Raw genomic sequence first — 269,724 nt, 5'->3', positions numbered from 1 at the left:
CGCTTGACATCTAACAACAAGCTTCCAAACTTTGTTACAGGCATGCACAAACTGCGATTTGCCTACTTCTGTGGCTACCACTGTGTGGTTATAGCTTTGAAATGACTGGACAACTAACAATTCTAAAATAGGGTTGAGCGGTAATTCCCGATGAGCAGGCTTGCCTTTATGCTTTGGACCAAACTGTGCTCTCTTAGACAGCAACCCATGCTGTTGCTTGATGGGAGAGATCATTGGTTAGAGCAGCTCTTAGGCTTTTCTGATTTATGCTGGAAACGGCCAGCATAAAACTGACCCCAGCATTGAGAAGCCACAGTTAGCTAAAAAATCTTTCCCCCTCACACACACAACACACAACATACACGCTCTCAGTTAAGATGTTCTTGGAGATACCTCAGACTCACACTAAATCTGAGTGTGCCTGGGCTATTAGCAAAGCAGCTGAACGCTTCCAATAAGACTTTCCTGTTCTTTAGTACCTTGCACCTGAAGATTTCAAACACCTCACAAGCAAGCATTAATAATTTAAGCCCCATTATGCCACTGAAGAAAGAAATGTCATTGCCTTCCACTTATACAGTGGCAACTGAGGTACGGTTTGTTATTTTTGCATCTAATTTTCAGTGACTCCATCTCCAAACATGTACAATGAAAAAGCTCCAGAGCATAACACTATATGGAAAATCAAAATACTGCGAGGCGACAAAATACCTCAATACTGCAAGACAGCTCCATATTATGCATCTATCAGTGTGTTGACTAACCTTCCTTTATCTTTCTTCCTGTAATGCTCATTCTTTTTATTTTTTAAAAAGTTTATTTATACCTCAGAACACCTACCGTTTCAGACCTCAGATTTCTGACATTTTGAAAGTAACTTTCTCTCTTTACACTCCAGCAGGATCGCATTTTCCTGTACCAAAATAAAAGTACTAAACAAAGTAAAACATGAGCCCTGGTTCATTGCAGCATCAGGCCTACAGTCGGAAGGAGGCCAGGTTGGGTAGAACTATGCTCATCTTTTGTTAGGACTCCTTTGCATGCCAATCCTGGCCAAATCTATTTTGGAGAATTTCCCACCTCTCAGGACCTGACCTCAGGTTAGGGCTTTTTGGTCAAGAATTCAGATGTAGAGTCAAGGGAAAACTGAAGGAACAGAGAGAGATTTTATTTATTTATATACAAGCTCAGAAGATTTAGCCTGTTTCCCTTGCGGGATACTCACTCAACCATTTGGAAATACACAAAGGACCACATTTTAGAGTAGACTTCAATCCAATTCCCTGTATGCGTGCAACTTTAACACAGCAATTATAACTAGGGCATGGAATTTTTGTGAGTTTTCTCCCATGCCCCCATCTCCCCCAAAACATATTTAGATATGATCTGAGTTTGTGGGGTATATCATCATGTGTATACTCCAAGTGTGTGTTACAATTGATATTGCAACAAAGCTATATGCACAGGTGATTATAATATTTTTATCAATAGTAATATCAAGTAATAGCTTCTAACACTGAAGTGAAAATAATAATATTACTTTTAAAAAGAGTGGGCATAGGATGAGTATTGCCAAGACATGCTTTTACTGCATTTTTTAATTCCTGGGTGTGATTTCAGTGCAACTTTGGCTTAGAAAATGAATGACCCCACTGTCATTACTGTGCATGTCAAGAGAGTTCATTCCTATCTTTCCACTTTTGAAAATGACAGTTGATTTGTTCTAGTAATTTTTATATACAAAATCTATGGCCTAGGGAAAAAGTAAACAAAACACATACTTTCTTACCATCTCTTTTTTCCACACTGCTGTTTTTTCTTTAATTATTTATCTAACAATGAAATTCCCTCTGACTTTAATGAGGCTTTGCTAGGATCAGCAAAAATTAGTGGACTGCATACATAAAAAGAAAACTGAGTAAATGAAAATTAACTGGCTGCCCAACATAAAGTAAATACACTATTTCCACCTTTACACTTCTATACTCTGGGCACATCTACACATGCAAATACTCTAGGGTAAGTTTACTCTAGAGCAGCGTTTCTCAATCCATGGGTTATGACCCAAAAGTTGGTCACAAGAATATATGAAAGGGTTGCAAACAAACTTTAAAATGGATTATCCTTTAAATGAGAAAAAACATGGGGAAACTGTGGGTTTCCTTTGCAGGCTGGCAGAGTTCCACCCTGCAAGGGGCTGCTTGGGGACCACCCCTATGCATCACACACCCACCCCCTACCCCACCCACTGGGGAATGGGGCCTGTGGCTGGGGGGCAGTGGATTGGGAGTGAGGGGCAACACCAGGGCCAAGGGACTGTTTCTACTTAAACTATTTACTGAGTCAGGACTGGCCATCTATATTTACAAATGGGTCCTGGTACAAAAAGTTTGAGAGTGAATCTACTCTGAGCAAACACCTACACACACCAAGAAGCAAGAGCAGATTTGCTGCTTATGGCAGCAGTCTGCTCCTGCCCCCACCAGCTCTGCACTGGCCCCCAGCAGCAGCCAGGGGGAGGTCTAGGCTCCCCTTGGGCGCTAGCCCAGAGGCTGGCAGGTTGCATAGGGCCAGAAGACAGCTGTGTCCTGGAGGGGGCTGGGACATTGCTCCTGCTAGCTGCCTGCCAGCTAGCCCCACACTGAAGCACGCATTTGCCCCAGCCAGCCCCTCTGCAGCACACTGAGTTAGGAGGAGCAGCCTCAGGCTGCCAGCCAGAATAGTTATGACCCAGCTCAATATGGTGCACAAAATTAAACTCAAGAACTTATTGCTCTGGAGTTTATTGCTCTCAGGCTCATGTTCAAAGGGCATGTCCAGGAGCAATAAGCTCCAGAGGTTATTCATGTGCATTAATTAAACCTGTAGATGCACCCAATATGGCTTATTTTTCTCCATTTCAAAAAGCAAAATGATCTCTGAGTATGTGAAACCTAATACTTAATAAGCATGAAATAAAGAAGTAATAGTAATTATATGCATCCAATGGTGTAATAACATATACACTATTTGAGTCAAAGCTGCTGTCCTCAGTTTTTTCAACAGTCAAAGGGTGTTTCTCATTCAGCAGTCCCTCCTTCAATATGGGTAAGCAACCAAAAAAGGAAAGAAAATAACTAGCTTGCAGTAATTTTATTTTATTTACACCAAGTGATCAATCAACTTATCATGTAAATATTTTACTTAATCTTCTGATCAAACATGCTGCTGCTTTTCATTATAACGTAAATTCTTATAAGGAAATGTCCTAAATCTGATTAATTTTTAGTTAAGAAAAGGTGTCTCCAGAGCTCTAATTTTGTGATATTTGGCATTTTAGAGCTGTTAAGGAAATACTTCCATGTTTTGTAATCTTTAGGGAAAATAACATTCTCCCTTTCTATCTTCTGATAACTGACTGAGAGACAGAAACTTGTTCTATTTACTGTGCTTCCATACTGGGGGAAAAAAATCTTATATTCCATTTGAATTAAAAGTAGCAACATTATTACAAGGCTGGCATAAATGTTAGGTTCCTGCCACGTAACATGGTACAGTGAATGCTTCAAAATTCTACTTGGTTCAGGGTGTAGTACGAACAGTTTCCCTTCACTTTTTCCTTGGTGATCACTTTACTAGACATATTTAGTATTTCCTTTGTTCAACACATACTTTACTCTGTTCTTGTCTGTTGTGCAAAAATGGAATTGATGTCAGTTCTGTGATATGCTATTATGCATTTGTAACATTTTATTCATCAATGCATGATTCTGAAGAAGAAAATGAAATATTCCAGACAGAACAGCAGAAAACATATAGCATCATTTTCCACTTTGCTTTGCCAGCTAAGAACAGGGAAGCGAGTCTTTGGCAAGCTAATTTGGATACTTGTTTGCTAGTGAAAAACTGTTTTACGTATAAGAATCCATTTTCATTTCATATCATTAAAAAAAAATTCATACTGAAGTGGGAAGTAAGTAACTGGTACAGTAAACACAACAAACAGGTTAAGTCTCTGGGATTATGTCAGTCTCTCTAATGACTGTCCACACATAATTTATAATTATAAATAATTTATATTTATAAAGTATATATATATATATATATTTGCCATCTCCCTCTGTGTTTCTTATAGTTAGTGAAAAATGTTCCCTTTTACATAATTTTTTTTTTCAGGTCTATAAATACACAAACATCTTTTACAATAATATGGACTACCAAAAGTAACCACTGTTGACATTTCCTTTTGCTGAAAGATTCCCAGTGTCATAAGTCTATTTCGTTACTTTATAGCAAAGGGAATATTCTTAGGGATCATAAGGAGAGGAGGACTTTCCTGGTGGGCTGAACTGTAGGTTCTCGTAGTTCTGTTACATATTCTGTTAAGAGCTTCCCTAGTTCCTGGGACTGAGGTACACAACCCAGTGTCTATTGGAGGCCACTTACAAGTGACATTTTGCAATGGAGGGTTGCTGCAACGCATACACAGCCTGGCTGACTTGCTGAGGTAAATGTCTAGTGCAACTGACTGTGAGTTGCCAGGCCACTCATATTACCCTGGCTATTCCCATATTGTATACTCCTCCTAGAAGACATCCTTAAAACCTTCCTCAGTTATTTTAGTGTGCGGCCCCTGCAATAAATATATCTGATTGATAAAGATAGAAGGGACTTCAGGAGAAGGACTGGAAGGGATCTCATAAATTATAACTGCCTTGCCAAGAGTTAATTCTGAATCGCTCAGTGTCTATCTGGTCTCTGGTAAGGATTGTGGTTAGTTCCCCCCAAAATTGCAAGACTGACTCTTCAGCCTTAGATAAGACACTGACTTGTCTGTAGTATCACCTGCCTTTCATCTCTCTAATTAAAAACATATATTTCATGTTTATTTTTTAACTGCAATGCAGTACGGCTCACATTTCTGTATTACAGTTTTGCAGTTAAACTTCTCTGAAGTTAACTGGCAGACAAGGTTCCTTGGGTGAATTTGATATCTTTTATTAGACCAACCCAAATGGTTGGAGAATAGTTATTAAGCAAGCTTAACTGACATTTATTTAACACGTCAGCTGCATCCAAACCACTCTCTGTCACAAAAAAGGCTATCTTGGCTTATCTTCCCCTTTTACTGGTACGTGCTGCTTACAGATGCAGAATGAAGCACTCTGAACTTCCTCCAGTTGCTTTCCAGATTTCCAGAGAGTCTCTGCTCCCGTGGAGCTTTAACCACTCCATTTTCCTCCTCCGGGTGTTTTATTACTTTTTAATGATCTTCCCCTTGGTATCACATGGTGTCTTAGTGTGACTCCTGGACTAGGTACTTGACAGAGATCTGCTTCATTCGGAGTCTTAGCTCCAGCTGCCACAGTTACATAACATGATACCTTCTGTTATATAATGTAAACCAAGACATTTCCGCAAATGCAGTGGCTAGGCACTTCATTCTTACTGCACTTCAGAACTAGCTGACACCTCAGAAACAGCCTAGATGAGGAGCAAATAGTTTAGAACCTTGTGATTGACAGGCTCTACTCACCTTCTTTGGGCCAGGACATAAAGCAAAGATGCCTTCTTCCCTACCATGATACTTAATGGCACACCAGGGTAAGTGTATGTGGTTTACTTTTGTACAGTTCTTGGCCAGACTGTGAATTTAGCCAGAATAAATGTAATTTCTATGGCTTCTTGCTGCATAGAGGAATATTGTCTAATTGTAATGCATTAAAAATACTGTGTTACTCTTTTTTCAGATGTTTAGAAGTTCTTCCCAGGGAAGTTTATTAAAGGCCTTGTTACATGGTAATTTTGGGTGGCTCCTGGAGCTCTTAACCCCTTGACTGTTCACGCATTAACATCTGAAATTAGTTTTAATTAGGGTGATCTCTGATCCGTGCTACCCACACTGTGTTACACAAATGTGTAGTAAAGCTAGACTACACCTTAGTGTAAACACCCCACCCACCTCCCCTTCCCTGCTGGCCTGGCTCAGGCCCACTGCCCCCTCTCCCCTCAACTCTCCCCAGCCCCCTGTTTACTGCCCCTCCCCACCTGCACTCACTTGTGGCTACCCACATTGTTTGTCACAGGGGAGCAGGCAGGGAAGAGTTAACCTGCCTGCTTGCCTGACCACTGCTGCTGCTCTGTGCCTGTCCAGGGAAGTTAAACCCATCCCTGTCTGCTCCACTGGGACAGAGCCAGGCAGCTACAATTAGGCAGGTATTGAGGAGGGTGGGGGGACCCTGCAGGGCAGGGAGGGAGCCCTGGGGGTGGGAGGAGCTGAGGGGAAGTCTCAGGAGGAGGGGCATGACAGGGAACAGGTTGTGCCTGTCACTCAAAGGGGATTGAGCAGGCAGTAAACAGCCTGCAGGCAGGAGCAGGCGCAATCAAGCACTCACATGCGAGGCAGGCGGAGAGGGTGCTGCATTTGGGGTGCACAGACCCCGGTGCCAGAGAAGGTGCGGCATTTGGGGTGCACAGACCCTGGTGGCAGAGAGGACACAGCATTTGGGGTACACAGACCCCGGCGCCAGAGAGGGCGTGGCATTTGGGTGCACAGACCCTAGCGCCAGAGAGGTTGCGGCATTTGGGGTGCACAGACCCCGGTGCCAGAGAGGAAACGGCATTTGGGATGCACAGACCCCAGTGCCACAGAGGGTGCAGCATTTGGGGTGCACAGACCCTGGTGCCAGAGAGGGTGCGGCATTTGGGGTGCACAGACCCCAGCGCCAGAGAGGGTGCGGCATTTGGGGTGTGTTGTGAATCAGAGCAGCCACCGGCAGCCGTCTGACTCACACCGGAGTGTTTAGATTTTGAACTCGGCAGGCGGGTAATTGATGGATGGAGTGGAATTAACCAGGCACAGACACGTGTAGGTTACAGGAGTTTGTTTACTTACGTCGCCTAGATAATGATGACGACGCAGGCGACAGCCTTTGTTCCGTTACAGCTTCGGTTACAAAGTTGAGTACACTCACGCATTCAGGTTACAACTAGGCAATGACGGATGAGGCACCGGAACGAACGGTCGGGCTTGCAAGACTTCTACGCCAATATTTTACGATGGCGGGGATGATTGTTTGGGAATTGATCAAGTTCCCAACTCTCTGGTGACGAGCACAGGTGTCTCCTTAGAGCTCCCCAGAGTTCTCCGCCTTGGGCGGAAACTGTTAAACTATTTATAGGCAGAGGTGTTTGACAGAGATACCCAATCGTGAACCGTTATATGGAATCTTTAATTTTTTGGCAGGTGGCAGCTCTTTGTCTCCTCAAGTTACAAGGTAGTGGGTTAGGTTTCTCTACCTGTTACGTGTGTGCTACGTGTGAGGAGCTTACGCTTAATTTTTGACCAATTATATATATTTTCCCCTCGCTTTTTATTTCAGCTGACCAATTATCTACAGTACTCCGGCCGCGTTTTGTTTCAAGGAATTTTTGGCAGGGAAGTTTTTTAACCCTTAATCGTCAAAATGAAGATGATTTGAATGGTATCTCTTGCTAAGTGGCATGGGCACAATTTAATTGGGTTGTGACAGGGTGCACAGACCCCGGTGCCAGAGAGGACATGGCATTTGCGGTGCACAGACCCCGGCGTGAGAGAGGGCGCAACACTAGGGGTGCAGAGAGCCCAAGCACCAGTGAGGCGCAGAGACAGGGCTGTGGAGAGCCCAGGTGCCAGTGAGGCGCAGAGACTGGGCTACGGAGAGCCCAGAGAGGACAAGGGGGCCAATTCATAGCAAGGCGCAGACCCAATATTGTCAATGCCATCTGCAAGGCTTGGGGTATGGTAAAGGGGCAGTTGGAGCCATGCACATAGCCCATAAAGCTAGGGTGTCCCCAAAAACACACATTGTGAATTGGGACCCACAAGGGGTCTGGGAACCCACAGGGTTCAGAGAGTCCATCAAACCGTGTCTAAGATGACTTAAAGGCAGCCTCCCTATTTTTATATTTCCATCAAAAACCTGGAGGGTGAGAACTGAGGGTGCCCAGTGGGCCAAATTGGCATGGTTGAGGGGCCTTAGGACATCACGACCATCCTTAGGGACCCCATCCCATGACAAGGCCCCTCTGTGAGGAACGAGAAGAGCCCCAGAGAAGTAAAATGGCCCCACCTGTGTTGCAAAGAACTCCGCAGGGCTCCTTCTTCACCCGGTGTTTCAGGAGGGGAGGGGGAGTCAGCTGGAACTCCAGGATAAAAGGAGACGTGGGACAGGCAAAAGGGGGACACAGGAAACCAGAAGTGACTGACTCAGGCAGCGAGATGGCAGGGAGAGCCGGAGGCACTGAGGAAGCAAGGGAGACCGGGCTTAAGGGAAGCAGTTCTGTGGAGGGAGCTGCTGGGGGAGAGAACCCTGAAGGAAGTGCCCAGAGAGAAACAGAAACTGCCATGAGGCAGTTAGACGGTACCATAAAGACCCTAATAGCAGAGCTGAAGAAAAAGGGTACCGCAAAGTTGCGACTATAAGGGCAGAAGAAGGGCCCATTTGGTTTTTTTGTTCTCTTTTTTGTGAGAGAAAAGTCACCCCAGATAGTGCGTTTATAACTATCAGGACAATAAACCAGGAAAAAGACTGGCTAGGATTACTGGCAGGTCTGTGCCAGGTTCCAGCCAGGCGAGATACAACTGGGCCCATCGGGGATACTGATTGGCCAGACCCAGAGACCCAAGGAGCATTTTTTTTTGCACTGCTCAAAGGCAGATTGCAGAGACAACTGAATTACCACCCGGTGGAATGGGTGCGGGTGTAGGGGTTGGTGGAGCCCTCACTACATTAAGACAAATTGCAAGAGCCAAAGCCTCAAGACACACACACCCCAGCATTCTATTTTCTCCTGTAACAACAAGTCATGGCAAGCGAGATCGCGGCCGTGTGGGAGGGGCCAGCAAGACGTTGCGGTGGACTTCGGCTTGTTAGCCGAGGTGCTAAAGCTGTCTCGGTGTAGAAGATAGAGTAAGAAAGGAAGAAAAGGAAAAAAGCCACTCAGACAGGTGAGTAGGAGGAGCTCCAGAGACTGACGACACCTAGATCGATAGAGACAAGCCTCTACCACAGATAGGGGTGGGACTTTGGGGGTGAAAGCCCACCATTGTTCACCCTCCTGGCCTGAATGTGTGACTCGAGATGGCACTAACAGAAATCAACATTTGTGCGGCTCAGTGCAGTGTAACAAGGCTCTGAGTGTCTCCTGTGTCCTGTGTCATGGGCCTCAACAAGAAGGCACAAACAATTAGTTTTCACTAGAGAAGTCACACTTCCATAGAAGTCTATTACAGCTATCATAATTAACAACAACAGTAACACTACTAACTGTCGTTGTTATTGCTGCAGTGGAGCTCAAAATATGGTAAAATTCTTTGTAAATACAGAAGACAAAACAGTCACTGTGCTGATGGGATTTTATTCCTTGAGGGAGCAAGTGACAATACTGTTTCTTGCTTCCTTGTTACTCCACTGGAAAAAAGGCAGGTTGAAATTCTAGCTGCAACACCATAGGAATGCAGCCTGTACTTCCCTTGGGAGTACACTGAATCACTGTACAGTACAACCTCACTATAACAAACTTTAACAATCCTGATAGCAGGAACTGATATTTTTTCATTATTATGATGCAGCAAATTAACCCATATTATAGCAAACACTCTCTTTTTGTGATTTTTTTTCCTCTCTCAAACTTCTTATAATGAGGTGGTAATTTATTCTAGCTGATCTATTTTAAGATGTCCTTGCCCCCATTTTTCCACTGCACCTACAGCAGAGAGAGAGGCTGTGGGCACTTCTGTCTCTTGACAGACCTTCCACAGCCATTTATACACAGCTTTTTGCCCTTTTTGCACCATCTGGTCATTTTAAGTTTCCTTCCATACAGAAGGCTCTGCAAATCTTTACTTTTTGCTACCTTTCTTTACTCTAGGGGCTCATCTACATGAGATGCTGACTGTGCAGTAGCCTGATACTACTGTGCAGTAGCATCGCATGGCAAAAACCATGCTGAGACTCTACTGTGCAGCAGTATTAGGCTATGTGCAGTAGCATCACATAAAAGATGATCAGTGGTGTTACTGCCAAGTAACTTCAGTTACTGTGCATTTATTTAGTGCTTGCTTATACAAATACTAAATAAATGCACAGTAACCACTGTGCAGTAGCATCTCATGTAGATGTGCCCTAGTTGTATCCAAAACATACTTTAGACCTCTGATAATCAAAAAGGAATAAGGATCTTTGTGTGTATTTGTTCTAGGCAATCCCAAATTAGCCTTCATCTAAGAAAAGCAAAAATCATATTGGTGTAGAGCCCTGAGGAGACAACCTCAGCAGGGTTTTGGGCACTCCTTAGAACAGAGCTGTTTGAATTAATTAAAAAAAAAAAAGACAGAAAAGCCTCTTTTCATTGTTCCTTTTTATTTCAGGAGCAAAGTGTCCTGACATCTTTACTAAAAATGTTTTTCTACATAATAGCCATCCTTGCCATCTGCTATTGGTGGTGGGTTTGGAGAGGAAGAGACAGGTCAAAGATTACAAATCTAACAGGCAAATATATATTCATCACTGGATGTGACACAGGATTTGGAAATCTAGCAGCAAGGACTTTTGATAAGAAAGGATTTCGAGTTCTTGCCAGTTGTCTGACTGAAACAGGAGCAGAAGAGCTAAAAGCAGCATCCTCAGAGAGGCTCCAAACACTGCAGCTGGATGTGACAGATTCAGACAATGTGAAGAAGGTTGCTGAGAGGGTAAAAGCTGAAGTTGGGTCAGAAGGTGAGTGACAGAACAGCTGCAAAGTGTTTAATGTCAATAGATAAACATTTCAAAAGATCATGATTTGAAAAATGTTTTGGGTTTTTTTACTGTGTTTGTGCTTCTTTTCACAAATATTCTAATGGAAGAGTTCCCTGGAAAGAACTGTGTGTACAGCTAACTCTAAGTACTTTTGGGGGGAGGTTCTTGAAAAGTGAATTTGCAAATGCATATATTCACAATAGAAATCTAGTTCCATTGACTTTCATGGTACAGTTCTTGTACTTAAAATTAACCACGTGCTTATATGCATGCATAAGGGAATTAGTACCAGAGTTCTTATTACTCTCAGGATGAAGTGCCTGATAAGAAAACAGAAACAAAAACTGAACCTGTATAGAATTAACCAAATTTCATTTTGCATAGCAAATAATCATAACGAGCTGCTCCCAAACCACTGACAGACTAGGAATTATTTAGTAAGTAATTTTGAATAGCAAGAATATTTTAGAAAATTAGGGTCTGATTGTGGACCATTTTCAAATAGAAAAAGAAACAAATGGCATGGAACAAATTACTCTGTCCCAGGGGAGCTTGGATGCCGGAAGGCCCCCGGGGCAGCAAAGGGTCCCGCTTACCTCCTGCAGGGCCAGAAGAGCTGAGGGAGGCCCACGCGCCGAGAACGTCAGCACGGGTTGTCAGCCGGGCATTTATCCGGCTGCGGCAAAGCAGCGGGGGCGGGGGACGCCTTCCGGGAGGAACAAAAGGTGGCCCCGCCAAGGCAACAGGGTGGCTGGATGAAGGAAGCTGGAGCGGGAAGCCTCAGTGAGCGGGGAGTCAGCAGCCACCCGCGGAGTGCGGGAGGGAAGGAGGTGGAGTCAGACCCGGCTCCGAGAGATGGAGCAGAGCAGCTGGCAGCAAGGCTGGTGGAAAAGCCAGCACTGTGATTATCGGCTTAGCCGGTGGGGAAACTGGTGGTAGCGCCGGTAGCAGGACCGGAGGAGGAGCTGGCAGGACCCTAATCAGCGTAGCCGGGAAAGGAGCCAGCGGCAACGCCGGTGATAGAGCCGGAGAAAGGGCAGAGAGGGCCCCAGGCAGCCTAGCTGGGGAAGGAACCAGCTGCTGCACCGGCAAGAAGGCCGGGGGAGGAGCTAGCTGGATCCCAGGCCGCAGAGCTGATAGCGAAGGCAGCTGCAGCATGAGCGGCAGGAGCGGCAGGAGCGTCAGAGAGGCCAGCTGCATCGAGAAAGAGGGCATCGGTGAGGTAACCGGGTGCCCCATACAGAGGAGAGCCGGCGGGAGATACGGCGATCTCGTGGACCCCCGGAGGAACGCAGGTACCAGGCCAGAGGGACCAGGCTGGCGTCCCTATAGGCAGTACACCCAGCCCAAAGACCGTTGTTGATGGCCGGCGTATTGAGGCGAGAGGGTGGCAAGCCAGGAACGACGTTGAGGCCATAGGAGGAAAAGCCTAAGGTGGCGAGTGGCCAGGGTGTAGGGGAGGATGGAGCCCCGAGGTTACCCGCCAAGGAATGCGCCGACACCGGTGGATACCCCAAGGGTGGACCCCCCACTGAAGGTACCATCAAAGTCGTGGCAGGCGAGTTCAGGGGTCCCCCTGATACCAGCAGGGGTAACCTCTGGGGTGCACTCACGAAGCCAGGGCGCATGAAACCTTGGGCCCGGGCAAAAGACCTCGCGGGAACACCTGGTAGAGCGGAGGCGGGTACATACTCCAAGAACAAGCTCCCCATCCACAAAACAACCATCAGAGGAACAACACCAACACCTTACAACATTCCAACCTCAGACTTGATGAAACTGAAAGCAGCAACCAACCCACAAATATTATCAATCTCTCCACACACACGCTTACCAAAACTGAAAAATCTGTCCTTTCTAAAGGCCTAAATTTCTGTCCAGAAAAATACCCTAATAAAATACTTCAATGTGGAGAACTAGAAGAATTCTTCCGACGCCTGCGCCTCAAAGAATATTTCCACGACCAAACTGAACCCACTCCCAACGACAACTCATCCTCTGACAACATTCAGGAAAGGATCAATGCCAAAACCCCCCCAAAAAATCATACTGGACACCTCTCAGTGGACAAAACCCTAACCTTGACTGCTACATTGACTGCTTCAGGGAAAGAATGAACAATGAAATAATCAGCAACACACGCCACCACCACAACCTCTCTACCAGAGAAAAAGGCCATAGGATCTCTAAGATCTAACCACCAAATAGTAATAAAACCAGCAGACAAAGGAGGAGCCACAGTCATCCTAAACTGTGAGGATTACATAAAGGAAGCCAACAGACAGCTCTCTGACACCACCTACTACAAAGAACTATAAGAAGATCCTACTCCCCTTTTCACCAAAAAAAACTCAACAATACCATCAAATCATTTCCATCAAGATTACAAGAAAAACTACAGACCTTGATCCCCCCGCTACCTAACCCGGGGACTTTTTACATGCTCCCTAAAATCCACAAACAAGGGAACCCTGGCAGACCTATCATATCCAACCATGGGACCCTAACTGAGGAAATATCAGGTTTCGTTGAATCCATCCTAAAACCGCTTGTCACCCACAGAGCAAGTTTTGTCCAAGACACTACAGACTTGCTATGGAAACTTAAAAACAGACCACCTTCCCAGCAACACACTCCTAGCCACCATGGACGTTACCAGCCTATATACCAACATCCCACACCAGGATGGCATCCAAGCCTGCCTTACATATTTACAGGAACAAGATTACAATTCAGAATACAGACCCAAAGATATTACTGAGCTTATACACTTCATCCTCACACACAACAATTTCACTTTTAATAATCAACACTTCCTCCAGATGATGGGAACAGCTATGGGCACTAAAATGGCCCCACAGTATGCCAACCTTTTTATGAGCCACCTGGAAGAAGACTTCCTCAAGAACTGCACCATCAAACCCAGGAGCCACAGCACAGGTAAGCAACGAGAAGGTAGGAAATAAGGGGCCCCTTGGGACTTGGAGCGGGGGGGCAGCAAAGGCACCAGTCTCAGGGCTCAAGTGCCTATATACTAATGCTTGGAGCTAGGAGCTGTGCTGTGGTGCTGGCCGCCCCATGGCTTACAGGTTCCCAATGTTCTCCTTCTTCAGGCTGGGCTAGTTTAACTAAGGGTTGGAAGGAGCACTTCTACAGAACACAGACAATTTATGTGTGTGGGTGTGTGTATAGAAACTTATTTTGGGTCAATCAGAAATGTTTGGTTTAACCTGAAATAAAATTCAGGTCAGTTTTTAGCTTAAAAATTAAAAAAATAAATAAAGTGTCATTTCAAAATCAAAAGTCAACCATTTTTTTTTGGAAAAGGTCAAAGGACTTTGGCATTTCCAAAAATGAAATATTTAATTCAATTAAAGTGTCTCCATTGAGTATTTCAAGATTTTCAGTTCCCCCCTTATTTTTAGGGTAGCAAAACTCTTTGCCAACAGTTTTAGATCACCCCTCCCACATTGCCACCACCATAAAACCCTTAATTTTTCAGTGAATTCTCTATTTGTCAAAAAAAAAATCATCAGGAGCTACTTTTGAGACTATGACCATTAGGATTCCCAATCCTCATCCTACAACTTCACTAGCAGTGAATAAAAAAACCCTGATATCAATATGCTTCACATCTTTCAGACAGACTGAACTCTGTTTTGGTTCAATTCTTATATTAAACAAACTTCTTCATCTCTCCCTGATATTCAGGATATTTTACTCTTACTTTCATTAAAGATATTTCAGCTTCCTGGTTCTTATTCTCTGATATACTTCCTCCTCTTGCAACTTTCAATTGTCTGTGATGTCCAACATCCAACTTACTCACTTTTAAGAGTCAAAGTAGGAAAATGTAATTGAAGTGAAATGCAAAGTGTGGCAGTGATGTGCTAGAAAAATTATGTAGGCTATAGGAGCTACGAAGACAGCTCATATATGCATGCTTTCTCATTTGGTTCTCAGCACACTTGACTTATCTTTACAGAGATAAAAATTTACTTCATAATTCACTCCTTTTATTTTTTGTTCCTATGCAGGTCTTTGGGGGCTTATCAACAATGCTGGGATCATGGGACCAACAGCTCCTACAGACTGGTTGAAGATTGAACATTTCAGAGCACCAATTGAAGTTAATTTAATTGGCCTTATAAATGTTACATTAAACATGCTTCCCTTAGTTAAAAAAGCTAAAGGGAGGATAGTCAACATATCCAGCATTGGAGGTCGTCTGACAGTGAATGGCGGTGGCTATTTTCCTTCCAAGTATGGGCTGGAAGGATTTAATGACAGCCTAAGGTATTAACTGTGATGAAATAATACATATTATAGAATCCTGAAAAAGTAGGGCTGGAAGGGATTTCCAAAGGTCATCTAGTCCAACCCCCTGCCTGAGGCAGGACCATCCCTACCCAAACCATCCTATACAATCCATAATCTAAACTCTACGTAAGACTACTGTCGACTCTGACATGACACAGGCCTAACACCCTAACCTGCCACAGGTAAAGCTGGGGAACCATAGCAGCCTTGTTCCTATGAAACTTTGCCAGTCTATGCCATGCCCCTGGATACAGAAGAAGGCAAAAACCCCCACAGTCCATACCAGTTTGATCATGGGGTAAAGATTCTTCCTGACCCTGAATATGGCAATTGGTCTGACCCTGAGTGGAGGGGCCCCCCCAGGCAAGGACCTCTGGCTTTGGTCCCAGCAGAAGCATTGGCACACCCCAGTCAAAATCCCCAGCTTTGGCTATTACTAACACCTAATGCCTCTAAAGAAAGCTTAAAAACACTCTGATACATTTAGTAGAAAGTCGGGAAGGGGGCAACCAGCAAAGCCTAGAAGAATGGGAAATAGCCATGGCATATGACATAGCTATGCCTAGATCATCCCTGACCAATGACTGTCCAACCTCTTCTTGAACACCCCCAGCAATGGAGAATGCACAACTTCCCTAGGCAATCCATTCTACTGCCGCACTGTTCTAACAGTGAAGAAGTTTTTTCGGATATCCAATCTAAGCTTACTTTGCTGCAACTTCAAGTCTTTGATCCATGTCTTCCTCTCTTCAGTAAGAGAGAAAAGGTGCTTTCCTTCTTTATGGCAGCCCTTCAAGTATCTGAAGCCTGCTATCATATCCCTTCTTAAGAGCATTTTTTCAAGCTGAATATGCCTACCTCCTTCAGCCTCTCCCCATATGATGTGCTTTCCAAGCCCTTGATCATCTTTGCTGACCACCTCTGGACCCTCTGTAACTTCTACATTTCCTTTTCAAATATTGAGCCCAGAACTGCACAGAGTACTCCATATGATGCCTAACCAGTGCCAAGTAGAGAGACACTATTGCCTCCCATGTCTTGCACCTAAATGTTTCTATTGATGTGTCCCAAAACTGCATTCAGCTTTTACACTGCTGCATCACACTGCAGACTCATATTGAGCCTGTGATCTACCAGAGTCCCAAGTCTGTTCCAGAGTGCTGCCAGCCAGCCAAGTGTCACCCATTTTATACTTGTGTTTTTGATTATTCCTTCCAAGGTGTAGCACCTTACATTTGTTTGCATTGAACTGCATCCTGTTAGCTCTAGCCCAACTTTCCAATCTGTCAAGATCTTTCTGAATTGTGCTTGCATCTTCCAATGTGTTTGAAGTCCTTCCTAGGTTAAACTAAATAGTGCATCAGCTCAAAACAGAGGCTTGATTCCCTTATTTTTGTTAATTGGATAATCTAAATAAGGGTTCAAGTAGATGAGGCAGTTATGCAAGATAAACCAGGAGTGCATCTACAGTGTACTCGCTACTTTGCACTACTTCTACTTGAGAACACTTCATTCTTGCTAAGAGAACCTTTGTGTAAATAGGGCTTACCTCACCCTATTTACATTAATAACCTCCCTCTAAAAATATTAACATGAGAAGTTATTGTAGAGAAGCAAGCACACCGTAAATTAATAATTATGTCACTGTGCAATAAACTCCCTAATAGTATGCATGGGAGAGTGGGCAGTCTTAGTGGCTAGATACCTGAACCACAGGTGTAGTCCAGATCTTTTCCAATGGGGGTATGGAAGGATTTGGCATCAGAACTGGATTTGGAAGCTGTAGCCAAAGTCAGGATAGGCTGGGATCAGAAGCTGAAGCCAAAAACAGAGTAAGTCAAGGGTTAACCAGGATCAGAAACCAAAAGTCAGAGCTGAAGGCCAAGCCAGAATCAAGAGCAGAAAATTGGTGTCAGGGAAGGCCAAGGCTTTTACAAGGATTGGAAGGTGGAGTCAGAGCCAGGAGTCAAAAATTAGCAAACCATCAAGGAAGCACACAGAAGGTCAGAAGCAAGAACTTTCGCTTTTGTCCAGACAAGAAGATTGCAGGCTGGGCTTTAAGGGCTAGAGTGCGTGGGTCCTGTTGCCTGTAGCTTCAGGGACTGGCTGTACTGATTACAACACTCAGCTCAGCTAGGACCAGGGTGTTGCTCTGGATTTGCTGCAGGTGACATTTATTTAGGGAATGACTAGCCCTGATCTCTTGATTAAGACTTGCTGAATCCAGTGTTCTGACCTGGCATCATTACACCAGTGTAGACAAAACTTACAAATGAAGTTACTTTGATGTAAGTGAGAATCACACCCACTGAGTCTAGATGGCTATGGAATTGCCATGATTTAAGCTGCAGATCCCCTGTACATTGCAGGCAATCCAAAAAGCCACTTATAATATAATTACCACACACTATGGTTAAAGTTAACAAAACAAAGATCTGGATGCAACTATTCCTCTCCCCCCCCCCCCCAAACCACTTCATGGTCATTCAGAAATTATTCTTTTGAAGTAGGGGAATTAAAGGAGGTACTTGAATTTGGGGGAAAGAACATGGCAAATTATTCTGGAATATACAAGCTGAGAGAAGCACTGTAGTACTTTTACATACTGTATTGTTTTACATATATCACACCCCTGAATATAGTATGCACCTTGTTTTTGAGAGGCAGAATGAAGCAGCAGCAATTTTTTCCAGAGCTATGGCTATATAGAGTAGGGTCAGAACTTAATCTTCAGCTGAGTCACCTTCATTTTCCTGCTCAACTAAAGCTGAAACCCTAGCTGCTGCTAAAGACTGGTCTTCATTGGCAGATTTTTGATCCTGAAAAAAATGCTAGAGTCTTCAGGGGGTTGCAATAGGAGGAGAACAACCAGGAAAAGCAAGCTGACAGAAAAAAAAACACTAATAAAAGGTTAGCTTGATTAGTGGAACATCAAGGCACTTAGAACAAGACTATTGTTAACACCTGTGGAGAACAATTAGCCATTAAGTTTATTGACTTTCCCATTTGCCTGAATACTAATGCAACAGCTATTGCACTGTAGGGCTAAAACAGGGGTGGGCAAAATGCGGCCCACACACCAGATGCGGCCTGCTAGCTCATTCCATCCGACCCACGGGGCCCCTAAAAATTTAGAAAATTAATATTTATCTGCCGCTGGCTGCCTGTCATGCGGCCCTCGATGGCTTGCCAAAACTCAGTATGCAGCCCTCCACCCAAAATAATTGCCTGTCCCTGGGCTAAGATCATAGGCAGGGTGCTTCTATCATAGGCAGAAAATCAGCTTCCCTACTTAATACACCCTGATTTTGAGGGAAAGAGCATGTGTTGTATGTGAAAAAAATATAATAATAGGCAGTCTTCAATACTGGTGAACCAACACAGACAAGATAAGACATGACCTGCACTTTTTTTCTTTTGGTCAAAACTCAAAAAAACCCCAACAAACAGCACTAAGTTTCCTTAATCTTATGCATTTTCTGTACCTGTGTGTTTCCATACAAAATATTTTTAGGTAAGTAAAAGGAATGCATTTTTCCCTAAGCACTTTAATGTTGAATACATTTTACCTATTGATAAGTCAAACTTTGTCCTCCCCAGTGTGTACAATCAACTAGAAAGATGGAGGGAGAAGCATTAGTACAGATATCGATATATCAGATGTTAAGAAGTATAGCTAAAGTGATAATGAAACCTTTAAGTGGCTTTTTTTGCAGACGGGACATGATCGCATTTGGTGTTAAGGTTTCTTGCATTGAACCTGGGCTATTCAACACAAAACTAAGCAACCAAACAAAGGTTATCAAAGAAAGGGAGGCCATTTGGAATCAGCTTCCTCCTGCCATTAAAAAACAATATGGAGAGGGATATTTACAGGAAGGTAAGACATTTCCTGCTTATTTGTACTGAAAAGACAAATGTACTTGCTACTTCCAGAGACTGGAAAAATGACCCAGCCTCTTCTGGATAGAGTGACCACTCTCTTTTGAAATTTGATGTTAGATGAGGGATGCTCAACCTCTGGCCAAATGCAGCCCACAAACTCATTGAATCTGGCCCCCAGGGCTCCCCACAAATCAGAAAAAACAGGTGGCAGGGTAGCAGTGGCCATTAATACTGCCATGCTCCCACACTGCCAAATTCCCACAACCATCCATTCCCCCACAGCATGATTTAGAGGCTGGACTAGGCCTCATTCTCCCTGCATGGCTGAATTGGGGCCAGGCCATGCCACCCTCCCCCACATAGCTGAATTGGGGCTGGGCCACACCCCTTTCCCCCCATGTGGCTGAATCAGGGCCAGGCTGCCCCCCTCCGCACAGCTGGATGGGGCCCCACTGTACCCACCCCAAGTGCCGGACTGGGGCTATAGGCCAGATCCAGCCCACAGACAGACTAGGCACTGCCCATCCAGCCTACCAGGGAAAAAAGTTGAACACCATAGGTGTTAGACCATAAGCTTACAGTGTTTATCCATGTCAAGGCGATGACTATGCACAAAAAAGCAAAGAATCATTATAGTTTATCTCCTCCCTGCGATATTTTGTTCTGCTTTCAGCTATTTTGAATTTTTAGTTTGGCACCTGGGCTTTAAACAAACACACAAAAGTGCACACCTTTTACGAAATGATACAATCACAAACTAGCAAGTGTTTTCTAAGATGTCATTAAAGCATGTATGGACAGTTGAATGCACATGCTTGGAGACCAGTGCAGAATCAGGTAATCTGATGGATTACTGCTGCACCCAACGTGTCCTGCTGATCCTTGGACTTTCCCTGTCTCTCAAATCTCTTTGGTCAAATTGCAATTCAGATCTTCCTCCACATCAAACAGTGAGCCAGATTCACTGTCATGTCATACACCAGAAGCAACATAGATAGCAGGTAGATCTGTTACGTCTTTGGTTTAAATTCTGTCTGTTTCCTCTTTTGAGACAACAAGAAGATTAATTGATTTCCTATAGACAATATGGATCTGGTTTTACCACCACTGCTTATGTTAATAGTGTTTTACTCCACTAAGTGAAATCAAAGGGGCATTTATGCAGCAAATTACTATTCATTGACTGCTCTTCAGTGAAATGCTTTTCCTCTTTGTCTAGTGGGGAATCGGAAAGATCATTTGGCTCTGCCATTCTACAAATAAAAAAGGAAATAATACTTATAAGTATTGAGGGAGGGAAATAGAGTCAACTCTCCTCACACCCAGGGCATGCCACTAAAATGTATTTCTCTGTGATTTTTACAGATGCAGCAAGGAAAGGGAAGCTGGTCAGGATGTCTATGAACACAGATCTCTCCTTGGTTGTTCAGTGCATGGAGCATGCTTTAACAAGCCTTCATCCTTGCACACATTACCCTGTGGGCAGGGATGCTAAGCTTTTATGGATCCCTCTTTCAAACATGCCAGCAGCTATACAAGACTTTGTGCTCTTGAGAAACAAAGTTAAGCTTGCTGACACAAGCACAGGGTAATTCTTTTCCCTTGTTTACACTTTCCAAGTTTACCTCGGGATGGCCTAGGCAACTGAACCAGTAAGAACCAGCCTTTTGTTTTAGCTTTATTCCTAAAGCATCTGAACCATGTCAGACATGCATTTGTTATAGCTATTAAATTTTTAGCATGCCTATTTCTGAAACTTACTCTTCATCTAATAACATATTGTATCAACTTTTTAAATCTTGCGTCAAAACAGAAACAAAGAACAATGGAAGTGTTGCAAAGAAATCATACAATACTGCCTTTTTCACTGAAGCCAGGTTGACTTTTTAAATGCATAAAACTTTGCAAATTTGTCTTAAAATGCTAACTACAACCCTCACAATATTTTGTATATTATTTTTACTCAACCTACAAAATGTGAACTGGAAATAATAGAATTACCATTACATTTTTAGGGCCAAAATTTTTGGGTAATCAATTTATGAGTCCTTAAAAGGCAACGGATTTTCAGTTAGGTGTCTATGTCTTGCTTAAACTCTACTTCAGCTGTCACAGTTGCCACCTAACCCTGGAGGTGCCAAAAGTTTTGAGGAAACTCCATTTTTTACATTAGAATTTGCCAAAGTGCCTAAAGTTATGCTTCTCGCAATACTTTGACATAGGTCTTTCCAGTCCTAAACAGATTAGCACCTACCTCACATCTAAACCCTGTCAGGATTCACAAGCTAAGCATATCTCCAATTATGTTGCCTGAGGGGTAAATCTCATATGTGCTATCAAGAGTATACTTAAATCAGACTCCATGCAAAATATGCAGGAGCAGCAAGCCATGCTGCAGAGATAGCTGCACCCCTGCTCCTAGCTTCCTCCCCTGCCTACCAGTGCTGGCAGATCTTGCAGTGCGAGTCTCTATGGACTTTTTAAAGTCGCCAAAGCAGGTGAGAATCCCTTCCTACCCTCCCATGCTCAGAGGCAGATCCCCTCCTCTCCATTTGTCTGCCACTGCTGCTTTCTCTACTGTCTCAGGGCAGGCAAAGCCTGCCTGCTCCCTACACAGGGGCTAAGCTCAACTGAGTCACTGGCTATGGCAGGAGTGATGGGTCTCAGTTGAGCTCAGGTTCCCCCACCCTACCATGTCACCCTGAGAGCAGGCACAGAGAGGGGTAACTCCCCTGGCCCCGCATTGCTACTGCTGCTGTCAGTGTCCCAGTTGAGCCGAGACCCTGCCCAGCCTGACTGGAATGGGCAAAAGTGGTTCTTAAGTTTCCCTGTCCCCAGGACAGCCGGGAAAGCAGCAGCGGCTGATGAGGGAAAGGGAAGGAAGGAAGTGGGATTCTCATCCACTTTGGGGACTTTAAAAAAAGTCCCCAGAGGCTCCCATGGCATATGCCATTCTGAAAAGGGGGGCGGTACAGCTGTGCTACTGCACCCCCTCTGGATGTACCCATGTTCTCCTAGAAGGAGGGAAGAGGATATAGCCTTAAATCCCTTCAGAAAAAGGAGGAAATTGAAACCAAGTCTTTCACATCCCATGCAAGTCATCTAACAACTGAGTTATTATATTAACGTTTAAGGTAAAAATGTGGGGGGAGGGTGGAAGCTTTTGAAGATAGCATTTGAAATGCCCTTTTGAAGAGATACTTCTTGCTTGGGAATCCCAACTGAAAGGAAGCTCCTGTCCAAAGAACAAAATAAGACACTTCCCTGTCCTCAGCATCTCCCAGCACTTATTCTAACTCCACTTCTGGCTTGCAGGATTTTGAGAATCCCATTCTGGGGTGCCCTGTATGGTGAATTTAGATGCCTCACTTCAGACTGTAGATTCCACAATGGGGATAGAATGGCTCAACATCCTGTTGTGAGAGGGGGGCCGTCTGGAGGTTGGTCATGACCTTGGCTTGTCCACCTGTCTAGGGCAGTCCACCCACCTGACTTTCCTGCCATGCCTTTGTTGGGAACTAAAAAATTGTGCATAGACAGGAGGCTCCCCATTTATTGCCCAATGCCACGGGCATAATACACAGCTCCAAACCATCCCTACACCATGTCCCATGCCTGGCAGATGGCATCCAAAGTCATTTCCAACTCCTCTGGCCCCTTAGCTTGGGCCTCCAGCCCAAACTTGGCCTCAGGTGTCCTCATACGTGCCGAGGCCACTACTCCACCCCTTCACTGGGACCACTACTCCAGCTGGCTTATGCATAGACCTTCAGGCTCCCACAGACCCTACTTTATGTGGCCTCTGGCTTTCTGTCCCACACCAGGCTGAGCTCAGCTTATAGCCCCTCTCCGGGCCACTATTCTGCCCCCTCACTGAGGCCACTGCTTTGCCCCCTCACTGAGGCCACTTCTCCAACCCCTCATTGGGCTCCTGGGCCTTATGGCCCTTGGGCCTCAGCATCTTCTTCAGTGGCCCTTGGCCCTGTGTCAGGGCCCATTTTATGGGCCTGGACTCTGCCTCATGCCCCACTCAGTGGACCCTGTGCTTTTCTGTTAAGGTACGCTCCCTAGCCTTTACTCTCCACAGGGTACCCACAAGGTAGTGGGGGATGAGGCTTTCCAGTGCCCCATCCTTGCCTTTCACTGGGGAGGCACAGGTGTGGCATTTCCTGGAGACTGCCCTGCCACAAACAGCCCCACCACATCATCCAACCCCAGCAGTGTGTAGTTTCAGGTCATGCCCCAGGACCAGGAACCTCCTGTATCCCCACAGTTCCTACCCTGGCCTCAAGGTATTTTGGGAACTGCAGTCTGCAGGCTGAATGCAGTTGTACCTCTGGCTCCCTAGGTGTAACTGCCAGGTCATCTCCTAGGGCCTGGGCTTAAACTGCGGCTATCCAGCCCTCATCCAATCTGGGACCCTGTTGCAGTTATGTGACCACCCAATTAGGCCTAACTGCACCTGCCAGCTGCAACACAGCCTGCTCAATCCCCTTAAAGTGGCAGGCACCGAAGGTGTCCCGCCACACCTGTATTTGAAGAACTGTGAAAACTCAGTCTCTAAAAATAATTATTTCCTAGCAAACAGCTAATAACCCTGTTACTTTGAAGTGCCAAGTGACTCTTATAACAAGGGGGATTTGTCACCTGTTAAAATATGTTGGAAACTCAAGAGATTTCATATATTTCAAGATCAAGCTCTATTAGAATTCAATGTAACTACAGTTCTGTAAGTGCTGAATGTTCACCTGAAGTCACAACTGGTTTGTGGGTTTCTCAGGAAATGGTTTCCTACTGTCCTACAAACTAATCAGTGATGAAACAAAACACTTTCTTTGTGCCAATGAATTTATTGTGAAATGGTGTGGCTAAACATTAAGCCAGTCAGGGTCTGTCTAAACATGGATGGTTTTCAGTTTAACTTCTCTGGTACTCACAAAGCTTTCATACCATAGCTTGCATTTAGTCATCAGTGTGTTAATAAAACACACTATTGAAATTAAATTAATTTAAAATCTCAATATTTGAGGCATTATTCCTTTTAAACCAAGTTTGAGGTGTGCTGGACACATTAATCTGGAGCAGCTCTCCTCACTGAATTATTAGTAGTCCACATTGTACATTTCATTGTAAAAAATTGCATTCATGATGACAAAGGGATGGAGTGACAAAAGCAAAGGAATTTTTGGAGGGGAAAATTGTTTGTTTGCTTTATATAATTCACAGTGCAGTGCAATTAAATAGCTGTGATGTGAACCTCCATGTGTTACCACCCCCAATTACTTTACCCCAGAGATAGAAGAATTACTGGTTTTTGATGCAAGTGGTCAATCAATGAAGCTCTGGTCTCTGCAAAACTGAGAATACCAGGCACCTGTTATATCACTTGTGTTCTCAGCTGAACGGATACCAGTAAATTCATTACATTTAGGATGCAGTTCTATTTCCAGTAGTTAAAGGAAAGAAATTGAAAAGATCTGGGGCAGCATGGGGCAGGCAGTGGCAGGGAGGAGACCCCTGGCACAGATCTTTGCTCCCAGCAAAGCCAGGTCACGCAGCGGGGCAGTGCTGGTCCCTGCTGCACAACGTAGCTCCACAGGGAGCAGAGATCCACACCAGGTTCTCCTCACCACTGCTGTCTGCCCCACGTGGCCCCACGTTGCCAGGGCAGTGTGGGGCAGGCAGTGGCAGTGAGGAGGCCCCCAGCGCGGATCTCTGCTCCCTGAAGAGCCAAGTCACATGGCAGGGACCAGCCATTTGTAAAAACGCTTTCATCTCATTAAACTGGTCTCTAATTCCCTTTTAATCCTGCTGCCACAACCATTTTTAACAGGTTCTTCTGCAACCTGCTCACAACAAAAAGAAAGCTATAATAATCTCTGGAATGTATTATGATTTAGCGTTTAGCAGAAGGCACGGTAAAGATACACCTTATAAGCAGCTACATATAAGAGCAAATGATTCAGAGGTTTCCCATTGAGACCAATTTCTTATTGTCTAAATATAAATTATAGTATCTCACCTTTAAATAATATGTTTGCTAACTCTATTGAATTGATTTGTTTGGTTATGATATTAAATTAGTCAGTGGATCCTTTCCTCCTTGCAAATGTTAATTCTGGGATAATTTCAGACTTTTTTTTTCAGTTAACGTGTTTTTCCTTGTGATGAGCTTTTTGCAATTCTCAACCATTAGACATTCAGTTTAACTAGCCGTACATTTGCTAATCTCTGGGGAGTATCTGGATATCATTAAAAACATTTTATACTCTTCAATTCTATTTTAAGAATACTTCATCTGCCTATTGATTCTATATTCTTCATATTATAAAAGGCTTTGGGATACTCAATCAGGTATCTACATAATTTTGCACAGAAGTGTGTATCAGGCTAGGCAGATAACTTCTGAATTAGTCTTCCCTTCAAACTCAAGTTATTGTATTTAAAAACCATACTAAAGATGAAATGCCCCTCCAGCCCCCTGCCAATAGCGCTGGCAGCATCTGTGGGAGCTCCTCACTTACCACCACTGGGCTTCAACCATCGCTACCACGCTCCTGCCACTGCTGTGCTCCCCCAGCCACCAGGGGCACGTAGCATTCATGCCCTTTCCTTCCCCATCCACTTATTCAGAAATTGATCCTATTTTTCAGGAAGTCCATGAGACAGCTGTTTCTATAAAGTCCTTTGTATTGAAGCAAGTCAATAAGCATCTAACACCGTTAGACTGGACATTAGGAAGAACTTCTTCACAGTTAGAGTGCCCAAGGTCTGGAATGGGCTCTCAAGGGAGGTGGTGCTCTCCCCTACCCTGGGGGTCTTCAAGAGGAGGTTAGTTAAGCATCTAGCTGGGGTCATCTGAACCCAGCACACTTTACTGCCTATGCAGGGGGTCGGACTCGATGATCTATTGAGGTCCCTTCCAACCCTAGCATCTATGAATCTATGAACCAAGACCCCTGTCTTCAAGAGCATTTAGACATCTAAACGGTGAGTGTGCCTTAAGGAAATGATCCTTCAGGCACAGAGGGAGACGATCCCAGTGCAAGGAAAAAGGGGGGAAAAGGGGCCAAGAGGCTTCCTTGGCTGACCAGAGAAATCCAGAGCAGTCTACGGGCTAAAAAGGGGGCATATAAAAAGTGGAAACAGGGAGAGATTACCAAAGAGGAGTATACCGCCTCTGCTCGTGCTTGTAGGGAGGCAGTTAGACGGGCCAAAGCTACCATGGAGCTGAGGATGGCATCCCAAGTTAAGGATAACAAAAAATTGTTTTTTAGATATATAGGGAGTAAAAGGAAGGCCCAAGGTGGAATAGGACCTCTACTAAATGGGCATAAGCAATTGGTGATAGACAGAGGGGACAAGGCTGAACTCCTCAATGAGTTCTTTGCCTTAGTGTTCCTAAGTGAGGGGCAAGACAAGTCTCTCACTGGGATTGTAGAGAGGCAGCAGCAGGGCGCCAGACTTCCATGCGTAGACCCTGAGATGGTGCAGAGTCACTTGGAGGAACTGGATGCCTTTAAGTCAGCTGGCCTGGATGAGCTCCATCCAAGGGTGCTGAAGGCACTGGCTGACGTCATTGCAGAGCCACTGGCGGGACTATTCGAACGCTTGTGGTGCACGGACCAGGTCCTGGAGGACTGGAAAAGGGCCAATGTGGTCCCTATTTTCAAGAAGGGGAGAAAGGAGGACCCAGGCAACTATAGGCCAGTCAGTCTCACCTCCATCTTAGGCAAAGTCTTTGAAAAAATTATCAAGGCTCACATTTGCAAGAGCCCGGCAGGACAAATTATGCTGAGGGGAAACCAGCACGGGTTCATAGCAGGTAGATCATGCCTGACTAATCTAGTCTTTTTTATGACCAGGTTACAAAACATCTGGATGCAGGAGTAGGGGTTGACGTCATTTACTTAGACTTCAGGAAGGCCTTCAATACGGTATCCCACACCATACTGGTGAACAAGTTAAGAGGCTGTGACTTGGATGACTACACAGTCCGGTGGGTGGTGTATTGGCTAGAGGGTCGTACCCAGAGAGTCGTAGTGGATGGGTCGGTTTCGACCTGGAAGGGTGTGGGCAGTGGGGTCCCGCAGGGTTCGGTCCTTGGACCGATACTCTTTAATGTCTTCATCAGCAACTTGGACGAGGGAGTGAAGTGTACTCTGTCCAAGTTTGCAGATGACACAAAACTGTGGGGAGAAGTGGACACGCCGGAGGGCAGGGAACAATTACAAGAAGACCTGGACAGGTTGGACATATGGACGGAAAAGAACAGAATGCAATTCAACAAGGAGAAATGCAAAGTGCTGCATCTAGGGAGGAGAAATGTCCAGCATACTTACTGCCTAGGAAATGACCTGCTTGGAGGCACGGAAGCAGAAAGAGATCTTGGAGTCCTAGTGGACTCCAAGATGAACATGAGTTGTCAGTGTGATAAAGTCATCAGAAAAACTAATGGTACTTTATCGTGCAGCAGCAGATGCATGACAAACAGAACCAAGGAGGTGATAATTCCCCTCTATCAGGCGCTGGTCAGACTGCAGTTGGAGTACTGCGTGCAATTTTGGGCGCCACACTTCAAGAGGGATGTGGATAACCTGGAGAGGGTCCAGAGAAGGGCCACTCGTATGGTTAAGGGCTTGCAGGCCAAGCCCTATGAGGAAAGACTAGGGCACCTGGACCTCTTCAGCCTCCGCAAGAGAAGGTTGAGAGGCAACCTTGTGGCTGCCTATAAGTTCATCATGGGGGCACAGAAGGGAATTGGTGAGGCTTTACTCACCAAGGCGCCCCTGGGGGTTACAAGAAACAATGGCCACAAGCTAGCAGAGAGCTAGCTTGACATTTAGACTAGACATTAGGAAGAACTTCTTCACAGTTAGAGTGGCCAAGGACTGGAATGGGCTCCCAAGGGAGGTGGTCTCCCCTACCTGGGGGTCTTCCCTACCCTGGTGGTCTCCCCTACCCTGCGGGTCTTCAAGAGGAGGTTAGATAGGCATCTAGCTGGGGTCATCTAAACCCAGCACTCTTTCCTGCCTATGCAGGGGGTCGGACTCGATGATCTATTGAGGTCCCTTCTGACCCTAGCATCTATGAATCTATGAAATCTATGAATCTAACTGTTATTAAGGCGCTTTCTTCCAAAGTCATTTGAGAATCTGACCCTAGCTTAAGAACATATAGTCTACAGACAGATATTACACAAACCAGTTTAAGTGATCAAAAACTGGTTTAAATCTGTAAAAGAACAGATGTTCAGTGCACATAAACCAATTTGAAAATGGCTGAAGCCAGTTTGAGATAAATCTGGTTGAATGTAGTATCAGAGTTAACTGATTTGGCTCAAACCAGTTTATGCAATGTCTGTCCCAGACCCCTTGATGTTTTAAATTAAATCAGACTCCCACAACATCCTGGCATGCTTTCTGGGTTGGGCTGGGATCTCTGCTCCATAACAGGGCTGGTCCCTCCCCACCCTAATCATAGCATCCTGAGGGGACCTTGCCATGCCCCCCCACCCCCACCAGCTCAGCTCTATGGAAGGGAAGGGAGGGCTGTTCTAGCCTCCCCCCCCGGCTCCTAGCTTGAGCTACTGCAGGCATGTGCCTGCATTTTTTCAGTCCAGAGGGGATGTCTGTGTGATTACAAATTGGTTCAGCCTAGCCAGGTGAGACTAACCTGCAAAGATTTAATCAATTAAGACTCAGGCTTTCTGAAGTCTGTCTTAAGCCATAATGTACCTTTTTCAAAGATCTCCAAAGGAACAGCAAGAAACCAATTATTGAGCCTGAGGTCAACATGGTCTATTCAAAGAGATAAGGATGATCTCTGTACAGAGATGTAGCAGAGAGAGCAGCTTTGTGCTCTGGGCAGTAGTAGCACAGAGGGTAGCAGCAGCTGCTGTGACACTAATGGCAGTGGCTATTTCACCCCTTCCCCCCCAAATAAGTGGCACCTTGTGGTGCTGGCCTGGTCACACCTCTCAGTTATGCTGCTGTGTCTAAAATTTAATCTTCTCCTAGTTTTTATCCCAGGAAGCTGAGGCCACTCACTCTATAACCAGGTTTAATTAGCATTTAAAAAATTTTTAGAACATTTGACTAGCATAGACCATGCAAGTAGGTTATTTCCTCCTGGACTAAATTCTGCTTTCAGTAACAGTAGCATAGGGGTCTAATGGTGCCTGTCTTGCTTGAGTGAATAAAGAGTAAGGGAGGGTATCAGGTAACTCCCTGTGCAGTGTTCCATTGTAGGTGTTTGATCCAGTCCCATCAAAGAGTTAGCACCAGCACTACTACTGGTGCCACTATCGCCAAGAGAGTAGGGAGGAATGGAATGAAAGCAGGATTCAGGCTTCCTAGAGGAAACTCACCCATTGGGCTAGAAAGCCAATTTCTAGCTGCCCATCCAAACACATCCAACATTTACAGCATTAATACAAAAAGCCTTGAGTATTCTGTGCATCCATAGCTCTGCTACATCTCAAGACAACAGCCTCTGGGTAATGCATATTTCCAAAGCTTCATATCTGCCACATTCAAAAACACATGCAGGCAAGTATTTGAATACCTGTTTTACAAATCAGGAACTTGAGATGCAAAGGATGTGTCCTGATGAGTGGGTACATGCAGGGGCATGCATTTCCCACAGGACAAATAGCAGTGGCACATATTTGTGCCACTGCTATTTGTCTCTGGGCACACCCCTGCATGCACACTCCAGCAGATGGCATATTGCTCTGGGTGGTGTAGGGAAGGCTGAGGCCAGCACCTGTGCTTGCCCCAGCAGCCTTACCTAGGGTCCTGGGGGCCTCCTGGGGCAGCAGCGGTGCTGAGCTGGCCTTTTGGAGCCTGGCCAGCAGCCAGAGCATGGCTCTGCATAGTCAGGCTCTGTTTCTGGTGGCACACGCTGCTGCTGCATGCAACATGCCACTTTTTTAGCAGCAGGTTTTATTTTTACACCAGGATCTCTGGTGTGCCATACTGCAAATTAGCAGCATGGCAAACAGGTCTGGGGCACTGCAAACTTCACGTGCGTGCTCGTTGGGACATGCTCAGAGAGGTTATATGATATGACCATGGTCACACAGAAAAAAAGGGTTACATTAGTAACTCCACTCCAGATTCCTGACTCCCATTCACCCATTTTAGCCAATAGACCACACTCCATTTGTTATAATCATAGGCTACAAAAAACAGCCTTTAAAACATCCATGTGTCTACCATAGTGGTGCTCAAACTTCTGGCTCTGTGGACAGGTTGAGTGGCAGGGGCTCATCCACAGGTTGGATCCAGTGTGGGGTTGGTGCAAGGGGTTGGTCCATAAGTGTCACCAAGCATGCCATCATGTCCTGGATTCCACTGTGGTGCCACCCCATAGGTGGGCCCAGCTGCAAAACAACCGCACAAGCCACACTCAACTCCACATAATAGATTTGGCGACACAGCAACCCCATGTCCTGGCACAATCAGGTGCATGGGGTTACATCATCTGGCCCTCAGGGCTCCCCACAGGTCCAGAAAGTTGGTGGCAGAAGAACAGTGGCAGCATTCATGTTACAGCTCTGGAAACCACCACTCACCTGCTGCTAAATTTCTGGACCTGTGAGAGCCCCACAGGTCACATTCAGCTTGAAGGCCAGAGGTTGAGCACTACTAGTCTAGCATGAATAATGTTGATTTCTTTGTTGCACTAAGGGCATGTAGATCTCATTTCTTTTCCAGGGCTAACCTTCAAGCAGTGTCATTTTTCCTTGCACTGTCTAGGAGCCAAAGATGCAACTAAGAAATAAGCCCGTGGAAGTAAGGAGAAGTGATGTTAACTTTCAACTGTTGTATTCCAATGAATTCCCAGTTTTAGGTCAGGTTTTTGAGTCTGCCACACAGAATCCTGCAAACACAGCTCACATTTCATCTCAATAATTCTGTTATGCTCTCTCACACCTTGTGTTCTCTCTCTCTGGTGAAAAAGCTTTATGGAATAATTCCATCTACTAGTTGGTTATAAGATACTAAGTAGGGCCTTTTAAAAACCTGCCAAAAGATTTTATTCAGTTCAGTAGCCAGGATCTTCAACATAGTCACTAAAAAGTCACTATAGCAACCCCTTTTAGATCTTGTCTATTATACAAGATCAAGTCAGTAGATGATGGAGACACCTGAACATGGAACTACAAACCAGGATCTATCCCAAACAGACAAATCTCCTCCAGGATTGACTTGGTAAATCATGCAGTTTTAGAATCACGTACTGTATATCTTGATCATATAAAATCAAATCACCTATGATAGTACTGGCCTGCTCAATGGTTCAAAATATCTGCCAGGGAAGGGAAGAGAGAGAGATATCAGTCACCTTTCTACAGAGAGAGCTGAAGTCAGTGGAAAGCAGCAAGGGACAGAAAGAAGAGAATGAAAAAGCATCAGAAGAAGAAAAGGTGGAGCTGACAATATATATTAAAAAGGCATAAATATCTACAAGACTTGTCATAAAAAGCAGCACAGAACCCTTTGCTCTTTACACATAAAACAACTACTAACATAATAACAGCTCATGTGAGGAAACACGCAGCATGGCGAGTAAGGCCTGCACAAGGTAGTTCTAATTATTTGTGAAATGACAGTGGAGATTCAGTGACATTCAGCATAATTCCCCCTTGAGAAGCAGATCTACAACCATGTTGCTATCTGCTTCCTAGCATCATTAAAAAAAAAAAGACAGAGCACTAACCTCGGGTCCCCACAGAACATCATAAATCCATTTAAGGTCTGGAGTGCTAGCTTGAATCTACCAGTAAATGTCTGATCCAGTTAAAAGACACATAAAGACTGGAAGCTCCCTGCTGGCTGCATGACATAAGAGATACAAGTGCATACATTTTTTGTCTTTCTAGTTTTGCCACTCATTTAAATGGTTTAAGATCAACTTCCACAAACAATTTATCTATCAGTTCCAATGTCCAACATTGCCCAAGCCAGCTCACCTTGTGCAGCTCTGCCCCTATGAGTACAGAGATATGTAGGTTGAAGGCTAAGTAAGAGAAAAGGACAGTAAGATACAGACAAACATTTTTTTTTGCATCCAAAGCTGAAATGCAGCACTCAGGTTTTGTATTTATGACACCTCTGGGGAACAATGGGCTAGCATATAAAAGCCTACTGGCAGTCACCCATCCTTTAAATTCTTTGTCTAGCTAATCTAAAACTGAATTTAAACTGCCATTTAAAAATGGTTCCAACTGCTTCAACACACCATTTCTAAGTCTTTAAAATCTGCAACATAAATCAGAGGAAAGGTTTTCTTTTGTTTTTTTGCCTTATCGGTAGTCAAACACGTACATTTATTTTCCTTACTTTTTGTGTACTCAACTCCAATGAGCATCAATAAAAACTTACACAAATCTAGAAAAAGCAATTAGTTCAGGGTGGACCAGATTCAGCCCCTATTAGAAATCAATAGAGATTTCCAATGGTTTCAAAGGTGATGAATTCGGCCCCTAATAGGGGACTCCTAATGAGTCTTGGCAAATCCTTATGTTTGTAAATTATTGCATATAGGTCAGCAGTGCTGACCTAGATAGGGTAGGCATTTGAGTACTCCTCAAATTAATCCCAGGAGGCTAAACTAGAGTAATCAGAAGGTAAATCACAATCAACAGGAAGGAACTGTGCAGTGCTTGTCATCTACTTTACAATGATCACACAGCAGCAGAGCAGACAAAACCTCTATTGAGATTTCAGCAACACTATGGATGTGAAGATCCTACTGGGAAACCTTGTGAATTCAAATTCATGACAGCTTCTTCATTCTGCTCCTACCAGTAACTGGCAATAGTCAGCTCTGTACTCTTGGAAACATTAAATGAGCTTGCAGATGTCTCTCCAGAATGTAAGGACCAGCACAAAGGAAAAAAACCCAATGCATTTAAATACAGTCTATACAAGTTCTCAGAATAGTTAAGAACAAATTGAGAGATTCTATCGGCTGCACACATTACGCAACACTAAACCGCTTTCACAAAAACACTCTTTTGGAAGATATCATTGCTTTAGCCATACAGTCTGGGAGATTTTTGTGCCTGCAAACTTTTATTTTGTTTTACACAGAGTTTTGTGGGCTAACTGTTCACCTCAGAGTTCACAGGTCACTTTATTCTGAGGCTCTTAAAGATGATGTCATGGAAAATCAACATTTGTAGCAATGCAAATAGGGTTAGGAAGTACTGGAGTTCAGCACTCATTTTAACAACTTCTGTAGACTGCCTCCAGCCTCTGCCTTCCTTCAGTCAGGTAAAGTGGTGTGTACCATTGATCACAGAACAGAAGTTTAGTAAATGTATTTTTACTGGGTAAAAATCTTTCAGACTGAAAATACAAAATACTGTAAAGAACTGAACTGAATTAGAAAGCTGAACTGCTCAGAGCGGGGGGTGGGGAGAATGGAATGAGAGGAGGTACATGCTGCGGTACTAAAACTAAATGATACCAACCGTAACAGAACAATCAAACCTAACACAGAGAAGGGCACATGCACCCCAGGCAGAATTAACTTGTGTAAGAGTGGAAAAGCCACCTGTTGGCTCCCATGTGGCTCTTCCATTAAAGCAGGGGCAGGCAGGTATTTCAGGCAGAGAGTCACTTACTGAGTTTTGGCAAGCCATCAAGGGCCACATAACAGGCAGCCAGGGGCAGATAAATATTAATTTTCTACATTATTTAGGGGCCCCACGGGCCGGATAGAATGGCCTGGCAGGCCTCATCTGGCCCCTGGGCCACATTTTGCCCACCTCTGCCTTAAGGAGTAAGGTGTTCTCTCCTTTTGTTGTGGTGGTTGATTTTCCAAAACCTTTAGATATCCAGGAGGAGTGGGAATCTCTCAGTGTACTAGGCCATCTCAGTAATACAAGGCATTTTGCTCTACAATCCCATTTTATGACTACTCCTAAAGGAACCAGGATCCTCTGAATTTCCCTTTAGCAAGTTCTCTCTAGGTTTTTCAGCATACAATACAACAAAGCAATTTCCACAAGATAGCATCTAGACTTCTGCAACAGGTTGCTAGCGATTCCTTTCCTCGCCAATTGACTTAGACTTTTCAATTTGAGCTACACTCAAAAACAAGTTGCCATTGCCTGACACCACTTTGTCAAATGACTTTTAGGAAACTTTTTGGTCATTGCAGCATTTGACTTGAGGCTCTCTCTACAGGCTTCAGCACAGTTATATTACAAGGGGTGGGCAACCAGACCCTGCCACTACGGCCACCCAGAGCACAGACCCTGGTGGTTACAGCTCTCCTTCGGTGCTTACAATGCTCATCTTTTCCATGCAGCTTTTCTAAGGCAAATTGTTACAGTGAAGGCCATGAGGAATTTTTTTAGCTCCTTCAAGTGTTTCTGTAAAATAAAAAATGCCTCAGGACTCCCTGAGATATTCCAAACATGATTCCAGGTGAACAAGTGAGGAACTAGGGTGCCCCTCGATAGTTACAGCAAAAGGTCACCCAATAATCAGCTGGCGAAATGCAATTAAGAGCCAAAAGAATTTCACATTACAATATCTAGAAAGAGATGGAGGGTGTTCATTTACAGTAAATATCTCCAATAATCCAACACACTTATCTCCTTCAATTTGATCATTTAAAATTACTTTGTAAGACTAATAGTAAACATCAAAATGCCCAACCCTGGATACTATAAGTTATACAGCAAATACCACTGTGAGGCACCTAAGGGGAAATAGACTTCTGCAGTGCTGAGCAAACCCAGAGAGATCCCATCAACACCACTGCCTACTGAAAGTGCTCGGTACCACTCTTATTGAAGGAGAGGCCTTTTCTGTTTAGGCATCTAAACATGACTTTGCATGTCAAATTTCTGGCATCCATATTCAATAAGCATCGGCTTCTCTTCAAACAGCCTCTGTGGCCAAGAGGTAAATATAATTCCCAAAACTACAGCTTCAACCAAGCTGTAATAGGAACAACCCAGATATTTGGGGGAGGGGGTGGAGGGAGGCATCAGCATTCAGGGATATGAGCACAAGAGCTAAGAGTCACAAACCGGACAGTAGGGACTAGGCAGCAATGCAGGCAGGAACTAGGCAAAGCAAATGAGGAATCAGACAGGAGCCTAACTAGGAAACCTAGAACAAAAAAATTCAAGAGCACTAGGTCCAACCAGAGGGGACTCTTATCTTAGTGAGATCACAGAGCACTGCAAGAGCTGCTACTTACATGCTGCAGACATACCCCATCACTTTAACTGGGGGCAGCTGACAGTAGCCAGTCCCACCCAGGCAATCAGAGCCAACTGAAGGCTTAACAGTCTGCCTTTTTTGTTTTGTTGTTTTTTTTTACACAAGCCCAACTGTTATCAAGGTTGTTATTATGAATCAGGTTTCTGCATGGATTTCCACCATGAACAGGAATCTTGTTATACACTTAAGCATCTCACAACACTCACTTGCAATTTTGTGGTAAACAACATTCTCAAAATACTTGTTTTTACAGTAAAGCTAGGATACACAATATCCTATGTATATCCTATGCCTATACTCTTTCAACACAAGGTCATCATAAGCATGTCCATTCATCTTCCCACTTTATCTACACAGATGAAACTTACTATATTTCCCTTAGTTAGGTGTCCAGATCAAGTAAGGGAAAAGAGACACAGCAGACTGAGATACTACAGTGAAGTTCTTCCTTGTGCAAAGACCAGGGAATTACAAGCAGATGGAGAACGCCAACACACAGCATTCTGACATTTACAGAGTACACAGTGAGCGAGTCTGCACCCACCAGTATAACCCAGCGTTTTCTGTTCCTTCCTAGAGTTCACACATCTTCCATGTCACCAACTGGAAAAGCCTGTGGTGTGTCAACATGCACAACTGCTCCATTTTCTTTCAGAAGTCTTCTCTTGTCCAGGGATGCTGCAAATAATCATAAATACTGCCCAAAAGAGGCAATGCTATGAGAAATGTACATGCCACCTTTCCTCCTGAAACATTCCCAACGCACTTTGCAGACCAAGGAGAGAAGAGGCGAAACAAGATGCTTCTTGAAAACAGTGGAAGTCTATGGAAAGGGAGGTCTAGAGAAGGTTGTGCCAAGTGCATGTATTATTCATGGACACCATTCATATTGTGCCAAAGCAGCTAACCCTGCTCCCCATTTGAATAAGAAGCTGAGACTAGGAACAAAGACTTTTATAGAAGCTGTGTTTAAGGAAGCGGGGGAGTGATTTAGCAGGTTCTCTCTAATAAGTTTCTAAACCATTAACATTATTTGCTCATAGCCTTTTCTTTCAGACTTAGTGCACATAGGAATCTTGACTTCCATACTTCTTCCTGTTATTGGCTGGCTCATCGGAGACAGTCGCAAAGTGAAAGACCTCAATGGAAAGCATATCTTGATAACTGGATGTGACAGTGAGTTTGGACACTCACTGGCTCAGCAACTTGACAGAAAGGGATTTTGCATTATTGCTGCATGCCTAACAGAAAAAGGAAGCCAAGAACTGATAACCCACACATCCCTCTCCTTGATGACTGTGATACTGGACTTAACTGATTCCAGAAGCATCAACTATGTAGTGGCATCTGTCAAAGCAGAGACTGAGGGGCAGGGTAAGTGGTATACTTGCAGATCATAGGAATTGCTAAATATGTGCTTATAATATAGAAAACAGTTCTGCTAGTAACTTTCTGTGACACACCCTGAGCCAGGATTCAGTCAGATGCGCCATTGAAACACACTCCTGAGACATCCTCAGAACTTCTGGGCTGCCCTTTGGACACGGCCCCATCTCTCCTGAGATGCTCCAACAGTCACCTTCCTGACTGGTGGTGCCTCAGCTCTATCTGCCTCACCCAGGTTTTGCCAGCTCTTAGCAGAGGGGAGTTTTCCAGCTAGAGGAATTACAGCTTTGTCCAGTCATATGCTCAGAGATTTTAGGTCCCCTCCTTCTGTAGAAGAGACCTGTATGGTGAAATGCTCTAAAATCACACTTACCTTTAACACTCAGTTAGTTATAAAAGATAAAAGAAATTAGTAACCATACATTGAGAGACATGCAGAGATATAAGAATCAACAAACAAAAGGAAATATCAGAACAATAATCTGCTCTTACTGTGGATCTTAAACCTGGGAATGAAGCTTCTACTCAGCTCAATAGATTAAAAAACAGCTGCTACCTCTGACCTTCCTCTCAGAGTTCCTGCAAATTCTTCTGTCAGCCTATTTCACTCAGTCTAGTAGCCAAGGGACTAAAACACCTAATGCCCAAGAAACTCTAGACAAACACTTGCTGCTATAGCAAAGCTTCAGCATGGTTTCTTATCTGGCCATTTAAATACATTATCTATTGGATTCTTGAGGAGCCCATACTAGGCATATAGCATCCTGCCCCTTGGGCCCAAAGGCCAGGAAGTTGTATGCATAGTTTACTAGACCAGAAGATATGCATCTGTTTACCAGACCAGAAGTCTTTCCTGCTCGATTTATGACCAGAAAGTACTTACATCTTTTCGGACATATCCTTAGGACTCTGTTTTCACTTCTCCAATTATGAGATTTATGAGATTCATAACTCTCCAATTTTGAACTTATGAGAATTATTATCCTTCCCTGAATATCCTAAGTAGTCAGGAATTGGTCTCACTACAGGAATCTTCTTTTAAAGTATAGATTTATCATTTGTCTGGAAAGGCCTGGCTCTTGCCTCAGACCACATTCCCAAGGATCTATTTGACTGGCCATTAAAAACACCCAATGTCGAACACTAATTTTCAGCAATTATTCCTCTCTGGTGCAAAACTCCTTGTTTAGAGTGTAACTCTCAAAAATTATTATATTATGCAATCCTGGCTCTACTATAACATATAAGAAATACATTTATATAAAATACCAGAATGCATCATTTGTATCATCATTAGGATGACAAGGCTAAATACAGCTTGAGCTACCTATCCATAAAAACTACACATGCCATATTATTTAAATTTGAAAAACATGCATGACATTCCATAATCATCTAAAAACACTGTGGGTTTATGACACCTCCCATAATTAGCGCAGAGGAATATTCCTTGTACTGATTAAGACTGTTCATACTTCAGATCTAGAGATCTATCTTAGGAGTTGATTTAGTACCTATCGCTGTATTTCCTATTACCCAAAATGCAATTTCCACTGGGCTTCCCCCTCACAATCTGGGAACGGTTAAGTTTCACTGTAGCTAAAGAACACAGCTTGTAGGAACATTCATTGGAACCAATGAGAACACAACTAACCTTTTTTGGCCGTAAAAATTAGCCAGCCAATTAGAAATACCTAAGGGTAAGATCTTGCTTATTCTTCCTTTGGGAAAGGAAAGGGGTGGTTTTGTCAGTGTGAAAGAGTCAGTAAGAGTCATGTAAAGATCACACTGATTCTAACAGCCCAATGGCACTTCCCCACAGTCATTCTAACTGGTTTCCTATAGCTATTACTACAGAGGTGTTATTTGATGCTAGAGAACACTGCTGATACTGAGTGCATCAGTGAGCTCACTGATGTGACAGAGGTAAAGCACATGCTCCTCAGTACCCAGGAGGAGTGTGTCTAAAATATTATTTGACTGTTGCTATTGACAGAAAATAGGAAAAAGCCAGTTTGGGTTCCCAGACCACAGAATGTATTCTACTATGACAAGGCTCTTCCTTTCTTAACCTCACATTAGCGTTTGAAAGCAAACGCTGAGTGCAGGGTTGTTATTGTGCGTAGGACAAAGACAAAGAAGGAACAGAGCTTAGTATGTGCAGTTGAAGCAGACACCCAGAAAATAACAGCACAGATCAGTGAGAACCAACAGCAAATGCACATGTTTTCCTAATAGGGTTTTCTCCCTTTATTATTATTAATTTATATTTTTATATAATTATTTGCTGACTTTTTAGTACATATATTATAAGGGTCAAGCTAAGTACTGCTCTGAGAGCATTGTGAAAGACAACCAAGGATGCCTCCCCTCAGGGACTTTGCTCCACCTGCCATTTGTGACAAGCACTCTGTTCTCAGCTCTGTCTTCATAGGAGAGGCAACTGCAGCACTCACACGCCCCTTATCCTGTAGCCATCTCTGCCAAGGAATCAACCAGTGAATAAATAAGTCAGCTGCACTATTTTCTCCCTCTTGAAGTAGGCTGCCCTCAGCAGGATTCTGTAAACACGTTAATAATATGGCACTTGTGTATTACTGTTTATCTGTCATTCTCAAAGTCCTTTACAAAAACTAAATAAATATTTTAATGCCCATTTGACAGTTAAGGTAACAGAGATATGTTAGGTCAACATATTTAGAAATGACCATTGATATAATCCCAACTGAAATCATTTCTCCATGAACACTTTACCCGCTATTGGCTTAATATAATCTTTTGAGGCCTTAGGAAGGTGAAAGAAAGTTTGTCAGCTGTAATATATATTCAGGTATTTAGGAAAAACTATCCAGCTACACTCACCTTGTTAGACTGCAAAATTCCTTCTCTGGACTTTTTTGGGGGGGAGGGACGGGGGAGTGATCAATTTTGTTGGACCAACTGTATGGTAACAATAAGGTCAGACAAGCTTTTGAATGCTTGGTCAGACATGCTTCATCAGATCTCAGTGTGAACGCTAGCATTCCTATACCCACCAGCTATATCTCCAAACCCACTCATTGGTGTGATATTGCTGTACACTAGAAGCCATATTTTTGGAGTTCTCCTAGGGCTCATTGGTTTGGTAAACAATGCTGGAAGTCAACACCTGTGGTACCCGCTGACTGGATGCAGATAGAAGATTCCCATACCATTCTTGATGTCAATCTGCTGGGTCTAATTAAAATCACCCTGGAGTTTCTTTCACTTTTGAAAAAGGCCAAAGGAATAGCCAGTGTAATGGGCCGTGCGGCATTTTTTGGTAGTGGCTACTGCTTATCAAATTGGAGTGTGGAAGCCTTCTCTGACGTCTTACCATGAGTCCACATGATTTTGAATCTGGGACTGGATTCCAAATGCTTTAAACTTCACAGGTCTCAACATCTGATTTTGTGGTTCAATCCACAAGAGATTAAGGAAAATCTTTGAAATCCTGGATCTGATCCAAATTTTGGTTCCTTCCTTCAGAGCTTAGAAGTGACCACATCTGGGAGAAGTAATTTGGAGCATAATTCCTTCCTTGTTCTCATTTCTGAACAACAAAAGTCTTTTTGTATAAACACATAGGAGATGCAGCTTTGACTCCAATATTTAGGGTCAAAATCTGGCAAATTTAACACCTTAGATCTTCTGCTGTAGTAGCTCTAGTAAAAGGCGAAAAATGTATACGATCTGAAGAGAAACCAGAGTTACTACACTCCTAATTTAACAGTACCTAGTATACAGGGAAGGGCAGAAGTCTAGCCAGAAAAATCAGAAGAAAATTATGGTAGTGTTGAAGTGATATTGTAGGAATAATGGTCCAGGAAATATAGAAGAGGAAAGAGTTTTTGTGGGTGATATCTTTTATTGGGCCATCGGTGGTTACTGTGATATGCCAAAAAGCTTGTCTAAATCTAATCTCAACCATACAGTTGGGCCAATAAAAGATGCTCACCCACAAAAACTCTTGCCTCTAGAAGAAAATTATGTCACTAAAACTATTATCAAATCCACTATATTCAGAAACCATTCCAGTTACCTGGGACTTTACTGCTCTCTTGTCTTAAAAAAAAATCTGATGATAAATTAACAAAGAAACTGTCCTTTCGTTTATTTTGCTTTGCCATTTTTTAAAGGTTCAGTAGACTGCTCTTCACTTGCACATATAATTCCTTTTGATATGAATGCACTGGCAATTCCATCAGGCAATATATAATATTTAACTATATTTTATAACTGACTCAAGTTCTCTTCTTCATAATTTTTTACTATTTTCCTTTAAGGGTACCTGCAGGGATTTGCTCCCTGACTATTTCAAGATAAAATGATTGCTCTGTGGGTTATGAATAGCTTCAACCAAACCTGTCTTGCTTCTAAGCTCTGCTGTTGCCAATTTTATCTTTGGCCCATTTTTTCCTGCACTGACTGTCCATAATAATCTAAACCCAGGTGAGTCTCAGGAGTAATTAAGCACCTTAGTCAAAGACACTTGAACACAACTCCTGTATATTAAGCTGAAAGGGAACAGATCCTCATTGAAGACAATAGCACATGCAACCACCAGAGGTATGATTCAGGAAGTTGAGATGCTTCTCGATAGGCAGGTATAATTTCTGTTGAAGCCAACTGGGAGCAATTGTGAACATTCATATAAAGGAGCATCTACTCCAGGGACCAAATTAACAGCTAGTGTAAATGAGTTCTATTCCACTGAGTTCTTTGAAAAACACCTGCCTGAGCCAACTCTAAATTTGGTCTCCAGAGGATGCCCCAGGGGCAAAGATACAATTTTCATGCTGATGAAGCTGCCTTGTAATTCAAAATATATATTCTAAACATCTGCTCTTTCCCATCATATTCCAGAAATTAAATTAACCTGCATCACAGGAACATTTAATTAATGAAACCTACAGAGCTTAGGCTTCTAATCAAGTCAAATAAATTTGTGCAGTTGTGTTTTGTTTTCAGATAGATATGGGAGTAGATTTGCTCTCTGTTCCCTAAGCAAACCCACATGGAAAAGACATTATCAAATCTGTTGCTGCATTCAAAGTTCCTTGTAACTAGATTGTCTGCTTCGTGTTGCAGTGGGTATTTTCCTGCAATAGGTTTTAGAAGAAAGCAATAATTTGGACGTTTGAGATATTTATTTTGGCATAACTAAAAATAACATGTCAATATTTGCCATTTAGATGTTCTAAAACTACAGGCTCTCACAATGGTTATATTTAAAGAACACATAATTGTTGCAAGTTCTAGGATGAAAAAGAAATTTTATTTCCTTTCCAGGAGAGACATGCCCCATTTTGGAGTAGAAGTGAGCATTACTGAACCTGTCTTCTTTAAGACTGGTGTGACTAGCTTAGAGGTTATTGAAAGAGATCTATTAAGACTTTGGAACCGACTGTCTTCAGAAGCCAGAGAATCCTATGGAGACATGTACTTTGTTAAGTGTAAGTACAAATACAAAATATAACATTTTTTGCATTTATTCATTTGTTTATATGTTGTCCTTGCCAACAAAGGCTCAGGGTGGCTTAACAATAATAGAACAAAATGTATAACATTAATGTTTTTACTGGGCTTTGTAACTCTAATAATGGACAACCTTTGAAGTATACCTCTCCTCTCGGGTGAAGGACCCATTCTGTTGGTACATACCACAATGATGGAAGGGGCTTACTTGCTGTTATTTCTAGGACAGCCAGTGTCTGGGCCAGTTTACATACAACTCAAAGATATTTTTTCTTTTAAACTTTTATGCCATCCTTGTGCAGGTGGTAAAGAAAGGTTTGTACACATCCACCACACCATCTCCAAAGTTCTGATCAGCAGAACTGCCCCAAGAAGCGAGCAAATTGCTAGTTTTGTCTTTTATCACCATTAATACCTGCATGCTCCTTGACAGTAGGAAGTTTTAAAAATTCTTTAGCTTCCAGGATAGTCTACATTCAACCAGACAAGTCTTCATAATATATCCCTATGCCCCACATCACAGTGCCTTTTCTCTAGGAAGCATTTCCTGAGCTACTCCTGTGCTATACATGATTTCTAGACTTGTGTGAAGTGGCAAGTATTCGCTATGGATTTGGATCCGGCCGATTCGGAGAGCAGTGAATCGATTTGGAGATTTGAATCACTGTCCTGATTCAATTTGGATGAATCAGATCTGAAAGGTTTGACACTGTTTTAGAGATTCGGCCATAGACTAAATAGGTAGCTGGCACAGCTGCCTCCAGCTAGTAAGTCTGGTGGGGTTGGAGGAGGGAAGGGTCATGGGGGGGGATTGGGGCTGGGGCTGGGACAAGCTGTCCAGCTGGGGCGGGAGGGGCACGTTACTTGGGGGGGGGGGGGCAGCGGGATGCGAGCGTGGTTTGCTCTGGGCAGAAGGGGGCAAGTGGCAGCAGGGCAGAGCCCCTGTTCCTAATGCTGCACTGACTGCATCCTGTGCCCTCCCTTCCCCCTCCCCCCACTGGCTGGGCAAGTGGTGGCAGGGCAGAGCAGAGCCCCCGCTCCCAGTACTGATGTGGGTGCAGCAGTGCTGGGAGAGGGAGCTCTGCCCTGCAGCCACTTGCTCCCTTCCGCCCAGAAAGAGTAACATGCCCCCCTGCCCTGTCTGAGCAGCTTGTCCCAGCCCCAATCCCTCCCTCCCCCATGCCCCTTCCCTCTCCCCTTCCCCAACCCCAACAGACTTCCCAGCTGGAGGCAGCTGTGTCAGCTGCCTGTTTAGTCTATGGCCAAATCACTGAATTGGCCAAATCTTTTCCGAAGCTTTTCCAAATCAATTTGGATGCTTTGAATCGATTTGGAGCTTTGAGTATGTCTACACAATCTGCAGCTACACCTTCGGCTACAGTGGGGACATATCTTTCTGTTGTTTTATTTGAGAGTATTGTGTGAACTTTCAGGGGCTTATTTGTCTCTCCTTGCAGATATTAGAGCACAAAGATTATCAATGAAAAGACTATGAGACTCAGATATTTCTAAAGTCATAACATGCATGGAACATGCCTTGATAGCAAAATACCAAAGGACACACTATACAGCTGGATTGGAGGCAAAGTTATTTTGGCTGTCCCTCTCCTATGCACCAACCCTTATATATGACACAATGTTTCACACTCCTGCACCTAGTAAGAAACCAGCCCACAGAGTTCCTATTGACATTTAATATAAAGGACACCGGGACCAAAGCTAGAGTGGTACAGCATTGGTTAGGCCTGTGCGAAGCAGCTAGTATTCACTTCGGATTCAGATTTGGCCGATTGGTTCTTTAAAAAAAACAAAAGCCCTGCACTCACCTGATCCTGCTAGGCTGGGGGAGGGGGTGCCCCACTGACCCCCACTGCCATTCACTGCATGGGGGGCTCTGCCACAAGCCGCCAGAAGCCCCGATGGCTGCTGCAGCATCCGGTGAGTGTGGGGCTTTTTTTTTAAGCACTGGGACGCTGGGGTTGGGCTGGGCAGTCATCGATGGGGCTGGAAGAACAGGCAGGTGTCAGGGGGTGCTCAGGGGAGTTGGGGGAGCAGGCAGGGGATAGGGCCTGGTGGGGGTCCCCCCATGGTGTCTCCCCTTCCCCCCCCCCACTCCCTACTTAGGCACAGAGTCTGAGTCCAGCTCCCTGCAGCAGCAAGTGGGGACTACCCAAATCTCCGAAGCTCTCTGAATCTTTTTCTGAATTTGGACCTTTTTATTGGTCTCCCAATTCAATTTGGAATTGGAGATTTGGCCGCTAAATCGGGCCAAATCTCCTCAGAATTGAATCAGCACCCGAAGCTTCACACAGCCCTATTGGTTATCCTCATCCAAACCAGCCATACTCTTCTTCACCTGTGACTGTTTTATTTCTCCTCAGGAAGCACTTTGATTTTTGTTGAATTTCAGAACTTGGAGATATTCTTCTAACCATGAAATATTTCTAAAAAGCTTCTCTTTGTCATATTCACCATGAATATAGTTGTATTACTTGTATATTGTAACACTTACCTGGAGAAAAGGTTAAGTAATATTCACCAGATTAAAACTTTTGGTTTTTGCTTGCTTAGTAAAGCATCTCTGAATCAGTTGTGCTGTATGCAAATCTATTCAGTATTTAAAAATGGACCAAAGGACAGCTAATTGATTATTTGTGAATTATTTGATGTTGGCATTCAAGGTACAATATTGCTTATCCACTGTATAAACACATTCCATCATGAAGTACTAAATCCATTTCCTATTGAATATAGCAATTTTACTGAATCAAACACATCATTTGCTAAGCTTCATAAACCTATGAACGTGAAAGGGCTTGAACCCAATCAAATAAAAATCACACCCTAGCATTTGCAAATTTTCAAAACATTATAGTTCCAGTATTAAACAACATCCACCTGACAATTCAGCCATCATGTATCAGAGTAAAGATGATACGTAGGTGATTTTAAATGTATGTAACAGAATTGAGACATAGGCTGCTTACAGGCATAAAGAAAACACAACAAAAAAACCCAGTATTTTACTTGAAACTTGGCACAACCCCACACCGAGCCCAGAAGAGGGATCGTGTTAGTTGGACCCAGCTCACCCAACATCTGTATAGACCTGGCACATCAATGGGACTTTTTTGATGCTTTTATCAGCTTTAGATAAAAGTGCCAAAAAGCCCTGCTGAAGCGCCCAATCTATACAGATGTTGCAGAGCTGGGTTTAATTTGCATGCTGCCTCTTCCAGTAAAGCAGTTTTGTTTTTTTGGCACGTCTGTCAGCAGCCATAATTCAAAGCCAATGGGTATTGCACTACCAAACAAATAAGGCAATTTTTTAAATGTCAAAATATTCATTTTAGATCAGTATATTTGCATTCTGTTTGTCCTGAGTGACCATAAAATGGTTTGAAGTTTAAAATGATTTCACCCAGTAGCCATTTCTGAAGTGAAACAGATCAATTAGTCAATATAATACAGCTAATTTTGGAAGTATATGCTGCACAATATGGTAAAATGCCACTTGGAGCTAAATGCCTTTTATACACTATTGTTTTCTCCCTGTTAAGTTCCTGGCCAGGGGCTGACGTTGTAGTGTGCCTGGTGTTCTGAAAATTGAAGGGGTAAAGGTTTTATTTACCAGAGATTTGTGTTGCTGATTAATCATTAATGTCCAGTTCAATTTGTTTACAAAAACATCATAGTGCAGGTCAAAATTTAAAATGAAAAAAAAAACCATTTCATCATGACATGGGTGTGTGTGTAACAGAGATGAATTGTAAAGCATTGCAGACAGATTCTACTTTCCAACATCTTCAGAGAAAGTAAATTCATTTTACATTAATGATAAATACTCACACTGTAATATTTTTGTCTGCCTGATTTGATAACATCACATGCAGTATATATCAGAGAAACTGATTCTACTTAGAGTGTTATTGTTTATTATCTCTGGAGCAGCAGATTATAAGGAGGTGTTGCAATCTTACTGATAGCAGACAGTATTCCAAACCTAAGATTCAGTCCAATGTTCACAAATGCAAGCAGGGATGGTGTTATAAAAGGGAAAAGAATCAGAAAAGAAAGCTGGTAATAAGAGGCTTACAACCCTACCATACTAGGTATTAGAGCTAAATTCCTAATCACTGACTTGGAGGGAAAAGAGGGAGACCTCTATTCCATATCTGTTACTAGGCAAGAGAAAAAGCACTGAATGTGATGCCTGGGAGTCTGTCTGCTACAAAACAAAAAGGAGATTTAACTGTGAGCTAATGTATACATTATACTCAGGGCAATCAACCAGATTCTCCATTTTATTTTGTCTCTGACCTTTTAAAAATATTTTGGAAAAGTATCTGTTACCCATATGAACACTGACTACAGGTTTACTAGTAAATTTTCAACGTGCCTGAAGTCTGGCTGCTTTGTTTGCAAAGTTTACCTTACAAAATGCATGCCTACATTTTTTGGGAGGGGTGCAACAAAATTTCTTTCCGTTTCAAAACAAATCAAATAAAAAAAATTGGGGAATAGATATTTTTTCCTCAAGAAAAGGAAGTGGCTTTCAAGTTCCACTACAAAGAATTGTCTGTTTTATCTTAAACTACTAGGAATTTCTTAAAGCACTGAGGCATTCTAGTTATCAAACTGATTTTTTTATCATTCAGGTCTATACTATATGGATGTTCATCAAATGTCAGATAAATTTCCTTTGTTCTCTGACCATGCACTAAGCAGTGTGCAAACCCTTAAAAGGATATTCTTCTGGATCCATCCCTTCTTTGGGAGCTCAAAAATCCTGGTCAGAAAGACTATAATAGAACAACATAGAAAAATGTTTACAAATCTGGAGCTGCATCCTGACAGTGTAAACTGATATAGGCTAGTTGAAGTCAAAGGAGCTATGCTGATTTACACAAATTGCTAATCTGGCCACTGGTTTTTACAGAGAAAGGAATATATTGAGTGTATATATAAAGAAAAACATTAACTTCTAGTTCTCTAGGCAACTGATTATATAAGCTACATCTGTCTTTTCACACCTGTTTAAGGCTGTAACAGTTCTTGTGTACTGTATGGTATTATATTATTCTTTAAACAGTAAATAAAAACAGTTATAGAAAATAGGTTAAATAATAGCGTTTTGTATGTTTTTTAATCAGTTATTGCAGCGTTCAAGGTCAAAGTCTACAATAAACAGCACACTCACACCAGGCTAAAATTGCACAGCTGATACACAAATAGAGTGAATTTTCTAGAACATGTTTTCATGCAAATCTGCAAAGCAACTAAAACTTACTTAAGACCACACAACCTTGGGATTCACAAATCATGGAGAATGAGTTAAATAGTATCATTTGGCCTGAGCAAAGTAAATGTGAGGAGCCTGATTTTCAAAATGAATATACAAGTTATGCCACTTACACCTATAATATCATTCCAGGCACAGCAAGACCCAGACATTTTTGGTGTGCATACACCCAAAGGAGCCAAAAAGTCCAATTCCATATTGGGCCAGGTATCCAACTAGCATTCTCCGAATAATAGAAATACTGAACAAAGCTTGACCCAGGAAGTAAGTAATATCAAAAGGATGGAAGTCAGAAAAATCATAATTGACTCTTACTGATATTTGCTTTCTCCATGGTGACTGGAGGCTTCCAATATATTACCTGAATTCTGACTATAAGACCACGTGTGCTTGCTATATTGCTGTCCTGAGACCTCATTTTTTTTGCACCTAGATTAGTATATTGCTTCAATACATGTATATTGACCAACACTTTGAAATGCATTCCTTTTTGTTAGAATACTCATGAGATTATTATTAGATGGTAGAAAATTAAAGAGGATATTAGCAATATCACCTGCATATGTGAACATATTAACTTGCATGTGCTTTGTCCAAGGGAGTCTACCACTACTGTCAGTGCTTTTAGAATGACATGCACGTTGACGATATGAACCAGTTTGGCTTATTGTGATTTACTGTTGTCAAGGAGAACTGCAGTCAGGAGAGTCAGGAACTTCCCACCTCCAACACAAGTCCTTGACACTGACTTCGTTCTCTGGTCTTCAAAAAGTAAAAACTCTTTACCTTAGTCCCAGTCTACATCTGTGAATGACACTATTTCCTACTTACAAGGCAATTATACATGTTAAATATATTAAATAGATATGATTTCATTTCATTGTTTACAACTGTGGAGTTCCTTCTTTACTGCTCACTATGAGTTCAGAATTAGGCTCAATGTACAAAGCTGTGAGGAATATTTTTATTAGTGTTTCTCTAAAGAACAGTTTGTTTTTTTCTCAGACTATACTGACATCAGCAAATTATGTCAGATTTATAGGTGGATAGATTCAATGTATGGATTAAAATATGATAAAATAGTACATTTATTAGATTTACTCAGCAGCAGCACTTTCCAGTCATATTTTCTACTCAAAGTACATTTTGAAATAATTGCAACAAGCATTCTAAATAGACACAGCATATATTTTAAGAACTCAGGTATAAAACAATCAAATAGCAGAAGTCTCACTGTTTATAAATTTAGAAATCTGCCATTATGTGTAGCTAGCCAAGAATGTTAAATGACATATTATACATTCCTGCAGCAGTACTCAGACTTTCCTTAAATGGTTCATGTTATGGACACCTCACTGGCTTAATAGAAAAGCTAGCAAGATGCACAATACATTCTGAAAGAAAGATATGGAAATAACCAGATAACTACGAAGACTGCATCACTAAAAACTGTTTCCCTTTCTAGTAATGTCCACCTCAGGAAATAAATAGTCAACAAAATTAAAGTTTTACATGAAAAAGCTGTTTGTTTGTTTTTTAAAGGAAACAGCATTGTTTGTATTTTGCTGTACAGAATAAGATGTTTTAGAAATCTAGCTACTTTATTTAACAGTACAAAAGTATTCCAGAGACTCCAGCCAAGAACAAAACTATTTCATTGCTGATCAGTAGAAAAATTCATTAAATTAATTATGGAATTACTTCAAGCACTAAAATTTAAATACATAAAATCTTCCTATGAACACTGTTAATAGATTTTTTTTTAAATTGGTACCTAAAGAGAAAGTACATATATTAAGATCAGGGGAAATTATTCTATATCAAACAGGCAAAAAATTTAAGAACAATATTTTTAGCTAGTAGCATTTCAGCCAAAATTGCTGCACTGAATTTTCTATCTTTTGTTTAATTTGAAATATCCAGAATGGTAGAACAAGAAAGACCCATTTTTACATATACAGTTTCAAAAGGTGCTGTTATAAATATATGTTCTAAAAGTTTCTGTATATCAAGTAATGCTCCTATATTTATTTTCATTTTTTTAGTTCAATCATTTATATAATGAATTTTTCCCTAAATATGCAGTAACCAATTTAGTACTGATTTCTAATAGCAACTTCAAAAAAGATAATCTTTCAAAAATTTACAAATGTACAATATATTTATAACATTACTTTCAGACCACTCAGTGCAAAGATATACATATAGTACATCGTGATAATTGTTCATAAAAATAGTAGATGGCATTTGTCAAAAAAACAAGGCATAGTTTCAAGATACATTTCCAGCTATTAGCTAAACAGTGTATATATTTTTATAAAGCATCTGAATGTGAACCTCTTCTCAGTTTATAAAAAATATTTGTGCAAATGGATATGTCAATTCCCTAACTGATTAACTAATTATACAACAGAGTCCTCTTTAACAAGATTGGCCGTATCTTTAAACGTATCCTCTGTTGCTGTATAAGCTAAAGGTTGGTCTCTCTTGAGAATGATCTTAGGAGGTGTTGAAGGAGAAGGGGGAGGGGCATTTTCAGTGTCTCCTCGTTGCTCCTTCTCCATCTGAAATGACAGCCATAAAAACAATTTGTTATGGGCCAAAAGAAATGCTAAACACCTAAGGAGTCTTGAAGTCAGTGGGGCTTCTGGATACATTGCAATTACATAAGAGTTTTTACATAGAGCTTTTACATAAGAAAAACTCCTCAGAAGTATGCTGAGGTTGATTAGGGGTACAAGGCTGATGAGGGTGAAGGGGTGCAGCCCACAGTGCTGAGCTGTCTGTGGTTCTAGTGTCCCAGAGGACTGTTGCTATTTAGGGTACATCTACACTGGCTCTAGACCAGTGAGGCTCAACCTCTAGCTCGCAGGCTGAATCCAACCCATGGCACTGTGTCATACAGCTATACCCCATGGAGCTCCCCATGGGTCTAGAAAATAGGCAGCAGGGAAACAGAAGTAACGTTAATTGCTATAGCTCTGGAAAGTGTCTCTGGTTGCCATGGCAATTAATGCTGCCACTGTTTCCTTGTCAAATTTCCTGATCTCCAAGGAGCCCCACAGGTTGGATGACATGGCCTTGTGTGCTGGACTGTACATGAGGACTGACCTTGTGCACCAACCCCATGGTGAATCTGACCCGAGGGGCTGAACGTGGCCACTTCTCTAGGCCACTTTTGAGGCTGCTACCAAAATAAGACCTGACAACCTGCTCCTGTTCTACATGCCCCAGATATGTCCTCCACCATTGTTCTGATGTACGTGAGAGACTGAGACTGGGAGAGCAGGGACTGAGGATGCCTCAGAGTACCTCACTGCTACACTCCAGGTTTGGAGCATACCAAATAGAAGGGGATGGATGGGGCTTATTTTTCAAAGGCAGCCTCAAGATTGGTACAGAGCCAATGTAGAACTATTCTTAGGTGATCCACCAGGGAGGTCTAAATTATCCTAGGGATTTCTTCAATCCCAAGTGCAGCCCAGGATTTGGAGGCCACAAACATTGCTTAAAACCACGACAGCCTCATCTCCTCCCAGACTGCAAGTTCTGTGCTATGTCACTTAGCAGCAAAGTCTTATCCATCATTATTGCTTGTAGAAAAGAAAATGTTAATTAATATTTCCCTTATCATAAGCTATCTAGAAATGCAGACTAAGAAGCAGTGTGATGTCATGTTAAACATTACCTCTGCATATATTGGATTTTCAAAATTTGTACTTTGCTTCACTTTTCTTTTGAAGAAACTCCACTTTGTCTCCTACAACATAAAACATTACAATTTTACTAGTAAGCACTAATAAGGGGAGAAAGTTCACCTTTTCTTTACAAAATGGTAACACCATTTTTCAAGGGGTTTTTACTAACATATGTACCGGTAAGAATAATCTTATTCAAGATACGTTCATCACACCATTTTTTAGTTACCAATCATTTTAATTTAGAGCTTTTGATTTAAATATTGTTAAAAGCCTATCAGACATTGTAGGCACATTCACAATTCCTAAAAAAGGAAAAGCTATAGGTATAGTTAAGCATCTAGATATATACTTTCTCTTTAAGGGAGCATAGGATTATTTGATCAGAGTGTTTTAAAGACTCATCACAAATCATAACTGAAATGACCAATTAAACTAATATTCTTGAGACAGCCTCTCCTCCTTCACCAATCAACTTGCCACACAAAATGCACTTCAGTGGATCTTTTTTAGCACAGGAAAATAAACTAGATTTTCAGTACCACTAAATTCATTCTGTTTTAATTTATTGTGTATTCCAGGGCTCTGTCATCTCTAAATATATCTGTAATATATAGCATTCAAATGAGCTCACTTTAGATTACTTTCCTATCATCACCTTTTATTGTTAACAGTGGCCACGTCTACATGAGACGCTACTGCGCAGTGATTACTGCACATTTATTTAATACATGTCTATACGAGTACTAAATAAATGCACAATAACCCAAGTTACTGTGCAGTAGTACCAGCAAATGCCTTTTGTGACACTACTATGCAGTAGCCTAATACTACTGCACAGCAGCATCATGTCATGGTTGTTGCCATACAATGCTACTGAGCAGAAGTATCAGGCTATTGCGCAGTCAGCAACTCATGTACATGTGCCCACTGTTTACTTATTTGTAACAGAACATTACTTGGAGGCTCCTACTAAAATTGAGACTTCACATGAAAGGCTCTGTACAAACACACTAAAAGACTGTGCCTGCCCCAAAGAACTTACAGTCTAAAGAGACAAAGGGTAGGTTGAGAAACAAAAGATGAAGTAATTTGCCCAAGATGACACAGCACGTCAGCAGAAGATAACAGAGCAATTTTTCTGTTGAACAGAACTCAGGTCATCCAAATGTATTTAACAGGTCATCCAAATGTATTTAAAACTACAGATTCCTGTCTGAAATCCCTGGCCACATCCAGATGAATGCAGCTGGCCAACCAGAGCCATGCTTCAGCTGCTGGCCAGGCTCCAAGCTGCAGGAGTGTTGCAGCTGCAGCTTCCCTGGCCCCCAGGTAAGGCTGCTGAGGCCAGCACAGTTGCTGTCCCCAGCCTTCCCTACCCCACCCAGGGTAACCTACCACATGCCTGGAGGGCGCATGGCATGGGCATTCCCCAGGGACAAGTAGCAGTGGCACAAGGTGTGCTTCTGCTCCTTGTCCCCAGAGAACCAAATGTCTGCGCTCATCTGCCCATGGTCCCTGAGTTTATCTTGTGAATCACGCTTGCATACCTAACAATGCTAACATTGATCCATTGTGAAAGGATCTCAAGGCACTGTGGTTGAGAATCACTGTCTTAGTTACAAACTGAGAGGATATCCCAGAACTGTAGCTAAATGCTACAGATCACTCACCAGATAAGTCTGGGACTTTACTACTATCACAAGCAAGGCCCTATCCAAATTGTCTAAATGGACTTCCCTGTCCCTTCAGGACAGCTTCTGCACTATATTTAGTGCTATGCCAGTTTCAAACCTCAAGACCAGTATTGCCATAATTTAGCGCTGCTGTAAAATTTGTAAACATATCATCATGTTACCTGTGTTGTTTCTGTATTTGCAGAAGGCTGCTTTTCACTAGCAGACATTGAAGTTGCATAGACAGGATTTTCAAAATTCTCATTTTCTTCCTTACTGGATGCAGTTATCTGTTTGTAAAAATGATTTGAAAGACTTACATGGTGGCAGTAATGAGGAGAAAAAGTTATGACCCAGAGACAAAGAAGGAAATAGAAATGAAAAAGGAAGAGGAGGGAATGAAAAATTAAGTGCATGAAACCAGTGTAAGACTAAGATGGAATGATGAAAAACAATGTTGTTTCTCACTTACATGTGTAGGTTCAGCCACATTTACAACACTGGCTCCACTATCTCTGGTAGTATACACTGGATTTTCAAATGTGATTGGCTGCTTCCCTGCCTCCACGGCAAAGTTTTCATTCTGTGAAGGAAGAAAAAAACCCAACCAACCACAATGTTACACAAAGAAAATTCAGCTAGTACCTTACAGCCTAAATCTCCTGCTAAGGGGATAATGTTTTCTTGTTTTTCTAAAACTGTGCATGAGACCTGGCACAGATTAAACCCAATATGGAATTTCACCATACAATATTTTACCCAATGATTTAACAGTCATGAGAATCATCATTAAAAGCTTGATCACATAAAGACAATTCCTAGTCCACTACTGACACAAACACAAGTTTCTCAAAGAAGAAAGATTATTTTCACTAATCAAGTTTCCAACAATAAGGAAATATCAAAGGAAGAATAATTCCAAAGGAGAAATTTCATGGTACAGATCTCAGAATGAACACAAATTAACAGAACTATCTGAAATATTGAATACAATCAGTTCTTTTAATCCTCAGTAAAAGGACTGCTATACTTTTGAAAAAACATTTATCTTCTCATTTAAAAATATATGAGTTATGTCAGGACTAAAATGTTTTGTGTTTCTGAGAAAGCCTTCATTATAAATCAACCCTTCACCAGTGGGAGCACACAGCAGAGTGTCAGTGGCAGCTATAGAACCCATACTGAGCCAGATGCTCAACTGTGGCTGAAGCACTCAGAACACATGTGCAAAGATGCTGACTGATTTAGGATATGTTAACACAGCCAACGTTGGTTTTGGTATTGAAAACAGCAGAGCATGGCTCCCTGCCTGGGCTAATTTACCCTGCCTCTCTGCCAGTATAAAGCAATATGCTAATTGGCTATTCTAGTTTCAGAACCTGAGCTAGCTCATTTGAGCAGTGGTTCTCAACACTTTTAGACTCAAGGCACTCCTTGTTACCTCAAAAAATGCCAGCTCTTTAAGCAGAGCTGTGGCTCTCGTGTTGCAAAAACACACAACAGGCCAGAATGGTTTGATACTATGGATTCCTATTTCAAATCTCTGGGATGTTCTTGTTTAGGTGTTTGCACATATAACAGTGCTCATATTGCATGGCAGCCATAACACCCTTAAAAGGATCTTATTGCATCCTAGAGTGCTCTGGCACCCTGGTTCAGAATCACTCTTTTAGAGAGATGTTAAGTATCTTGCCACCGTCCTGCACTGTATTAATGTTTAGTCAACTTTGTACTTGGATGGTGACTGGGTGCAGATTTAGTCTCTAGCAGCCATGCATTTTTGGTGACAGGTTTGCCTGTGATGACCAGCCACAATCCCTTTCTAGCAGTCAAGATGCACAGGTGATGTACTAATCTCTAATGTGCTCATTCATTCCCTGGCCACACACCAGATTTGCTGAACTTCTTCAACAGGGGTAAATCATTTAATTTCCACATGTGAATCTTGAGTAATATAAGACATTATCTTAAAGAACAAACTACACTTATCTTTGCTTTCACTTTATAGAACATTTTGGAAACATATTTCAACTGTTACTTCTTTTTTAAAGTGCATTTATTATCTCATCTTTTTTCTATATAAAATTTTTCTTTTTGACACACAGAAACAGCAACACAACAATGGAGAATTTTGAGTTCATTTTGAAAATAAGCCTTACCATCTGCATTGCTCTGTCTATAGCAGAATCTGCTCCAAAACCAGACACACCAATGTCCATAGTCACATCTGTCCCAGATCGGAATGTCACTCCATTGCCATTTTCAGTGGACTTTACAAGACTGGTTAAACTTCAAAAACAAAAACAAGTTATGTGCACAGTAAGCTTTTGAGTCAAATACTCTGTGTGACTATTGCTAGGAAATTTTTAATTTATTCCCTCTCTGAGACTTACTATCTTCCCATGTCAGCAAAACTCTTGTTGAACACAACGGGAGTTTTGTCTGAATAGAAGTGAGAACATCAGATTTCAGATATATATAAAAGGTACTGGATATATCTATGCGACACAATGCAGTGCCATACAGAGGTATCCAAGTTATAGTAACAGAAAGAAAAGCTAAAAATAGGAATCAATTGTCAAGAATGTATGCCTATTTTCAGATCATACCCATTTGCATGGAAATTGAGAGCGGCATAAGGATACAATAATATAAGAACTGCCACACTGGGTCAGACCAGTGGTCTATCTAGGCCAGTATCCTATCTCTGACAGGGGCAGGACTGGATGCTTTAGAGGGAGAGCACTGAACCAGGTATATCTAATGTAATCTATTCCCTATTCATTTCCCTCCCTGCCATCCAGTATCATTATTACAGAGATGCTAGAGGAAACATTTCTGTTTTTAAACTTTCACTGAGGCCATGGGTAGGTGTTTCAGTTTCATAGTTGTTAGGGGCTGGAAGGGACCTTACAGATCATTGGGTCCAGCCCCCCTGCACTCGGGCAGGAGAGACAACTGGGATCAGACGATCCCAGCAAGATGGGTGTCAAGACGCTTGTTGAAGATTGCCAGGGTGGATGACTATACCACCTCTGGGGGGAGCCTGTTTCAAGCCCTTGGCACTTGACTTGTAAAGACGTTTTTCCATATATCTAGCCTGAAGCAATAGCGGCCTTAGGGGAGGGCAAACCAAGCGACTGCCCAGAGCCCCACACTTTCTAAAAATAAAAATTAATTACACTGAATTTGTATTATCAATATTGTATTAAGATACTTTCATTGGTTTCATGGATGAGGTAAAGTGAAATTGAAATAAAACATGTCCGACTTGCTTATAGGTCATCAAAATTAAGCCTCTAGGGGGCCCCGAATGACTCTTGCTTAGGGCCCCAACAACCCTAAGGCCACCACTGCCTGAAGTGATCTTCAATCAGCTTATGCCCATTATTTCTTGTCCTCCCCTGGGGGCCTTGATGAACAGATGCTCTCCCAGGCCCTGATGTATACCCTTGATATACTTATGGACTGCCACTAAGTCCCTTCTGAGTCTTCTCTTCTCCAGGCTGAACAGTCCCAAGTTTTTCAGCCTCTCCTTGTATGACCTTGTTTGTAGGCCTCTAATCATGCATGTGGCCCTCCTTTGGACTCTCAAGCTTTTCCACATCCTTCCTGAAGTGCAGCGCCCAGAACTGGATGCATTACTCCAGCTACAGTCTCACCAAGGCCGAGTAGAGAAGGAGGATGACATCTTTAGCCTTGCTAGACATGACTCAGTAGATGCATGCCAGTGCTCGATTTCATCTGCTAGCTACGACATCACATTAGTGGCTCATTCATTTTGTTGCCTATCACAACACCCAGGTGTGGTGCTAGCAACTGTAGCACTGCCAAGCCTGTAAGCGTGATGTGGATTATTTCTCCCCAGATGAAGCGCTTTACATTTCTCCACATTAAATGACATCAGGTTGAGGTCTGCCCACCTCACGAGCCTGTCCAGGTTGGCCTGTATTGCCAGCCTGTCTTTAAGCGTGATCACGCTCCCCCATAGTTTGCTATCGTAAACAAACTTTGCTAGTTCACTTTTAATACCCAAATCCAAATTGTTGATGAACATGTTGAAAAGCACTGGTCCAAGTACTGAACCCTGCGGGACGCCACTGGTCACCCTCCACCATGTTACATTTATTGTGTTACATCTGTAGTGTTAAATAACACCCTTGCAGCACTGCAGAAAGTGAACATACAACTGCTCAAGCTGTTTGTAGCACCACAAAGATGGTGAAAGTATTATAAAATACTAACTCTTTCAAAGAGGAAGTTCTTGGCTTTGTTGTGCTATGTATAATGCCTGTATAGTTACACATAGCATTACAGAGGTCTCCAGGACCCCTAGCATCCCACAATCCCCCATTTTCCCTCCTCTATCTCCAAGGGGTAGGGAAGAGGAGGGAAGGAGAGTGGCTTGCTCCCTGATAGCCCACCCAGCCACAAGCTGTCACACAGCCCTGCTGGGATCCTGCTCCTACTGGCAATGCCACTTCAAGAGCCCCAGTTCTTTCCAGTAGGGCAACTATTGCCATTGCCATTTCAAGAAACCCTGCAAGAGCCAGCCACAGCTCTGCTAACTGCAGCAACTCCACTGCTACCCAGCTCTACTGACCAGCTGTGCAGCAAAGCAGGCAGAAGTGAGGGTTAGGCTTAGGATGTGGCAATTTCTGCTACCACTACAAGATCCCCAACAAAAGTTGGGCTCTGGTGCCAGTGGTGGCACTATTAGGGCTGGTGGGTACAAAGAGAACAGTTTTATCGCCCTTACCACAGACATGGATGGCAGGGAAGAGAAAAGGGTGTTTTCAGCAGCTGCCAGCTGATCACTGATGGCCTGCTACCTTCCCCAGTAGAAGTGATGAGTGGCTGGGCTCCCCCAACAGCAGGAAAAGTCCCCTACTGCCCCTGGCTGAAGTTTACCTTTGAGGTGACTGTGGCACTTCAGCCAGGGGGCTGAAATACCTGTATGGCCCCCCTAGTGCTTTATTTTTGTAGCGCTACAAAGTACAGAGGCACTTTGTAGCACTATAAACAGGGACCTACTGACTTCATAGCAGACGTGGGGTGTGTTGTGACTCCTTCAATCTTGCAGGTTCCCATGTGTGCCCCTCCACCACTGATTGCTGAAGGGGCCATGCTTGCAGCTCACTCCTGATCAGCAGGGAGGCAAAAACTGTGGTTTTAAATATAGTGCTGGTTTTGCCTCCTGATTTGCTGAGGGGCCCTGGTAGCCCTGATGCTTGTTGCTGACTGGTGAGGGAGGCAAAAACCATGCCATGTTTATAACCATGGTTTTTGCTTCCCTGCCTATCAGGAGAGAGACATGGGGCTCCTCTGCCAATCAACAGCGGGGGAGGGGGAAGGAGGGGCATGCAGGGGAACATGAAAGATTAAAGGAGCTGCCATACACCCCACTTCTGCCATGAACTTTGTAGGCCCCTAACTATAAATGAATGCCTGTCCATACTCCTAGTATCTGGTGGTGTAGGACACTTCCATGGAAGAAAGCAAAAAGAATATTGCAGTGAGCAGCTGACAGTTATAAGTCTAATTCTCTCTCTCTCTCGCTCTCTCTCTCTCCCACCCCTCCAGTTTCTTTCATCTTGCATCAATTTGATTATATAGGCTCAAAAAACAATATCCTGTATTTACCCAAATTTAAAATGGCTTCAAATTTAAGGGAGGGTTGCCAGGGAGGGGCAGGCTGTGTAGTCCCCACCATGCTCCATTCCCCTACCATGTGATCTCTCCCCATTTGCTCCCTACTCCCACTTGGAGTCTCCCCTACACTCCCACAACTGCAAGCCCTGTCCCCCTCCCTGCACTGCACACGGGCCACAACGTGGGGCTAAGTCACCACCTGTCCTAGACCAGTAATCAAATCTTAGACTTTTTTTTCAACCCATAGTGATGGGGGGGGAGGGGGCGGCACTTCATCTTGAATTTGAATAAATATGGTAATTAAACTGGTATAAGAAAGTTGAGGCAGTGTGGATGCAATTATATTATTTAGTATACTGTAGCATTTATATTGGAACACCAAAGTATACTTATATATGTATATGAGCACATTGCAGGATACAGTAATTTAATTATATTGGTTTTATTAGTTAAATTGGTGCAGGCAGCTTGTGTAGATCACCTACCCAGTCATACACACACACACATTCTTTCAGCTGCAAGAGAAAGCTGAAAGTGCCATTTTGTACTCCTTGACTTTAAGGACCAAATATTACACTTGAAAAGAAAAGGAATAACAATATTAACATAACTATATATTTTTACAGAAAATGTTTAGAGCCTTCTTGCATTCTGAGCCCTTTCTTTTTCTTTCATCTCTTCTCTCTTGTAAAAAAGTGTAGCAGTTCATGAAACTGAATTTCATTGGACTGCTTTGCTCCGCAGGTGGCTCCTGCTCAGCAGTCTCCTGTTCACCAGAAAATTACAGAATGTGTCCTAACTATACCCCTAGTAACTGTCTTTCTTACAAATAAATATGAAGTTCAATAAGACGCCCCTTTTCCAATGATTAAACATTTCCTGTAACTAACTTGCTAGATTTGTATCCTAATTTTTAATAAAATAATTAAAATAAAGATATTTATTTCGTAATTTCATAACCCTCTGAATGGACTATTCTGTGACCAGGTCAGTACAATCTGACAATGGTACTTTTCATTACAACAAACAGAAACACCAGAGCTTTGATATCAACTGAACAAAGAAATCTTCAGGATTTGCTTTTTCCCTGCACCCCCCCTGAGGAAGTATTATGTAGTAACATATACTGTATTCTTAAACATCTAGGCACAGATGCACAGAGACTCCAAACAATATCTTGCTTTGTGAAACCTACCTTGGCAATTTGGGAAACGCTGGTAAGATGGAGCCTGTCCGTCTGTAGTTAAAAAAGCCTCCAGCCACCAACACTCCAATTATTATTATTAAAATTACTATCAGCAATACTGCTACTGCTGCTATCAGAGACAGAAGAATAAGTAAATATTAAAGCAAACACAGATCAATGTTAAAAAGAAGCCCACAGAATTATAAAATTGACTTTAAACAGATATGATACTAAGGCATTTCACATGCCTTGGATCAGTTATCAAGTTTAATATATACTTGAAGCTTACTTGTTCCTGGAGGCACTCCTTTTGATAATCCTATTTCACAATAATTCCCAGTGTAACCGTAAGAACACCTGTTAATAAAAAGGGACAGCTGACTGTCTTTTATTAAGTCTACTACTTCAACTTTATTTTTTTCTATAATGTTTACCTACGTGCCATAAATTTTAACTTGCATTTTAGTGATTATATGTTTCACTGACTGAAAAGAGAAATAAACAGAGCTACAGTAATGCTGAGTCATAAAGCCTGAATACTTGAAGTTTGGAGATTTCAGTGGAACAGCAGTGGCACCTACTGGTTCATTCAAGGGTAGATTTCTGGTGCTTTTCCCTTTCCTCACCAGGCACTCCTTTATTCTATAGTTTGTACTAGAAAATTTTGGGGTGTGTTTATTTTTTCTAAACTGTTTCATTTCAAAATTATTCATGTTTTATTCTCAAACACACCCTTCCTAGCATTGCTACGGATATGCTATTGTGATGTGTTACATCTTCTGTTGCTGCATCACCTCAGTTACATTTTAAAGAGCTGGAAAGCACAGGGAAGCCGAACGAGCACACTCTGACTTACAGTACTGACATACTGACTTACTTGCATTTGGGAAGGTTGCTTTCATCGATATAGCATGTCCCTCCATACATACATCTGCATGCTGGTGACATTGTTGGAGGGGTTTCAATAGCTGTAGAAATTGAAAGCCATGGAATAGTTAATGAGTCATATCTAGCACAGCGTACACGACCATGCAATATTTTACTTTCTTTTAGGGTCAAATTTCAACAAGACCTGTCATTTTGGGTATGCAATAACTCCAGTTTACTGTGTACAACTAAAGTGTGTGTATTCAAATGTCAAGGCCACTTACTGCAATGCTGTTTTTAATGCTAGAGCTATATGCTGTTGTTTGATTTATTTTTCTGCCAAAATACAATGTTTAGTTCACACAAAACTTCTATTCTTGTATAAAAAAACATTATTCATAACAGCACTCAGCAGTAACAGGAAAAGTACAGGCTTCAATGTTTCCTCTTAAATATACAATTCATTTCCATTTCTACAAACTGCAGGATCCTGCAATGTATGCTCTAGTACTGGAAAATGAGAAAAAGATGGCCAAAAAATACATGATCTTATCTCATCTGCCTCAGACTCCTTCAGCAAACTGAGATCCATAGGAATGGGTAGTAAGTAATATGTAAGGGTCCTGCTACATATTTAAATTAAAGCTGGATAGGAACCAGCTACAGAGTTGATACACATTTTCTATCACTAAATTTGTAGCTGGATGGCTCTTTTTATAGCTGGACAGTCCTTTCTATGGTGTGATAATTACTTTGTATGTGTGGCTGTTCTAAATTTATTATGCAATTAACCAGTTAATGGAATGATGATTACTTTGCATGTGTGGCCAGCCTAAATTTAGTGCGTGATTAACCAATTAATTGTGTAATATACGTAACGTGTAGTAGGTCCCTACACCTACGACACACTTATGTATGGAGAAAATTAAGGGAACAGTGGAAGGAAACTTGCTTTTAAACCTATGAAGTGCCCAAATCTGAAAAAACAAAAAACTCCCAGACATTTTAAATTATTATCCCCATAGTATTCATTGGTACAAATCAGCTCATATTTGCATTACCCAGTATTAGACAAGTGTTTCTGTTGTCCTTCAGGAACTGCCTGAGGGTATGTGTAGATGAAGTGGGGACCCTAAATTGAAGCGGTGGGTTTTTAAAGCGGTGGCGAAGTAAAACCCCGTGTCGTACACACACCCCACACTTACCAGCCTCTCCAGCGGTGGGGAGAGGAGGGCAAGGTGCCAGTGGGCAGAGCGGACCCTGAGCTGGGTGGGGGGGAGGGGGAAGGGGCTGGTGCTTCCCTCCATGGCAGTGGTGGGGTACAGAGGTGGTAGGGGGGGCAATGAAATGAAAAATGCAAGCACTTTGAGCAACAAACAGCTAACCACAGTCCAAACACATAGGAAACACAATTTATGAGTGCTGCTCTAAAGTTAAAAAAAAATGTTAGCTGGCTACTTTGGCCCAATAGGCTAAGATGCAAATGATCTATTTTTAAATATTTCTGTAGCTTGAATAACATCTTGTGCTAATAATAGGCCAGAATACCATGGAATATTAAGAAAACACATGTAGAGGTTTTGCTACTACACAGGTAAAAAGCTCAGAAATTAATTCTATATGACTCTAATGCAAAAGAATTCATAGCAGAGTAACTAAATAAGTTTAGCTTGGGTTTGTACCTTGCCTTGTAATAATGTATTATGGATCAGATTTTTCCATGACTCAGACTTCATGTGTCCACAACGAGGAAAGTACCAGGAACTCCAGTCAAAAGCTAAGTGAACTGGTAGTCCTGACACTCAAGTATGCACAGTGCCAGCCCCCTAGCTACTTACCACATATTTTCTACTGTGGGTAGAGTGGGGGAGAACATCCTTCTGGCCCCAAAACTGTCTTTACCAATTGTGAGTGAGTGAGGAATATGATGCACCCTTATTAGGACAGGCCCAGAAACTGCTTCCCACGTTTTTCGGAAAGCAACATGTAGGATCTGCTGCAAAGCAACAACTGAGTACTTAATGTGTATACTTAATGTTGCTTACATTATATGCCAATAATTTATAAATGATTTCTTTATGTACTCTGCGTTTTGTATGCATTGTATTAAAATACTGCATTGATCACCTAAAATAAAAATATACAGAAGTGTAAACAACATTTGCATTTTGTCAAATGCTGCTTTATTTCCCTGGTCTTCTAAAGTGCAACTTACACTTGCATATATGCACAAGTAGCTTATAAGAGACTCAGGGAATCTGGTTATACGTGTCTAAAAGTTGTAATATTGTAGAGTCCTAAATTGGATTAAAATCCTGTCTGTCGAAGGCTTCAGCCAAGGTAAGTGGGTTGTGGTTAGGAGATCTTGGCATTTCATAAGAAATTCCATTAATTTGATTTTTTTTCCTATTCTCAAATGAAAACAAAATATTTTGAAAATCCATGAAACATAATTCTGAAAAAGATTGTTCTAGGTTAATTGAAACTAAAAATTGTTTTGAAACAGCAAAATTGGGGCAACCCATTCTGAAAGGTCAATGTAATTTGTTTGAAAACCAACAGATTTCAGATTTCAAGTTCCAGCGCAAAATTTCAAACTAGTTCTAGTTACATTTAGACTATAATTTGTGCCTGGGTTACAGCTGCAGCATACCCAGGATATGATAGCTATGGTATTACATTTAAATCCGCATCCCAGTTTTGACAAAGGTCAAGAGTTTGAGAGTCCAACCCATTAAAGACAGCAGCCTGTTTGAATGTAAATCTGAATGTCAAAATTCAGGGTCCAGAAAAGCAATAAATCATGGGTAGGCAACTCCTAGCGCACGTGCCAGAACATGGCACATGAAGGCATTTTGCTTAGCACTTGCACCTGGGGAAGGGGCCAGGGCTGTGCTGCCACAACAAGGATCAGGCCCCTCAGCTCCCCTGCCATCTGCCCCTGGCATGCCAACATCTTACAAGTCAAGGTTGCAAGTATTTTTGGTACTCTGCCCAAAAATGTCGCTGACCTCTGCAAAATCTGGTTTGCAGAAGCTTGCCCAGTTTTACCACTGGACCTGAATCCTGGCAAAATTTATGGGATTAGCATTTAATATATCCCGTTGACATATGAAGAAACGAGACACAAATGATTTGCCTGACAGCAATTCAGTGGGTAGCTGGAACAGGGGTGGATTCAGGTTGGATGTGGCCATATAGTTACATCCCCCTTCTGCTGCTGCTGCTGCTACCACTATCCCCAGCTGACTCAGCCATCAGGGGAGCCCCAGAGCACTTCTGTCCTGCTTCAGCCACAGACTGCAGCTGCACAGGGTGCTATGCTCAGCAGGGGACACCGGAGGTGGTGGACAGATGGGTTTCCTGTTGCTGCAACTGCTCTCTGACTCTCCCTCCCCACCCTCCACCCCCTCATTCTCCCCACTGGCCAGGAAGCAGGCACTGGAAGAAAGAACCCATGCTCCACTGCTGCCACTGTTCCTGGCTGATGCAGGCATGGAGGAACCTCAGAGCTGCTCCTGCTCTGCTCCAGGCATGGGCCTCAGGGAGCAGCTGTGTGGGGAGTCACACTCGGGTGGGGACAGCAGTGGCAGTGTGTAGGTTCCTCCTTCCCGCACCTGCTCCTCAGGCAGTAGGGGATGCTGGGGGAGTGCATCCAGGTAGGGAGCAGTTGCTTTAAGGAAGAACCTGTGCGTCACCCCTGCAGTCCCTGACTGAACAAGGCACCCTGTGCAGCTGCATCCACAGCACCCTGCAACACCCTGCAGCCTCCAGCTGGAGTAGGGTAGGAGCAGTTCTGGGGTTCCCCGTACATCCAGATCAGCTGGGGATGGTGACAACAGCAAGCAGGTGCCTTCTTCATGTGCCTGCTCCCTGCCCAGTTCCCTGGCATCCTCCACTGGCCTGGGGGCTCTAGCCTCAATTTGCCTCAATCTCCCATAGCCTGGGGGATTGATGTACCATAGGGGTCGCCAACCTGCAGCTCTGGGGCCACATGCGACTCTTCAGAAGTTAGTATTGGTCTCCTTGAATCTTTGCACAAGCACACAGTGACCAGCTTCTGGAAACTGGTCACCATGAGCTTGTGCAAAGATTCAGAGATGCATATTAACTCCTGAAGAGCTGCATTTGGCTCCGGAGCCACAGGCTGGCCACTCCTGATGCACCACATCCCTTGTTAGGTAACTCTAGATCCACTCATGGCTGGGAACAAAACCCGATGTCCTTATTTCTTGGTCCCTGCTTTAACAGCTGAATTACCTTCTTTCCAAATTACATTTCTAATTCAGGAATGCTTTATTGGTTATGGAAATACATATCTCTCCCCTCTCCAAAAACAGAATTGCATAATAATGGAAAACACTATTAAATCAGCAATTCCTCCAGTTTCATTTCACTCTGATTACCTGCATCACACTCTGTGCTGCTGCCTTCTACAAATCGAGCTCCTTGAGGACAAGCACAAGTGTATCCCCCAGGCCTCAGCAAGCAGAGGTGGCTGCAGACATCTTTACAATGGTTAGGCACTGAAATACACATAGGACAAAGATACCTGAAGAAAAAATCCAGCTGCAATTCTGGAGACATAATATGAGGTTTTTACTGGCCAGTAAAATAAGTCATGAATATTACAATCAGAAAATTTGAACAAAATGTTTTCTCTAAAGCTACCCAAACTTGATGGCTGACTTTTAAGCATAGCATTTTATAGTAAAACTCTTTGGCTGACTTATTTTGTATTCTTTCTAAGGGATAGATTACGGCAGTGGTGGCCTACCTGAAGCACAAGTGCCACAAACAGTACTGACCGCCTACGTGTGATATGTGGCAGATTGAGGAAGGGATAGGCAGCACAATGGCAGGGAGCACATGACAGAAAACAGAAAGCTAAGTAGCATATCAAATAAGAGAAAGGGATTGGAGTGGCATTCTGGGAGGGTGCAAGACTATTTTGTGGCACATCTGCCAAAAAAGTTGGCCCCCACTAGATAATGGAAGCACAAGAAGTTGAAGGAATGAATAGAGCATCCCCAGTGCTTAAGAACTGTGAAGATGTAAAGATATAATATTTTCTTGGAGGAGCATACTGGAGTACCCTGCATTCCCTCTGAACTGCTCTGCTAGTGCATGAAGAGTTAAGACAAGGTTCCTTGGGTGAATTTGATATCTTTTATTAGACCAACCCAAACAGTTAGAGAATAGTTATTAAGCAAGCTTTCGAGTTCAAAAACTCTTCATCAGGCTAAGGTAGTTTCAGCAGTTGGCACCAACCACAAAGTTGGTTTGATGATGAAGGGTTTCTGAACTCGAAAGCTTGCTTAATAACTATTCTCCAACTATTTGGGTTGGTCTAATAAAAGATATCAAATTCACCCAAAGAACCTTGTCTGCCTATGTCCTTAGACCAACACGGCTACAACCTACACCCATGAAGAGTTAAGATGCATTCATCCTGGTTGAGGTAGTCTCCTTTGGAACCCACGCTGGGTGGCTTGCACTTTGTAGTGGAAGCATAAATGTATGTTACAACTGCTCCCTGTATGAGAGCCGGGAGAGGTGGGGAGATGACACAGCCATACTTTAGTGCTGAATGATTCCAAAGATAAGAAATATTACACTGTTATGTTTAACTCTCATTTAGTTTTGGATAGCCACAAAGTACTTTTTTACACTGCCAGCCTCATTCCATTTCTATGTTCTCAGAGCTACATGTGCTGACAGATATGCCTGTTACTAAGGTAGTACTAAGCTTCCTGAAGGCATTGTTACTGATTTGGATCTGCAGTTTCCAGATAATAAGGAACAGACAATCCAAGACAGGTGATTACCTGACTGATTGTATCTATGCTGATGATAGATGCGCACTTGAGTGAGCCAAGGGTTTACAGTCAGTATTTTCACTTTTTCTCCACTTCCAAATTTATCTTTCTTCCAGACTTCTCCTCTTTCCTTAGACATCCAATATAAATGGCCTTCAAAGACATCAAGGCTGTATGGACTGCTTACTTCTCAAAAGAACAAAACAAGAGTCAGTCACTGCATGGACCTGTAACAGCACTGACGAATCAATAATGATTCTTCTTGAATTCAATATTTGCATTTTTGCATTTAAGGTATTTTACTAGTAGATAGGTCATTACAGGATTGACAATAGAATGCTTCTGTACCTACAAACACATGTAGAAGAGCACTAACCCACCTTGTGATACATTCCATCCATATTGCTCATGGGATTTGGTCCCAATGGAACTAGTTTTCCACCACTGCATATGTTGTGCCTTGAATAGTCATTTACACCCATGTAAAGTAAATCTAAAAATCTTCCAAGTGTGATTCTTAATTAGGTTCCTAATTGGATGCTGAGCACTTTTGAAAATCTCCCCCCAGTTGTGATGGTTAAGAATTAGAAAAATCAAGATATAAATCCAACTTGATTTTCTGAACTAGAAATATATGCAAAATCCATATTCATATCTTACCTCCCTGTAAAACAATGGTTCTATCTGTCCCATCAGGTCTCATGGATTCAATAATATTTTCTTTAGAATCACTCCAGTAGATCCTGTCATTGTTCAGATAATCAACAGAAAGGCCTGTTGGCCAGCCAAGGTCATCTGAAATCAGTGTTTGCCTTTGCTGCCCATCCATCCAGGCACTTTCAATCTTTGGCTGCCTTCCCCAGTCAGTCCAATACATAAGCCTAGAAGAATGTAACTAAACTTTAAAATGGTTTAGATCTCACTGTTTCTCAGCTTCATTGAGTAGCAAAGTTGTAGGCCACCCTGTAGCATATTGCTGTATGCCCTACAGAGTACAGCACCCAATTTTACAAAGAAAGACTTATTTCAGGATCAAGGATATTTTATTCTGTCTTTTCCTTCCACTTATAGGCCCAATCCAGCAAAGTGCATGTGACAGCCCCAAGATATAATTTATAGTATACCTCATGTACTGCACAAACTGGTCACTCTTTAGGCTAATCAACAACAAGAAAAAAAAGAAGCCATTGAGATTTCTCTGTTTCTTGTAAACTATCAGTGGACAAGATTCCTGCAGCTTTCCATGTTTCAGTGATAATAAGCAAAGTGGCATGCAGGCAAACTTTAGGAAAGAGATTTTTATAGTTATCCTGAATAGCCCATGTCATCCACCAATAATTTACAGTTTGAGAGACAGCAGCTTGGCTTCTGTTTGCACTCCTGTGCTGCATCTACATGAGATGCTGACTGTGCAGTCATTACTGCGCAGTCATTTAGTATGTGTAGAAACAAGAGTTATTGCACAGTAGCATTGCTGAATGGCTTTTAGGTGATGCTGACTGCGCAGTAGTTTGTTACTGCTGTGCAGAAGCATTGCATCACACTTCCTGGCACATGGCATTACTGTGCAGTAGTAACAAGCTACTGCACAGTCAGCATCTCATGTAAACGTGGCCCTGGTAACTCTGCTCTAACTTCAAAATAGGGTCCTCCTGACATTTGGCCTGGAGATACATTGTATAATTAAAAAACTCCTTGCTGTCAGAACATACACAGAACTCTCAATGAAATAAATAGAAATAATAGGAATACAAAATATATCGTTCTAATAATTAGCATGTCATTTTAATATAGTAGTGACATACTGATATGTTAATATATATTAATAAAGCATATATCTCTAATAATATATAATTCTAATATAAAACAGTTATATTAGATTTTCAGGTAAGAGCTCTCTTTGCAGCATAGGATTCTGACTTGTCTTGCTTGTCACATACTATTGAAAATAATTGCATCGGTCCTGAAAAGCTTACCCCAGTTTGGGATTGACAACTATAGCTGCTGGTTGATCCAGCTGAGAGTAGATAAGCCACTTCCTGTACCTTCCATCTAGTTTTGCCACCTCTATTCGATTTGTCCCTGTATCTGTCCAGTAAAGATGCCTGAATTATATAAAAAAAAAACGAAGTGATTCAGATGGTCAAAATACCATGTCTCCGTGAGCATGAAGAAATCTGTTTATCTCTTATTTTTCACTGAAACACTGTAATGTCAACTGGAATAAGTACTAAAATAAGTAATACAGGAAAACTTCATTGGTTGTGTTTTAGAATGTAGTTTGCCGCACTGCTCTGCAACAGAAACCTTGCTACTGAATTCAAGTGTAGGTTGCAAAAGACCTATCTACAAAGATGACTAGATTTCTCTTTGTGCAGAAGTTTCTGCAGCTGCTCTTTTCTTTGTCAAGTTACCTTGATCAAAGACCTATTGGGCATGTCTACACAAGATGCTTAATGCTTAGTAGACTAATTCTACTATGCATTAGCACATCACGGCAAAAAGTGTCCTAATGCTCTAATGCCCAGTAGAATTAGTCAACTGTGCACTAAGCATCACAAAAAGACCACGCACCATTGCTACTGGGCATCAACATGGGCTACTGTGCATTTATGTAGTACCTCATATTAGAGGTACTAAACTTAATGAGCCATAGCAACAGTGCAGTAATGCATGTGTAGATGTGCCCACTGTGAGGTTTCATTGTTACTTCTAGGCATTGTAGGTAGTTAATGAACATCTTCACAGATGCAGCAAACTTCCAGAAATAGAAAACAGATCAACTAAAACTGAAATTACTTTGCCATGGAATTAGTTTACTAATTCCTTTGGAGCATCTGTATTCCACTTCTTGTATGGACAGCTCTTGCTACATTTTTACTTTTTGACAATAACATTTTCAGAAACAAGTATTTTACTTAATTTATATGCATCATACCCTGATGCACATGATTTCAGACCTCAGGAGTCTACAGTTAACTTTTCTCTGGATTTGGCTAATCATTATGCCTTTGCCTTTCTTCTCACCTCTCTCGTGTTATAGTTATATGCGGTAAATTTATTATCTCCAGCAACAGCATCCTCTAGTTCACTGCACTGCTATGGGCAGGCTGCTTCCTATACTAGAACCAGTGTATCTGTAGCCATCTGGTACCACAAGAATACTAATTAGCTCGTGGAAGAGGCAACTAAGTAGCTGCCTGATGCACTCTGTGCGCACAACTCTGTTGCTTCCAGTTTACAAAGCAGCAAGCCTGTAGCAGTGCAGTTGCCACTGGGTGGTAAGTTTACCAGCTGGACATAGCTTCAAAGAAGATCATATATTAAGCAGAATACTTAACATTGCTGGAACTTAACTGAAAATGTCTCTTTTCCCCACTCTGTCTGTTTATCCAAGTGGCCCTTGAAGTACTACAAAAAATCTGCAAGACACCTCAGATTCAAAGGGCTAAAAAGGTTGATTTCAATTATGCCAATACAGATGCAAGAGCCCCCCTTGTCAGATTTCCAGCAAGGACATGGAAGTGGAAGCAGCATTAGTCAGGCAGATGGACTAATACTTCTATTGCTCGTGAAGGGTGAGGTTCAAAAAGGACAAGTGCAAAGTCCTGCACTTAGGATGAAACAATCCCATGCAACACTATAGGATGGGGACCAACTGGCTAAGCAGCAGTTCTGCAGAAAAGAACCAGGGGATTGCAGTGGACAAAAAGCTGAATATGAGCCAACAGTGTGCCCCTGTTGCAAAGAAAGCAAGTGGCATACTGGGCTGCATTAGTAAGAGTACTGCTAGCAGATCAATGGAACTGATTATTCCCTCCTATTTGGCACTGGTGAGGCCATATCTGGAGTACTGTGTCCAGTTTTGGGCCCCCCACTGCAGAAAAGATATAGACAAATTGAAGAGACTTCAGTGAAAGGAAACAAAAATGGTGAAGGGGCTGGGGCACATGACTTATCAGGAGAGGCTGAGGGAACTGGGTTTATTTAGTCTGGAGAAGAGAAGACTGATGAAGGATTTAATAGCAGCTTTCAGTTACCTGAAGGGGAGTTCCAAAGAAGGTGGAGCTAGACAGATCTCAGTGGTGGCAGATAACAGAACAAGGAGCAGTGGATACAGGTTGCAGCAAGAGAAGTTTAAGTTAGATATTAAGAAAAACTTTCTCACTGGGAGGGTAGTAAAGCAGTGGAACAGGTTACCCAGAGTGTTCGTGGAATCTCCATCCTTCAAGACTTTTAAGAACCAACTGGACAAAGCTTTGGCTGGGATGATATAGTTGGGGCTGGTCCTGCTTTGAGCAGGGGGTTGGACTGGGTGACCTCCTGAGGTCCCTTCCAACCCTCATTTGCTATGATTCTAAGGGAAATCAGAAGGAAGTCTGTGCATTCAGAGAGCTGTTACCAACGATTTCTCTCATTTTCACTAGACTGCACACCTATTGTTCTTCAATCATCCTTCCTGTTCTATTTCTTGACCGAGCCACTTGGAAAACGGTAAGCTTAATAGCCTTTACATGTCAACAGCATTCAGACAGGTAGCTCAGCTCTGTAATCTCTCTCACTTCTGAGTCTGATAATAACATGCCTTTCATCCACTGATTCAGTAATCTGACAGATACAGAATCTGAGTGAAGCAGATATACGTTCAGAAGGGAAAATTAATCAGACCCCTGCCATCTCCCAAAAATGGGAGTCTTTCAGACTCTTCACTGTTTCTTGATTCTTAAATAGCTACTGTTGCCAAAATGTCTATCTTTCACCCCATTAAGGGCTTTCCACCACTCTGCCATAGAAATCGTTATGTTGTGGGTCTGAAACAAAATGGAAAGAAACACAGAATAGAAGGAATATGAGAGTCAAGGAATGCGAGAGAAAAAATATGAGGGTGAGGGAGAGGTAAAGAATGCATCCATTCATCCAGGAGTGAAAATCGCTCCAACTGGATCTTGAGTTCCTGTAGTTGGCATGAGGCTATGCTCCTTGAGGTCAGTCAGTGACTTGGTCATTGTAGTCCGCCACTTTCAGGTTGGACTACTGCAACTCATTGTGTCTGGAATGACTGCCATCCCTAAAAAGTTCCAACTGGTCCAAAATGCAGCAGCCCACTTCTGACATTACACTGGAAACTGAAAATATATCACCCACAATACTGGATCCTCACAAAGCACTTCATACATACTATCTGCACCTATAAGGTACACTCCATGGTATTGGATCCAGCTACTAAGACCAACACCTGGCATGTAGGGGACAACAACTTGCTTCAGTAATTCTACACAAAGAAAATGTCAGCATCAGGGTTCAAACTTTAAGAACAGTAGTCACGATTTCTCTACATGGTAAAAGAACTTGTATTCCAGAGCAATGAAAATGAAATGATGACTAAGCTCATCACCTTCCAGATAAGGTAAAAAACCCAATCCTTTCCCTTGATAAATAAGGAAAAGAAGTAGGAAGAAGACATATGCCCTTAATAAAACCTCTGTAACAGAATTCTCCCTTTGTTGGACTCCCGTTTTGGTTCTGTTTTGGAGGTGCTTGCATATAGTGGTAGCGGGAACCAAGTAAGGATTTACACAGAGACAGACAGGATTGGCAGGCAGTAATGGATTAGGAGCTTCCTTTCTTTCCAAAACCAAGAGGATAAGCTCTTTATCAAATGATTCACAGAATTCCAGGAGGAATGCCAGCAAACATAATGGCCTGTGCACAATTACCCAAGTGGGGCAAGGTCAATCTGCAAGATAAGGAATATGTGCACGGCTCAGTTAGCTAAGATATGTGATACAGTCAGCAACAGCACTTTGATCAGGAATACACAAACCATGGCTCATGAGCTACACATGGGTCCTGTGCAGTTTAAGTGTAGCTCCTAAAGTCATTTAACAACAAATTAGCATTGAGCAGAGCCCTGTGAACAGGTCATTAACTCTAGACATCTCAAAAGTTTTGTGTCCCATGGTTTGCTGCTGTGTTAAACTTAGAAGCAAAGTGCGACAGAAGTGCATTCTTCTGTGCTACCTTGAGACCTGCTGTCAACAACTGGAAGACAACTTGTACGGGATGTAATATTCAAACCATTCTGTTCAGGTGGTAAGCTGCTCTGGGGCTGAGGCCAGGATTTTGTGGTGGTGACAGCATGGTCCAGAGCTGGGGCAGAGCCTCAATCCACTGCCTGCACACCCTGGGTAGGGAGATGTAGGCAGCAGATCGCTGCTCTACCCCACTGCCCACATGCCTCAGACAGGGCTGTGTGAGCAGTGGATCGTGACTCTGCCCCGGCTCTGGATCATGCTGTCACCGCTGCAAAATCTTGGCCCCTGGAGCAGCTCCTTACCCAGCCACATGGGCTGTGGCTGCCACTTGGGCCGGTCGCCATGGAAACCCTGGCCCGCACTGTCACAGCACTGCCCCTCCTGGGGCCTCCATGGAAACCAGCTGCAACAATATAAGCATGGGCTACTGGGAAATGGAGTCCAGCCACTGGCTGGATCTGCCATTTTGCCCACCCCTGGTCTAAGCAGTGGCTAATTCACTGCACTCTTATACATACTATATTTTCTGAGTCATTTCCAGCTTTCCTCATTCACTTACCTCCCAACCCAGTCCACAGCTAGACCATCAGGATTAACTATGTATCTCAAATTCAACTCAACTGCCTTTACTGGATTATTTCCGTTGCTGTCAAATGTAGGAAGATAAGCACGCTTGATGGATCCAAACTCAGAGCCACGGGCAAGAATACTGAAATAAACAATACCTGAAAAAAGTTGGAAAAAAATTCATTGTGTAGACATCTACCTACTAGTTTTTGAAAAGTCCTTCCCTGACTGAGATGGCTGTCGTACATGAGATATCAAAGTAACATTTATCTATTTATGGAATATCAAGTGTCAGTCCTCCCTGTGAATGAAAATACAAATGTATGAAAATACCATCAATCTAAAATAGATACTCTGGCTTAGACGTACATGTAAACAAAGTAAGTAAACCTTTGCAAAATTTTCCAAAGGAGGGCTCTTAGCACTGATGTCTCACTGCACAGAGCTAGCAGAACCTTACTGAAGACCTCAGCATGCTGTGCAGAACTGCTATGCCAGGTCTCACTCTGTTCCAGTGCAGAAAAAGGATTTAGCAGCAATGGGGAGAGAGGGCAGGGTAGGGGACAGAGGAAAGAAAGGAAAGCCAAAAAAGGGGTAAGTATAGTATATGAGATAATAGGAGGATCCACTAGCCCTACCCCTTTTGAGGGTAGAACACATCATATGTGGAGACTACTGCAGTACTGGGACTCTTCTGAGAGCAGAAGAATTCAGTAAGTAACTCTTATCAGCCCTGAACATGCCAGTGCAAGGCCCCTAGCAGCCTGCTACCTTTCACACCTCCTTAAGGGCCTTCCACCACTCTGCCACAGAAATCATTATACTCTGGATCTAAAACAAAATGGAAAGAAAGACAACAGAACACAGAATACAAGGAATATGAGAGTCAATAAGGCTGTGAGAAAGGTGAGGGAGAGGTAACAGATGTGTCCATTCAACCAGGACTGCTGATTAATCCAGTTAGATCTTGATTTCCTTTGTAAACTGAAAAGGAAAACTAAATTCCAGAAGCAGCAGTCACACTGCTGAGTACTAAAACTTTCAATATACTCACTCAGGCCTATCCCCTCAGGGTCCCAATCATAGTCTATAGCTTGGATGCGCTCCTGATTATCAATATAGTCAGAGTACTGCTCTGATGAAATATTGTATCTTCGAATACGCACATTATCTGGCAGGAGTAGCAATGGAGGATTACCTGAAAAGTAACAACAGCTTTCACTTTTCTGGTTTTAATATAGTCATATATATAAAGCAGATGAGAATGAGTAATTCATAGATTGTGAGGCTGAAAGAGACCTCAGGAGATCCTCAGGTCCAGCCCCCCTGCACTAGATAACTGGAAGTCAGGTGACCCCAGCAAGGTGACTGCCCAGTCTCCTCTTGAAGATTTCCAGGGTAGGTGATTGCACCACCTCTGGAGGGAGCTTATTCCACAGTTTGGACACCCTGACTGTGAAGAAGTTTTTCGTAATGTTGAGCCAGAAACAGTCATCCAGGAGTTTGTGACCATTACTCCTGGTTTTCCCTAAGGGCGCCCTGGTGAAGAGTTGTTGATCAAACAAGTTTCAGAGGTTCACTCTAAATAAGAATAAATGCTTATTTTGACCTCATATAAGCTACCCAAATCTCTTGGGTCTGAAAGATTGGTGCCAAGTATTACAATTGTTTATTACTGATCTTAGTGTCAATAAACATGATTAGTCGGTTGAAGTCAGTGCACCCACTCAGAGTAATAAGCTCCCTGGGCTAGAACCATATTGAGTGTAGCATTGCCTACATTTCAGGTACTGGCCATCTTTTGAATCTGTAGCTGAGTTAGGTACCTCAGCTCCTTACACACAGCCTGGAGGGTGTACAAAATAATCTTGTCATCTGACACTTAATCTCTAAAAGCTGTCTAGTATGTATATTATTACTGTTCCACTGTCACCCATTTTTCTCCTTTCTTCAGCTCTTTGTCTTTCATTTTCTGAGCAAAATTTCTACCTATTTAATGTCTGTCACTCACATTAACCTATGATAGAGAACTAATGATTGAAGTTATCAAAGGGCCAAATGCCTTCTGTTTGTGTTCATCAGTCCATGAACAATAAATGGTGATCTGTCAGCAAAGTGTCTTTGATTTGCACCCGTTTAATGTAACTATCTTCTGATAAATACTTAGGTTACAAAAACCAAACTTTCAGTAGTGGGGCTAATGGGCAGCTTTAATTTTCTTCTGCTGACAACTGCAGCACAGGCAGTCTTTTGTTTTCAGGAAATTTGGGGGGAAGGGAGGAAAAGCACTCAAGTCATTTTTTAGGGCATGGCATTTAATGTTTAAAATTAAAGCAGGGAGGGAGCATTTACATTCCTACCCACAAGAATGCAATATCTAGATAATCTGCTACCAGAGAAAAGAGATATTTGTTTTTATTCATTGCAATGGGGTACCTTCCATTTATGCAACACTCAGCCTGCTCCTTACAATTTACCTAAGTGTTAGTTAAACATACCAATGGCTGCACACTGTTTTCCCAGTTGATCGCCCACAGACCTAAAGCCATCTGCACAGAAACACTCATAACTTCCTTTGGAATTCTTACAGTCCTGGGGACAGGTCCCAAACAGCTCACACTCATTGATATCTAAACACAAATGAAAAGAGAGGTTATCTAGGGCTACAAAAAGATTGATCACTTTTACATTTAGATCTGCTGCTTTCTTGTTCAAATAAGGAAAATATACTTATTCAGCATGAAGGAGGTTTCTCTTCTTCTAGCACCCTTTATACTAATAGATTCATAGACATTAGGGCTGGAAGGGACCTTGTAACTGAGGCAATGATATCTTCCTGAGTTTGTAAATAGCCTGACAAAGTAACTCTGAGAAGGGTGGTTTGTTCCATTCATCATTATGTGTTAGCAACCAAGACCTCACTTCTCTGGGGAAAGGAAAAAAAGTCCTACCAACACCAATGCAAAACTGGTTTGTGTGTGTGGCAGGAGCAAATATATAGAGCAGACCTGGCACTCCCACCCATATAGGCAGATACATACACCCTGAATGCTTGGATAACTTCTGGGGGACAAGAAGCCACTTCTGCTTCTCATGAGAAAAGCTGCCCCTTCATGCTGCCCCAGAAGACGGGGAGAAGGCCAATGATGGAACCTCTGCAAGAGAGAACACCCCCACTGTTCAACTCTGCAGGGACAGGGACTTTTGGGGATCAGACTGTCAGAGTGGTGGATCCCTACACAATAAGTCTATGTCCCAGATTGTCTATAATAGCCCTCCACATACTAAGATATTCAGGATCTGAAGTACAGATCTGTTTTGGAAAGTTACTCTAAAAATTACGTTGCGATTCCATTATATATTGTCCAGTCATTTCCAAATCCAATGAGCCTGGTTTACAAGAATTAATGCTTTTTCTGTCAGCCCTGACAAGGAAGTCTGAAACCTGAGAGGCCAGCTGATTTCTTTCCATAAAGCATATTGGCAGAAGCATTACAACATTCTGTAGGCCAAATGCTCTTCTCAGCAGCTTCTCAGTGTACACCTCTGTAACTCCAACATTACAGAGGTTACTAAGCATTCCTGCATAGAGAGATAACAGACAAGAATCTGGCTCCATCTCTTTTGAATGTGTCCAAGTGTGTGGCATGAGTTTTAGTAAAAAGCAATACAAATGTATTTTATTTATTAATATTTACATTTACCACACAACTACTGATCTGTTGAGCATGAATTGGTGCACACAAACTGCACTTTAAGCAAACCAGTGAATTTATCAGCAAAGAAACCTTTTTTTTTTTGTAAATAGTTGTAAATGGTAACTAGCATGATCCAAGCCCACTGAAGTCAGCAGAGAAATGAAGCTGGATCACACATTAAATGCAATTCAGCAAATAATAGTTTGCCTAATTGCAAACTGTGGTATTTCCATAAAAAGGGAATTATTCACACATTTAAATTATGGAAGGATGTCAGTTCTTTGCCAAAATGGGGCATAACTCCCAAGATAGAAAATATGGGTCAGCAGCAACATCCATAAGGGAAGCCCTGGAGAACATGCAAAAATCCTGTTTTAATGCAACAATGTGAATAATTAAAGCACTTCAATAATGTTAATGTACCACTGAACAGTTTTTAGGGAGAAGATCATTAGAAGATTAGAAATACCATCACAGGAGTTTCGGTTAAGCTCGCTGGCCTTGTACCCCAGCCTACAGGAACAGATAAAGCCTCCTTCATTTAAGTGGGTACAGTTATGTTCACAGATATTTTCAGCACAAGTTCGTTCTGTCCCTGCATCTGAAAAAGAATGGAATCATTATTACAATTGAAAATGCATAAATTAGAGAGATGTAATTTTCATAAGTGTCTTCTGTTTACAAATTTCAATTATAAAGTTGGCCTCTTCTTTTCCTCCTAGAAGAATCTTTCAGTTGATGTAAATGCCTTTCAGGGACTTACTCTGGGTGAGCTACAGCTTCCTGATTACAGCAAAGTCAAAAAAATCTTTATATTGACCTGCTTTTTGTCTACATAAGTCAGCAGTTATTAACATACTGAATTTCACCAAATGCCACCAAGGCTCACACTGTCCTCAGGGAAATGACCCTAAATACTGTATCAAATACCAGTTCAAACAGCTGCAGATACTTCTTCAGGATCTGGGTAGGTTAGCTGCCCCATTTCGAATTCTGTCAGCCCACCTTGTTCTCCTTCCTCCTCTCATCACGAAAAAAGAAAGCCTTCTAACTTATCTTGCTTATGATACAGGCCCTTGCATCAGTTGTGCCTGGAAATTACGACAGGCAGCAGGTTGCTCAATCAAAAATCAGCTAAAGTAAACCTGAGACATTTCAATTACTTCAGTGGCCTCAGGATCAGGCCTATGATGGAAAGAAGCAATATAGTACAGTATAATTTAGCAGGAGCTGAAATTGTATTCTTCTCATAGCAATGAAAACATCTGGTAGTAAATCAGTACAGTACTATACATTTATACAAATCACTTTCTAACTTGGGATACAGAAAGTATGTCTATAGTTGAGAAGTAGAAACAATTACATAATTAATGTGAATTGAGAAAGCATAAGGAAAGATGAAGATTTATGCCTAAAATAATATCTCACATCTTCAATTATTTATGCCTATTAAATGTGTACCAAAGCTATTTAAAATAATGTATGTGTGTGTATATACACATTTTCATGTACATGTACATATATCACTACATGTATGTACACATGCACAGAATATTTGTTTATATGTCTAAAATTTACCCCTGCAATATAAGTTAAAACACCTTTTACTTTGTCACAAAACAATAGCTATTTGTCTCCCCGTTTGGCTGGTAGCAATATTTAATGTTATTTATCCTCTTTCTGCTTAACATTGTCACCTGATTTTGGAAAACATCCAACTGACATCAGTTCAGTCTGAGCTCATGTCTGTCCATGAATTGTAGAAGTATGACTGGCAGTAAAATGTCTGATTTACACTGGTCCACAGCTTTTTGATACTTTTATATTCTCATCAGATCATATCATTATGCTTTATTACTTAGAGTCAGCTAGGATGCAGTGAGAATAAAGAAGCAAATGACCTCTAAAGGGACTGCATAGAAGCGTACGAGTTATTTGCATACTGCAAACATAAAAGATTTCAATCACTGCTGTATCATTTGGCACATTTTCACTTAAAGCCATGGAAGTCTGACAAGCAGAAAGCACAATTACATGCTGTCTATATATAGAAATGCTTTTGTCAGGTAGATTCCTTCAGGTGAGGTCCTTTGAACTCTCTACCTACCACATTCCCCTAAACTCAAAACTTCACATTGACTCTCCTACTCCTATTCTCAGTGATTTTGTGAAACATTCTTAACAACATAGGTAAACACAAAAAAGGAGTAGTTGTGACTTCAACCTGAGCCCTAGAATTGTATGCAGCTGTTGGATCATTCACATTCTGTACATGCAAACCAGGACCCTGGTTGCTATGAACTTTCACAACATTATTGTTTTTAGTGAAGCTATGACAATATACACCAGTCCAGCATCTACTCCAGAATAATTATCCATCTAAGTCAGTGATTTTAAACTGGGGGGGCTGTGAAATTATTTTAAGGCTACAGCTGAGTATTACCACTGGTGAGTATGCTAACACCTACACATGATTCACAAGAAGAGCCCAGGATTTCAAATAAGAAACCAGTGTTAAAATATTCTGACCTGTTGTGATCTTTCTGAGTTCTTTGCAACAGAAAAAATCACTCTGTTATTTTTCTGTAGTCAAGGAATGTGTGAAATGTAAGAGCTGGCATTTTCCAAGAAGTGCCTTGACTCTAATAAGGGTGCCTTGAGTCTAAAAAAGTTAAGAAACACTGGTCTAGTTTCTTTTACTGATCTCATCATTTCAGTGGCTGAGTACTATTTCAGTGGCCTCTATACCATACTCTGTGTTAGAAAACGATCATACTGCTTCTTGTGGTACATAAAGACCCTTATCCTAAACTAGTACAATCAAGATGCTAAACTTCTTGGTGTCTTTTAGGAAGGGGAAAACAAAGAAAATGTAAGTGTTTTTGAAAGCTATGGATACAGATGGCAGGCTAACAAGAACAACGGTAGCTTCAAGTGATTACACTTTAGCTCAATTCAAATGTATATGCTTACTATTTCTGTTACTAAAAAGCCTTGTTTCAATGTTATATAAAAATGGTTACTTACTGCAGCCTGTTTCATCAAAATGGTCTCCACAATCATCGTAATTGTCACATACATAATGTAGCGGAATGCAGTTTCCATTACTACATTTGAATTCTTCAGCTGTACAAGGCCTTGGGGTAGGATCTTTACCTACAATTAAAAAGACACACATTCTTGTATCACACATTCAGCCTCAATATCCATACAGGTTAGACATTTTGACATTTTTCCACTATACAGGTAAATAAGTTGAGACATAGAGGTTAAATAACTTGACTGTTGTTCATTAAAAATGTTCATTAACAAAAGATCTAACTATTCTTCTATATATATAAGGTCTATTTTATAAATCTGTCTAGTGAAATGTTTCCTACTTAACAGTGGGGCCTACTTTTTTGTTTTAATGGTGTGAACTAGTTAACAGCCTTTGACCCTATACTTTTACCCCAGTCTGACATTATACCTGAGATCACGCTAGTATATAGAACACAGCAGACAGTTAGCATAACAGAATATTCTGCAATATAACAAGCCAGTAAATAATAGATAAGATCAATGTTAAAGCATAAATTCTGCTATTGGAGGTGCAAACGCAACTCCCATTGAGTCAATGGGAATTATGCAAAATATAATAAAGGCCTAAATATTTAATGTCTTCACCAGTATTATTCAGGACTCAATATTTTTGATACCTGCATGATGACAGTGGCCAGAGTTTAGAGATAATGGGGAGGTGGCAGCCACCATGGTGGTAGCAGCAAGTGAGGCAAGCAGCTGTGGACCTCTGCCTCAAATGGTCATGTCCATCATGGCCAAAGGGCACCAATTCTTTGGCAGGCCACACCCACTACTAGACACACTCCCAAATTCCCTAGCACATGTAGCTAGCCCATCAGGAGAAGTGGAGCAGCTATATTGGCCAGATCAGCACATGAGCCATATATCTGACAACCCAATCTATATAATTATTTTATTGTACTTCTAACTCTTTATTTTTCATTATATTAATGAAAAATTAATTTCATTATATTATCTATAGACTTCATTATAAAACTTAATTTCATTATTTTTTCCATAAGACTACTTTTACCAGCATAATTATGACCTATGATAGCTGGGTTTTTACATACTAAACTTATCTAGGCATTTATGGTCTCCACATTTTCCATATGGTAAAAATCAGAGTTCAAATCACCTTGGGATGAGATCTAGTTTTAAAAGGTTCCCAATTAATTCTATGATTTCTGTGTGCTTTTTAAATTATTATTAAACATTACAAGGTTTATGGCAGCTTAGTTGTAGAATTACTAGGAAATACATCTATTGAATACTGAATTTTCTGTGCATTTCTGCATAAACATACAGTGCTCCTCTTTCTCATCACTTCCATCTCCACAATCATCTTCCTGGTTGCACAGCTCGTGACTGTAGATACAGCGATTGTTTTCACAACGGAAACGGAATGGTGATTCACAGGGGATAGACACTTAAATCAAGCAGATCAAATAAATAAGAGTCAAACATTTAATGCAGAAAGCCTATGAAACCTTCTACCTTATATCTGCTACCCTGTGCCTCTACGTTAGTTAAAGATGTACAAGTTAAATCTGGGTTTTTTTCCCTTCATCTTCTGTCACTGCATGGAATTAGGCTTGTTTGCTGCACTGAATAAGGTCACACAAAATGGGTGTCAGGATGACATACGTAGAGTTATTTTTCTTTAAAAAGATGGTATGCATCACAGACCCTACTAGTGCATAAAATACAGAAATTTTAAGGATTATTTCCACTCCATAGATTTCTTCAATCCATAGATTTCCACTCTGTAGATTGTCAACAGCATAATAAATTAATATACAATCTGAGTCACTATATTAATGAAGATACAGTTATTATCTAACATATACAAAGCAATTAATGAACATATGATTTTGATGTAATGAATACACATCCCTTCAGAAATATTACCGGCATCTTTTTTTATATCTATCAGTTGAAATTTGCAAATATGAGTGCCTTATGTTAGGATTCATACTCATTTAAATACATGTTGTGACTCTAATGGGAGTCTGGAATCCTCAACACTTCTGAAAAAAGTGAAGCCCCTAGTGAGAGCCTTAATGTTAGGCACCCAGTTGGAAAATGAGGACGAATGATGACTATTGTTCATATCTCTTTCCTATGGAAACCAGGTTTGATTTGCTGTCTCCCTTCTTGTAGATCTATATATACAGTTACCTACAAAAAATGAAGATATCTGAGTAAAAAAAAATAGCAAAAAAGTGTAGAAAAATTTTTTTAGCACTTTTCTTGAATGTGCTTTGAACATTCAGGAGGCAAAAGAAAATATTTATTATTTAGTTCTTATTTCTGTACCATTAATTATTCTAATGCTATTGTACAGACCTTGATCAATGCAGGCACTAGTATTCAGGCAACACAGGCAATTATTGTATAGACTTTAATCAATGCAGGCAATAGTATTCATGTTAATTTCATTTTTATTTCTTACAGCATAGGTGAAGTTCTTCATCAGAGTCATCTCCACAGTCATTGTCACCATCACATTTCCAATATGGCTGAATACAGACATGGTTTTTACACTCAAACATCGAAGGTGGACAATATGTTCCATTAGGATAGCGTGTTGCTTGTGGAAAGAAATTCAACTGTTAGTATAAAAAAATTAATTCAATTTGAAATAATATACAGGTCACTCATATGCCATCATCTCTCCTGCACCCCTCTATAGAAGAAGATGGCTATATAAGAACAAAGTCAGAGTCCAGCAGGCAGCATGGAGTAAGAGCCACCAGGTAGATGGAGAGTTGATTAATTTAGATGGAGTTTTTAGAAAGCCAACTAATAAACCATAAGGAGATGCTGCAAGTTTTACTGGCAGTGTTTCCAGGTGTCATTGGCAATACATGGAATTTATATACATTTAATGCCAGCTCTCTAACAGCGTATGGCTAAATGCAAACAGTAATGTTAATTATTAATTTATTCACATTTATAAGCTGCCCACCCACTTATCAGGAGTTTCAAAATAATGCAACTCACCAGTTAAAAACAAAACAAAAAAGACCATAAACAGATCACCCTCCCTAGACTATTTTCATTAGCTCCTACAGCCTATCGGTTCCTTTCTAGGCAATCTTGTTTCCCCACTTCCTAAAAAAAAGTCAAGGAATATATGCAATTTACAACATGCTACAAAGGGGGCATGTCTACATGAGCATTTACGCCAGCTTAAATTTACTGTGTAGTAAATTACTGCACAGTAAATGGGAATAGGCTGGTGTTTACACATGCAGGTGTTAAAGCGCATTAATAATGTGTGTGGACTAATTTGGGACTAAAATTAGTCACAAGCCAGTCCACACACAGTGTTACTGAGCAGTAAGGTGTCTACACTTGCATTGCTGTACAGTAATTAATCAGGCATAAATTTGATACCTGCATGATGCAAGTATCAGATTTACACTCAAATCGGTGTAAATTGCCATTTTTATTCCGCAGTACAGGCATACACATGTAGACATGTGCCTACACCGCATAGTAATTTTGGTTACTGCACAGTATATGCATACATGTAGATATGGCCAGGTTGTCTAAACTACGTTCTAGTGAAGCAAATGTATTGGTAACTAAGTTCCAGGACAGAAGACTAAAAACATCCTGTCATTAGTCCCTTTCCATTAAACTAGGATTGCTATCTCAAGTGCCTGGGAAGATGATCTCAATCATTTTTTAATTAATTTTAGAAGAAATGCAGTCTTCTAAGGCATTTTAGGTACCAAGGCAATGAATTCTACATGTCATAACCACCAATTTAAATTTTACCTGGGAATCAAGTGACAGTCAGTACAAATGAGAGCTGCACAGGGGAGCTGGGCACAAGAAATATCTTGTACCATTGTACAGAACTGTATCCTGAAAAGCTGTAACTCCCAAATGGATTTAAAGCAAGGGTGATGAAGATCCAGCCTCTAGGTCAAAATAAGTCCACTCTGGACACGTCTACACAAGACTCTACAGCGCCATAGTGACGTGTAGTTTCCATTGGCAAAAAACATGACACTGCCTCTACCTCACATAGCAACACACACCCTCGTTACAGCACATTGCTATGGCAACATAGCAGCCAAAAATAACTGTGCACGGCTGGCATGGTGCAGTATGGGCTATTACTGCACCATCTTTTAGTACTTCCAAAATGAAGTACTAAATGACAGCACAGTAGCAAAGGTGCCATGCAGTTATTTGCAGATGCACCCACAGCAATGTCAGCTAGCCTGCAAAGTTCCTATGCAGGAAATTTGGCAGTGATTGCCATGTTAATTGCTATAGCTCCCAGTTAAGGTATGCAGGTTAAGGAGGTTAAGGAGTGCATATATTTGAAGACAGTAACAGACAGAGAGAGAGGGAGAGCACAGGTGAGTGAATGTGGCAGTGCACTTTGGTCACATCCACAGACAGATGGTTAGAACATGCCTTCCAGAAGCACTGCAAATAATCTAGGAGAAGTTTACTCTAAAGTAAACTCTCCCGGGCATGCATCTACACATGCGGAGATGTGGGAGCAGATTTGCTGCTCCTAGCAGCAGACTGCTCCTGCTCCCTGAGGCCTTCCACTGGGCCCCTGCATCAGGTAGAGGGAGCTCTAGGTTCCCCCTGAGTGGTAGCTCAGAGGCTGGCAGGGAATATGGGGTCAAGAGGCAGCTATCCCCGGGCGGGGCCTGGGACATTGCTCCCTGTCCCTGGGAGCTGCCTGCTGCTAGGGCAAGCTTCTTATCTCCCAGCGCCAGCCCCTCAGTTATGGCGTCTGAGCTGGGAGCTCCTTATCTCCCAGCCTGAGCTCCACAGTCGCAGGGCCTGGGCTAGGAGATTCTTATCAATTGCAAAGCAAAGGCTGGGAGATAAGGAGGCAGGGGAACATAGTCCCCACCTGGGCTCAGCAGCAGGTAGCAAGCCAGTTGGAAGCTATCTCCTGCCCCCTGCTGCCTGGCTGACCAGGAGCACATTTGCTCCCAGTCAGGTATCTACGCATGCACTACTGTGCAGTAAGTAATCAAGAGAAAATTTGCTACTTGTATTTACAGGTAGCAAATTTATTCACAATTATTACAAATTACTGCATAGTAAACATCTGCATGTGTAGACGGTGATGCTTACTGCACAGTAATTACCTCTAATCTTGAATAAAGTGTCTTGTATAAATGCACCCACAGTGTTTGTATTTTCAAAATATATATTTTCATCCCCAAACCTAGAAGAAACAGCATGAGCTTCAGTGTGCTTTTTAAAATACAGATTATTCATATAGGGCGATGGTGTCCAATTCATCTAGCCTTGCACCTTGGATCAGGCCTTTGGAGCATTTCTGAACCCTGCATCCAACCTGTGGTAACAGATGAGTTGGGCACCACTGTTTTAAAGTATAATTCAGCATAGTTTGCTGCCACAGTCAAGAACAGGGGTGTCCAACCTTTCTGAATGTGGGGCCAGATCACAAACTTTTTATCACCCAGTGGGCCAGCGAGCCATATTCAAAGACCTCACAGGAAGTGGTATCACATCAGGAAGTGATGTCACATGACCTTTGACACCAATGAAGTTGCAGGAAGTGACAATGAAATGAGTCTAAATAACCAGTTCAAAATTCTCCCTCTATAGCATCCACCTCTGCCACTGTTCGGGACAGGATACTGAGCTAGATGGACCATGGGACTGACCAAGCATGGCACTTTTTATGCTCTTATGTTCAGAAGCTCTTATGTTCTTTGGCTGAGCTTCCAAACTACGGCTGAGATTTGCAAAAAGGGGTAGATAGGCATGTTACAAAGTTGTCATAAAAGATGTGGAGCCCTCTAAATCCCATTCATTTTAATGGAAGTTGGCCTTTTGACTCAGCTTTGAAAATCTCAGCCCAAGGTGCCAACCAAATAAGTCAAAATATATTTTACATTTCTATGCAGTGCATCTATGTGGGGCTCTCCAAGCATTTTACAAACATGAAATGAACCTCAGGATGAGCCAAGCCAGAGGAGCAGGGGCTCAGCTGCACTTTCCACCTACCTGCGCTGATCAGTCCCGACCAAGCAGCACATGGCTCCGCTGCCACTTCTGCTGGCTGGTGCTGACCCAGGCGGGTCTGTCCCATCCGGAGCAGCACGCAGCTGAAGCTGGCTTCCCACGTGCTACTGGGGATGGGAGGAGCCCGGCCGGGTTAGCACCAGCCAGCAGAAGTGGCAGCGGAACCGTGTACCACTCGGGACTGACAGGAGCAGGCAGGGGGAAAATGCAGTTGAGCCCCTGACGGGCTCGTCCCATCCTGAGCGGCATATGGCTCTGCCACCGCTTCTGCTGGCCGGTGCCGACCCAGCCGGGCTCCTCCCGTTCCCAGTAGCATGTGGGAAGCCAGCTTCAGCTGCATGCTGCTTTTCCTGGCCGGTGCTGACCTGGCTGGGTCAATCCCATCTGAAGCAGCACACGGCTGAAGCCGGCTTCCCACGAGCTGCTGCGGATGGGAGGAGCCCAGCCGGGTCTGCACCAGCCAGCAGAAGTGGCGGCAGAGCCGTGTGCCGCTTGGAATGGGACGAGCCTGGCTGGAGCATCAGGGGCTCAGCTGCATTTTCCCCCTGCCTGCACCGGTCAGTCCTGACCGGCACATGGCTCCGCCTCTGCTTCTGCTGGCCGGTGCTGACCCAGCTGGGCTCCTCCCGGCCCCAGCAACACGTGGGAATCCGGCTTCGGCTGCGTGCTGCTCTGGATGGGGACAGACCTGCCCAGGCTGGCACCAGCCAGCAGAGGCAGCGGGGGAGCTGTGTGCTGCTCGAGACTGACCAGTGCAGGTAGGGGGAAAGTGCAGCTGAGCCCAAGAGACATATGACTACTCCTCTTCCCACATGCACCACATCGTCAACGTCAAGCTGACGCAGTGCGTGTGGGAACCTTGTCCCTTCCCCAGCCCTTCAGCAGCCATTAGGAAGCTGCTGAGGGGCCGGGGGAGGGACAAGGGGTGGGAACGAAAGTAAACAGTGTTTACTTTCATTTCCCGTCGCAGCACCGTGGGCCACAGAAAACGGCTTGGCGGGCTGCATGGCAGACAAGCCTGGTCAAGAAGATGACAAAACAAAAGCAAGTTGTTTATTTTGCCTCACTGATAAGTGGAGGAAACTACCTGAGACTGTGCACACTACAAATATGCTCTACAAAGGTACACTAGGGTACCCTGTTAGAGTGTTGTAGGCCCTGAAATGTTTAGGAAACAGTTTTGTCTTGTGTAATGGTTAGACAGACCTACATTTACCTACCATATTTTCTCACATACAGCACACACCCTTTTCCCCAAAATCAGCCCCCCAAACTTGGGGTGTGTGCATGGGTGACTGGTGCCGTCTTAGTCGGGGGGGGGGCATATGTCCCCCCAGCGACCAGTCAGTGACCATTCTGCCAACCGGGGGGGGATCCCACATGGATGATATTGCTGACAGGGGGGCAGTCCCCACATGGCTGATCATGAGACGGTCAATTGCTGCCACTTCCGGAAGTGGCTATGGCCGCTTCCAGGAATGGCTGCAAGCGCTTCTGGGAGCGCAATGGCACTCCACTCCCCGGCTGGCGTTTTCAGAGGGAGCACCAGCGCTCCCACCTGCCCTCCCTGCCCGTTGCCTAAGTGGCGAGTGCAACCAGTCAGGTGGTGCACCGGCACTCTCACAGGGTGCATGTGCACCCACATGCACCCCCTACGCATCGCCACTGGGTGTGTGTAGTAAGTTAGAAAGCTGTTTTCTTCACTGGAAAAGAAAGACACCTGGAGACACTGTACATGCCAAGCAGCTGATAAGATGGCTGCCACCAGTGGCGGTCAGCAAGCCGAAGGGAAGGATTCCTTTGTTAACCCTTTCACAGTCACAGCTATTGGCTGAGCGCTGTAGCTTGTGCCTGAAGCAGCAAGTGAGCCGCTGGTAGTATTTTCATAAGGCTTGTGATGTGGAAAATAATACTGTATTTACAGGAACTTATTTGAAGAACTACTTAAAGAACTGTCTTGCTACTGCCCTTGCAAGGGTCTGCGACCTAGTCTTGTGTTACAGAAAAAGTCCACTTAGGAACACAGTGTTCAGAAAGTGTGACACCTCATTAGGCTTTCCCCAGACGGTCTTCCTAGTGTGGCAGAAAGTCTCTGCTGCCTGCTGCCTCACCCAGACTATCTCCTGGGATGCCACACTTCCTGGCCATTCTGTGTTCCCAGGAGGACCTACTCTATACCACACAGTTGCAGGTGATGCTGGAAAAATCTTTTTTTCTTACATTCTGCCTTCCAAAAATAAGTATGTGCTTTATTTGGGGGCATATTGTATGCGAGAAAATATAGTAAATCCACACACTGTGCTATGCTAGACCACCTTTGCAAAGATGAGGGCTTCCCCTCAGACATTAACAGATTACAAACTTGCTCAAGGTATCAAATCTTTCCAAAATTATTAGTGAAATTATTGGGAATTACACCTTTCACTGTCTCAAGATTTGGTTCACTGTATTAAGCAAGTGGTAAAAATAGTAACTTTCTCTAAAACTGAAGGATTTCATATAAGCCCTGTATCACCCATAGGTACCAAGCACAAAGCTTTTAACTCACGACAAGTTGCTTCATCAGAGAAATCAAGACAGTCTGCACTTCCATCACATTTGAAGCGGTCTGCAATACAGTGCCCACTGTTACACTGAAAATATCCGGGATGGCAGGTCCTCAACTCTGAAAACAATCCAAAATGATTACTGAAATGTCCTTTTATTATCTGTTAAAGGCATACATATTTTGTGTACAGTAGATGCCATTAAAAATTAGCAATTTACAATCCACACTAAATTTACCAAAGGATTTGAGTAATTTCTTGTCCTAAGTCAAAGTAAATACAAGGTGTAGTAAAGGCCATTTTACTAACAGTGTTTGCTATATAACAGAATTTTGCAGAATCTTTTTAAACCTCAGAGGCCCAGAAGTCAATACATACCACAGTCACGTTCATCTGAATTATCTTCACAATCATTATCATGATCACATATCCATCGAGAAGGAATACAGCGCAAATTGTCACATCGGTATTCACTTTCTGTGCATTCACGAGGCCCTTCAATTAAAATGGCAATGCAAACAGCATATGAAATCACCCAACTATAGCTTTAAACATCCAAGTCAATCTCATTACAACAGGGGAAGTGATTGCTGCTTGACCTTACACAATCATTAAAACATTCAGTCAGTATAAAAACAGCATTCTGCATACGGAGTTGATGCCAAATATCATGTCTCTCTACAGTGCTGTGGGTTAATTTATCAAATATTTTGTTTTATTTAAAAAAGTGACTTATCTGTAGAAAACTCCATCTCTAAATTTTTTTTTAAAAAGAGGGAGAACAAAAAGGAGACAGAGAGAAAGACAGATAGATTTTGTTTGGGTCTGAGCCTGAACTATTACTCTAGGTTAGGAAACCTCTGATCACACACAAAAACAAAGCACAGGATTGGTTTGGTCCCTTACGCTGTGTGGACTGATATTTTCGTATATATTGTAATGGTATCTATCAATCATTATCTTGGTTGTCTACATAGGTTTTCTTTTATACGGCATTCTGAATATTGTGCATAGAGAATACAGACTACAGAGTGGAATAACTAGACTGCTGCACCTAAAGGCCAAACAGAGTCACCCTTAGGAGAAAATGGTGCCCTGGGTGAACTTGTATTTTGCTACCCCCCCCCCCCCCCCCGTCTCCCCTGGCTTTGCTCCACTCACTGGCACCTCTCCTGGTGCCCCCCCAACAAGTCAGCAGTGCTGCAGCAGGCAGAAGCAGGCAGGCAGGGGCATGGGGCACAGTTCAGCAGGGAGGCAGAATAACATGGTGCATCAGGCAGGCAGGCAAGCAGGCAGGCATCCATGCTGTCTGGCCCAACTCCTCCTGAGAAGTGGCTGGCCCAACTCTTCCTGGGGTGGGAATCAGCCAGGATGGGGCAGGGAGAGAGTGCTGTTGTGAGCACGGGCTGCTCACACACGTGTGTGGGGGCACTCCCCTGACTGCAGCACCCTAGGTGGTTGCCCATGTCACCCACCCCTAAAGTTGGCTTTGAGGCCAAGTACCTAATTCTTGTAAAAAATAGGAAAACTATATCAGTAAAAAGGTAGAAACATTGCTATATTATGACAGGCAAGTGAGAACTCACTGCAGCTGCGTTCATCAGACTCATCTCCACAGTCATTATCTCCATCACACTTCCAGCGCAGCGGGATGCATCGGTGATTGTCACAGCGGAAATCTCCCAGAGGATTACAAGTCATCTCCTCTGCAATGCATACAATTAATCACTAAGACAAAAAAACCAGCACACATTAAAATAATATTTGGATAAGGCAGAATGCACTGAAGATAGTAGTGGATGGACCTTTCCATACCATTAAATGGACCAAGGGATTAAAAAAAAATGCAATTAGGGAGGGTATCTATGTGACGGTACCAGGTTAGGAGGGGAATGCTAAGAAAAAGACTTTATGCTTTTAAAGAGATTTTCTGGACACATTAATTTTCTGGAAAGGGAGGACGGTGCTTTCCATACAGGTCTTGCAGAGTGACAGTGTCATAAAAACAATAACTGTTTGTGAAAAACCAAGAGCCTAGCTATCCTCAAAAGAGGAAAGAATAAAACAAACTGCATCAAGAAAAGGAATGGATCATATTAGATGTAGAATAAGCACTTCTATGAAAACTACTGCCAGTCTGTGTATATATGGGCATGTCTGTGATGACTCAGAGAATGACACACACTTTTTATTAACCTAAGGCCAGAGCCTGAAGATCATATGGCATGCTGCATGGTGCATAGCTGCACCCTGTTTTTTCTGGATTGTTCTGAAGTAGATGTAGTGCAGTCACAGGACTGCAAGCTTAGTTTGTACAATCACAAATAGTTTCAAAACAGCTTTCAGAGTTTGGGGAAACATTACTATGCCTCAGCACTGGTGGAATTGATGGACTATTCCCAAATAAAGAAGTAGCTTTAAAGAGACATGGAAAGAAAACTGTGCAACACAGTGGGTGCATTTACACATACCCCCACCATGCAGTTGTTACTGCGCTGTCCTGATGGCGCAGTTATTTTTAGCAACTACACTGCCATAGCGATGCGCTACAATGGGGTAGCTCATCACTATGGCAATGTAGCATTGGCATCACAGTTTGTGCCTACCAATGCTACGTTGCTATAGTGACATGCTACGCTGCCATTGCATATTGCTACAGTGATACAGCATCTCGTGTAGACGTACCCAGTCTACATTACTATAGCAATATTTCAAGACAGGCAAAAATAATTCTTATGCCCCCCAGGCATAAAATATGTCATAAAAGAGGCATAAAAGAGGCAAGGATATCTTAGGGTGATATCTTCTAGGGTTAGAAACCGCTCACGCAGGTTTCTAACCTGTGTACAGGACCTCCACCTGACTCAGGAGGTACACGGTCCCACTAGGGGGAATGCCATACTGGATCTGGTATTGGCAACGGGAGATGACATGGTAGCGGACCTCCAGATCGGTAGCCATCTGGGGGACAGTGATCACCTAATAAAAGAATTCACCATAAGACGGCGAGTGGGTAAGGTAACTAGTAGGGTGAAAGTGCTAGACTTTAGGAAAGCTGATTTCAATGAACTCAGGCGATTAGTCAAGGATGCACTGCAGAGTAGGAGATTTGAAGAGATGGAAGCCCAAGAAGGGTGGCTGTGCCTTAAGGAAACGATCCTTCGGGCACAATGCAAGACGATCCCCGAGCGAGGCAAAAGAGGGAAAGGGACCAGGAGGCTTCCCTGGCTGACCGCAGAAATCCAGAGCAGCCTAAGGGACAAAAGGGGAGCACATAAAAAGTGGAAACAGGGAGAGATCACCAAAGATGAATATACCTCCTCTGCTCGTGCTTGTAGGGAGGCAGTTAGATGAGCCAAAGGTACCATGGAGATGAGGATGGCAACCCAAGTAAAGACAACAAGAAATTGTTTTTTAGATATATAGGGAGTAAAAGGAAGGCCCAGAGAGGAATAGGACCCCTGCTAAATGGGCAGAAACAATTGGTGACGGACAGGGGGGACAAGGCTGAACTCCTCAATGAGTTCTTTGTCTCAGTGTTCCTAAGTGAGGGGCACGACAAGTCTCTCACTGGGGTTGTAGAGAGGCAGCAGCAAGGCACCAGACTTCCATGCGTAGACCCTGAAATGGTGCAGAGTCATTTGGAAGAACTGGATGCCTTTAAGTCGGCAGGCCCGGATGAGCTCCATCCAAGGGTGCTGAAGGCACTGGCCAACGTCATTGCAGAGCCACTGGCGGGAATATTTGAAAGCTCGTGGCGCACGGGCCAAGTCCCGGAGGACTGGAAAAGGGCCAACGTGGTCCCCATTTTCAAAAAGGGGAGGAAGGAGGACCTGGGCAACTATAGACCTGTCAGTCTCACCTCCATCCTTGGCAAAGTCTTTGAAAAAATTATCAAGGCTCACATTTGCGAGAGCCCGGCAGGACAAATTATGCTGAGGGGAAATCAGCACGGGTTCGTGGCAGGCAGATCGTGCCTGACCAATCTAGTTTCTTTTTATGACCAGGTTATGAAACGCCTGGACACAGGAGGAGGGGTGGATGTCGTATACTTAGACTTCAGGAAGGCCTTCGATATGGTATCCCACCCCATACTGGTGAACAGGTTAAGAGGCTGTGATGTGGATGACTACACAGTCCGGTGGGTGGCGAATTGGCTGGAGGGTCGCACCCAGAGAGTCGTGGTGGATGGGTCGGTTTCGACCTGGAAGGGTGTGGGCAGTGGGGTCCCGCAGGGTTCGGTCCTTGGACCGATACTCTTTAACGTCTTCATCAGTGACTTGGACGAGGGAGTGAAATGTACTCTGTCCAAGTTTGCAGATGACACAAAGCTATGGGGAGATGTGGACACGCCGGAGGGCAGGGAACAGCTGCAAGCAGATCTGGACAGGTTGGACAAGTGAGCAGAAAACAACAGAATGCAGTTCAACAAGGAGAAATGCAAAGTGCTGCACCTAGGGAGGAAGAATGTCCAGCATACCTACAGCCTAGGGAATGACCTGCTGGGTAGCACGGAAGTGGAAAGGGATCTTGGAGTCCTAGAGGACTCCAAGATGAACATGAGTCGGCAGTGTGACGAAGCCATCAAAAAAGCCAATGGCACTTTATCGTGCATCAGCAGATGCATGACGAATAGGTCCAAGGAGGTGATACTTCCCCTCTATCGGGCGCTGGTCAGACCGCAGCTGGAGTACTGCGTGCAGTTTTGGGTGCCACACTTCAAGAGGGATGCGGATAACCTGGAGAGGGTCCAGAGAAGGGCCACTTGTATGGTTAAGGGCCTGCAGACCAAGCCCTACGAGGAGAGACTAGAGAAACTGGATCTTTTCAGCCTCCGCAAGAGAAGGTTGAGAGGCGACCTTGTGGCTGCCTATAAGTTCATCACGGGGGCACAGAAGGGAATTGGTGAGTATTTATTCACCAAGGCACCCTTGGGGGTTACAAGAAATAATGGCCACAAGCTAGCAGAGAGCAGATTTAGATTGGACATTAGGAAGAACTTCTTCACAGTTAGAGTGGCCAGGGTCTGGAACGGGCTCCCAAGGGAGGTGGTGCTCTCCCCTACCCTGGGGGTCTTCAAGAGGAGGTTAGATGAGCATCTAGCTGGGGTCATCTAGACCTAGCACTCTTTCCTGCTTATGCAGGGGGTCGGACTCGATGATCTATTGAGGTCCCTTCCGACCCTAACATCTATGAATCTATGAATCTTTAATTGGATTAACTGTGTAGCTGGGATAAATTTAGACAAGCTTTTGAATGTAAGACATTGGAAAGCTTGTCTAACTTTATTCCAACTACAAAGTTTTTCCAATAAAAGACATCACCCTAAAAAATGCTAGCCTCTCCCATAATTTGTGGACCATCATGGCTACATCACTTTTATACAACCTCAGTCACAAGCACAGACATAATAGTCAATAATATAATCTAATTTTCAAGGGCTATAGCATGTAAGATGCATAATGGCCTTGAGTGAGTTAGAGAAATGAACCATGCATAAATATATGAATTTTTATTGAGAAATGTTCCAGAAAGAAAAAAAAAAACCCTTGCATTGTGGAGAAACATCACACACACTTGTGCAATCTAAAATGATGTTACAAGCATCTTATAATCATACTTACCACAGCCTTGTTCATCACTATTGTCTCTGCAGTCATTATTGCCATTGCATAGTGCCCAGAGTGGTATGCAGCGGTAATTGGTTCTACAGCTGAATTCTGTGTGGTTATCACATCGATAGGCAGGACTCACTAAAACACATAAAAGAGTTTTTTAAGTACCTAGCCTGGAACCAGGTCTTCCTGATATATGCATGTGACTTTAAATGGCTGAATTCTGACTTTTAATCCATTACCTGTCTGGTCATCAAGCCCTTCTGCCTGCTGGCTCACAACTGAGCTCTTACACACATTTCCTAGCAATATATCTAGGTTAGCTCTAAATCTGCCAGAACAGGGGTCCAACCAGCAGCAAGAATCACCATCTGAACAGCCGTAGACAAACTTATTCACTCTCAGTCTCTTTGTTACTCTCTCCTGAAAAGTCAATCCTTGCATCTTCGCAAGTGCTGCTCCTCTTTACACTACTCTTAGTCAATATAGGTGCCTGTACACATGATGAAATTGGCCTTTTAAAAGGCTTAAAAGCCCTTTTGCACTGCTTTAATGATATCACCATTTACACTTGTGGCAGTGTATTTCATTTGAATTTTGTCCTGATGTACAAGTGAGGCAGCGTATTTCACTTTAAATGACACTGTTATGTAGCAAAGTAAAACACATCTGATGTATTTTAGTTTGCTATGTAATTGCAGCGATACATCTGGAGAAGGCCATGGGGACAGTGCGGACCACCCCTGCCACCTTCTCTGGCCGCCAGTACACCCAGATGCCCTCCTGCCACCTTCCCACACTGCCCCAGGGGCAAGCCAGCCTTCTCCTGGGTGGTCACAGGTGGTAGGGATGATACACAGGGCACTGGAACCCCAACAAGCCCAAGCGTCCCAGAGCACACCCAGGCTTCCAGTGCCCAGTGCGCTGTTGGATGGGGCTGGGTGTTGCCTGCGAGTTGAGGCAGCCCCTGCCCACTAGCACCACGCCCCTGCCCACTAGCATCAGGCCCCAAGGGGTTGCCACAACCATGGAGGGAAGCACTTGGCCCTACTGCAGCTCAGGGGCTGCATGACCAAGTGCGTGCTCGTGCAGGCAAGCTCCGCTGAGGGGAAAAAAAAGCGGTGAGTGGCCTGCCTTTTTTTTTTCTTTCTGGCAGAGCTTGCCCATGTCTCCCATGGTGAGGGGGGTGAGCTGCTGGTGGGTCCTGAGCTGCAGGGGGGCCCAGATTTTTCTTCCGCGGTGGCTGTGCTCCCCAGGCAGCACCAGCCCTCTAGCAAGCTACCCAGGCAGCCTGGGGGGCACCGCTGCTGTGGAGGGAAGCACCAGGGCACCCCACAGCTCATAGACCACTTGGCCTGCTGGCAGTTCTCTCCCCAGCTGTGGGAAATGCGGGCAGGCTCCAAGAGAAAAAGGAAAAAAAGGATCAGGCCCTTTGCCACTTTTTTCTTTTTTTTTTTTCTTCAGCAGAGCCTGCTGCGCAAGCTACCACTGGGTTGCACAGCCCCTGACCTGCAGGGGGTTCTTCCCTCCTCAGTGGCAGTGCCCCCTGGAACCACCCAGGCAGGCTGTTAGTAGGCAGGTGCCACCCAGGGGGTACCATCACAGTAGAGGGAAGGACTGTTCCCCCCACAGATCAGGGCCAGTACGCGTTCTGTTCCCTGGCCTGGAGTGGGGTTAGAGCCACGCCTGGACCCAGGCTTGGAGCCACAACTGTGAATGCCCAAACTAGCCAAGGTAAATGTAACAAAGCAAAACATCTGTATGTATAGGTATGGGTCCATTTTTGTCCTATTTTAAAATATAATAATATTATAATGTTTCCAGACTGCTGCATATGAGTTTGGTTTTATGTTCTTGTCTCTTTTTTGTGCTTTATTAGAGGTATCAGGTCCATGACAACATTTTGCCTATCAAAACATGGCACAATCCCTTAGAAAATTATGCAATACAGTTCATACTTCTTAGAACGTGCTTTCATATAAACCACTAATTTATTTTGTGCTTACTGCATTCATTGTATGGTTCATCAGAGTAGTCTCCACAATCATCATCCACATCACACTTCCAGGACTGAGGGATACAACGACCATTGTCACATTTAAATTGACCTGGTGGGCAGGTCCTACTGGCACAGTGAGAACTATCTTCATCTGAATTATCCCCACAGTCATCCTCTTTATCACACTGCCAGGCTTCTGGGATACACCGTTTGTTAGCACACTGCCACTGATGGGTCTCACACTGGTGATTAGCTGAAAAAATACAGACTTGTCACTGGGCTGCTGAAGCTTATAGGAATGATCCAGACTTTCAGTGTTATGTTAATCAAATATGTATTATGTCAGTATGGAATATTAAAGGCATCTGTTTCAAATATGATCTTGAAATGTAGGTTTCCAGTTAAGATACTGATTTCTAGTACTTTGTCATATATGTCCTACAGACTGCTTTTATTCAGGACTCTAGGGCTCTACAATACAAAAGAGTGTCTTTGGGAGCAGAGAAACGTACGGAGCTGACATTTCCTAATGCAGAGAAAAATAAAAGCTCAGCATTCACCCTCAGTTGGGGCAAGCGAATGTATTCTGATTCAGGGGAAGTGAATGACATGTCTTTGATTCACCATATAAATTCAGAGTATACGTGGGCCCTGAGAAGAAATCACTGAGTTCTAACAATTTGGCAAATATTACTGGTGTGTTGAGCACCATCAGCTTTAGCTCCACAGCTTCTACCTCTCCCTTCAAATTTCTAATTATTTAACAGTCCCTTGTGCCTTGCTTAAGAGCTTAAATATTTGAACCTCATGTAAAATTGAGGTTTTGTTTAATTATATGACATTACAGAAAATACTATGGAAATAGAAGTAATTGAAAACATGACTTATATGACTATTCTGCCTTCCTTTCTTCCTTAGCATAAATAAGACTGTACCTTCTGAAGCCATGTCATTTACAAGAAGGTTGTGCCACATACAGGAAAGAAGAAGATGGATTTGAAACAACACACTGTATATGGTCTCACATTTATAATTAGAGGACTACAGTTTTTTTAATTGTCTGCAGGCTCTGCTTTTTGTACAGTTTTTCCACACTAAATAATTCTTTTAATCAGTTAAAGCTGCACATCAGGGAGAGAAGTAAACATGCTATACAAGACTGAGCTGCAAAATAGAAAGCCTTGAGTTGTGATCATCCATCTTACTTTAACTCATGGTGCTGTTGTGAGCAAATCTTATTTCCACTGTCTTGCACCTTACATTGTAATATACACAAGTGCAAAGTGAACCCAAGTGGGTTTGAATCAAGTGAATCAAAGTGGGTTTAAGTACTACTGTCTTGATTTGATAGTATTCTATGCTCCAGCCTAGTATTTCACTTGGTTAAATAACTATTTTAGGAGTGAGGGAATGGAAAATCAGGTTTTTCGTCTTAGTACTTCAATTTCCCATTTGCAAGACAGGACACAAGTCTCTTCCCTACTTCACAGGGCTGCTTGTGATAGTTAACTGGTTAGTTTTAATACAGTGTACAAAGTACTACATGTGTGCTTAAGATGATTATGTACAACATACCACAAAGTACATGATCTTCATCTGATCTGTCAGGACAATCTGGTAGAGTATTACATAGAAAATGGGGACTAGTGCAGTTCCCGTCATTACACTGGAACTGACCAACATGACAGTATCGATGTGGACAAGTAGGGGGTTCATCAGAACCATCCTGGCAATCTCTCTGTCCATCACATTTCCACCAGATAGGAATACACCTATAAGAAAAAATAATATATAGTTTGCCAAGGCAATGACTTTACAGGTATCCAACCTATTAGACAACCCTGAGTCAGTAACAAACACATTTTGCAACACTTATCTTGTGTTATTTTTTGGGCCTCATATCTGCCATAGAAGAAAATATGACCTAAGAAGATGTAGCTTTATGTCATGTGTTTTTTTACCACATTAAGGTTATATCCCAAAACAGATGTTCCTGGTGAAAACCATTACAAATGATTCATGGAAAATTAATGCCAGTAACATAATTAGGGGTGGGCAGGAAGGGACGTCAGCCCCAGGGGCCAAGTTAGGAGGGGCGTCAGAACTGCCTTCAACCCCTAAGTATGACACACCCCAGTAGCATACCTGGGACAATTCCCAGTTCCTGCTGCTTTAAGAGCAACAGTTGGAATAGGCAGAGAGCACAGTGGCCATTGCAGCAGCTCAGCAGATGACTGTAGGAGTTCTTGGCATGGGTAAAAATACTGCTTTCCTCCCCCTACCCCCCACAGAACCCACACCCTCCCCCCTCCTGGAACCACATGCCCCCCACACCCCCACTATCAGAGCCCGTTGTCCCCACCCTCAGAACCATGAACCCTTCCCCCCAACACTTTCCCACAGGGTTTGCCCTGGGACACCAATGTGGCATGTTAACGTGGATTCAGGTTTGTAATACTTTTTTTTACATTAAGCTTTTCTGAGAGTCAACATTCAAATAGACATTTAGACAAGCCAGATGGTCACTATCTGTCTCAGACTATCCAGATAACACCACACATTTTCATAAGCTTTGAGAGAAAATTTTGAAATTTAGAGAGAGAACCACGTTCAAGGGAAATGTGGACTTACCTATATAAGCAGTGGGTGTTTTAGTATTTAGCAGATATAAAGTCAGAGCAATGGGCCTCTTGAGCAACCAACCTGCCTAGTTCTAAACCCCAACTCTGGTCCCTGGTGTGAAGGGAAGTCTTGAGGGGCTGTGCCCCTGCATTGGCTTATCCCACACTGCCAAAATGGCCCACTGGGTCATTGGCACCTAGTATAAGTTAGACTATAAAAGCAGAAGCAAATGTACGGCACTGAACGCACGAGATAGAGGAGCAGGTTCACATTTCTTAAATTCACCTAGAAATGGACTCTGGAGCCAAGCAACACCCAAACAAGTTTTGATTAGCTGTGTAGTACAGAAAACCAAAGAAAAGGCGTTAGTAAGGCACTCATCTCAGTAACCAAGAAGGAAGACTCTGCTAAAAATCCTTTGCCAATGTGGAAGTCTGATTAAAACTGGCTTTGCCTTTACCAGATCATGGAAACTTAGGGACAGTATAACTAACTCCTATCGATCGTTTCATGCTTTCCTAGCAAATAAGTCTATGTGTAAAATTTGTATTTAAATCAACAGTAAAGGAAGATAGTGAGGTATGAACCTACCTTTCACTGTCTGCACAGAGGAACTGTGTACTGGAACACAATGGAAGGCAGTGTGCTGTGTTGCCAAACTGTACTATCATGAAGTTATCTGGACATTCACAAGAATAACCTTGACCACCAGCTTTTATAAGACACAGATGGGAACAGCCACCATTGTTGGTACCACAAGGATTATTCACTAATGAAAAAACAGATATTTTCAATGCCAAAGCCAGAAATCCTCAAACTACAACGATCTTCCCGAATAGTGTAACATTATACAGATAGTGTTAATATTATCTCTTGCCAAACAAACAACCCCCCCACCCAAGATACTCAGAAAGAAATATCTGATACTGGACACATGGGTAGTACTAAATCCTAAGGTTCTAGAAACTGGTTTTAAATATATAAATTTTGAGCCTAATCCTGTTCTCATCAATTATCTTACTTCATCAGTAATCAAATCTAACACTGCATGGGTAGGTCAAAAAAGGACCTAAGTGCAGCATGAGAGTTAGCCATCAGAGCTTAATTCTCAACTCATTCTCTCACCAAATGGCTGTCTGTATGGATGGTAGATGTGGATATCAAATGGCCTGTGTGTGGTGTTCACCAGAACAGTCCTGCCTGATCCATTATATTTATTTCCTTTTTCAACAGTTCTTGTGTTCCAATCAGTCCAATAGATGGTATCTTCAAAAATTGTAATCGCAAATGGATGAGGTAAAGTACCATCATACACTGTATGACGATGTTGTCCCTCCAGGTCAGAGTACCTACATGAACAAAAAACATGCACAACACATGAAAGAGCTTCATGTCTTTAAAACATATTATTTTAGAAGATCAGTAGATGTAAAATAATTTAGTTTATTTTGAGACACAATAAATAAAAATAGGTTACTTTAGATATAAAAATAGGACATGCAAACTGAAAGACAAAGTCCTTCCTGGGAAATGTTTCAGGTGTCCAGTGCTGTTTTAGGTATACTCTTGTCAACCGGCAGGTTGCATTTTTCTTACAAACACAGTTTACCTGCATAATTCTTATTGCAATATACTTCACTCAATATAATGTCTTTATTACTAAGTGCCAACACCCTACAATTTTACAATACCTTTAAAAAAATTTTAAAGAAAAATCTTCCAGAATGCATAGAGATTTTTGCTTACTGCATTAACTAAAAAAAGCTGTTACAACAATGCAATAATAAATGAACAAATTGTGTTCAAAATTTAGCAATAATGAATTCAATGAGAATCTTCCAAGTCTAAATTTAATTCTAAAAAACTGGTCTTCTGGCTCTAACTTCTGAGTCTATATTAATCAGATATCTTTAAAGGGATTTTTTTATTATGACCCCGGTACTAGGAAGATATTATGGTAAAAAGTACTTTTTCTAAAACAGGACATTTTCAGATAAACATGGAAGGGAGCTTAAAGATATAAACATGAAGATAAAGAATTTTTTTTTCAAAGGTGCAGATTTGAAAAAAACTGGAAAGAAGCAGAAAACTGTCTACTCATTTGTACTGAAACTGAAAAAACCTTCCATCGAAGACAAGCAGTTGACATTTTATCACTTTGCAGCAAATGTAGATAATTAAGGTAGCAAAGCAGCAGGTTAAGAAAGGCCCATGTGATATTCATGGTCCATGAGACTTCTTCTGAACTTTTAATAAGGGGAAAGCCAAATGTTTAGGAAACCTCTACAAATGTGTGTACAACCTATGGACACACATTATCTACACTCAGCAAACTGCACATTGATGTGCACAAAAAGTGTAATTACAGATGAAATGATGATGTATACACTCAATTTTGCCTCAGGTCAGGTTTCATACCTATATGTAGATGCAGCAGCTTATCTATCTTGGATTGTGAATTTCTTTACTTGCATTCCTGAACAATTATTTCCATGCGTAGTTTTACAAGCTTCAGTAGGACTACTTGTGTAACTACTTACCAGCTTCCTTATGTCTGTTGGTGAATTTTTAAAAGCCAATGAAAATCTGGCCCTGGACAATCACTGGACAATTTCCCTATATGCTATTAAGACTTCAGCGTAAAAGGGCCAAGTGTTAATAAAACACCAATGAAAAAACTCAAACTCCATAAAAATTCATCCCCTCTACACCAGACTGCCAATTCCATCCTAATTTGGGTTCAGTTAATCCTTTTCATGCTGGTATATTCACTGGATATGTCAAAAAATAAACTTATTGTGAATATCTCTGTATTTTCCATTTTAAAACCTGTTGCCTTGATCCACGCAAACTGGCGGCAATGAAGGGACTTATCAGATCTTAGCATAAATACTACCACTGAAATTTGATATGAACATTTTCTAGTTGCTTTATTCTTCTCTATGTACGTACTCAATGTAATTTAGATGGGCATCTGCCCAGTAGAGCTTGTCGTTGGTGTAATCTATGGTGAGTCCATTGGGCCATTCTAACTTGGTAGAGATAATCACCGTCTTGTTCCTGCCATCCATGCCCACTCTTCCAACATAGGCTCGATCTGCCCAGTCTGTCCAGTAAACCTGTCTATTTAAATGAAGATTTATAATTAGTTGGATATTAAAAAAGACACCAGGGTAAATTTTAGAAGCTACATTTATAACGTAAGATTTCAAAACCAGTGGCTAAAAAACAAAGGTTGATATGTAACATTGGGTCTTTGAGTAGACGTGATATCTTTTATTAGACCAACTAAATAGTTGGAAAAAAGTTATTTGCAAGCTTTTGGGCACAAACACCCTTTGTCAGGCACAGGGAGACTGCTGGTCCATGGTAGAAAAGAAGCTAATTTACAACAAGTATGTCTGTGAAAATGCAAATGAGTGGAAGTTAGGAAACAATGAGTAGAGATAGGAAGGGAGGGGGGTAAGGGAGGGAAATGTGTGAAAGAATACAATTGATCAGTTGGAGGCAGATTCCCTGGGGTATCAAATGTCAGGCAGGTTGTAGTGTGTCATAAATCCAATCTCTATATTAAATCTATGATTTTGTGTATCCAGTAGATTTATGAAATGAAGTTCGTAGGCTTGTCTATGAAAGCTGTTTCGTAAATTCTCTTTGAGGGTTAGAATTGAGAGATCAGAGAGGGAGTGATTGTCTTGTGAGCAGTGGGCACCCACAGGTAATTGGATATTTTTGTATTTGATAGATTTTCGTAGACAAGCCTGCAAACTTCACTTCATAAATCTACTGGATACAAAAAATCATGGACTTAATATAGACATTAGATTTATGACACATTACAACCTGATTGACATCTGATACCCCAGGTAACCTGCCTCCAGCTAACCACTTGCATTCTTCCACACATTTCCCTCCCTTCCCCCCCCCCCCACTGTCTTCTTAAATTCTACTCATTTGCATTTTCACAGACACGCGTGTTGTAAATTAGCTTCTTTTGTATCTTGGAGAACACATAACACAGAGTCTCCCTATGTCTGATTAAGGGTGTTTGTCATGGCACAGGGTAGAGATGTGGCCCAGTGCACAAGCAGTTGCTGGTGGAAGAAGGCGAAGACAGCATGGGCCTCCCCCTGTCCATTATTCCTCGCATTGCTGGCACCGCGGTTGGCATGGGGTTCATGGTGGTGGCAGTGGCAGGAATAAGTCTCGCTGCCCTGCTCCACCCTCCCATGCTGGGACCCACCCAATGGGCCACAGAGGCAGCTCCTGCCTGTGTTGGTCTGACCAGGCTTCAGCCCTGTGCCCTCTGCGATTACACAAATCTGCCACAGCACCCATCCCCCACCCCACACACCCACCCCCAGTCGCACACACTGTGGGCTCGGGGTGGGGGACAGCAGGTTAGGAGTGAGGGGCACCAGCAGGGCTGGGGAGGTGGAGGGCTGTGGGTTGGGCACTAGGGGCACTGGCAGGGACAGAGGGCTGTAAGTCAGGAGTGAGGACACCAGCAGGGCCAGGGAGCTGTTTATACTTAAACTATTTACTGGGTCCTGGTACAACTACAAGCAAAAATATCTACAGGTCTTCCCCAATCAGTCCTCCTGCTTTGGAATATTCTTACAGAAAAAACAGATGATATGATCTAAATAACTTACTGGCAAGTACTCTTAGAAACAGATATATATTGGTGACCTAACACAGTTTCACACAAGAAGCACGAGACGGGTGGACTATTAAACAAAAGACAAACACTTTCAGAATGTCATACCCATATTTTGGATGAACGACAATAGCTCTGGGATGCTGAAAGCAGAAGGTATTATTGGAGTCCGCACACCGATCCAACAGTTTTTTCCGGAACCTACCATCAAGCTCAGCCACGTAGAGACAGTCTTTGTAGGCATCCACCCAGTACAATTTTCTGAAATATTTTAGAGTCAATATTTTATATGCTGTTACACCTCTACATTAATCACACAGCTGCTGTTTTACCTCTAAAAGAAGTGTGTAGGGCTCACACTAGCACACTAGACTTCTGCCCTGCACCTCCTATTCCTAGCCCCTCCTCTTGCTGATACTGGCATCACTGACCAATCTTAGGTACTGGGGCCAAACTCAAAATTGCAGCTGCTCTGCTTAGGAATAACCCTGCTCTCACAATCTCAGCAACTGTCCACAGCACATGACTAGGAGATACTAAAACCTTCTTTTCCTTCCCTCCTATCTCACCAAGGAACGGCAACAGGGAAAGGATTATGGCCAGGAATGGAGACATGAGATACAGAGGTTCTTGTGCAGAGCTGGGAGGCTTCACTAAGAATCACTATCTCTTCTCCCTCCCTCTCACTCCCCACCCCTTCCCAAACCAAAGTAATCAAACATTGGGCTGGTTCTCCAATGAAAACCCTGGACTAGTGAAATGTAACTGCCTGAATAAGTCTCTTTTTAGAGTTTTCTATCATTATTATCACTTTGTCTAAGGATTATGCTCAGCTGTAAATTGAGCAAACTATGCTAGTCACATCACTGATTTCCTCTGAAATAAAACCTGAAGAATTAAATGTCAACTCACTCCTTAAGAACTATGCCAGACTGCTTGAAAAAAAATTGCAAGGCTGACAAAGTAAAGTACACATTGTTCCAAAATTCACCAGCACATGTTTGATTTAATCCAACAAGGCTGGGGGGTGCTGTGGCTTGGCAGTGAGGGGCAACAGAATGGGCAGGGCCCTCCCCCACTGCGCGCATGACAGGTGTCCTCTTTTTTGGACCTGGAAATATGGTAACTCTAGAAGAACCCACTTTTACTTCTTCCTTTAGCACTTACAAAATGGTAAGGTGGAGAAATCACATACAGTCTAATCAGAGCAAATAATCCAGCTACAATGAACACTTGTAAGGGAATGCAGATGGGGAGCTCCTCAATACTGCTTCAGCTAGTAGACTCTCAGGATGCCCAGAGTCCAAAAGATGCTGTAACATAGACAAGCCACAACTCCACCACAAGAAGTCCTAACAAAGCAGCATGCCACACGTTGCCACCCCCTTGCCTTCTTTAGGAATCATTTCCATTTTGCTGGGCTGGAACCAGAGTCAAAGAATATGAGATACTCTATGTTGCTGGTAGGTGTTATAGAGCTTTGGCCCCTTCTTGGTTGATGCCTTGCTCCCCAGCGACGTCAGGGTGAGATCCAGGCTCAGCACCACTGAGTTGGTTCAGATGCTGCATGTACTCGCCTGCCACGTCTTTGATGTTTCTTTGATCCCTTCTTGGGAGGCAGTTCCCGGGAGGTGGCCTGAGGGGATCTCAACCCTGGGTTTCTTCATGGGGCTCCAACCTCCCCTTTACCCCACCCTCACCACATCCATGGCTTGGGTGGACTCCGCTCACTGCAGGTCTTCCTCTTGGATGATTTCGCCTTATCCACGTTGCCCGCCTTGAAGGGTCAGGCCTTCCTGGCCATCAATCTTCCCACAGCCATCCCTCATCTTTGGACCAGCTCTTGGGTAATTAAATCCACCCCATCCAGGGTTAACTGCAACTTAGGAAAAACTAACTGAAAAGCATCAGCGTCTGCTGACAGACTTCTGGGATTCCACCTCCCAGGGCCTCTGGTCATGTGGGGGACTCACCCATCCCTCCTACCCTAGCCTAGCAGGTGTTGGAGATGGGCAGCCACCCTGTGCCGAGCCTCAGTTGAGCCTCGGTCAACAACTCAGCCTCGGAGTTGCCTCGCAAGGCAACCTCCCTTGGGACCGGGCCCCTTCCCTTCTGGGCCCAGCTGACCCCTTGGCTGTGCTGTCCTGGTCCCACCAGCCAGTGCCATTCGCTCCCCTTGCATGGGGGTCCAGACTCCTCCATGCCCCCCTCGCTGCGGCGCTGCCCAGGGGTGCCTGTGGTCCCTCAGGGCTGTCCCCCACCATGGCACCTGCGTTCCTGGCTGAAGCCTCGCTTCTTCATGGTGTCCTGGGGGGCCGCAGCTCCCTGGTGGGACTCCCGGGCCTCTGTCTGTCCCTGGAGTTTATACTCCCTGACTTGCCTACTGGCACCCTCCAGCAGACTCTCGGCTTCTCTTCCCAGTACCCAGGGCTTGTGCTTCCCGACCCTGCAGCCTGCATCTCCCCGCCGGCATTCCCCTTTTCTCCTCCTGTTACAGGCTCAGCCACATCCCCAGCTGTCTCTTGAACAGCCCGCACTTCTCCAAGGCCATGCCCCCTGCACTCGCTGATTCACAGGCTCAGGCAGCTCTGGAACTGCTGAACCTGCCCCGGTGTCTCTTCCCAGCTGCCGCTCTTTGTCACCCCTGTGGTAAGTATCAGGGCACATTGGGGGAGGGTCTGGGGTGGGCTGGGGGGGGCTTTTGCCTCCCCTCTCACGCTCTACCTCTCACATGAACCTGAACCTTCTGAGGGGGAAAGATGAAGGGAGTAAAAAGCACCCCCCTCCCTTTTTATCAGGAATTTAGAGCAACTGGTTCCCTCCCTACCAATGGGGACCACTCCTGTGTTCCCTTCCCTTTCCCTGCATCTGTAAGTGCTTCCCTTTAACACTTATGAAGGAAGAACAGATGAGGACTGGGCAGAGAAAGCAGTAAGAGCTCCTGCAACAGGGATGGCAAATTAACTGCCCAATAACTTTGGAAGTGCCAACAGCCTTCACACACTGTGGAGGTACAGAGAAAGAGGGAGACAGCTCAACAACACTTTTAAAAGCTAATCATAAGACGCTGGAACCAATCTCATGGTTTGTTGAGAGGTCCAGCTTGTCTTTGTCTGGTTGCCTCATCTCTAAAATGAGAATAAAAAAACCTACGCATCCCACAAACCTACACTACCTAATACTCACAAGAAGCATGTTTGGTGCTTTGACAATGTAAAACACACAATAACAGCTAAATATTATCAGTAATCAGTATTACTGAAGTTACAGTTAACACCTGATAATAGTAACATACTGTTGCTATTATAGGGAGTGTCATTTAGATACATAATATGGAAAATGTTCCAAGGGAAAATGTTTCTGGTAAGAGGTTGCTGCTCTTACTAGGTGTTGCTGCAAGTGACTACGACTGTACTAAGATATTTTTATACTGGGGGCTGATCTGTAGACATGTGATACATAGATTCAAAACCAGATCTAAATAAGTAGTCAAACTCACATTTTGCCACATTAAATTTCCTTAATAGTTTAAAAAAGGCTAAAAACACATTCTTACCTGCCAACCCAGTCAACAGCGATCCCTTCTCCATTTGGCACATCATCACTTATTACTGTCTCCTTGTTTGTCCCATTTAGGAACATTCTTTCAATGATCTTCCTGCCCACATCAATCCAGTACAACCTCTTTTCCACCCTATCAAAGTCCAGTGCTACCACATTTCTTAGTCCTTGCAAAATGAGAGAGTAAGACTGGCCATCTGCTGTGAGATTTCTCAGATAGTAACGGTTGCTAAAAATAAGATAGGGGGAGATATTGCTATTTTGTCGGCAACTCTTTCCATCAGGCTCACGGACATATCCTGGGGCACACTTACAAATGTAAGAGCCAGCTGTGTTCTCACAAATCTGGCTACATACTGATGGTGTTTCAGTACATTCATCAATATCATCACATGTCTGTTTATCAGACATGAGTTTGTATCCAGGGTGACAAGAACAGTAGAAACTAGTCTGGGTATCTGTGCATTCGTGATCACACCCACTGATTGAAGGGTCATTACATTCATTAATACCTGTGGTACAAAAATAAAAACATTATTCAAGCAACTGGGTTATTCAGAAAATAATGTATTCATAAGAGTCAAAATCAATTTATATTCTGAACCTCATCTTTCTATTTAGAAATAAGGGAAACTTTTTAAGCTAGTATAAATTGTCGTAGCTCTGCTAAATCTGTGAATCTAGGACAATTAATGCCAGTTGAGTTAATGCCAAATTCTCTTCCATGGAATTCGGTATTATTCGTCAGAAGGAAAATAAAAAGTTACAAAGCATTTATCTGGTAAAAATAATAGCATAATCTTCTTAACTATAATATGTGCCATAAATTCTACTTACCAGATTGCCCAAATTGTTAGTTTTCATGGATTAGTTAAATATACGAATTAAGCTGCTATGTTTAAGATAATATAATGTATTAATATGAGATATTATATGTATGTATTTTTCATAATCCCATAGGGAAGCCTTGATGGAAAACGTATCATGCTAATTAAGATGCTGTCTTAAGACTTCTATAGCATTTGTCTAAAAACTTAATCTAAAAACATTTTAAATTAAATTAAATATCAGACCCCCTAGTCCCTAGATAAATCCACACATACCACAGCCTTTTTCATCACTATTATCCAAGCAGTCATCTAGTCGATTGCAGACTTTAACCATTTCAATGCAGTTTCCATTGCCACATTTAAACTGATGAGGAGAACAGGTTGCTTCTGGTGTATTACAAAGGTGTTCCAGCTCATCAGACTCATCTCCACAGTCATTATCGCCATCACAGATATATGCCTTTGAAATGCAACGCCCATTTTGACATGTAAACTGGTGCTGTTGGCAAGGCTGATAGATGCATCCCCTCTCATCGCTGCTATCACCACAGTCATTTCTCCTGTCACACCTAGAGATGAATGCAGGCTTTGTTAAAATACAAGACAATGGTGACTGTCTAATGGACAGATGCACAAGAGCTCATTTTCAGAAGAGCTGAGCTTCTGCAGTTCCCTTTAGTTTCTAAAGATGAGCAAATCCTTCCTCTCAACTATTCCCCTTATCCATAATGGACAGTTGTAATGAAACCACATTGTCTCATGCAGGGAGGAAGCAGCCAGAATTCTTCCATGAACGGTTACTGTCCTCAGAAGCAACTGTTTAATACTATTGGGGAGCATGGTCAATATATTACTCAAGCATCCTGCATGTTTTTAAAGTTAAAAGTTACACATGAATACTTTACAGTTATTTCACTATGAACTCCAGACCTAATTAATAACTGAACAATGTGAAAACTGAAATAAAATGAATTAATCCCATAATTTAAAACTGCTTTTAAGACTATTGCTGAAGCACATGCAAACCTGTATGAATTTCGTATGCACAATCCATTGTTACATGTGAATTCATTTGCAGAGCAGGATCTTCGCGTGCAGTTTTGATGTTCATCATATGCATCGCTGCAGTCAGCATCTCCATCACAAACCCATGCCCGAGGGATACACCTCCTCATTGGGGGCCTGCTGTTCACGCAGGTAAACTCAGCAGCTGTGCAGTTTCGGTTTGCTAAAATAAAGCATAGTCACTAACTGAATTAAACTACTTCTCTCTGTGTGTATAAAATGTGCTTCTCCAGTGCACCTGGAGCAGACATTTCTCACAGAAATATATGTAAATGCACATTTGTTAAGCTTAAAATGACAAATTTATTTTTGGTGTCACCCCATTGACTGTTGTTCTACACAAAGGGTGCTGAAAAGCCTCCACACCTCAAGATTCCTGGAAGGTGCATAAGGAATCAAGGCTCACACCCTCCACCTCACCAGTACCCTGGGATGATCAAATGAAGACAACAAATTCTGCACTACAGTTAGTGCAGCATCTACAATTATGCCCAGCTGGTGGTAAAGAATATAAGGATAGAGGCCAGGCCCCCTGCCCTTTCTCTATTGTGCATCCAGACAACAGTGATCCACAACCCAACCCTCTCTTCTCTCCAGCTAAGAAGGATTTTCATCAGACCCTGGCTAATACAAATATGTAATGCTAATTCATAAACAAAAACATGCTGTGGCAACCAGTGAATATATGCATGCTTGCTACTGATGTCTGCATTACCTCCCTTCAAATTACTATATAAATTATGTTTCATGAAGATGGAACGGCACAAAATGGAAAGGGATTTTTGAAACAAAATAGAATCTGAATTCCTAGTAATGTAGAGTAAGTCACAGAATCATAGAGAATTGTTTGGCATAGAGACCCTGCAGGAAACTTATCCAGGTCTAAAAACCCAAAAGCTGTCCCAAGCACCATATTTTATTTGCATTAGACACCTACCACAGTTATGTCTTTGATCCTCATCGCTCATATCCCCACAGTCATTATCACCATCACAGATCCACGTTGCTGGGATACATCTACCATCATCACACCTGAACTGGTCACTTGAACAAGTCCGCACACGGGGCACTTAAAATGAACAGAATTACTCTGCTTGTTAGACTGGGCTGCACTGCTGTAATAACTGTTTGAGGGAAGTTATTCTTTGGGTCAGGCTTACACTTGGGAAAGATCAAATGAATGCTCAAAGTAATAGAATTTGACTTAGGCTCTGTCTGCTGGGATAAAAAGAGCAACCCTTCTTATCATCCCATTTCTCTCTTTGCAATAATAATCCCTACAAATACAACTCTGCTTTGTGTGTTAGGTTGTTAATCTTGTTACACTTCAAAAATAGATCACTTCAAAAATAGATTCCTAAGGAAATCTGAATGGAATAAACTAAGTAAATTTGAAGAGGACATCAAATCTAATGACAATGCAGTAGTCATTTCTTAAGCAACAGTGGCTGCATCTACACGAGACGCTGCTGCGCACTGGTTGTATAAACAAGTACTAAATAAATACACAGTAACCTAAGTTACTGTGCAGTAGTGCTGGCAAACATCTTTTTTGTGATGCTACTGTACAGTAGCGTCACATCACAGTTTTTGCCACGTGATGCTACTGCGCGGTAGTATCGGGCTACTGTGCAGTCAGAGTCTTGTATTGATGCTTCCAGTAAGTATAAATATTAGTAAACTTATTTGTAATGAGAGTGAGGCTTGGAAGAAGACCAGAAACATTTTTAGTTAAGTCTTAATAAAGGGAAAGCATTATCAGTTTAAATACAACCCTAAACCCTCTTAATGCACTAGCAGAGCAGGCAACAGTCAAAGTCACTTCTAAATTTGAATCTAAAAATGTAGCTTTAATTTTAATACTGTATTTTCTCATATACAACACACCTATTTTCCTCAAAAATGGGAAGCTGATTTCTTCACTAGAAAAGAAGCACACCTGGAGACACCTGATTAGCAACTGATGTTAACCATCTCACAATTGTATCAACTGGCTAAGCACTGTAGCTTCTGCCTGAAGGAGCAAGCGAGCTACTGATAGTATCTTGGTGAGGTTTGCAATGTGGAAACATCACTTTATTTACAGGAACATATATGAAGAACTACTTATAGTAAAGAACTAACAGTCTTGCTACTGCCCTTGCAAGGGTCTTGGGCCTAACTCTGTATGATAGAGTAAGACCTCCTAGGAAGACAAAGTGTTTAGGAACTGTGGCATCCTAAGAGACAGTCCAGGCAAGGCAACAAGCAGCTGGGACTTCCTGGTGTGGCAGAAAGTCCTTGTTCTCTGCTGTTTCACCCAGACTCTCCTGGGATGCCACGCTTCCTGGACACTCTGTGCTCCCAAGAGGACTTACTCTTTGTCACACAGTAGGCCACGACTGGAAAAATCTCTTTTTCTACATTCTGCCTTCCAAAAAAACAAGGTGCAAGTTTTATTTGAAAGCACGTTGTAGGCAAGAAAATGTGCTAACAACTCTTGCCCACAAATACATACTGTACTTCAAGAAACACAGGGAGTTATATATCAGTCTAATTTCAATCTCTGGTACAATCCTCGTACAATACTAGTTTTTAGAGTGATGGCAGTTGCTCTCAGAGTACTCTAAACACTTTCCCAGTGACTTCATTCTGTTCCCTCTTTCTCTGCAGAGAATACTTTGCTTTTTTCTCTTCTGCTTTTCCTGTCTCATTTCTCAGATCCAAACTGCAGACCACCCCCCAGCCAATTCATCAAAAACGTTGTTTTACAGAAGAGAGGGGAGGTTTGAAAGGATTCATATTCCAGACAGAGCTTTTGTGATGCAGATCCTAAGAAATGAAGTGAAACTACAGAACTGTATTACGCAAGCTACTCAATACCCTTGAAAGATAATTATTTTCCAGTTACTATCAGCCTGGTCTAGATCCAAACTATCATTTAGAAGAGTAATTATTTCCCACAATGAATTTCACGACCATACTTCCTCCCAGAATAGTTCTCCTGGGTACACACTTACCACAAGAAGTAGGTTCATCAGAGCCATCAGCACAGTCTACTCCTTGATCACAGTACCAATGAGCAGGAATACAACGTCCAGATGTACAACGAAACTCACTATTTGTGCAAGTCAGTGAGACTGGAAGAAAAAACCTATGTATGACTTCTTTCTTTCTGTTACCCTTCCAACTTGTTTTAAGTTGCTTTTGAGTCCATGATACGCAAAAATATTACAGACCCCAAAAAAGAAAGAGAAAAAATTATGCTAGGAAAGATATCCTTTCATATTCTATCTGCAAAGAGCTTTTTGTACAATCTAGTGCTCTTTCTATGTAAACAATGGACCAAATTCTCTCCTCAGAAAAGTTCATGCAACTTCTATTGTTGTATCCACTTCTATGAGGGCAGGATTTGCTGTAGATACAAGATTCCATAGAGCAACTGCAAGACAAAGCACTTTATATTTGAGTTGTACACAAGAAACTAATTTATAGTTCAAGATACCTTTTTCCACTGCCTACACCACTCAGCATAACTGCTTGCTTCAAAATGACAACAGTTTGCAGCAAAGAAATAAAACTTTACAGCAGATCTCCATTTCCTTGTTCCTCCACTACTTTTTCTTGAGATTCTACAACAGGATGTATTGTCCATGGAAGAGAAGCCCGCGTAGCTCCAATAACAGTGTAAACAAGGTGCTATGTAAAGTGCATCTGACAGAGCCCCTGAATCCTAACCTACAATGCACCCTTTATGCTGACAATTTTGCTATCCTTTGTGGTGATTTCAGGTGACTGATCTCACTTCCAAACATGGAAGAATGGAATTTTTGTCTAAAACCTGTACATTTACTCTTTGGCATTGCCATTTTGTATGCCTATACTAAAGGAATTCATAGGAATTACATGTTTCACTCACTAATACCTTGAGCTTGTTTCCTTTTCCCTTTTGCCCTCTCTCTGTTCCATTTTCTTCCTTAAGACACTACTCTTTTTACTTTCTCTCGTAGCTTCCAATTATGAATGCCCTCCATAACTGAGCAATACTTTTTGGCTTTAAGTTTCAGAAAAGACATGGCACATTCTTCATAAAACAGCACAAAGCTATAGTTCTTCCTGGTTTTCAAGCAAGCCAAATTGTTTTCCTGGGACACATGAGGTTCTATGGATTGGTTATAATCCAGGCAGCGCATCTCCAGCACATCACAGGACAAAATGTCCTCAGGAAGTTAAAAGAAGTGTTCCAGTAGGGGGGGGTGCTTTATTTAGCATGGCTCCAAGAGCTGCACTAATTAAAGCGCACAAAGCATCAGATGTACCAGCATCCCTGTGCTGAAAAATGGTGATAGGGGCACTTTAACTAAAGCTGGTCAAACAAGTTTTAGTTTAAAGTGCCCCACCACCATTTTTCAGCACGGGGACACTGGTACACATGACACTGGAGTCAGCTGGAGTGCAGTAAGTACCACAGTGATTAATCAAGTCTGCTCCAATGCTTTGTAATTACAGCACGTTGGAGCAGCCTCCCTGCATGTATAAAGGAGCCCTCCATTTTGAAATACTAGGAAAATGTACATTAGCCTATCTTAATGCACATTAACTAAAGAATATTGTTTTAGTGATGCTTTAATGCACATTAAAATAGGCTTATGTATATTGCAGTGCACATGTAGGCACACCCACTGAGTAGTTACTGTTGATAGAAAACTAGATGATTTTGCACAATATTTGAAAGCAATTATAAAAGATTAAGTGGATTCTAGAATATACTTATAATCACTTGGAAAAAATAAAAAAGCACACTCTAGAAAAAATTGTGCACAAAAAAAAGGATGTCATTCTAGCATTAAGAAGAGTGTGTTCAGTTCAGGTCACCTTGAAAAAATCTTTTGACATAGAAGCTACCCTGCAAAATAACCAGAACGAATAAAAGATTCTTAATATGTTACATGATGGCTGTTGTCATAAGAAGGAAAACAGAGGCCACATTATTGGCAAGCATATGATCAGGCAGGAGCACATGTCGGGATTCGGGCAGGGAATGGAACACCAGTGTACATTAGGGATCAGAAAGGAAATTGGGAGGTAGCAGGGGATGGGAATCAAGCACCAGTGAGGGAGCTGGGGTAGGTGGCAGCAAGGGTCAGGGATCAGACTGGGGGAAGAAAGCTGGAGTGCAGCCAGAAGGGGCAAGTAGTGGAGGAGCAAGGTGCTAGGGTTAGGCTGCCTGCCCTCCCCCTGCAGTTGGAGACAAATTTAAGATGACCCTCCAATAATTAGATTCTATACTTGGACAATTGTAACACATTTATAATTTTCCATGCACAGAATCTAATTATTGGGGGGTCATCTTAAATTTGAAGTCATCTTGGATTTGGGTAAATATGGTAACCACATAAACATTTATTCTTTGTACAGAACATTTGAGCCTGTACCAAAGGCAAGAGCTAGAGAAATAAATTACTGTATGAAATTAATTAAGGCACTATTTACTTACCACAATGAGTAGGGCTTTCATCACTCATATCTCCACAGTCATCATCTCCATCACACAAATATGTTCGAGGAATGCAAATGTTTGTGCTTTGACATTTTGTAAAACCAGATTGACAAGTGCGCTCAGCTTTAAGGGAAGAAATATAGGAGGAAAATATATCTTAGAACATTTTTATCCTACTAAACTAAAATATACTGAAAGAAACACAATATTAAAAGTAGCATTCTCTTTAAGTATTCAGACTGTTTAGAAGTATCTTTCAAGATTCACTTAAGTTATATCCTCTGAATGATTGTTTAGTTTTACCCCCCCCCCCAAAATATAATGGTTCCAATAGTACTCAAGAGTAGCTAAAAGACCTGCAAACATTTTATTGTCATTGAAATCCACAGTAAATTAAAACAAAATAGATTTTTACAATTTTACTGTGTGATTTTCTCCTTGGTTGGGAAGTTAAAGACTAAGAACAAAACATTTTCCAGTCATTTTACTTCACATGTTGAAATAAATTCCATTGGACCATTTCTTTCATACTGCTCTATGTGAAAATTTACATGACTGAATTTTAATGGCAAAAATGCTGACAAAATATTTTCAAAACAGTGCAGTCTACTTTTTCTTGAAAAACAGCATACTGTTTTCATATGTTGTGTATTCAACCAATACAAGGCAAAAATAATACCTTGCAAATTAATCTATGCAGCCATGAATAAGCAATACATACAAAATTCTGAATGTTCATGACTAACGTAATCAGAATTCCGAGTATTTTGAATACTAAACACAAGCCATAAAATGTATTCATACATATGCCACAAATAAAAAAAAAAGTAATATTCACTGAATAATTTTTATTATGAATTACTTGTTCAGCTCTAGTTATGAATTTTCCCTTGGGAGCCTGACATAATACTGGCAAAAAAATACTGATTAACAAATTAACTACATGAATTATCAATATTAATTTTACTTCCCTTTGTGTTTTGCTAAACAGAATAATAACAAAACAATCTATTATTTTGAAATAAATACTGAACCAATAAAGAAAAGAAAACCAATTCATAGTCTGAGCTACATAAAAAATAGATATTAAAAGACATAGTAACTCATAAAGTAACATGGAAAATATTTGCTGCCTATTGCAATTAGCATAACTTCACGGTAGAACCCTACAGAATAAATTTGCTCCACAAATCTGATTCCCAATCTTGACAAGATGTGTTCAATTTACCATGACTAGTTCTGCTGAAGTCAACAGGACTCCTCACAGCCCATTAAGGTTAGCACATGAATAAATCTTTGCAGGATCAGAGACATACAGTATGCTCCAAGTAGTAGTCAATAGTAATAATAATTAAAGGCTGTGCAAAGCTTTAGTAGCTGATTTAATTCACAGGAGATTCAGCCCTATTTGGGGATCAACTCTCCAAATCCGAATTGAATCAGGAGACCAAGTAAAAGTTCCAAATCAATTCCAATGTTTTGAATCGATTTGGAAAAGCTTCAGAAAAGATCCAGCCAATTCAGAGATTCGGCCATAGACTACAGGCAGCTGACAGCAGCCTCCACCTAGGGAAGGGGCACGGGGAGCGTGAGACTGGGGCCCGGACAAGCTGCCCACCTGGGTTGGGGAGAAACATTACTTGGGGAGGGGGGAAGAGGGATGTGCGATGTGGGCGTAGCAGCGCTGGAAGCAGGGGCGCTGCGCTGCTGCCGGTTACCCAGCTGGGGTGGGGGATGCAGGCGCCGCTCGCTCTAGGCAGAAGGGGGCAAGTGGCAGCAGGGCAGAGCCTCTGCTGTGCCCCATCCCCCCCACCAGCTGGGTAAGTGGCAGAAGGGCAGAGCCCCTGCAGATCCCCCCGCTGAAGCAGAGGTAGGCACAGCCAGAGGAGCCACAGGAGAAGCCCCCATGGCTGCCCCGCCCAGCCCCATCCCCCACATGGCCCACCCTCCTGGCTCTTTAAAAGAAAAAAAAAAGCCCCACATTCACCAGCTCTGGCAGTGGGAATTGGGGCTTCTGAGGGCTTGTGGCAGAGCCCCTCCATGCAGTGTAGCACAGTGTGGGGCAGAGGAGATCGCCGCCCCCCTGACCTGGCACTCATGGGACAGCTGTTACATCACGTGAGTGCAGTGCAACTTGGCAGGGCACCACATACTGTCTGGGAACTGGGGTGGCTCCAGCAGTCAGCCAGAGCCTGGCAGCACTCAGCCCCAGTGGCCCCAAGTCCCAGGCAGCACACAGCACCCTGCCGAGCCGCGCTGCACCCATGCCATGGGGCAGCTGCCGCATGGGTACCAAGCAGGGAAGTGATCCCCACTGCCCTCACTGCCCTGCGTTGTGTGTGGGGGGGCTCTGCCACGAGCACCCAGAGGCCCCAAACACTGCTACTGCAGCTAGTGAGTATAGGGCTTTTTTCTTTTTTCTTTTTTTTAAGTGCCAGGACTAGGCTGGGGCTGGGTGGGGGGTGGGGCCAGGCAGGGCAGCCATGGGGGCTTCTCCCATGGCTCCCCCCAACTAGGGAGAGGCAGGTACAGCCGGAGGAGCTGCCCAGCTGTGCCTACCTCTCCCAGCCAATCCAAATCACTGAATCTGTCCAAATCCACACCAAATCTTCCAAAACTGATTTGTCCAAATCGATTGAGGACAGTGATTTGAATCTTCAAATCAAATCGCTGGCCTCTAAATTGGCCAAATCTGAATCAAATACTTCCCAATTTGGACAGGCCTAATAATAATAATAGTTATTATTATTAATGTTCTCAGATTTCTCACAAATATCTTTAATCAATATGTTTTGCTTCAATGTCATATAAAGCAGCATACATGTTAAAATGCATGCAGAAATAGATAGAGATATTTATTTTCATTTACTAATACTGTCATATTCCTTTACAAATAAAATAGTTACAATGAACTTACGGCAATTTCTCTCATCTGATGTACCATTATCATAACAGTTGTTTATACCATTACAGACATATTCTCGAGATATACACCGCCCATTATTGCATGTAAATTCTGTGTGGGAGTTGCAAGCTCGGAACAAGCAACCCAGCTCATCACTGTTGTCTCCACAGTCATTGTAGTGATCACAGCGATAGTGGTATGGAACACAACGCCCATTGCCACAGGTAAAAGCTGTTGGCTGACAGGTATGAAAAGCTACAGGGGATAAAAATGAAGAAAATTCATGGAGGGAATGTCATTTTAATTCCTTGACTAAGGTAGCAATGGAAATAATGCTTCTTTTACCTGCCAAGACAAACACTGCTGCAAAACGGACTGCATGAAAAGTAAAGTACACATTGGAATTAGAGAAAGGAGAAAGGTAAAATCAGGTAAACATGATTTAAAGGCAATCCTAAATATCCCTTCTTGTTTCAGAAGCAAATTTGTCCTCATAAAAAGACCTGATGACAAAATCTGGAAGCAGCTTCAAACAACTGCTACTCAACTCAATCTCAGAATCATCAAGTCAATAATTTAGTGTGATCGACCACAGAAGAAGCAGAACAGAGCTCTGTGTCACTTTTTAACACAGTTATTAAAGTACTTACCACACACACTTTCCAGTTCATCGCTGCCATCACCACAATCATTGTCATTGTCACACTTCCATCGCTCTGAGATGCATAGCCCATTAAGACATGTGAAGAGTCCTGCATCACACCTGGTCCCATTGTCCACAATACAGTGCTTGTTGTTATTAGCTAAATACCAATGACCTTCAGAAGGACATTGACACTCTGCACCAGCAGGCCCTATATGTATTTGAGATTTAAAAGAAAAGGGAAATTGAAGTGTCAAGACATTACGATACACTTTCTATAAAAGTGTTTAGAGTTGCTCTTACTTTTTGAGTCCAAGTGAGACAGTATTCTATGCCATCAAATGATATGGTCATATCAGCCGAAAAGCTAGGCCCTTAACATTGGGATTTTCAAAGTCATTTGGTAATGAAGAAACTCTTCTTTTATTGAAGTCAGTGGGAGTGGATTTGACTCCCAACTCCCAGTGACATAAATGAAATTTTCAAAAGTGCCCAGGTATCTAACTCCCAGAGGCCACCAATATCTTAAGACATTTAAATATCTTTATAAATCAGGCTTTGGGGCTTTTGAAAAATCTTATCCCAAAGGTATTTTACAGAGCCTCTCTCAAGCTTGCATACATTCAACTTATGGCCACTCCTTTGTAGGGTACTTAGTAGGAGGTAGTACTATTCTGAGTTCTCACTGTAATCCACTGGTGCATGTATGTTATAGAGCCTCCTTTGTGACTCATTCAGAGAGTACAAGTGGTATGGTCCCCAGCTAAGGAGTCCTCTTCAGTTCAAGATATAGAAGTTTATGATTTTGAGTTCTGGAGGTTCACAGTTCAATCTGCTGCCAGATCAGAAAATTTATTTTGTTCACAGTTTTAATTCTGATGAGACATATCCCACTTCTGAAGAATACTTCAGTTATTCCCGTGAGTTTTTAAAGATAGCTCATTGTAAGTTCTGCTACATTCATCATCACTGAAAGTAATTACCTGGTGCACAGATATGACTGCAACCACCATTAAACTGGTTGCAAGGATTGCTGCACTGGTGCTGCTTGCTTTTTGACCAAACATGAATATCCATTGGCCTTTGTGGCAGATTCGTGATCATGGTGATCTGGTCTGAACCATCATATTTATTAGCTCGGTAAATGCTTCTGGTGTTCCATTCTGTCCAGTAAATGTGCTGATCAAACAAGGTCATGGCAAATGGACGAAGAGCAGTGTTAACAATTACTTCACGATTTGTACCAGTAAGGGTGCATCGCTCAATCTTCTGTCTAAAACAAATGAGGAAATGCTAATGCCTGAAAAATATAACCTTTAACTCTTTTATCTATACAAGTATTTAATTACTCTTTGTAAACATTTATCATCAATTAAATATAGGAGCACATTTCATTAAGTTTTTATTTGACATCTTGGGCTTTTCAAACTACTGGTTCAGTAATAATAAGGTTGAGTAATGGCTTTGAAAATGCTAATAGTAAACATGCTTCATAATTTTCCAGTATGGAAATGTTTACATACTGGAAACAATCAGTTTTTAAACGAAAAATTTTAAGCAACTACTCTTGAGAGCTAAAATGAACACACATTTCATGAAAGAATTATCCTCTCTGAACTTCCCCCCCTTCCCCCCCCGAATTTCATGTATTCTTGAATTAGAAGTACAAAGGCACCAGGAAATGAAAACTTTCTTTCTAGTTGTCACTACTGTAGAACTAAACTCATATTACCAGGAAAAACCATCTAAACAGCATATTTTATACACAGTAAATACATAAAACTTGGGTGATTTTCCCATGAATAAGTACGTGGTAGAAGAGTTACCATAAAATAATCACAGTGGCTTCTAGGTCAGATTCCCCTGTTAAGAGCAGTGTCTGGAATAGGTAGCAAAACCCTAGAAGCAAAATCTCAGGGATGCACAGGCGACACATGACCCAATCCTACAGATTTTGTGACAAGCAATGTCCATGTTAATAGGTTGCTATCCTTTATTCCTAGCAGTACTACTGGCTTCTATGCCATTTTGCCACTGGTTTCTATTTAACTGTTCCCATCCATATGTTTCTTCCAGTTAAAGTCACAGCAGGCATACGGTATAATGCTGGCTGAAGAATCAGTTTACGCTATAATTACCAATACATTATTATTTTAAATCATGTTTAGAAAGAAAAAAAATGCTTGTCACACAAATCAGAGAGATAAATAAGCTCTCTGTTTCAAAGATGCTGCAGTCTGATAAACTACACAGGAACAAGAAAGACCAGAAAAGGGCAGAGAATGGAAAGATTGTCTTTCAGAAGACTACAAAATGCAGAATTTCTACAAGAAATAGGAAATAGGTTTTATGCAGGTGATAGGCAGAAAATTAGAAGATGACAGTCATAAGCAAAAGGGAAGCAACATAGCCAAATGTGTGGGAGAGCTTTTAGACCAAGTGTGAAGAATCTTATGCCCTAAAAAGGCTGATCCTAACTCCCTCTCCTGATGTCCTCCTGATTAGACAGCCCACTGAAGTGTGGTGTTTCCACAGCATGGCTGCTGCTAGCTAAGTAACGGGAGGAAGCAAGCTATGTGGGCTCTGCTCCTCTCCTTTAAGGACCTGTTGTGCAATCTCCATGCTACTTTCTGCTACTTTCCTCTCAGTGTGGGTAAAAGGAGGATAAAGCCCATCTGTGCCTGCAGAAATAAAAGCTCCAAAGTGTTGTGTGCATGTGTAAAATATCAGCTGAATAGAAAAACTCTGGAAATTGCTCTGAAAACAATGACATTTCCAATGTGCTTTAACATTCAGACTTTGAAAAAAGGCTTAACAGTCATAGAACAGATGTAGGCAGCACATAGAAAAGGAAGGCAGAGGATTGAAAAATACTTACCTGATAATTTTCTTTCTGCTAACAGCTTCTCTCTTTGATTATCACAACTAATGGGCAATGCTTCTCACCTATGGAATTCAGTACTACTGTCAGACTCCAAGACCTAGCTTCACCTTTCAGTTCAAGTCACCAGAAGAATTTTTCTGAAGTTTTAGAAACGCTCTGGTGACTTATTACTGTTAGCAGTAAACACTTAAACTCAGTTAACTTACTTAAACTCAGTAAACACTTAAACTCAGTAAACACTTAAACTCAGTTAACTAAACTCAAGGCAAATATATGTTTAAATTCCCCCTTTATAGAAAAATATCTATTGGGTTCCAAACTACCAGGGAGGAAGGAGGGGGCCAAAATAAGAAAGAAGCTCCAAACAGCAACAAAATTATCAGATAAGGAAATTTACATTTTGCCATGCAGCTCTTCTCCCCTTTCATCACTAACAGGAAGTACAAGGTAGTGATTTATAGACATGTGGGAAAGACGGAGGGCAAAGCAGAATTTTATTTATTATATAAAAGTAATAGGCAGACAAAAAACTTCCTTAGAAAGCAAAAGCTTTGAAACTGAAATAATTCAAGGTTGGGACTAAGGTAGATGCACCTTCCTATCAGATGGTGCTTACACACAGGAATGAAAACTTACTTTTGCAAATATCCCTCAGATACCACCCTCTTATTCCAAATGCCACTAGGGATCTTGTGAAGGGAGCTCTACAAACAGTTTCCCAAGTATCTAGCAAGCTAACCAGTGCAGGGTTTTAACATCTTGCCTACAGCAACCATGAGAACATAAGACCAAGAATCTCTTCTGCCTTAGTTCTGCCACCATAACTAAAGTGACAGCAAGCCCTAGAATGCCTAACACTAGGTAAACATAAAGGGGACTATATTATAACTGTGCACTCCTCCCCTCCCCTACCCAGGCATAACAGAGTGGCAATTACAACCACACGTTGAAATGTTTGGATGTGCAGTTGGTGAATGGGAGAACTCACAGGCATGGTCTATGTTCCAAAATCTTGACAATTTCATTATGTGGTGGTTGCTGTAACCTTACATCCATAAGAGAAGATTGTTGTGCTGCTCTTGTCCACTCCCTTAACTCCACAATTTCCTATAACATATCCTTAACTTCATCATACTAGCCAAATAAGAAAAGTCTGGGGCCAGCTTTTTTTCCTTAAATAGAATGAAATAGTTTTAATAATTAGTAGTGGTAATGAGAAAAACTGGCCCCAGGTTTGTTTAGTTTGGCCAGAGTGATGAATCTTGACATGTGAGGATACCTGATTTAGCAAGTCCTGTATACTCACATAAAGTTGCTATGACTGGCATACATGTTTTTCATGATACTTGGTTGCTAGACTAGAAAAAATTATCCCAGGACTATCTCAGAAAATCTCTAATGCAACTGAGATCCCAGGAAAATTGTGATTATTGTTTGCTTTAAATTAAAAGATGAAAAAGGATCTAAATTAACAAAGAGGTCACATATGTCCAAGATCTTTCTATTTCTCCATATTACCCAAATTAAATTTGACCTGATTGAGGAATTAATTCCTTGTTTGAATTCTGAACACCAATATGTAACAATGAGGTGTATAGAATGTATAGAAATGCCCTGCTAAAGTACATTTTTCTTCCTATGCCCAGGTTGTTTACTGCAGTCCATTTACATCAGGATGAAAGAGAAGTCACTGCTCCCAGAAGTCTGATCTTTTCTGTGGGTTCAGTGGAGATTCCCTGGCTGTCACTCAAGTCTGAAGTCAGCAGAAGACTTTATTGCAGAGAAGCCTGACCTTAGATTATTCTTTATTTTTTGGATATAAATATTCAGGCTTTAATTAACTGAAGGTAAGAGAAAACTTCTCCTCTGTCTAATTTATTATATAACTGTCCACAGTGTATTCTACCTTCTCCTAAAACACCTGGTACTGACCATTATGAGATATAGGATACTTGACTTGACCCCAGTATGATACTGGTGAAAGCATATATGGTCTTTTCTATGATTTTGTTCATATTGAGAGAGTTGCTTAAGACAACAGCACTCCTGTATTTTTAATAATGTATACAGTACAAGGTGACCCTGATATCTGAATATTGTCCTTTGCCTTACAGGCAGAGGGCATCTCTAGAGTTTGCAAGACTTACCCTGGAGAAGACTGCGAGGGGCTTTAGTCTGCATGGGAATCCTAATGTTCTTGATCAAGCTTCCCAGAGTAAAGTTCTGGCTATGTGTAAAACTCAAGGTCCTAGCCCTCCTATCTAAAAGCCCCACTGGCTTGTCACAGGTGAGCACAGATCATCCTCAGAAGCTTCTTAAAATCTGCAAATAGCATCTCTTGGACTCAGTTTGATCCTTGCAGGGTCTCTCTGTGACTGTTGGAAACAGAGGGAGCCTGCTGAATAGGTGCGGTGTCACAAAACCCAGAAAGTTAGGACCCTAGTGCTGATTTCTTGGACTAGGGAGGGGGGCACAAGAAGGAGCTACTGCATGAAAATTAATAAGAATTAAATGTATAAAACAAAGCAGTTGGGGGGACAAATACTGTCAACATGATCCATTGCTAGGAGCAGAAATTCTGGTAGCCTGTGTTAAGGGCAGGGCTCAGTCCAGAAGCCTCTAGGGAGGACACTGGGCCATCTCCAAATTCCACAGGTCTGAAGTGTCTCTGATTCCTCAGTGAGGAGAAAAGACGTGCAGCAGAAATATACATATTAGAGAAGATGCTAAAAAAACAAGTCCAGGATTAAGTATAGAACAAATAAACCAATGATAGGTAAAAATGCCACGATGCAACAGACTATATTTAGCTCAATGTGAATTTCAGGAAAGACTTTAAGTCTGCAGTTAATACGTGCACCTGAAAATAAATAAATTTAACTGTATGTGGAATCACCAGTCACCTCAAAGATTTGTTACTTAAATCAGTGGATTTAAGCCACTGCCACTAAAGTCAATAAAGCATTGACTGAAGTAGAACAGGGCCTACATTTCTGTTCATCTTATGTGAGTCTGAAATAACAATATGGCTATCCAATTACAGTATTACATACCTACTGATTATTACAATCTAATTTCAAAGCCATTAATTGATTCTTAATGCTCCATACGACTGTATACAATTCCTTTGAAAAATGGAGGAAAACAAGTACTAAAATAAATACATTATTTAAAAAAAAATCCTACTGTACATCAACATAACCAAGCCACAAATACATACAGACTTGCATCAGCCCAGTAAAGCTGCTGTTCTTCATAGTCCAAGGTAAGTCCATTTGGCCACACCAAATTGGTGCTTACAATAGGTATTCGAAAGTTTCCACCAAGTGTAGCTCTTTCTATCTTTGCATTGGTGCTCCAGTCTGTCCAGTACATGTATCTATCAATCAGACAATGGCAAAGTTATCTCTTTGGCAAACAAGATCCACAGGACTCAATTATGTCCCAAGATACCTGTGACCTGGCCTTTCTCACTGAACTGAGGAGTGAACTGGGTATATTCTGAGGAAAAAATCATTTCCATCAATCAAGACCCTGACTCTGCAAGAGGATCTACTAACAAGGACCCCTTCATCGATGAGGAGCCTCTGTGTACCGGGACACTGAAAATATGAATACAATTCCCAGCTCCTTGTCACATCAAGAAAGTCAATCACCATCTTTCCCATGTTTTTCCATTTGTAGAACTGTGACTGTAATGTTATCCCCTACCTTTCAGGGATGCTGTGAATATAAATGCATAAAAACCTAGAGAGAAAGATATCTTTGCAGTAACAACCAAATCCTAGGGATATGCTATTCTCACAGAACCCTTGTTTTCAGTAATCACCATTTATCTGTCCACCTAAATGAAATGAATGGCAGACTGATGCTCTCCCTTACTGTTTTTATCTAAACTGATGCTAGATGTTGATTTGCAAGCTCTCCTGCCTGCTGATACAGAGATATTTCTCTTATACTGATACAGTTATATTCCTCTCAAATTTGGAAATTGTTCCAGGGGAACAGCCAAAAACACATTTCTAATACCAGGATGATCCCTCTGCCAAATCTCAAACACAAGTTTTCAAACACAAATGAAGAGGTGCATTTCAAATGCTTTCAAGTGCAAAGAAGTGTACAATTTTTAACCAGGAGATTATTTTCATTGTTTTCTTTAACCATGTTCTCAGAAATAGTTGAACTGTTTCAGTCAAAATTTTCCCTCCAAAACAGCCTGAGACACCATGGAAAATTTCAGCCCTGACATTTATAAACAACTGAAACCTATGAGTGTCTATACATGTGCTCGGGGGGAGGGGGGGGGTGTTAATTGGAACACTTCCCAGACAGCTGCGCTAATTAAAATGCTGCAGTGTTATGTGTATTCAGCATCTCATGTTTCAAAATGGCTGCAGGGGTGTAAGTGATGTCGCCGGTATGGGCTGTGCCAGATGCTATGCGCCTCCCCGCTGGGGAAGCAGGCTCTTTGGTCTGGACAGCCTGGATTTTGGCAAGGCTTACATCTTGTTTTGGCTGTAGTATACCCTGCACAAGGGTGAAGATCAGGGCTCCACCTCCCCTTGAGCCCCTTCCACATGCCATCTGGATTAGAATTTCTGATGCATTCATACAATTACGGAGCTGACAGCTCCAATTGCCATCTTGGACATCAGACTTCCATTTTATGTTAAATAAAGGGTTTAAATCAAATCATGCCCTGGGCTCATGCTGTTGCCAGAAAATTAGAGACAACTCAGACCATCTGGTCCTTTAAATAAAGTGCGCCTTAATCCGCCCTTGCAGTCATCTGGGTTTCAGTTACTCAGTTCAGTATACTCTCCCAGCAATATCCCTACTATCAACTAGAGTTCATACACATACAAAAAGAAAATGAAAGAGAAAGAAGTCCATAGGCATCACACATGCATCCCTTGGCAAAGGTCTGCTCCTACTGTAGCCATGTGTTACCACTACTATGAGGAGAGGACCTGGCGTGGCTCCTCTGGCCCTGCTCCTGGAGCGCTCCTCAGCCCTCACTGCTCCTGTAGCTTCTTCCTGCCTTTGGGCTGTCAGGGTCCCAGGTTTTGCTGAGCTCCCAGGGCTGGGCTCTATGTGGCTCCTCTGTGCTGGAGCCACAGATCATGTTTCCTCTGCTGTGCTGCTCCCCATCCCAGCTCCTTGCCGTGGCGGTTGACCACTGGCTCTGCCATCACCAGACTTCCAGTTACGCTGGCGGTTCCTGCATGCCTGCCAATGAGGAGTGAGTAGGAACTTATGTACCAGGGTCACCACTGCTGCCACTGGAGGTAGGTGGGGGGATCTTCTTAGCCAGTGAGGGGCTCTGGTCCCGGCTTCCCTCACTGTCCTAGAGTCCCTCAGGGGGCTTCCTTCTGCAGGTCACCTCTCTCTGGGGTTTTTCGCTCCCACAGGGGGCATTTTAACTAAAGTTTGTTTAGTTAAAGTGCCCCTGCCACTATATTGAATACACATGATGCTGCAGCACTCTGGAGTGTTCTACTTAGAATTCTCCATCGGACTCGAATAATCAAGTCTACTCTGACACATCATAATTAGAACGTGTCAAAGCATGTGTATAGACACTCCTTATCTTAAAATGGAAAGTGTTAGGCAGTTTTAACCACAGACAATGTCACTGGCTCCTCTTAGAGTTAATAATATCACTATAATGAAAACTCTGCTGCATGAATATCAACACATACCCCCTGCAAGGATCTAACACGATGGCTCTAGGTCGTGGAACACGGGCAATCACTGTACGGTTGGATCCATCCACAGCCATTGAGCTGATAGTCTGGTTTAGAAAGTCACTGTAATAAACCCTGTTATTGATCCAGTCAAAGGCTATGCCATCTGGAGTTCCCAAATCTTAGGCATGCATGCAAACACAAAAGAGAGAAGGATCTCTTCATTATAACTTTCTGAAACAAAGATGATACTTTTCTTCAAATCAACCCCCTTTCATAATAGAACAAGTACAGAGGCATTCATTCAGATCAGGCACCAGTGGCATCAACAGAAATTTGCCCAAGTTAAAATCTAAGGACCTGTATTACCAAGATGTGGCCAACTAGCATCCCAACCACTTGCCTTGTATATTCTATCCATGTCCCATCCCCTGTTCCATCTAATTTGTCTTTTTTACAGAGGCAGGCAGCCTGCTTTTCTATATATTTGCATAGTGTTACTGGAAATAAACATCAACTAGTCTTATGCTTTCATATTTGAGCCTGAATACTGATAAAGACGTAATAAGAACTCAAGAAAAGGAAAAAGTTAAGCAAAATATCAGCAGAAGCTTTTAATATCATATATTAACTAAATGGTCTAACTTGATCATTAGTATAAACATATTATGATCACTTAACTAGCAGACAGGTACTATAATTTTGTTTTGTTAATATCCAGTTAATTTGGATTATGCTTAACAGCACTTACCTGAAGCAATTACAGTGGGAGTTCCAGTTCCTGAAAAAATACTGACGTAACTGATTCTCCCTGTTCCTGCTGGAGAACTTTGGGTAAAATATATTCGATTGTTAGTGCTGTCATAGTCCAGGGCTACTGCAGTTCTTAACACATTCAGTGGGCGAAATGGAGGGCTGTGATTTTCAGGATTTAAGTGTATGCTTCTAAGGGCATTCTCAGCAGCAAAGATCAAGTAATTATCTGTTGAAATGGAACAACTCTTGCCATCACTTCCTAGAGTGCCAAAGGCACAACCACATTTGGATGTCTGCAGATCAGGCAGTGCAAAACACAGATGAGAACAACCTCCATTGTTCCCCAAACAAGGATTGTTGTTGACATCAACAGGTGACTGTGATTGAAAATGGTTGTTATAAATGGTAACATCCCTTAACCAATTAATGTTGTCACGTATAACTGTCGGCTGTTCTGAGTTGCCTGGCTCTTTGCTGGCTCGGAAGACTCTTTTCAGGTTCCTATCCACCCAGATCATAGAGTTTTCAAAAATTGTGATGCCATATGGAGTTGGGTAACGACTACCATAGCGCACAATTTCAGTGTCACCTCCTTCTGGCTGAATTCTTGCAATCATGTCTAATGAATCATCAACCCAATAAACATAGCCATTGCTGTGATCTACTGCCAAGCCACGAGGTGTGACAATGCCCTCAGATACAAGCACCGTTCTGTTGGTACAGTCAAGTAATGCACGTTCAATCTTTGGATTCTGTCCATAATCTGCCCAGAAGAGGTATCTGTTTTTTGGGTCGACTACAATATGCCTTGGCATATCCACTCTGGTTTTAAGAAGAACACGACGATAAGTAGTGTTTAAACGCAAAACTTCTACAAAAGTTTCTGTCAGGAAAGCATTTGTAAAATAAAGATTGCCTGATTAAAAAAAAAGGAGAAGTTAATGTACAGTTTAATTCGAATCCTGAGAAATACCATCTGATACCTCCAAATACTGAATCACAAAATGACGGTGAGCAAAGATCCTAGGAATTCATAAATTAGGGTATTTGCCTCTTCAGAAAAAGACTTTAAAAAGAGATGCTCATTCTGAGGAGTTAAATAGAACAGCCCCACATAATGACACGATTCAAATTCTTGACTCATCCTTGTATCCTCACTAACTTGCATGGAGTTACACGCATCTAATTGAGGGCAACCTTTGGACTATTTGTGTGTCTAATGGAAATATTATATCATGGTACAATATAATACTGATTATTCATGCTGCCAAAGGCCTTGTTTCATTTCATTATTTCAAATCAACAACCATTTCCCCCTTAAATTTCATCTTAAAATACTTAATACTAGTGAGTTAAATCTCTCTCACAGTATTGACTAAGCTTGGTCTCCCACACTGTTGCCTTCCCTCTGCAATATTGCATTAGGAATTCACAAATAAATTAAATCAATATTATGGTTCACTACTGTAAACAGTAACTGAATCAATGTTCATATCAATGTGAACATACAAGGTTTAGATAACATGAGTTCTAAGATAGTTAAGTTAAGAAGATTAGTCAACAGAAAAAAAATTGCTAGAGTAAAAAAACCAAGAAGCATATGCTGGATAATGGTCACACATTCAGTGTTAAATGAAAGAACACATTCTAAAAAGTCGGCATTTGTACCAATTGTAACTTGCTGCTTGATTAATGAATGAGGAAATGTAACTCCAAAATAAAGGCCAAATTCTTTTCTCAGCTTTGTCCACTCACTTCTCAATGGAATCAGTTGGATTTCTATACAACTGTTTGAAGGCAGAGTAAGATACTTTTTTATCAACAATGTTATTAAACAATGTGCTAATCTTAGTCTTTTCTGTATAATACATTTCTTGGCTTGTAATAGGTACACTGATATAAATAAATGGTACCCAAGAATACAAAGAAAAAGAAAGGAAGAGAAAAAAATTAAGAAAATCCTTAGATGACAAGAAAAGACCGAGCTCATTTGCTTTGTTTAATGCTTCATATCTAGACACTTCAGAAGTAGGTGGGTAGTGAGATTCTGTGCTTATATTAACTCAAAGAGTTTCTCAATTATTTCTCTTCTTTTAAAATTACTCTGCATTAGGAAAATGCTTATGATTTCCTGTTGTAGTCTGTTAGTGTATATATATAGTGTGTGTGTGTGTGTGTGTGCATGTGTGTGTGTGCATGCGTGTGTGTGTGTGTGTGTGTGTGTTTACACCCCCTGCTGGCAGCAAAATCCTTCCTCCTGTGGAATGTACCCCCCCACTACACACACACACACACACACACACACACACACACACACACACACACACACACACACACACACACACCCCATGAATTAATCTGAAGATTTCTACAAGATCTAAAAAGACTAAAATCAGCAGTTCCACTTACCTGCTACCCAATCAATTGCAATTCCACGGACTCCATTTCGCCCTATCCCATTTGTAATAACATTTCTATAATAAGAACCATCAGGTTTGATTTTACGTATTGCATTCTGAGAAGAAACAGTGCTGCTGAAGTCACACCAGTAAATGAAACCAGAAGGCATGTGAACATCCACATGAAGTGCATTTCGTCCTGAAACATTTTAAAAAAGTGATTAATTCTTTTTCATATAAATATTTTATATTTAAAAGTTGTTTTCTGTATGATTTGCAAATGTCACATTCATTTACATTTCTGTGGCATAACATTTGTCATCAATGTATACTGCAATGGAAATTTTCTGAAAAAAAAGTCTGTAAGTAGTCAGATAAGGCAATATAACTGGATTCCCTAATAATATACATAGTATGACATGTGTCATGGCTTCATTGGGCAGCATTTAAAATAGTGTATCAGAATCTTAAATTAATAAAGTCTATCATAGTGTGCTAAAATACAGCTCAAAAACTGCAACTGGAAAATAGAAAACTGATCTCTTCAGAAAATTTAGTCTTTTATGTGGCGTGTAAATGCCATTAAATTGTATATATTCATTACATGAGTGACACAAAGGCTGGGTTATATTATTATTTAGCATATTGCTCTTATGCTATTAAATACACCATGGCCAGGTACACACATTACACTTTACTGGTATAAATGATTGAAAACCAGTCTATACCCATAATAGAACAGAAGTTTGGAGCATATAAACTAGTTTAAAAATGGTAGAACCTGGTCTAAAATAGTACACTCAATGTGCACTCAAACTTAATTGATTTAGGTTAAACCAGGGCATCGAACCAGATCCCCTATTGATTCAAATTAGGTTGCTGTCCGCTGGCATCCCAGGCACCTTTGAAGTCCCTGTTCCAACATGCCCCCTCCACCCCCCGCTTGGTGGGAGCTGCACTAGCATTCACCACACAGTCAGCTGCTCCAGCCAAGCTCCCACCCCGCACCTTTCCCAGAGCTGGGCCAGCAAAGCCCCTCTCCCCAGCCCTGCCTCCAGCCAGCTGTGAGTAGAAAATGAAGATAACTGATTCATAATGTATTCTAATACTTACACTGATTTCTATATCGTATAATATGTTCAAATGTTAGTAAGCAAGAAGCAATATGTATTCATCTGAGTATTTGCAGACAAACTGCATTTGCATTTTACTGGTGAAATGCCTTAAAACATACTCAGCTACTACTGGGAGAAAGGGTGGTTTATGGTGGCTGCAGTGTGATCCTGGCATCCTGGCCAGTGGCAGCAGTGGTGGGGACATTCCACAGAAGAAAGGATTTTGCCCCTTGGAGATCTGACACCACTGGCAGCCTGTGGCAGGACATGCCTGATAGCCTGGGAGGCTCATGCTGGGTGGCAGGGAAAGCAGGGCTCTACTGAGGGAAGGATCAGGCCCCTTGGAGCTCTGGCCTGAGCAGCAGCTGGCCAGGGAGCCTCCCTTCCCCTGCTACCCAGCACGGATGTCCTGGGCTGTTGTGCGCATCCTGCTGCCACAGGATCCTTCCTTCAGTGGAGTACCTCCCCTCATCCTCACCACCAGCAGCTGGGCTGCCATGTGTACCATGGTGACCTGCTCTGAGCCTCTCCTAGAAGTGTAGCACTGAGTGCGGGGAAGGGTCCGTGGTGTCGTAGCAGGGGGTTAGAGGTGTGCTCACCTGTGCCTGGCATCCAATCAGCAGGAGCTCAGGTGTTCTGGTGCTCTTAGCATTCTCCAGTAGCCCAGGGAGACCACAGGGCATGCTGGGAGGCATGTAGGAGCACACCCAACCTCCTGGCTTCAGCCAGTACAGACATGTATGCCCCTGCCACCAAATGGTGAATGTGTGTTCTGTTCACTCCCAATCTAACCTATGCCACTTAAAGAAATCCACATAGGTTTGATCAATCCCACCTCGGGCTTTCTGAATGGCTGTACTTAGCCCACACGTTAGCTAGGTAATCAGAAAAACTTTACAAATCTTTAACAGGGAAAGAATACCAACATTAGATGTAAAAATATTTTGTTCTTCTACTATAATCTTCACATACCTCTTCCTGCCAGTGGTACCATGGCTTCTGAGTGATCAGATGTCTCTAAACTAAATCCTTTAATTGCAGACAGCATGGAAACAACTACGAAGGAACTATATGGGGAACAGGTCCTGTTATCAGGATTTAGCTGGAAACCAGTGGCGCAAGCACAAGAGAATTGTCCACCAGGTACAGGTAAGCAAAGTTGCTGACAAACTCCAATATTGTTACTGCACCCATTTGAAGAACCAGCAGAATCTGTAGCAAAAGATACAGCTATGTATAAAATCAGTGTAATGTAACTATTCATTGCAATCTCTCAAAGATACAAAATAAAATGTGTATACATGCCACAAGCTTTTAGGGAAAGTGCCCAATAATGATAAACAGGTAGCAAAAATAAGGAAATAAATGCTGATAGCCATATAATCTGCTGGGCTCTTCTCATCTAGATTTTAACAGATCTCAGGAGGAAGTACTACTCGAAATTTGTGTATGAGTTAACTAATACCACGTACTGAAATTCCAGTGTGTGTTATTCGGTTAACATTTAATGTAATACTACACTAAAAAAAGGGATGACAAAAAACTCTAATTGGATAACCACACAACTAATTACTAAAGATAGTAGGTACCTTAGCTGATCTTCACCAAACATCACTTCAAATAAAAAAATGAATTTGTTTTACAAGTATTCATGTACTTTGTGTTCTTGTGGAGAGTAGCAAATGTGGAAACTATATTTAAGACAGGAGGGATAGCAAAAGTGAGCTGTGAAACTACAGGCCCATTAGCCTGATGTTGGTATTATACAAAACTGTAGAACAAATTTTGAAAGAAAGAATAAAGACATAGAGCTAAAAGTAAAATAGGAATAAATGCAACAGCATCTAGCACCAGCAGACCAGGGCAGACTAATACAATCCATTCCTTTGATAAGATAATTGATTTGTAGACAAGGGAAATGTACTAGGTATATTCTGTCTGGAGTGCAGTTTGCTCTGGTATCACTGGGAAATCATTAGTGAAACTAGAAACAATGAGGATTAGTGCAAGAAGGTGAGTAAGTAACTAAGTGAAGTGGAGAAACAATGAGCAAAGGAAAATTATCAGACTGGAGAGAGGTTATCAGCAGAGACCCTCAAAGACTGGTCTTAGGACCAACCTTATTTAATATCCATGATTTAGCATTTCATAAAATATTTTGGAACAAAAATAGAGTAATGAAAGTACTGAAATTTACTGATGACATAAATGTGGAAGGAATCATTAGTACACAAGGGGATCACAAAAGGAGAACTCAAATTACTATGAGGACAGGAGAAATAGAAAAGGGCTGAAATTCAATAGTGCAAAGTGCAATGTCATGTAATCGGGGGAAGGAAGGAATAATGACAAGATGTTCTATTGTTAGTCAATGAGATGAGGCCTCATCCAATGGAAACAGGAGGAGGAAACAGGTATAGATATATTAGTCAACTACAGGAAGGTGATAAACCATCAGTGAGAGGCAGCCATGAAAAAGGTAAATGGGATTCTAGGATTTATCTTGCAAAGTGCTTTGAGTAGAGATTGGTAAATATTAATGCCATTGTACAAGGCCTTTGGGTAAGAGCTCATATGGAATACTATATTGGAACTGGTCAGCCATTTTCAAAAATGGTTCATTCAAACTAGAATGGGTACAGAGAAGAGTAACTAGAAGCAACAGGGAGATGGAGACCCTGCATGGATAGACATTTTCAACTTTACAAAACAAAGTCTGAGGGGAGAGGACTGCTTTCTATAAATATTTAATGAAGGGAAGGTAAACACTGGGGAATGAGAAGAGCCATTTATGCAAAGTTAGCAAAAGAACAAGTTTTTGTAATCTGGCCAAGAATAAATTTAGAACAAGGTTTCCAATTATAAAAGAAACAAGGTTCAGCGATAGTGTTCAGCTGTGGGAGTGATGGGGATAGGAAACCTAACTAGTTAGAAGATGGATTTGGATCATTTTATAAAGTGGGTTAGAAGGCATGATTGTTTCCTACAAAGGACTAGACTCAGTGACCCAGGAGGTCCTTCCTAACCCTATGCTGTACAAGTTAAAAGGTATTCCCAGGAAATTACTTAGTTCCCTGATGAACGTGAGATCTTCCATGTACAGAAACTAGTAAACCTGCCAGAAATTAGCTAAAAAAAACTTCAGTTTATAACATTCTTGAATGTTATGGAAGTTCAGAATTCAGATCTGAGGACAAAAAATCTCTCTACAATCAGCCAAAAATCCCTCTTTCCACAGAAAACAATATAGATGATGTTGGTACAGGGTAATAAAAGTTAAATTAGGTGCATTATTGCCATACTTCTTTTTTAGAAATCATGCCAAAGTAAAAATCATGTGACAACCCTGAACATCCATATATTTTAAGGCCAACAAGGACAAACACTATCATTTACTCCAGCGTCCAAAACCAATCTTGAAACACTTAAAAAGAGATATTTACACAAGGACTATAGGATTATTTGAAAAATGGACCTATTTGTTCCAGAAACACAGACAAGTACCAAAAAGCTGAGAGGTTCTTTCATACACCTGCATGATATGGCAGTGCACACACAGAAATCCAATCCAATAGCTGGCTAAAATGCCTTTTTTGTGTTTTTTTGTCTTGCTGTCTAGCTGACAATAATCATATTTAATAATTTTATATATAATGGGTGTGGATACACGTCACCCTATGGCGACATAGCGATGCATTACGTCGCCATACAGTGCACTACAGCAACATAGCAATCACATGGGTCTACATGTAATTGCCAGCTATGTCACTAGCAGCACGCTCCCCGGTTATCATGTGCTGCTACGGTGACATAGCGGCAAAATCTAACTGTGCACTATATGCACAGTACAGTAACCACCCGTACTGTGCTGTGTTTTAGTACTTCCACAGGGAAGTACTAAACCACAACACTGTAGCAACATCGCCATACAGCAAGGTGTAGACGCACCCTATAATATTTAATAATATTTAATATTCTGCCTTGAAGGATAGTAGATTGTTCAAGATTTCTTGACTCTATCTCTTTGGGCATGTATACACTATCTACCACCTCCATGTCATCATGCACAGAAGCAACACTGTGAAGTATGCCTCACAAACTCCTGCTCCACATGCCAATTCCCAAAAATCAAGCAATGAAGCCTATAGCAGTCAGTGGTGCACCAAGCACCACACTCAAAATCTCTCTCTCAGGCATCCAAATGTGCTGTGTGGTATGGCGGTGGGTAGACAAACTAAGCATACTCACTGTCTCTATAATACACTCGTAGGCACTTAAGTCTTGGAACATTATCTCTCAACACAACTTTGTTTGCTCCAGTAGACTTGTCCACCCGCTCAATGACTTCATAATCTCGATCAGTATAATACAGAAAGGAACCATAAACAGCAATTCCCCATGGGTGAGACAGATGAAGAACCAGGGTCACTCGATTTGTACCATCCACATTGCCTCTTTCAATCTAGGAGATTAGATTAGGTAGGTCATTAGAATATCATATATGTTGATAAACTCCCCATGTACACAGGAATGTTATGTATTTTCTAATGGTTTCAGGATCAACTTTTTTAAATATTTTTTTCTGTCTTTCTGTTAAGATCTAACAAAATGCTTCTTTTTTTTCCAAGACAGTTAGGCTGCTTACAATGTTAAGAAAAAACACCCCCACCCCAAAGAAAAAAAACCAAACCCAGTGCTTTACTTTAAACTTGGCACATGCAGAGCATGCCCAAAAGAGGCTTTGCATTAGTTGGACCCAGCTGACCCAACATCTGCATAGACTGGGCACTTTAGTGGGGTTTTTTTTTTTTCACTTTTATCTAAAGCTGATTGAATCAGCTTTAAATAAAAGCGTCAAAAAGCCCTGCTGAAGAGCCCAACCTACACAGATGCTGTGGAGCTGGATCGAACTAATGCACTGCTTCTTCTGGTAAGGCACAGCTTTTTTTTTTTAATGTCTGTCAGCAGCCTTAATGACCATCTAAAATTAAAGCTACTCTAAAGAAAAGAGCATAGTGAGTTTGTATAACAGCAGTTACCAAAAATATTATGCTTAGCCACATGCTGGTATTTTCAGTTGCTTTATTTTTTTAAGCAGACACCACTATCTCCTAATTGTGTATGCCAAAGACCAGATTCTATGCCACATTTTAGGGTAGTAAGGGAACTTACGGTACTATTCTACTCTGCTGGATTCCCTGAAAAACTGAATATAACAGGCAGTGAGCTGTCATCATCTTCATCCCTAGTATTTTTTGAGACTCAATAGTCAGTTTAAGATGTTTTACAAAAGCAGATGCATTAATGCAGGGGTTGGCAACATTTTCCAGTTGGCTGCAAATCTTTGCTCCCCAGGAAGCTCAAGCTGCTTATGCTTCCCTTGCTGCCGATACCTGGTCCCTCTGCAATGGAGGTAAACAGGGGCACACAGAGCAGCAGCGGGGGGCTGCTCAGGAGCATGTTGTGGAGGAGACAGATGGCTCAGCACAGCTGCTTTCTCTCTGATCATCGTGCTGCCTGGGCCTTCTCTGGCCATGTCAGACCTCTTCATAGGATGGAACTGGCCCAGGGGGCCTTAGATTGTCACCCCCCTATATTAAAGTAGTTTCAGGAACTTGAACGGCTGAAATAGAATTGTACTGAGGCACCTAAATACTTAGATGCCCAATAAGTGAAATACAGTCTAGTTCTAAAACCTGTTCACTTCTCTGGTTAGGTCACACCTTTTTTCTTGAAGGCTTTGATGTCATCTGTTGAAACTCTGTTCTAATGAATGCCATCCTGGACCCACCTTGATGAGGGATATGAATCAGAAAGATATGCTCTTCCCTCACATTGAGGGATTACTCTGAATAGGGCCTGACCAGCAACAACAAACAAGAACTTGAAAAGGTTTGTTGCGGAACATGTGAGTAGATATAAGTAGAAAAATCTTCCATATAAGCAGTAAATAAAGCACTGTGATATACAAAGAACTCTGTATGTTACCCATACTTAAATGATATGCCAATATAATGAATGGGGAGGTTTACAAAAGCACAAAGGGCTCCTATGGGTCTATATCCACTGACATTCAAAAAGCAAAATACAATCCAATAAAACAACCATGTATGATATGTATCAGTCACACTTGGCCCAGTCCTGACACCTTTAGCCACATGTTTCACTTAAAGCAACTGAATTATTTAGATGTGTTAAGACATGCTGAAATCGATGTAAAGGTAGCAAAGCAACAATATAAAAATTCATACCACTCCAGTGCTTGTGACACCCCAGTACAATTTCTGTTCCTTAATGTCAATGGTAATAAACTCAACATGGTCAAGGTTACCAGTGAAGAGAGTTTTTATAGCTGAACCATCCATGTTTGCACTGGCAACTTTTGCTGGAACTCCGCTGTCTGTACCTTGATCTGTCCAGTACAGCTTCCTGCAACACATGTGATGACAGCAATTCCATAAGCATAGAAATATAGGGATGGAAGGAAACTTAAGAGATTCTCTAGTCCCTTCCCTCAACTCTGATGTAGGACTTGGCATCCCTAATACAAATTTTCTAACCTGTTCTTCATATTTTTTCAGTGAAGATTTCATGAGTACCAGAAGTCAATAAGACCATGGACAGGCATTATGTCTGCAGTACTACAGTGGTGGCATACAGCTGTTCAGACTGTTTGTAGCACTACAAAGATGGTGAAAGCACTACAAAATGTTATCTCTTTCAAAAAGAAACTTGTTGGTAGTGCTACATTTTGTAGTGCTATATGTAACACCTATACAGAGACACAAGAATCTCTGAGGGTAAAAACAGATTTTGCCTTTCTTTTTGGCAGCAGCAAGAATTCCCCAGGTCCTGCACCACCCCACACTGTCCATGTGTCCTTGCCAAAACACGCATAATTTTGTGTCTCCACACGAAACATGGTTGGCACAGGACCCTGCAGGCACAGCAGTGGACATATGTATTTGAATAGCAATCTTGCATTTTTTCAGCCAACATCTGTTTGCCTTCAGGTGGGAGAGTGAAGACAGCCTCGGGTTTCCTGCACTCTCCAATCATTTGCAGGCACAATAGTGGTCATATGAATTTAAATGGCAAATTTGCATTTTTGCCACTGACATCTGTTCTCCTCCAAGTGGGAGAGTGAAGACAGCCTACAGTTGCCCACACTCTTCAGCCTCACTGGGCTGGCACTCTGGGGTCTTCAGGAGACAGATCTTATGTGCCCCTGAAGTCCCCAAAGTGCCAGCCCAGACTCTGCCCTTGCAGATGCACTTTCAAGGAATTTCCTGGCAGGGTTTCCCCCAGTGTGCATGGATCCTGACATTGGGCAGCAGGAATTCCCCAGGTCCTGTACCACCCCATACTGCCCCTGTGTCCTTGCCAAGACCTGCATGATTTTGTGTCTCCACATGAAACATGGTCCTGTGCCACATGAAACACGGTTGGCACAGGACTCTGTAGAGGCCACCCTGTGCTTCCACGCCGCCTTGAGCTAAAATGGCAAGGAGGTGCATAAAAGTGAGGGATCTAGGGAATCTCTGGGCAAATGAAACACATCACCTGCTATCCCACATCGGGTCGCTGCCTGATGCAGGACAACAGGCGATGTGTTTTGCCACAACTGGTCCACCTTATTTAGTGATGTCTGTTTCTAGCCTAAGTCACCAGCTGGTCCACAGTCCCCTACTGGTGAAAATATTTTAATCTATGATGCATTTTTCCAATTTTAAGTGAGGGCGTATGCATCAATGTACTCTGGGTTAACAGTTGGAGGATATACTTTGCAAATATAATATCTTGAAATTTAATTTTTAAAATGAAAATTTGAATTCTGTAGCATTGGCATGGGACAATTTAAATATAATCTGGAATTATGCAGCAATTTACACATTCATGTCATCATGTACATGAGACCCTGCCTATAGTTTAAAACAGGGCTGTCCAACTTCCAAGAAGCCAGGGACCGCACACAGCATGAGCTGCCATAGTATGAGCCAAGGGATCTCTGAGCCAGTGCCATGCAGAAGCCCCTCTCCCTGTCAGGCTATGGCCTGGGATCTCAGTCTGCCACTAGTCACTTGAAGTTAGTCACCCAGACTGGCCAAGGCTGCCCTGAAGCTTCCTGGAGGGCCTAACCCTCCAACTACTTTCTGTCACCAGAGCAACTGACCTGGCTTAGATGAGCCTCCACTTCCTACATATAAATTCCTGAACCAGAACAGGAAGTGTCCAGGCACCAGGGCTCAACCTGACCCAAGACCATCTTGCCATTTTGTCCAGCTTGATCCTTGATTCCATTCTCTGCTTGATCTCCCAACTTCTAGACTTGGCTTGCTCCTTGACTCTGCTCTCAGACTGACCTCTTGGCTCTTCCTGGCCTAGTTTTGTCTTCAGACTCTGCTAACTCACTGACCTTAGTCAATGCCTTGGTTCTCCAAGTGGCCCCACACTGACCACACCTGACCTGGCATGACACTCCCCAGCTACACCATGAAAGAAGCCTCTCTTCCCGGCTGTACCATGTGTGCAGACAGCCCCCCTCTTCTGGTGCACCGAATATGCAAATAGCACCCCCTCCATCACTCACTGACCACAGGTTCTCCTGCTGCACTGTGCTGCAGGCACCCCAAATGCCAGATTAACCCATCATGGGCCACATGCAGCCTGCAGACCACCAGTTGGACAGTCCTGCTTTAAAATAAATTAACTCAACCAAACAGAATTTAAAAACAAACACTACACGTGCCAACATTACATCTGATGCAAATGTTTACCATCAGTATACATACCAAACTTCAGGAGGGTTCACTCTGCCATGCTGACAAAATCTGGAAAGTAAAAACCTATGTAAAGATGGCAACAATTTTGGAAACTCACCCTCGCCCTGGGTCAACAGCCAAACCAATTGGTACTCCAGCTCCAGTTGGGGTACCATCACTGGTAATCAGAGTTTTTCTGTATGTTACTTCACCATGTAGCTTCAGTACCTACATAAGGAGATCATGCAATGTTGAACTTGCAGTAAAATATCAAACTATAACCTAGGCAGCCTGACCACCTGCTGGTACAAACTAAAGAATATCCTTGCACGAATGCTATGAAGAAAACATGCTTAGTTCTGTGCATCTCTAACAAGTTCTCATCTCTAACAAGCACTCCTTGAATTCCCTGCTCTTTGGAACCTAGGTAGGATAATAATTCCTCATTATTTCTGTTAATAAAAATACCTAATCTGTTTCTGAATCTAACTAAACTGCTTCAGTAATATCCTGAAAGTATTATAAAGACTGCCCAAGTTGATTATATGCTGCTGTCAAAAAGATTCATTTTACCTGACTAAAATTTTACCACACCATTCATTATGCTATTCATGCCTCTTCTTTCTATGCTAAATAAACTCTGGTCTTTTTACTCTTTACACACTTTCAGGCCTCTAGTCTTTAGCAGCCTAACTTTCAAACCATAACTAATCTTGTTTCTATCATAGTCAATAATAAAACTCCCATTAATTTCAGAAGGCATGAAATATGGACCTCAAATTTCAATGAAGAACAGTAATACAATATTTTGCATCTGGGTTTCTGACAGTTTATCAATGTCAAAAGAACATGAGAGAACCTACTAAGACATGTGAAGAAGTCTGAACATGTGAACAAATAATAGACGCTCACACAATGTAGTGCTTTTAAATTAATATTGTCTATGTAAAGATGTCCAGAAGCAAGCTGCATTCTTTTTGCAGTTAGATTATGTTTTGGTTTTTTTTAACTTTTTTATGTCCTTAATACTCAAAGCTGTTGGCTTTGAGCTGTATTTATGGCAGCTGAGAATTCAGGCTCTGAAATTGTATTTCACAAATATTTACCTCAATTGATCGTGTACCAGGGTTACTATAATAAAGGTTTGCAGATATCCAGTCCAAAGCCAAGCCAATAGGAGCACCAATGACAGCTGCTGGAGCAAACACTGTCCTGTTAGTTCCATCTGACTTCACCCTGTGAATTTCACCCTTGGAAAAAAGATAAGAAAAGGGAGGAAATGTCAAGGACAGAAAAATGCTGTTTTACTTCTTTACAAGCACTTGTACTGTTTTGCTCAGGAAACAGTAAATCCCAAAGCTAGCTGAATGTATTTGTATGTGCACAATACCATGAAGAACAGTAAAAATATAATATTGTAAAATCATAATAATTACACTATATAAAGAAACATTCTCCAGATAATTATCTTGATTGGTAAAAGTAAAATTACTATATATATCATATGTAGGATATATTACTATATATTCTACACGATATATATTTTTCTATATATATTTTTATAGAAAAGTATATTATATATATATATATAGATATACACAGAGAGAGAGAAAGAGAGAGATTAATTCAGCCATACACCACACATTATTATAGAGTATGTATATGTGTGTGTATGTAGTGTAGAGCATATAGTAATATATATAGTAGTGTGTATATGGTATGTATGTGCGTGTGTGTGTGTGTGTGTGTGTGTAATGTATGCATGTATATACATATAATGTAGAGTATTCATATAAAAAATAGAAAGTTGGAATGTTAACCTTTCTCAAATATATATATATATTATGTAAAAGAGCAAATGTTTTGAGCAAAACAGCTTTGATACAGTTAAAATACAATAAAGGAAAAGTGTGATATTTTTTTCCCCCTCAGAATAAATTCAGGCTTTAAAAAACTTGTAATGTCAAGAAACTTGACATAGACTATCTTTGTGATCCTGTTCAGTGTTGTTTCATGATTACAGACCATATGTATTTCTCACTCTACCTGCCAATCTTCACCTGATATTTAGCTATGCTATTTGAGGGAACCCTTATTTTACTTAGAGAACTTAAAATAATCTCATCAGGATGTCATCTACAGAGATGAGTAAAATAGCTGTTCCTTGAGGGATTTTTTTCAGTTTGTGTCAACTTTACAGAAGCAATGCAGGGATGTGTGACAGCAAAATTTAGCTCACAGTTTACAAAGGGAGCAACCTAAAATTAATCAATTTATAATCTAGCAAAGATTCTGTGTAAATACTGGGTCCAGTTCATGGCTGAATTAAGCACGTATTTCTATGACTGGAGTAGACCGATGCCTGCTTTGGATTAGTTATATATCTGCCCAGCACTCTAAATCAGGAGACTGCAAAGTCTCATCTACCCCCAAAAAATTAGTAGGCATGTTTGCACATTGCTACCAGTGTTTAAATGCTATTATCAGGCATAACTAGAAATTTTAGCACAGGAGAATTGCTGTAGGGCATGCCAAACACCGAGGCAGAAGGGCATGTGCCAAGTACCAGAGACTGCACTTACATGTACATTTTTCTGTGGAGTAGACTAATTAGCTCCACAGTAAAGCATCACAGTCTACATGTGCACCAGTATTCACGCACAGTAAACTAGTTAACACTACCATAAGACAGTACTGAACAGTACTATCTTACATTGGAGTAATTAAGTGCGACAAAATGCTTGTGTAGACTGACTGCGGGCGTAAATTGTGCCCAGAAAGCCCAGGAATCAGGGGCCCAGACTCCTGCCTGATGCCTAGCCACACAGCTCTGTACTTTTGGCACTCTCATGCCCCAACCAGCGCCTCTAGCATCTGACACCACCACTTGGAACCTGGGGCTGACCCTCCGAGGCCTGCTCCACCCCGGCTCAAATTGCTGCTGTCCTGGGCGCATGTGTAGATGCTGCACCCAAGAGCTTTGGATTTTATCACATTGCATTAATTGCAGATGCAGATGCACCCAGAGAGTCTTACCTGACCACAGAGACTCAAAGGTGGCAGCTGCTACTGCCAGGGCATGGCGTCTCTGCACAAAGGCTACTGCTGCCATGTAGGCTCCCAGGAAGGCCACCATTTTGGTGCCTCCTCTAAATTGGCACCCAAGAGTCATTCCCCAGGCACTCAACCCTAGCTATGATACTGACTAGTGTAGATGTGTCTCAAGCATTTTCATTGGAAGCTTGCAATTCTAGGAAAATTAGGACCTAGAATTAGATTCAATACATCTACCAGCAAAAGTCCCAGCATAGGTAGGGCTCATATATTTTTCATCACATTTTCTAGTCTTTCTCTAATCTTTCATGGTGAAGTCACCTGAGCTCTAGCTTACAGCCTCAGTTGTTATTGTCATGAGGGAGAGAGGGACTAAGGCATGAATCACAGCTACAAAATGTTCTAGTGTAGACAAAGACGAAGTAACAAAGGCAACATGTAGTGATGAGGAAAAGCAGCAGTGGGGTGGTAGTTACAGAGACAATGAACAAGAGGGAAAAGGTTGACAATTTGCTAACTTAGTCTGATATGAGACAAATGCATTTTTATGAAAAGAGTTTACGATTTAAGGATTTATGTAGATACACCTCTGGGGCTTCAGTTCTGTCAGGACTGGAAACAATGTGGGATTGCTCATAAGGCTCACCTGGAGGTGAAGGGTCTGGATTGGGAGGTAGTCTCATAATCACTTCTTTGTCCACCTGAGGCTGCAGACTGATTGAAATACAGCATTGACAAAACTCATTCCTCAGCTGCACCTGGCATTCCAGCTGCCACTTATGTGAAGTGATACACTAGCCTGCAGCCTTCTACTGAACTGTCATACACCACTTGTAAAGTTCAGCTCTAGCTCTCAGTGAAGATCTGACAATATTTTTCAAACAGCAGCTAGAATCAAACAGACTCCTGAACACTGAGGTGCTTTTCTCTTGCATAATGAAAACTAGATTACATGCATACATTTAACAGTTCGTGGCAACTAGACACTGTGATCAATGACAAGGGTAAGTCAGTGATTAAAAGTAATTATTTGAAGTCTTTTGTTACTTAGAAAGGTGTATCTAAATTTTTTTCCACTTGGTGTTATAACCAATATTATAGAAAACCAACAATACCCTTCCAGAAGTGTAGCACTGAATACATACAAAAAACTAGAACTCGTGGTTCCAAAATGATACCTTTTATTAGACCAACTGGAAAATGGCAAGAAAAGTTGGTCTAATAATAAAAGGTATCTTTTTGGAACCACGAGTTCTAGTTTTTTGTATGTCTTTTTGTCTCAGACCAACACAGCTACCAAGTACACCCCTGAAGCACTGAATACACAAGTTTCTCAAATAGCTGTGGTTACATGAGAATTAATATCTCTCTGCAACATAAAGGCATCCAAGGTAAAACACACCCATACCTTCTAATGCATTAGTGCACATGAGAAAATATGCAATACTTAACCTAATATTCCTTTGACTCAGGTTGCCAGGCTTAGTCCTGATTCCTGTAAGAGTTTACACATGTACTTAACTATACATAATGTGGGTCAGATCCTTTGCTGCTGCTAGCTGTCACAGCTTCTCTGATTTCAACTGATCTACAACCGTTTACACACATAAAAGACCTGGTCCAAAGCATATTAAGTGCATGTGTAGAGCACTGTAGAGTGGGTGTCTTAATCTCTCATCGCCCACTCTAATCTGAAAAATTCAGATCAAAACTAATGGTCATTGTGGTATATGGAATGTACCTTTAGGGGGCCGGTAGTGGGATGACCCAGTCTCTCCCCCTGATGCCCTGTGGGTGTGGTTGTGGTGGTGGGTAGTTGTAGTTCTCCCTGCAAGCTGTGAGCATGTGAGTTGCTAAATCCTGTTCCTAATAAAGATAAAGGTGTTTACTACCCCACCGGTCTCTGCTGAATGGTGACTCAAGGACAGAACGCCAAAAGGTATGGAGGTCTGAGTGAGTACCCCATCCCTGGAACCCAGTGGCATAGAGTAAACACTGTATGGTGTCAGAAGTAACGTGTCTCTCAGTGGAGTCACCAGCATCCTGATTAACAGGGTTACAGCTTTTATTCAAATAAAAAAAAAAAATGGAGCACTTCAAACCTCCACCAGCATTAACCTTTACTAGAAATCTTGGGGAGAATTGGAGGAGATGGGAATAGAAACTTCAATTATACCTTGTAGTCACAAAGGCTGAGGAAGAGGCAGAGGATTATAAAATTGCAGTCATGCTTCACTGCATTCGGGATAAAGCCCTAGAAATTTACAACAACATGCAAGGGGTGTTTGCAGACCCTAATAACAAAACTTTTACAAAGGTGTTTGCAGCATTCAGCATACTGCGAACCCAGAAAAAAACACTTGTCTTCGAAAGGTATCAGTTCTGGCAGCTTAGATACAATGAGGCTGCAGGCATAGATGATTTTGTTGCAGAGCTTAGAAGCAGAGCACAGCATTGAATTTGGGCTTGCTGAGGATGTCATGTTGAGGGACAAAATTGTCTTCATCATAACTGACTGCAAACTCAAAGAAAGGCTTCTGGAAAATCCCTTCCTCACCCTAGCACAGGCTGTGGGTATCTGCAGAAAAAGGCTCTCACAAGTGCTCAGGCCCAAGTTAGGTCTGCAGAAGCAAGCTTGCATACAGCTGAGCAAAAACAAAGCTGCCAGAGCACTTTGCAAAAACAAAGCAAGCCATCAGTGAAGTTTGCTCCACAGGTGGGCAATCAAACTAACAAAGGCAGAGCTTGCAAAAGGTGTGGAAGCATACACAAGCCTCAGTCCTTCCCAGTTTTTAGAGAAATTTGTTACAAATGCTCAGGAGTGAACCACTTTGCAAAAATGTGCATATCAAAGAGAGAGACTCCAATATCTGCAAAAGCAGTCAGTACCCTATATGTCGGCACAGTGTCTGCAAGGCAGCTTTCACCGACCTTTGATAACCAGAATGCCTGGTATAGCACAGTCATGATTGCTGGCTAGCCAGTTGCTTTTAAGTTAGATACTGGAGCAGAAGCAAACACTATCCCAGCAGGTGTAGCAAAGGCATTTCAAGGCAAAGTATGGAAGATTCCAGCTCATGTTACATTGGTTGCATTTGGCGGTGCATCAAACCACAAGGTACAATCATTGCACACTGCAAATTTGGTGCTAATGAATCTGATTTAACTTTTCATATAACAGACAATAGTGACCCACCAATACATGGTAGGGATGGTATGCAGCACCTATCACCTATCATTATATCAGATGAGTTCATGGAATGGTTCTGACAGCACCTGCAACCAAGGCGGATCTTCTCAATCTATACCCGAACGTTTTTGAAGTTTGGGGCCTATTTCCTGGTACCCACCACATCTATGTTGACCTAGCAGTACCACACCACCCAGTACCCAGTGGTGCATGGGTGTAGAAAAATACCCTGTGCAAATTGAAGCCTGCCCTCAAAACGCTGGAAGCTGTAGGAGGCATTACAAAACGAAGCCCACACCCTAGGTCAATAGCCTTGTGATCACACAAAAGAAGGATGGTTTGCTATGACTTTGTCTAGACCCACAACACCTCAACAAGGTAGTGCTGAGGCAGCACTTTCCAATTCCCACTGTAGAAGATGTGCAGAAGAGCTTGTCAGGTAAGAAGCTGTTCACCATTCTTGATGAAAAGGATGGCTACTGGCAAGTCAAATTGGACAAGGAATCAGCAGAGCTGTGTCCCTTTAACACACTGGGGTAGTACCACTTCAGTTGCGTTCCCTTTGGTGTTAAGTCAGCTAGCAAAGTATTCCAACAGAAGAATTATGAGTGCTTTGGTGACATTCTAGGAATCCACATAATCGCGGATAACATGCTACCAAAGAGAAGCATGACCCTATCCTGAAACAAGTCCTGGAGAGAGGATGTCTGAAAGAAATAAAGTTTAATAAGGACAAAATACAGTTGTTAGTCAACAACGTTAGGTATATGGACTCAAAAGATGGTGTCAAACCAGACAATGACAAAGTGGAAGCTATCAAAAGGATGCCCTCTCCAACAGACAAAAAAGGCCTTCAGAGACTCCTCGGAACCAATACATTCCACATGAGTCAAGCCTGATGACCCCTCTGAGAGCGCTTCTCAGGAATGACATTATCTGGCAATAGGAACCCGAGCATCAAGCAGCCCTGGATAAGCTCAAGCAAAGCATCACAACAGCACCAATGCTCAGGTACTTCAACCCAGTAGAGCAGCTGGAAATCCAAGCTGACGTGTCCAAAGACGACTTAGGAGCATGTCTGTTTCAGCAGAATCAACCAATTGCATATGCTTTGAGGGCTTTAACACAATCCAAGAGAAGTTATGCGCAGATTGAAAAAGAACTTTTGGCAATTGTCTTCGCCATGACGAAGTTCCACCAACATGTGTATGGCACCCAGGTCTGGGTCCAGTTGGACCACAAACCCCTGGAAGCAATTTTTGCAAAGCCCACAGGAAAGGCTCCGGCATGGCTACAGAGGATGCTGTTGCAGCTCCAAAAATAGCAGATCCAGATTCACTATACCAAAGGCAAAGACATGTTAGTGGCTGACACACTTTTTAGAGCCACAACACTCACTTCTCCTCCTGAACCTGATCTTTTCCACTCACAAAAGGTGATTCACGGTCTAACTTAAATGGAGCCACTCAGTGACCAGTTACTGCAGCAGTTACAGGAGCACTCGAAGTCTGACAAGGAACAACCCTTAGAGTTCAACATCTTAATGGATGGTCTGTGACCCCAGCTGACTTCCTGCCCCTGGTGCAGGGGGTTGGACTCGATGATCTTCTGAGGTCCCTTCCAGCCTTAATGTCTATGAAATCTATGAAAAACAAGTCAAACCTGAAATAAAGCCCTACTGGCTTCTCAGAGACGAAATCCAGATTCAGGATGATTTTCTTATGATTGGGTTGAAAATAATCATTCCAAGTGGTGCAAGGACCAACATGATGATATTACTTCACTCGCCCCATCAATGCATACAAAGGTCAAAAACACGAGCTCAACAAATGATGTATTGGCCTAAAATGAATGCCCACAGTGAGCAATGGATTGTTAATTGTGCACCTTGTCAAGAGCTCCAACCCAATAATTGGAAAGAGCCCATGATCTCACATGAGATCCCAGACCTGCCTTGGCTAAAACTGGCAGTGGATATTTTTGACCTACAGGGACAGTCTTATTTGATCATAGTCAACTATTACTCCAAGTACTCTGAAGTTTTGCACCTACCAGACAAAACAGCTGGCATGGTAGTTGCCAAAATGAAGTCAGTGTTTGCTCACCATGGCATACCTAAACAAATTGTCTGTGATCACATGCCATTTGCAAGTCACATGGTGAAACAATTTGCGACTGACTGGGGCATAACCATTCCCCATTCTAGCCTAGGTTTCTCACAATCCAATGGTCAGGCTGAATGCGCAGTTCAGACCATCAAATCAATGTTTAAGAAGACTTTGCAGGACAGTTCTGATCTATAGCTGGCTTTACTTCATCTGAGGAACATGCCCATTACCAGTCTTGAGTATGCTCCAGCGCAGCTTCTGATGGGGAGACTTTTGCGCAGTCCCCGCCTGCTACAACGGTGGTGCTAACTCCTCGACTACCACTGAATGCCTCCCACAAGTTGCAGAATCTTCAAAGGCACCAAAAGGACCACTAGGACTTCACAGCTGCATTCTTGCCACCTCTACAAGAGGGGGAGAAAGTAAGGATGCAAACAAGTACAGGTTGGACACCAGCGTCCATCACAGCAAAAAGGGATAAGCCGCTCTCCTACATAGTTAAAACTCCCAGTGGTAATGTCTACAGGAGGAACAGAAGACACTTAAGAAAGGATTAACTGCCAGTACCAGCAGAACCCGTTGATGTACCTCAAGAGACGGCAGCAGAACAAACTTCAGAAGAAGAACCAGACCACCACGAGCAAGTGTTTCATCACATTTCAGAGACTCCACCAGTACCCACAGAGGAACCTGATGACATCACGCAAACTAAGAGGGGATGTGCGGTGAGACTGTCTGTGAAGTACAAGGACTATATAATGGGATAGCAGTAAAGGTTAGACCCCACCGGTGAGCCAAATGTTAGCAACCTCTGGCTCCGTGATCCTGAAACGTTCCATGTTAAAGTAGCACCTGATGAACATCCAACTATTTAAGAGGGAGCTCCCAAAATAAAGAAGGGGGATATGGTATATGGAATGTAACTTTAAGAGGCCAGCAGTGGGATGACCCAGTCTTTCCCCCTGATGCCCTGTGGGTATGGTTTGTGGTGGTGGGTAGTTGCAGTTCTCCCTGCAAGCTGTTAGCACGTGATTTGCTGAACCCTGTTCCTAATAAAGATAAACCTGTTTACCACTCCACTGGTCTCTGCTGAATGGTGACTCGAGGACAGAGCCCCAAAGGTATGGAGGTCTGAGAGAGTACCCCATCCCTGGAATCCAATGGCATAGAGCAAACACTATAGTCATATACCTCTGTGAAATGATCAATATTATGTATGAAGCCTAAGATCTTTCTGAACAGAAGAGAATGTATAACCTTGGTTTATACTGGACTTCTCTACAGCAGAGGGAGGGGAATAAACATGATGTGTTCCACACAATATGCTGTGATTTCACAACCAAAACATTTTTCCACCATAAATTGCTGCTGTTTTAAAACTCAAAAAATTGTCTGAAATAAATAAGCTAGCCAAGTTTCTTTTCCCAGAAACTGAGGTGATAATTGCTTCATTGTGGGCTTCACTCTAGAAAATGCTGAGAGTAAAGAACCTCAGCCAGCAATGTGCTTTGGTATAAACTTCAGCACATGAATAATCCCAGGATCTTAAATGGGGCTGCTCAGAGGTTTAATGTTAAGAACACATCTAACTGCCTTGCTGGATTGGAACCGGACTGCTCCCCAACTCAGAATCAAGGTCTGCTGAAACTCAGTAGATTACTAACTATTTGAATTTGATTTTAGTTAGCAGACAAGCATTAGAAATTCTATCTGTGTTGTTTACTACTTGCTATGTTTTTGTATTCTGGCTGGATGAAAATACAAGCAATTGAAGCCAAAAATAACTTTTTGGACTCTTGGATAAATGGTTGCCTCTTAAAGCAGGGGACTAGATTTAATAGCTTAAGAGGGCCATTTCAGTAATATGCTCCTACATACAGAAGCATGGGAATTGAAAATGAGGCCTTGATCCTGCGAAGACTTACACACGGGTTTAAACATATAACAGTCTTCTAGATCTGGGCTTTGGTTTCCAGGAATAATCAAACTAATGCACTGTTCACGCAGCTGTGAAATTCACCTTCTGTGGCTATTCTGTGGCCAGAAAAACTTGACTACTTGAACGTTCATGTGAAAGGAAACTCAAAAGGTGCATAAATAGGTCAATCAAATTAATTTGAAAATATATATGCATATTGTCAAGGGACAACTGTACTACTTGTTCTTTTTCTTCTTCACTGTGAAAATATTTTTATTTCTGAAGAAACCTGTAAAAAATACATGACAAAAATTAAATAAATAGGAATTGTTACTATTTCTTTAGCAGGGAAAAGCCTAAACAAATGTTAGTGTGGGTAGAGGATGAGAAAGTAATGTGAATAATTTGTTGTACACCATAGTATACAGGAACTCCTAGCTAACACCATGCTTCCAGAACTGAGCACAGAATAAAAGTTAAAGAGGGGGTCTCCATGGCATAACTGGTTAGTTGCTCACTCAGTAGACTCCTTGCTAAGTCCTTTTCAGAGGTTTCCTCAGACCTTTCTCAGATAGGCTGCAAAAACTAGGAAATGTTGTTGTTGTAAGATGACCTTAAAGAGAAGGCATTTTTATTAGCTCAGCAGGAGCAGTTATTAAAGTGGTTCCGTCAATTAAAATGTAGACATTTTTTTTCAATAGCAATTAAAGCTATTTTCAAAATATTATCTTTCCCCAGAGCCTCCTGTTGTTTTTCCTAACATGTTTTCCTGCTTTTAAAATATATATATGCTTCTCTATTGTGCTGCATCATAAAAGGAGCAACAGCCAGACTGAGACCCAGTCCTGAAAACATATGTGTATATGACAAGAGTTGTCAACCAGAGGTACGCAAACCCCTGGGGGTACGTGGGAAGACCCCAGGAGGTATGTTGCAGTGGCATGGAGAAGCGGGGGGAGGGTCCAGCAGCACTTTGCACCGCCGCATACTACTGGTGCTTTTGTTTTCCATTTCCCTCCCCCTCCCCTACCATTGTTGACTGGCCACTGGGTGACCCTCCATCCCGGCTGCCAATTGGCCACCAGGCCCTCCCCCTCCCCACCACTCATTGACCGGCTGCTGGGGGACTCCCCACTTCTCAACTGGCTGCCAGGGGTGCACCGAACAAAAAAGGTTGAAAACCCCTGGTATATGACTATATTTACTCTGATAAGTATATGAGTATCTTCACTCTAATGAATAGTCCATTGAATTCAATGCAACTACTCATAAACATACCCACCTGTTTACGCAATATTTAGCCTTAACTAAATATACAGGAGAAACAGAGAAGATGATCATATGCAAAGTATTGGGTAACATTTCTCATAAGACTTCTGATATTTCCTGCTGGTACTTCTGACTGGACCAGGAGTAGCATAAAAACATCATGGATGTTTCAATCCTTTGCTTTTCGCTGGACCAAGAAGTGCAAAGCCAGACAACAGCCTGTCCCCCTGTCCCCCAAAGGTAAGCGTGTGTTTTCTACTAGGTTGGCGGATCTCCTCCGGCGGGCTTTAAACTAGGCTCGTCGGGGGGAGGGGAGTACGAGGGCAGGGGAAGCTGTGGACCACCAAACCATGTGGCACCCACAAGGACAGCCCAGCCTGAGGAAGGAGAACATTGGAAACCTGAAAGCCATGGGGAGACCAGCACTACAGAACAGGTAAGAAACAAGAAGGTAAGAAACAATGGGCCCCTTGGGACTCGAAGCGGGGGGGGGGGGGGGGGGGGGGGGGGGCAGCAAAGGCACCAGTCACAGGGCTCAAGTGCCTATATACTAATGCTAGGAGCATGGGAAACAAGCAGGATGAACTAGCACTCCTGCTTGCACTAAACACCTATGACTTAGTGGGGCTAACAGAGACCTGGTGGGATTCATCCCATGACTGGGCGGTACATATTGAGGGCTATAGATTGTACAGAAAGGACAGGTCGGGGAAGAAAGGGGGGGGGGTTGCACTTTATGTCAGTGAGCAATATACATCAACCCTCATCAAGACAGAATCCAAGGTTGAGGAAGTAGAAGGATTGTGGGTTAGGCTACATGGGGGGCAAGGAGAAAGGGATTTGGTGGTAGGGGTCTGCTACAGACCCCCACACCAAGGGGAAGAAATAGACGCGGGGCTCCTGAGGCAAATCTCGGAGACCATAAAAGCTAAAGAGGCGGTAATCATGGGGGACCTAAACTACCCAGACATCTGTTGGGAGACGCAGACAGCAAGGTCCCATCGCTCACGCAGGTTTCTAACCTGTGTACAGGACCTCCACCTGACACAGGAGGTGCATGGTCCCACTAGGGGGAATGCCATACTGGATCTGGTATTGGCAACAGGGGATGACATGATAGGGGACCTCCAGATCGGTAGCCATTTGGGAGACAGTGATCACCTAATAATAGAATTCAACATAAGACGTCGAGTGGGTAAGGTAACTAGTAGGGTGAAAGTGCTAGACTTTAGGAAAGCTGATCTCAATGCACTCAGGCGATTAGTCAAGGACACACTGCAGAGTAGGAGTTTTGAAGGGATGGGAGCCCAAGAAGGGTGGCTGTGCCTTAAGGAAACGATCCTTCGGGCACAAAGCAAGACGATCCCCGAGTGAGGCAAAAAAGGGAAAGGGGCCAGGAGGCTTCCCTGGCTGACCAGAGAAATCCAGGGCAGCCTAAGGGCCAAAAGGGGAGCACATAAAAAGTGGAAACAGGGTGAGATCACTAAAGATGAATATACCTCCTCTGCTCGTGCTTGTAGGGAGGCAGTTAGGCGGACCAAAGCTACCATGGAGCTGAGGATGGCAACCCAAGTAAAAGACAACAAGAAATTGTTTTTTAGATATATTGGGAGTAAAAGGAAGGCCCAGGGAGGAATAGGACCCCTGCTAAATGGGCAGAAACAATTGGTGACAGATAGGGGGGACAAGGCTGAACTCCTCAATGAGTTCTTTGCCTCAGTGTTCCTAAGTGAAGGACACGACAAGTTGTAGGGGTTGTAGGGAGGCAGCAGCAAGGCGCCAGACTTCCATGCGTAGATCCTGAGGTGGTGCAGAGTCACTTGGAAGAACTGGATGCCTTTAAGTCGGCAGGCCCGGATGAGCTCCATCCGAGGGTGCTGAAGGCACTGGCCGACATCATTGCAGAGCCACTGGCGGGAATATTCGAACGCTCGTGGCACATGGGCCAAGTCCCGGAGGACTGGAAAAGGGCTAACGTGGTCCCCATTTTCAATAAGGGGAGGAAGGAGGACCCGGGCAACTATAGGCCAGTCAGTCTCACCTCCATCCTTGGTAAAGTCTTTGAAAAAATTATCAAGGCTCACATTTGTGAGAGCCCGGCAGGACAAATTATGCTGAGGGGAAACCAGCACGGGTTTGTGGCGGGCAGATCGTGCCTGACCAATCTAGTCTCTTTCTATGACCAGGTTACAAAACGCCTGGACACAGGAGGAGGGGTGGATGTCGTATACTTAGACTTCAGGAAGGCCTTCGATACGGTATCCCACCCCATACTGGTGAACAAGTTAAGAGACTGTGACTTGGATGACTACACAGTCTGGTGGGTGGCGAATTGGCTAGAGGGTCGCACCCAAAGAGTCGTGGTGGATGGGTCGGTCTTGACCTGGAAGGGTGTGGGCAGTGGGGTCCTGCAGGGCTCGGTCCTTGGACCGATACTCTTTAATGTCTTCATCGGTGACTTGGACGAGGGAGTGAAATGTACTCTGTCCAAGTTTGCAGATGACACAAAGCTATGGGGAGAAGTGGACACGCCGGAGGGCAGGGAACAGCTGCAGGCAGACCTGGATAGGTTGGACAAGTGGGCAGAAAACAACAGGATACAGTTCAACAAGGAGAAATGCAAAGTGCTGCACCTAGGGAGGAAAAATGTCCAGCACACCTACAGCCTAGGGAATGACCTGCTGGGTGGCACAGAGGTGGAAAGGGATCTTGGAGTCCTAGTGGACTCCAAGATGAACATGAGCCGGCAGTGTGACGAAGCCATCAGAAAAGCCAATGGCACTTTATCGTGCATCAGCAGATGCATGACGAATAGGTCCAGGGAGGTGATACTTCCCCTCTATAGGGCGCTGGTCAGACTGCAGTTGGAGTACTGCGTGCAATTCTGGGCGCCACACTTCAAGAAGGATGCGGATAACCTGGAGAGGGTCCAGAGAAGGGCAACTCATATGGTCAAGGGCCTGCAGACCAAGCCCTACGAGGAGAGACTAGAGAAACTGGACCTTTTCAGCCTCCGCAAGAGAAGGTTGAGAGGCGACCTTGTGGCTGCCTTTAAGTTCATCACGGGGGCACAGAAGGGAATTGGTATTTATTCACCAAGGCGCCCCCGGGGGTTACAAGAAACAATGGCCACAAGCTAGGAGAGAGCAGATTTAGACTGGACATTAGGAAGAACTTCTTCACAGTTCGAGTGGCCAAGGTCTGGAACGGGCTCCCAAGGGAGGTGGTGCTTTCCCCTACCCTGGGGGTCTTCAAGAGGAGGTTAGATGAGTATCTAGCTGGGGTCATCTAGACCCAGCACTCTTTCCTGCTTATGCAGGGGGTCGGACTCGATGATCTATTGAGGTCCCTTCCGACCCTAACATCTATGAATCTATGAATCTATGAACAACAATGAAAAATAATATAAAAAGGGAAACAGACTTCTTTAATCTTCAGCAGAAAAATTTTAAAAAGAAAACAAATCAATAAGAACACTTTTTTCAGTTATAGTTGATGTAATTATTATTGGAACATTAGTATGTTTAAAAAAGTAGACAAAACACAATTTTTAAATGGGTGATATTTCTTGATTGCACATTTTAAGCGTAAGTTTTAACTTACTGGATTTTCAACCCAATAGATCATCTGTTCTGAGTCATCAAAGTCAACATCAACACCATTCTGAACCCCAGCTATTGGAACCATGGCATCATTGGTCTTCTCCTCTGGGTTCAGAGAAAGCCCATAAATTATATTATCTCTTACAGCAATTAGGAATGGTTGTTCAACTGTGAAAAGAGCATAATTTAAATCAAAATACTGTTATAATATATTTCATTTCATCCAGTCAAGAAAAAGTCATGCTATACAATTGGTGTTGTCTGCTAATTTAGGACTAGGCTGTAAATACTTAGGGCACTTAGGACAAGTTTTAAAAAACAAGTATTACTGATTATCCTAACAGGATGTTTAGGCTTCTTAATCAGTGCAGTAGAAGAGATGAGAGGATCTCCCACTTAACTCATTAAAAATGATGGATATAAGTAAATTTACTCAAGGGCATAAAGATTTGCAGATTATTCCCCAATTCAGCAAAATACTTAAATTTGGGCTTAACTCTATACGAGTACTCTCATCTGTATTCAGCAGTTCACATGGAGAGGAATCTTCAGGAGTGGCCAAAAGCACATCTACATTGGTTCTGTACCATTCCTAAGGCAGCTGTGAAAAAACTAAGTCCTGCCTCCCTGCCAACACCTGCTCTGCAATTGTCAAACCGAACCTGAGGCAGTGAAGATGCCCCTGTACCACTGCTCTCAAGATCTGCCTCAAAAACCCTTGAGTGAAGAGGTAGAAGACTCCCCTGGAGAATCCTCACAACCACAATTTCTGAGTTTGAAGCAGGTGGAGCAGAAATGACTTAAAACGGGCAAGTCACTACATTTTCAGCATTAACATAACCTTCCCCATTTCTGTCTGATACCTCCATTCTTAAGCCACCCAGAAAAATTGAAACATTTCCATCTTTTAATATCAAAATCACAAAACATAAACTGCAAAAACTCAATTCATGATCAAAACTTCCAATGCCACTTGTAAAAGAAGAAAATGGGCAATGTGGAACATACTTTTCATCCATATAAGTTTAACCATATTAGACATACCAGTTCCTTATGGAGAGTACACCAATATCACTGTGTTGAAAAGAACACTATGCAACAAAAGTGTGCATAGCTTAGTTTAATCTTTTTGTTGGCAGAGTAACCTAAACAATGTCAACACAGATTAGAATCATAATAAATCTCTGAAGAAAAATGGCAAATGCTATTCTTTATAATCATTAGCAATAATTAAAATCTTTCACCATGAAAAGAATCAGCAACATGGTATAATGCCCTTTGCTGATAAGATCTGACCTGTAGCAATTCCACTACATAAGTAAAATCTGAAGAATTTGTCTATATGCAGGTTTTGAATGTATCACAGAAGTTTTAACTAAACAGTGACAAGAAGCCTGCACAGATTAAAATGACCTGAAATACTACTGTTCACACAAGCAAATTTATTTTTGCTTATATCATTATATGTACTGATCAGTTCTTGAATTTAGAAAAAAGTTGAATGGTCTAGGAAGTAAGACTAAGACATTTCAAATACTTCAAAGCTTTGACTAAATGCAGTGGCCCAGAACAGAACTGGATCCCACAAATATTTGCACACACATACATACACACACCAGATGCAAGCATGCATGCACACATGCACACAGAGCATTTCATAGGCCTGTGCTTGATCACAGCTACCTTTTATTTTTTTCATCATGTTCCCTATAACCCCAGCTTTGCACAGACTAAAGAGCATAGTACTCATTTAACATCTTCACCAATGATGTAGACCATGGAGTCAGAAGCAGGCTGGCCAAGTTCACCTATGACACCAAACTCAGGGGTAAAGCATCCACACCTGAGGACAGGAGGGTGATCCAGGCAGATCTTGACAGGCTCATGAAATGCGTGGATGAGAACCGGATGGTGTTTAACACCGAAAAATGTGTTTTTCCTCCACCTTGGGAGGAAAAACCCACAGCATGCTTATAGGCTCAGCAGTGCTACGCTGGTCAGCACTATAGATGAAAGGAACTTGGGGGGTCGTGACTGACCACAAGATGAACATGAGCCTTCAATGTGATGCTGCGGCTAGTAAAGTGAGCAAAACACTGGCTTGCATCCATAGATGCTTCTCAAGCAAATCCCGGGATGTCATTCTCCCCTTGTACTCAGCCTTGGTGAGGCCACAGCTGGAGTACTGTGTCCTGTTTTGGGCTCCACAATTCAAAAATGATGCGGAGAAGCTGAGAGAGTCCAGAGGAGAGCCACGCGCATAGTCAGAGGTCAGGAAAACAGACCTTATGATGAGAGGCTGAGATCTACGAGGCTCTTTAGCCTGGAAAAGTGCAGGCTCAGGGGTGATCGGATGGCCACCTACAAGTTTATCAGGGGTGTTTACCAAGATCTGGGGGAACGTCTGTTCACCAGAGTGCCCCAAGGGATGACAAGATCGAACGATTACAAATTCCGCCGCGACTGATTCAGGCTGGACATAAGGAAGAACTTCTTTACTGTCCAAGCCCCCAAGGTTTGGAATAGACTGCCACTGGAGGTGGTTCAAGCACCCACTTTGAACGCCTTCAAGACACATTTGGATATTTATCTTGCTGGGATCCTATGATCCCTGCTGACTTCCTGCCCCTGGGACAGGGGGCTGGACTTGATGATCCTTCAGTGTACCTTCCAGCCCAAATGTCTATGGAAATTTCCATGAGTAGTTCTCATTATGATAATAAATCTTACTGATAAATGTGTGCTGTGTTTAAAATTAAACACACATTGTTTAATAATAGTTTTATTGTTGCTAATGGTACAGGTAAATCAACATCACTCTCTGAAGAAGGAGGACCCGGGCAACTATAGGCCAGTCAGTCTCACCTCCATCCTTGGCAAAGTCTTTGAAAAAATTATCAAGGCTCACATTTGCAAGAGCCTGGCAGGACAAATTATGCTGAGGGGAAACCAGCACGGGTTCGTAGCAGGCAGATCGTGCCTGACTAATCTAGTCTCTTTTTATGACCAGGTTACGAAACACCTGGACACAGGAGTAGGGGTGGATGTCGTATACTTAGACTTCAGGAAGGCCTTCAATACGGTATCCCACCCCATACTGGTGAACAAGTTAAGAGACTGTGACTTGGATGACTACACAGTCCGGTGGGTGGCGAATTGGCTAGAGGGTCGCACCCAGAGAGTCGTGGTGGATGGGTCGGTTTCGACATGGAAGGGTGTGGGCAGTGGGGTCCCGCAGGACTCGGTCCTTGGACCAATACTCTTTAATGTCTTCATCAGCGACTTGGACGAGGGAGTGAAGTGTACTCTGTCCAAGTTTGCAGATGACACAAAAATGTGGGGAGAAGTGGACACGCTGGAGGGCAGGGAACAGCTGCAAGCAGACCTGAACAGGTTGGACAAGTGGGCAGAAAACAACAGAATGCAGTTCAACAAGGAGAAATGCAAAGTGTTGCACCTAGGGAGGAAAAATGTCCAGCACACCTACTGCCTAGGAAATGACCTGCTGGGTGGCACGGAAGTGGAAAGGGACCTTGGAGTCCTAGTGGACTCCAAGATGAACATGAGTTGGCAGTGTGATGAAGCCATCAGAAAAGCCAATGGCACTTTATCATGCATCAGCAGATGCATGACGAATAGATCCAAAGAGGTGATACTTCCCCTCTATCGGGAGCTGGTCAGACGCAGTTGGAGTACTGCGTGCAATTCTGGGCGCTGCACTTCAAGAGGGATGCGGATAACCTGGAGAGGGACCAGAGAAGGGCCACTCGTATGGTTAAGGGCTTGCAGACCAAGCCCTACGAGGACAGACTAGAGAAACTGGACCTTTTCAGCCTCCGCAAGAGAAGGTTGAGAGGCGACCTTGTGGCTGCCTATAAGTTCATCACGAGGGCACAGAAGGGAATTGGTGAGGTTTTATTCACCAAGGTGCCCCCGGGGGTTACAAGAAATAATGGCCACAAGCTAGCAGAGAGCAGATTTAGACTGGACATTAGGAAGAACTTCTTCACAGTTCGAGTGGCCAGGGTCTGGAACGGGCTCCCAAGGGAGGTGGTGCTCTCCCCTACCCTGGGGGTCTTCAAGAGGAGGTTGGATATGCATCTAGCTGGGGTCATCTAGACCCAGCACTCTTTCCTGCCTATGCAGGGGGTCGGACTCAATGATCTACTGAGGTCCCTTCCGACCCTAACATCTATGAATCTATGAAGAGTATTCTGCTAAGAATCAGTGAAAAAAGGAGGAAGCACTGATTTAGCCTTGAAAGTGCAGTTAAGAAAGGCACTCCCTTAGAAAGTCAGAGATCCTCAATTTGTCTTAGTCTAGAGGCAGTTTTGTCCTGAAATTGCATGTGTTCAGGAGGTTCCTTGGCAGAGAAACCCCAAAGTACTTTGCACTCTTCTATAGCTGGATGAATAAGTTATAAAAAATGCTTTGTTTGATTAATTTCGTCTCTTTAGACTTATGAGTTGCCTGTAAGCAATTGATGATCTTGAATTTTTCTGGAAATTAATTTGATGAAGGATTTCTGCAAACAACTGCAGACTGATCAAAGGCTGTTCACCAGGGTAATCGGATATGAGAAATTTAAATTACATAAGTAGGGTTGGTTAAATCAAGACACGTGTGTCATATCTGTAATACTAATGTGTCCCTCCAGATCCTACTGTATTTAGCACTTTGAACTTTTACCCAGGAATAAGCAAGCACTACAAAACTTCTGCTCTAGTCTCCATGATCTACCTATTTCTGGTCTGGCAGTTAGGCACTGCTAGTCACCAGGGATGTGCGAAGCGGGCTGTATTCGATTAGGATTTGGATTCGGCCCAGTTCGGGGGACAGCAATTCAATTTGCTGATTCAGATGACTGTCCCGATTAGATTCAGCCAAATCCAAATCTGAAGATTTGATGCTGATTCGGAGAATCAGTGATTCAGCCATAGACACAGCTTTATGTTTTTTCTACATGCCTCGAGGTGCCAGGTGTGGCTTGTGAACACTGAGATGGTGGGGTGGATGGAGCATCCCACAGGAGCACAGCAGGGCCCCCCGCATGCTCAGCAGCAGGCCCGGAAGTGGACTGGAAGTACTTGCACCCCTCCAGCTCAGAAATTAGTTGCAGGGGGACCTTGGGTGCCCCCCCAGACCTAGGAGGCACCAGTCACCAAGCTAGGCAGCCAGGCAGAGTTCCCTGCATGCTCCGCGGTGGACCCAGAGGTGGACCGGAAGTGATTCTGGTCCACTTCCAGGTCCGCCTCCAAGCGCGCTGAGGACCCCACATGCTCCCTTGGGATGGTCCATCTGCCTCACCATCTGTGTTCATGAGCTGCCTGGTACCTTGAGGTATGTAGAAAAAACATATAAAGCTGTGTCTATGGCTGATTCATCGAATCTCTTCGAATCTCTCCAAATCAAATTGGAGGCTTCTGATTCGATTCGGAGAGATTAATGGGTCTCCTGATTCAATTTGGATTTGGAGATTTGGCCGCCGAATCGGACAAAATCTCCTCTGAATCAAATCAGCAACCAAAGCTTCACAGAACCCTACTAGTCACATGCATCACAACAGGGTATTCCTTTGGTTTTCTGGTCGGAGAAGTGATCTCATGGAAGACTGTACAGGTCTGGTCACCTATGATCAAGGAAGTAAAGGTCAGACTGGAAGCTATGCAGGGAAGGGTGACCAGGATGGTCATGGAAATAGAGAACCCATTTTATTATAAAAAAGGAGACCATGGGCTTGTATCTATAAAGCAGCAAAAGCACGTTTCAGCAAAGATAGAGATGAGCATGCCACAACCACCCACTTGTGTCGGGATGCTCAAGACCTAAAAGTTCACCAGGAGCACTACTCCGGGCTTGTCTCCACTGTTCACTCTCAAGCTCATCATTCCAAGCAGGCCTTAGAGTACCCACTGGAGATGAGCATGGAGCAGCCTCATTGCTGAACTTCCAAGTCCGGATCTTGTCAGCAGATGTAGGTGGGCAGGGCATGCTCAGCACCAGCGTCCCTGGTACCAGCCAGTGCCACAGTACAGACATGCCCTAAAAGAACTTGGAATCAAAGGCTGAAAAGGGATATGACTGTTTTCTATAAATATATAAGGAGGGTGAACAGCAGAGAGGAAGAAGAGCTGCTTAAGCTAAAGGTCAGTGTTGGCACAAGGGCAAACGGGTGTTTACTGGCCACTAACAGATTTAGGCAGGAAATGTGAAAAAGGATTGTAGCAAATAAAAGGAGTGAGGAGCTCCTGTGACTAGAAACCTAACAAGTTTTAAGATAAAATAGAGCTCAGTCAGTTTATGAAAGGGATCTTATGATAAAGATTGCCAGGCACTGACTTAATGCCTCAGGTGATCCCCTCCAGTCATGTGTCTTACCTCCATAGGACTGCAAATCTTAGGATCAGGCTTCCTGACAGATAGTTACAAGTATAACAAGCTATGAATATTCAGTAATTATTAGCAATTAGTAACTCTTTCCAGACATATTTCTCCCCAAAATAAAAAATTATATGCCGAGCAGAGCTAAAAATCTGGGTCATTTTAAGATGCCTAGAAAGAAGCCAAGCTTTTTCAAAAAAAAAAACCCCCCAAAACCCCAAATCTAAGTGCTGAGCATCTGAAACCCTGGTGGGGTGCACTTTCAAAAAACTGGCCCTATATCTAAACAGAAGTCTATATTCCAGGCTCCTAACTTGCAATCAGCCTGAAGTGAAGGATATATTTTCCATGAACAATGATCCACAGCTGTGTGCACTGCCTCCAACACTGGCAGAGTAATACCTTTTTTCCACAGCTCATTACCTCTCATGCAGTTCACATTATCAGGGGAAAGTGTCCATCCTGAAGGACAGGCGCAAGAATAGAATCGTGGTCCTGATGAAGAAAGCAGGCAGAGGTGGCTACAGGAAGCTGATGCACATGAATTGATACCTAAGAGTAAACAGAAAGCCCTAGTAAACTTTAAATGCGACCATACAGTAGTAGACTGATGAAATTCCATTTGATGCCCTTAAAGTCAAAACTGCATTATATCCACTTTTGTATTTATCTAGATCAGAAACCATGTGTACAGCCACCACAACACCGAATCACTTTGCTATTAGAGCAGTGGTTCTCAGCCAGAGTTCCATGAGATCCTTTCAAGGGTGCCATGCCATATCAGCTCTGTTAGGTGTGTAAACACCTACATATGATTCACAAGTAAAATCAAAGGGTGCATCCCCAAGAGTGGGAACATGCATTTTCCAAGGGACAAACACCAACAGTACAATATGTGTGGCTGCTACTTGTCCCCAGGGAATGCCTGGGCACGCGCATGCTGGTGCATGATGCTGCCCCGGGTGGGGTAGGGGAGGCAAGGGCCAGCACCTGGGCTGGCCCCAGCAGCCTTACCTGGGGTCCTGGGGGCCTCCAGGGGCTGCAGCCACAGTGATCTGACAGCAGGAAGCCTGGCTGGCAGCTGGAGTATGGCTCCAGCTGCCCAGCCTCTAGTTTCGGCGCAGCACACTGCTGCCACGTGTGCCACCCCACTATTTTAGGCACGGATTTTTTTGACACTGGGATCTCCCAGTGTCAAACCCCTCCATCCCCCCAGCAAATATAGCAGTACAGGGAATGCCTGCATGTTCAGCACATGCAGTGTGCAGCACCGCACACAAGTCTACGGCACCACATAAGGCATATGTGCACTTGTCTGGACGCACCCAAAGATTTCAAATAGGAATCCACAATATCAAAAACATTACTACTTGCTGTGATCTTTTTGAGTTCTTCTCAACAGAAGAATTGCTCTGTAATTTTTCTGTAGTGAAAAAATGAGTGAAAACTAGGAGCTGGCATTTTCCAAAAGGTGCCTTGAATCTAATGAGGGGTGCCTTGAGTCCAATGAGGGACGCCTTGAGTCTACAAAGGTTGAGAACCACTGTATTACAGCAACAAGACTGTTAATGTACTGGTCTTTCATTATGTTTCATTTTGTATCTTCGGTACCTCGGGCACTGCGTGGAGAGCTGCAGGATTCTCTCTCATCATTTTAGCCTTGTCAATAGTAGCAAATTTAGCATGTTTGAATTAGTCATCAAGTTTGGCACTTTCTAGGGAGCCTAAAGGGATTATATAGAACTTTGATTCTTCATAAGGTTAGCTTTCTTAGCTGTCTGCAAAGATGAGGTTTTGCAAACTATCCGAGAAAATGTATAACCACAGCAAGCTGCTATGTGAAACCACTTAGCTACTCCAGCTGTTTGCTGTGGCTTTTATTTTAAAAGCCAATGCTTCTCCAATCAATCAACTGTGTGGGACCCACTGCTGTGCACCAGAGGAGTGCAGATTCAGTGTCCTTTGAGGTAAAAGTCACAGCAAACAGCTAAGTGGCTCTTCCTTGATTCAGTAACACACTACAAATTAAACAGGCTGTGAAACACCCAGACATAAAATCTGGGTTCCACTACACCTAGCCACCCAAATTACATTCAAATTTATTGGTAGCTGGGTGGCTAACTCATTAGGCCCCTTGAAAAATCCAGGGCAACATTTTTTTTAAATTGCAAAGGACCTAAGTGAACATAGTAAAAAGCAGTGATCAGTAGGGACTATCTGTGCAAGTTTGATCATTTAGGTTTTTTGTTACAAATTTGCCACTAAAGTTCTTATGAGTTCCCAGAAAGAGTCATGATGAAACCAGATTTTGTAACCACCACTGACAAGTAGCCTAGGCAGGAGCCTATTCTAAGAGGCACAGAAACTCAAGGATAAAATACAATTGTTTCTAATAAAAAAGACCTACTGTATCTTTCAAAAGAAGTTAACAAGAACCAGTTACATATAGAAGTAAAGTGACACTACGAAGACAAGCATAAACACAGACTATCTACAGGCTTCACTGTTCTTACAAGGGAAGGGCATAGCCACAAGACCCACTTACTGCAAGATAAGCAAAGGTAGAGGTTTAGCACATCTGCTACCCCAACCCCAGATAGCCACTGATAGCAAAGCAACTCCAGAGACCAGTTCCTTATATGCATATTGTCACTTTTGTTTTTGTGTTACCAAGGCTAGCTTGTCCTAATTACTACCAGGTCATTCAACAGTTTGGATGGACTGGAACAATCTTTAATAGCTAGCAACCAGTATAAATTATACATGTATTTTCACACAGAACATATCTTGACATGCATGATTCATAGTGTTTTATTAATAAGCAACCTGCAGGGTTTGCTTTTGTTTTGCTAAAGTTACTTTGTTTGACTTACCACCTGGTTGTCTAACAGGATGGACTGCTACAATCCCCAAAGGCTGGTTAATGTTGTAAATCATCACTGTTTGGTTTCCTCCATGCCATTTGTTGGCCCGAATGACTCGGTGTGTGTATCGGTCACTCCAATAAACAAAATCTTCAAAGAGAGTTAGAGCATGTGGATGCTGTAATATCTAAAAAGAAAAAAACATTGACCAATTTAGTCCCATAGGTATTATCATCTAAAGCTTGTGTTGAAATATCACACAGCACAGTGACAGAGCTGAGCACAGTGAAAAAAACAGCAGCTGTGTCCCAACAGATATCTTTCAGGTGATGTACAAATGATCTACACTTTCCCCTGACAAGAAGGTGCCAATTGCTTTTATGGGAAAATATGTTTTTCAATAAAAAAAGCTTGTATGGGCAATCAACAGCACTGTTGAAAATTGCAAGCTAGAGTGGAGAAGGATAGATAGGTACGTACAGTGTTTCCAAGGCACAAGCAGAAAAATATATGGGAGTTGGGTGCCTAACTTCTCACCCTTTCTACTTTTGAAACCTCCTCTGTATTCTAGTGGGCTGTTGGAGAAGATTGCTTACCCAAACCTCATTAAAAAAATTAAAAAGAATGTGATTTGAGGTAAAAGGCTACAGATGGTGCTAATTCCCATTTTACAAGAACTGGTTTGTCCAGTCATAGAAAAATGGGGTCCCAGTTTCAACTACTGTGGGTCTACACATCTTTGTTGATTTATAATGAAGTTATATATACCATCCTGTTTATACCAGCTGAGGATCCTTTGCAACTGAGTAACTAGATTTTGACTTCATGCAAGCCACAACATGGCAACTGTTATCAACACTGTAACTTTAATTAAAAAGAACTAAAAAAAAAAAAAAACCACAAAGAAAAAGTTGCCTCCCCCAACACACAAACACATATCCTCCTGCCCCTGTCCACACTTTTATCAACTAAATGAACATGAGAAGGTGTTGTGTGCCACACGTTGGCCAACCCTGCTCTAAAGTCAGCTATTTATTGCTGGTATACATTTAGTTATCATTTGTATTGAAAAATTAAAACTGCATTCTCTGAAGTTACTCCAATTATGTTCACATTTCCTTTAGGGACTTCTCTCAGAGAATTACACAAACCTCATCTGAAATGGGTGACCTACTGCTAGAAAGAATCTTGAAAATCTTACTTACTTAGTAAGATTTAGCTGAAAAATTAGCTGAAAACTTGGAATTATGCTGCCAAAAAGATTTCATTAATGTGATCCACAGCAAGACACAGAATATATCTTGAGTACAAAATACATTATAAGTAGGCTGAAGTCACATAGTGCAAGTATAGATTATGATGGCATTTCTATCCCATATAAGGGGAAAGATTTTCGTTTCTATATGCAAGTATTTACGTGTGTAAATCTTATTAGCAGATACAGGAAGTTCATATATGTATTCTTACCTATATGTAGGCTTCTAATGACACTAGTACTAACTCTGTTTAGTACTAAATAAAATCCTGCTTGTGCTTAAAAACTTGAATAAAGTGTGGGCAGACAGTAAAGAAGACAAAGCTGTGATACAAACAGCAAGGCATACAATGAAGAGATATAGGCAAGAGCTCAATGACAAACTCAAATATGGTAGTAGATATGTGCTGCTACCATGCTGGACCACACACCTCAAGCAAAGGTAAGACACAGTTGGCAAAAAAACCCCCCCTGAAATGCTTTACTCACAAAACTGGTTAGCATGTGTGCTTCTCTCAATAGCAATTACAAACAACAGAGAGCTTAACTCAGGGGTAAGCAAAATATGGCCTGTGGGCTGGATCCAGCCAATGGAGAGTCTTTGTCTGGCCCATGGCAAGTCTCTCGGTCCCACCTGGCCCAGGCACCATCCAGCCGTGGTGTGCTCTGCCACCCCCTGGGCATGCAGCTCAGGCAGCAGTGGCTCCTTCCAGCTGCTGCTGCCACTGGCCCCAGCCCTGTAGTACCGGTGGGGACTCACACGCACAGCCCCAACCTGCCCACCGCCTGCTCTGGACTCACCTGCCCAGGCCAAAGAGCAGCAGCAGCAGCAGCCAGGCAGAAACTGTTGCTCAGCACGAGGGAAAAGTGACCCCTTCCCCTCACCACTGCCTTGCCCTTCCTGCTGCAGCTGCCCAGAGCCTGCATCTGGGAGTGCCCTGCAGCTTCTCTGCACTGCCACTGCTGCCCTGCTGGGGAGCCCAGAGGTGGTGGCAATGGCAGCAGAGACAATGAGCAGCCTGGCATGGGCTCTGGGTAGCTGAAGTAGGAAGGGTCCAGTAGTGGTAAGGGGAGGGCGGCTGCTTTTCCCCCCACGCTCAGCAACAGTTTTTGCCCTGCCACTGCCACTGCTGCTGTTGCTCAATGTAGGCAAGTCCAGAGCAGACACAGAACAGGCCGGGTCAGGGCTGTGCACACTGGTCCCCATCAGTACCACGGGGCTGGGCCCAGCAGTAGCAGCAGCTGGAACAAGCCACTGCTGCCTGGGTTGCCTAGAAAGACAATCCAGCCATGGAGCAGCCTCAGCCCTCCTGTGTGCCAGTGGGTAGGGGCACCTGTTGGGGAGGTGCTACCCTTGCGGTCCTTGACATCTCATGAAAATTTGTTAAGCAGCCCTCCATCTGAAATAATTGCCCACCCCTGGCTTAGCTACACCAACAGGATGCTATAGTGATGCCTGGATATCTTTGTATGGCAAGATGTTTCTTGTACTGTTCAAGTCTTTTCATAGACTATACTGTAGGATAATATGTTGCTATTAAAGCCAAGCTCATTGTTGATTATGAATTTAGAATTCATACAATTAGGGCCAGAAAGCAGGGAAGAAAGCCAGTGCTTAGTCCCCACTAGTCTGGGATTTGGGAGAACTTAATTGAATTTCCTACTTTGGTCACTGACTTCCTATATAACCTTGGACACGTTACATAAACTCTATGCCTCAGTTCCCATCCATAAAGTAAGAGTAAAATTAGTTCCCCTACTTCACAGAGGTATTCTGAGGACAAGTTGCAAGGCATTGACACTGTTGTAATAGAGATCATATAGATAGCACTGTCATAGCACAGCAGGAAATGAGGCAAGGGTTCGTTATTACTCTTACCAAATCACTCGCTACCACCTGTCGCCTGTGGTTGCCATTGTAATCACAAAAATCAATATAATCAAGATAAGCATCAGCAAAGTAGAGCAGTTTATTTGGATAATCAATGGAAAGTCCATTGGGCCAGTAGATTTTATCACTAACGATAGCTGTTCGCATTGTCCCATCCATGCTAGCTTTTTCAATTCGAGGATTTCGGCCCCAGTCTGTCCAGAACATCACATGAGCACTGCAAAAAATAAGTTCTGGTTATTGATCAGAGAAAAAACATTTGGCTGTTAAGAAATGTTAGCCTAAATAGAAACAATACTTTTAAGAAATTTACGATGCAGTAAAAGTAACTGAAATCAATCAGTTTAAAAAGTTTTAACAGTAATTTCTTCCAAAGTATGAAGTAGAACCATAACATTTTCCCAGTGAACCTCTTCTTAAAATGGTGTTGCAATTTTAAACTATTAACTGGTAACTTGAAGTTACTTTATAACCATACAGGTTTCCAAGACACGCAGTTTTGTGCCATATAACCACATCGTGTTATACAATATGTAGCTATATAAACTATGTACTATAACATTGTGTAAACATTATAATATAATATAATAATTTTATTTAAATAATAACTTAATTTATTTAAAATTATACAACATAACCTCCAGGAATACATATTATAATATCTATTTTTAGATAATCAAGACAGCTTATTAAAGTAAAACATAGTACTATAATGCTGTGTTAAATAATGTTTTGGATAATACTGTTTGAATTAACCAAGACTTACAAGTGAACTAGATTACTAAACTCAAAATTGCCTATATATGGACCCTGTCACTTACAATTACAATGAGCATGGGTATTGAATATTACATTTGGATAAACAATGGAATTATTTTTCTACTTTAATCATTATTAAATCATATTTTTTTCAAAACAAAAACATAAAAAAAATCTTACTCAATTCTGGGATCTAACACTAGTCCCCTTGGGTTTGTTACATTTTCACTAATCAGCACAGTCCTGTGGTTCCCATCCATTCTAGAGACTTCAATTGTTTCCAGAACATAGTCTGTCCAGTAAAGATTGCGACCTACCCAGTCTACCGCTATACTTTCAGTCACGGTGACACCACTGTCAAATACCTATTAAAAGCAAAAAGTTAGTTCCTCTGAAGGTATCACTCTTTAAATATTAATAACACATCATAAAACACCATAGATATAGGAAAGGCAAATGACCTTCACCCTTTAGATTTCCAATACAGAATGAAGGCCAGAATGCAAACCCAATCCTCCAACTGGTAAGAAATCACTCTCCTGAGCCATCCTACTGACCTCTGTGAAACTACTCAAATGAGTAACAGCACACTAGCAACAACACAGATTTACAATCTAGTGCTGAGAAAGTAGTAGTCAAAGGGTGCGTCTACACGTGCAATTAATGTGCAGTAAGGTTACTGAGCAGTAATATAATGTGCATTAAACTGTGCCCAGGAAAGCATCTACATGTGCACCCTGCAAGGCACAGATTTGCTTCCAATGGCAACAGCCCAGTCCAGGGCTGCTCCCGCCTGGCTCAGCCCCCCTGTACTAGCCAAGGGGACCACCCGTCCCAATGCGCACAAAGATGGGAGACAGCTGCCCCTGCAGCCAGCACAGCTCCCCCCGCATGGGGCTTAGCCAGGCAGTAGTGCAGTACTGCACACTAACTACTGCGTGGTTAATCTACTATCTGTACCTACAGGTAGTAGCCAGCCACGTAGTAGATTAATTTACCGTGCAGTAAATGCTGCACACATATAAATGGTGATGCTTTACTGCACAGTACATGAGTCTACTGTGCAGTAATACGTCTCGTGTAAACATGCCCAAAGCAGCATTAAGTCATCTCACACGTGAATAAGTGTCTAAGCATGTGGGTGTACACGTGTTAAACAAATGTAAATTTCCTAATAACAGATTCTCCTTCAGAATTTTATATATAATGCAGCTTCACTTTCTGGAAGTTTCTTTTCATTTCAATGCCTAGAGGTCTGCCTCTTACATTTTTGTTAACTGAAAATCTAGTTTCTTCCAGTCCCTTTACCCAATGATAAGAAAGAGAATATATTTCTATTATTACTAAAGACTTACTATTTTTCGATCTGTTCCATTTTTATAAGCACTCCAAATTTTATCCTGTGTGATGTCAGACCAATAGATGCGATCTGTGACTGAATCAAAATCAATAGCTACTATGTTCCTCCCATCTCGAACAAGAGAATAAATGTTGTATGCCTGAGAGGTGATGTTGTCTGCAACAATTTGATTACGGCTCGCCACTAATAAGAGAAGATTCCCAGATTCTATCAAAGAAAAGAAATTCATACAAACAGGTAAGCCAAGCAATAGGATTTTACTAAAATATTTAGAGCAAGCAACAGCAACCTACAGCCTGAGGGCTGGATCTGGCCAATGGAGCCCTTGGATCTAGCCTATGGAACCTTTGGATCTGCCTTGCAGAGTTGTGGCTTTGGCAGCAGTTAGCACCGGGAGCCTCTGCCACACCACAGTCAGGTGGCAAGGGCTCTGTCCACATCACTAGTGGCCACAGCCAGACAGCAGGGGCTTCAGTGGAAGAAGGACTCTGCCCATTTCATGCTACAAGCAGGCAGCAGGAAGATGCAGTGGAGGCAGCCAGGTCCTAGAAGAAGCCTGCCTCAGACCCAAGCTTGTTCATGCTGAGCCCTGCCAGAAACCATAACCAACCCCTGATAGAATATCCTGCTAGGAGAGGAAAAAGGACCACATCTCTTTAGTCTGCATTATGCCCATTTGACATAAAATATTTTTGGGTAGGCATGAGAAAAAATATACCAAAACCTTAACAACAGTTGATGCCTCAAGTGTTTTCATCATTTTGTCCTTAGTCTTAATGATTTAGTTCAATACTATTACAGCTAAAATGGGATTTTGCCCTAGGTAAAATGACCTCCTTGTACTCAATTTAACAAGTACATATTAAACCCAGATTTTTTTATTCAAACATAGGATCATATGAAAGCAGGGTTGAAAGGGACCTCATGAGGTCATCTAGTTCTGGCTCAAGCCAAGATCACCCCTGACTAAATCCCACCACTCAGGTGTCTGTCTAACCTCCACTTGGCCATGGGTGACATCATCATTGTAGAAGGTACTAATTACTTGGATGACACAACCAAGCAATTCTTTTTTCAAGATTCTTTGTAAAAAAATCTACTTTACAAATACTTACTTACTAGCTAATCTCACAACTAGCTGCTTTAATATTACATAAAATGTTTGTTTTATAATCTTTTATAAAACAGGGGGTTGTAGCATTTATGCAAATAGCTGTATGCCTGACACTCTGGGCAGTACCTATCTTGTTTACTTCATAGGATTTATCAATATTTCTCACCTGCAGCTTTACAAGTCCTTTCATTAGCTTCTAAAATGTACCCTTCATCACAGTAACACCTAAAAGATCCTCTTTCATTGTAACAATGCTGACTGCAAAAGCCTGGAGGATCACATTCATTGATATCTTCACAGGTCTTGGAGTCATTTGCAAGTTGGTATCCAAATGGGCATGTACATTGAGCTCCAAAGGGCCCTTGAATGCACTGATGAGTACAGCCAGCATTGTTGTCAGAGCAGCTCTCTTGATCTAAAATAGGGTTGTGGGGAACAAGCAAATATTTGTCAAAGCTTTACATATTGAGGTCAATGCCATACATTTACACTAGAAGCCACATTTTGCTTTCAAGACACCCACATAACTCCAAATTATTCAGTTGCTAGGTCTTTTATCAGCATCCTAAAATATAATACATATCGAATTCACAAAAGTGACAGTAAACTAAATAATATTTTTCACTCTATGCCATAGAATAAATTCTAAATCTAAGGGTATTTTTAAAGTTTCAGAATAAATAAGTTAGCTGGAAGTACATAAATCATCTATCTACATAATCACCATAAAATATGAAACTAAAGTAATATTAGTATACAAGAATCTAAGATATATTTTGTAATCATACCTGGCTGGGGTTCATCTGAGAGTGTGCATTGATTAAAGAGAGAAAGGAAGGAAAGAAAGAAAGTTATACTGAGTGAAAAATCAAGAGGCATAATCAACATAAAATTAAATTCCGGCTAGACATAGGGCTTAGAATTTTGTCCTGATTTTCAAGTTAGAAACATCAAGGAAATATGAAAGGGGAACAAATTTCATTTTCAATTAAAGCATCATTGATTAAATTCAATTTTTTATGAAGTCAATGTATTCAGGACCCCATGGACTGCTGGCCTATTCTTACACACCTAACAAAACAAAATCTTTGCTGGAGTTGATGTAAGTTTGGTCTGCATAACTGGAGGCAGGACTGGACTCACAATCACGTGCAATTAATTCATGTCATGCCCTTTTGCTGAAAGTTGCAATTTGTATGTCTGAGATTCACACTTCACCAAGTTTCCTATTGAACCCCAATACATTTCTGAGTTAATTCTAGAAATGTTATTATGCAGCATGTACTGCTGTGAGCTAGCTTATTGTATTATGCAGCACATGGGTTTCTAATCCAGTCAATCTAATCTATATGCTAAATGGTAACTTACTACACAGTGGGGATTCATCAGCTCCATTAGGACAATCCGCAACATTATCACATACTTTGCTCAGGTTTACACAAATACTGTGACCTGGACATTGCCACTGCCAACTGGGGCACCGGAAAGGCTGAGTTGGACAGTCTCTCTCATCACTCATATCTCTGCAATCATTGTCACCATCACAGATCCATGCCCGATAGATGCAATTTCCATTGTCACAGCGGAAAAGAGAGGGAGCACAGGTCCTGGCAGGACACCCTTGATGGTCATCTGAGCCATCTGCACAGTCAGGATGGCCGTCACATTCCCAATTAGAAGGAATACAACTGCCATCTGACTGACACTGGAATTCATTCTGGTGGCACATTCCTGGTGGTCTTGTAGCTGAAATAGTAATGTAGAGTGGTCAAGAAAGTATTTATATTTTCAGACAAATACATCAGGTCTAATTCTGTATGTGCAAAAGAAGGAAATCAATTTCCTTCCTAGGAAACTGTAACAGGTTGCAATCAAGGCTATAGACAGGAAGTTTCACACACTCTATAGTATATAAAATATATACATTAAAATAAATATATTTTAATGTGAAAGTAATTCAATTATTAATACATATACATGCTCACATAGACAGAGTTATGAGCTGCAAGCCTGTTGAAACAGCAGTTATAACTCAAGTATTTAAAATCTGGAGCAATTTAAACTGTACAAGATTATTCAAAGAGCTATGAAACACTGGAAAGATTTTTATCAGGAAGTACAAGATCCAAAAACATTTCATAACTCTCAATGCTCTTACATTTTATTTCCCAATCTAACAAAACAATGTTAGAGATTAATTTTGCCAAATTTCCTATTCAAGTCCTGGACCCACAAAGATAGCAGACTCCAAGTCTATGCTAGGAAATTTGCTGATGGGCTTGTACCTACATCATCCAAAACTTCTGCCTAGAAGAAATATTTAAGCAATTATTCCATTAGTAATCTTGTGGTTACCATGGAAATACTGCCAGATTGTTCTATATAGCTGCCCCTTTGGGTGAGATAAAAGAAAGTTTTCAAAAGCCTTGTCTCATAATTTGAACTTTTATTTTAATATCTTTTCACCATAATGTACTTACGACAATTAGCTTCATCCGAGTGATCATTGCAATCAAAAACACCATCACACTGATAAATAGTACGGATGCATTGGTCTCCACTTGCACATTTAAATTCTGATGCAGTACAGTTATACACTACAATAAAGAGTAAGTACGGTATTATATTAGCTGCCATAAACCTGATGAGTTCATTGGATATGTTTTCTTGAGTTTGTTTTACTCAAGATGGCAGGTGCAGTCTCTACAGATAGGTAATGTCAAGATGTATTTAGCCTTATTGACTTTATATTTATACGCACTGTGGTATTTGATATAAAATGTATTGTTTACATGTTATAACAGGACCAGGATTGCATGATACAATAATGACTTTCAAGTGATAAACTATGAGTTTCTTTGGCATCCATGAGAGCTTCCCAGCCTACATTCCTGAAGAAGAAGAATCGCTAAGAATTAGCATTTGACATGTCATTTACTCATCTCCCTTTCAGACAGATGTGCTCTGAGGTGCAGCAACCAGGCCCTTCCAGGGAATGATGAATTTACAATTTAAAAGAAGGGGCCATAGGAATAATATCAAGCTATGCAGATTATTGGGGGGAAGGATATTTCTTGTTGTGGAGTAAATAAGTGAGAAAGCATCTTAGGGCTATTGGATTAGTATTCACCATATCTGAAATGATGTACACATTCTCCTGGTCTAGTAAAACACATGCACCTTGTAGGGAGGGCAGGAATTTATATGCATAACATTTGCTCCCTGAAAATCTAAAGGGTGATGTATATAAATGGCCAGATAAAAATTGTACTTAATTTCTTCCTGGAGAGAATGATGGGGTCTCTAGTTTTCCTGGGGCACAGGGAAACATTGGAGTCCCTCAGCTAAATGCTGAGTTGAAACTGCAGTCTTGGATTTAAGATGCAAGGTAAAAGCAGGTTATTGTTCTGATATGTTCTTTTGTTTGTGTATTCTTATAACTCTGTCTGTATCTCAGAATATGGCTAGTGATTTGTTATGCTTGTTCTTATTCTTATAATAAATGTTTTTGTCATCTTTTATTGTTGTCAGTATTCACTGTGATGTCAGATTAGTTGACCACACAGGCAGGCCTCTTTTCCAGAAGGATGGATCAACATTTTCTGACTGCATAACCAGACAAGGGTGTGACTCTTATAGCTGGAAATTCCCCTGAGCTAAGAGCTGGCAAAGCCTGCATGAGACAGATACAGCTAAGGTGCCGTAGGTCAGGGAAGTGACCTCTGAAGCATCTCAGCCTGTTCTTGGTGGTCAAGCAGCAAACAGCAGAGAGGGTTTTGGAGGTGAAGGGCACCCCTAAGGTGTGAGAGCACCCTGGGAGTGTGTCTCAGAGGAGCACCCTAGCTACTTCTAGGGTCAGGGCATGTCACATTAGCTATAATTTTTTAAAGGAAAGATTGTGCCCAGCTTTTCTGTGGGTACACAAGAAAGAGCACAAGGAAGTCCAGGTTTAACTGCCGACTTGGCTCATGAAACTCCTGTGATTTTCCCCATACATACAGTTATTAATGTAACAGTGCATTGTCCATTCTAGTTTCTCTGGACTCTTTCAAACCATGGAAGTGCAGATCCTTGCTGGGAATAAGATGGAGCTGCTCCAGATGCAATGTGTCTCCTACTAGGTCCTCTGAAAAGGAAGTCTAATGCTATATGGGTTGCTGTGGAGCAGTGATTCCTGCTTCCTCTCTGCCCCATGGGGAGGTTTTGCTTCTAAGGGGATGGGGGCAATTACACTTACCACAGTCATGCTCATCTGCCCCATCTACACAATCCTTATCTCCATCACAAACATAAAGTGGGTCTATGCAACGATGGTCAGGGCACTGAAACTGACCAGGTTCACATGTCCCTGTGAAAGCTGTTAAGAAAAATACATAAAGTAATGAATAAATAAAGAGGTTTTCTTTCTCCTTTTCTCCTTGAGCCAGTACAATATTCAGAACATAAAGACATATACAGTTCTTGAGCACATACTTGTACATGCAGTAAACATCGTCAACTGGCATAATTGTTGTAAAACACATACAGTCAATTGGCCCAATCATTCTCTTATAACATGTATGTTTCAAAATATGTATATGTCTGCAGCATTTGGGCCTTGGTTTCTTTGTAAACAGCAAAGGATGGGATTACGCATTCTTTCAATGATGGTTCAAGTGTCCCAGTACTGTGACCGCATAAAAGTGACTACTTTGTACTGTCAGTTGGTTTTGATGCTTCAGTGTTAACTAGGGGCACAGACATGGAGTGGATTCAAAGGGGACGGGGAAGCTGTTTCTCCTGAACACACAGCAGCTGTTACGCTCTAACTGCTACATATGCACAAACCCGAGCAGCACAAGTGAGCTAAGTAATCCCAACTCTTACCTGGATGAAGTAGGGTTCAAGTTGAAGTGGTTTTGTTGCTCTTGTATTACCACAGGTTCCCTCACATGGAACTATTACAACATAATGTCACAGAACTAAGATGTGATAGAAATAATAGAGACTTGGTGGGACAGCTTGCATGACTGGAGCACTGTCATGGTTGGGTACAAACTATTCAGAAAGGACAGGCAGGGGAGAGGAGGAAGAAGAGTTGTGCTTTATGTAAAAGATCTGTATGATTGCTCAGAGCTCCAGTATAAAACTGGAGATAGGACTGTTGAAAGTCTCTGGGTTAGGGTCAGAGGGAACAGAAACAAGGATGATGTTATGGTGGGTGTGTGCTATAGACCACCAGACCAGGAGGATGAGGTGAATGAGGCTTTCTTCAAATAGCTAGCAGAAGTTTTCCAGTCACAAGCCCTGGTTCTCATGGGGGACTTCAATCACCCTGACATCTGCTGGGAAGGCAATACAGCAGTGCGCAGGCAATCCAGGAAGCTTTTGGAGAGTGTTTGGGACACCTTTCTGGTACAAGCATTAGAAAGGCCAACTAGGGGCTGTGTTCATCTTGATCTGCTGCTCACAGACAGAATTGGTGGGGAATGTAGAAGTGGATGGCAACTTGTGCAGCAGCAACCACGAAATGACAGCTCAGGATCCTGAAGAAAGGAAGGAAGGAGAGCAGCAGAGTATGGATCCTGGACTTCAGAAAAACAGACTCTGAGTCACTCAGGGAACTGATGAGCAGGATCCCCTGGGGAGGTCAGTCTGAGGGACAAAGGAGTCCAGGAGAGCGGGTTGTACTTTAAAGAACCTTTATTGAAAGTGCAGGAACAAACTATCCCAATATATAGGAAGACTAGCAAGTATGGCAGAAGACCGGCTTGGCTTAGCAGGGAACTCTTCGGTGAGCTCAAACAGAAGAAGAAAGCTTAGCAGAAGTGGAAACTTGGACAAACGACTAGGGAGGAGTGTAAGAATATTGTTTGGGCATGCAGGGGTGAAATCAGGAAGGCCAAAGGGCAATTGGAGTTGCAGCTAGAAAGGGAAGTGAAGGGTAACAAGAAGGGTTTCTAAAAGTATGTTATCAACAATTCTCCCTATTGTCACTGCTAAACTCCTATTCTCACAGATAAACTTTTCTTCTGACAGAAACTGAGCAGCTGTGATGCAGATGATTACATGGTCAGGTGGGTGGCTAATTGGCTTACGGGTTGCACCCAGAGGGTGGTGATGGATGGGTTGGTATTGACCTGGAAGGGTGTGGGCAGTGGAGTCCCATAAGGCTTGGTTCTTGGACCTGTGCTGTTCAATGTCTTCATCACTGACTTGGATAAGGGCGTGGAAAGCACTCTGTCCAAATTTGCAGATGATACCAAATTATGGAGTAAAGTTAACACACTAGAGGGTAGGGAACGAATCCAGGCAGATCTGGATAGGTTGGAAAGGTGGACAGAACAAAACAGGATGCAGTTCAACAAGGACAAGTGCAAGGTGCTGCATCTAGGGAGAAGGAATCACCAGCATGCTTACAGGCTAAGGGAGGACCTTCTCAGCAGCACAACAGTGTAAAGGGATCTCGGACTCATTGTTGACACCAAGATGAACGTGAGTCATTAATTATTGGTGTGCAAAATGGGCTGTGTTACATTCAGATTTGGCCTGAATCGGAGACAGTGATTCAATTCGTTGATTTGGATCACTGTCCCCTATTCGATTTGGCTGAATCTGAAGATTTGATTTGGAGAATCAGCCATTCAGCCATAGACACAGCTTTAAATGTTTTTTCTACATACCTCGAGGTACCAGGCATGGCTCATGACTGCTGCGACGGTAGGATGGTTGGAGTGTCCCACAGGAGCATGTGCTCGGCAGCGAACTCAGAAGTGGACAGGAAGTACTTTCGGTCCACTTCTGGGTCCTCCAGAAAGCATGCTGGGGGGCCCCCCATGACCCCCAGCTCAGTGATCGGCCACAGGGGGACCCCGGGTGCCCCTCCAGACCCAGGAGGCACCAGTCACAGAGCCGTAGGGGCACAGGGAGAGCCCCCAGCACACTCCCCAGCGGGCACAGCGGGAGCCCCCAGCACACTCCCCAGCGGACCTGGAAATGGACTGAAAGTGCTTCTGGTCCGCTTCTGGGTTTGCTGCCGAGCATGTTGGGGAGCCCCCCATGCTCCTGTGGGATGCTCTATCTGCCCCACCATCACAGCATTCATGAGCCACCTCCTACCTTGAGGTATGTTGGAAAAACATTTAAAGCTGTGTCTATATCCAAATCACCGAATCTTTCTGAATCAATTCGGAGGTTTCTGATTCTATTCAGAGAGATTAAAGGGTTTCCTGATTCAGAGATTCGTCTACTTTGAGCAGGAGGTTCCAACCCTAATTTTTCATGTTTTTATGATTCTGTAAAGGGACCCAAGCAGCAGGTCCCTCAGTCCTTCAGAAACTGCTCCAATGAATGTTTGGTCCATGTCACATACGATGGCATGATATTATTCCAAGTCCCATATGAGTTCTTTCTTTCTGAACAAATTTATTGTTCTCATATACATATACACTGCCATTAACCCACTGTATTTTGAGGTATTCATGGAATGTCATGCACATTTTTAAGTCATTTTACTGATATAGTGTCTGCCAAGCTGTGTTTAGTCTTATCGTCCTTATGTTTATATGAATTGTGATATTTGATATAAACATATTTCTTATACATTATAAAAGGGCATAAAATGATAATGATTTTTAGGTGTCACTTTCTAAATGAGTTTTGCACCTGATGTATCTCAAGCCTTTATAATCTGAGAAGTAATCAGAGAATTAGCACCTGACATGGGTATGTTTAATGGTCCATTAAATAGACCATTATGGATGTGGTCCAAGACACATGAGCTAGGCCCTTTGAGACAATGATGAATTTATATTTTAAAAGAAGAGAACAGCAAGAATGACACCTGGCAATTCAGGGAAGGAAACTTCTCACAATGGGGAAATGAAATGGGAGAGAGCATCTTTAGGATATTGGATTAGTAATCTTTATGTCAGAAAGGATGTAAATATTCTCTTGGTCAACATTAGATCAGAAAAGACTTCTGGTCTGGTAAACAGATACACCCTTGGGAGCCAGGAAGTTGTCTACATAGCATGGGGTCCTCACAAGGGCAGTTCCAGAGCAGGTGCAGTGGCACAGCCACAGCCCCCTTTATGACCACACTGTAGTAGCAGAAGCAAGGGACTTTTTAAGTCCCCAAAGAAGGTAAGAATTCCCTTCTCCCTTTGCCTCCATGTTCAGATTCATGTCCCCTCATATCCCTTCCCCATCTCCCCTCTCCCTGCTTACCACTACCACTATCCTAGGGGTGAAGGGAGCTCCTTTCCCCCTCCAACTGGGCTGTGCAGGACTGGGCTCAGCCCAGGATAGCAGCAGTAGCAGAGAGTAGGTAGTTTCCCCCACCCCGCCTGGTGGCAAGTGTGGGGAGGAGGAACTAGCCTGCTTTCTGCCACCACTGGTGCCACTCTCAGGTTTAGCCCAGCCCCCAGCCTGACTGGAGCAGCTCTAGAGCTCCCCTTGTCCCAAGGACAGTCGAGACCGCAGCTGCAACAGGTGGACAAGCATAGAGGAAGAGGGATGTGCCTCCAAGCAGAGCGGGGAAAAGGGGGAATTCTACCTGCTTTGGGAACTTAAGAGTCTCTGACTGTTGCTCCCATGGCACAATCTGCCTGCCCCAGGGGGAGAGGAGGGGAAGAAGCTGGGATCAGGGGTGCAGCCACCCCTGCAGCATTGGTCACTGGTCCCACACCCTCTTTGTAAAATCCTGGATCCACTTCTGGCTCCCCAATAATGCAACGGATAATGTATGTAAATTGCCAGAGTCTTCTATTTCTCATGTTCTGGTCAGAAACTAGATGTTTTGCCAGATTTGCACATTTTACAGAATGGCCAGATAAGAAACCATACTGAAGCCTTGCCATATGAGCAGCTTCCTGCCTTTACTCTTCTAGGGCATAACAAATGACTTTAAACCAGGGACTGGCAATCCCCAGCACACATCCCACAGCATGACATGTCACCACCTGTCCAGGCCCTGGGCAGCTGCTGCCAGCCATAGAGCCCAGGCTGCTCCCAGCAGGCAGCTGGGAGGGCTGCAAGCCCTGCTACAAGCCCTGGCTGGCAGCAGCTACCCAGAGCTTGAGCTGGCAGCAGGGGTGGTGCCAGCTTCTTCCCGATGGGGTGCCTAGGAGGGAGGCTGCACTGCAGGTGGGAGTGGTGTGGACTCAGGTGCCTGGGGCAGGCGATGGCAGCATGGGGAAGGGTGGGCTCAACTGTGTGGGGAGGGTGACGTGGCCCAGGTAGCTCTGGGAGGGGCAGGCAGCTGCGCGGGTTGGATGGCAGTGGCTCGGGCAGCAGTGGAGGGGCTAAGGTGATATTTTGGGTGGCTATATCCCTCCCAACCCTACCTTAGTGCTGGCCTGTGCACCAGGCTCTAGAGCCCCTGCCGAGGTTTGTGCCAGTGGTGGCTGCACGCACCCCTCTGGGTGGATGATGAGGCAGCACAGGCATGCATGCCTCTGGGTGGACGGCAGCGGAGGGGATGGGCTTGTGCTGCCCCAGCCCCTCCCACACCCTGTGCCCCATGCCTCAGAGCAGATGGTGGGGAAGAGGCCTGGGGTTGCACAGTCTCAGGCCCTTCCCCCACTGTCCACCGGGGGGGGGGGGGGGGGTGGCGGCGGGTGCAGCCACCACTGACGCAAAGCCCGGCTGGGGCTCTGGAGCCCAGTGCACAGGGGTGGCACTAGAAGGGGGCTGGGGGTGGGGTTTATAGCTACCTCAAAATTCACCTTACCCCCTGGCCCCGTAGCGACCCCTCCAGCACCACCTGGGCCACTGCCTCCCGCCCCGCACACCTGAACCTGCCCCTCCCAGCACTGACCAGGTTACCGCACCCACCCAGCCCTGCTCTCACCCAGGTCATTAGTGATTTTCTCTTCACTCCTCTTTTTTCTCCTCTCTCCTTTTCTTCTATTTCTTCTCTTTTTTCTCTCTCCTTTTTTCTCTCTTCTCTTTTTTCTTTTTTTCTCTCCTCTTTTTTTTCCCTCTCTCTCCTCTCCTTTTCTCCTCTTTTCTTTCTCTTTCCCTTCTTTCTTTCTCTTTTTTTCCCACCTCTCATCACAACATGGTTAACAAAAAAAAATACACAACAACAAAGGTAGTATATGAAGTTTTATTTATTGTCACCAGATTTAGAATTTTTAGAAAACCTTGTATTTACTGTAAAAAAACAACACTACTTATGATTATTAACTATATTAATATGCAATGCATCCTGCATGTGCCACCCCCGCCCCGGTTTTGTTTTTCTGGCATGCCGGCACTCCAGCACCTTACATTATGTTTTTTTAAGCACTCTGGCTGAAAACATTGCCTACCCCTGCTTTAGGCCCTCAGCCAACAAGCTGAGCATAAGTCTGAGATGAGAAACTGCACAATGCTCTGATAGGAAGGTCAAAGGCAGCAATTGTTTTCTAACCTGTTAAGCTGAGGAGAAACGTAAGAATCTTACAGGTAAAATTATCACTCAGATATTTTGTTTGTTTATTCTTATATCTCTTATGTTTACTATTGTTCTTATAATAAATCTTTCTGTTATATTTTATAACTTACTTATTGTCAAGGATAAGTGTGATTTCAGAGCATCCGAACATACAGGCAGGCTCCTTCTAGGGAAGAAGGGATCTAAAATTTCTGAGCAAATGACCATACAAGGGTACAATTCTTCTAGCCAGAAAATTGCCCTTTGCTAAGACCTGGCAAGACCCAAGTAAGTCAAGTAAAGCTGAGGCACCATCAGTCATGGAGGTAACCTTTGGAGCAACTCAGGTCAAGCAGCAGAAAGCAGAGAGGGGCTTGGGGCTAAGGGCACTCCTGAAGGTGTGAGAACATACCCCAGGGAATAGTCTCAAGGGCACATCAAACCAAATCTGGGGGCAGGGTTTGTCACAATACATGTATACATAGGTATTGATATAGACATAACTTACACATACTATACCAAAAAACAGATAATACTGATACTTACTGCAATTCTTCTCATCTGACCCATCACCACAGTCATTATCTGTATCACACAGCCAGATCCTTGGAATGCACCTGCTATTGTCACAGGTGAACAAGGTTACAGAGCATGAAGTAGGACCCTGTGTGGGACAATGCTGTTCATCACTGCCATCAAGACAGTCATTATGTTTATCACAGCGCCAGCGACCTGGAATGCACTGTCCATTGCTACAGGTAAATGCTGATAAAGCACAAGAATTGTCTAAACAAGAAACAAAATGTTAGAAAGTTTGTACAGAGATGCCCAAGCCTACCCTCCTCCTGCTCAGGACTCTAAATATACTTGTGTCACATCTAAAATCTACATCAAACAATTGTCCATAATAAGAACATCTCAGTAACACTAAGAAATGCATTTTAAAGCAATTTTTAAAATGTCAAATCATTTCTAACAAACTAAAATGTGGAGATTTTCAAAAATATTTCCAAACAATATAAAAGAAGAAGCAAAACCATTTGCTAATCTGATTATTTTGTCTACTCCTTCATTGTCAACTAAAATGTCATTTTAGTTGTCCCACAATAACCTAGCAATACAGAGCCAGATTCTACACTCAGTTATTAGGGCTGTGTGAAACAGCACCGTTCCATTTCACCTTGAGTTTCAAGGTTGCAACAGAACAGTGTTTCATAACAAATTTCATTTTGATTCGAAACAGCTCTTCCATTTTGCTTTGTCAAAACAGTAAGGATGTTTTGACAATGTTTCAATGTTTCGCTAGATCGAGCCAGGGACAGGCAGTCAGCCCACCTGTGCACTAGATCAGCCGCTGACTCCCCACCCATGGCCCAATCTAGCGCAGGAGATGGGAAATCAGCCCAGCTGGGCTGACTTCCAATCCCTAGCGCTATGGTCAAAATGTTTTGACTAGCCTTGTCTTGTTTCAAGGCTGTTTTGACTCCCTTTGTTTCATTTCGATTTTGCTGTTTTGACCTCAAAATGAGTCGAAACAGTGTCAAAACGAAACAGCCAGCGAAATTTCATACACCCCTATCAGTTATGCATGTGCAATTCCCAATTAAGTCAATGTGATCTGGTCCTCTGTATCAGGCAGATTATCCATGTTTCCTTTTTATCTTGGTGATGATTTATAAAGAGGAATTAGCTTTGAATTTGACAATAAAATAAATATGTCATATTAGTCCAATATCTTACCTCTATTATATCATCCATAATAATTCTCCTACTACTCTCAATTTATTTTTCTCGGCATATTTAAACTTTTTGTCTGCTTGACCCAATTTACAGCAATAAGGCTACAAACAGTGGCTGAAAAAGCACTCTTAATTTATTTTACTGAAGAATGAGAGAAACAAAGCACAGCAAACAGGCTTGGGAGAACCTAGGCTGATGAAATGAAAACCTAGGCAAAAACTACCTAGATGCTAAACCAAATCAAGTATTAACTTTTACTCTTGGAAAAAAGAGCTAAACTTTGTTGCTTTAAAATATCCACAATGCCCTTTCTTATTTTAGCTGGAAGCAGAAATAAACAGCTATATCTGTCATCATTATGAGATCCATAAAATAAAGGAAATCATCTAAAGAAAACCATCCTTGTGACATTTTAACCCAAACATTCTGACTAATGATGTTTGTATATTTTCATATGAGCTATAGGGAGGGACCTACCAAATTCATGGTGGAAGTAGGCTGTGCAGCAGCTTCTTTAATCTTGCAGGTTCCCCCACACACATCCCCAAACCCTGCTGATTGGAAGAGAGGTCCCATCACTCGCTCCTGATGTGGAAACTTTGGTTTTAAATATGGCACCATTATTGCCTCCTGTCTGGTCAGCAACAAGCAACAGGGCTACCAGGGCCCCTCTACCGATCAGCAGCAGGGGGTAGGAGGGTGCACAGGCAACCTGCAAGATTAAATTAAAGGAGCTGCCACACAGGCCACTTCCACTGTGAATTCAGTAAATCCCTAGCTATAGGAGCCCAGCATTGTATCCCTTGTTCATGTAAGTGGTTCTATTAATTTCAGTGGAACTAAACACATGAAGAAAGACTTCAAGATTTGTCCACAGATCAACACCTGAAACCTGGGGTGCTTATTCAAATCAAAGCAGCCACCAAAAGCTTTTGGAGGTACAAGTATTATTAACCATAAATGACAAAGACTGCTTACTTAGTGATCCACAGTTTTGTTCATCGCTGTTATCATGACAATCATCAACGCCATCGCACTGGTAGTGCCTTGGCACACATCTTCCATTACCACAGGAAAATGAATATGAACCACACTGCAAAGTAGGTGGCTCATTTGATGGATCTTCAATGCATGTCAGCTGATTGGCAGCCAGTTTCATACCGTATGGACAGCCACAAACCCTCTGAAAATTAGGTACTGGGAAGCAAAAATGGCTGCAGTCTCCATTGGGATTTGTCCCTCTATTACAATAGTTAGATCCTAAAGAAATGTAGAAACAGATTGATACAAGTTCAGTATGTAAGTTTGAAAGCTCTCAAAATACATTGTTTACCTTCAAATCCAATATGTACTGTAAACAATTACCGATGTACAATGGAATGATCTGGGTACTAGGAACATGGGATTGGAAGTAGCCTCCTGGGCCATCAGATCCAGTGTCCTGTGTTTTGCAAGTAATAGTTTAACCAAAGAATCCCCCAAAACTGCCACTTGAAGCCTTTACAACATACCTATAAACACAAATCTAGAAATACCAGGAGCACTCTCCATGAGGAACAGGTAAAATAAGGAGAGACAAGGGCACCTCCAATGCTTTATCACTGTAATGACAGAAAAGCACTTTGAAATGCTCAGAAAATCCTTGGAAGATGACCATGCTCCGCACTACAGAAGACGACAAAAACCACACAGTCCTTGCCAATTTGATGCAAGGGGAAAAAAGTCTCTCCTGACTGCAATTTTGGCAATTGACTCTGTGGAAGAGCAAGATCCTCCAACCAAGAACCTCAGAATTTTCTAAGCACTAGAAAGAGCACCCAGGCACCACAGTCAACTTCCTTCTCATCTCCCACCTCCACCAGATTTATCTGTGGTCAATGTCCAGTGCTTCAGAGAAATGTGGGAGGGAAAGATATCACTAGTATTCTAGTTCTCATGAGGGGAAAAACATCCTCCCTGGCCTCTGCAGATGACCAGCATGCAACTAGTGTTTTATACAAAGACACAGGGGTTAATTCTGATCTTATTTATACCGATGCAAATTAAGATTAAGTTCACTGAAGTCAGAAGAGTTACAATGATACAAATAAGATAATAAACAGGTCTATAGTATAGACAGTTTTATAACTGATCTCTCCTAGGAGAAAGACATCCAACAGCATGCTGCGTATTTTGAATTCAGTTCTGTAGCTGCCTGGAAACAGGAAGACATGAATGCTGCCAATTGGGATTTTTTGCCTGAGTGAGAACTGTGGGATTTGATCCACAGATGCACACTATATATAACCCCACCCCAAGACTTTGCTGTTTACTACATGAGTTGGATGTTACTGCATATTAACTACTGCATAATTTCAAACAAGTTCAAGAACATAATTCAACTGAGCAAAAAGAGAGAAAGAAAATCTTAGACATAAAAAGTGCTAATTTAAAGAATAGTACAGTAAGATTTATGAAGTATTTAGTAGGGTTCTGCAAAGCTTCGGTCCCAGTTTTGGTTTGGCAGAGATTTGGTGGCCAAATCTCCAAATCCAAATCGAATCAGGAGACCCTTTAATCTCTCCAAATCAAATCAAAACCCTCCAAATCGATTCGGAGAGATTAGGAAAGATTTGGCAATTTGGACATAGACACAGCTTTAAATGTTTTTTCTACATACTTCAAGGTAGCAGGGGTTCATGAATGCTGCGATGCTGGGGCAGATGAGACATCCGCCAGGAGTGCAGGGGGCTCCCCAGCGTGCTCAGCAGCAGACCCAGAAGTGGACCAAAAGCACTTCTGGTCCACTTCTGGGTCAGAGGGGGAGTGCAGTGGGGGGTCCCCCCTGCATGCCTCTGGCTCAGCAACTAGTACCTCCTGGGTCTGGGGGGGCACCCAGGGTCCCCCCATGGCCAATCACTAAGTTGGGGAGCATGGGGGCGCCCCTGGTGCACTCCCCAGTCAACCCAGAAGTGGACCAGAAGTACTTCTGGTCCACTTCCGGGTTCACCGCCTAGCATGCAGGGTGCCCCTCCACACACTTGTGGGATGCTCCATCTGCCCCAGCATCGCAGCATTCACAAGCCACGCCTGGTACCTTGAGGTATGTAAAAAAACATTTAAAGATATGTCTATGACCAAATCGCTGATTCTCCAAATCAGCATCGAATCTTCAGATTCAGATTCAGTCGAATTCAATCGGGGATAGTGATCTGAATCAACTAAACGAATCACTGTCCCCAATTCGGGCCGAATCCGACTCGAATACAGCTTGTTTTGCACACCCCTAGTATTTAGCTTAATCCTCAAGATTTCACCACAATGAAGGAGCATAGTTTAAATAAAATATCCTCTGTGAAAGAAGAAATGCCGGATTGTAATGAATGTTAAAATTGGCTAAAATATAATTAAGTCAAAATTTAATCCTTAAAGCTATTAAAGGAGAGAGCTACCCAATCAAAACCTCACACGTTCACAAAATGCTGGATTAAATACCTAGTGTTGGTGATGGCAAACCTCTACAGTGCTATTCCCCAAAGTATCTCAGTTATGATCTGGAGGGGCTAACATTAAAGGGGACCAGTGAAAATGATTTGTCCTTTGCTCCCTCTTCCATAAGTACAGCAAACTAACTTACCTATTTGGGAATGAGCATCGTATGCTTTAACATGCATAATATTACTAATGCCTCTCCTAATAATAGTCATTTCTCCTCCATCCAATTTTCTCACTCGAACTATTCCTCCAAGTCTCCAGTCAGTAAAGTATGCATAACCTGTATTGAAAGACATTTAGTACTTAGTTAAAATATAACATGGGATCAAACAATGCCAGAGATTTGTCACGTAAATCTAACTGAATTCTCAGATCTAACTCTTTTTAGGAAAAATATGAAAGGAAAAAAATGGCAGCAAGTACAAAATGATCACAGAATACAATTACAGACAAAATTCCATAAATTGACCTATTACAATATCTGTAGAAATGTCTTAATCAGAAGTAGACCCAGCCCAGAAAACCAAAATCCAAAGTGCCCTACAAGACCAGCTATGCAAAAATGTATATCCGATTCTACATCAGAATGTATTCAACCTTGTGCCATTTCAATTTCTAATATAATTTTCAAGACAGCTTGCTATAGCAAACCTTTCCAGAGTCCCTGATGATTTTTTGCAGAGGAATTTGCTTAATGCTATAACGGACCACATTCTGATATCTTTACTCCCTTTGTTTGAGCCATTCTTGGTAAATATTAGGAAATATTCTACACACAATTAAGACAAACTGGTAAGTTTCTGAACATGTCGAGAGGTCAACGGAAGTTGAGCATAGATGAAACCTCTTGGGTATTAGCACATTATCCATCTTGCAGCTACCCAGTCATGCTTTTTAGCAGCTGTAGTTCTTAGTTCAGGGTCAACAGATCCACAGAACTGATCATTTAAATTCTCAAACAATTACATAGAAACATCCAAAAAGCAGTCTTCAAAATAAGTAAACAATGCCAAATATATTTTATTGCAAGTCAACACTGTCTTTTATAGAAATCTTGATCTCAAAAGACTGCACATTATTTTGTCATATATAATCTCTGATGATTATATGGTCTTTTAATAGGTACATTTTTCAATGTTATACTCACTTGCAAAGATAGTAAGGCCAAATGGATGAGTCATCTGTGTAATACGTTCAAGAGTCCTTCTGTCTAGCCCATCAAAGGTACTGTGCTCAATTTTATCAAAAAAGGCATCAACCCAGTACAGCCTTAAAGCCCTAAAAATAAAAAAAGATTTACATTTTTACAAACAGGGTAGGACTAACATTTTCCCAAATAAGCAAACAATTTTACATGGTTCAAGAAGTTATTATGTTTTTTTATGAGAAACTTTTAAATGTTATAGAAATTTTGAGCTTTAAGAAAAATAAACACAGTCTCCTGAGAAGGTAACTGTCGGATTTTACAATGTACTATATGAGACAATGTCCAGGTTGCTCCTTCTTGGAAAAAAAGAGATACTCTTGATGGTGTCTTCTAATTGTTTAAAGAAAAAAACAAATTTACTTAAAAACACTGCTATGTCTTTCCTTCTGCATTTTTCTTACCCCCAGTCAATGGCTAAGCCATTAGGCCAGCCAAGTGTTGTGTTCACAATTGGTAAGGCATGGGATCCATCACTCCAGGCTCTCATGATTTTAGCAGGACGGAACCAATCTGTCCAGAATATATAACTAGGGGGGGGAAAAGAAGACAAAAGAAAACTCATGGGAAATGTACCTAACCATGAAGATATCATTGTTTTCCTTCAGTCAAATAGTTTGTTTAGCACGACAAATGCACAGTTTTAAAAGCACACTTCTCTTATCTGTGTCCTAAATTTGCATACATTAGAAAAGCTATAACTTTCTGTTGGCTGGTAGAAATGGCTCCACTCAGTTAAGAGTTTATAACTCTTATCCAGGTAGTAAAATAAAACTAAGTGGGAAAATACCCCAAATACACTGCACCTGACCAGGAAGGTATAAACTGGACATCCAAGAGCTAACAGCTGCATATCTTGTCAGAGTGGAGGAAGTATTTGCACACCTAAAACAAGTTTTAACAAGCCCTTCCTGTTTCCAGAGTTTGAAGGCCTTTTTTTCCCCCCATAGTCCAAGCCAAATTAGCCAAAACAAATTCCATATCCGTGAGTCAGTCCAATACCATAAGTAGACCTACTACCAACAAACATCCTCCACCCCTATCTGGGGCTTCAGATGTTTCCAAAACCTTTGACAAGCATCCTACTTGCAGGCCCAGCCTGGAGGCTTGGGGCTCGGATGACCCTGAGTTTTGCTTGCCATTGGCCATAAGGCCACAGGAGCAAGCTAGGGAGGAGTCTCCCCTTTCCATAAAGTGGGCATAAAGACAAGAACTTCCCACTCCAGCAGCTAAGTAGGATACCTCCTGTAATACTATACATTACTTGGCAGGTACTATCCCCGTGGCAGGAGAGCAGTCTTCCCCGACCACCTCAGTGGCTGCGGTATTCCCTTGCCAGGCAAGCATAGGACTACGCTTGATCTGGGCCCACAAGAGGAGTTTGAAGGACATATATTCAATAAAAATGGAGAAAGCAGAGGCATGCCCATCTACATTTTCCCCATAGCAACATCCTGCTGTCAACAGGACATTCTGAAGTATGTCCTACCCACCCACCTCCTCCAGATGACACTCTTAAGCCTAGAAACCTTGGTCTCCAGGTTGGTAGCAGCTGCAAAGGAACATTCCAGAGTGAATTCATCAGTATAGTTCTAGGTTTGGTGCATATTGGCAGGAGCAGGTGGATGGGGCAAAACCAGGAATGTCCTTGCCAAATCATGCTGTCACTGCAGTATAGACATGCTCAAACACATCTAGAGTCCTGACCTTTCAATGCACCTATAGTTGTAGAGCTAAAATTTGCTGCTTAATACATCTGTCTATCTGAGTAAATGAAAAGCTTAACATTCCAAAGATTAGATATCAAGAATGCTCCTTATCAGTTCATCACGACATTTTTAAAATAGCTCAATCACCTCTGGGATTGTTATTAAAAGTGAAAATAGAATTAAAGAAACTAGGCAAAGAATCATTAAAATATTCCATAATAGGGATAGGGACTTGAAGTATGTGGTAAAAAACTAAGCTTTATCATAGCCATAATGCAGAGAATTATAATTATAGGCAAAGTTTTTCTATCAAAGGAAACTCAGATTTTTTTCTTCAAACACAGTACAACCTTGTTATTCAGACTGTATCAAATATAGACAGAAGCATCTTTCAGGTTTCAAATAAAATTATTCAGATACAGAAAACGAAAGTCAACATTAGAAAGGATCCAAGTTATCATTCTGAGGAGCAAATGTGTATTAAAAGTAAGAGAGAGAACTTTATCTTTAGCCTGTGGGGAACAGTTTTCTAATCCAAATGATCCAAATTAACAGGCTTCTCTTGGCTTTATATCAATAGACAAAAGCAAAAGAAAAAAATGTTGTGCCTTTAAAGATAATTCTGTTGAGTATTCCTTTCAAGCTAAATCTGTATCACCTTGCACTTTGGTCTGGGTACTGAATTCTGTGCCAGAATAAAACAAAAAAATACTAAAGAAGAAAGCAGGAGAAAGAAGATATTTTGAAAATGATAAGTCCAAAGTCAGACATTCTGTCAAGCTGATGCTGTTTAAAACACATAACTTCAGAATCTTTAAAAACAAAACTCAGAAAGTTATACTTACCCAATAACAGGATGAACCACTATTGATCGAGGATTATTTAAATTCTGAACAATAGCTCGTCTGGATTTATCTGCCAGCCTCATCACACTAATGCTCCTATATCGAGGGTCTGTCCAATATAGATTCTTTGAGATCCAGTCAAAGGCCAAATCTTCAACACCTTCCACCCTATTGGCCGTCAGGATTTCTCTGCCTAGAATCCATAACATATGGCATAGTTAAAAACCTTCAGAAGCAGATTAATTAATAGGAAACAAAGAGGTTTCTGTTAGTACAGATTCTGCTTTTGCATGATCTTAAATATTATGTCTAAGTTGCTAAATAATGACAGTGGGCTTGACAGCGAATTGCAGACAACAAGCATCATATTCCTAAAGGAGAGAATATGGTTTGACATAGGACAGGAGCTGACAACCTTGTGGATTTTAATTTTGCCTTCTCCCAGGGAAATAACAGTTTGTGCAGCGAGGAATTCTGCCTAAACAGGCTAAGGATCAGTGGCACAAAGAAGGGCTATTTGTATCTCCTGTAACTTTTTTTGTTTCAGCATCACATCAGTTTTGGTGTCTTGATTCTGTATTCTTTGCATACCCAAATATCTCAGTAAGGAGAATAGGAGCTGTGGTGTACAAAGAATGAAAAACTGGACTCAAAGAATATCAGTGAGATGGCCAAATGTTGCAAATTATAAAATTTGCTGCCAGTGTAAATACCCCTACATATGGAGGGAGAAGCCATAAGCAGTAGTTTGCTTCTCACCAGAGCCATCAGTCTTCTGTTTATAAATTATATCTCTACTTGTGTCTGAAAAGAAAATGGTGTCCTCCTGTGCATAGAAATCAATTCCAACAAAATATGAAGGGCTCCCAGTCACTGGGATAATCACATCTTCCTGGGTAGAGAGATTGAATGGAATCCCACGTACTGCTAACTGTGATGAGAAGAGCAAGAACTGTTGCACAGCTGTAAAAAAAATAGACAAATTTTAATTCCTTATAGGCTTTGCCTACAGACTCAGGTGAGTCAAAATTAATCAAAGGAGCTTTTTAGCTTTATTTTTCTTGTTTTAAAAATGAAACACAAGGAATAAAAGGAATCACAAAAAATTAAGATGCGAAGGCAAAGAAGAAGAGAATATAAAAAAAATGAAAATTTCAAAAAAAGGGGGGAGGATAAAAAAAATTGTTGAAGTAATAAAATGAAAGAAAGAAGAAGAACAGAATCCAGCAGAGAACATATGTGGCAGGGTCTTTAAAAAAAAACAACATGGGACATATAGCAGTTAAAGACTCAAGATCTCATTACAAGAAAATACTGCTCCATTAAAACAACAATCACTGTTTTTTCATTACTCGTTATGGTGACCCACTGATAGACCACTGGCTCTGTGTGGCCTCCAACATTACCAGACCATAACTAACTTGACCATATCCTAGTTCTCTTGTGACACTTGTAGCAAGGGTAGTAATTTTAAAGGAGCAACAGTAGAAGTTGGCATGTGTAGCTGCCAACAGAAGCCACAGCAAAATAACTTTGGAAAGCTAACCGTAGCTAACCCAATGTGGCTAATGTGAATTGAGAAGGGTAACCCTTTATTTTAGCTTTCTCTAAATTCCTATTTAAACAGTTCTCCAAGTCCCTTCAGTGCTCCTTTACTCAATTCTTTCTTAATCTGCTTTTCTCTTCCCAGCTCTTCATCTCTCTCACCCTTTACTTTTACATACATGATACCCTGCCATAGCATACATATATTCTGAGGTCATTTTTTGCTTGGAGCAGAGCAATTATACCTGTAACTTCTTTTTATATAGTAATACTACTTACCACAGCCCTAACCCACTGCCTTACCAACACAATGTCGCCCATCTACGTGTAGATCAAAGCCCAATATGCATTTGCAGCGGTAACCCAGTCCGTCGTTATCTGTTCTGTGGCTGAGAACACAGATCTGTTCACAGCCCCCATTATTACTGCCACAAGGATTTCTTACTGGAAAATAAGATGGAAGAAATTGAACCGTCATGCTATAAACATTTTGGGTATCGTAAGTTTTTAGGTTTTTGGATTTTCCCTAGTCTTTCCAGCAGATCATTTGGAGATATACTGCCTCAGTGCCAAGGGAAATCTCACTGGAATTACGTTGTGCAGAGAGCATGAAACATGGGACCCAATCCTGGAAGGTTCTGAGCATTTCCCATGAAGTGCTGGACTCCCAAACTCCCATTAAAGTTAAATGGTATTCAGGTTGCTTGGCATTTTCCAAAAAATCACTCAGCACACTACAGGCTTGGGCTTTTAAGTCTAACTCTTTGGTATGTAATTTTCTGCATCCAGATACAATACACCATTATGTCTTATATACAGAACATTCACTTGTCAATGAGGGCCCAATCCAAATCCTGATAAGGTATATGCCTGCATTTATATTAATGGGAGCTGGATCAAACCCTAGAAGCCAAAATAGCTCATTAACAAAATAGGTCATTCTGAATATTGGTATATTTATCAAACATCGCTTTTAACAGTCTACTGGGGCTGGGTAGACTGTTAAAAGCCACTGGGTGATAAAGACCAACTGTGCATTCATGGAGAACAGTTATTACAACTAGCAACTTTTTATCAACTCTAAAGAGAAAATTGTTATCCCCTCTCTCGACTATCAGCTGGCTTACCGTAAGGCTGCCTAAGGGCATGATAAACTGTCACTCCATAAGGCCTCAATGAAGACTGATAGATAACTTGAGGGTTAGATTCTGAAAACTTATTAGCCTTCAACACTGCCATCTTTGTCCAATCAGTAAAATAAACGTTATGTTCAAAAAGACTTATTCCATAGGGGTGAGGAATCAGTGAGCCACCATGAGCTACCGTTCTCCTGTTACAAAGACATTTTTAAAGTTACATAAGGAATATTGTCAGAAAGATCAATTCACTTCATTTTGAACAACAGCAGAAAAAAGGAAACTTTACTTATTCATGAACTGACATCTATTTCTGTAAGTAGATGAATGGCCAAGATTTAGGTGGAAGAGACCAAAATTAGTCAAAGAAGTAAAGTTACTACCAAATTTACCAAAATGGCTTCAAATTTAAGACAATCCTCACAACAATTAGATTCTAGATATGGAAAATTACAAAACTGTTATAATTTTCCATGTCTAGAATCTAATTATTGGAGGGTCTTCCTAAATTTCTCCCCTCCACCCCGATCCTGCAGCAGAAAAGCAGTGACAAGGAGACAAGAGCAGGGGGTAAGGGGCAGGCGACAGGGAAAGCAGCAGTAGGGAGGGGGCAGACAGAGCAGGGCCGGCAGCAGTGGAAGCAGTGGCAGGAGGCATGTTGTGGTGAAAGCAGGGGTGGAGGAGCAGACAGGAGGGGGCAAGTGGCATGTGAAAAAGGGGCAGCCTGACCTTTGAATCTTGTCCCCCATCATCACTTATTCCCCACCATGTTTGACCCCCCCACCACTTGCCCCCTCAACCTACCTCTCCACCACCTTCCTCTCTGCCTTCCCCCTGCCCCACCCTGCTGCTTTCCCCACATGATCCGGACACTGAGGGACCCCAGAGCTGTTCCTGACCCACTCCTGCCCTGCAGTGCAGGGAGCAGCTGTGCAGACAGCCCAGCTCAGCCAGGGACAATGATAGCAGCACACAGGTGCCTGGATCTCCTCCCTCCCCCCCTGGCCAGGAACAGGCTAGAAAGAGGAGCCTGCAAGCTGCCACAGCTGCTCCCTGCAGCATGGGAGTGCTGGGGGTCCCCCTGGGCATTTTTACACATGCTCCAGGGGTGGGGTGGGGCACTTTAATTAAAGCACCCACAGCATCTCGCATATCATTGTCCCTGCACTTCAAAGTGGCAGCAAGGGCATGTTAACTAACTAAAGCTCCTTCAATGAGACCAGTGTAAACAAAAGCTTAGTTAACGAGCTTTAGTCAAAGTGCCTCCGCCACCATTTTGCAGCCCTGGAATGCGGATACATGAGATGAAGACGCTGCTGGAGCGTACTAATTAGCAGGCTCCAGCAGACTCACTTATCAAGTCTGCTCTGATGCACTGCTATTAAAGCACATCAGAGCAGCCTCCCCGCACATCTACAGGCACCCCCTGTGCCTACTTCTGCTGGCAGTTGGACAGCTCCAACTGGGAGCTATGGGGAGCAGCTGTGCAGAGAGCCCAGCTCAGCTGGAAACCACAGCAGCAGCAGGCAGATACCTTCTTTCAGAGTCTGCTCCCTATCAGCAAGGGAAAGGGAGGTGAACTGACACCGGAAGCAGAAACTTGTGTGCTGCTGACATTGTCCATAGTGAGCTGCACTCCCCGCACAGCCACTCCCCACAGCTCTCAGCTAGAAGAGTCTGATATTCAATTCTAAGATGAGGCTTTGTCTTCCCCATGACGAATGGAAGAAAAAAAACCCTCATCTTGGAATTGAGTAAATATGGTATAAATGTACAAAGAATAGCAAAAGCCATCTGATCAGAAAAGTTGGCACTCTCCAGAGATGTGCAGGACATGTAAAGGATAAATAAAGATGAAAAATCTGAAAGGGAGGAATGAATTCAAAATTACAAAGTGCATGACAGAAGAGCCAGCAAAGAGAGAAGATTAGGAAAGTCTGTAACAATTGGAAAAGAGATAAAAAATGGACCTCAAATAAACATGAGATGAAACATCAAACCAAGTGAGAATCAGATCTATTACACAGTAACATTTGGAGAAACTTGCAGAGGCCTATGGACAGAAAGGATCTACTAAGTCTAAACAAGTTACACATGGAATACAATGAAAATAAATGCATTACAATGAAATACCATCCATTAGGGGTTCACAGGTAAAGACCTTCTTGGCCAATACCAATAGCCAATTATTAACCAGCCATATCAGCTGATACCAATCCGAAAGCCAATCTACAGGAATGCAGCCGGGCAACTTGGAGAGCAGCACCCAGCAGACAAGTCTGTGGAGGGGAAAGGGCATGTGGGAGGGAAGGGGCATGGGGGGGGACAGATTGAGGGCCCCATGGTGAGGAAGGGAGTGGGGCAGGCACTGCCCAGCCAGGGCAGTGAATGGGACACTGGAGCTGGGAGCAGAGTGGAGCCACAGATGGCTCCTCCAGGGGGTGCAGGGATGGTGGTGAGGGGGGCGGCTCCCCGCTGTTGCACACACCCCCAAAGGCAGCATGGGGGGCATGTGCCCCCCCCAAAAATTTGTGCGTGGGATGGAGGCGGGCTACCTGCTGCAGGCTCAGGCCACGGGCTGCTCCAGCCTCTTCCCGGTAGGGGGAGGCTGAGCAGCACAGGGCAAGCAGGCAGAGGCAGTGGTGCTGTGAAGAGTGGCTACAGCAGGTGGGGCTACAGGGAATTTTGGGGTGGCTATAGCCCCCAAGCTGCCTCCTAGCACTGCCCCTGCTTGGGGTACTCCAGTCTGCTGCCTTTCCCTTGGGAGCCCTGTGCTGGTGTGCATCCACTGCAGCACAGGGCTCCCAAGGGAAAGAGGGCAGAGCAGAGTGCCCCAAGCAGAAGTGGTGCTGGGGGAGGCTTGGGAGGCTATAGCCACCCCAAAATTCCCAGTAGCCACCCCAGTAGTCACCCCTCCCAGCATGACCAACCACACGCCCTGCGCAGCTGAGTCTGCTCCACTCCTGCCTGCTCCAAGTCCAGCTCCAACCCAAACCCCTCACCAAGAAGAGGCTGGTGCAGCCCCTAGCCCCTAGCCTGCAGCGGGCAGCCCACCTCTGCTCTGTGCACAAATCTGGGGGGAAATATTCCCCTCTATGCCTCCCCTGGGGATGCATGTAGCAGCGGGGAGCTGCCCCACCACCCCTGCGCTGGACGAGCTGCCTGCAGCTATGTCCCACTCCTGGCCCCAGGGTCCCACTCACTGCCCTAATTGGGCAGCATCTTCCCCAGCCCCTGCCTCTGCCCCACTCCCTGCCTCACTGTGGGAGCCTCTATCTGCCCCCCGACCCCCTTTTCCCTCCACAGACTTACCTGCAAGGTGCTGCTCTTTAAGCCGACGAGCTGCATTCCTGACTACGTGCATGGTGTGGCTGTGCACATGCACATGGCCTTTATCAGAGACATGATCGGCTTACACAGGCCAAAAAAAGCCAATAGGCAATAATGTTAATTTTCCTTTTATCAGTGCTAATCCAATATGCAACTGATATATCGGTACACCTCTACCATCCATTTATATAATATACATTATTCCAACAATGTTTGAGTAGAACGGATGCTGGATTAATTAAGCAAAATGTTTCATTCACCTAACAATCCTTAACAGTATAGAAACAATAACTCAGATTCATGACATAAGGGTCTCTTCCTATAGATAAGCCAAAAATCTATGCTTCCAGAGCCTTCCAGTTGCAATAAGATATATGCTACAGTTTTGTAAGATATCACTCAGGAGGGCAATTACAGTTGCTTTTAACAGTACCTTAATACTATACCAATGATACATTTGCTAAATGCATATTTTTACCTTGATGTAAAATTGTCAGCTATATGAACAATAAGTTGTAAGTTCTCTTGGAAAAGCAGAGACTGTTCTAATCGCTTGCATTCCAGCCTTACTAACCCCTGAAAATGGCCTTTAAAAGTGCAGATAAAGGAGCAAAACAAAGATACCAACGTTATTCTTCATGTGAGCATTTCTTCACATACGAAGTAAACTGTGCAATAGATCTGTTTGCTTGAGAGAGGGCTGTTTTTTAGACAGTATACATTACAGGGAACTAGAAAAAGTGCAACTTCTGTCTCTATGTTACCCAAACAAGAAGCCATAGCTGGACATGTAGAGACAAGCAGGCTTCTCAACAATATACAATAAATAAGGCTTGACAAGTTTTTCCCTTGTGTGCTACGAGCACTCCCTATTTTTATACTGAAAATAATACAGAATCTCAGATGCTATTTGGTGATAACAGTTTGTAAATGCTGACTTACTAAACAGCTGTTACTGCAGACTTAAAATTAGGTTTAAAGTGTGATCAAGAGATTAGAAATCAGAACATTTAATGTCCTTCATGCAGCATGAGTTTGAGGAAGTTTGAATGAATGCAGCAAAATAATGCAAGGAAAAGACACAAAAAGAAAATGTAAGGTGAAAAGGTAATAAAATAATGAAAGATGAATGTAATCATGAGACATGAACCAAGGTATCAGACAATAAAAAGTAAAGTGAATGAAGAAGGAAGTCCAAAAAGTATAAAGGGAAAAAAGTGGGGTTCAAGCAGCATAAATCTTCAGGTTTAATAATGGAGAAATTATGACTTTCCAAATTTCATATGTCACCACATATAGCAAGGTACACTCCAGCACATTCTAATTATATTGTTATATAGGTCTTTTATCCAACTTGTTTTGTTGGATAGATCTTTATTTAAACTAGATCTAGTACAAGTAATGGTCCCATGTAATATAAAAAATAAGATTCTTTCCTACCTTTGAAGTCCATCATAAGTTACAGTCTCAATGTAATCAAACCGACTGTCAACCCAGTAAAGTCTTTTAGAAACAATATCCAGAGTTATTCCAGCAGGCCAGCCTAATTTTGTTTTTATCAGATCTTGACGGTTTGTGCCATCCATGAAGGCTCTTTCCACTTTAGGATCTCCAGAAAGACTATCCCAGTCTGAGAAAAATAAATAACTATAAAAGAAAAAAAATAAAATTCTGATGTTTCCTTAAGCTTTTATGTGGAAGCTATATTTTATGTAGGTTTTCAGAATGTTTTATCAGTTAAAATAGCAAGTTTTCAGGGTTGGAGCCAGTTCTTCAGCTGGCATTCAACGGAGACAAATGAAGTGACCTCAGCTGAGGACCGGGCCTGTTGTTTTTAGTAGTAACAGTGGATTCCAGCAAGAAGGGAGATTTTACTCAGAGGTTAACGGAACTTCTAGTGTGCTTAGCAAGGGACACAGAAATATTAATAAAATAGTCTGCAAAAGCTAGGATCAACTAGGTGGGCCTTCTTAAGGAAGATCCAACTTTATCATGCTTCTGAAATATATAGACTTGGAGTACATATAAGCTTCACAGGGTTCACCCACCACTTCAGCTTATGCTGCAAACAGTTCACAGTTATAAATAAAATCATGAAGAATAAATTCTACCCTTGGATGCACACCCACATATCTCATTGATGGATTAGTGCATAGGTACATCTTTTTTTTGTCTTAAGACAGACTCCAAAATGGAAAGTAAAAGTAATTTCCAGAACTGCCAAACAAACAATTCAGTGGTATGATTTAGCTTCGGTTTTATGTATAGATGTTTCTCCATGTTTAGTTAAGTATACAATGTTCCTCCCAAATAACATAACTGTACAACATAATATGTAGAAGAATACCTTAATTGCACTATGAAATGTAGCCACCTCTGGAAGATAATGCAAGATTACAGAAGATAATTCTACGTCAGTAAGTCTACACTCAAGGAGTTGGAAATTTGGAAAGGAAGAGTGTTAGATAACTTTTTTATTTGAATCTGATGATCCCCATGAAATGTTATTGAACTGCTAAGTTTAAATTTTCTTAACTCAGCCAAATGGATCACAAATTGCCAGAACTCTATGTTATATTTTATTCCCAAAGGCAATTGTGGCCTACTTTTCTTAGTTACTATTCCTTTACAAATTAATACAGGGATTTTAGCCATCCTCTCATTACTTCATGTTAATCACTTACCCAACAGTTGGGTCAAGAGCTATTCCTCTAGGATTTCCCAGATTTTCAGCAATGAGTGTTACACGGTTTGTTCCATCCAAATTTACCATGTCTATTCTGTTCACACTGGTTTCGACTACATACAGTTTATTGTTAACCCAGTCTACTGCTAGGTTTTCAGGTGTGTCAACTGAAACATTTAAAACTTCTTGCATATCAGAGCCATCAATTCCCACAGAAAAAACCTGAAAATAAAATAAGTGTTATTAGCTAACACTATTAAGGAACATGATGTTTTGTTAATCATAATATGAATCACATAACAGATGTTCAGCATGAAACCATCAAATGATCTTAACAATACAGGGCCAAATTCTTCTGTTAGCTGCATTCACGTAACCCAATTAAAAATTACTCCCTAGTTTAGGATTTGGCAAAAAGTAGAAAGCAAACACAAAAAGCAGAGAGTTCACCATTGCCTGTGATTCCTATAGCCTGTTCAAGTTAGTAACTCTCTTGCAACACAATGCAAAGGGCAAAGTATGGAAGTAAAAAGTAGCAAATGTCTTGCTTTTCTTGAACTAGGGATAGGCTGGATTTGCAGCATTACATGCTGAAGTCTAATCAGTTATTAAACAGGAGGGGGAGTACTTACTGCACTAACCGAGGGAGGAAACTGAAAGGAAGCATTGCTCAACAAAAGTGAAGGGGGAGAGAAAGCTCCCCTTCACATTCACAAATGACAAGCATCCCTCCTTCTGTTTCTGTTATTTTAACTCAACTCTAGCAGTGTGCTGCTCATTATGTGTGTCATTGTAATTTTACATATAAACTCTCATCTACATGAAACAAAATAATATAACCCTAGTAATTAATACTGTGTTGAAACACTGGTCACATCATTTTAAATAATCTGCCATTTCAGATACTGCTTAGTAGATGAACTGTTTAACCATCCCCACCACAATTCTGATACCCAGCAACGGAAGATTGAATAGGCTTTGAACCAAATAAATACAAGGTGAGTTAAGGAATCCTTTAGAAATGGAATGTGATTTATTGTGGAGTTTGCACCTTAGTTTGATTGTTCAGGTATCCACTTAACTGCCTTTGTTCTTACTAACAGCTCTGCAATTTCTGTTATGCTATTAATTAAAATAGCCATCATATATTATAAAATCCCCCACTGTACCAAGTGCTGTACACAGAAAAACAAAGTCCCTTCCTTGCAGAACATTTGGTGGAAAGACCCATTCAATAAATAGCATGATTATACCTTTTTCAGAAAGAATATGGAACTCCTGTTAGAATAAAAATGTTGGCTTCAGCCTGAAAACTATGTCGTCATGATCAATTCAGCCATGACAAATGGAAGCATTTTGCAAGAAAAAATAACAGAAACTGTGACAAGAAAAGAACTTTGATGCACATCCTATCCTTCCTTCAGGGCCATGTGGGCTACACTGCAGAGGTTCACCATGATTAAATGATGGTGTGGGGAAGACAAATCTCACTAAAATCAAACACTGCTTTGTGCCAACCCTTTCCATATAGGATCAGTAGGAAGCAAGCCACGGACAGAAAATCTTCCTATTTCCCTCCAGCATATGAAGTATGTATAAAAATATTTTATTATTTTAAATTGTTCTCTTTTTAAAGGTCTGAAGTTTGGAGAAATTGAATGTATAAGTAGTATGACGTAATGTTTGTAACATGGCAAGATACTCAGAAAGACAACAACTTCTTACTGACACAGGAAAATCTTCACTATTGGCTAACTTGGAGGAGAGACAGAGGTAAGAATCCCCCTGACTTTTAAATAAGTACCCCAACCTGTTTCTTAAAAATTACATTGCCTTACTTTAAGTTAAAGTTGAACCTGTTTCCTGTTTTCAGAAAAAAATTAAGTGTAACAAAATATTGGCTCATTACACAAAATACTGTCAATATTTGTTATCCAAAGCTCAATTACCGTTCCATTTAGAGTATATGGAGAAATCTGATTTTTATCATCTTGGAAAGTACAGCAGTTTTACATTTTAAATGATCAAGTTTCAAAAAATTACTAAGAAAAATTTGCCCAGTTTTGAAAGAATGTCTACTATTTCTCTTAATGAGGCTTTTGGACTCTATTTCAACTAAAATTAAAAGTTGCTCAAGACAGCATAATATAATAGCTTTCTTTGTTTAACATATCACATGTAATAGTATAGCTTGAAAAATGTGGTGATTAATATAAAACATCTCAAGAGACTTTTTTGTTAGAAAACAAAGATACAGCCTGCCTTTGCTCCCCAAAATGAAATGCTATCAACACATTCTGCTCCTGGTTTTCCCTACCTTCAAAACACCTGTATTTCACTTGAAAGCTCTACATACCTTATCTTGTACTGTGTCTGTCCAAAAGACTCTACGTAAATAAAAATGGAAATCCACTCCAACTGCAACTCCACGATTTTGTGATTGCATCAAAGTACGAAAACTCCTTCCATGAAGATCTCCAATGAGCAAATCACGACCATTTGAGAAAATAACTGATGCAACACCAGCTAAAAGTAAAGGTAACAAGAGGTGCTCAATGACAATGTGAATAGGTTATTTTGTAAATGGGGATTAATGGGCATGTCTGCATGAGACACTTAATGCGCAGAAGACTAAATTCTTCTTCCCACATTAGCATGGTGGGAAAAACCCGTGCTAATGAGCTAATGAACAGTAGATTTTAGTCTCCTGTGCATTAATGTCACTAAAAAAAAATTAAACTGTGTTAATGTGCAGTAGCACTAATTACAGCACATTCAGTACCTGTTACTACAGGTACTGAACTTAATGCACTGTAATTACAGTACATTAATGAATGTGTAGACACACCCAATGAGCTTCAGACTATGAACAGAACAAGTTACTGTAAATTGACATTTATCAGGGGTAGAAATGCCTGCCTATTGGTATAACTGTGATTATTCTGAAGATACATCCATTGCATCCACCTCAAAATTTGGTTCTTTAATTACTGCACAGGAACCTAGCTTTCATTCTGGTTTGCAACCTAGAAGGAACTGAGTGAGTAAAGTATATTATGCATCTATATCCTAAGCAAGTTTCTCTCTCATTCCCTCCTTTTGCTAGCTTCTCCTTTTTGTAATCAAAGAGGAAATTTTCAAAGATCTTTTTTTCTCTGTGAGAACCAGATTCTTTGATGCTGGCATACAACTTCTCTTCCATGACTGTTTATGTACTACCACTTCCTATATGTTTTCTTCATTCTCGTATTACATCAGAAGCTCTCACACCAAAGAAACTCAAGTTAAGACGACTTTGAAGAAAAGCTTTTTTGAAACTACATATCCATTGAAATGATTTGTACATATGTTTCAGAGGAATATATTAAGACACAAATTTTGCTCACCTTACTCAGAGAAAGCTCCCATTGGGTGCATCTACATATCCATTAATGTGCAGTGCTCACTGCACATTAAATTTAGTACTTGCAAAAGGAAGTACTAAATAAATGTGCAGTAGGTTGCCCTACTATGCACTAGTGCAAGCTTTTTTATGATGGTTAATGGTAGATTAATACTACTGCGCATTAGCCTAATAGCATCGTTTTTGCTGTGGTGCTGTAATGCACTGTCTACTGCGCATTAAGTGTCTTTTGTAGATGCGCCCAGTAAAGTCCCATTAAAGAGAAAGAGAAAATGACTGGAAACCAGGTATGCAATATACAAATAACAAGACACATGACAAGCAGTCTAAAAATGACCAATTAGTCAGAAAATTCTACAGGAAAGTTGGCTTTGTACAGTGAGAGGGCGCTCTGGAAGCAGCATAATCTTTCATACCAGTGAACTATTTTTAGTCTACTCTCCGTCTTTTAGCAGATTTCACTTATTTTAAAAAGTATTGACATTTTGACAAGTACATAGGAAATGACAAGTTAGCATCTGCTTTCCTAGTATAACAGCAACAACAAAAATGTTTGCTCCCGTTTACTTACTGGAAGTGTTAGCTCTACAATGTCGGTGATGCTCTAGGAAATAACCCTCCACACAATGACACTGGTGATGCCCAACACGATCTTCACACAGCTGGTCACATATACCCCACATCTTGCAGTCATCAAAATCTATTAAATGAATATAACACATTTATAAATAAAGGTCTGAAAAAAGCAGATGCCTTCATACTCTGAAAGCCCAGAAAGTTTATTCTCCCTGTTTTTCTTATATCTGTCTGCAAAGATTCTTTTCATCTCCATTTTTGTGCTGCACACAACAGTGCAAGACAGTGGGAGACAGGCAGTAGGATCACTGGAAACTGCCCTGTACAACAAAAGAAAAGGACAGATCCTTAATTCTAAGTTCTCCATTCATGATAGGAGGACCTCAAAGTACGAAAGAACAATCCTGTAAGCCTAATTCTGAAAAGTGCTGATGTCCTTGGGAGCTGAAGGTACTCCGCACCTTCCCAATGTCCAATCATAGTGTTGGATCAATTCCCATGAGACTGAGGTCAGTAACAGATCCACAGCATGAGAATAAATTGAAAGAAACATGTACCAGAAGTAGATACAAGATCTACTAAAGAACTGACCGACCTTTTTATTGTTGTGATAAAACTACTGTTGTGCCATGAGCACAAAAAACTACACCCTCTTAAACATTCTTAGTTAACAGAAACATTTCCATTGGTAAGAGTAGGAGCAGAAATAAGAAGAGAAAATGTGGAAAGATATTAGCAGCTTCTAAGTGAGTATTACAAGTGGAGGTAGTGGTTGAATGTGAATATATTTAACCACATGATCATTATATATTGTATCAATACATTTATGTATATCAACATTAATTTATATATATCTATAGAGAAGACTAGTGAGTAATGAACATACAGGAATAGGAATCTACAGGCCAATTGATACAGATTGTATCAGGTAGCATCAGATAGTGCCAGTTAACATAAAACAGATTTTAGCTGTTCATTTACAATACATTAAAAAATATTTTTTATTAAGAATGCTAATGACGATTCCATTATATTAATGAGACTCAACCAGAGTTCCATGTCACCCTGAAATCCTTTCCTAGCAAGCTGCAGGAGCCGCCCCTCTCCCTAACCAAGGACTCACCCCTCTCCCCAGCCCTGCCCCCTACCTCCTGGCTCCAGGGCTGTCAGCAGGGAGGGAGGGGAAGCCAGCAACAGCCAGTTGCTCCTTTCACGAGCTGCCAGCTTGCTCAGCCTGAGCGGGGCGAAGGGGGTGGGGGGAGGGGGGAGGAAGGAGTGTGGATAGGAGCCCCCCAACCTCATGTCCCTCACAACACTCATGGCTGGGGCACTGGGGGTAGCCGGGCCAGGCCTGCAAGGCAGGGGGGCTCTGATTCACCCCCTCCCCACCCACCAGCTCAAGCCGAGCAAGCTGGCAGCTCGTAAAATGAACAGCTCGCTGCTGCTGGCTTCCCCCTCTTATTCCACCCTCCTTCCCTGCTGACAGGGGAGCTGGGGAAAACAATCCAGTATCAATGCACGAAAATTAACACAAGTTCCCTAAGGTGCTTTAAGGCACAGCACCTTCATTTGAGGAGGGTTAATTTTTCACATGATCAGACACTTTAAAAGCACTCTGTGGCCATGCACGTGTGTCATCATGGCACAGCTGTAAAGCACTTTCAGGGGCCCAATCATGCAAAAAATGTAACTTCTATCTGCATCCAGTGCTAAAACGTTCTGATCTGTTGTAGTCTTTCTGATTTCTTTGAGACAGATGACTTGTTCTATTATTTTTCTATAGCCAAAAACAAGTGAAAACTGGCATTTTCTGAGAGGTGCATCAAGTCTATCAAGGGGTTTCTCAGGCCTAAAGAGGTTGAGAACCACTGGTCTAAACAGTTAGGAACATCCCACTTAAAACAACCAACTTGAGCTTTTATTGTAGCTTCACAAGATGAAGCTCTTTACAAAAACTGGCTGGATACTATGTTTTGAAAACTGGTGAAACCAGAGACAAACGCAGACAATACCACAGACATACAAAGGCTATAATGCATATTGCCTGCAGTTCTTCAATGCTGGCACACGGTGTATATAGCAATAGATATAATTAAGAAGCCAGCATCCTTTATTTAAATTCATTTAACCTGACTCTTTGGGAAATGATCTTGAAGAGGTTAGGGCACAAATCTGGCCCAGTAAAAAAGAAAGGATGGAGTGATGATCCTATTGGAACTTCACCTTGCAGCTGAATAGACCAGCAGAAGCTAGGAAACCAAACATCTTACTGGTTCAGAGGACCTACAATAAACCAGTATCAGAACCATTGCTCATGCGATGAACATCTGACAAATAAGGAAAAGGGAAAGATCTCTAAATATCAACCCCTAAAATGGGATTTAAAAGAACAAGAAGCAGCAAAGGTAAAGTTTCACCAGTTGTCCTGGGTGTTCTGGGGACCAGCCCAATGACTTAGACAGATCTAATGTCCAAGTTTCCAAATGCCGCTATTTTGAAGATGTCTTCCATACTGTAATCAAATATTTTGATTTCTAAGGATGTGGCTGATTCCCAGCCTCACAATGAAATATTCACAATTCATAAATTATGTCACTCTAAGATTGTGATATAAGTTAATGATAATAATGCTTTGTTTTTCTATATAGCTATCCAAAGGATGTCAATGAACTTTCATGCTGATGAACTAATCATAACTGAAAAATCATTTCCCAGGCTTTAATAAAACTACCCTAACTATATTTGCTTTATATACAGTAGCCATGTGTATAAAAAGAGAGACAGGTATATGTTAATCATAGCTAATTAGAGTTGGAAGGGACCTTAGGAGCTCAAAGTAGAACCACCCCCAACTATATCATCCCAGCAAAGGCTTTTTCTAGCCAGGTTTTAAAAACCTCCAAGGATGGAAATTCCACAACCTCCTTATTATTCAAGATAGTTATTATTACATCTGAACTTTAGTTAAGACCCATCTCTAGCTGTTACAACTATACAGCCAGAGAGGATCACATCTATGAACATTAAGCTCAGTGTTACAGCACTAGGATAAACATAATAAATTCATACAGCTCAGCATGTTGTTGTTTAAGGAAGCCTTAAAACAGGCTCAACAACTTGATGCTACATACATTTGCACTATAAAGGTTCTCTTTACCACTTACAGGTAAATGTGCACCGATACATCAGTCCAATATTGAATCACCACCAATATAAAGAAAATTGTCTATATCGGAAATCGGCCTGATGTGAAAGAGAATTTGGCGGATAAATGGCCCGTGCATGTGCACAGCCACAGCGCAGCACCTAGGCAGCAAGGAGCACAGCTGGCAGTGTGGAGAGCTGCATGCAGCTGGTAAGTCTGTTGTGGTGAAAGCAGAGGGACATAGCGGGGCAGATCAAGGTCCCCACAGTGAGGAGGCTGTGGGGCTGGAGCAGGCACTGCCCAGCCAGGGTGAGAGGGGCATGGGATGGAGCCACAGCTCATCTGGGGGGCACAAGAAGGGAGGGGGGGCAGCTCCCGCCTCTGCGCTCATCTGCTTATCCAGCGGCTCCTGCCACTGCTCCCACCGCTCATCCGGGAGAGTAGGGGAGAAGGGGGCCTCTTGCTGTATGCAACCTGGGAGGGTATGGGGGGGTGGGGGGAAAGGATGTGTGCCCCAGATCTGCATGGGGCGGGCAACAACAGTGCTGGGACGGGGAGATATGGGATGGCTACAGCAATTTTTGGGGTGGCTGTATCCCTCCCCTGTAGTCCCCTCCCAGCACCGCCACCACTGCCTGCCCAGTGCCGCCCTGGTGCCAGCCCCACCCCGCAGCTGCAGCCCACCCCAACCATGCAGATCTGGGGCACATGTCCTCCCCCCCCATGCCCTCCCAGGTTGCACACAGCAAGAGCCATCCCCCGCATCCCCTGGACAAGCCGCGGCTCCATCTCACACCCTGCCCCACCCCAGCTGGGCAGTGCCTGTCCCAGTCCCACTCCCTCCCTCACCACAGGGGCCTTAATCTGCCCCGCCCCCCATGCCTCTTCCCTTCCACCACAGCAGATTTACCAGCTGTACTCAGCTATATTGGAAATTGGAAATCGGAAAATGAAAAGTGACATTCTAGACAGTGCAGGAGTTCCATGAGAAAGCCATTGTTGCATGATCCCACTAGTATTTTCCTGAACCCTGAGAATCAGTGTTTCTACCTACTGATGTTCATCAGGATCAATATGCCAGCTTTGACTGCAAATGTGCTTAGAAAATCTCACTGAGATGATACAGATGGGTTCTAGAGGTAATTCTCCAGTTGCTGCTGAATTTTTTTTCCCTAAAATAGTGGCATATCTAGAATTTTCTTCATGGTGTTTTAAAGTAACTTTCAGACTGAAACTTCTTTTTGTCTCTTCCCTCTCCTCTCCCCCAAGTGTGAACAAATCAATATCAACTTGTGTTGTAATTTACAGCAGAAGTAACCAACATATTACTGACAATAATTTGGAAATGGCTTTGGCACTGAAAGTCTGAACTTGTTCACTTTGAAAGATGCAAGGACAATTGGAATTGGATTACTTTGCTAGAAAAATAGCCTTTGTATTGCTAGCTAAGTAATGCAGAAAGGTGAGTGAACCCAAAGAAATGCAAGATTGAACACAGCTTTGTTACTAGATTTTTCAGCTTTAAGCACTGGCTGACACACAGTAGAAATAAACATCAGATATTAAAAAAAATCACAGCTATATAGTAAATAAGAAGCAGTCAGGAACAGACAACCAGAGGACTAACTGAAAACTGGGGTTTTGAAAAACAGTAATTATCACTAAAACAATAGATTAATCTTTCTGGACTTAAAACAGTAAAATCTGGTTTTAAACTGTAAACTGGAAGTGTAATCTATAGCATAATACAGTTAATAAGCAAATGTTTATTAATCCCTACATTTATCTATATGTTAAGCAGAAGAAATGACCCCCAAGTCAGATGCCACATTGCACCAGAAGCTAAGGGAAGACTACCCTTCTTATATATGAATCACTAGTAGAAAGAGAGTATGCACTGTTCCTCTCTCAAAATGACTATAATCCATCTCCTCCAATGGAATACTATATCTCCCTTGGGAAACATTACCTTAAATATGGGGGTGGGGAGGGGTTGTCAACCTCTCCAAACAAGTTCAGAGACCTGAACTTAACAACGAGTCACCAGGAAGAAGACAAGGGTCACTGGCATAGCCCCCAATGCATTCCCTGAATCAAAGTTAAAGAAAAGTGCTTCTTCCATGTGCATTTCCTTTACCCAGAGCCTGGCAGCTACTTCAGCCTATAATAGTCGAGTCACTCCTTTGTCTAATTGAAGGTATTTCTATATTGCAGAGACTACAGCTTACACAGACTTGACCTAGCTGATGCTCTGGAGAGTGCAGAAGTTCCAAAAGAACTCCAAAAATCAGCTAGCACAAGGCTGTAAGCCATGTAGCCACAGAAGAATGAAGCTCAGCGCAAGTTGCAAAATCAATTGCAGAAGCTGGGTAAAGCGTTGAGGTCTGTTATGCTGCAGATACCCTGGTACTAATACCTGAGCTAAGTAGTTTAAAGCTGCTTTGTGTGTACATAGACATTCCCGATTTGCAGAAAAGCCAAATGACTCAATCTACCTTTCAGTTCTGGAAAACATTTTTGGTTTATAACCTTGGAATATGCAGATACAGATACAGGTATAGATATATGAGAAATGCAGCCCTCTGCAGGGACAATGAGTAACATATTTGTTTTAACCATAGCAGACTGCATTTTTTACATAATTAACTGGATTTCCCAAATGAACAGCAATATACACCAAGACAGCATTAATGAGTTCTCCTAAGGCACAAAACAATAAGAAGGGCTAAAACATCAGATGTGAATATAAAGGTACCCTGAGAAAGCAAAACTTTATAAATACGATCCTGAAACTTGAGGTTTAAAAAAAAAAAAAAAAGGTCTTTACTTACCAGTTGTAAGGCCCTTGTAAACCCTCCCCACCACACTGTCCTGTCAACACTGGTATAATTCTGTTGTTGAGGCCCCTGCCACATGTTACACTTAAGGCATGATTATCCAGTTAATCACACCTTAAATTATAGCCCAGCCAAACATTCAATCAATGGCATGATAAAATGAGAAATAAGCCTCACAAAAAGTATGCAATAAATTTGTGGCTTGTTCCAATTATGCCTATTAACTGAATGTGTAGCCAAATGCTTCCCTGCATCTAGTGGCCCCAATCAGCTGAGGGCTCCTGGCTACAGGAGCTTGCCATCTGCTGGTGCAGGAGGAGCCTGGGATCATAATTCTGCTCCCTCTGCACTGGCAATAAGGTGTAATTGGATCTGATGCTGGATCCCACAAACACACCTCCTGCTGTGCATGGGTGGCATGGTAGGAGGCACAACTGTGTGGATCGTGCATCAGATCCTATCATACCTTTACTTAAATATCTGGCAGGAGCCAGAGTAATTTTTTCTTACTGTGTCCCTATTCATTCTACAATTTAATGCCACGACACTTAAAATTTGCCTACTTATTATATAAATTGATTCACATGAATATATCAAAAAATAACGGGTATTTTTTCCCCAATCGTGTGGAGTCCAAACTCCCTGGACATCTGTGAGAAAGTCCAAACTTATACATCTGTATAACTACTGTTCACTTACCAATGCAAGTACGACTGTCATTGCTGCGTATTATATATCCTGCAGGGCAAAAGCAAGTTCCTCCAGTTGGTGAAGAATGGCAGCGATACTGGCAGCTCAAAGCAGCACAGTTTGATATGTCTAAAAATAAAATGAAGTCAATTCAAGATGCCCCTTACTATTATCATCTCAATAGCAGCTATGCAGCACAAAAGTATAGGTTATAGCAGTGTTGGTCTAAGGACATAGGTAAACAAGGTTCTTTGGGTAAATCTGATATCTTTTATTAGACCAACTTAAATAGTTGGAAAAATTCTTCTTAGCAAGCTTTCGAGTTTAAATACCCTTTGTCAGGCTGAAGAAGCATCTGCAGTTGGTGGAAGCATCTGCAGGAAGAGCACACACCAACCGCAGATGCTTCCTCAGCCTGACAAAGGGTATTTGAACTCAAACGCTTGCTAAGAAGAATTTTTCCAACTATTTGAGTTAGTCTAATAAAAGATATCAGATTTACCCAAAGAACCTTGTCTGCCTATGCAGCACAAGAAGCTGCATTGAAAATTGAAACAAGATTCAAATTTCTGTCAGTCCTGTTGAAAACCTATTCAAAAAGCATCATTGTAAATAGGAAACATATTTTTTCTGTTTCTTGCCATTTTTTATGTCTTTCTTAAAACACAGTTGGCTTCATTTTTAATTAGTGGGGGCTGTACAAGAGGAGCCTTATGGTCCTTCCCAGTGCTACGATGCTATGACTCACAAGGAGTGAAACTGTATGTGTCCAGTGCCCCCTGAGAACCAGACTGAGTGCCTCAAGCCAAGTACCCCAAAAATAGTTACCCAAGATCATAAACTTGTTTTTAAAATTCTGACCAGTGACTTGCCTCACACTGAGGTTAACCAGTAAGTTGCTCATGTGCTGTAACCATTGGATCACATACTTCCTCTCTAAGGAAAACTAAAATTTGTGGAATAGTGAGAAGCAGGAAACGTAGACATGACAAATATTTTTCTGTCAAACTTTCTGCATAAGGGTTCAGCAGAACCATCTGGGCATGAAAGGCACCTTTTGGTATAAGGAATTAGAAGAGTGTCGTGCTTCCAAATTCTCAGTTCTATTTAGGACACTAGAGAGACATATAAAAAGATGTCGGCTTTCTGTTATTCCATGTATTGCTGATTCAAATACTCACTGCAATGTCTGCCTGCAGTTATGTTCGTTTCATCTTCTCCTGCAGGGCAATCTACTGTCCCATCACACACTTTACCAAGTGGAATACACTGTCCTGACTCAGGACAGGCCCATTCCCCTGGGTAACACTCCTGACGACCAACCTCTACAGAAAAGAAACAACAAGAATATGTAAAGGTATTACAAACAGCTTTTATGACAACCCGCCAAAACATCTCCCATCTTTATTATTCAGCTCCTCCTCATGACAGTACACAAAGTTAAAGAAATAGCATCTATTTTTCTCTGTCATGCTTTTCCTTTGTTTTCAAATGATAATATAGGGAATGTTCATGCTGTTAAGTGCACCGTTTCAATGTTTTTCCCACTGTTCAAATAACAGTATTCCTTTTTGTTTTTTAGCTTGATTGGCACATAAGAAACAGAACAAGGGTTTTGCAGTTTTGAAGCCTGCAAAGGCTAATCAAAAGAGAGGGAAAAGGGTATCATGGAAATTTCAGTTGAAAAAAAAGTTTCTTTTTGCCTAAACTTTTTGCCTCTTACATATTTCTTAGACAATCTCAGCTAGACAAAACTACCATAAGATGGATAGACAACTGGCTCAACAGATGTAAGCAAAGGATAATTATACATGAATCCAGGTCAGAATGGCAGGATGTTTTAAGTGGAGTCCTGCAGGGCTCAGTCCTGGACCCGCCACTGTTCATTGTGTTTATTACTGCATTTATTTGAATCTAAGACTAAGTTTTTCCCCTCCAGTCAGCATGGGGAAAAAAGTTCCTCCTCTTATATTCACATGCAAGGAAACCTCATTAAATACATTATCTATCATTAAACTTCTGTCAAAAGAAGCACATGCTCAATAATGGAAACCAACTAAGAAGTTGGTTAAGTGCAGCTAACACTGAATATAAAACACATGGCCCATACTAGACAAACACAGACATGGACCGATGGCTTGAAGTTCCGGCAAAGTAGGTTTAAATTGGATAGCAGGAAAAAAAAATTCACGGTTAGAACAGTGAGTCAGTGGAACAGACTGCCATGGGAAGTTGTGGAATCTCCATCACTGGAGGTGTTTAAGAGGTTGAACTGGCATTGATCCAGGATAATTGAGGAGTAGCTTGGCGCGTCTACATGTTCATTAATGCGCAGTAGTTACTGTGAATTTAGTTTAGTACTTGCTTAATGAAGTAATAACTAAATGCACAGTAACCACAGTTACTGCGCAGTAGGGCTGGCGCACGTTTTTTTAGTAACGCTTACACTACTGCGCAGTAGTGTATTAGCACATTTTTTGCCCAGAATGCTACTGTTCAGTGTTATTAGGCTACTGCGCACTAAGCATCTCATGTAGACATGCCTGCTGTGCCTGTGCTGTACTATGAGTATTTCATATGCTTATGAGCTATGTTGGTCGCCACATGGGGCCAGAAGGGAAATTTTTTCTCCTCCTGCTGCTACATGTGTTTTGTTTTTTACAGCCTTCCTCACAACCATTGGGTGTTGGCTGCAGCCAAGGCTGGGGATTGTCACTGGAGTGTGCCTATGCTTCTGCTATGGCGGAAACCCAAAGGTTCCTCGCTAGCAGGTGTTAGCACTCTGCTCAGGGTCAGACCAATCACCATATTTGGGGTCCAAAAGGAATTTTACCCCGTGGTCAATTTGGTATGGACTGTGGGGTTTTTGCCTTCCACCACAGTGGGGGACATGGCGTTCTTCCTGAGATCTTTCAAGCATATTTTAAATACCGTACAGCAGCAGAACATTGACCACTGTGATTCCTCTGCTTTACCTGTGGCTGGTTAGGGTGCTATATCTTGCGGTTTTGTCAGCGTTGACTGTGTAGTTTTGTTAATAGGTTAGACAATGGATTTGTATAGGATTGTTTTGATAGGTATGATCCTACCTCAGGCAGGGGGTTGGACATCTGGAGGTCTCTTCTAGTCCTGCTTCTCTATGATTTTATGATTCTATGCAACATCACTTCAATACTACCAATTTTCCCTCAGAAATTCTAAACACAGAAAATTGTGGCAGAAAAGTACTATTTTCAGCCTATACCTTTTAGTTTCTAGGCATTTAGTCTACCATTGAAAACAAACAAATCATAAAACAATAGACACAGTTCACAAAAGAGGTGATTATTCAAATAAGCAATTTTCCATCAAAAAGCAATTTAAAAATATATTGACCAAACCAAGGCCTACATCTATGATTTTCTGCTGCAGTACCCTAGTCTGTCACTTAAGGGTGCCATGCAAGATTATCAGTGTTAGGTTTGCAAATACCTATGTGTGAATCACAAGATAAACCCAGAGATTTCAAATAGGAATCCACAGTGTTAAAACCATTCTGACTTCTTGTCAATTTTCTGAGTTCCTTGCAACAAAAAAGTTGCTTCATTTTTCCCTAATCAAAAAACAAGTAAAATTAAGAGCTGAGGGGTACCTTGACTTTAGCAAGGGGTGCCATGAATCTAAAAAGGCTGAGAACCAATGGCCTATGTGTTCAGTTCTCATCATCCGTACAATCAGCAGAGGCATAACTTGAAATTTTGGCACCCTGGGCAGTACAAGGAGAGGGGAAGCCAGTGCTTACCTCCCTGCACAGAGGCTGCAGCAGTTGTGGCAATGGCACAGGATGCTACTGCCCCAGTTTGCAGCTTAACAGTGGACATGCTCACTGTGCTTTCCAACTAAGTAGTATGGCTTCACAGAAGGACTTACTTGACTCCCACAGATGTCTACTTAAATTTATTATTGCCACTGGTGCAATATCAGGACTATGAAAACAAATTACTGGAGCATAGCCACTTCATACTCACTACCTTAGCAATATCCCTGCCCCATAAGTTATCAATAATATATATTATGTTAGTAGAATAGTATCTGTAAATATTGTTTAAGTTTTCTAAGGGCATGTCTAAAGGCACTATATTGTTAAAGTTTTCTAAGAGCACTATATTTTTAAAAATTCTCATAAAATAGATAATGTTAGCACTGTGGTTAAGGACATTTTGCCTTGTAAAATGTCTTATTTTAATTAAGTTTGCTTTAGTCTTTACCACATCCTCTTTCATCTTCATTATCCTCACAGTCATCATCGCCATCACAAATCCAGCTCTGGTGAATACAACGGCCACTTGGGCAAGTGAAGAAATTCCCCCTGCAAGTTACATAAGCTGAGGAAAGGAACAACATAACACATGGATTAGTCCAAGTGACAAAACGATTACCATTTGTAACAGTTAATTGACAGATAAATAGAGAAATCAGTCATTCAGAACCTCTCCTAAAGAGTATCCTCAGCTCAAGATTTCAGACATGTTCTAAACTTTGCTTTTTTACCCATTTTAGAGTATTTTTTCCTTGAAGAAACCAAGAAAGAATAAAAAAGTGCTTCTCTTTTCCTAGAATGTGTGTGACTGGATCTAATTGTTCCACATTTCCTGCAGCCCCCCTCCCCTCCCCCCCCCGGCTTCTGATCTGTATATGTAATGATTAAAACAAAAATGAACCAAACAGTTTTTTTAAAATATTAATAATTATTAATTTAAAAATTAATACTTTTTAAAATATTCAACAACTACTGAACATAGGAAACAAAAGGAGTTACCTGCAATTTGAGCTAACAAAGAAATTAACAAAACACAAGGCCATTTATCAAAAAGAAAATTTCCACTAACTTCAGTGCATATAGTACTATACAAACACATATTTCATGGCAAATTATCCTTGAAGAATACTTCCTTGTTAAAGCAGCACAGATACCTTTCATTATTTCAGAGGAAAAAGCAAAGTAAAAAAAGCTTTTCAATTTCCCTTAAGATGCAACAGGGCCCTCCTCTTCCTCCCAGAAAACTGTTGTGGAATTTAAGAAAACAAGAAATAGTCTTAATGCAACCGACAAAGAAGCTAAATAAAACCATCATACTGCAAGAGTTTTCATCGCTCCTGTCTCCACAGTCATCATCATGATCGCAGATGAAGGCTCGAGGGATACACTCTCCATTAGCACACTGAAACTGGTTATTGGCACACCCATGAGCTGAAAGATATTTGAATGTAGAAAAGCAGGTATATATATATTCAGATTCTGTAAGTAAATTGCAATATTTATATTACAGGGAGCATACATAATGCAATTACTATGACTTATCTTGAATGTAGGACTTACTACAATTAGCTTCATCAGAGGAGTCCCTGCAATCGACTTTACCATCACAACGTTGGCTTGCGTTAAAACATGCTCCATTTGCACAAGATAACTGTTCACATGTTGGGTAGTCTGCAGGGAAAAAAAGCTTCAGTATCAGCATCATTGTTAGAATATGAAGCACCTTCACTATCATGTGTAAAGTGGTGGGCACAGAGATTTAGAAAGCTCAAAAGAAACACTAGAACACATCGATGGTCTGCCTAATCCAGTATCCTGCCTCCTAGACCAGGGGTTTTCAACCTTTTTAAATAAGTGTGCCCCCAGCAGCCAAATGCGGAGGGGGGGGGGGGGGGAGAAGGCACACGGCCAGATGTGGGAATTGGCAGCTTGGGGTGGTGGATGGCAGCAGCAGCCATCTACCATGTGCAATCTCCCCTCACCACCCCTCATGTCTGACCAGCTGGGCAGCACCTGTGCAGCCCGCAGAGGGACACTGCTGCCCTCACCCCACCCCTGCTCCTGCGAGGTGGTGGTGCGGGGTAGTGGGTGGCGGTGCTCCATCTCTGCTGGCCCATGCGTACCCGCTAATGCCTTCCCAAGGATTCCCAGGGGTATGCACACTCCCGGTTGACAACTCCTGTCCTAGACTGAGTGATCACTCAGTACAAGATGGTTCAGAATACAAAGCAAGAAGCTTTACAAGAAACTAGGCAGGCCAAGAGAGCATGTCCTTAGGGACTCCAAAAAACTTGCCAAGCAAATAATTCAAAATAACATAGGAAGTTATTTAACATCAAAGAAAGCAAGTTATGAGCAAGTGATTTATTTATTTGCATCATATTTTAGATTTTATTCACCTTAATAAAGTATGTAACTATATATGGAGATATTAACACTCAGTTTAGACCCTCTCAAGTTCAGATTCTCAAATGGAACCAAAATGTAAGAATCCTAAGATTAAGATGCTGAATTCCCACCAGCTAAATATGGACAGACTGATTTAAATATTTTCCCCCCTAACCAGTATTTAGGTTTTGTAAAGTAAAACATTTTAATGGGGGGGGGCAGGAAGCTTCTAGTTGTTATGCATGAGATGATAACCATCTGCGTACGAACCAGTGTAGCGCCATCTCAGACGCATGCAAGTAGGCACAGCAACTTTCAATAAGACTATTTACATAGAACAAATGCTTGTAGAAACAGGAGAGAGTTAGTTTATCTTTTTGCTTTAAAGCTATTTATGCCACACACAAAAAAATTAGAATGAACTATTTGCTCTTTTTAAGTCTGTCTAACCTATAAGTTTGGCAAAATTTCATTTTCATTCTAGGGTCTTTATACAGACTGAACTGGAGGTTTCACACTTCCCTCTAACCTTCTCCCATGATATCTGAGAAGATATTTTTTTTTATTTCAAGTCATCTAACCACCAATTTTTCTCTAATTATTTTTCTCTAAACCCCTAAATGCTTCAACTGACTAAATGAATAGTAGGTGTTCGGGGTACAGGTTGTAGCTGTGTTGGTCTACGGACATAGGCACACTAAGTTCTTTGGGTAAATCAAATATCTTTTATTAGACCAACTCAAATAATATATCTTGTTTAAACTAAGTCAAATTGTTGGTCTAATAAAAATATCGGATTTACCCAAAGAACCTGGTCAGCCAAGAAGGTGATCTAGAAACAGACTGCTGAAGGAAGATATTAGTAAGTGATCATTCCACAAAATATATTTTCCAGCTTTTTGTCAACCATGAGGCCTAAAATTTTCTTTTTTTTTTTGTTTTTTTTTTGTTAATGAATGCTGGACATCTTAAGTGAGTACCAGCTCCTAGAGGCAGATACTTTTAGAAAAAGCACCAAATACATGCAAGATTCATGATAAAAAATATCAGAGTTGGCAAATGTTGTTTCAGTGGGTTTCTAGCAAAAATATTCAGCTCCTGGGATGTTATAGGGGATAAGTTTCTGAACTGAATAAATGGATTCTAGTAGCTAAGAGGGAAATCAAACAGAAGTGGGATACTTAGCCCTGAGGTAAGTTATGGAAACAAGTAGGTCTGGGTATGTTGTTTCTTGGTCAGGAACAGTTTGGTTGAAGAGAGCTGAGGTGCTTTAGGGAAACTGAGCTAGCAAGAGGAGGGATTTGGCAGTAATACTGAGAATCTGGTAGCAAGAGAGCTAATAGTGATGGGAGCTGATAAAATAAAAGCTACATCACAGAGCAAGCGGTTGTGACTGGGAAGGAAAATTGAAGGACTAAAAGAAATAAAGTACTGTTTTCCCCTACGTTGCCATTTACTGTAAAATGCTCCAATTTTCTGCACCAATCAAAATTTTTCCCTGTAATCTGTGCCAGTTCTTCACTTACAAAACATAATCAGAAAAGGGCAGGTGGGAGAGGAGGCACCTCCCTTGCTGCAGCCTCGCAAGGTATTTTGGGCCCCAACACCCACTGTTAATCACTTTCCTGAGCTAGTTTATTTAAACATCCAAGCATTTCTTCATTGTTAAAAAGCAAGCGGGATAAAAATATTCTTTCCTAAGGCTTACACTTTCATTCTGCATTTCTGAATATTTTAAACCTGAAATAATAAATACAATACTTAGCTGCTTTCTATGAAACAAAAGAAGGGGGGAAAGCAAATAATGCACTTATTTAGTGGAAAAAAAACCCATACTATTTCTATGAAGTAAAAACAGCTTCAATAGACTAATTAAATAAATGACCCGTAGCTGAAACATTGTTCTGATGTTTATCTTAGCCTCTGCATGGGTAGTTTTTCCTTGCTGTTAATCCCATTAGCAGTAAAATGGACTGTAGCTTTGAATCTCTTTGTTTCATTTTATTACATTTCTAATTGCCATGGTACTTCATATTGATAGTATTTTGTATTTCCTGGGTCTCAAATATTGTAACTTATTCAGAAATAGTTGAAACTTTATCACTGTCACAATTTAAGTCTTCCACAAATATCACCCTGCATAAAGCAATGAGTAAATTCCACTTTTAACAGATCTATCTCTCTAAATTATAACTCTAAAAGAAATCTGCATTTAAAAAAACACTTTAAATACTGTACTTGTGCTAGGGAAAAGAGCCAAATTAGGGACATTCCCTTTACCATTTGTTTATATCCAAATAAGTTTAGAAAGGAAAATGACTGGATGAAAACAAATAGTGCTTATTAATACCAGTGCACCAACTTCACTACTGGAAATTTGCATTAGGATCTCTCACACAGCAGTAAAATACATCTAATCTAATCTATAGTACATCATAAAATCACCACATGATTCATTAAGTTTTGTAATTTCTGCTTAGAGTCCCAGTCCTTGCAAAGATACAGAGGCAGTAAAATTTACCAGCCTTTTGGGGGAGTACCTCAGATGTATCATCTTCATGGTTCCTACTTCTCTCTGCACTATTGCTCTTTCCTTAATAATCTCAATAATCCTACTTTTGATGTCTTTAGTCACAGTCATCACTTTTCTGATTTGGAAGGATTGTCAACACCTGTCTCTGTTCAGCCACAGTGGTTGCTGCTGAATGACATAAGACAGACAGTTCCTCTTAAACCTGAATGTGGTGGCTCCACAACAGTCACAGGAATGCTGGCCTGTGGAACGATAGACTGGGTGCAATATTAAATGTTGGTCTCTCTCACGGCAGTGGAGAGCACTATTGCTAGACGACAGGACAGGCCCATTTCCCATAACATTTTCTTTTTTCTCTCTCATTATGAGCATTAAATAATACTGCAAATGTTACAATGTACAAGTTCATTTTAAAGCATCGTGTCTGCTGGTCTGAAGAAAACATTTGGAGCACAGAGGGCAAGCCTCTCTTGCAGGATCTGGCACAAACTTCCTTTGTGACCCACGAGGCCCACAATGGCTTTAAGGGAAATACAATTTGCTTACAGAATGTAGACTATAAAACATAGCTATTAGTGGTAGCAAGAAGCCGGGCTAAAGAAAAGTTATACTAGGCCTAAAATTGTAAACAGTAATGGCAAAATCATTATTAGTTATGCAGTATTGCATGAAGCACAAGTAAGGCAAAGGTTTTAAGACCTGGGAAAGTTCATAATTAATTTATGGCAATCTTGACAAATAAAATAATGCAAATAAGTTTTAAGCATAACATGTTTTTGTTCCTGGCAAAAGGGTTTTTTCCTTATTTTTTAGAAGCATTCTTGACATACATTGATTTATATTAATAAGCTTGATATGATAGGCCAAGAAGCTTAAGTAATGGAGTCAAAACAGTATAAAAAGGGGTATAATTTTGCAATCAAGTTGATGGATAAGAAATACCTCTTGGCACTGGTCAGATTCAACTCTTAACACTGCTTTAACCATTTAACTACCTAATCAACCATATTTTGCTAAGGTGATGGATTTGTCATTCTTTGATTTTACTATAACCATATAGAAAAGCTGACCAACATTAAAACATATTTAATATTGAGCTCAATATTAAATTATAAATATATAATATATAAATATAACAAATTAAATATAAATACAGTAAACATTTTCTTAGAGGATTTTGTTTGGTTTGGTTTGGTTTAGCATTGCTGCTTCAAGTTTTTCAGGGTATGAAAAACAGAAGTTTCACCTGAGCCAATTTTGGCTGAACCCAGTATGATCATGGTAATGTAAAAACTTCAGTAAAAGTAAAGGGGAAAATAATTGGCAACACTTGGAAAGTCATTTAAACTGAAAAATTCACTGAAATGTATATTTTACTAATGTCTTGTCTTCAAAACTATTCTTTTAAAAAAATTACCTCATGCACATTTGCTAAACAAAGTCAAACACCATCTCTTTTTTCCTTCTAAACTTTCAGAGGATATGCATACCAAGCTGTGGAAGTTATTGGGCTCCCTGGCCTCTGGCAGACTCTTTAGGCATTTGTATTTGTGACTTTAGATTTGGCTGTACGTCTATTGTATGGAAAGACTCCAAGCTGATGGTCTTGGCTGCGTTTTATTCCAGAGTACCATTTACTTCTAAACTACTTTTCATTTTACAGAGAGCAATCATTTTTAGCCACTTGTAGTAGGCTAGAAGGGACAGGCTGTTAGCTGATCACATAATTTGTTGGGTTTCCTTTATATAGCACGTGAGTATGTGCTTTTTCTGTAAATAAATCTCTTAATGACATTTTATCTCTACTTCCTGTATTAACAACCTAGCATCTTGTGATCTGCTATTCTTTCTAGATTTGTTTCTGAGAGTGTATTTTGCAGTACACTCACTCCAATCTTGCCAGCAATACTGCAAGCCCCAGTCCATTTCATACCATACGAACGTAACTTTTCTTTATTATCAGTGTTATAAGTTAATAGACAAGTTGACAGACATAGATAAGCACAAATAGAATCTCTTGGAAACGCATGGTCTCTATTTCCTAATGCAGCCAGCAGTCCTTCCAAAGGGAAGCCAGGTCTTAGGGAGGCCCTATGTAGTGCCACCATGCAGCTCAGACCTTTTGAATCAACGTTGGTTTTAGACTGGGAGAGCAGCAGGATCTCTGTCCACTGGGCTCAATAAAATTATACTCTTTACTTTCATTATGGCCAAGTCCTATCGTTTCCTTCCCATGAGACACACTACATATTTTAAAGTTTCAAATGGAGGAATCCAAACTTTTTGAAAGGATTAAAATGTCCTCAAAATTGCAATTTGGGAAGAAGTGCCAACAAGAGTAGCAGCTTCTGCTTTTTCTAACCCATAGTTAGTATTATTATTTCAATGCAATATCTGGGAAAAAGATGCACATTTAAAAATCACTACACCGAGCTCTATCCAAATAGCTCCTGCTGACTGTTAGACAAAATAATATTGATCCAATATTTAATGGCTAATGCCTAACCTGTGCAAGAATAGCTTGCAAAGGATACAATATGTAAAGTCACTCATTTCCACATACAAAAAACCTAGGCTAGTGCAAAATGAAAAATAAGGAACACTGATCCCTTTAACTGCTTATATTGCCTGTGCACCTTCAGGCCTCGTATACTGTGCAGGCAAATTTTGCAAATGCAACTTACAAGCCTAACTGGGAAAATTTTACTTCACAATTTAAATTCCTTTATACTTTATAATTTCCCTGCCTTGACTGCTGCAATATTTGAAAATTATCTGCAATAATAAAAAAATGACTTTTGCTCCTAGAAGTATTTTTCTTATATTTCAAGCCATCTACTATCTGCACTCTACTATCCCAGTTGTTGGTGTACAAGTCTGACATGCACAACACTGAAAGCTCCCATTTATATTCTCCATGAATGTAATGTGTTTGTCCCAATTCCCAATGAAATTACCACTGGTGAGAACCTGGGCTCATGTCAGTCAGTAGTAAAACTCCCACTAATTTCAATGAGATTTCAGTCTAGGCCACACTTGGGTCTTTGACCCTACAAAGAGTTCACCAGGTGCTTATATATACAGAGAAGTGAATAACGCAGAAAGTTAAACATCTGGTAAATTCTTTGTATGATCAGGAGTTTGACCTGTATGTTTTTTTCAGCAGTATTCAATGAAGGGCAAATACTTTTCACTCTACTAAAAACCTTACCTCACCACTGATATAACTCCAAAGGATGCACATTTCATATGAAACAACACCGATATCAAATAAAAAATGTTAAAACTTCCTACAGTTTTTCTATTGACACTTATATACCTAAACCTAAAATGTAACAAATAAATTATTTAGGATAAAAAACAAGGCATTTTCCCTACACAGTTTTCAGAAACTGACTTAGAAATAAAAAGAAAATGTAAAAAATTTAGGGCCAAATTCTGCTTTTGGATACATACTCAAAGTTTCTGATTGCAATGACAATACTGCAAAGACTCAACTCTAAAAATAGTCTTTTATATTTTCCAAAGTTTAAAAAAAATGTTTAAATAGAATCTTATTCTTGAGACTTGGGCAAACAAAAAAAATCTCCTGACCACATGGCAACAGTATAGACTTAATATATCCCACAATAATGGACTTGTATCAGAGCATCAGCTCTAATCCATGAAAGAATCTGCAATGAAATTCTGATAACAAGCAGCATATTGTGGTCACTTCTGTCCATCAACAAGCTCTTTAATCTTACAATTTGATTAAAAAGTCAAAAAAGGGATGGGATGAAATCAGATCTAGTGTGAAGATTTAAATGACTTACGGCAGCCTCTCTCATCTGTTCCATCAGAGCAGTCTTTAACTCGATCACACCTGTACCCACTTGGGATACACTGTCCATTGGAGCATGTGAACTGCTGACTTGAGCATGTCCTCCCTGCTATAAGAAAGAGACAAAGGGTGAATCTGGACATGCAATTAATGCAAAGCAATAAACTCCAGAGCAATTTGAGCAAGAGTAAACTACTCCCACGTGCAGTGTCTACATGTACACCCAGGACAGCAGCAATCTGAGCCAGGGTGGAGCAGGCCCAAGCTGGCAGGAGGCACGGGGTGTCTGCCCCAAGTTCTAGGTGGTGGTGTCGGGTGGCAGAGGGGCTAGCTGGGGCATAAGGGTGCTGAAAGTGCAGAGCCATATAGCTATGCATCACGCAGGAGTATAGACCCAGGCTGACTGGGCAGAATTTGTGCCCATGGCTGGTATCTACACATGTGTTTAAACTTTAATTATGCCAGCATAAGATAGTACTATTGGAGACAGTACTATCTTATGCAGCATATATTAGTTTACTGCAAACTAATACCATAGCACATATAGATGCTAATGCTTTACTCCACAGCTAATTAACCTACTCCCAAGTAAAGCACATAAGTAGGTGCAGCCAAAGTGTTTAGGTTTTCACCAAGCAGAGAGAGGCATACAGCAAACTACTTTTCCTCTCCCCTGACATTCACATTTGGTTTTTTATTACCCAGTTTTTTGCATAAATATATGATATTTTATTACTTGACTTTTGTGCACCAGGCAAAAATAAATGTCACCCTGCCAACCAGGAAGCAGGACTTATAGTTGGGCTTTTCCTAACACACAGCCACATATCTAGAGTTTGGGATCACTGGATCTAAATTGTGGTTCCCATGGACCCTCTTCTGGTTCACCTCAAAATTTCCCCTCCTTGCTGACAGATGACAGACTTCTCACAGGGAGGAGAAGCTGGATGCATATAGCATTTATATCTATAAAAAAATAACAACTGAAGCCTGAGGCAAAACATGCTGCAAAAAAATGTCACTCTGTTCCTATCCATAGCTTCTTTCTCAAGATGATTGGGACATATTAACTTTCACCATTTAATTAACCTATAATTTATTATTTATTTAACTTAGATCTACAATGAAACTAATATTTTGCCCTAAGAATGAAGAACACCTTTCATTTCTCTTTGAAGGAGCAAGTACCAGAAACACCTGAGAGAGCATATATAAAAGAAATGTAACATGAGAAGAGGATGTCATGATTATATTTATTCTACCTCTAAGATTTAAATTCATACTTTCTGCTATACAAAGCAATGTTAAAGACTTTAAATGATAGGATCCCACTTAGCTTTAACTATAGTTTATTTGTTCTATTACCCAAACATGTTACGTATTAAAAAGAACTCACTTAGATTGCTACCACACAAATGGAGCAGAATTTAAAGTAGGAGATAAATTTGGAAATTGCTTTTTTAACTACAACCAAATTTTTCATTGGTGAACTGTTTCTATATTAATAACCACTAAACCATCAAGAATTGCTGTGCAGGCCCCTCTGACCTAGGAACAATAGCTACAGTAGCTAGCAGCAATTTATAAGAATGCTTGTTTATCTGAACTAAGTCCTGTCCTTTACTATTTCAAGACAAATTAATTTGGGATGTGAGAAAATCATCCAAGGGTGAACTTATTAATATCTTGATCTCCCTTACTGCCATCAATATCTTACTATAGATCAAACAAACATTCAGCCTAGTTATCACCCTTGATTATAACTGGGATCTTAATCTGTGCCTGTACTAGTGCTCCCAGCACAAGCTTTGATATTGTTGCAGTACCCAACTAGAAAAAATAAGTACAGCAAATTTAATTTCACCCCATTCATTTCACTTCTCTATGTCTTTCAGGGTTGTTTCTGGTTAACTCCCAGGAACAAGGTTTCAAAAACAATGTTTTAAAGAAAAGAAATACCACCAAAAGGGCTCCAGATCATTTTAAAAGGGAACAACAAGAAGTGCTCTTAATTAACAAAAATAAATGCATAAGTGACTCCAAAGTAGCAGAACCACCAGGATTCTACTGTACAGCTCAGGGCCGCCTTCAAAGATGCCCACAATTAATGAGCACCCATAGAACTAAGGCAAATGAAAGTGACCCAGTTCAAATGCTTATCTAGAGCGGTTATCTTTTACATCTACTGTTCCCATAGCAGATACATAACTAGTATTTGCCAAGAGGGAGCTCAGTTTTGTTCCCCTCTGTAGTAAGGACGGAAATGAAGATCTAAGATGATGTGCCTTGTCTGATAAAAGTTCTGATAAAAGTTAAACCTTTAAGACTCTACTGTAGTTAGTAATGGTGTAACTGAGCTGTAGGGACAATTAAACAGTTTGACAGATAAGTTAATATTTAGACCCAAAAGCCACCTGTTTAAAAGGGAAAATAAATAAATCCCTCCCTTATTCAACCAGTGGTCATTTTTGATGGTAAAGGCAGCGGTCAGCAACATATTACTAACACAGGCTGCATCTTGCAACCCAGCCAGCACCATGAGCCACCAATCCTCTCCAGCGACCATGAGCAGAAGCTGCAGTAAAGAACAGCAGCCCCTTCTACACAGGTCAGAGGAACTGGCTGAGGTATCAGAGGCGACTGACAAGCCATTAGCAAAACACAGACCATATCAAATGACACTTAATAAAATGTGGACCAGATCAGACCTTCATGGATTAGATCCAATACCTTTGTGGGCTGGATCCAGCTCATGGCCCAAAGGCTGCCACCCCCTGGGTAAAAGTACCCACTATATATTCTCTTTCTTCTTTTGAAATGCAACCAAGGATGAAACTTGGCCCACTTTGTGGCAGTCTTCTGAAATCACTGTTTGTCACTATGACAAAATCTAACTAATATGTACAAATTACAAAGTCCAGTTATTCAGTCACCTAGCTAGAGTGTTTAATAGCTCACCATCAATATTGAAAAGATCCTGCTCTATATCTATTATAGTTATACTTTCAAATTATTTTTGCATTAAAGCAGCAAAGAAATGTTAAATACTTCTGTTTACAAACTGTAACTCTCATGTGATTAACACGTATAGTACCATCAAGATATTTTACTTTCTATGGGAAGTATTAACAGGAATGGTGTCTCAGTGTTAATTATCTGAATGATAATGCACACAAGGCTATTCCAGACACCAGAACTTTTGAGGATCTGACTAGGAGAGATAACTGTTCAGTTCATTATTGAATCTAGGTCTGTCTAGTATCTTGTTAAAGAGTGTCACCAGAAGTGACACTTGACTCTCTCTAAAGATTTCCTTACATTCCCTTAATAACTCTCTTTTACCTGAGGGTTGTTCACTTTGCCTTTTATAGATTTCAGCCATTATGAAGGGAAAAACTGTACACTTTTGTTTTATTGGTTCTGAGATTGATAAATATAACTTTGGTTAAAGAATGAATGAAGAGGCTCTTACTTGAAGTTGACTGAGAAGTGTTTGACTTCTCGTCATCCATTTTAAGTAAATGATATAAACTTTCCTTTTTTTTCTTTTCCTTTTTTTTTTGGTGGGGCAGTTGATAGCATGTTTCCTATTTCTTTGTGGTTAATATGCATCCATTTTCATTTCTTTACCTGCAATACCAACAACTTCAAGATGATTTTGACATTTTAAGATTTAGAAATGCCTATTCAGATTTATTTGCCTATATTCAGTTTATTTCAGATTTAAGTGCATTCAGTTTCCAACAGCTGTTCTTTAGAAAGACTGCTCTGATACAGGATCACTATACTTGCAGTAGCTTTGTTTATCTGTGTGAGTTTTCAATATGTTTGAATACAGTGAACTCTTTCGCACAACCGGTATAAAAATACAACATAAACATATAAATACTTACGGCATTGTTGATGTTCATCGGAAGCATCTTCGCAGTCTTCTTCATCATCACAGACCCATGACTGTGGGATACACTCTCCATCAGTTTTACACTGAAACTGATTTTCCTCACAGGTAGGTTGTGCTAATATAAACAAACAAACTGATAGTTATTTCAAAACATTTGCTTGGGAAACTTTTAAAAACTAAGACTAAATTTAAAATAGTATTAACTTCATATAAATGTGAAACAATTGCTAATTATACCACTAACTAAGTATCTGCAACACCCAGAAGCCAAGGAAAAGGAACAAGGAGATTATAGTTTTAGGTAAGTCCTGCATTTCTGGAGTTAATGAGAACTGCTCTTCCAAACTAACCAAAAGTAGGGAAGGAGTTGAAACAGCCTAGTTTACAGGCCCTGATTTTTTGTGCTCTTTACAGGTAGCTACTCAAAAGAGGCCTTGTACAAACATTCAGTTTCTCCTGGGAGAGTTGCTGCTCTTCCACAAGCATTGGTGATGCACTGGGGGGGGACACAGGGAGACATGTGCCCCCCCACATTTCTGCGCTTACAGTGGAGCACAGGGCTGCAGCCTGGCTGGCAGCAGTGGGGTTGGTAGTGACAACATGAGTTCTGCACCAACAACAGGGCATGGGGCTATAACCTGGATGGACCTAATGCCCGGCAGCACTGGTAGTGGTGCAAAGTTGTGCCCCTGCACTGTCAGTACTTACGGGTCACCTAGGCCCAGGAAAAATCATGAGCATATAGATACTCAGGCTTTTTTCTCCCAGACTAAAAATGGCCACTCCAAGAGAAAAATAACATAGGCAGAACTTAGGTTAATTCACTTCCAAGAAAGTTTCTCCTGGGAGAGCGAATGTCTGTACATGCTGCCAATATAGGCTGACCATCGGTCATCTGGGTTAGCCAATCAGGGCTGCCATATCTACTGATGTCGTCTGCTACCAAGAAGAATAAGGGAGACTGCAGAGCATATTGAAATGTATGTACAGAGCCCCCACCCCTGGCTGCACAGTGTCAGCACTACAAGCTCTCCACTCTTCAGGGCCTCTGTATTTGAATGTCTGTGCACGTGGTTCTGGGTAAGTTTTTCTACCATGAGAACAAACCTGGGAGAATTTTCCCAGATTATTTGAATGTGTGTATGCAGCCAGAGAGATAGAAAAGAAGATAAGATAAAATGGAGTACAGAGATAACCTAAATTGAGAGTCTGAACCTTATTCTGATACAATTTACACAATTCCTAATTAAAACTTATGGTTAGAATCACTAGTTCATCACAGTCCAATTGATTTATATAGAGCTTCTAATGACTTTCTCACTGAGATCATGTCTTTAAGCTTCTACCAGATTAAAAGCACTGCAACCCAATACCCTGAGCCATAGAATGGGAAGGATGGAGTATATCACTACACAAGCAAATCATTTAAAGATACTAAATGAAATTGTGTTGAATATTTCTAACACAAAATGAAGAGTAAATTATTAAATTAAGTCCAAGGAAATTAAAAGGACAAAACTAATGGCACATAACAGGCAATGTTAAAAGTGTGTGCCCAGAAGAAAAAAGGAATATTTCTGATGTCTCAAGAACTCTGTTACTTTAATATATCTACTTAGTATTTGTATTAGGTTGTTGGTTGTAGCAAAAGAACAATTTTTCCAACTATTTAGTTGGTCTAATAAAATATATTTGTATTATAATATGTAAGTAACATTAAAAACAAAAGATCAATCAAACAAACCTCAGCGGATTCATTTTCACCTTCCACCTTTTACTTTAATACCAATAGGTAAGAAGAAGAAAACAGAAACCCTCATTAAGGTCAATGGGGATTTTGTTCAGTTGCAACAATCACTCCTTTCTAATGGGAATTACTTAATTCAGAAGCAAGTATTGCAGGAAAAACAGCTCACTATAGCAAAATGGCAGTTACGTCTAATGCAAGGCATTTTTCATCCAGGACTTCTCTGGCTTTGAGGTTGGCTCAGCTATTTATCAGAAATTTAGCCTTTCCAGCTATAAGAACCACTTCCCTCCAAGTATTACAAGAGTCAAACTAAAAAAATTGGTCCAATATGGGAGGAACCAATATGGCTTAGCCATTTCACACCAAATCAGCTGACAAGGTACAAAAACTAACTTAAATAAAGAATGGATTAACTGCTCCAGAGCCTTCTGAAACAGAAAAGCACTAGAATTTATATGGCAAAATGTAGATGGGCTTCTAAAAAGAGCTTCTGAAATGTTTTCATGTTTGTAACATTTTTAGCATTTAGGTGAAAACTGACAGAACCTTTCTGAGCTGATACAGCACATAATGCAAATGTTTATGTTGCCCTCTAGCGACTCTTCACAGCTAGTGAAGTTTCTCAGATTCAAAAGACTGCGGCCTGTATTATATTACCACTGTAGCGTTTGCATATGCACAGTATTTGAGTTTATTGCACTGATAAGTGATCTCTGAACATATCTAGCATCCACTTTACTGACATCAGAAGGAATGCTTTGGCTAAGACAGATGGCCCTGGATACTGGAAAAAAGTGCCACATGTGATCTAAATCTCTTTCAAGGGGAGAGTTAGAAATCTGGCAATATTTTAATTGGAAGACAGGGTAGATATCAGAACTGTGCAAAACAGGCCCTATTCAATTCAGATTCGGCTCGAATCGGGGATAGTGATTCAATCCATTGATGCGGATCACAGTCTCCGATTCAATTCGGCTGAATCCGAATCTGAAGATTCAATGCTGATTCGGTGAATCAGCAGTTCAGACATAGACACAGCTTTAAAAGTTTTTTTCTACATACCTTGAGGTAGCAGTGCAGCTCATGATTGTTGCGGTGCTGGGGTGGATGCAGCATCCCACAGGAGCACAGGGGGCTCTCCAGGTCTGCCAGGGAGCATGCTGCCCTCCCCCCCTTTTTCCCCTCGGATCAGTGACTGGCCACAGGGGGACCCTGGGTGCCCCCCCAGACCCAGGGGGCACCAGTCACTGAGCCAGGAGAGCGCAGGGAGGCCCCCCCTGCGCGCTCCCCGGTGGACCAGGAAGTGGATCGGAAGCACTTCTGGTCCGCTTCTGGGTCTGCTGGGGAGCACGCTGGGGAGCCCCCTGTGCTTCTGTGGGACACTGCATTTGCCCCAGTACTGCAGTGTTTAGAGGCCCTACTACCTAGAGGTATGTAGAAAAAAAACATTTAAATCTACGTCCAAATCACCAAATCTGTCCAAATCTCTCCGAATCGATTCAGAGGGTTCCGAATCTATTTGGAGAGATTAAAGGGTCCTCTGATTCAATTTGGATTGGAGACTCAGCCACTGAATCGGGCCAAATCTCCACTGAATCAAATCAGGGACTGAAGCTTTGCACAGCCCTAGTAGATATACAACTTTATAGACTAACTAAATAAGATATAGAGAGAGAGCACTAGTTTCTGTGAACCCAGGTTCACTTCTCTTATTTTGATTTCCATGCTACCAGCACCACAGAATTCAAGAGACATGAATCAATAATTAGGGCCCCTATACACTTGCAGGGAGGCTGCTCTGACATGCTGTAATTACAGCACATCAGAGTGTGGTAATCCACAGTACAGTGCTAGAGTGTGGTAATTACTGCACTCCAGCATCACTTGTATGAGTATCCCTGCACTGAAAAATGGTGGCAGGGTGACTCCAGAGACACATGTACCAGTGTCCCTGCACTGGAAGATGGAGGTGGTAGCACTTTAAACTAAAGCTTGTTTACTGGTATACATGACACTCTCGGAGCTGCACTAATTAAAGCATCTCTCCCGCCTCCTGGAGCACACTTATAAATGACCTTACAGTCCATAGCTGGTACCCACCCAGCCACCCTTAGGGAGGAGCCACTGAGACACAATATAAGATGAGCACCTTGGGATCTGAGCACTCTGAATACTTTTAAAAGAGAGATGATGCTTTGAATTAGCTCTATGAGGATTCCACTTACGGCAGCCAGCTTCATCTGTATCATCAGAACAGTCCCTTGCACCATCACACCTCCATTCTGCAGGAATACAGCGGCCATTCCCACAGCGGAACTGTCCACTCTCACACCCTGTAACCAAGTAATACAATAGGCAAAACCATTACATCAAATAAATACTGAAAATCATTGCTGTCAACAACCACAATTTATGTAGGACAGAAAAAAAATATTTAAACATTCCTTTTTTCAGATAAAAAAAATTGATTGAATTTCAATTACAAGCCCAATGAATTTCCGTGATTATCTCAATGTAAATGACAACAGATCTGATACAGATTTAAAAAAAAAAACCAGCAGGTTGTTCCTGTCTAGCCTAGGAGATGGTAACATTTATAATTTTTACACAGAATAGTCAGATAAAATGGGGAAGTCAGGAAAAATGGGGAGGCCCTAGTCAGGAAAAAGTTTCCACACATGGAAACCAGAAGTTCATTGTCTGATTATTGACTCGGATTATAGAGACTTAAATGAAAGTGAAGAATGACTTCCCATATAATTTCTAAACATAAGTCTTTCCTGTAGTCCCTGAGGATATTTTTTTAAAAGTCAAACTAATTCACTTAGCTGCTATGGGAATTTCACTTTACCTGTCATGTGCTGTTATCTAGTCCCAAAACAGAGATCCAAATTTTTTTTAAATTAAGTCATACTAGCTGAAGTCATACTCAGTGAGATATGAGGAAATAGATTGATAATTAACATCTTAGAAGCATAGACTGCTAGATACTTTAAGACTTTGTGGCTGATCCAAAGCTGATCTGCTGTCAATCAGACTCTAAAAGCCCCTGCCCACCCCAATTAAGATGTCAGTGAACTAAAATACTGTTGCAGCAGTCCTTGTTATCCTGTGTAAAGGCACCAGGATCAGACCCTTACTGGTTATGTCTACAGACATCTCCCTACACCCTTAAAGAGTAAAATACACAGTTTGGGACTATTTGCTGTAATCCAGTAAAATGAGAGGGAATGAACATTTTTCCAGTTTTCCAAAATAAGGAGATATAATTAGGTTCAACAATATTCTATTTCACATGCCCTTGGTCAGCACCCTAGTATAAGGAATACTAAAAGAGCAGAGGCAGCTGCAAAGACCAACTCCAAAAACAACTGAAAAAAAGCAATATCCTACTTTAATGAATAACCAAGTGATAAAATAACCTGTTTCAATTATCCTAAGTGTCTTGTCCAAGAGATATCTTCAGTAAAGATAAAGCACAGCCACCTGATTTTGAATTATGACAAAAATAATATGCTACCCTAAATTTCATGTAAAACTAGGCATATCAATACTGTCACATAAACACAGTTAAGTGATGTATTCCTAATGGATACAGGCAAATTACTTTATGCAAGGAATGTTCAAATCTGATTGTCTGGTAGTAACATCCTGATTTATAATGTATCCTGCAAATGGTCAAAAATTTCACTTGGATAAATGGTGGTACAGAGTGGTACAGGAGTATGTACACCCAAATACCTTCTGTGGACTAATGTATGATGGTGGTTGGTGGTGCAGGTCTGGGGTTGGTGGTGCAGGTCTCTTATCAACTACCTTTAAAACACAACAACCTCCCTTGCAAAAATGCCCTGAAGGAATGTACACGTTCACTCTGGAATCCCAGGCTCTCTTGCTGAATTTTGCTCTTCTAAGCAACATTTCCTCATAAGATTAGCAGTTATACTTTTTAAAAGTCCTAGTAAATACAACATCTATGTATTAATTCATTGATTAGAACTATCACTGGAAATAAAACTTAATTTGTATGCATATTTACTGCATTAGTGTCATCCAAAACTACAAGTATCCTAATAGTACCCATCTGAAAAATAAACTACCATGCAGAGTTTAATCAAGATCCAGAGAGTTTCAAGTTTCTAAATGGAAAAAAAATGCTTATAAGCAAGCAGCATGTAAAATCATTCCACTGTATATTATTATCTGCAAATAACTAGCCAGTTAAAATTCTTAAGCTTTGTCTAACATATAGATAATTTGCTTTTGACTTTCTTTCGCTAAATTATTACATTTAAACATATCCTTAGGTTGGTATAAAGTGAGATAACAACATTGATTAAACTGTCTGGAAAACTTTATAAACAGCAACCCTCATATTGTATGAAAAGCTAAAACTGAATATTAACAGAATACCTTCAAAGCAAGCAGTCTTTTTCTACTCTTAAGTATTTTGCAAAGCTGTAGCTCAAATCTTTCAGAACTATATATGGTAAGTGCTATACCAATACCCATTTATACAATTCATCAGCAGACCTATTATAATTCATTTAATTATGGCATTAGTCTTTTCAAATGTAATCTTCCATGTTTACTTACTGCTCTGAAAGCTGCAGTTCTGATATAGTTTAACAAAAAGCAAAACAAGCTAACCCTTCACATAACATTGTGTTATGTTCTCTTAGTATCTAAGTGGTTAGCTCAAAGTGATTGTTTATTTAGTAAAAACACAATGTCCTCCATTTGAAAATAAATTATGGGTAAGAAAGAAGTGAGAGTAATCTGCAGGTTCAAAGGCATTTCTCACTGAAGTTCTAAAAGGCATGTTTTTCAACTGTGATCAAAAGAAATTCTGCCCATTAAGAGAAGAAAGCATGCAGGATACACTTGATTACAGAATCCATTGATAGAGGTGTTCAGGATCTAAAAGTATGTTTAAAGAATAAAAAAAAAAGAAAAATTACTGTGATTGAGTCATAAAAATAATAATGTCAAAAGTAACTCCAAATCAAATATGCCCATTAAATATATTTCACAAAAAGCAGTTTCTAAAGTCTTTATAAGATTCTGCATTCAAAGTTTTAATGAAAATAAGAAAGGTAATTGAATCTTCAACTTAACTATTAATTTAGGGAACAAGTAGTCATACCAAGTAGTAGTTACTCACATGATCAGTCACTTGAATCCAACAGAGCTATTTCTATTAAACTGCAATGCAACCTAAGAGTATGGACTCACGAGAACAGCAATAATAGGAGGCTATTAGAAGGTAAGGAGAGTTTTCTTGTTTATTATCATTATTTAGGGGATGTCAGGATTCACTGAAGTGGTAATAATTATGGACAATATTATTTTACAGAAGATTTTCTTTTTAGTAAGTACATCTTAAAAATGGCAAGGTAGTTCATGAATCAGTCAGAAACTGCCAAAAATGAATGCTAATGAGCTATTTTCTGTAAAAAATCTGATTTACCCTGACAGAGGTTGTTAAAACCAGGTACTTATTTCAGAAAAACAAAATCCTGAAAAATATGTACTTAAACAATAAAACAAGGAAAAATTTACTCTTTAAAGTCATATTTAAAAATTACTAAATGGAAAGTATATAGGTGAATTGCTTTGCTTTTATTGCATATTTTTATCCCTCACACTTTAATGAAAATTTAGAATAGAAAGATACAAGTGTGTACTCCATGGATCACACAGGAATACATACAAAAGGAATCTAGGAACATTTTTAAAAAATGTATGAAATTTTGACTTTTCAAAAAAATGGTAAATGCCCGTTTCAATTATTAGGTGTTCAAGAAAGGAACTAGGGCAAAAAGCAAATAAATCTACTATATTCCAAATCATCATTGCACTAATGAATTATGACCACAGATCAAAATATCTCCCTCTGGAAAATATATGTATTACTGTTCCGGAGGCTACTTCTAGACTTACTACCATTGTCAGTTCTTATACTACTACTGTTGTTGCTGCTTCTTATTCCACAGCTGTCTACCAGGTAACCTCTTGTAGTAGATTCCTGACCAGGTGTCTAGGGTTTACAACCCACTTATGCCAGAATAGAGAAGACCTTTTTCCATGGCATAGAGTAAGTAAGCTACCTGTGCAAAAGACTGTGACTTGCTATTAGAGTAAAGCAACATGAAACAATTGTATTAAAAACAAAAGATTTAGGAACAAATTTCAAAATAAGAAAAATACCTTTAAACTGTGAAATATTCAGCTTTTACTCAGTATTAAAAATAAAATGTCATGCTATTAAAAAAGCTATAGGCTACCAAAGCTAATTGTGGTACAACTGAGTTCAATACAGCACATGTATTATTTGAAACAATTATTTTGTATCCTCTCAGACAGAGTGGGCAAAGTCCCCTTCTATTTACATCTATTTACACTTCTATTTACATAAAGATGATTCCCTCTTCTTTAGTGGAATTACTGAAGATTCACACTTGTAAGAGAAAGAAGAACATAGCCTAGTGACTGCATGGTTATTTAAGTGAAGGTGAAGCTTAAAGACCACCTGAGAATTGTAGTAAACATCAGTGCATCACTCAGGCAGTGAACAGACGCTACTGAATGTCACATAAGGCCGTATGAAACTCTGCCAAGTAGGAGCAGGTGGTGATTTAAGACCCCTTCAGCACAGTGGTTTTGGAAGCTGAAGAAACCTGAAATTACTGACACTATCCTTCAGAGAAACACTTGTCAGTCAACTTCAAGTTAGAGGCTCTTCATTCATTCTTTAACCAAAAGCAGTTTGTTAAGCCTTTTCATACTTCCATTCTTTTCTCTTTTTTTTTCCTTTTGCTGTGTATTCATGTATGATTCATATCCAATCCAATGAAAAAACACATACAAATATCTACACTGAAACCTACAGTGGAAATTCAATCCTTCCGTATTTAGGCTAAATTCAATATGCAGAGCTATATTGTCCTATATGCAGAGCTGTAATTTGGAGAAAGATGAACATACACAGATGCACTGGGAGGTAACCAAAGGCAGGATCTAATGTAGACCTGAAGTTCTATAGGGAGTATTCAAGACCAATCACATCTTCTGTTCACCTTCACTTGTGTAATAAAGAAAAAGGAACTAGTCAATGAAACTGAAAGGCAGCAAATTTAAAAACCAGTGGAAAGGTACACTGTCTTGGCTAGGCCAGTCCTTATTGTATACACCTCCAACACAGTAGTTCTCAGTCTTGTCAGATTTAAGGCACCTCTCGATAAACTCAAGACACCCCTCAAAAAATGCCAGCTTTTGACTCTTTTTTTGACCATGGAAAAAGAATACAGAAATTCTTCCTTTTTAAATACCCAGAAAGACCACAACAGGTCAACATGTTTATAACTCTGTGAATTCTTATTGGAAAACGCTGGCTGCATCCAGACAAGCAGGGGCATGCACTTGCAGTGGCACAAATCGTAGTGGCACAAATTTCATCATATGCCCCTGCAAATTGCCCCGCTGTAAGCAAACTACCCTTGCCCAGCTCCTTCTGGCTCCCAGCATGCTGGAGCACCTGGGGCACAACTGGAGCATAGAGATGCTCTGGTCAGCAGCCAGAGCATTTCTTTGGAGGACCAAGCTTCCATTTGTTCTGGCGCACACTATTGTAGCGTGCTCTGAACCACATTTTTTTCCTGGGGTTTGTTGTTTTTTTTTTGCTACCCAGCAGTAGCAAGTTTTGTCCCTATGCTGCAAATCTGCAGTGCAGGGCATGTTTTAACATTCCACATGTGCAGTTTGTGGCACCACAGACCATATGCCTTGCCCTTAGGCCTCTGGGTTTATTATGTGAATAACGTGCAGGTGTTTGTATACCTAACAATGCCCATACTGCACAGCACACTTCAAATGATCTCACAGCACCCCTGGATGCCATAGCACCCTAGTTGAGAAACAGTGCTCTAGCACACCTCTTATTATTCATCTCCTCTCTGAAGTAAACTGCTTTTTCAGTTTTCTCTTCATGCACAAACATGCCAGACCTTGAAGTCTATGGTACTTCAACCCACTAATCTAGTATCTAAAGAATTACTATAAGGCCTCTGGCAGAAGTTACACTTAAGATGTGATTAATAGGGCTGTGCAAAATTTCACTGGCTGTTTCGATTCAACACTGTTTTGACTCATTTTGAGCGCGAAACAGCAAAATTGAAGCAAAACAAAGGGCTTAGAAACAGAATCAAAACAAAACAAAACTAGTCAAAATATTTCGAAGCAGCCAAGTGGTGGGAGACAGGGGAGAACCAGGGCTGCGTTCCCAGTGGCTCCACAGCCCCATGTGGCTCAGCCAGGAGCATAGCCCTGGATCTCCCCGCCTCCCACTGCCAGGCTGCGGGAAGCCAATCGCAGAGCAGGGGAAGAAAACTAAGCCCGGGCTCAGTTTCCCTCCCCAGCGCTGTGATCAGGCTGGGGAAGAGAACTGAGCCTGATCGCTCAGTTCCCCTCCCCAGCCCTATGATTGTTCTGGGGAAAGGAACCCCAGCTGGGCTGAGTTCCTCTCCCCAGCCCGATGGTAGTGCTGGAGCAGGGAACTGAGTGATCAGGCTCAGTTCCCTTCCCCAGCTCCCCCGGTCCCAGGCGGCAGCACCCGGCTTCCCTCCCTCATCTGGGAGGCAGATCGGGGGCCTGCAGCCCCAGGAGAACTGGCACAGCCCCTGCAGCCCTCCTGGGGTTGTAGGCCCGCATCTGCCTGCCGGATGAAAGAGACTGTTTCAAGCTTCCCCATTATAGCGAATGGGTTAAACATCAAAACAGCATCACTGTTTCGATGAAGTGAAACGGAACAGCGGTTTTGAATCGAAACGAAATTCAAAACGAAACACTGTTCTGTCAAAACCTCGAAACTCAAGTCGAAATGGAACGGTGCCATTTCACACAGCCCTAGTGATTAAGCAGTTAATCACATTTTAAATAGTAACCTGGCCACACATTCAAGCAATTAATGTTGTGATACAACAGGGAATAAGCCAGAAGCTGGTTCCCACTGCACTTTAAATTGGAGCTTTCGAGCCTCCAGTGCACTCCCAAGGCTGGAAGTGACTTGGTGCATCCAGCTGTAGGAGCACCAGGCTTAGTAGTTGCCACTGCAGGTAGAACCTAGAATCATGCTCCCGGGCTCCCCCACTCAGCAATATGGCATTTTTCAGATCTAATCCCTGATCCCACAAATGTGCCTCCTGCCACGCCCATGTGGGGCAGCTGTTGGGATTGCAGATCAGATCCCATTGCACCTTTAACAGAACATCTGCCAGGAGCCCTAATTGCATGATCCATAGAATTTTATGGCAAAATGAACAATTATGAAGATCTCTTCTGACCACCTGAATGACAGGCAAAAAAACTGTCCAATAAATTCCCTGACAAATTCTGTTTGAGCTACAGCATCTCTGTAAAAAAAAAAGTCAGTTTTGAATTAAAGATGTCAAGGGCTGGAGAATCTACTACATCCCAAACTAAGTTGTTCCATTCTGAAATAGTTCAACCAAAAATTAAAACTCCAGTTTGTGGCCCCTCATAAACTAAGACAGACAGCTCCTGAAATGGAACATGCTTTAAAGCATGTTTTCTTCACCAAACATATCAACTATTAGTGCAATGTCTTTAAAATAAGAACTGACAAACAATATCTGTTATATAGACAATCCCCCCAAAAAAGAAGTGGCAAGGTGTTCTTTTATCTTCCTCTTTATTCTAATAAAAGATGTTTTGACTTTTGGTTCTGCCACTGAGAATGCAAAGCAAAGATGCAGTCCACCATAACAATTCTGCCCATGGAATTCAAAAGATCTACTAGTGTTTGCATCTACGTTTCTGTCAAATGCTGCATGAGTGTCTGGAATGTTCAGGGAGATGAGACTAAATCTGTAAAAATTCTGTCTTAATTCCTCCACACCTAGTGAAAAGGAAATGCATGCTTCAGCCAAAACCCTCTCTGTTGCTTTGCTTCCACTGTAGTTACCTACTCACTAATCCAGGTTTTTCAACACAAGATCTTGACACTGCTACACAGCGTCCCCTGACTGTCCAGAGGCAGCAGGTACATGGCATCATGCAGCTTCCAAGGCTGCAGCAGCAGGGCGCTGAGCCCCAGCCTGCAGGACCAGCCCGCCTCCACCCCACACACAAATCCAGGAGGCATGTACCCCCTATGCCTCCCTTGGGGTGTGCACAGTGGTGGGAGCCCCACCATGTCCCTGGAAGAGCCACCTGGGATCCAACCATCCCATGGCTCCATTCACTCCAGCCCCTGCCCCTTCCCCTGCCCCACTCCCTCCCTTACCTGGGAGGGCCTTGATCTTCTCTCCTCATGCCCTTCCCAGACTCACCTGCTGTGGTGGGCAGTGTTCCACAAGCCGCCAGACTGTGATCCTTGCTGCATGCAGGCTGCAGCTGCATGTCTGTGTCTCTATGCATCCCCTGCTGCAGCTGCCCAGAGCCTGCACCTGGGCTGCCCTGTGGCCCTCTGCACTGGCACTGCTGCCCAGAATTTGGGGGGGCTTAGCCCCATTAGCCCCAGCCTTCCGCCACCTATGGCTCCAGTTTCATCCCAGGCCTACAACTCCAGGCAGCAGGTAGCACAGGAAAGCTGTGGGGACCTGTGCCAGGCACCAGATGCCCAGCCAGGTGATGGGGAAGCGGCATCTGAGCAGCTCTTGCCCCAGCATGTGAGGCTCCAGCTCCCAGCCACCTTCCACCCACTCTGCCCACCCAGCATGATGAGCAGTCATCTGCGGGTGGCCAAGTGGATGGAAGGCGGCTGGGACCTAGAGCTGGAGCCCTGCATGCTGTGGAAGAAGCTGCCCAGCTGCAGCTTCCCCCCAGCCTGGCTGGGCATCTGGTGCCTGGCACACATCCCTATACTACCTGCTGCACGACCCCTGCACTACCTGCTGCCTAGGGGGAGCAGAGGCAGGGGTGGGAGGAGGAAGAGCTGTTGGAGGTGGGGAGATCCAAGCAGTACTTGGGCAGTTGCGGTAGCAGCCCTGCCAGGAAGCTGTGCACACTGCTTGGGGCCAGGATTGGGGCCAGCACGGTGCTGTTAGTGGACGCTGGGTAGGTGAGAGTGGGGGCGGGAGTGGGCAGGACTTGGCCCCATGCAGAGCACCACAGGGAAAGCTGTGGTCCAGATACAATCATTGGCAGGCCTCATCCAGCCCACAGGCCATATTTTGCCCACCCCTGCATTAGCCTGAAGTAAAAATATGAAAAGCACATGCTGACTGTGAAATAAAAATGTCAGTACCAAATCTTATTTTAATAATGTTCACATACATATTCTTTTTTTAAAAATCTGAAATTATTGTTTTCCATGTTAAACTATTACCTTTTTTCCAGTTCAGTTATTTTAATACAATCATGAAAGAGCTATAGATTCATTTCTGCTAATGCCTCCACATAAATCCTAGAACTAAAGAAATTCAGGATTTAAATCTATTGAAACCAAGCAGGAAAGCTTTCCTACAAAGAAAAAAGGCTTCAAGTCTCCTGCAGACATCAAGTTCAAAGGAATGACACTGTAAATGCCTCCTAGCAACATTAAAGATATTCATAATCCTCATCCTCCCTACCTCTAATTTAGCTCTTTTAATTGAAAAAGCTACAAATGCAAACAGCTTGTTAAAAATAGAAAATTATTTTTAAACCTGCTCCTAACATTTTCACCTTCTCTTAGTATAAATCCAAACTAAGAATAAAGGGAAAACACTCTCAGTTTTATAGATATGTCAAAATAAATCAACTTTAAAAACGTCCTATATTTAAAAACGAAAAAGTCCTGCTGTTCAAAATAAAGTGTTTGTTGTCAATATACTGCCACTTTATGACAATACCAATTCTAATAGTGAAAAATTGAGGTATTTTATAAATATTTAGGGCCTATGTAAAAATCAGCTACGCTGATTCTAAATGTAAAAAACCTTCCTACAAGTTACAAATATGATTGCATATTAATCATATGCATATATAAATAGCAAATAGTATGAAAAGATGCCTTCATTTTTAATGTAAAAGAGTAATCAGGTTGTAAGCATTGACTTTTTACTTATAAGTCCACTGCTCATTTCAACCAGTAAACTAAAAGAAACAAAACTCTACCCCATCATGCTTGCCCTATGAGCACGAATTATTTTTAATATAGGCTTAATGTAATAGGTATGGGAGCTAAAGATAAAACTTATAAAATACATTTCCCTTAAACCATATAAGGTCTGACCCTGTTTCCATGAAGTCAGTGGTAAATTTCCCATTCTTCAATGAAAAAGCAGTCAGACCAACAAGAACCTGTCATTAATATTTACAGAATCTTTCAGAAAGATTCTGTACTACTGATATTTAAATGAAGTACTTTAAAAGATATCTGGTGTAAAAGAACTTATATTCCTGTTTTACGCAGTTTTATTTGTGACTAGTCTTGCTAAAGACAGCAGGCATTAAATATTAATCTTTACAATACATTTTACATATTTCAGTGATTTCCAACACATTGTACATAAAGAACATGTTCTGTACTAAATTGGATAGTATTAATCAGCTGCTTTAACATTAGGTATCTTAATCCATATAAGTCCGTTGTGAGTGTATTAGCTGGATGTGAAGCACACTGTATCTCAAGTGAACCACACTCTACTGAGCTCTGGCATTACTGTTCTAAATCCCAAGAGTCCCCCTTTTGTTGTATAGCACATTAAATATGCACAAATCTGTTCTAATTGACCAAATGACATGAGGGGGAAGAAGAACAAGCAAACATGGAAAAAGAAAAAGACACCCCCAGCAACTCACAAAAGGAAGCATTCCAAGCATTTTCATAAGAATGAACTTTGCTAATGGCCCCAAGGCTGCTGTAGAATTACAATTGGACAACAGGGGACCAACTGTGGAAAATCTCCAAGAATTGGAAGTATTTACAACTATGTAGCATACAGAAAACAATGACAAAACCCGTGCTCAGACATGACATCTACCGTATACACCACTGAGAAAGTTGGATGAATGCTGTTTCAGACTACAAAATCATCCTCTCAGCAAGCCATTTTCATTTTTATTGTTTCAGTGTATTTTAAATAAACTTGTTACCCAGTTGACTGCTTGCTCTCAACCTAAATCTCATGCTGAGATGGCAGGTTGGATTCAATTAAGTTATGCAGTCTTGAAAGGCGATGGGTCCTGGCACTGCCAGGGATCAGCCCCAAACAGTGCGTTCCAAATCCACCCAGTCAGACTAAAGCTAAAGCAATTAAACTTTTTAAAATCCATTATACACTGCACTGCTACATTTAAAAAGATATATAACATGTAATAATTTGCCAAAATGACTAATTTGAAGCAACTTTATTGGGAAATATTATATCACAAATACATCAGTGCTGACAGAAGTAATTTAAGGCTGTGGCTAGATTAAAAGTTTTAGTGAACATCTCATATCCATATATCTACTTGTTCTTTTCACTCAAAAATGCCACTATACTTAATGGGACTACTCAGATAAATAGGCAAGTTGGGTCTGGTGCCTGGGTTGGTTCTTACAGGAAACCATGTGTGTGTTTCCTTAGGCAATTATTTCTCCTAACTTAGACACTCCTCATTCTTGCTCCAGTTCCACTTTTCATAAGCTAATTCAATAAGTGTGTTATCCTTTCTGAAAATGATCTGTGTCATGCTTGTTCTTCTCATTTTTGGAGGTCTGGTCTTGCTGCCACTGACGTAAACAGCAAAGCTGCTACTGATTTCAGGCCATAGAGTTTGAAATACAGTGTCTGTGGCTCAAACTAACGTTACTAAGGTTACATTAATTAACTAACATTACTAACTAACGTTACTAATGTTACATTCTTAAACTGCCTCTGTAGGCCTTAACTCATACAAGCTGTTGTTTCATTGAGCCCAGTGGAGTTCTTCACAAAAGAAAAGGATGCAGGATTGACCCCATCTACAGGTTGTTTTTAAACATTCTACTCGGCTTTTAGAAGAAATGGATTCTTTGCTGCATTCTCTATGCAGACAAAAGCACTGATTAACTTCAATAGGGATTAGACTCGTGTGAAAACTAAAGACAGGCTCTGATATAAACTGTACCAGCAGATGCCACAGTTTTAATGGTAAATCTAAATCTACTCTTAAAGGGTTTGCTGGTGTCTTTTCTAACGTAGGCCAGAAGTAAGATCTCATGTTCTTCTCATTGCATTGTCTCATTTCTATTTACAGCAATGAGAATCAACTGCCAGTGGAAGAAGATGCACATAAACTATGGTATTACAGAAAACATATCAACAAAAGAGAAGAACAAACTCATTTTAATTGAATGTCTTTCAATAAAACAGACTCCTAGTTTTTTTTTCACCAAACAGAGTCAATATCCAAAAACTTGTTATTGTTCTGATCCTAATCTATCAAGTAAAATATAGGCCCAGTCCAGCCAGCAATACTTAGGTTCACGTCCTGCAAACACTTAAGGACTTCATTGTTATTGCAGAGTGAGTAGCTGTACTGAAGTCAAAATGACTACTCTCAATGCATAAATTAAACATTGGCAGCATAAGAGTGGTGTAGCCATGATGGCCAGGGGCGATGCCAGCCTCTTCTCGGTGGGAGGGGCTCAGGGGGGTTAGACAGAAAATGGAGGAGGGAGGGCTGCGCTATACATCTTCTGGACAAACATACTTATTTACTTATTCTTTTTTTTTTTAACAATACCCACTTAAATATGTGTTTTATCTGTGCTTGCTTGCTTGCTTGCCATCCCAAGACAAAGGTGCAGGCCAGGTTGGGCCGGGAGTGCTGCACCTCTGTGGGATGCAAGTAGGAGAGTGGGGGTCTCAGGTACATGGGGCAGGGAGCAGCGGCCCAGGGTGGAGATGCGGGGCTTGCACAAAGGTGGTGCAGGGAAAGGCGGCTACAGGGGAGGCTAAGGCAAATTTTGGGGTCGCTATAGCCCCCTCCAAGCCCCCCACCCTGACGATGGTCCACAGATTATGGGAGCGGCAAGGATTTCTTAGGGTGGTATCTTTTACTGGACCAATAAAATATATCACCCTGAGAAATCCTTGCCCCTTGCATCAATTAAACATTGGCATGTATCTGCTCAGCACTGAAGCTTCAGTGAAGTGATAACCAGCTTGATTTTTCAGTTGGACTCTGCATGGTAGCTATGATCATTTTACATACAACCCTGACAAAAATACCGCTTGTGATTTAATGCTAAATAAATACAGCAAATGGAATAAATTTCACTAGTATAAGTGAAAAGCTAAAGCTGGAGACAAAAAAAAATTATATCCAATAGTATCACCTGACAGACATTTTGGTAGTAGTTACTCTTCTGCCTTATCATGGCACGTGCACACCTGCACAGTTATTTGTGAGACATGCAAGATGTATAATGAATGTGAGGGTTAGTGACTGAATTTCAATTAACAAACAGCTTGGCCCCATCTTTGTGTTGACTAGACATCCCAGAGTCTTCTGAAGCAATTTCTTTCAAGCAGGCCCATGTAAACAATGCCTGAAATTTTACTCCCTGTAGCTTTTTTTTAACAATTCGAGAGCAGGTAGCCAAAATTGAATCACCTTTTGCCAATTTGAATATTTTTGGTTTTTAAAATACAGTAGATTCTATCTGTTTGCAGTTCAAAAATTAGAAATCCTTTACCTCAAACACTAATAGACATACCCAGTTAAGGAAGTTAAACCTCTAAAATCTCCAAAAGATGAGCACTAAATAAAGTTTCAATGTCCACCCTAACCTTTCACTATCTCTTACCACCATCCCCAGGGAAATGGGTATATTTGTTTCTCCCCATTGAGGGACAAACTCTCCAGTAGGGAAATTTACAAATCTATTTCTCATTTTTAAAGATGCTAGGAAACTGCTGGTGAATCAGCTCATCACCACTATAGTTACACATACTACCATAAGTAAACCAATATCATTGCCTGGGAAGGGCTAACTTGTACTCCCCAGGCACACTAAACTAGAAAGAGTAAAGATCCTATGATTTCCCTTGGGTACTACATGTATCCACACTGGTGTTGCATGCTACATGCTTCCCTCAAAGAGCAACTAAGCAACTAAGAGAGCCATGGCTCTGTCACTCCAGGCATGTTTGCTGGCCCTGCACAGCATATCCACATTAGAAGGAAAAAGAAACATTTCTTATCTTAATGTTAGCCAACTTGTGGTAAAATCCTAGCTAATTTGTTCCCATTAGGATTTTAACTTGTTAGTTCCCTGGCTTGTCTAACACTGTTTTCTAATTAAGACAAGGCCCCAGTAGGCTACAAAATTAATCTCCCTCCCCATCCCATATAATGGCTGAATATCAGGATGCCTTTGCGCAAGGTGCACATGTCCACTGCTCTCACCTACAGGCAAGCAAAGATCATAACCTTCCCCCACCACTGTGTGCACCCCAGGAGTGCATGCGGAGTGGGGGGCCATAACCAATATTGGATCGGCACCAATAGAAAGAAAATTGACTATATTGGAAATTGGCCAGATGTGGCCAATAATTTGGCTGATAAATGCCTGTGTGTGCACGCAGCTGCAGCCCAGCAAGCAGGTAGCAAAGAGCACAGCCCAGCAGCATGGAGAGCTCTATGCAGCTGGTAAGTCTGTTGTGGTGAAAGGGAAGGGGGATGGAAGGGGCATGGGGGGGGAGCAGATCAACACTCCCTGCAGTGAAGGAGGGAGTGGGGCTGGGGTAGGCGCTGCCCAGCCAGGTTGCAGCGAGGTACAGGATAGAGCCACGCCACATCTCGGGGGGGAGTGGCTCCCACCACTGTGCATACCTCAAGAGGGCATGGGGAGGGGCGTGTGCCCCCAGATCTGCACAGGGTGGCACAGGGCAGGCTGCAGCTGTGAGCTGGGGCTCGGGGCCATGCCCACAGGTAAGACAGAGAGAGAGAGAAAGAAAGAGAGTGTGCATGCATGTGTGCATGCATATGTGTGTGTGTGAGCTGCATGGGCAGCAGGGCTGGGGGGGCAGATGGCTGCGGGTCAGGAGTGAGGTGCACTGGCACAGCTAGTGGGGTGGGGCAGAGGGCTGCAGGTCAGGAATAAGGGGCACCAGCAGGGCTGGGGGGGTGCGGCAGAGGGCTGCAGGTTGGAAGTAAAGGACAGAGGCAGGGCACAGGCATATCACAGCCCCCCACCACAATCATATACCTCTTCCCCCTTTCCTCCCCCTCCTCTCTGCCCTCCACAGGTGTCCTCTTTTTTGATACTGGAAATATGGTAATCCTAGCCAAACTTGAGGGGAAGGAGGGGAGGAGCAGGGTGCCTGCCTCTATAACAGGGGCATAATAGTCTTAGGATCTCGAGTGAAACTACATCCTGTCCTTGCAGTGCCTGCATACCCTTGCTTTTTCTGTGGCAGGTTAGGGTATTCTTGTTGTTTGTGGACATTGTACTAGTAATTATGAGAAAGGGTTATTCCTGCAGTTTTAAGAATAGGTTAGACACACATCTGTATAGGATAGTTTTGATAAGGATGATCCAGCCTTGGCTGGAAGGTTGGACTCAATGTAGAAGTGCACCAATATATCAGTCCATATCCAACTGGCACCAATAAAAGCAAAAATGACATTATCAGCAATTAGCTTTTTTTGGCCAATAATGTCACTGATAAATGCTGTGTGCACACGTGCAGCCACAGCATGCACACAGCCAGAAATGTAGCTGGGCAGCTTGGAGAGAGAAGTCTGCTGGTAAGTCTGTGGAGGGGAAGGGGCAGGTGGGGAGAGAAGGAGCATGGAGGGGTGCAGATCAAGGCCCCCTCAGTGAGGGAGGGAGTGGGGCTGGAGCAAGGGCAGGGGTAGGTGCTGCCCAGTCGGGCTGGGGCAGGGTGCAGGATGGACCCACCCATGCCCCACTTCCTCCTTCACCATGGGCCATGAATGACTGGTGCCTTCTGAATCGGGGGGGGCACCTGCAGAAGCCACTGCCAGCGGCAGCCCTGTCGGGGGGACACCAGCCCTGCTGACAGCATTGGTGTCAACCGTCAGGGGTAGGGGGGCCACTGGCCCCATCAGGTGGGGCACATGCACCCTCATGCACCCTCTACCAGTCGCCTATGCCGTGGGAGCCTTTATCTACCCCCCCATATCCTTTCCCCCACTGATGGCCATTCTCTACCACAGACTTACTGGCCAGACACTGATTTCCAAGCTGCCAGGCTGCATATTGGCTATTGGATTGGTATCAGTCAATATGGCTGGTCAATTGGCCATCAATATCAGCCAAAAAAATCTTTATCAGTGCACCCCTAATTCAGTGATCTCTTAAGACCCTTCCAGCCCTACTCTTCTATGATTCTATGAAATATGCTGTAAGAAGACATATGTTTTCAAATTACATCAAATTGTATGCATGTTTAATTATCAATGTACTCATCTATTATTTTTAGACAAATCCAAAGAGACAGTGTAATTACTAAAAGATATAAAGTTGAGTTTCAATACGTTTGTACAGCCAAATTAGCTCACAAGTTTTGGCATTTCCACTCTTGGACACTTGTTTTCCTGTACCAGACTGCATGCAGTTAAATTATAAATCCCATAGCAGGAGATCAGCCCCATAATAAGTGCTAGGGAGATTGATCTCTCCTACTCCAATGGGTAAATGGGCCCTTTGCCTGGGTACAGAAGATAGCATATGGCTGTTGATTTGTATCTGAGATTCAATTAAGATTTCCTGATATTCAGCCAGTTCAAATTTGTCAAGACCCAGATTAATGACTGTAGAGAATACCTTTCATGTAACCACAGAAGTACTAGAAGGAATTTTAGTGCTTCGGTGCATTTACACAATATTAGGAACTAAACTGGTTTCCATTGGTAGAGTGAGCCAGGTTTTTAAAGACAGCCTGTGGCTGGCTTGAGAGGAAGAGGAAAAGGCAAAAACTGGAAAACTAATAAAGAAAACTCCTATAATTGCAAACAAGATAACAAAAGCACTGCCACTAATTTCAAAGAAGCATATAACCCCTTTCACTTCAAGTACAATATTTAATACCTACTACACTTCATAATAGTGAATATATATATGAATTAATGCCAATAAAAGTTACAGCAGTGTTCAAAAATATCATGAGTTTCGGGTTTTGGTTCAACTTGTTCAGTGTATAACATTGAGCTTAAACCTGAAGTCTTGCTCAAGTGAACATATGAACAGTGCATTAGAGAATTTAATAAACAAAAAAAATCTAGCTAACACTTGTTTATTATAGTCCTCATGAGAAAAGCTAGGCTCTGGTGACTCACATGTTACTTAAGCTTGCTGAACAGTAAGTTAGTTGACCTGGTAGTAGTCATGGTTCTAGTCATGTCTTAACCTGGGCTTCCATTGCTACTATATGGGCAGAAACCTTCATGGAAAGTTTAAACAAATTCTCATATTTTAGACAAACCTAAAGGAGTATCCACGTGATTATGAAGCCCAGTTCTTGAGCCCTTACTTCCCCAAACCAAATAAGCACTATAGCACATTTCCTTGATCAGTTAATGTTCTTAAAAGGTAGATAAGTACTCAGGATCTAGATTTCTGGAACGTGTGTAAGACACGAAGTGGTTTCCTCTTATGATGCTTCAGAATACAACAAAGGCTCCAATCCTGCACTTTGTTCCATATGAATAGGCCCCTGTACCAACATGCCATTCCACTGAAGACCGTGGGGCCCAAAGTGAGAAAGGTAGTTTACCTCTGTGGGACAAGATGGGCATCCCATATGTAAAAATAATGGATCAAAGCCTCAGATAGTGTAAATGGGCACAATATGACACTAATATAAATCAATGTGTTCAAATTAACATGAACCAGATACATAAAATAAAAAAACCAGTTCGGAAAAGAGCTCAATTAACTCTTATATGTCATTTTATTAATCCAGAAAAAAAATTATTACAGTGATCCTTACGCTTCTAATCCAATTTAACAATTGCAAAACAAAGAAAACATGAAAAGACTTGACACCAACAGTAAAAGCTGATTGTGGAATCTAAAGGCCATCCATTCTATTCCACATTTCCATGCTTACTAATTAAACTTCATCTTTGTAACTGTTCTAAAAAATATGCTGAGCTGGAAGAAAAAAAGGCAGTTAATAAAATGAACATTACCGTAAAAGAGTGGACTTCAAACTGAATCTCAAAATACGGTAAACTATTAAAAGAACTGTTTACTATCAACTGCTTGGTGTCTGGACCTTATCTCATGCCTTAAATGAGTGTAATTCAGGAATAGCTCCAATGAATTTAATGGAGTTACAGGGGTTTGAGTGAGAGGGAATCAGGTGCTTTCTCTTCAGCTGGAAATTATTCAAGGTATTTCATAAGACTGTAGACTGTAGAGAGAAAAAACATAATAATACATCACTAAGAACTTGTATAAAAAGATAGGTATAATTTAGTTTTAAATGGCAGTTCCATCCTATATTTGCCAAATTTAATATAAACTATCAGTAAGTAATTAATTGACTTAGGTTATCTGATTACCACTTTAAAAACATAGCTTAGACTTTATATAGGCCTTTGTGTGTCAACCTGTACAGATCATGAACTAAGAAAACCTTCTATACTTCTCACACAGGGTGTCTTCTAGAAAGTGTAGAACAGTCAAAGTGCTATGTTGTTCCATCAGTTTTATAGCAGAACTTAAAATAAAAAGAAATGGGGGACTTTAATCAAAGCTGGTGGCCCAACATTGCTCAAAGTTTAATGGACTCTATATATGATAAAACCTTTAACAATTTTCCAGTCCTAAAACAGGCTTTGTTCAGTAAAAATTAATACTAATCAATACAATATTTCTATCAATGGGAGATATTACAGAAAAATGTGTAGCTGGCCTGCTATTTAAAAAAAATTAGAGAGAGCTAAAGCAAACTCCTTGCTTAGTCAATGGACTACAGTTGAAGTTTCTCTGAGGCTAGAAATAACACTGCAGAATGGAGCAATTCAGCTGTGCCATGATGTGTTGCAACACAGCTGATTCACTTCATTGGGCGAGTCGTCCTTTGTCCTGCCTTTAATGGTGTGGGGCAAGGGGCGACATGATCTTCCACCCACACCATGAATCTGGGGCCGAGGGGGAAAGTGCTTGTACACTCAGCCAGCCCTGCAAGGGAACACATAGCATCCCCCACTATCCCAGACCCAGAGGTTTGGAGCAGCAGGGAACACTGGGTGTTCACCACCCAGTGTAGGTCTGGGGCAGCCGGGACTGGCTGAGTATAGAAACACTTTTTCCCCAAAGCTCAGGTCTGGGGCAGTGGGAAAAGTACCATAAGGTAACGGATGTCTACTGCAATAAAGCAGCACAGCCTACTACTTCCTTTTGCTGTGCCACTGATTTGTGGGTAATGTGGTGCAACAAAGGGTAAGGATGTCTGTTTGCTCTACATAAATATTTAAGAGTACATATGAGAAATCAGATGTCTGTTTCCACCCTAAGAACTGAGTAAAAAAGACCGCTTAAAGACCACAAGATTTGGGCCTAAATAACAAGAAAGAAAAAACAAACACTGATGTCTTTCATCTGCCAATACTCTAAAAATGTAAGAAGCCATATATGGGGATGAAGGTTTAGGATAGGACGATTGATATCATGTGAATCCAGGAAGCCCAAAAGGAAAAGAATTAAAAGGCTTTAATGAAATTGCATTCTACCTTCCCCCAAATGAATATTTGCTCATTTCCTGCAAACCACATGGAAAGTAAATCAGGATTAAAGTGGGATTTCACTGCTCAAATTTCCAGTCAGCTCAATATATGAAAGAGGTTTTGGTTTGCCTCACAGGGAACTGGATGTGTCGCATACATTGCATATCTATCTTAGCTCAAATCTCCTTGGATGCCCTGTCCCTGTTTGTCTTGACTCCTGCAGCTTAATTATTTACTGTAATTCTAGCAGTCTATGAAGAACGTTAAGTCTAACCAGGTGTCATCTAGTTACTGCCTTCAATTTTTAACTGAAATTTTGGTTTTTGCCCCATTCTTCACTTTAGGTGATTACTTAGCAAATTCCTGATATACTTCATTGCCCAAGTTGTAAAGAAGAAGTAAATAATTAAAGAAAGATCAAGAAAGGTACTAAAAAAGGCGTATTCATCAAAAAAAACCTAAAAACAGGAATGACTCTTAGTTTGTAGAAAAGTCACTTTTATTCATTCAAATGTGAAATAAATGTGAAATTCTGGTAAGCCACTTCACTGAAACAAATGTTTATATTTTCAGGCCATAAAAAATATGAACAAGCAAACAGAACCAAAAGTCCAGGTCCAGCTTCCTTTACTACGAGTTAGACTTTTGAGCAGATCAAGCCAAGCACTTTTGTTATTTATATTCATTAACAGAGACCAGGAAAATTTTACCTGTACAGGATTACAATAAACAGTTCAACCCAAAGGTTTCCCATACTTTCTCATTCTTACTTAGATTGTAAATAGAACTATATTCATATTATTTTGGAAACACCTACCTTTCCTCCCATCCTTAAAGCATAAATTCCCTGTCTCTGAACAAAACCTTTGTAAAAGGGCTTCTCACTGGGAGTCTTGGGAAAGGTTGGGGTCATAATCTTTTACTTGGATCTCATAGGCTTCTACCTATGGACAGCTTCATATACAACAGTGAAATCTCCTATGTTGCAGCCCTCAATGTCCTGGCCCCTACACAAGAGAACTACATGACAAAGGGAAGAGATCACTGCCTTTGATCTCAAAGATAGAGGAAAGAAATCTAAGTGAAAAGTAGATCCCTTGAATTCTGGAGAATAGGATTTTTTATACAAAGAATAGTATAGTAGATTTTCAAACTTATCAATGTCACTCACATCCAAGATCTGTTCTACAAAGACTACCCAGCCTCATTCACTTCTCAACCTCTTTGTTGAATCTGTCAATTCATGCCAAATGTGACCATCTGAGATGTGTACATATATGCACTGGTTTATCTTAATTTCACTTTGGCTACTGAATATCTTTCAGGAAGTAATGACTTCTAGTCAATCTAGCATGGGTTGGATTTGAACTGGCAACCTAACACTGAAGGGATGGATCTAAGCCAAGTCATGTCAAGTCAGTCTGGAGGCCACTGCAACCATTGGGACAACCTTAGATGCTGTGCATCATTGGTGATTCTTCCGGCAAGAATCTAAGCCGGGGTGTCAAATTCATTCAGCGTGGGCTGAATGAGTGGCACAAGACCAGAACCACAGAGCAGACACCCAGTCCTGTACAGCCCAGTCCCGCTCCAATGGTCCAAGGCTGTGCTGCATGAACCTGGAGCTGCCACCACTGCAGGGTGTGCTGCATGACCCCAGAGCCATCGCTGCTTGCTGCACAGCCCCAGAATAGTATTCAGCTCCTCTGTACAGCATGATTTGCTGCACACAGCAACTGCTCTGCCACTGTAGAACATAAGATGGAGCAGGCACTGTATGTGGTACGCAGGCAGCACCACAGGCAGACCACATGATACAACTCATGTGTCTTTGATACCTCTGATCTAAGCTACAAATCAAATTTGATGTTATATCTACCAGTAGTCAGGATACTATCTATTTGCATAATTTCTGATTGAACATATGTAGGGAATGTTATGCTTTTTAGTCAAAATACACATAAAATGAATGAATTTGCCTTGCTAAAAATATAAGGAAGTCACCTCCAGTCTGAGATCAACCACAAAAAATTTCAACCTGCAAGTATGGTTTCATGAAATAATGAGCTCCTGAAAGAGGATGACTAGCATACAAGTTAAAAGTCTACTTAACTGTATACACCCTAAGTAAGGAGAAAGGGTATGTTCAGAAATGCTCATATTTCTAGTTGTACTCAGTGGCCCCGGGGAGAACTTTTAGTATTGGGCCCCACTTTGCCAGAGATAATGATTGTTTTTGTTGCTAAAGTCTTTATTACATAGAATCATAGAAAGTTAGAGCTGGAAGGGACCTCAGGAGGTCATCTAGTCCAACCCCCTATCAAAGCAGGACCAACCCCAACTAAATCATCCCAGCCAAAGCTTTGTCTAGCCAGGTCTTGAAAACCTCCAAGGATGGAGATTCCACCACCTCTCTGGGTAACCTGTCCCAGTGTTTTACTACCCTGTGAGGAAATTCTTCCCAATATCTAACCTAAACTGCCCTTCCTGCAACTTGAGACAGTTGCTCCTTGTTCTGTCATCTCTGTGGTATCGATGTCTTTAAATAGTTTGTTCTCAATTGATAACATTGCCTGTCCTGTATATGCACAATATTAAAACTTTTTTTTGCAATTGTAATTTTTTTCCCCATTTTCAAGCCCCCTTTCTGTACAGGCCCTGAGCAGCCACTCAGTTTGCCCATGCCTGTGTCCGTCTCTGGTTGTACTGGATGAAGTAAAAGGGCATACACCAAAATCATAAGTTTATTTATCAACTACAGATTCAGCCTTGGTCACTGATTGCCCTTTATTTCCAGGTATGTGAATCAGAACTTTAACATGGTAAATCTGACAAGAACTAGCTATGGTGCAAGCAGAAAACTTACTCATTTAATGCAGACCAGAGTACTTAAAAACAAAACTACCCTCAGAAGCATTCACCAAACAAGAATACACATTACCAGCTGGAGTGAAATCTTGGTCCTACTAAACTCAATGAAAAAAATGCCATTGACAGCAGTGGGTCAGTGATTTCAGGCCAGAGATACAGTATCATTTTTTAACTTGCACGGGCATGACTTTTAACTGGTTAAATGTAATTTATACCTTCAGGGGACAGAAGCAAGTGTACCTGAAGAAGAACTTAAGAGGAGTATAAGAGAGAGCAGAGCAGATGCTATATTATCTACTATTCCTGCCATGAGCTTGTCATCCTTTTATAGAGGATTTCACCTCATTCTGCATATCAGCTAAATGTCAAATGTGTATGTTACCTTGCTATATATTCAGATATATATCATTTAGTTTCTGATGGAATTACACAGTCCAATAATTCTCACATTTTTAGATTCCTGGCACCTCTCATTAGACTCAAGGCCCCCTTTGGGAAATGCCAGCTGTTAGTTTCATTCATGTTCTGACTACGGAAAAATAGCACAATTTTTGTGTTTCACAGAAAACTCAAACCACAGCAAGACAGAATGTTTTTAATACTATAGATTCCTACTTGAAAGCTCTGGATTTATCTTGTGAATCACATTTGCGTACCTAACAGTTATTTGAATCATCGCACCCTGGTTGAGAGCCACTGACTTAATCTATTGAATTTGGCCCAAAACAAGGAACTCCAAAAGAACCAGTAGCTTAATGATTCCATATAAATTTAACAGGGACACACAAATCTTATTTAAGCCAATGAGATTTGTACAAGTTATAGAGAACTCTAGGTGTCTAAGTAGGAGTGCTCCCTCTAAAAACAGAAAACAGGTTTGTCTTTGAAAACTAATCACTGTGTAAGGTCTGAAGCAGGGGCACTCTCAGGAACCAAAGACTCATGGTCTAACAGAACAGTCATTTCTTTCCTGTTATAAATTGCACCCCATAAATATAAAATAAATGGTGCAGAGATCCTGTATGCTCTGCATTAAAAAGCTTATGCCTCAAATTGAAGTTCATGGATTTGCTCTAGTGATCATATTCTATATCTGCTCTTTAATGACATTTTACCAATGTCACAGGACTTCCGGATCTGGAGCTTTAAAGAAAAAAAACAAACCCTGCCAAACACCTCAGGATGCTAAACAAAAATAAAATCACAAAAGTTGACAGCAACACTACCCAGAAGCATATAACACGGCTCCTAGTGGGTGCTCCATTACTAACACTAAATCTCCACATTTAACAAAAGTACTCAGCTACTTTCCAGGCTCCCAGCACAGCAAAACCCTGCATGCTTCCACTGCCTCAGGATTCCAGGCCAACATTTTCCCCCTTCCTTATCCAATCCTGTCATTTAGCACACAAGTGCCCTGACTATTCTAAGGTAGCTGCAGAGCAAGGAACTAAGCATTTAAGCCAGCACTGTAGTTTCAGTCTTATCTCATGTAAAATAATAGTGCAAAGGATTAACTCTCCGCCCAGTGTGACCTCCTTGGCTGGAGCTTTTGCAATGTTCCTGGTTACATTAGCTATCTCCCAACCACTTCCCGGCTCAGAATGGGTGCTGTTAGCAGCAGTTGCTGTATAATTACTTACTTGATTCCTCCTAAGGAGCTTACACTAAGAGTTGGGCAAAGAAAGCAGATTAGGCACTTCAATACAGACACCTAACACCCCCCATCTATGTGGTCCAGGAAATTTACTTCGGCTAATCCTGCTGAGACAACAGGGGCTTCGTTTTCATTGCAGGGCAACTGAGTGGTGAGGAAGGGGGAGCCAGGAAGCGACGGGCCGCAGGGCCAGGCTGGGGGCAGCAAGGGGCTGGCTCAGCCTCAGCAGCCAGCTCAGGACCGGGCGGCGCAGCCTGCTCCAGGAGTCACATGCTCCGGGGGTTGCCTGGCAACAGCAAAGCCCAGAGAAAAAGTTTTTTCTCTCTCTCTGCACCAGCCTCCAAGCTGCGGCCGGGGCTGAGCGGGGAAGCGGATTGTGGCCCCGGCTAAGCATCTTCTCCCCGCTGTAAAGTGCCCAGCCCACTCCCCGGCTGCGCTCTGCACCCCGCTGCGCTGCCCGGACAAGCAGCGATGCCCGAGCAAAGACTTCTCCAGCCCCAGCCTCACCTCGGACCTGGCTGCAAACGCTGCCCTCCGGCACTGGCTGCAAGTCTCGCTGTGGCTTGCAAAAGACACAGCCCCGAGCCCGGGCGCGGCGCCGGCACGGCCCCAGGCAGGTGTCTGCCGGGGCCGGGGGGCAGAGCCCGGGCGCGCTGCCTCGCCGCTGTCTGTGCGAGGGGTCCTCCTTGCCCCGCACCTGAGGCTTCGGCTCGAGGAAGGCGCCCTGCCAGGGTGCCCCGGGGACCCGCCCGGGCCGGGCCGGGCCGGGCCGGGCAAACGCAGCCGGGATGCGCCTGTCCCTGCCCCGGTGCCGAGCCGTGCCCCTGCGGACGGCGCGGCTCGGCGCAGCACGGCGGTGCCTTCCCCAGCCCTCCCATAAAGGCAGACTCGTCCCCTCTGCGCTGCCCCGGGGCTTACCTTGCCCACTGCCCCGCATCACACACGCGGCCAATATGAAGAGCACTCTGCAGGCACCGGCCATGCCGCGGCGCGGTCCCATCGGGCCGGGATGCCGCCGCTCCCCGCGGGCTCAGCGCTCTGGTCGGCGCCGCAGCAGCGCGCGGAGCCCGGCCTGGCCGCCTTGCCCCGCTACTCTCAGAAGAAAGGCGGGCTCGCCCGGTGAGACATCGCCTTCTCTATGGACTCCCAGCCTCCAGACATTGCATAAAGCTCTTTATACCCGGCAGCCCCGGAACTAGCATGAGGGAATGAGGCAGGGCTCCAGGCCCCTCGCAGCCCCGGGCGCCGCCCCTCCCTCCGCACGTCGCGGCCAGGCGAGCGGGATGCTTCAGTCCGCTGCACTCCCCCGCCCTGCTCGGCCACGCCGAGGGGACTGTCACCCTGCGGGCAGGCTGCAGCCTCCCAGCGCCCAGGAAAGGAGCTGGACCCACTGAATCTGCGCAGTGTCCAGGGACCAGCTGAGACCCCCCACCACACACACACCAGGGACCAGCTGAGACCCTCCCACCACACACACTCTCTCTCTCTCTCTCCCTGGATCTCTCAGTAACCAGACCCGTGGCCTTGCGGCCCCGAACCCCTGAGAGAGTGAGTGCGACTTCCAGCCCCGGGCCACGGGATGTTGCCATTCAGCACAGACCCCCAAAGCAGGTGACATGAGAGGGAGAAAGCCAGCCAGCCCACTGCTTCCTGAGATCACCGCCTGAAGCAGCCCTGGAGGCCCTGTGCGCAGCCTTGTCAGCTGTCTCGGGCAGGAGCCATTTAAAGTGCTGTGATGTGTACTGCAGTTAAACCTGCTCCGCCCGAGGCCTTCCGAGGGCCCCGCGGCGCGGGGATGCTCGGCGGCTCGTCTAGAGGCGGCTGCCGGGCAGACTGAGGAAGCCACCGGGCCCGTCCTTCTCTTCTAGTTTCTAAACAAGGGCCCTGCAGAAATGAGGAGCGCAGCTTCGTCCCTTTGTCCTGCAGCTTGTCACATATTCCTTCCCCCCCCTCCGCCCATGTACGGACTTGACCTTAATTGGATCTAATTTATACTAAACAGCAGGGTCCCGGCCGCAGGTCCCGGGTTGGTGCTCGCACATTCCCCTTCCAGCACCTCTCCGGGAACAGGCCGCTTGATTAGGGGGACGCTGAATTTCCTCTGCCTTGATCCGGGAAGACGCGAATTCCCCCGAAGTTTCAGGCTGGAGGAGGGAAGGGGAGAAGAAAGGGAAGATGCGGAGCCTAGGCTTTGCCTGGTTGTGATTTATGCAGGTTCAGGGCTGCGTGGTGTAGTGGTACGACACAGCACCGGGGTCAAGCCACTAGAAACACTGGGGGCAGATCAGAATATTCAATGAGCTTCCTGGCACCTCTGAATCACAAAGACAGGATCAGATCTCCCCATCACAAGATCCAGAGCTGCTGCTGCTGCTGGGAGGGAGGGGGGCGGGCAGCCCCCGCCATCTCTGCCCCGTCTCCCTTGGCCGCAGGAGAGCGGGCTCCCACATTCCTTTCTGCACGGAAGGACCTTTCCCATTGTTGTTTTCTTTGTGCTCGGGGTTGCCAGCTCGCCGGAATTCCTCTCGTGGTTTCGCAGCGAGGCTCAGGCCGCCGGCGCGGGGCTGGCTCTGCGCGGCCACCGCTCGGTGCCGGGGCTCGCGGGGCAGCCGGGCCGGGCGGCGGCCCCTCGACGGGCGCGGTGCGGCTCGGCGCCCCCTGCGGCTCCCGAGGGGCGGACGCTCCGCAGCCGAGCACGAGCGGGCTCCTGCTTCCCCCTGGGGCGGGCGGGCGGGCGGGACACGGCCTTAGCCCCTTCCCCGGTGCACGCCCGTCCCCTCCCGCGCCGGTGCCGAGCGGGCTGGCGCGCGGGCGCTCCGCCGAGGCAACTCGGCTCCGCGGTGCCCGCGGGCAGCAGCACGGCTCCTGGCACCTGCGGTCTGCGAGCACAGCCGTGGGGCCAGGACAGCCTCCACTCGCCTCAACCCAGGTGCTTCCCAGGACATCTTACTCGAGGGGCTCCCCCTCGCCTGCCTCACTCGCACGCGCCCCAGCCTCACACATCCTCTGACTGCTGCCGGGGTCCTGTCCCTCACAAAACGGCCCACAACAGCACATGGCGACCCAAGCACTGCCCTTCTCCTCCAGGCTGAAGGAACAGGCAGGACCTGGAGGACGCTGAAGGGCAAGAGGGCCCCGGCCCTCCTTTGAAATTGGTGCCTTAGCCCCAGGTCCCTCTTCTCTATTGCCAGGTCCTTTTTCAAAGCTAATCTTTCACCATTAAATTAATGAACAATGAATTAGACCTGCTAAAGAGTTAGAACTTCATTAAGCACGTGCCTTGACTTCCTTTCCTGTTGTTTTTTTTTTTAAGCATCCCTTCCGTGGTAATGTATTTAGCAGCATTTGCAGGTTTGTTGGAATCTGACATGGCTGCACTACCAGGGCTTCCACTGTGGCCTCAAACTTGACAACCCAGAGGTCGCAACTGTGTGCCTTAGCACCCACACCTTCACTAGTAACAATAGAATACTATTGCACCTCAAGCACATAGTCCTGAATAAAAAAAAAACAAAACTGAGATTAGACTGGGATTATGAGGCAACACCCACTCCAAAACACACATCCAAGTCACCAGGGGACTCTTCTAAAGAAACCTTGGCCAACCCAAAGCATAGTTTTTGAATGCCAGGCTCAGGCGTGTGTGCTAAATGATACTTTCTGCCATTCTAGCATGCCATTTAGCTACACTTATTCCACAGAGCCTCTTCTGTACAACCCAAGTGTTCGTGCACGAAAAGCCTTCTTACTGTACAAGGGAAAGAAGAAGCAGCTTCCTTCTTCTAAATTCACATGAAACCCAATTCAGTTTCCATTGATATCAAAGGCCAAACTCCCACTGACTTCAGTGGGAAGAGGGCTGGTTTCTGGGACTTATCTGGAGTTTACAGTATAAAAGTCAGTCCAAATAAATGTCATACTTCCTCAACTAAATGTTATAACAATGGGAATTTTCATAAATAGGGTGGTGAAACAGGCCACAGAGATGGAATTAATGTAGAGACCCAGTGTTGATCTGAATCTTAATAAAAGGGATAGGAAACCACAACAGAGCCCCAAATTCAGTAAGATTCACAGCCCTGCTGTTCTTCAGCAATTCCTAAAACAAACCTTTCCAATTATACTTTCTAAGCAACTATACATTCCTGACAAAGACTTCCTTCCTTCAGTGATTTTGGTATTCCACCTAACCATAATGGCCTCAAACAAAACAAAGCCTTGATTAGTGTAATCCCTTCCAAAGAATCTGACTGAAAGAAGAATCATCTTTTGAACACAAAAGACAAGGCAGGGGTTGGGAAGATATATGCTACATGAAGGACATATCTGCCTTGTGAAGATTAGAATTGTAAACCTGGAGAAATATGAATTTCTCTCATAACAACAGAAGTGTAAGGAAGTATAAAGTTGGGATTGTACAATGTCACATGTTTCCTATAGTGAAGATTCTGAAGGGGCTGAGGATGTTCACAAGTGTGCAGCAATTCTTCCCATGTGGTTGGTAGTATGTTATGTCCTCCTGGATGGATGCATAAACCTTCCTGTTTCCACTCATAACACATGTATTTAAATGTAAACAATTCCAGTTTCGTTTCCTTGTTTTTAGTTTTGTTTGTTTGGATGCCTGCAATAATACTAGCAACTAAAGTATTTCCTAATGTGGGTACTCTGGGCCCTTTCACTAATAACCTCGCTCAACCTGTAATTATATCGTGATGCAGTATAATTTTAAATCCATTGCAAACAACGGAGTAGAAATCAGGCAAGAAATACCAGTGTAGTAGCCAAACTCCCACAAGTGAAATTAGCGAAAACAGAGAAGCAAAATAAATCTCCAAGGGCACACTCGTCTTCTCCTGCAGTGCAGGAAGCCAGTATAGTTCCACCACAGTATCTACAGTGCTTGTGATTGTAACTATGTTCTACAAATAGGAGTATATCACTCTGCATGGAGGGGAATGTAATATTAGTAGATTGAATTAGTAGATTAAATCATTAGGCAAGCACAATCTTAATAATATTTGCTGCTCATTTCTCCTTCCTAGACATGGAATTCCTTCCATCAACCTCCTTCTCTGACCTCGACTGAAAGCAATAGGTGAAATCTGTACTTTGGAAGGGAGTCAAAAGTAAAATGTTTCAAAATAATTTATGCTTAAAACACCTCATTATGTGCATTTGTAAGGTAGACTGGGTGAACTAGAGTGACCTAATTAAATTTAGACTTTACTTAATGAAAAAAAAAAAAGAGGAAATTCTACTAGTGAGGGAAAAAAAAAAAGTAGTGAAATTGGAGTTGTAGTTTTCATATGTAATTTGAACAAAGATTTTTTGTCCTGTGCAGATCTTCCAAGCCTGAGCACTAGTGCAAAAAACACTACTGCAAAAGTGAAAAAAATTCCTTTACATTTATGAGCAATTTAAATACAGAGTCATGCTTGTTTGATATGTGGATATATGCTTGCAAAGAAAAGCAGATACGATATAAATATTAGTTTCCTAACAATTCCTTAATTGGATTATATTATGATGTATGTTTTCAGGTTTATATACCTTGCTGTAAGGTCCTGTTAGGAAGAGAACGAAGCATTTTGTGGTATGCCTGTCTTTTCTTTGTATCTGTACAACCTAGTGCTATAGCCAGACCAGACCTTAGGCAAACAGCAAAATTACTGGGAGTTTTGCCCACGTAAGGGTTTCAGGAGCCGGACTCTGCACATTAAGGATACACTATGGACAAGTATTGTTTTACATGTCCTGTGTGGTACACTCTGTTACAATAAAACAAAACAGTTATAATTTCTAATTATTTACATTTCGCTTAAGTCCTTAATTCACTGCTACTGAGTTAATTGGCACGTAAAGTGCCTTCACATGTTGTTGATTTACTTATGCCTTTCAAAACTTTGATGATCACCAATACATTTTCAAAGATAATTATTGATTTTTAAAAATAAACAGAACTAGTAATTCCCCACATTTAAATGTATGCAAGTGACTGAGAAAATTAGAATGATCATGTATATGTACGTAGAGCCATTTAAAATAAACCATAACATTAGAGGCAGTTTTTTTCCCCTAGTCACATACAGTAGAGAGAAATTACTTACTGCCCTCAATCATGATTTTTTTTTATTTTTTTAATTTTTTTTTTTACAAATCTCTAAACTTAAGAACTTTAAGCATTCAGGCCAAACAATTTAAGTCATGAAATACCAAAATAAAGATAATCTATGCCAGGGGCATCAAACATACAGTCTGTCCTTGGGTCTCAACTGACCCAGACCAGCCCTCTGGCCAGTGCCTGGGATGCACACCGTGCACAGTGTCTGTTCTGAGCCTGGGACCAGCACTGCACATGGCACTCAAAGGCACTGTGTGCAGCATGGGTTTTGGACCAGCTGGAGCAGGCACTATGTGTGGTATGTTCCCAGACCAACTGCCAGGACTGCCACACTGCATGTCTGGGATTGGCACCATATGTAATACATGTGGGATGGGCGCCACATGTAGCACAGCAACTGCTTTGGCCAGTCTGGGAGCCAGACAGAGTCTGTTCTGGCCGTTCTGGGTACACATGCCACATGCAGTGAGGATCCAGCATTGGATCTAGTGGGGAGATGGTGGAAAGGGGTTTGTGGCCTGTGCGGCCAGATGAGTTTGACAGCCCTGATCTATGCAAAGTTTAATTTAAATCCCTTATGTACTTGCAACATGGTAAGTCTTTGTACATAGTGTACAAACATGACCATGTTTGTTTGCTTGTTTTTACAGGACCTCTACCTCATTCAGTACACACAAGGGACTTACTTTGGGGATGCTCCATGGTTCCGGAACAATGGAGGCTGTTTTCTGTAAGACAACATAAGACACAGGGCCATATACCGAAGATAAAAGTAAGTAAGTATTGTTATAATCACTCTATACATGAACACCATCAAACTGGTGTGCTAAATGAGACAGGGAGCCAGTAGACAAAAGAAAAAAAAGAAACAATAGTATATGATTGAAGACTGTATTGTTGTGTATACACATGCAGGAGCCAAATGAAGGCTACACAAACATTCCAGCATTTTCCAACTTTAAAGTGCTCAACTTTCTAACCTTAATAAAGTTTTTTTATTATTTTTTTTTTGCATACCACTTACATAGGTCTTCTAAAAAGGCAATTTTAACAGGCAACTGCTATTATGTAGCATCATACAGACACCTGCTTGGGTAACTGGAGAGTCTGGAACTATCAGATCCACTACACAGACCTCTGTGTAATGGATCTAATGGAATATGTGATGGCAGCAGTAAATTGGCCATCTTCCAAAGTGCTCCCCCACTCCCAAATAGCCAGCACAACATAAACTGGTCTATGTTGTATTCCAGAGTGAAGTACAGAGATCAAAGAGGTAAAAAATCAAACTATAGGGTTTTGTTTTTTTATTTCTCTCAGAGTTAGGTATTAAGCATTGCATAATAAACAGCTAAGCTAAAATTCAGTTCTATTCTATGAACTTTGTATCTATGTATTTCTGCCAAGTATAAGACCTCTTGATTATTGTAGAGGTCACTTAGGCAGCCATAGGCATTGCCTGAGAGAGATGATACACAGCGTAACAAAAGTAGAGATTCTCTGTAATAACAGATGGCTGCAATGCATGACCTATATTGGTTATTGTTATGTTTACGGTTTAAGTAGTCCAGCATAGCGTATAAAGGGACAATATGGAAAACCAAAGACAAAATATGGTTCACTACAGGGCTGTTAAAAGGACAATACCCAAACTGTTAGTTTTGAGAATTGTATATGTTCCAGATTTGCAAAATTAGTGTTGTCTGTAAAGTGAGCTGAAAATCTAGGGATATACAAGAACCAAAAAAAAAAAAATAAATAAAAATAAAAAGTTGGCCTCTCTCAAAAGAGGCGGAATTGTTCAGAGCCATAGAACACACTTTAGTAGGTTTCAGAAACTGAGGGATTTTATGGTATAGTAATTTAATGGAGGTAGGATTTTTTTTTATTTAATTTTAAAGATTTATAATAGTCAAGTGCCATGATTTTGAAACCGACAGGGGAGATACAGACCCTTGCAAAAGTATAAGAAGAAATCTGGTCCTGATAGGGTTACCCAGAGGCAGATTAAAGATTCATTGGGGTCCAGGGCTGCAGTGCAGTCGCGCCCCACACCCGGCAGCCATAGCCCACCACATTGTGCATGCCCGGCCCAGTCCAGCCACCAGTTTTGTCCATGCTGAGCTGCCTCCCCACTGCCCCCCACCCCCTGCCCTCTACACCTTCCAGGCATCTGGGGGGCCCTGTTTGGCAGGGGCCCCCAGGCCCAGCTGGCCCATGTGTTAATCCACCTATGCCATCAGGTCACAGTAAGTAAAGACCCATGTGAAGCTGATGTTTTAAAATTCTCTCTCTGTTTTGCTCCTAAATTTATAATAAGCAATACCTTAAATTTTAGAAAGTCTCTTTCATCACTGAATGGTTGCCCACATCCAAAGGAGCTGGGTCTATAGCTCAGGGCCAAGGCTAGGTGTAGAAAAACTAGGAGATTTCACAGGAGATTAGGGAGAGGCAGAAGGCCTAGTACTTGAGAGAATGCATACAAGAGATAAAGAAATGAACAGAGATGTAGCTTGCCCTATAACTAAATACCCAGTTACTGCTGAGTAGCTGTAGGAATATGGTTGAAGCACAGCAGATTTGGGGGGGGAGGGAGAACTAAAGACATAAAACACCATCTCATGTCCACCCGCTTCTGCAGCAAGTCACTTCCTGCCAGCCATACTCCCCAGCTACCAGTGGCTCACAGATTAAGTGGCTCCATAGACCGTACATTTGACACCTCATAATTACCAGCCATTTATAATGTAAACCACTACAATCTACCCCAAACTTGGAAGCTCTATTGAACTTCTAAGATTCCATGGGACACACCTCCTAGCTTGTCCCTTTCAACAGCACCTGGAATTTACCTGCTTGCCTTGGGTGTAGGAAATCTGCACCAGCAATACCACAATTTCCTGTCCTCAAACCTTTCTACCCCTTCATCCTCTTTACTGCTTATAAGGAAAGACAAAAAGCCTACACCTGAATTTTTAGAACAGCTTAACTTCACATGACACAGGGAACCTAAAATACATCTCAGTGCTCAAGAAATAAGCAGCACAAGGTATAAAATACAAGGTAACTGGGCGGAGGGCAAATCACATAGCTTGGGGTGGCTAAGGATGCCTTAAACATTGGTGTAGGCATACCCTCAGAGCCTAAGCTAAAAGTGAAGATGGGAGGAAAAAATATTTTTATTTCTAAAATAAAGACATTATCCCATACTGAAAATAAAATACCACAGTATATTCCTGTGCTTATAGCCATTGTTCAGAGTAGAAATACTTAAAATTCTGTGCCACCAAATGGTCAGAATACCCAATAAACTAAAGACATTTTAGCTGACCAGAGAAATCCAGACTAGTCTCCAGGCTAAATAGGGGGCATATAAAAAGTGGAAACAGGGAGAGATTACTAAAGAGGAGTATACCTCCTCTGCTCGCACTCGTAGGGAGGCAGTTTGACAAGCCAAAGCTACCATGGAGCTGAGGATGGCATCCCAAGTTAAGGATAACAAAAAATTGTTCTTTAGATATATAGGGAGTAAAAGGAAGGCCCAGGGTAGAATAGGACTTCTACTAAATGGGCATAAGCAATTGGTGACAGACAGGGGGGGACAAGGCCAAACTCCTCAATGAGTTCTTTGCCTCAGTGTTCCTAAGTGAGGGGCAAGACAAGTCTCTCACTGAGATTCTGGAGAGGCAGCAGCAGGGTGCCAGACTACCAAGCGTAGACCCTGAGATGGTGCAGAGTCACTTGGAGGAACTGGATGCGTTTAAGTCAGCAGGCCCGGATGGGCTCCATCCGAGGGTACTGAAGGCACTGGCTGACGTCATTGCGCAGCCACCGGCGGGAATATTTGAACACTCGTGGTGCACGGACCAGGTCCCGGAGGACTGGAAAAGGGCCAATGTGGTCCCCATTTTCAAGAAGGGGAGGAAGGAGGACCTGGGTAACTATAGGCCAGTCAGTCTCACCCCCATCCTTGGCAAAGTCTTTGAAAAAATTATCAAGGCTCACATTTGCAAGAGCCCAGCAGGACAAATTATGCTGAGGGGAAACTAGCACAGGTTCGTAGCAGGTAGATCATGCCTGACTAATCTAGTCTTTTTATGACCAGGTTACAGAACACCTGGATGCAGGAGCAGGGGTTGACGTCGTTTACTTAGACTTCAGGAAGGCCTTCGATACGGTATCCCACACCATACTGGTGAACAAGTTAAGAGGCTGTGACTTGGATGACTACACAGTCCAGTGGGTGGCAAATTGGCTAGAGGGTCATACCCAGAGAGTCGTAGTGGATGCGTCGGTCTCGACCTGGAAGGGTGTGGGCAGTGGGGTCCCGCAGGACTCGGTCCTTGGACCGATACTCTTCAATGTCTTCATCAGCAACTTGGACGAGGGAGTGAAGTGTACTCTGTCCAAGTTTGCGGATGTCACAAAACTGTGGGGAGAAGTGGACACACTGGAGGGCAGGGAACAACTACAAGCAGACCTGGACAGGTTGGACATATGGGCGGAAAACAACAGAATGCAATTCAACAAGGAGAAATGCAAAGTGCTGCACCTAGGGAAGAGAAATGTCCAGCATACCTACTGCCTAGGAAATGACCTGCTTGGAGGCACAGAGCAGAAAGGGATGTTGGAGTCCTAGTGGACTCCAAGATGAACATGAGTCTTCAGTGTGACGAAGTCATCAGGAAAGCTAATGGCACTTTATCGTGCATCAGCAGATGCATGACGAACAGATCCAAGGAGGTGATAATTCCCCTCTATCAGGCGCTGGTCAGACCACAGTTGGAGTACTGTGTGCAATTCTGGGCACCGCACTTCAAGAAGGATGCGGAGAACCTGGAGAGGGTCCAGAGAAGGGCCACTCGTATGGTTAAGGGCTTGCAGGCCAAGCCCTATGAGGAGAGACTAGGGCACCTGGACCTCTTCAGCCTCCACAGGAGAAGGTTGAGAGGCGACCTTGTGGCTGCCTATAAAGTTCATCATGGGGACACAGTAGGGAATTGGTGAAGTTTTACTCACCAAAGCGCCCCTGGGGGTTACAAGAAATAATGGCCACAAGCTAGCAGAGATCAGATTTAGACTAGACATTAGGAAGAACTTCTTCACAGTTAGAGTAGCCAAGGTCTGGAATGGGCTCTCAAGGGTGGTGATGCTCTCCCCTACCCTGCGGGTCTTCAAGAGGAGATTAGATAGGCATCTAGCTGGGGTCATCTAAACCCAGCACTCTTTCCTGCCGATGCAGGGGGGTTGGACTTGATCTACTGAGGTCCCTTCCAACCCTAACATCTATGGATCTATGACATAAAACACCATCTCAATACCTTGCCATTAAAACACCAGCTTAATGTCCTCATTTTTTAAACATTAAAATAAAAACACAATTGTCTCATCTTTTTTTTCCCCATTACAATAACTTCTACATTCAGAAAGTTGCAATAATTCATTTGTTCCAGGATTTGAGATTTTCTTGGCCATGATTACCATCTCCAAGAACCTGAGTCTACAAGACTTGAGAATCTCTTGCAAAGTTTTTTTGTTTGTTTTTTTTTTTAATTGAAGATCATGGAAATAAAAGTTAATCCTGAGGGATGTTAGTCTTAAAATAAGGAGAAAAAATATTTAGAACATACTAAGTTTTAGGCACAGCACTTGAATACTACCATCACTGCTTTCCCCAGTAAGCTGAAGTACATACACAAGAAGCTAGGACGTACTGTTTACTCATCTTGCCTGTATTTCTTTTGGAAGAGTAGTTTGTGGGTTTTAAAAACGTGCTTAAGAACAGAGCAGAGCTATACAACATATCCATTGTAATTACTGACAAATTAAAAGGGTTTTTTTGTTTTGTTAAGATAAACATGTATGTTTACATATCACTAAACCAGAGACAAGCCAGTAAAAGTAGAGTAGGAGGTTACATGCCACATTCCCCTAAATGCTAAGAATTCTTTTTGTTCTGGAGCATTTTACTGTTTAATGTTTAACTTTTCCAGCAAAACTAGTTAAGTCTGCATGTCAGTTTAAGAAAGACTAACGGAAAATGCCCTAGTTCCCCAAAATCCTTTGAGGCTAATTAGGTACAGTAAGAGCGCTGCTTTATTAATTCAAAGGTCACGAGCCCTGAGAGAGAGAAGTAACATTTTAAATTGTCTCTTCTAAATTATTTTTTCTTTAAAATATTTAACTTTGTTAAACTGTTAAGGTTTGAGTTATTAGGGCCACGTATGGGTGTTATGTACGCCAGTTTCCCAGTAGAAACCCAAGGGAACAAGCATTCAGTCACTTTCTTCTGGAGGAAACATACCTTTTTTGTAGGAGAAAAATCTTCCAGGTTTACACCTGGAAGACCTCCCCCATGAAGGAGTTTTTCTTTCAAGACTGAATGTCTGTATACTTCTGGTCAACTACGCTGTTATCAAGGAGTCAAGCAGCAGCTTCCTCTGTGCCTTCTCCAGACCAAGGGAGACTCTAGCTTAAGGGGGTGGGAGACATTTCACCACATCTCAACTCCTGATCACAGAAAAAATGACCTGCCACTGCACCCCTGCCCTGAGCCTTCCTCAAAATCAGGGACACCCCCACTGCTTTTCCAGTCTGCGGTGAACATTGGCCCCTCTGCTTTTGCATACTGGGAGCAGAGTGGAAGAGTAGCCATCCCCTGCTGTGGGAAGCCTTTCCCTGCTGTTCCACTCCTCCCTTCCTGCTATGGACTGGGAGTAGTGAAGCAACTGCTGCTGCTTATGCACCTTCCCCAGGTGATCATGGTCTGGGGAAGGTGCAAGGAGCAGGGAAGAGGGTGCAACTACAGGCTGGAACACCTGTACTACTCCCTCTCCCAGAAAGGTTTCTAGGGGTGGAAATGATTCAGAATCGTCTATTCCTAGAAATTAATGCCTGTTTGTATCCTTGGTCAACTTGGATGCCTGCATAATTACTGCATACTGGAAAAGATTCCCTGTCCCTCATTTTTAACATCATGGCATTTTACTTTTAGATTGGTTAGTGTTTTTTTAGACCTATCTAATCAAATCACTTCAACAAGGATGCCACAAAATCTTTTAGCTCCTAAAATCCTACTATATGGTCACAGTTATAAAATCTTCTTGATTGAAAAAAAATTTCTACTAGGTTAGGACAAAAAAGTTAAAATTGCAACTCTGCTAGATGAACAGGGAAGACTATAGGGTTCATAGATTCATAAATTTTAGGGTCAGAAGGGACCTATTAGATTGAGTCCAACCCCCTGCCCCAGGCAGGAAACCATTGCGTCAGCAGTCCCCCAATACTCGTATCTGAGGGACAGAGCATTAGGGGCACTTGTACATGTGATGGGGATTTAATCCTTCAGGGTTGCATTCTATGCCCCCTAAATTGAAATGGTGAGTTTTATTTTTCTGTCACTGTATACACATCATTGTCCTGGTGGCTGAAGGCAGGTCACTTTTTTGCAGAGCCCGCCTACCTCTCCCACAGCCAGGGGCGAGCTGCCAGTGGGCTGAGCAGCCCCAGAGATGCAGAGGGGCTTCAGTCCTTCCCTGTGGTGGCAGTGCATGCTGGGGCCGGCCAGGTGGGCTGCAAGCAGGCTGGGTGCTACCCTAGTTGGAAGCACCTGATCCAACTCTTCCCCGAGTCCATCCAGGCTTCTAGTGCCCCATGCACCATCCATGTTGCCTTCTCCAGCCACCCTGCTACTGACTCCCTATGGTGCCCCAGGGGCAAGCCAGCCTGCTCCTGTGGGGCCTCAAGTGTCGTGGCAGCCACAGGTGCCCACTGAAGGCAAAAGCAGAAAGGGACCCAGCCCACCCTGCTCTCCTCCCCACTCAGTGGAGCCTGCACACCTCTCCTGACCTTTCCTGTGGCTGGGAAGCAAGCTGACAGATTAATGACTGCAACCTTCCAAATTGCAACATTGCAAACTAAACTACAGTCAGAATGTGGTTTAGTCTGTGACACGGCAAACTCATTTAAGACCCCCAAAACTCACGTACATGTAAAATGTGACACCATTAAGCCGCACAAAGGGAAATTTCCATCATGTGTACATTGTCACATGTACAAGCACACTAGGTGCCTGGTTTTGCTAAGTAAGGAACAAAATACGGAGGGGTCTTTCAAGCAAATATGACTCAAACCACACAGGGCTTTATAGATCAAAATTAAATGCATATTATTGGGTCCTAGAAGCAAACAGGAAACCAATGCAGTCTACAGTTCTCTCTCCAGCCAATATTATTATGTCATTATTCTGCAGCATTTTTCATCATATCCTACTTTTGAGAAGTCTTCAAGGCTGTGCTCTTGTAGAGCACTCCAAAGTGATTCAACCTAGAAGTCAAAGGCATAGATAATTATCTAGCAAGGTTCCCATATGAAAAAGGAACAGTGCACTTCATATGGACTGAAGGCACCTGGAACTATAGAAACCATGCATGAAAAAAAATAGTCCTACAGTCCAACTATCTTTCAAGAATAGTAAAGGCAGCAGGCACCATTCCAGTCACATGCTCATGTCCTTGCCCACCATCTAAGCACCATGATATCCATCTTGCCTGCATGACAGTTTGCTCATCTCCTATAACATCAGAATTCAGTTTCTTGCAAAATTTATGTTGAAGTTAACTGGTCTGAAAGTATTCAGATTTGTTATTGTGGATGTTAACAATAACAATTTCCTGGTTTTAAATAAAATCTCAATCTATTCATGTTCCAAAACATCCCCTGACTGAAATGGTTCATCAGCAAATATTCACTAGAATTTGAAGGGAGGAAAGTGGAGCACAGCTTATCTGCCATTCCTTCCCTCTTCAGTGCCCATGTCTCATTGGTAATAGAATGACACTAAGGCACAACACAATTCAGGGTGATACCACTGATCACTAAAATCAGTGATGCTTCACCTTTGGCCTGTGAGGCCATGTCATTTAGCCTATGCATCTCCACACAGGTCCTAATATTTGGCAGTGGGGAGGGGTGGTAGCATTAATTGCAATTCCCCCTTCTATGAAATTGCCATACCAATGGGGAGTTTCATGGGCCAGGTGACATGGCCCTGGCATGCCCTGCGGATCATGTATGCTGCTGGGCTGGCACATGCAGCCAGCCCAGAATGCCAGTTCACACCCATAGACTGTGATTTGGCCCACAGACTGGCCCTGCACCACTCATCCAACTCACAGGATCAGGTTGAACACCATCACCTAAAGCCAATTTGCCATTCTCTAAGGACTTTCACTCGTCCCTCTGCCCACTTATGTTCCCTCTTATTAGCTCTGTTTGACTAACCTTGCCCTTTCTGCTAGGCTCCCCTTTCCTAGCTGTTATTTGCCTGGGGATGTTAAACGACATCTTTGAAGATCAAGGACAAGTGAAAATTCTGAAAAAAGTTACAAGGGGTAGAATGGAAAAGCATATGCAATCTTATCTACAACCGCTTCTAATACAAAAATTCCTAATGTAAAAATCAGGTGTTTATCAAGTTCCAAGGTCAGATTCTTGGCCCCGATGCAGCTACTTTGGCCCAGCCTGCCAGCACAGAAGAGCTATAACTGAAACAGGTGGCATCTGCAGAGGAGTCCCAATGGGTAGAGTCAGTATAGCCACATGCCAATGACTAGTTCCCGAGGAGCCCTGGGATTAGGGTGTTTCAAAGCCATCTCCCCAGCCAGTTCAAGCCAAGCACAGCCCAAGGCTACAGGAAGGCTACTCTGCCAACCTGTAGATTTAGTTTTATTTACATCGCAAATTAATTACCATCGGGCCAACACTGAAGAAAGTCTACCCTGTATTTCATGCTCTCTGTACTTTAGTTCCAGTCAGAAGTAAAAGTAGCGCTACGTCCATTTTATCTGTAGATAAAGGTTGGGAAAGACTAATAGGAATTTATAGAAGTAACAAATTTGACAGTGTCAGATCCAACAGAGGAAAATGTTAAAACTTTGCTAATTTCATTCTATAGCAGTAGTTCCCAACTTTTTTTATACTGTGGACTGGCATGGGAATGGGACGGGGTGCATGGAGCCAGCTGCCCTACTACCCAGCTGTAACCCCGCAAGCGACTGCTGATAGCGGAAACCACTCACCTGGGCAGACAGACAGGGGTCCGAGCGGGGGGCTCGTGTCACAACCCAGCAGCCAACTCTTTGAAGCCTAGTACTGAGCTGTGGTCCAGTGATTGGGAACCTCTATTCCATAGCTACTATCCTTGACCAAATATGGGCAGGAGATAACCTCTTCTTCATAGCTAATGTGATTCTCTCTGGTCAGGGTTCCAAGCTCAGGATGAGGAAGCAACTGTACCTCTTCTAGGAATAGGGGATGTGAGTGTTTTTCAAGCAGTGCTTTTTTTCATTTAAAAAACAAACAAACAAACAAAAACAAACAACAACAAAAATTATTGATACCTTAAAGACAAATCCTATTTGCTGTTTTCCATCCAAAAATTCCCAGTCTTAATTAGGGCCTTTGGGTCTTACCATCAAATAAA

At 42.2% G+C, this 269,724-nt stretch overlaps 2 protein-coding genes and 1 long non-coding RNA gene across 3 annotated transcripts; 1 reads left to right on the top strand and 2 right to left on the bottom strand.

Annotated features, from left to right (window-relative positions):
* The first annotated feature begins 5,379 nt into the window (after positions 1-5,379).
* On the top strand, positions 5,380-20,892 carry DHRS9 (dehydrogenase/reductase 9). The gene is made up of 5 exons (XM_006274735.4): positions 5,380-5,583; positions 10,391-10,739; positions 14,798-15,056; positions 18,797-18,960; positions 20,331-20,892. Exons 2-5 carry the CDS (start codon positions 10,421-10,423, stop codon positions 20,555-20,557), a joined length of 969 nt encoding a protein of 322 aa, XP_006274797.1. The 5' UTR covers positions 5,380-5,583; positions 10,391-10,420; the 3' UTR covers positions 20,558-20,892.
* Positions 20,893-48,352: 27,460 nt separating this feature from the next.
* Positions 48,353-229,240, bottom strand: LRP2 (LDL receptor related protein 2). The gene is made up of 78 exons (XM_019480291.2): positions 229,137-229,240; positions 225,154-225,276; positions 221,253-221,366; positions 214,077-214,187; positions 213,834-213,947; positions 212,965-213,081; positions 209,899-210,042; positions 208,727-208,846; positions 202,041-202,169; positions 200,423-200,592; positions 198,065-198,288; positions 196,821-197,027; positions 192,042-192,244; positions 191,218-191,358; positions 190,129-190,332; positions 189,370-189,562; positions 187,220-187,345; positions 186,759-186,889; positions 185,754-185,891; positions 183,116-183,397; positions 180,944-181,183; positions 174,236-174,355; positions 172,479-172,595; positions 171,367-171,744; positions 170,165-170,413; positions 168,880-169,091; positions 167,705-167,889; positions 166,754-166,982; positions 163,629-163,806; positions 161,179-161,307; positions 154,376-154,542; positions 140,340-140,483; positions 139,352-139,461; positions 136,723-136,900; positions 134,720-134,933; positions 131,444-131,683; positions 129,367-129,555; positions 126,953-127,873; positions 126,217-126,382; positions 123,735-123,893; positions 118,614-118,903; positions 117,638-117,841; positions 117,000-117,242; positions 114,080-114,205; positions 111,603-111,722; positions 109,541-109,672; positions 108,565-108,766; positions 107,812-108,107; positions 106,704-107,220; positions 103,256-103,408; positions 101,440-101,610; positions 99,613-99,836; positions 99,079-99,256; positions 97,441-97,637; positions 95,873-96,118; positions 93,876-94,004; positions 89,838-89,957; positions 88,630-88,746; positions 88,254-88,370; positions 82,119-82,256; positions 80,970-81,092; positions 79,628-79,756; positions 77,070-77,201; positions 75,401-75,532; positions 73,957-74,100; positions 72,895-73,060; positions 68,277-68,405; positions 66,961-67,181; positions 66,310-66,486; positions 64,888-65,007; positions 60,492-60,582; positions 59,904-59,971; positions 59,624-59,744; positions 54,936-55,065; positions 53,249-53,359; positions 52,959-53,066; positions 51,091-51,162; positions 48,353-49,966 (listed from the first exon to the last, which is right to left on the bottom strand). Exons 9-78 carry the CDS (start codon positions 202,150-202,152, stop codon positions 49,805-49,807), a joined length of 12,912 nt encoding a protein of 4,303 aa, XP_019335836.1. The 5' UTR covers positions 202,153-202,169; positions 208,727-208,846; positions 209,899-210,042; positions 212,965-213,081; positions 213,834-213,947; positions 214,077-214,187; positions 221,253-221,366; positions 225,154-225,276; positions 229,137-229,240; the 3' UTR covers positions 48,353-49,804.
* Positions 229,241-246,783: 17,543 nt separating this feature from the next.
* Positions 246,784-254,903, bottom strand: LOC132250398 (uncharacterized). The gene is made up of 2 exons (XR_009462105.1): positions 254,036-254,903; positions 246,784-247,271 (listed from the first exon to the last, which is right to left on the bottom strand). It is a non-coding gene; the product is annotated as an uncharacterized LOC132250398 (long non-coding RNA).
* Between the last annotated feature and the right edge of the window lie 14,821 nt (positions 254,904-269,724).

This window comes from Alligator mississippiensis, chromosome 4, assembly GCF_030867095.1.
Source record: "Alligator mississippiensis isolate rAllMis1 chromosome 4, rAllMis1, whole genome shotgun sequence".
In the NCBI taxonomy this organism is placed as follows: domain Eukaryota; kingdom Metazoa; phylum Chordata; order Crocodylia; family Alligatoridae; genus Alligator; species Alligator mississippiensis.
The sequence above is the reverse complement of the archived record's forward strand: the minus strand, read 5'-3'. Positions and strand labels throughout refer to the sequence as shown.

Excerpts from the sequence above, each read along its gene's own strand:
- LRP2 (XM_019480291.2), bottom strand. The coding sequence starts at position 202,152 with ATGTGGGGTATATGTGACCAGCTGTGTGAAGATCGTGTTGGGCATCAC. Across the intron at positions 97,638-99,078 it reads CTCTGTGCAGACAGTGAAAG|GTGTATTCCTATCTGGTGGA; the intron begins GTAGGTTCATAC and ends TTTTTCTTATAG. Across the intron at positions 89,958-93,875 it reads TAGTGATGAACAAGGCTGTG|AGGAGATGACTTGTAATCCT; the intron begins GTAAGTATGATT and ends TATGCATTGCAG.
- DHRS9 (XM_006274735.4), top strand. The coding sequence starts at position 10,421 with ATGTTTTTCTACATAATAGCCATCCTTGCCATCTGCTATTGGTGGTGG. Across the intron at positions 10,740-14,797 it reads AGCTGAAGTTGGGTCAGAAG|GTCTTTGGGGGCTTATCAAC; the intron begins GTGAGTGACAGA and ends GTTCCTATGCAG. Across the intron at positions 15,057-18,796 it reads GGATTTAATGACAGCCTAAG|ACGGGACATGATCGCATTTG; the intron begins GTATTAACTGTG and ends CTTTTTTTGCAG.